Raw genomic sequence first — 288,358 nt, 5'->3', positions numbered from 1 at the left:
AGCTTGGTTTTTGTTGGCCTTACAACATTTTAATGTTTACATTGCAAACAATGTATCAGAGACAGTTGTGTACACTGAACACAACCCGTTGACATCTTTCAAAAGATTTAAAGACAAGAACACCAGACTATTTCATTGGAGTCATATGTCACAAGCACCTAATTTACAGAATGTACATGTTGCAGTGTGAAAATGTTATTGCAGATGTGTTATTGTAGGTTTAAAAGAAAAGTGTACATAAGAGATATTGTTCAATGTTTTATAGATATTTATGTATATAGATATGGTATGACATATATAAATCTGGATTAATGACCTATGGATCTAGCAATAAGGGTGTTAAGATTTAGAAAAAAAATGAAGCCATCTTTTCATCATGGTTCTTTCTTTAAAGGCAGGAGGTGTTACAAAGTTGGAACGAGTATTTATGGATTGGAAGACAGGATGTTAGAATTTGATGTTTGTAAAATGAAAGAATGAAGAATGTGTGGTCCCTTTAAAGAATTACGTGATTTTTTTAGTTTTGGAGATTAGAAAATGTCTACAGGCAGCAACAGATGCACAGAGTTCTTGAAACTAAGGCACTGTATCAAAAAGCTAAATTGTTAGTAGGCAAAGCAGCATTTTTACTAAGACAACAGGCTTTTGAATTTAGCCAATTAATTTTAAATCAGACCCTAGATACCAAAACCCAACTAAGTTTAAATTTGATGGTTTTGACAACCTATGACCAATCCTATTATAAGAAATTAATAGGTCATCGGGGTATAAAAGAAGAGGGCATTTGAAAATCGATGTCAGAGTCAACTGTCATCTACCAAGAGAACAGCGCTCAGCTATAAAAGAAAGAATCACTGGCTCTTACAAATTCTTTAGGCTCTCAGTAAACCATCATCTAAACTGAAGGTATAGTGGCACTCTTAGCCAATATTCCTGACAGAGGAATTCAATGGAGAAAGGCATTCCTGACTGAAGAACAGTGGAAATGGCAAAGAACATTCTGGAAGACTTAGAGATAATGGGAACTGCAGATGCTGGAGAATTCCAAGATAATAAAATGTGAGGCTGGATGAACACAGCAGGCCAAGCAGCATCTCAGGAGCACAAAAGCTGACGTTTTGGGCCTAGACCCTTCATCAGAGAGGGGGATGGGGGGAGGGAACTGGAATAAATAGGGAGAGAGGGGGAGGCGGACCGAAGATGGAGAGTAAAGAAGATAGGTGGAGAGAGTATAGGTGGGGAGGTAGGGAGGGGATAGGTCAGTCCAGGGAAGACGGACATGTCAAGGAGGTGGGATGAGGTTAGTAGGTAGCTGGGGGTGCGGCTTGGGGTGGGAGGAAGGGATGGGTGAGAGGAAGAACCGGTTAGGGAGGCAGAGACAGGTTGGACTGGTTTTGGGATGCAGTGGGTGGGGGGGAAGAGCTGGGCTGGTTGTGTGGTGCAGTGGGGGGAGGAGACGAACTGGGCTGGTTTAGGGATGCAGTAGGGGAAGGGGAGATTTTGAAACTGGTGAAGTCCACATTGATACCATTAGGCTGCAGGGTTCCCAGGCGGAATATGAGTTGCTGTTCCTGCAACCTTCGGGTGGCATCATTGTGGCAGTGCAGGAGGCCCATGATGGACACGTCATCTAGAGAATGGGAGGGGGAGTGGAAATGGTTTGCGACTGGGAGGTGCAGTTGTTTGTTGCGAACTGAGCGGAGGTGTTCTGAAAAGCGGTCTCCAAGCCTCCGCTTGGTTTCCCCAATGTAGAGGAAGCCACACTGGGTACTCGTTCTCACACACCACCCTACCAACCTCCGGATACAACGCATCATCCTCCGACACTTTCGCCATTTACAATCCGACCCCACCACCCAAGACATTTTTCCATCCCCACCCCTGTCTGCTTTCCGGAGAGACCACTCTCTCCGTGACTCCTTTGTTCGCTCCACACTGCCCTCCAACCCCACCACACCCGGCACCTTCCCCTGCAACTGCAGGAAATGCTACACTTGCCCCCACAACTCCTCCCTCACCCCTATCCCAGGCCCCAAGATGACATTCCACATTAAGCAGAGGTTCACCTGCACATCTGCCAATGTAGTATACTGCATCCACTGTACCCGGTGCGGCTTCCTCTACATTGGGGAAACCAAGCGGAGGCTTGGAGACCGCTTTGCAGAACACCTCCGCTCAGTTCGCAACAAACAACTGCACCTCCCAGTCGCAAACCATTTCCACTCCCCCTCCCATCCTCTAGATAACATGTCCATCATGGGCCTCCTGCACTGCCACAATGATGCCACCCGAAGGTTGCAGGAACAGCAACTCATATTCCGCCTGGGAACCCTGCAGCCTAATGGTATCAATGTGGACTTCACCAGTTTCAAAATCTCCCCTTCCCCTACTGCATCCCTAAACCAGCCCAGTTCGTCCCCTCCCCCCACTGCACCACACAACCAGCCCAGCTCTTCCCCCCCACCCACTGCATCCCAAAACCAGTCCAACCTGTTTCTGCCTCCCTAACCAGTTCTTCCTCTCACCCATCCCTTCCTCCCACCCCAAGCCGCACCCCCATCTACCTACTAACCTCATCCCACCTCCTTGGCCTGTCCGTCTTCCCTGGACTGACCTATCCCCTCCCTACCTCCCCACCTATACTCTCTCCACCTATCTTCTTTACTCTCCATCTTCAGTCCACCTCCCCCTCTCTCCCTATTTATTCCAGTTCCCTCTCCCCATCCCCCTCTCTGATGAAGGGTCCAGGCCCGAAACGTCAGCTTTTGTGCTCCTAAGATGCTGCTTGGCCTGCTGTGTTCATCCAGCCTCACATTTATTATTCTGGAAGACTTAACCTGGTTGTAATTTTGAGAGACCAAGTTTTAATTTATTTTTCATATTACTTTGGTTTATATAAGTGGGAGTTGTATTTATTGGAACAACATACCAGTAGAATTTTGTTTTTGATTTGGGAATAGTTAGTATTTAAGGGGGAATTGTTTGGCTTGTTAGTAGTTCTGTTAAGATGTATACTGTTAGAGTTAAATAAATAACTTGTTACTTGTTGATTCTAGAGTGAGTATCAGGGATTTCTTTCATTTAACAACACCTTTATAACAGATTGGGGATTGGGTGAGAGGCAGGTTATATCACTTTTCACACTTCCTTTAACAGATTATGAGGTGAGGTGAGTTTCTCTGGGTGTTTTGGTTTAGTTATCAGAGGGGTTCAAACTCTGCTTCGTAACATCAGTGATATGTTTAATATTCTGTGTGACCCCTGTTCATTTCACAAATGTAAGAAAAGCAAATTTAACTCACAAAATTGCAAATCATGACAAGTCAATAATTGTGCTGCTGAATTATAATTTTACTGTTATTTATATAACACTTTAGCCTGGCAGCTTAATCACTGTAGAGCTTTAATGCTAGATATTGTTCATTGGAGAATGTACTGTCAGCAACCTTGTTATCATTGTAAAACTCTTCCAAAGCTGCACTGTCTTTTTTGTATGAATACTGAGAAAACAGCTGGAAGGCGGGAGGCCTATAATGTCTTTAATATGAGGTGTTAAAGCAAAGTTTCATCTCGTCACTCAAAGATTCCATCAGGCTAGTTTGAAGAAAATCAGGGTGTTCTAGTCGATATTTATCACTCATTCAACATTGCTAATAAATTTGCTGGAAAAGCTCAGCAGGTCTGGCAGTACCTGTAAAGAAAAATCAGAGTTAATATTTTGAGTCCAGTCACCCTTTCTCAGAATGGACCTGAAATCTTAACTCTGATTTTCCTCCACAGGTGCTGCCAGACCTGCTGAGCTTTTCCAGCAACTTCTGTTTTTGTTCCTGATTCACAGCAGCCGCAGTTCTTTCAGTTTTCACGAATAAAGATGATGTTGTCATTATCACATTGCTGTTTGTGGGTGTTTGCTGCATGCAAAATCTTTTCTGTGATTCCAACATAGTAAGAGCATTTCAAGAAGTAGCTACTTGGCTGCAAAATGCTTTGGGGCTTCCTGAGGTGATGAAAATGTTGTGATTGGTTGGCTTGCTGAGCTGGTTCACTGTTCTGAAGACGTTTCATTACCCTGCTGGGTAACATCATCAGTGCAGCCTCCGATGAAGCGCTGTTGTGTTTTCCTGCCTGTTGTTTAAACTCTGGTGTGCGTTGAGCTGGATTACCTCACTTTGGTTTTCCTTCGCAATCCACTCAGCCCAGGAGTTCCTCAGTTCCATCAAGGACATAAGAATAGATGATGAGAAGACCATGGTATCATTTGACGTTACTGCCCTATTCCCATCAATAGACACATCACTAGCAAGAGAAACACTGACAACACTACTAAAATAAGTACAAGACCCTAGTGACACCATCTCCACAGACAACATGCTGAAGCTACTGGACCTATGCCTCACTACCCTCTTCACCTTTAATGGCAAATATATGAACTGGTCAATGGGCCGCCCATGGGATCACCTATCCCCAGACTAATAGCTGAGGCAGTAATGCAGAGACTTGAAAATATGGCCCTTCTGCTAATCAAACCAAAACAATGGATATGCTATGCAGACAACACCTTCGTCATTATTAAACAGGCCAAACTAGAGGCGACACTTGAACTAATAAACAGCAGCCTCCCTGGAGTCAGAATCACCGGAGAAGAGGAGAAGAACAAACAGTTCCTGGACATCATGGTGGAACGCAGGAACAACAGGGAATTCCTAACAAATGTACACAGGAAAGCCACACACGCTGATCAAGTACTGAATTTCAACAGCAACCACCCTAACACACACAAACAAAGTTGTGTGTGAACATTATTTAAACAGGTAACAACACACTGCAGCAGCGCAGAGCTACATCAAGAAGAAGAGTACCTCTTCCAGATATTCAAAGACAATGGGTACCCAACAAAACTGGGTCAGAAGATGCCTATCATATGCATGACAACAGGATGATATTACATGCCCCGACACGCTCACCACGCTACGTTACATCTGGAACACATCTGAACTGGCCGCAAGACTCCTATGGCCACTGGGCATCAGAGTAGCACACAAACCCACATCAACCCTACGCCAACTGCACGCCCGGACCAAAAACCCATGACCCACTATGGACAGGACCAATGTCAAATACAAAATTCCCTGCAAAGACTGCGACAAACACTACTTTGGACAAACTGGAAGGAAATTAAACGCAAGGGAACACAAACATCAATTGGCAACAAAAAGACACGACCAAGACTCACTCATCTCCATTTACATGGATAAGGAAAACCACCAATTCGATTGGGACAACAACAGGATCCTGGGACAGGCAAAGCAGAGACAAGCACCGGAATTTCTTGAAGCCTGGTACTCTACTAAGAAAGCCATCAATGAACGCATAGAGCTAGACCCCATATACACTCCATTGTGAAGGAAAATCAGAAGTGAGGCAATCCAGCTTAACTGACACCAGAGTTTAAGTAACAGGCAGGAAAACACAACAGCGCTTCATTGGAGGCTGCACTGATGATGTTACCCAGCAGGGTAATGAAACGTTTGCAGAACAGTGAGCCAGCTCAGCAAGCTAACCAACCACAACACCCACAACCCGAGCTACAAATCTACTCCAAAATTTTAGTGATGAAAATGTACAAGAGGATCCTGGGCTTTATAACTGTGGTGCAGAGCACAAAAGCAGGGAGCTATGCTAAATCTGTACATAATACTGGTTCAACTTCAGCTGGATTATGGTGTCCAGTTCTGGGCGCTGCACTTTATAGAGGGTTTGAAGACAGAAATGAGAGTACAAAAGACTTTACTAATATGATTGCACAGCTAGAATGGAGAAGCTGTATCTGTGATAATGGGAACTGCAGTTGCTGGAGAATCCAAGATAACAAAGTGTGGAGCTGGATGAACACAGCAGGCCCAGCAGCATCTCAGGAGCACAAAAGCTGAGCTCTCTGATGAAGGGTCTAGGCCCAAAACGTCACCTTTTGTGCTCCTGAGATGCTGATTGGCCTGCTGTGTTCATCCAGCTCCACACTTTGTTATCTAGAATGGAGAAGCTGGTGCGGTACTGCTCAGAAAGGTTGAGAGGAAATTTGAAAGAGTGATTGAATATTATAAACTGCCTAGACAGAAATGTTGAAAAGAAATTGTTTTAGTCAGCGACATTGAAGACTGCGAACCAGAGGATGCAGATTTAAAGTGGTTGGCAAAAGTATCAAAGATGAAATGAGTAAATATTTTTCTACACAGCAAGTAATTTTTGGTTTCAAATGCACTGCCTGAAGAGATGAAGAAGGTAGATTCAGTCATAGAATCCCTACAGTGTGGAAGCAGGCCATTTGGCCCATCAAGTCCACAGTGACTCTCTGGAGAGCATCCCATCAGACCCACCCCCCTACCCTTTCCCTGTAACCCTGCATTTCCCTGCATAACTAATTCACCTAAACTGCACATTCATGGACACTATAGAAAATTTAGCGTAGCCAATCCACCTAACTTTTGACTGTGGGAGGAAACCAGAGCACTTGGAGTAAACTCTTACGGACAGGAAAAACGTGCAAACTCCACACAGCTAGTCACATGAGGGTGGAATTGAACCTGTACCCAATAGTCCGAGGCACCAGTGCTAACCACTGTGCCAACATGCCATTCAGGCAGGGCTGCCAAAAGGGAATTAGATGAGCAAATGAAGGGAGTCAACATTTGTAGGGCCATAGTGTAAAAGCCAGGGAGTGCGATTAGCATAATTGCCCTGGCAGACAGTCAGCATGGAAAGCACAGGGCAAATGGGCTCCTTCTGTGCAGAAGCCATTTTGTTGATGGTATTCAATGCAGGGAATTGAGATGTTGCCTGTGATAGATATTCTTATTCAACTTGTTCAGGCATGTTAATACACATCTGGAGAGGGTGGCACTTGAATCCAGGCCTTCTGACCCAGAACATCAAGTCACTGTGCCCCAAGAGTTCTTAAGAGAGAAGTGAAAATCGCCAATGTCCTCATTAGAGAAAGACAGCTGGTGGTGCGTTCAGTCTGAGTGTCATCATTTCTCAAGTGAAGGGCGATGTAAAGAAAGTAGGACCATCATGGTGACCTCAGGAATTCAACCAGAACTGTTGGTGTCACTCTGCTTTGGGAGCCAGTCATCCAGCTAACAGATCTCAACATTTTGGGAAGATGATGCTTTGTAAAATGGAACCAATTTAAACAAGTTTCCTTGAGTTAATGAAAAAAGCAAGCTTCTTAGTTACTGAAGGCGAAAATGAAAGAAGACGAAACACACCTACACACAGATTAGAAATAAGTGAGTCCAAAAATATAGACATTAAAAGATATACAGATAAGTCTCTCTGGGTGGTTCATGAAGTGTAGTTAGTGGAATGTTGACAATTGAACAGTTGATTTTAGGATTCTTGGCCTTCCAGTTAGTTGAAATACTTCTGCCTTGTGTTCTTCTAACTGACTTGTTCGCTGTGTTCATCTAGCTTCACACTTTATTGTTGGCTAGTTGGCTTCTGGCCCTCAGAATGACTGGGTCATTTTACCCAGTTCAGGGATGACTAGTGGCTGGTTCTTTGACTGTGACCTATACAGAACACCAACTTGAAACCAGGTGAGTACACACAGATAACGCAACACACTGGTACACAAATCAAGGTTTCAGTAAGTTTTCAATCGCTTCTTTTGTATTTTCCTGAAAGGGCAGAACAGAAAAAAAGTGTCTGCAAGAGTTAGCTTTCTGCTAAGAGAAAATAGTCAGCCCTGTTGTAATTTCCTCCTGTTACTTCTCTTGCTCTCTTTGAAGTTTCGCTGAGACTTTACAACTGCGACGTTCCATGGGTTGCATACAGGACTTGCTGCATTGCAATCAGTTCAAATCTGCAGACTTTTTTTCCCTCTCCCTAGCAGCCCTCTTTTGGAAGTCACATTTTAGAATTAAAAGTTAAAAAGTTCATGGCACTTTGGGGTTTTGAACTGTCTCCATGACAGAAGCCTCAGTGGTGGTGACCATGAAACTATCATTGTAAAAACCTAAAGATAATGGGAACTGCAGATGCTGGAGAATCCAAGAAAACAAAGTGTGAAGCTGGATGAACACAGCAGGCCAAGCAGCATCTCAGGAGCACAAAAGCTGACGTTTCGGGCCTAGACCCTTCATCAGAAAAAGGTCTGATGAAGGGTCTAGGCCCGAAACATCAGCTTTTGTGCTCCTGAGATGCTGCTTGGCCTGCTGTGTTCATCCAGCCCCACACTTTGTTATATTGTAAAAACCTAATTGGTTTTTCAATACCTTTAGGGAAGAAATCTGTTGTCTAGTCTGGCCTGCAAGTCCACAGCAATATGGCTGACTCTTTACTGCGTGTTGAAACAATGTAGCAAGCCAGTCATTACACAGGTAATTAAGGATGGGAAAGAAATGCTGCCCTTTCTGGTGACACAAACACCCTGGGAAACAAATAAATACATTCTACTGGACATGGGCCTTTTTGAAGTTGTATTTGATTGGGATTGAATACTTGCCACTTTATTTTTATGGGGGAGGGATGAACACCCAGTACACTAAAACAAAACCCTATACTTACACAATGACCTGAGGCAAATATTTAGGGAGGGGCAATAAATGCTGGCCAGCCTGCAATGCTGACATCCCACAAGAGGATTTTTTTTTAAAATTGCAAAAGAGTTATGGAGTGAGGACAAGAAAATGATGAACTTGTAGTGATTGGAATGATGGACATGTAAATCTCATCGAGTATGAATCCCTGATTGAGATTGCTAACCTGGGTCAATCGGGGTCTCATACTTGATCCTCATTCCAATCACTACAGAACTGAAACACCAAGGTTCAGAGGGACATTGCTTTGAATGTTCCCTGGTCCCTTACGGCAACAGGACAGTTAGATAAAGTTAGATTAAGACAGCATGTGGGATACTTCCCCACTATTAGCCAAAGCATAGAGTTTAAGGGCAGGGAGGTTATGCTGGAACTGCCATTGAAAGAGACGGAGATGCAATTTCTGAATTAGAATCTATATGGTTAGAGGTGGGAAACTTGAAGGGGTCAGTAACCTGATTGAATGCTTGTTACAGGGGTTCCAAGTATTGGAAAAGAAGTGGAAGAGAGCATTTGTAGGCAGATAATGGAAATCTGCAGGATAAGTAGGGTTGTGAAAGTTGGTGATTTCAATTCCAATCTGGGTAATCTGGGGAAAAAAGGCAGAGTGTGCATGCATTCCTGTAATATATGCAGTAGAACTTTCTGGAATAGTATGTTTCCAGCCCTACTAGGGAGGGAGTCAGCATTGAATCTGGTCCAAGGAAATTAGGCAGGCCAAGTAGTGAACATCAGGGTTGGGGAGCATTTTGGAAATAATGATCATAGCATAATATCGTCCAGTACTAAATTGGGAAAGCATGAAATGCCAGTCAAGATTAAGGGGTCTAAAAGTTGAACTCGACCACATTGATTGAAAATTTCATTTTGCTGGATAAAACAGTAGATGAAAAATTGGAGAATTTCAAAAGAGAGATAAATAATGTTCAAGAAGCATTTAGGTGTGCACTTGCGTTGCCAAGGCATAAGCGGGCCAAGTGCTGGTGAATTGGATTAGAATAATTAGATGGTTGTTTTTGACTGCATAGACTCAATGAGCTGAAGGCCTTTTTCGGTGCTGTAGACCTCTGTAAACCTATGATTCTTTGAGATCAGCAGAGTCTTTTTTCTTTCGTGCAGCACAAAAATTCCTTCAGGGGTGATGGAATTCAGTAATAATTTTCATAAGGGAATTGGATAAAGACCCGAAAGAAAAAGAATTGGGTTACCAGGGCTAAAGTAAGGAGAAGTAGAATTAATTAGAGAATTCCTTTACAGACAGGATGATCACCCTCTTTGCTGTCTGATTCTGTAAGTTATGCCTGTAAATTCTGATCCATTTCAAGAGGAGTACTCCCCCAGCCTTTTCCCTCTGTGAACCTATTTCCAGGCTTGTAAATTGTCCTGACTTCTCAGTGGGCAGTGTGGGAGTATGAGAGGAGAATAGCTATGAGAGCAAGAGTGTAGGTGTGGGGCATTTGGCCTGAGGCTCGGAACTTGCAACCTAAAAGTTCTAACTCATGAGCTCACCTGGGGTTCCAGCACCCATTTTGCAAAGCTATGATCTAAGGTGTGTCTGCAGCCTCATGTACTGTGCGGGATACCACACAAATCAATCCTCATGTTGCGATCTTGATGATAGCTCAATTACTAAGCATCGGATATGGATTGAGGGGTAATCAGTAAGGACCGAATGGTAAACAGTAAAGCAGAGAGCAGTGCATCGAAACATAGGCTACCATTTGAAATAATAAGGTGTAGAGCTGGATGAACACAGCAGGCCAAGCAGTATCAGAGGAGCAGGAAAGCTGACGTTTCGGGCCAGAAGAAGGGTCTAGGCCTGAAACATCAGCCTTCCTGCTCCTCTGATGCTGCTCGGCCTGCTGTGTTCATCCAGCTCTACACCTTGTTATCTCAGATTCTCCAACATCCAATTCCTATTATCTCTCTACCATTTGCAATAGTAGTTTGATTTGTTTAAACACCTATCCAATTTTAGATAAGCACTGTTGTTTCTACGGCAATATTAGTAAGGAAGTCACAACAACTGTGCCCTGCACTCAGACAAAATTAGTAACCTTGGGAGAAAAACACCCTGATAAAATTTGAAACAATTCCTGAAACAGACACATTGCAATATGAGATGAAATATTTAGGCACTTATGTGGGTTGGTTAACCAAAGACAAAAAGAAGGCGATTTAAGCGTGGGATATGCTGTTGTTTGGCATTGTCCCCAAACAATACTAATTCATTAACAATGTCTGTTTTTGCAAAACATACCTAATGCAGTTTAAGGGAAGAGGTTAGATTTTATGCTTTGTTTATTCAGGCAGAATGCGCAAAACAAAATCTGCTAAAAAGACTTGTATTTGCATAACACTTTTCAGAGCCTCAAGCCGTCCCAAAAACTCAGGACAGCTATCAATTTGATTTGTCACCCTCAATCGTTTTCTCATTTAAAAGAATTCTGCCCATCTAGAAAGCAGAGCCTTAATTGTATGAACAGCAATGATTGTTGCCATGGTCACATATGGAACAATTATTTTGCTAACAACACAGTAATTTCTGTGTCAATGGTATGAATTTGTAATTTGGTTGTCTTGCATATTTCTCCATGTTTTGGATCAAGAAGATTTGAATAAAGCAAATATTATGTATATGTAACGTAGGATATTGTACCCAACCTGTGTACATCATGTCATAACAATAAAACGCTCACTTTAAATGCATCACACTATTATGCATTAGCATGTGACACCTTCAAAAAAATTGTCTTTGGTTAAATTAAGGCTTGGCCTTCTAATTGGCATTGCATCTTTTACATCATTTGAAAGGTCCAAGTTTAGTGTCTCATCTGAAAGGCAGTATTTGCACTATGACCATGGTCTATATGTTTCCAGGGGGTGAGAAACTTCTGTTTCAAAGAAATATTAATGAAGGTGTGGCTCTTCATTTTGAAGAGATAGAAGTTAAGAGGAATTTTTTTTGTGTTGTCCAGAATTCCAATGGGCCTAGACAGTTTTTTTTTTAACATTCTTACATAAGATGTGGGCATTGCTGGCATTAATTTTTTAAAAAAGCATGATCATTGATACATTAGGCTAGTGTTTTTTCCCTTTAATTTCAGGTTTATTGAATTCAGATTTCACCATTCACCATGAGACCTTAGTTTGTGGCTCTGGGTTGCTAGCCTATAACATTAACTGCACCACAGTGACAGAAGGTTTGAGACACAGGGCATTTATTTAAGGTTCACGGCAAAGAACCAACTGTACTATGGGGAGTAAGTAATATATGCAGCAAGTGTTAGGATCTGGAATAAATTACCTGAGATTGTGGCATGGGAATATTCAATTGTGGCTTTCAAAATGACAACTAGATAATTTTCAAAAGAATGCTAGATGCTGAGGACAAGAGATAATCGCATTATCCGAGTACTTGCTACAGAGACCCAGCTTGGACATGATGGGCAATTTTCCATTTTATTGCTCAACCGTCAGCACAACTGTTTCTCTATTCTTGCTTAAATAAAGAGATCCATGCATCAAGCTGCTTACAGCCAGTTACTTAATGTTGAGAAGCAGCAAAAGGTGGCCTTTGCATATTGACTTATCATAGTAGAATAAGAAGAGGAGAAATTTCTTTACCCAGAGATTTGTTATCCTGTGTATTTCTCTGCCAAAGACAGCAGTTGAGGCCAAAACATTAAATATTCTCAAGAAAAAAATTGGTGTTGGACCGGAGTGGACAAAGTCAGAAGCCACACAACACCAGGTTAGAGTTCAACAGATTTATTTGAAATCACAAGCTTTCAGAGAACTGCTCCTTTGTCAGGTGAAGTCACTTCACCTGAAAAGGAGCAATGGTCCAGAAGTTTATGATTTCAAATAAACCTCTTGGACTATAACCTGGTGATAATGGGAACTGCAGATGCTGGAGAATCCAAGATAACAAAGTGTGGAGCTGGATGAACACAGCAGGCCAAGCAGCATCTCAGGAGCACAAAAGCTGACATTTCGGGCCGAGACCCTTCATCAGAGAGTTCTCTGATGAAGGGGCTAGGCCCGAAACGTCAGCTTTTGTACTCCTGAGATGCTGCTTGGCCTGATGTGTTCATCCAGCTTTTCACTTTGTTATCTTGGACTATAACCTGGTAGCAAGTTTTGAGAAGACCTGGTGTTGGGTGACTTCTGACTTTGAAGAAAAAGTTAGATATAATTTTCAGGGCTAAACGCATTAAGGATATGGGGAGAAAACGGATACAGGGTAGTAAGTTGGATAATTAGCTGTAACTATATTGAAGGGCAGAACAGATCTAAATGGCCCACTCCTGCTCATATTTTCTACCTTACTCTGTAAAATAACCCAATGTGCTTCATTGACACCCAAACAAAAATCTTCGAATCCCTACAGTGTAGAAACAGGCTATTCAGCCCAACAAGTGCACAGCAACTCTCTGAAGAGCCGCCCACCCTGACCCATCTCCCTACTCTATCCCTGTAATCCTGCATTACACATGGCTAATGCACCTAACCAAAGCATTCCTGGACACTGTGGATAATTTAGCATGACCAGTCCACCTAACCTGCACATCTTAGGGCCATGGGAGAAAACTGGAGCACTGGTGGAAACCCACAGAGACGTGGGGAAAATGTGCAAACTCCATACAGACAGTCACCCAAGGGTCCCTGGTGCTGTGAGCCACTGTGCTGCACTATACGCTCAGCCACATGAGGAGACATAGGACAGGTGGGTCCAGCAAGTTATTTTTAAAGGGCATTTTAAAGAAACAGGCAGACATAGCAGAGATGTTTAAGAAGGCAATTTCAAAGTTTTGGGTTTAGGCACTTCACATCTACTGATGAAAATTAGGATTAGTAAGAGGCCAGGTTTGGAAGCGTGATTGGTCATAGTTTGTAAAATATTCAAGCACTTAAAATATGTGAATGTTTATTCCTTTTACAAAAAGAATGGGAAATATGGTGAAAACTCAGGAATGTGCATTATCGTAGCCTGTTGGCAGTCTGCCTTAAATCTCTGGTGCTAGTTGACAGTCCTGTCTCCTCTGAGTCAGACAGTTGTGAGTTCAAATCCACATAAGAGATTTTTTAATAAAATGAGACTGCATGGAAATGGAGGCAACCTATTGGCTTGAATAAATAATTGGCTAAGAGATTAGGAGCATGGAAATGTGCCGAAATTAGCAGGATATGACTATTGGTGTCTCTTAGGAGTCTGTACTGGCACCATGTCTTTTCACTGTATTTGTAAAAGACTTGGAGAATAAAAAGAGCACCATATATCTGTGTTTGCTGACAACATTAAACTAGGTGCAACCAAAATAAAACGGACGTAATCAGACGATCTCTATAGAGTTTGATATCTTAGGTGAACAGGCCAAACTGCGCAAATGGAGTTCAATTTGGTAAAGTATGAGATCATTCACATTGAACTTAAGTAAGATAGACCAAAGTATGTTCTAAAAGCTCAGGAAGCTAGGAATAACTATGATTTATAGTGTACCGGGATAGAGGCCAGGTAATGTATGATTTTTCCGTAATAATTCACCAACCCAAGGAAATACCTAAGCTCCGGTACAGATATGGGATCCACGGCACCTTTGATTGCCGTCACTTTATCCTCCAGTGGGAAACCCAGTCTTGTCTACTCTAGCCCAAGTAAGTCACTTTAGGTGCCTGGAACATGTTTTTTCTCCCCTAAGGCATACCTCCACCTTGGAGAATGGTTTGAACACTGTGTCCAAGTTCTCTATATGCTCTTTGCTGGGCTTCTTGGTTATTAGCATGTCATCCAGATAACTGCCAACCTGGGGTAGACCATGTAAACTGTTCTTCATCGTCTGCTGGAAAATGCCCCAATAGGTATTATCTTATATTAGTACAAACCCTTATGGGTACAAATTGTAGCATACTCTGGGAATTCTCATCTAAGCACAATTGCAGGTATGCATTGCTCATGTCCAGCTTTGTAAAGGACAGCTCCACCACCATTTTTGCATAAAAATGCTATATGCAAGGGACTGGGTATTTATCCAGCTGTGAAAAGTGGTTCACAGTTTGTTTGAAATCCCCACAAAGGCAAATCAACCTGTTGGGCTTCACAATCAGTATGACAGGTACTGCCCATTCTGCAAACTGCACTGGTTTGATGATTTCTTTGCCTTCTAACCTCCTGATTTCTGTCTCTACTTTTGCATGCAAGACAAATGGCACTGGGCGGGCCTTGCAGAAACGTGGAATTGCTTCTTGGTCAGCATGTAAGGTGGCCTTGGCCCTTTTGATAGCCCCTAGACCTCCCTGAAAATTGTCCGGGTATTTAATTACGACTTCACTCAGGCAGCCATTTGCTGAATGCGAAATGTTGAGCCCTTCAAGTTGAATCTTTCACAGTGAATTTCGCACTGTCAAGCTTGGGCGTGAGCCTTTTGCTACAATCAGTGGTAACTGAACCAGTTCCTTCTCATAAGAGACCAGGACCAAAGTTGTACACTTAGTCTTTAAAGGTTCACCAGTATAGGTTCTCAGTCTACCAAAGGTCTAATGCAAACGTTTGGATTGGAGTCCAGAGCAAATTTTGTAAAGATTGGTTCCGCAGTTACTGATACAACTGCGCCAGTATCAACGTCCATTCAAACTAGGTGACCATTTAACCAGATGTTTAGTTTGATTGGTTCTGACTTGGATGTTGCTAATCAGCCATAGATGGACTTTCAAGGGAGTGCACTCTCCTGGATACTGACCTAAGAGCTCTCTGACTCAATTCAGGCCTAGTGGGACTCTTTTGCTGTTTCAAGTCCTCATACTGGCAGCAACTCCAATGGCCTGCTAACCCATACCCTCAAGAAAGTTTTAACTGTTAGGCCAAGACTTGGCTTTGTTTTAGAGTTTTGCTGTGGGCTGACCTAGAGTCCCTCTGCTCTGGATATATCCTGAGTGAGACTATGAAATTTCCTTCACTCAAGTGGTGTTCCGCAGACTCAGTTGGCCTGGTGAGCATACTCTGTAACTCATACTCGTTCTGAGGAAGGGTCACCGGACCCGAAACATTAACTCTGTTTTCTCCTCCACAGATGCTGCCAGACCTGCTGAGCTTTTTCAGCAACTTTGTTTTTGTTCCTGTAACTCTTAAGCTCCACTTGCTCCATTTTTTAACAACAAAGCCAATTATTGTGTCTGTTTGATGAGCTTCAGCTAATAAATGCTTTTGCATTGTCACATCGTAAATCCACATACCAAGCAGTCTCTCAGCGTCTCATTTAGAGATAAACCAAAATCACATGCCTCTGGCAGTCGTCTTAACCTCATCAAAAATCTCTACCGATTCCTCTGGCTATCAAGGATCCAGGCTGACAGGCCATTGTAGTTGCTGCCAATATGTGGATTCAAACTGTCAAGTAAAATCCAATAGTGTCTTAGAATTAGAGAAGGTTTGGGCTGTAATATTCTTTAATTAAATCTGCCAGCTCTTGAAAGATTTTAATATCATGTGCCTTTAGGAAAGTTAGACCCCTAATGACCAAAACGGTTGTGGGCCCACGAGCTGGCGGGAGAATTACGCATTGCTTTTCCTCTGCCCCAGTCTCATATGCCCAGAAAAGCTATCACATTCTTTCTACATCCTGGGCACAGTCTTCGATGGAACAATTGAAGGAGTCAAGCTTCCCAAATGGAGACATGATGCCAGAAATGCTTACCTCAATTCAAAGGCAACTGTTGCAAATGAATTTCCTCAGGGATGTGGTTTTCTCTCATTGCCACCGATTTAAGTCACTGCATGAATGCCAGTATCCTATCACCAAGTCGCTCTTTATTTACACGTGCATAGTACGCGAGACTGACTAAGCTAGCACAGAGCCGGCTCCTAGAGTGAACAGAGCCTCAGGCACTTCTATTTACATCTGTCAGCCAGGGCTCCCTGACTGGATCAAGTTAACAGCCCCAATCAGGGATCTCATACTCAGTGGATCCACCCGGCTAACATTGATGCAATCACTATAATACCAACCTTGGAAGTCTGCAACAAATTTTGGCCAACACTGAATGGTAAATAGGAAATAGATTGTAAAATGCAGCATTGTCTGAAATTACAGTGATGTAACATAAACTAATGAGGTACAGTGAGGTTCATATAATGTTAATTTAATTCCTTGCTCACAAGTCATGCTCATTTTTTGAGAATGTTCTGGTCTCTAAGCACTGCTCCTCTTGTGACTCATTCTAATGTCAGGATGAGTCATCTACAGCCACAGCAGACAAATTGCTGAAAAGCTCTCTGTTTCACTCATTAGATTAATAAAAATATTCTGAAAACAAAACAAATGCTATAGCATCTTGAAAGCAGCAGTTTAGCCAACAGATACATAATTCAGGAATGATATTTAACAAAGATGATTTTCCAGGCCTTATAAATATTTCCATTTATGAAGTCCTTCACAACAACTTTAAGTTGGATTTAACCACTTGAATTCTGCTTTATTTATGTGAGCTGGTCACACACACAGCAGCAAGGAAAACAGGACATCCCAGAGCTGAGTAAACAGGGCAAACAGCCAGGTATCTTCTGAAACAAATGGAATAGATAATTGCGACGTTAACAATGCATGGACTGAGAAGCAAGGTGTAAATGAATGATAATTCAGGTTCAAAAGATAAATAAAGAGAGGGAAAGTTTAGCATTTTTTATATTTAAAAATTTCCAGCAACCAACAGCTGAGTATTCACACATGTAATAGCTATTAATTAGTGCCAAAGATGTTGACTGACATTGATCAACAGTTACTGCATGGTTAAGATATTCCAGTGCTGTCCTGGCTAGCTTCCTATCATCCATCCTCCACAAACCTGAGTGCCCACAAAATTCTGCTGTGACTATCTTAACTGAACAAAGCCCAGTTCACACGTCATCCCTGCTTGGTGACTTGTATCACCGACTGGTCTGGTAATAGACTGATTTAAAATTACTCATTTTTGCTGAGTTAAAAGTACTCATTCTTGTTTTGATTCACTCTACAAACTGACCTCTTCCAGTTCTGTTACCCTTCAGAATCAATATGTTCTACCATTTCATGCCCTCAGTTTTAATCTCTTCACTATTGTCAGCAGTGCCTTAACTGTATAGGCCCTGAAGTTTGTAATTCCTCCCTATATCTCTCCAAATCTCCCACTCTTTTAAGATACTCCTTAAAAAAACACCTGTTTCACTCAGACTTTGGTCACTTTTCAAAATAGTTTTTTGTGTGCCTTGGAATCAAATTTTACTTGATAATACTCCTGTGAAATGTCTCAGGACATTTGACCATGATAAATGTGCCCTATAAATGCAAGTTGTAACAACAAAATACTTTAGATCAACATGAACAATATTTAACTTACTGTTGCAGGCTTATTTTAATACCTACTTCACTCTCTATTGTAGAAACTGCACTCTCTAATATGCACTTCAATAGTGAGACAGATAGAGTTCAACCAATTTCTTTGCTTCAAGCTGCTGCAACATTGGTGCCAAATCGTGATGAGCACCATTAATCACACCACGGTGCTGACAGCAAGGTATGGCTTACTGCTTCATTCACAGTATCGGATGAATCTAAATGCCTTTTGCAAGACATGGCTTTGAATTCTCAGGCATAGACTGTTATTCATTCATCTTGACAACTGTGCTTCTGAAAGATAAATTTGATCTCAAGCAGGATAAAATTTAAATGCCCAGTCACACTCCATTATCTTCTGTGTGCGACAAAAGACAGGAAGAAATTATCTGACTTTATGTTTCTGACAGAAAACAATTCCTTTCAAAGTGCACATCAGAAAGTCAGAACAGGAGGAGCGCATTTAGCACCTTAAGCCCGTGCCAGCTTTCAATGTGATTGAGGCTGATCTGTAGCTTAACAGCACTTGCCTGGCATCATTTCATATCCAGTAATATGTTTGGTTAACAAAACTCTACCAACCTATGTTTTAAAACTGGCAATTAATGTAATATTCACTATCTATAACTAAAGTTTTGAACTTCTATCACCCTTTCTGTGTAGAAGTGTTTCTGGACTTGACTCCCAAATTGTCAATGCTAATTTTTAGACAATGCTCTTAGTCTTATACTCTCCAACCATCAAATCTTTCCTCCCTATCTGCCTCACCTGCTGCACTTAATATCTTAAAATTCAATAAAATATCCCATAATCCTTTAAATTCCAGCAACCTAAACTCCAGTTTATAATCACACCTCATTATTTAACCCTTGGAATCCAAATTTCATTCTAGTAATTGTGCATTGTAATCTTTCCAAGGCCTTTTTCTCATCAAAATATATGACACCCAGAACTGAACACGGTACTCAAGATTTGTTTGGTCTAAACAAAGCGTTATAGAACATCATCTGACGCTTCACATTCTAGTTCAGTAGATCATTCTCTTCTTAGATAGTTCTTCAGGATTGATTGAGGATGACTTGCTTGCACTCTGGTTTGATGAGTTCTGAGGTAGCCGATAATTGCAGTGTCCAATATTGGTGAAGGTGCTATTGAAGAAGCCTTGTTTAGGTGCTGAAATGAATTTTGTAGATGGTATACACTGTTACTATGGAATGTTGCTGGTAGATTGAGTGAAAGTGCATTTATCCACTTAATTTGAGAATATTCAGCAAGTGGGGAAGTATTGTACCTTAAAAATGGTAGATAGACTCTGAGGGGTCAGGAGGTGAGTTACTCATCAGAGATTTCCCAGCCACTGACATGTTCTTGTAGCCACAATATTTGTATGGCTCGTCTCAGTTAGGTTTCTGATCAATGGTAATCTCCAGAATAGAAATAGCCAGGGCCATTAAATGGGGAGTTGTTTTTAATCTCTCTTGTTGGAGGTGGTCAATGCTTGGCACTTGTGTGGCATAAATGTTACTTGCCACTCACCAGTCCAAGCTTGGATGTTATCCAGGTCCTGCCTCTATTTTGAAATTTTTTTGTGGAATGTAGGTATGGCTGGCTGACCAGAATTTATTGCCTATCCCTAGTTGCCCTTGTGAAGCCGGTGCTGAGCTGTTGCCTTGAACCATTGCAGCCTACCTGTTGTGAGTTGATCCATAATGCCCTTACAGAGGGAATTCCTGGATTTTGACCAAGCGACAGTGACAGGACAGTGATATATTTCCGAGTCAGGATGGTGAGTGGTTTGGAAGGGAATTTGAAGGTGGTAGTGTTCCCATACATCTGCTGCCCTTCTCCTTCTAGATCAAAATGGTTGTGGGTTTGCAAGATCGTTAGTGAATTTCTGCAGTACATCTTGTAGATAGCACACACCGCAACTGAGCGTCGGTGGTGGAGGGAGTGGATGCTTGTGGATGTGGTGCCCATCAAGTGAGCTGCTTTGTCCTGGATGATGTCAAGCTTCTTGAGTGTTATTCGGGCTGCACTCATCCAGGCAAGTGGGGAGTATTCCATCGCACTCCTAACTTGCGCCTTGTAGATGGTGAACAGGCTTTGGGGAGGCATGAGGTGTGCTACTCACCACAGTATTCCTAGCCTCTGACCTGCTCTTGTAACCGCTGTGTTTATGTGGTGAGTCCAGTTGAGTTGCTGGTCAGTGATAACCCCCAGGATGTTGAAAGTGGGGAATTCAGTGATGGTAACACCATCAAGGGGCAGTGGTTAGGTTGTCTCTTATTGGTAAAGAGACAATAAGAGTCTGGTATTTGTGTGGCATGAATGTTACTTGCCACTGTCAGCCTAAGCCTGGATATTGTCCAGATCTTGTTGCATTTGGACATGGATTGCTTCAGTATCTGAGGAGTCACAAATGGCACTGAATATTGTACAATCATCGATGAACATCCCCACTTCTGACCTTATGATGAAGGGAAGGTCGTTGATAAGTAGCTGAAGATGGTAGAGCCTAGGACACTACCCTGAGGAACTCCTAGAAAGGTGTCCTAGAGGTGAGATGACTGACGTCCAACAACCACGACCATCTTCCAATGGACGAGGAAGCTTCAGTGTCAGTGAAGTTATGAATCACACTAAACAGAATGCATCCATCAGCAAATAACCTTAGTTTTAACATTATGATGGAGGGAAAGTCATTAATGAAACAACCGAAGATAGTTGGGCTGAGGACAGTGCCCTGAGGAACATATTCAGTGATGTCTCTTGACTGAGATAATGAACCTTCACTAATCAAAACCTTTGTGCAAAGTATGACTCAAGCAATCAAAGATCTCCCCCTTGATTCCCATTAAATTAATTTTACTAGGGCCCCATGACACTCAATCAAATGCTGCCTTGATTTCAACACAATTTCTTTCACCTTTCCAATGCAGTTTAGCTGTTCCCTCCATATTTAGACCAAAGCTATAAAGAGATCTATGAGAGGTCCTTATAGAACCAAATTGAGCATTGTGAACAGGTTATTCATCATGATAGAAACCTTACAGTGTGGAAACAGGCCAGTTGGTCCATCAACTCCACATTGACCCCGTGAACAGCATTCTACCCAGACCCACTCTAGCCACCCAAGACTGGAACTGAACCCAGGGCCCTAGTGCTGTAAATCAACAGTGCTAGTCACTGAACACCATGCTGTCTTACAGTTATTACTGAAGAAGTGTTGCTTAACAGTGCTTCCAATGAACCTGCCATCACTTTGCCGATTTGGAATGAACTGTTAGGACAGTGATTAACCAGCTAAGAATTGCCCTGCATTTCTAGTTGAGGACGCACCAGGGCAATTTTCCACATGGCCATGTATTCCTGAGTTGTGGCAATATAATGCAGCTTAATCAGTTCTGGAGCACCAGGCAATGGATCATTGTCAATGACCATTAGACTTCCAGTGCCTCGAGCCGTTTCTTGATATAATGTGGAGTGAATCAAATTAGCTGAACACTGGCATCTGTGATGCAGGGAGCTTGAGAGAGGCCAAGATGGATCATCCACTCAGCACTTCTGGTTGGAGATGTTTGCGAATAATTCAAGCTTTTGCACTGATATGCAGAGGTTCCTCAACACTGAGGATGTATGTGGAGCTTCCTCCAGTGAGTTGTTTAATTGTCAACCATCTTTCACAACTGGATGAGGCAGGACTACAGAACTTTGATTTAATCTGTTGGTCGTAGAATAGCTTGGCCCTGTCTGTCACTTGCTGCTTCTGCTGGTGGGAAGTAGTTGCAGCTTCACCAGGTTGACACCTCAATTTAGGTCTGCCTGGTGCTGGTTCTGAACTCTTCATTGTGCACAGGATTGATCCCCAAGCTTTGATATTAATGGCAGAATGGAAGATGTGCCAGGCTATGGAGTTACAGATCGTGGTTGAATATAATTCTGCCGCTGCTGATGATGCACAACACCTTTGAGATGTTTTATCTGTTTGAGCTCTGTCCCATTTACGGTGGTAGTGTGTCACACATCACAGTGGAAGATATCCTGAGTGTGAAGATGGGAATTCTTCTCCATAATGCCAAGGTAGTGTACTTCTTATTGATAACCTCACAACCTGCAGCAGTCTCAGGCTAGCAGCTATGTACATTGCGATCAAATGGGAATTAGGAGCTGGCAACCTCGATCAGTAGTGAAGCTACTGAAGCAATCCTGGTGATGTATAATAAAGCTCCCCACTCCAGCTGAATTGTGTGCCCCTTCCCCCCCTCAATGGTTTTTCTTTTCCAAGTGGTTTTCACCTACTAATTCATTAGCTGATTTGGGGTAGTAGACAGTAATCACCACGAAATTTCTCTGACCAAATGTCACAATTCTTCCTGGAGTCAATGTTGAAGACTCCCAAAATAATTCCATCCCTCTGTCACCACCTCCAATGGGTATTCTCTGTTTGATGGGTCTGTTCTATTTGTGGGACAGGACGTAGAACCAGAGAAAATAGGAACAGGAATAGGTCATTGTTGATCTTACTTTGAATTCATGAGCTGCTATGGTGCAGTTTGAACTTGTGGCCCCACAGCATTAGCCTGAACCTCAAGATTTCTTGTCCAGTGACATTGTCACTATGCTACCACCTCATTACATTGATGGGACATTGTGATTGTTACTGTATTCAAGAAGAGAGACAAGTTTGATTGCAGTAACCACAAACAAATCTCCCTGTTGCCTACCATGGGTAAGCTGCTCAGGAGCTCTTTCCAACCAATTCAGAACTCACTTTTAGCCCTTTCAGAAGCACCAAAGACATACCCTCTGTGCAACAGATCCAAGCAATCACTATACATGGTCTTTTTCAACCTCACAAAAACTCTGTCAACTGTGAAGGCTCATAGAGTACCCTCCTCAAATTTGGCTGCATTCGGATTTGTCATCACTTTGCGCCTACTCTGTGATGACATGCAGGTTGTGTTTCTAACCAATGTGACCACCACAGTATTGGAGTCAAATGTAACTGTGTCTTTTCACTAATCCACTTCTTCAATTCACCTACACCAAAGCACGCATTGAATGGATGGAAAATTTTTCAACTTACTCTGCCTTTATTTGAAACCAAAATTTCTCCAACCTTAGTCAGTGAACTTCAGCGTGCACGTGAACCTTGCTCAGGGACTGAGCTCCAGATCAATGTTAGAGATAGTAAGAACTGCCAGTGGTGGAGTCAGAGATAACACAGTGTAGAGCTAGATGAATACAGCAGGCCAGGCAGCATCAGAGGAACAGGAAAGCTGGCATTTTGGGTCGGAACCCTTCTTCAGAAACTATGACCAAAACGTCAACTTTTCTGCTCCTCTGATGCTGCCTGGCCTACTGTGTTCCTCCAGCTCCACACTGTGTTATCAAGGTCAATGTTGTCGCCTTCTCTGAAGCATTGAAGAAAAGTCGGCCTTACACTAAACACTTGAAAAACTGTGGTTGTCTTCCAACAAGCTGCCTCAGCACAATGATATTCCCTTGTCCACTCCACACTCCCCTCCAATGCCACCACAGCCGGAACCTCCCCCTGCAAACAACAGGAAGTGCTACACTTGCCCCCACACCTACTCCCTCATCCTCATCCCAGGCCCCAACATGACTTTCCACATCAAGCAGATATTCACTTGCACATCCACCAATGTGGTATATTGCATCCGCTGTACCCGGTGTGGTTTCCTCTACATTGGGAAAACCAAGCGGAGGCTCGGGGACGGCTTTGCAGAACATCTACGCTCGGTTCGCAATAAACAACTGCACCTCCCAGTGGTGAACCATTTCAACTCCCCCTCACATTCCTTAGACGACATGTCCATCCTGGGCCTCCTGCAGTGCCATAATGATGCCACCCAAAGGTTGCAGGAACAGCAACTCATATTCGGCTTGGGAACCCTGCAGCCCAATGGTATCAATATGGATTCCACAAGCTCCAAAATCTCCCCTCCCCCCACTGCATCCCTAAACCAGCCCAGCTCGTCCCTGCCTCCCTAACCTGTTCTTCCTCTCACCTACCCCCTCCTCCCACCTCAAGCCGCACCTCCATTCCATCCCGCCCCCTTGACCTGTCCGTCCTCCCCGGACTGACCTATCTCCTCCCTACCTCCCTACCTCTACTCTCCTCTCCACCTATTTTCTTTTCTCTCCATCTTCGGTCCGCCTCCCCCTCTCTCCCTATTTGTTTCAGAACCCTCACCCCATCCCCCTCTCTGATGAAGGGTCTAGGCCCAAAACGTCAGCTTTTGTGCTCCTGAGGTGCTGCTTGGCCTGCTGTGTTCATCCAGCTCCACACTTTGTCATCTTTGCCTCCATTTGTTGGTTCAGATGAGCAACAAGATCCTAGAAAATATGGACCATTACCCAAATCCTGAGAGCTCCCTTTTCACAAAGACATAGATGGCAATATTCATCAACAATGCGCCACTCAGCTTTAAGCCACCTGAGGAAAAGTGTCTTAAACCTGACACTAAGGTCATAGGTTTAAAGTTTAGCATTTTATTAGAATTTTTGATTATTCTTGTAGTTGCCCATGACATTTTAATGATCTGTGCCGCTGGTCCCCTCAAATTTCTTCAGAACCTTCATGATTCCGAATATGTCACCATTTTGAAAGTAAACAAGGATAGGCTTACAGCGCTTTCCATAACCATAATATATCTCAAAGTGTTTTGCAGACAATGAGATACCTTTGAGGTGTAATCATTGTTGTAATATCGGAAACACAGCCAATTTGCTCATTTACAGATAGCCCTCACCAACAACAATGTGTTAATGAATCGCTAATCAGTTTTATCACGCCAGTTGATGGATAGATTGCATCTGTGAAGGACCTTGGGACATTTTTAATATTGTGTAAAATATGCATGAGACACATGAAACGGCTGCAGAATTTCTGGGATGATGGTGAATGGGACATGGGTGGGAGTAGCAATGTAATATGTTCAGTGTGTTTTCTGCAGATTTGTTTCAGGTCCAAAGACAAAAAGCAGCCGGTTGCTGACGAGCATTTGATATGAAATACTGGGAAAGTTGCCATGTAGCAGCCAAGATGCTGAATGATTTGAATTTGACCAGTGTCAACAATCTGATTAGAGTCTCTCATTTGCACAGAGATGCAGGCGCCATCCATGACTCATTCTGTCAATTGCTTGCTTTCCTGAGGCTCATACAGGTAGCGATGAGACTGGGAGAGATGTTTCTTTAAAGGCTGACGTGGATGAATTCATTTGGGGCCGAAGCGAACAAAATGGAATTCAGCCACTTGTATAAACAGAATAGCAACACTAATGTTCATCCCTGACCCCACTGAGATCACATGGTGAAGATGTCAGGATTTCAAAGGTTGGCTTTTAAAGGGGAAATGAGCAGTTACCTGTTTGATTTTAATCATATTCAAACAGATCTGTATTAAAGCTGATGCCAGGAATTGCTGGCTTCTTGCTACCTCCCATCTATTGATTTCAGCTGCCAAAATGAAAGAACATGCAGTCCATTGCAGGCTTCTAAATGGGAGTGACAGATAACAGGCACAATTCCTGCAATTGGCATTCATTTTTCACGAAGTATACTGGCATATTAAATGGCATGAACTCAACATTACCCCATTGTTAAAAAGTAATACAATGGTGCTTGTCTCAACTTGTACCTAATTCCAGGAATGTAAAAATGTCTTTTGGCTCACTGACTAGGAATTCCAAAGTTCTTCTGGCACATTCCTGTAAGAATGTGACTGGCTGACAGTTTGCTATGAGCTGTGGCGGGGTAGAGACTTGCTGTGGGCAGGAGGTGGGTACGCACAGACTCAAGTAGACGAGTTAGGTAAAGACGGGCAAGTTAATGTATTCACAGGAAGGACTGCCAGGAAAGGGATCTGGCTGTTCAGGGCTCACCGACACCTCGATGTGGAGGCTGGAAGCCAGTGACTGAAGAATGGTCACTGTTGCCTTCCAAAGTGCCAGACTGAAAGTAGGCAGTGGAAAGAAAATGGCTGCGAGCATACCTAGGGTAAGTAGAGCAGGGTAAATGTCTTGGTCTGTGAGCGAGGAGGCTGCATCTAAGACCCATTGCTGTGAGACCCTTTGCAGGGCAACAACATTACACACAGACCCATGAACTGTACAGGGCAGAGACCCATGTAACCCATAGTCCCTTGTGGTCCTACTGCATTGGCTCCCTGTGTGCTGTACAACTCACTGCCCCAGACATTGCTGACCACTTCATTCACACCACCACTTTTAGACATAGAGACTGGAAAAAACAGGAATGTTTGATCACAAGAGACAATAGTGCCGGTAGAATCCATCGCCCTATGTACATCTTCTTCATCTCATCTTCATGCTGCAACGTAGACATCAATCCATGTATATCCTGTATGAATGTTCAGTTAACCAAAATGCTGGCACAGTTTCAGTTGGGAGAATCAAACAAATGAATGTAGTGTAAAACCAATCAAATGTATACAAATGATCATTTTTACGTACAGCATGCTATTGCCCAAATGACAAAAGTACCATCAAAAGGGTTTATCTTTCTTTCCTTTGCACTATTTCTAATTGATGTCCAGGTTCGACAGCTGGGTGGAAGAAGCCTGCCAGCAGTGGAGCCCAATGACCATGGAGGTTTCATCAGGCATACCCAGACCATCCAAACATTCTGAGGGTTCTTCTTGCAGAGCTATAATTCCAAGAGTTGGAAGGGCAGGCAGAGTGGAGGTGAAAAACCCAACATCTGGAGTGCCCTGAGAGGAGACTCCTGAGGGACCAACATGTGGTTCCTCCCCTGGCTGAGAGCATCCCCCTTGTGAGGAAGGACCATATTGAATAGGCACCATCTCCTGTCACCATGTCCTCAGGCCTGGGGGCCTCTGTAGGGTGGAATGCGGGTGTATGTATCTCCTTAACAGACCTGGAGGGGGCTGGACCTGACTCTACAGCTGCCAACCTGTCCGCAGATGCCAGATGATCACTTACGTACAGTGGATGCGTTCCTATAAATTAACTGCCTAGGTCTCTGGGCAATGAGGACCACTGCCTCCTCTATTCTTATGAGAAGCCCTCACCTATTTCATTTTTTTATTAATCTATTTTCTAATGCACTGTTTAGTGATGTTATTATATACCTCTGACATAGTTGGGACTTGAACCTGGGCCTCCCAGCACAGGGAAGGGACACTACCACTGCGCCACAAGAGGGACCTACCTGTTTCTTCTAGTAGTGTTATGGATGTTAGTTCCTTAAGTGGTATTGTTAAAGACGGAATGTCGACTTACAAAATTTGCATCAGAACAAGAAACTAGCTTATATTAGAGTTCTTATATGTGTTACTTGCACAGAAGTGCTGGAACTCTACAAGTTGCACATGTGTGATTTAGTATGTTTGTGTGACCTTCAGTAATCAGAGGCTCTTACCCCTAGATCTTCTGCCAGTCCATGCAGGCCATATTTTTCAGTCGTCATATTTTAAATGATGATTTTTTAAAATCTAAGAATTGAATACCTTGGTTTCGCATTTTAACATTTCAACTAAGCTACTCTGCAATGAAACTTTCAAAGTGCCTAATTTCCAGAGGGTCAGTGTGTCCTCACAGCACAGGAAGATCACCTTAACCACCTGCCTGTACACAATAGACAATATGCAATAGACAATAGATGCAGGAGTAGGCCATTCGGCCCTTTGAGCCAGCACCAGCATTCATTATGATCATGGCTGATCATCCACAATCAGTATCCTGTTCCTGCCTTATCCCCATAACCCTTGATTCCACTATCTTTAGGAGCTGTATCCATCTCTTTCTTGACAGTATCCAGAGACTTGGCCTTGACTGCCTTCTGGGGCAGAGCATTCCATATATCCACCACTCTCTGGGTGAAGAAGTTTTTCCTCAACTCTGTTCTAAATGGCCTACCCCTTATTTTTAAACTGTGTCCTCTGGTCCTGGACTCACACATCAGCAGAAACATGCTTCCTGCCTCCGGAGTGTCTAATCTCTTAATAATCTTATGCGTCTCAATCAGATCCCCTCTCAACCTTCTAAATTTACATGTATACAAGCCCAGTCGCTCCAATCTTTCAACATATGATAGTCCTGCGAATTGACCTACGCTGCACTCCCTCAATAGCAAGAATGTCCTTCCTCAAATTTAGAGACCAAAAATGCACACAGTACGCCAGGTGTGGTCTCACCAGGGCCCTGTACAGCTGCAGAACGACCTCTTTGCTCCTATACTCAATTCCTCTTGTTATGAAGGCCAGCATGCCATTAGCTTTCTTCAAGATGACGAAAACAGTTCTATGTTGAATTTGTCAGTGATGTGAATGAAAGATTTGCATTTGTCAAGTGCCTCAATTTATTGGAATAAAAACGACTTTTGTAACCAGCATCTGAAACACTTTAAGCCAACGATCTACTTTTGAAGTGTAATCACTGGTGTAATGTTGATAAAGAAACAGCCAGTTTGCAGGCATCCAGCTCGCTCAAGCTGCAGTGTGATCATGACCTGATAATCTGTTTTTGAAGATATACATTAAGGGATAAATATTGGCCAACGCAACAAGGATAATTCCATATTCTTCTTTAATCGGATGCTGTGAATCTTCTGCATCCAACGGAGAAAACAGAGGGGTCCTTGGTTTAGTGTTTAATCCAAAAGATGTTACCTGACAGTACAGCACTTACCTCCATGATTCATTGGAGTCAATTTTGATTTTTGTTCTCAGGATGTGTGGAGTGGCTCTTGAACTTTGTGATTCAAAGGGAAGAGAACTACCAACTGAGCGCAGGCCTTCTTATTGCATGTTTTTAAAGTATAATTACTGTCGTGATGGAGGAAATACAGCAGACAATTTTGAGCAGAAAATAAATTCACAAACGGCAGTGTGATAATGACCAAAGAACTGTTTTAGTGACATTGTTTGAGTGTAGGGAGAATACCCAATTCTTTTTCATGATAGTGTTTTTTTTCATTCACTGGTGGGACATTACCTGTCCCTAGTTACCTTGAGAAGGTGATGGTGAGCTATCTTCTTGAACCACTGCAGCCCACCATGTTGCATGTTGACCTACAATGCATAATACTATGGGATGCTTTACTTGCACATGAGCACAGGTAAACACTGCCTGAGTTTAAATTCTCTTTTGAAATACAACACTTCCAAGAAACAGCAATTGTTTATTACTGCTTTGGGTATGCCTCTGTAAATTTTGGTCCAATAGCATATCAGAAGGAAATCTAGATTGATTAACAACCTGTCATGTCCTGGAATGGGATTTGAGCCCAGGCCTCGAAGTAAGGATACAACCTACTGCACTGCATGATCTCCTGGCCGCAATTTATAAGTTGCAAAAATATATTACAAAGAAAGAGGTGGTAAAAGCTTCAATCCAGATAATGAATGTGACACTATGTTGAAACAATGCAAGATTCTAACAACTGAATTCTTCTGTTAGTACCTTGATTTTTTAATTTTTAAAATTTTTGTCAAAGATCCAAGATGATGGAGTTGGGAGAATGCAGAATCTTGCTCCAGAGACCCCGCTGCTGATCAGAACCAACATATATATCTTGTGTGTTGACGTAGCAAAATAGAGTGGGAAAGGTTTAATGCTGACCCAAGCACAGAACCAAAAACACAACCACACAAAATAAAGCTTGTGGACAAACTGTGAAGGCAGACTGTGGATGACACGTCTCAACCTCCACAGTGGTCCTTTGCATCACAGATACCAGACACCAACCATTTTGATTCACTCCACGTGATATCAAGAAATGGTTGCAAACTCTGGATACTACAAAGGCTACAGGCCCTGACAACATTCCAGCAATAGTACAGAAAATCTGTGCTCGAGAACTTGCCGTTCCCCTATCCAAGTTGTACTAGTACAATTACAACATTGGTATATACCCGACAATGTGGAAAATTGCCGTTTATCTCCTGTGCATAAAAAGGAGAACAAATCCAAGCCATTCAGTTACTGTCCTATCAGTCTACTCTTGATCATCAATAAAGTGATGGAAGGTCTCAGCAACAGTGCTATCAAGCAGCACCTGCTGATCAATACCTTACTCAGTGAAGCCCTGTTTAATTTCTGCCAGGGCTGCACAGCTCTTGACCTCAGTATGGCTTTCGGCCAAATATGGACAAAAGAGCTGAATTCTAGAGGGGAGGTGAGAGTGACAGCCCTTGACATCAAGGCTGTATTCGACCAAGCATAGCATCAAGGAGCTCTAGCAAAACTGGAATCAATGAATATCAGGGGCAAACTCCCTAGTGCTTGGAGTCATATCTGACATGTAAGAAGATGGATATGGTTGTTGGAAATCAGTCATCTCAGCTCCAGGACATCTCTGCAAGAGTTCCTCAGGGTAGTGTCATAGGCCCAACCATCTTCAGCTCCTTCATCAATGATCTTCCTTTCATCATAAGATTAGGAGTGTGGATGTTTGCTGATGAATACACAATCTTCATCACCATTCGTGACTCCTCAGATACTGAAGTAGTCCATGTTTAAATGCAACAAGATCTGGACAATATCCAGGCTTGGGCTGATGAGTGACAAGTAATACTTGTGCCACATAAATGCCAAGCTATGACCATCACCAATAAGAGACAATCTAATCACATTCAGTGGTGTTACCATCACTGAATCCCCCACTATCAACATTCTGGACATTATCATTGACCAGAAACTCAGCTGGACTCACCATATAAAGATTGTGGCTACAAGAGCAGGTCAGAAGCTAGGAAGACTGCAGCAAGTAACCACTTCCTGACTCCTCAAAGCCTGTCCATCATCTACAAGGCACAAGTCAGAAGTGTGATGGAATACTCCCTACTTGCCTGGATGAATGCAGCCCCATCAATACTCAAGGAGCTTGAACCATCCAGGACAAAGTAGCCCGCTTGATTGGCACTACATGCACAAGCATCTTCTCTGTCCTCCACCGATGTTCTGTAGCAGCAATGTGTATTATCTATAAGATACTCTGCAGGAATTCACCAACAATCCTGAGGCAGCACCTTCTAAATCCATGATCACATCCATCTAGAAGGACAAGGGCAGCATATATATGGAAACATCATCACCTTCAAGTTTCCCTCCAAGGCACTCACCATCCTGATTGTTATCTCCCTTCCTTTACTGTTGCTGGGTCAAAATCCTTAAATTCCCTCCCTAATGGCATGGTCAACCCAAAGCAGATGGGTTGCAGGCGTTCAAGACAGCAGCTCACCACCACCTTCTCAAGGGCAAATAGGGACAGAAAATGAATGCTGACTAGCCAGCGACACCCACGTCCCACAAATGAATTTTTTTAACAAGTTGGTTTATGTATGAAATAGAACAGTGTAAGATTTATACTGAGAACGTAATAAGCAGCAATGCTATCAGATCTATGCATATTCATAAGGAAAGATATTTTTCTGTATATGTGTTCAGGCAGGAAATAATTCTTTCTACAAACCGATTTTATGCAATATGATCTATATTTATCATTAAAAATCAAAATGAAAGCAAATGCCTTAACAATCCTACTTGATAAGAGTTAAGATGAAACTTGCCTGTTTCATCAAGTTAATGCAATGTGTTGATGTATAAAACACTGGAATTAACTTACCACAATTGCAAGCACAGTCATGCAAAAGATTTGTACTTGCAAACAGCCTTGTGTACACACTTGCACACACATTTTCACTCACCCAGACACATATAGACATACCCACACACTCAACCATACATAAACATGCCCTCCACACAATATATTCACACATATGGTGATTTCAGTTGGCATTTTCTTTGCAATCTGTAGTTCTACAAATGATATATTAGCAGACCATGTGACTAGTCTTGGACTTAAAGCTGTCTGTTTGTTTGGGCGGGTCTGCTGTTTGAAAACTGCAGTCGTGTCATTTTTGCAGCAAACAATAGTATGAAGGAAAACCAGCCTGAAACTGATTAAAAATAAAGATATTGCAAGGTATGTTCTGTAATCATACAGAGCTCTTGAATGCTCTTCAAGGCAACCACACGGAGACTACGATTGAAACAGATTTTACACTGGAAATACAGAGATAGACTTAGCAGTTACAATTTGCTTCTAACCCCTGAGTACTAATTTCTGTGCCGTTCTGCCTATGACAGTTCAGGAGGTGTTTTATGAGTGGCAATTGGGCAGAGAGTGGCAGACGAAAAGACAAAGGCTGCCATTCCGACACACCATATAAAGATTGTGGCTACAAGAGCAGGTCAGAAGCTCGGAAGACTGCAGCAACTTCCTGACTCCTCCAAGCCTACCCATCATCTACAAGACATCGTACGGACACATCTGATTAGATATGATAGAAGTAACATAATGCTCAATGAGTTTGCTTCTAGAAGTTCTGGTTGACCCAACATTGATGAACTAACATAACCGCCTAATTTCTGCCACAATGGAGAGCCTCAGTATTGTAGTGGTAATTGTGGAAGTGATATGAAATCACAAGTCCCATCCACAAACATAGCACTTTTCACTTCTGCAGGGGCAGGTATAGGGTTAACCATGGCTTTTCACATGCACATTTTACAAATGCAATGATCCATTAAAGTTATCAGTTACCTCCACTGACATGTGTTTTTGGCACCCCTGTAACATGGACCTGGAGTGTACTCATTTGACCTGCTAAGAGAAGGTCTGAACTATGTAATAATGAGGTTGTTGACTTGCTCACTGAACTGGCTAGCTTTTGTTCAGACATTTCGTCATCATGCTAGGTAACGTCATCAGTGAAGCCTCTGATGAAGTGACGTTGTTCTACTCCGGTTAGAATTCATACTGTCTGGTCTGTTTTGGTGAGTTGTGTCATTTCCGGCTTTGTCCAGTATGGGTTTGTACATGGGTCTAGTAGTGCCTACTAAATAGCCAACCGCATGAGGACACAGTACGCCCTAACACACTGACCATACTGTCCTACATCAAGAACCTATTAGAACTGACAATGAGACTCCTAAGACCACTGGAAATCATGGAAGCACACAAGCCCTCAGCCACGCTACAACAAACACTCACAGGATTGAAGACCTCATTCCCACAATATGCAGCACCAACATAGACTACAAAGTACCATGCAACAAGCAATATATCGGACAGGCAGGAAGGAAACTAGCCATCAGAATACATGAACATCAGCAAGCAACAAAATGACACAATGAACTTTCCTTACTATTAGTACGCTCGGACAATGAAGGCCATCAATTTAACTGGGACAACGTAACCATAGTAGCCCAAGGCAAACATAGACATGCACAAGAATTCCTAGAGGCATGATTCTTAACCTGTAATGCAATCATTAAACATTTAGAATTGGACCCCATGCACAAACCTATACATAACAAAACTGGAATTGACACAACTCACCATAACAGTATAAATTCTAAGCGGAGTAGGACAACATTACTTCATTGGAGACCTCATTGATGATGTTACCAAGCATGATGATGAAATGTCTGAATGAAAACAAGCCAGCTCAGTGAGCAAGTCAACAACATCACCCACAACCAGAGCTACAGATCTTTGCAAAAACCTTAAACTATGTAATAATGTTTAGATAACCAGGATATCACCTTGGTTGTGTTCCTTTGGATGTGGCTCTGAGAAACTTCAAAGGAGTATCAGGTGCCTGTTGGAGGGGGGTGGGTTGGCAAGGAGATACGTAGGAACCATGGCATGGGTACAGGGTACAGGTTGGCTGAAGGGTATGGTGACAATAGGACTGGTACAGGAAATTAGGTGGCATAGAGAGTATGGTGTTATGGGGAGAGAATTGAGGGGCATAGGCATTTTGGTAATGAAGTGGCATGGAGGTGAGTAGAATGACAATGGGTTAGGGATAGACAATGGGAAGCTTGAGTTATTGTCCATGGAACATGCATCAGAAGTCACATAACACCGGGCTATAGTTCAACACGTTTATTTGTAATCACAAGCATTTGGAGTGCTGCTCCTTCAGCATGAGGAGTATGTGTGGAAGGTGAGAGATATGAGGGATGAGAGTTGGAGAGCTGTTTTTGGTTTCATTCCATTTCTAAATTAATCTTTTACACTGTGCATGGAGACAGGTCTTGAACGCAGCTTGCAACCACAGGCAGTCTCTGCTCTGTTCTGGGGTTCCCTGGCCCATGTCCCAGGCAGCTCAGCCGACCCGGAATGAAAATCTGACATTCCAGGCCAGTTTACCCAGGTTGGATTTGTGGAACCAAGAAATATTCTATCATCAATTTCTTTCAGTTCCACGCTTTCACTAGACCTTCTCATCTTAATTATTTCAGGGTGATTTCTTGAGTCAGATTTTTCAAGGAGTGGCAATCACACACAGAATGCCGCTCTACTACTTTTATACAAAACAAAAGAAGTCCATATTTCTGACAGGAGATTCCGTTCAGGACTCCTTCAGAAATGCAGAGCCATAATTACATTCTGATCCCCCCTCACCAAGAAATGGAATAGTTGGGGAAACACAAAATGTATCTCCATTTTTACAGCAGTCAGTTGCTACATCCTGTAATGTAAAGGCCCAACAGCACAGTCAGCCACTTTGACAGTTCCAATGAAAAGATATACAATGTAAATATGAGGTTTGGGTACCAAAAGGGTTGGGTGCTAAGTGAGTAGTGGAGTAGGGTGCCAGGTGGTTAGGGGATCAGAAATGAGTTAGGTAAAGTTCTGGTTGGTAGAGGTGGGGGGGCCAAATAAGTATAATGCTATATCCCCAATATCTACCTCCACTCAATTTAAAACTATGCCCCCTCGTAAAACTTACCTCCACCCTTGGAAAAAGCCTCTGGCTGTCGACTTCATCTAAACCTCTGATCATTTTGTACACCTCTATCAAGTCACCTCTCATCCTTCGTCGTTCTAAAGAGAAAAGCCCCAGCTCTCTCAACCATTCCTCATAAGACCTTCCCTCCATTCCAAGCAACATCCTGGTAAATCTCCTCTACATCTTTTCTAATGCTTCCACTTCTTTCCTGTATGAGGTCACCAGAAGTGGACACAATACTCTAGATGTGGCCAAACCAGGCTTTTGTACAGCTGGAGCATAACTTCACGGCTCTTGAACTCAATCCCTCTATTAATGAAAGCTAACACACCATAGACCTTCTTAACACTCTATCCACCAGGTGGCAACTTTCAGGGAACTGTGAGCATGAACCCCAAGATCCCTCTGCTCCTCCACACTGCCAAGAATCTTTCCCTTAACCCTGTATTCAGCTTTCAAGTTTGTCCTTCCAAAATGAATCACCTCACCTCACACTTTTCAGGGTTAAACTCCATCTGCCACTTCTCAGCCCAGCTCTGCATCCTATCAATGTCCCTTAGTAACCTAGAACAGCCCTCCGCACTGTCCATAATCTGACCCACCTTCATATCATCCACGGACATCCTGCTCTTCTGATCAGAGATCCTTTCTTACAAATACACCAATCCTGTCCCTTATTATTAGCTCTATCTGACCTGCTGCTTCTTTTTACCTATCCTTCTTAAATATCAAACATCCTTCAATGTTCAGTTCCCAGCCTTGGTCACCCTGCTGCTACACATCCTTGTATGTCAATTGAAATCATGCTGTTTTACAAGTGCTATTAAATTCACTTATGTTGTCCAGAATGTTGTGTGTGTTCCCATAGACTGTTTTAATTCTTACCACACATGACAGGTCAGTACCCAAAGTACATTGCTTATTATTAATTTTTAACCCTAAAATACATCTTTTTTAAAATAAGTCTGCGACAGCCAAGAAATGACTGTAGATGTAAATTTGGTTGCTGTTTGGCAAAGCCCTGCGTGTGACTCATGGAATGTTGTACCTATAGAATATTAGGGAAACTTCAAAGGAGAAAGAAACATTATATGAAGGGATTACAAGGAGACTGACTATCTTCTCCTCACAGCAGAAAGCCACCTCTTGTAGAATGATTTTGCTTCCACATCAAGGAATACACAAAAACACAGTTAAAAAAGGATTGCAACTCTATTCTGTGATTGTAGCCCAATGGCTTAGTGTTTGGACTAGTGGACTGTGAAGGCCAGCTTTGAGAATAGCCATTAAAACACTACTGTTCCACAGGTGAAGAAAAGGGAAAAAAACGTCTCGCCCTCTGAAAGCTGGCAGTTACCCAAGAGTTTCAATTCGTCCACAAAACCTTGAACTCTACTATTCATCTACAATATCAATGGTCCCAGTTGCACCATTGCAATGACCACAATGTTCAATTATCTACTCCTCATGAAAAACTGATCATCATTTTTTAACATTTACATTTTTGCACAAACCTCTTATTTCTACTTTGTCTTATGTCACTATTTCTTCTTGCATTTAGTAATTAATAATTAACTGATTTAATAATCAGTTCTTGGATTTAGTTTTGCTGCTTTTCACTTTTTATCACAATTTATCTCCTTTGCATAATCAGTTTTGTTTCTATTCTATCTGAATTCCCTCTCAGATTCCCATTCCCTTGGCAGGCTAATTTAAATCATCCCGACTGCACTGGTAAATCTCCCTGCAAGGATATAAATTCCAGTCTGACTTAATCGTAACCCATCCTTCTTGTCCATCTTCTACCTAACCCGGTTATAATGCCCTAGAATGCTAAAGCCCTTCCTCTCCACACCATTTTTCTAGGTACCTGCTCATACTCACTAGTGCATGGCACTGGGAGTAATCCTGAAATCACTGTCCAAGAGATTCCACTTTTTAATCTTTTGACTGAAATCAACTTTAATGACCTATCCTTCTTACTGCCTATGTTGGTGCCAATGTTGATCATACCTTTTGGGTTTATTTCCATCCTCCCCCAGAAGAATACCCAGCAGCCTATCTGTGACATTTACCTAGTTACTTGCGAGCGGCTATTCGCACTGAATGCTCACCAATCACTTAGCTGTGATATCATTGTTCCATTTCACAGCAATGGTTTTCTGTCCCTGGTCCTGTTCCTTGCAGATCTGCTGTCTGCTCTCTTGGCCAGTTAAGTGAGGTGAGAATGTTGAGAGAAAATTGAAACTTTTGTTGCTGTAGCTACTCCTGCTAAGCAATTCGCTATCCTAGTATGCCACATTCATCTATCTTGTGCCATTCTTACACAATAATTTATGTCCAAATTATTTAAAATTGAAAGTGTTGAAGTTCATTGTCTCATGCTGCTACTATACAGCAGCAATAAGAGTAGCGTTTGCCACTAACAGGATCCTACCATCAGGCTAAAAATAAATTCTGCTTATTGCGCAAACAAGTATTGTGGTATATCAGTTTTAATGACAATGTGTTGCTAGGTTGTAGCTCGACATCTCAAATATCAGCAGATAACGTGAAACAGCATGTCCCTTTGGTTGTTCACAACAAGCAAGGTACTGACTCTACCCAACCAGCTTGCACTTGTAAAACCCACATGCATAGTCCATGTGATTCTGCAATTAGACATTATTTGCTATGTATTCCTGAATGTAAAAATAATTACACAGACAACCAAATTTAAATTGTCAAGCAGTCTTGTGGCACGGTGCACTTACAGGTACTGAAAGCTACATAATATTAATAACAGAGCTCCATTTTCAAACAGAAAGAACATGTACACACACTAGGCCTGTTTCAAATTAACAAATTAGGTGGCAGCTGGTTGATTTTTCAGGGCATTGCCTTGAACAATCAGAGTTGACCTGCTTGGTTTGAAATCTAAGCAAGCGCTGGCTGTTAAGAAAAAGAACAAAAAAATTTGCAGTACAGGAAAGGTCCTTCGGCTCTCCAAGCCTGCGTAGATCCAAATCCTCTATCTAAACCTGTCACCTCTTTTCCAAGGATCTGTATCCTTCTGCTCCCTGCCCATTCATGTATCATGTCTAGATACATCTTAAATGACGCTATTATGCCCGCCTCTACCACCTCCGCTGGCAACACGTTCCAGGTACCCACCACCCTCTGTGTAAATAATTTTCCACACATACCTCCCTTAAACTTTTCCCCGCTCACCTTGAAATTGTGACCCCTAGTAACTGAGTCCCCCACGTTAGGAAAAAGCTTCTTGCTATTCAACCTGTCTATACCTCTGATGATTTTGTAGACCTCAATCAGGTCCCCCCTCAACCTCTGCCTTTTTCATGTAAATAATCCTAATCTACTCAACGTCTCTTCATAGTTAGTGCCCTCTATACCAGGCAACATCCTGGTGAACCACCTCTGCACCCTTTCCCAAGCATCCACATCCTTTTGGTAATGTGGCGACCAGAACTGCGCGCAGTACTCTAAATGTGGCCGAACCAAAGTTGTATACAACTGTAACATGACCTGCCGACCCTTGTATTCTAAACCCTGTCCGATGAATGTAAGCATGCCATATGCCTTCTTGATCACTCTATCCACCTGCGTTGCCACCGTCAGGGTACAATGGACCTGAACACCCAGATCTCTCTGTGTATCAATTTTCCCCAGGGCTTTTCCATTTACCATACAGTTCGCACTTGAATTGGATCCTCCAAAATGCATCACCTTGCGTTTGTCTGGATTGAAGTCCATCTGCCATTTTTCTGCCCAACTCTCCAATCTATCTGTATTCTGCTGAATTCTCCGACAGTCCCTTTCACTATCTGCTACTCCACCAATCTTAGTGTTGTTTGCAACGTCATAATCTGTCGCATTCTCCATGGCAATGCTTCTACCAATCAAGAGTCCACTTGCCAACCAATCAGCACTCTTCACTGATTCAGTATAAATAGCTCTTTTACCCTTTATTGGTATTCTTGGGAATTGTACTGCAAGGTGATAACCTTTGCTAAAATGTGTTTGCTCAGTTTTCTTCAAAAATTGAAAATGTTAAATTCTAGCGTTTCTCAGAGTGCAATAATATGTTAAAAAAAACTTACACCTGTTAAATGTCTCTTCCTGTCTCTCAGGCATCCAGGGCAAAATAGGGGAAATCATGCCTTTTTATGAAAATGTAAAATGGGTGGTACTGAGCTGGCAGCTTGTTACTTTTATTTCCATATTCCGTTTGAGAGTAGCGTAAAAATGAATTGACAGTGGGTTTCCTCTATTTTATTCAGTATCTTTCTCAGACCATTTAATTATATTCTCATTCAGTAACTTACTTGTGCACTGATAAGAGATATCTCATATTCCAACATGAGGCAAGTGGCTGATAAATATTTTTGTCAATATTGAATGACCAAGAGACCCGTAAAAGACCCTGTGCCTCTGATTCAAGTAAGTTTGTTGGATATTAATGCCTGTCTAACTATCAAGGTGCACAGGCACAGATTTCATATCTCTTGTGGAGGAAGCTGCCTCTGATTCAAGTAAGTTTGTTGGATATTAATGCCTGTCTAACTATCAAGGTGCACAGGCACAGATTTCATATCTCTTGTGGAGGAAGCTGCCTCTGATTCAAGTAAGTTTGTTGGATATTAATGCCTGTCTAACTATCAAGGTGCACAGGCACAGATTTCATATCTCTTGCGGAGGAAGCTGCCTCTGATTCAAGTAAGTTTGTTGGATATTAATGCCTGTCTAACTATCAAGGTGCACAGGCACAGATTTCATATCTCTTGTGGAGGAAGCTGCCTCTGACAATGCAGTGCCCCACCAACATGAAGATGATGTATCAGCCTGCCGAGATCATGCACAATGAGGGTGTGTGTATGCATTTCATACTAATCTTCCATTTAATATGATCATGGCTGATCTCATCTCAGCTTCAAGTCTATTATCCATCCATTATCATAACCATTAACCCATTATTAATTAAAAATTTATCTCTTTCTTCCGTAAATTTGTTCAGTATTCCAGCATCCACCAGAATCTGGATTGAGTGAACTCCACATTATCTCTGTTTTAAAATTGCCAGTCTGACCTAAAACTATGACCACTTATTCTTGATTGCCCTACAAGAGGAAACGTCCACTCTACATCTACTTTGTCAATCTACTTTAGCATTGAACTTGAATCCATGACCTCTTGATTCAGGAATGAATAAGAAAGCCAAGCCAACTGAGCCATCAGTGTCGCGGTTATGTTTGCAATACCAGTTGTCAGGGATTCAGCTTTAAAGTAGAAATATTTTCAGAGTTGAAACCCAGCAGTCACTGTATAAATGTTGTTAAGACGATCTGGGAACACAAATACACCCTTCATTAGGCTAGCCAAAACAAATGCTTCCCATTGACAAAACTCAATCAATTTCCAGGGTGTGTTCCCACCCTGTTAGTTTGCAGTATCAGAAAGGAATCTGATGGGCAGAATTTCCTTTGCTACTATGATCCAAGCTATTTTCCATCCACTGCGCCACTTAGCAATATAATTTTCAAATAACTAAGGCTAATTTATGAGCATAGGCTTGGTTTGTGTTCTCTCAAGTTTTGGAGATTGTAGGCTGATCTGACTGATGAAGGCGTTTAAGTTGGATTTGATAGAGTTGACATAGAGAATTGATTTACTTTGATGGGACAGGTAAGAGTGAGAGGACATCGTAGTTAATGAAAAGGAAAATCAAAGAGCAATTTTTTTGCACACAGTGCAGTGGAAATCTGGAAGTGACTCACCTAAAAAGCTACAGAAGCTGAGTGACAATCGTAGTCTTCAAGACTGATTGATAGATTTTTCGTTGTATAAGGTGATCAACAGACGAAACCAAGGGAATAGAGTTGATGGAGCAGATCAGCTACAATCGAGTTAAATAATGAAACTGGTTTTTGGGGGTAAATCATCTATCCTAATTCCCAATCCCCCTAAAGATCAAACTGTGGCTCAAGCTATCCAAATATTTGCATCAAGAAATCTAGCCTTCTACACTATTAAGCATCACAAACAGTGCTATAAAAATATGACTTTCCTTCCCTTTAGAAGAAACTAAGAATGTTTTCTTTGTGTACAATGTGACAAAATAATCAATGCAATTTCTAAGAAGGAAATTAAAGAATTTGTGTTTATGAAGTGACTCAACATGTTTCTTAGGACTTTATACTGTCATATTGATTTAGAAATTGGACTATCAATCCTTGAACCCCATCAGTTGATTTAATATCCATGACCAAAATGGATTTAAAAGAGACTAAAAACATTAACTTAAAGTGGCCACAGGCATCACTTGACCCGCAATAGGCTTGCCAAGGCTCATGAAACCAACATGGATTAAACAAAAGTCGGTCGGAGCAGAAATTAACATTTTACCCAAGGGCAATGAGGCCAGTCTTACAGTGGGAGGCATGAAAAAGGCCCACATAGCTGATTTTGATATAAAGTATTGTGAAAATGTTCATATCTTGGAGCTGGAGCACTGACTGATTATTATCAAGCCTGTAAACAACATTTCAGCAGAAAGAGAATATACCAGCAGTTATTTCAAAGGTTTTTTTTTGCAGAACAAAGGAGAAGATGGATCTTATATTGCAGAACCGAACACAGGCCAGAGACAGCCGTCTCTTTGTGACTCAGGAATGAAAGTGCCTGGATATATCAACGGCTGGAAAGAAACATCAAGAAACTAATAACTTAACAGCGATATTAGCCATTGCTGATGGTCCAAGAATGCAACTAACCAATCACGGTCTTAGGTTAAAACCTTTACACCCCAAGGACACCCGAAGGACCCTAACTTCTTATCTATTATCTCAAAATGTTGACCTTTTTACACTGGGCACCATTTTAACTTTGTGTGTGCCCAACAATGGACTAAAGATACATTGAGTCTTTATTAATTTTTCTCAGAGTTCTTAGGTAATAATAGGGGTAGGCATTTGGTATAATGCAATGTCACTAGGCTAGAAATCCAAAATCTAAGTATAATGTTTCGGGATAACAAGGTGTGGAGCTGTATGAACACAGCAGGCCAAGCAGCATCTTAGGAGCCTGATGCTGCTTGGCCTGCTGTGTTTATCAGCTCTACACCTTATTATGTCGTATTCTCCAGCATCTGCAGTTCCCGTTATCTCTGATACAATAATGTTTCAGGACATGGATTTGAACCCTACCATGGCAAATGGTTAAATTTGAATTAAATAAAAGTCTGAAATGAAAAGCTAGCCTCATGGTGATGATGTAACAACTATCATAAAAGCCCATTTGGTTCATTGATGTCCTTCAGATGAGGAAATCTGTCATTCTTATCTGGTCTGGCAGACATTGCTGTAGACCCACAGCAATGTGATTGACTCTTTACTGCTCTCTGAACAATTAGGGATAGGCAATAAACACATGCGAAGCACATAACCAATGGATAAAAATAAATAAACTTATTCTTTTCTTAACTCAAGAAAACATTGCAACTGGCTCTTTACTGCTAGAGTAAAAATTAGTTAACGATGTTTTTAATCGGGAAGTTATATTGTCTTATGCTAAATTGACCAGGCAGGTTGAAAAGAGGGAAGCTAATTCAGTCCTGGTTACTTGAAGGTAACTATATCCACTGAATTATAGACAGACTGGAGTTCCATTCCCTGATGGAGAGTATATTTATTTACAGGCAAGACGGAGGTGTCATCATAATAATATTGGACTAATAATCTGGAGGACCAGGCTAATGCTCTGAGACATAGATTCAAATCTCCCAGGTCACCTAATAAATCTGGAACATAGAGCTAGCCTCAGTAGTAGTCACCATGATTACTGATTGTGAAAAAAACCCATGGGATTCAATAAAGTCCTAAGAAGAAAATTTGCCATCCTTACCTCGTCTGGCCTAAATGAAACTCCAGACCCTTAGTAATATGTTTGATTGATTGATTTACTGTCATATGTACTGAAATACGGTGAAAAGCTTTGATTATGAGCAGTACGGGCAGATCATAGTAAGCAAAGGATGTACAGATCAACTAGACTTAGACAGCGGCATACAGGGTACATTGCATGGGGGCTGTACTAGGCAAGATCAACATTTGCAAGATCAGCGTTATTTGAAGGCAGAGAGTCCATTCATCAGTCTGATAACAGCCAGGAAGAAGCTGTTCCTGCTCTCTTAACTTCTCTCTGAAATAGTCTAGCAAACTATTTGGTTCAAGGGCATTTAGAAATAGGCAATAAATGCAGACCCAGTGACAGTATGCCATGAAAGAAATGCACTCACTTCTACTACCTAACTAGAAAAGTCAATGTGCACAACTTCATCACAATAATACAGTAAATCTTCAGTGAATTTACTTGTATCTGGTTGAGGGAGAGGTGGAGTGAGTGCTGACCAGGACAGGAGGAAATCTCCCAGCTCTTCTGTGCAAACATTAATTGGGATCTATTCCATCAATCGGAAAGTCGTCTGGTATTTTGATATTAACTGAAAGGCATTGAAAATGTAGCGCTCCCTCAGTACTTCATTGATGTGGTTGGTCATGTACTGAAGTACTAAAGAAAAGTTTAAACCTCTAGAGTTCTGATTCAGAAGGAAGGAAACTATCACTAGGTCATATGCTCCACTGTGTCTAAAAGAAATCTCACAAGGAAGATGCTCTTTCAACATTTTGTTGTTATTTAAGTAGGGTCAATATATTCCAGAACGAGAGTATTGATTGGAGGCGCATAATTTTCAAGCAGTATTGTGTGGTAAGCTGTACCACAGATCATACAGCTTCTACACATCAGACCTAACTAAGCTCTATTTTCCAAACACCATTTTAATGCATTTATTTTACAATTCGGTTTATATACTGAAGAAGTCGCAGATGGAGTTTTGGAATAATCCAGCTGTAAAGAAGTGGAGTTAAAGAAAAACACTGCTTTCCCTTCACAATGGTGGTTGAACATCAGCACAATAACATCCTGCTCAGGAACAGTTTCCAGGCATACACACCCTATCCTGAAATTCTACAGTGGGGATTTCTATTCATCTGCATCAATTGTTTACTTGCTTGCATCATCGAGGTTAAATAAGCAGAACAACTTGGCCAGGAGATTATCGGTTACCACGACCCCAACATTACACTAGAATTCCTAACTGGAATCCAGTCAGGGTCAGCTCTGTGCTCTAACGGTTTTATTGCCGTGTGCCCACAAGGGAAAAAAGAACTTTGGTCCTTTAAAAGTCAAATCGGTATTCATTTCAATAAGAGTTGACAGTAACATAAAACTAATTCTCATCTGTAAGATTGCATGTGTTGTGATGGTGATGTAAGTTATATACAATAACAGTGCTTAAGGGCTGAGTCATTCCCTGTGGTTGAATATTAGCGTTACTCATTGATGTAGCAGAAATGGGGAGCTATGCCATCCTGAACAGATTCTGGCACTACTGGGGCTCACCTCAGTCTTCAGGCACTTGTTAGTAAAATTGAACTCACTGGACCCAATTTCAATAATAAATGATATTTCTTATCCGGGCAATGTAGAAGGTGACATAGCATTTTTGTTTGATTTGGGGCTTTGGATTCATTTTAGAGGCTGGTGCCTTATATGCTGTGATGGTTGTTTAAAAGAATTTCCTCATTTTGAGCAATTCTTCAGATTGTTTGTAATAGATAAGAAGGCATCAATTCACTGCCACCCGAAGGTTGCAGGAACAGCAACTCACATTCCGCCTGGGAACCCTGCAGCCATATGGTATCAATGTGGACTTCACCAGTTTCAAAATCTCCCTTTTCCCAGCTGCATCCCTAAACCAGCCCAGTTCGTCCCCTCCCCCCACTACACCACACAACCAGCCCAGCTCTTCCCCCCCCCACCCACTGCATCCCAAAACCAGTCCAACCTGTCTCTGCCTCCCTAACCTGTTCTTCCTCTCACCCATCCCTTCCTCCCACCCCAAGCCGCACCCCCATCTACCTACTGACCTCATCCCACCTCCTTGACCTGTCCATCTTCCCTGGACTGACCAATCCCCTCCCTACCTCCCCACCTATACTCTCTCCACCTATCTTCTTTTCTCTCCATCTTCGGTCCGCCTCCCCCTCTCTCCCTATTTATTCCAGAACCCTCACCCCATCCCCCTCTCTGATGAAGGGTCTAGGCCCGAAACGTCAGCTTTGTGCTCCTGAGATGCTGCTTGGCCTGCTGTGTTCATCCAGCCTCACATTTTATTATCATCAATTCACTGGAATTGTTTGATATGTTTGTTAATGCTTATCGTCCCCTTTGTAATCACGTTGATGTTTATCAGTCATTTTTTTGCAATGTATACACTCTCTCATCTTTCTTATTCATCTGTGTACCACTCTGCAGCAGCTGAGACACGGGGGAGAAGCCACAGACCTCCCATGACAGTCAGTGCTTTCAAACTGAGCTGAACAGTGTTGGGGGAAGGGGCGGTGTGGGATGGAGGCAGGCTGACAGAAAGATTCTCATGTTAGAATCCATATACAACAAATTATAGAAATATCACTTGACAGAGGGGAACAGCTGTTGTTTGGACAAATTCCTGGAAAGAATTCAATCCAACTGGGAGTCTGAGCCTCACAAGGAGATTGCTTTGAGGATAGCGCAAGACCAGGAGACCTAGTTCTGCTGAATTCTTAACATTGGACTGCAATCAGGTTAGCCAATGAGTACATTCCAGCAGTGTGCCTAACCTGACACAACATAGTAACATAGCATAATCCATTGGTTATCAACTATAATTGGATAGCACTTACTAGTCTCAGAGTCAAACCCCCATCGGGTGTTCCAGTCCGATTCCAATGTGTGACTTTAAAATTAAAGCTGACATTCCATTGGAGTGCTATACAGTCAGACGTGCCATTCGGATCTTCTCAGATGATTGCACAAAGGTCACACAGCACTATTGAGGAAATGATTTCTTGAACTGTATTCACTTGTCATGTGGGTAAATCCAGCAGCCAACTGATGAGATAACTTGTTTCTTGGAGTTTCAGTTGAGTTATAAATGACAGGACACTGAGTGAGTTTCCTGGTCTGTGAAATGGTGCCACAGGAATCTTCTCCAGCCACCTGAAAAGGCAGACAAAATGACAACTCCTTTAGCTCAGCATTCACTCAGTACGGCACTGAATTAAAGTTCAGCATTCACTCAGTATGGCACTGAATTAATAGCAGAGCTATTCAGCTCGAGTCATAGAATTGTACTTGAACTCAAAGCCTCCTGACCTAGAAGAAAGAATGCTACCCCAAGCCAAGAAAACTGACAATCCCAGCACATATAAGAAAACCTGGAAGTTTGGAGCTGGACTTTTGCTTTCCACATAAGCAAATCTGAGGGTGAGTTGTCTGATCTTATCAGAGAGGCCACCTTCAGATAGGAATTTAGACCGAGGGTCCCAACTGGTCTATGAGGTGGATACAACAGATCTGTGGCGTCTTGACCATTCTTTATCTCTCAATCAATATCACTAAAAGACAATGTGGTCATTAAAACTTTGCAGTTTATGGGATCTTCTTGTGCACACATTGGCCTATGTTACTACAGTTCCTACAATTCAAAAGTATTACATTGTCTGTAAGAACATCATGAACTCCAGAGATTATCAAAGGAATTATATAATTACAAGTCCAGATCTTCCTTACACTCAAAATCATGAGTTGCTATGATGATTTGATCCTGGTCATTGGTACCATGCCTTATCTGAATTTAATCACAGTGAAGGCAGACTCTATTAAAAGAAGACTTGAGATAGTGGATGTCTTAAAGTGCTTTACACTAAGTGCTCTTGAATTGTAGTTACTGTTATAATATAAGAAATGTTATAACTAATTTTTCACAGCAATCTTTGACAAACAGCCATAAGGTAACAGATCATCTGACTTTAGCGATGCTGGTTTAGGAATAGATTTTGACCAAAACTCTCCTGCTGTCCTTCAAAGTAGTGCCATGGGATCCCTTACTCCAGATTTAGAGGGCAGGTAGGGTCTTGCTTCAACATCTCTTATGTCCTGCTGCAGCTTGGTGTCACATTTTGTTTCATAATGCTCACATAATGCCAATTGCCTTGCTACTTAGACATAATGGGGATCATTATCCCCTCATGGCTGCTCGAACCCAGAGGTTTTGCACTAGATGGTCCACCTTGGTGTCTTAATACTGTTGGCCCACTCCCCCAGTTTCTCCCTGGAACAAGGGAGCTGAGGAACTGATATGCTCATCCCCACCACTATCACCTGCAGTCAGCGGCTCTCTGTTCGAGAGATAGGGAAGAGGAAAGGGAATACCTTTCATGATTAAAGACTAAATCATTTCAATAGAAGAAACGGATGAAGGAAGAGAGCAATAGACAGTTAAGGCATTACAGATGGAATCCCAGTACGTTAGTTTTTGCTGACTCGTGACATCATTTTCAGATCGGGACTCTCACTGTAAAAAGAGGGGCTTTCCAGATGCTGTTTCTGGATTCCAGGGTATCTTGAATGCTTGACAGACAGGGAGAACCTATGGGTTTCAGAACCATTCTCACCTCTCATTGTGAGCAGAACCTCTGACACTCCTGTTTTTATGTATCAGCTAGGGATCCCTGATTGGACCAGATTAACAGCCCCAATCAGGGAACTCATATTCTATAAAGTCTACCTGGTTGACACCATACAATCACTACAACTTCTACATTAATTCTACTTTCCTGACTTATCCTGTTACTCCCCTAATGCCTCAAAGTCTATCTATCCCTACCTCTGTGACTGAGAACACCTCTGAGCGAAGGAAATTCTCCCCCTCATAGTTCTAAATTTTCAATTCTTTATTCTGAGCTTTAAAGTGTTATGTGAATGCATTGTTCATGTCTTTACAAGTTAAAACACTAACACCACCGTTGTATCTGCTTATGAGCTGTTAAAGGTTACTGAGTGAAGTTTAAATCAACCCAATTCATGGTTTAGTCACCCAACATCTCTTTGATTTGAGGGTTTTTTAAAATCTACAGCAATGGAAAAATTTTGATCCAAGCAACTTTAAAATGAGGCAAAAATCTTGTTGCCAGGTAACAAGCCAAAAAACTGACATATGGTGCTCACTGTTCAGTTCGAAGACAAAGCAGGAAAGGGTGGTATTAGTTTCAATGGGACTTACAGAGGTCAGGCGTATGTCACATTTTCTGTTTGCTCTGTTCCCAAATTTGTTAAGAAAGTTGAACCCCAGCAGCACAGAAACAGCCTTTCAATGGTTGTGTTTGCTTCTTCTAACACACAATGGTTGTAACCAACAACTGCCTGCATTTTTGTTCACCAACTTTAATGTAGCAAAACAGCCCAGAGTGTGCCATCATAGCCTTATCAATCTTTTGATGCTGAGCCCCAGAAAGAGTTATCAGGACAGATGAAGAAAAGCTTGATCAGAGTTAAGGTTTAAGGAGCCTCTTAAAGAATGAGAACTAACTCTACCTAACAGACCCTGGCAAAGCTAAATAAAATGATAAACAGAGAAGAGATTAGCATGTAAAATTAAAGTGAATAGGATTGGGGTAATGTGCTGACATAGATATAGAACTGATTGGCAGGCAAGAAACAAAAAGCAGGGATAAACAGGTCTTTTTTGATTGTCAGGCTATGACTAGTGGGGTACAACAGCAATCAGTGCTTGCACGTCAGCTATTCACAATATATCATAATGATTTAAATGAGGGAACTAAATGTAATATCTCTATGTTTACACAAAGCTGGGTGGGAGGGTGAATTGTGAAGAGAATGCAGAGATACTTCAGTGTGATTTGGAAAAGTTGACTGAGTGGGCAAGTGCCTGGCAGGTGAAGTATAATGTGGATATAATGTGGAGATCATCCACATCAGTAGCAAAAACAGAAAGGCAGCGTATTATCTCAATGGCACTATTTTGAAAAAGGAGTAGATGCAACAAGAGCTAAGTGTCTCTGTACACCAGTCACTAAAAGTAAGAACGCAGGTAGCCAGCAGTGAATAAGGCAAATGGCATGGTGGCCTTTATTGTAAGAGGTTTGAGTACAGGAGCAGAGATGTCTTGCTACAGTTGTACAGGGCCTTGCTGGTAGTGTATCTGGAGTTTTGTGTACAGCTCTGGTCTCCTCATCAGAGGAAAGATGTTCTCGCTATGGAGGGAGTGCAATGAAGGGTTTACCAGACTGATTTCAGGGATGGCAGGTCTGATATTTGAAGAGAGATTGGATGAGTTCAGACTTCGTGATTCAGTGCAGTTTAACAGATCAGGGGGGAATCACACAGAGACTTTTAAAATTTGAACAGGACTGGACAGGGTAAATGTAGAAAGAATGATCCAGATGACCCCAGGGAGTCCAGAACCAGCGGTCACAGAGGTAAGCCATTGAAAACCTTCTTCTCTTAGAAACCGGGGAGCCTGTGGAATTCTTTGCTACAGAAAATGGTTTTGGCCACAACACTGAATGTTTTCAAGAAGGAGCTAAACATAGTTCTCAGGACCAAAGGGATCAAAGGATATGGGGAGAAAGTGGGAACAGAATACTGAGTTGGATGATTGGCCACTGTCATCTTGAATGGCAAAGCAGGATTGAAGGGCCAAATGGCCTACACCTATTTTATATGTTTCTGTGATAAAGGGTGGAACAAAAGTAAAATCTACAAACTTTTCTCCATAAAATATCTCAATCAATTGCTCACCATTGAAGACTTCCCAACGCATTGATGATTATTGTAGTTTGTCAATGTTTTACATTTAAAATACTTACCCAAAAGGCGCACATTTGAGGTATTTGGCAAAGCAAAACCATTGGAAGAGAGATGAGGCTTTTTGGCCACAGTGTATTGTTTTGGTTTGGCATACGCTGACTGAAAGGTTTGAGTTAAGTAGTTCAACTAGGAACTTTCAAAAGAAAATTATGTATGTAGGGCTGTATATTTTTCTCTTTATCTAAGTCCAAGTTTGCTGAATTATTTGGAGGGATTTCCACTGTGTGACCTAGTGAATTTTCTCACCATATCTTCATTTGGATCTTGTCCTATCTCACTATCAGTTATTCTTGGAACAATTCACCACTCGGAGGATATTTTGGAATTCACCACAACCTTTGCATTCACATCATCCTTAAAGCTCACTGTACACCTGTCCTATCAAACCAGAGTTGCACTGCCTGGTTCCTGTCGTTTGCCTTGAACATGGGAGGCATAGGAAATTTGGTACCTTGCTTTACTAGCAGGGACCTGGAGATCCTGGTGGATGAAGTGGTTAGACTTCCTCTTCCCCGGGACTACAGATGGGTCCATAACACCTGCCTGCTCTGAGATTGCCACCTGGATCAGTGCATTCTTAACCATCTGAAAGGATGCCCAACAATTTAGGAAGAAGGTCAACGACTTCTCCCACGCTGTCAGCATTAGTGCCACCATCTTCTCTTGAATACCTCACATCCATTGTATCACCACTACTGTACCCATCTCCCACCAAAGCTCATATTCCACCACTCTAACTATTGCCTGCCACACCTTCTCTCACTCACTCTCACCCACCCCTAAAACCAACTTGCTAACGCTGCATGCCCTCTACGCTGCCTCATCACTTTCTCAGGGCACCTCACCACTTGCACCAAAAGTAACACCTCTGCTTTATACTTTTATCTCCATTAAAAGCTGCCTCACTCTCATTTCAGGAGGAAAACAGCCTACAATAGGGCAGATATTGTCAAGACAGGTGGTGTTCTGCCCAGCCTTTGGCTCCTCACCCCTAATGTTGACAGGATCCTGACACTGACCGTTATGAATTGCTGACTGACTGAGTCCAAGCCTCTGGACTGGTATTGAAGTTTGTCCCTGTTTATTGTGCTGCAACGCCCTGAACAAAGGCTATCCCTCTGGACTTGACTGAAAATGGCTGACAACCATGATGAGCTTCCTAGTTATGTGCCTGCACTAAACGGCAAGGCAACTCAGAAGTAAAATAAGCTTTGTGTCACTGACTGAGGGGCAAAAAACTAAAAGGCAAAGTGAACAAATGCTCAGAGAGTAAGCGAGCACGTCACAGATGCAAATTTTTCCAGTCAGTGACTGAGGTCCATATCCCTGACATCAAAGTGTCCTTGCTGCAGCATTATGAAGATAGTTGCTGAAATGCAGAAGTGCCCTGTAAGCGGATCAGAAATGCACTATAGCAAAGTGTGAAGCTGGATGAACACAGCAGGCCAAGCAGCATCTCAGGAGCACAAAAGATTTTGTGCTCCTGAGATGTTGCTTGGACTGCCATGTTCATCCAGCTTCACGCTTTGTTATCTTGGATTCTTCAGTATCTGCAGTTCACATTATCTCTGATCAGAAATGCACTATGATGGTTCTTGGAGGCTGGCACATGTCAGTTTCCAGTGTCAATGAACAATGGGTGCACGTGGCCAGTGCCCATGAAGTATGCCCTGAGATGTTGGTGCCTGGTGCCCAACTTGGAGGTCCTTCAGAGCAAGTAGTGATCTGTGTTTGGCGGATACCCTTTTTGATTCCCATCTTGAGGTCTCTCCACATCTCGTTTGCTTGGCTTTTGTAGGTGAGTTGGACCACTTACAAGGCAATGAAAAAGCTGTAATCATTCCTAACGGGCAATACGCTGCAGCTTAGCTAGAAACTCACCTTGTCACTTGTGAAAAGTGAAAAACATGCAGCGAAATTCTCCCAAAGTTGATATCAATCTCGTCGGTCTTCTTGTCCAATTCTGCCACAAATCTCGCCATAACCAATGTTGCTCTCGCCATAACCAGTGTTGCTCTCGCTATAACCAATGTTGCTCTCGCCATAACCAATGTTACTCTCGCTATAACCAATGTTGCTCTCGCCATAACCAATGTTACTCTCACCATAACCAATGTTGCTCTCACCATAACCAGTGTTGCTCAGACCAAGACCATTTGGAAGACTATAAGGAAAGAGCAAGAGAATGAGTCTAACTGGTTGAGAACCTGCTCATTATAGGCACAATAGACTGTATGTGCTGGACTATTCTGCCACAAATAACATTTGGAAAACTATTCTGGAGTAAGATGTAATCAAAACCTGAATGGTTCCTGAGATAGAGGCAAAAACTAGAATTATAATCAATGTTAATTATGATTTACTGTTAAGGGGCCAAATCTGATTGTTGTGTTTAAAGTAACAGAAGCAATTTTAAGGATTAGATAGGAAATGGAATGATTCACAAAATGACTCATCCATCAAGTGGGAAATCCTGAACAAAGAGGAGGTAGCATGAGAGTTGCACGCTGAGCTGATTAAAAACAATTTCAAGAGAACCTTTGCCCTGTGAGAATGGGGAATTCATCTGTAACAAAAACAATGATGCAAAACCAACTTCAAATTTAAACAGAAAATGTTGGAAACAGTCAGCAGGTCAAGCAACATCAGTAGAGACTTTTTTTTTAGTCTTTCATGGATTTGGGTGCCAGCACTTGTTGTCCATCCTTAAACACACTTGAACTAAATGGTTTGCTAGGTCACTTCAGTGGACACATTAGAGTCAGGCTCATGCTGTGGGTCTGGAGTCACGTATATCCCAGACATGGTTAAGTACAATAGATTTCCTTCCCTCAAGGATGTTAGTGAGCCAGTTTTTACAGGAATCAACAATGGTTTCATGGCCACTATCAGGGAGACTTGCTTTATATTCCAGATTGCACCTGCATGCTAGTTTCTGGTGACTCAGGAAGCCTTGTGCCTTTGGACACCTACACATCCCAACATCACACCATTTGTTAGGTGGAAAATTGGGAAGCGTTGGTTTTAGTGTGCTAACCAATTTTCAATCCATACTCAGACATTACCATGAATCCCTTTTGGCCTCACTAACTACCAATGTGTGTAACCCTAGCAAATGTCTTCTGAAAATCCAAATGTACCACATACACTGGTACTCCTCTATCCATGCTAATACTGATATTCACAAACAAAATTCCTCCAAGTTTTACAAACATGAGTTTCCTTTCATAAATTCATTTTAATTCAGTCCAATTTTGCCATTCTTTTTCAAATATTCAACTATCACATACATTATTATAGATTTGGGTTAGCATGGATAAAATGGTTAAATGGCCCCTTTCTGTGCTGAATCATTTCTATAGTTCTATAGATTCTAACATTTTCCTACTAATAAAATCAAACTAACATGTCTGTAGTTCTCCATTCTCTCTCTCCCTCCATTCTTAAATATTGAAGTTACATTTGATACTTTTCAATCTGCAGAAAACTCTTCAGCATCCATAAGATTTTGAAAGATAACCACCAATACATCCATTATCCCTATAATCATCTTCTTCAATTCTCTGGGATGTTGCTTATTTGGTCTAGGGATTTATCAACTTTCAGACCAGCTAGCTTTTTAAGAACTATATCTTTAATAATATTCATTTATTTCAGTTCCTCAGTTTCACAATTCCCTTAACTGCTGAGTATTTCTGGTAGATTTTCTATATCTTCCTCCATGAAGACAGACACAAGGTAATCATTTAACATCTTCATCATTTCCATGTGCTCTACTGTAAATTGTCTTGTCACCATCTCTGATGGGCCCACATTTATCCTAGCTAATCTTTTCCTGTTGATTGATTTAAAAGTCATCTGGTTCACTAATGCCTTTTAGGGAAGGAAATTTGCCATCCTTGCCTGGTTTGGCCTACATGTGACTCCAGATCCATCGCAAAGTAGTTGATCACATAAATAGTCCAGCAGGTCACTGAGTTCAAGGGTAATTGAGATAGGCAAATGCTGCCCTTGCCAATGTCATCCACATACCATGAAAGAAGAAAAAAATTTCCTTTTTTCCCTTGTGTGTTTGACTAATTGCCCTTTAACTACTTCTCAGTTATTCACACCACCACTCCCTGTGGTAGCAAGTTACAAATTATAGCCGTGCTTCCGGTTATGACTTCTCTCTGTATTAGTAAGCATATTATATTTATTCCCCTTGTTTTATTCTCCTCCAAATGGAAACATTTCAGTGTCCACACCGTCAAACACTTGTAAAATCACGAGACTGCTATCCGATCACACCAAGTATAGGGCAAAGAACTACAGCCTACAGCCTGTTCAGTCTATTCCTTGGATAAATTCTCAAATAACAATGTGTAGAGCTGGATGAACACAGCAGGCCAAGCAGCATCTTAGGAGCAGGAAAGCTGACGTTTCGGGCCGAGACCCTTCATCAGAAATTCTCAGTTCTGTTATCATCCTCATAAATCTTTTGGCACTTTATCCAGCATGTTGAGTTCCTTCTAACATAGACAGGTTTCACATTCAACCTACTAAAAATTTAAATAATATCAGCTACCCATTCATCCCAACATAGCAGCAAGGGTGAAGACCCTCAGAGCTGTGTCTGTCATGTTAAGGTGTTATTTGGGAATGCTCTAAACCATTCTGATTTTGGAATGCTCAGTTGAGTAGATATACATTCTTGAGGGACATTTCGAAAGGGAATGTAAATCATGTTAGATAGATCTTCAGATTTAACAATAGATCTTTTTCCCCCGGGACCCTTACTTTTCCTGAAATATTTTAATGATCTGGATTTTGGTGTGTCGGGAGCAATTTCTAACCTTTGTGATGACACTAAACTTGGAAGAGTTGTAAACTGTGAGGAGGGTAGTGTGGATCTCATAAATGACATTGACAAGTCAGTGGAGTGAGTGATCAGGTTCAATGCAAAGAAGTGTGAGGTGATGCACTTTGGATGGAAGGACACTAGGAACAACAAGGGTACAATTTTAAAGGGGTGGAAGGGCAGAGGGACCTGCCTGTATATGTGCACAGATCATTGAACACAGCAGGACAAATGGAGAGAGCAGTGAATAAAGCATACAGTATTCTCAGTTTTATTAATAAGGGCATAGAGTACAAGGAGGTGATGCTGAGCTTGAACAAAACCCTTGTTAGATATCAGATTCTATGATCAACTGGAGTATTGTATAAAGTTGTTTGTGCCACTTAATGAGAAAGGTGCAAATGCAATAGAGAGACTGCAAAAGTAATTTCCTAGTACGGTTTTAGATTTGAGAAACTTCAGCTCTAAGGATAGTTTGAAGAAGTTGGGATTGTTCTCCCTGTAGAGAAAGAGGCTGAGAGATCTGATCAAAGTTTTCATAAGCAGACTGATCAGAGTAGATAGGGTAAAGCTGCTTCTGTTTGTAAAAAAAGTAGGAATAAGAGGGCATTGAGCGGCAAACGAAGCAAGGGTGATATGCAGAAAAATGTTTTCTCACAGCACCTTGTTAGCTTGTGGACTGCACTGCCTGGAAATGTGGTGAAGGCCAGTTCAACTGAGGCATTCAAGAGAGCATTGCAGGAAGATAAGGAAAAGTCAGGAAATTAGCACCAGAGCAATAGAGCCAGTGCAGAAACAACAGGCTGTATGGCTTCTTCCAGCACTGTAGTAATTCTGTGATCCTGATCCTTAAATTAATAAAAGTTTATAAAATTTACATACAGTACATGACCATTTAAAGTTGGCATTACATATGGTATAAACCAATTCAGTTTCTTCCAGTACTTTATGTTAGTCAATATATTTATAATTATGGTTAATATTTACAATATTAGTACATTATCCATCATACAGCCGAGGGGCCTCATACATGTCTCAGCACCTCAGTATTTTGTGGCTAAAAGGCCATGTTAGCCTTTCCCAATATGCCTTCGTGACAGTTACCTCAATCTTTAATAGGTCCTTTAGCATGTAGCCCTGGAGTTTGGGAAATATGTCAATCTGCAATGTTTGGTGGTGAGTAATTCCTTGAACTAAAAGGCCAGCAAGTTTCAGATAGTGGAATTCTAGCCTTATTATAGTTCTGAAGAAGAGTCATATTGGACTCAAAGCCTTAACTTTGTTTCTCTCTTTACAAGTGATGAGTTTCTCTGGCATTTTCTGTGTTAGTTTCAGATTTCCTGCATCTGCAGTATTTTGCTTTTATTTTAAACCTAGCACTTAAAGAGTTAATGGAGTGGGTCCAAAACAGCAAGCAAATTAGTGTTACATGTTATATGTGTTGCAATACAATGCACATTTCTGTTATACTTCTCTTTTCTGAACCTGGCTGAAATGGAACTGAAAATGGTTTAAACAAAACATTTTTGATGACAATTCTCATTTTTGTCAGCTGTGTCTCAGCTGATAGCATCCTTGTTCCTGTGTCAAAGGTGGAAACCCCACTCCAGAACTTAACAGCTGAAAGTTGTGTGCAGGAGACTTAAATTGAGGACCCCCTGCTTGATAGTGATTAAAATTCAAGTTGGGATGGAATCTAACAGCATGAATTCCAGGGGAGCAAAGGAGATTTCCTTTCTCCTGTCTTCAATCAACAGTTTTGAAACAAAATACAAAGAACTGTGGATGCTGGAAATTAGAATCAAAAACAGAAATAGCTGGAGAAGCTCAGCAGGTCTGGCAGCATCTGTGGAGAGAAATCAGAGTCAATGTTTCAGGCCCAATGACCATTCTTCAGAACTGGAATCTGAAAAATATAGAGAAAAATTTTCTAAACACTGAAGGTCAGATATCATGTGTGGGACGGAAATGTGCAGCTAGCCTTTCGACTAAATGACCTCCAATTAAAACCCGTGATAATGGGAACTGCAGATGCATGATGGGTCTAGGCCCGAAACGTCAGCTTTTGTGCTCCTGAGATGCTGCTGGGCCTGCTGTGTTCATCCAGCCTCACATTTTATTATCTCCAATTAAAACCCGTTTTTGATTCTTCCCTTCTCTCATTATCATACTATTCTACTTTGTTCCATCATCACTTTCGTTAAATATTCACTCCTGCCTTCCACCCTATTCTAGACCTTCAACCATGTTTCTTTGCTCCCTTACACCTTGCCCTTTCACTGCCTCAAATATGCTTACAAACCTATTATATCTCTTGCTTTTTCAAGTTCTCCGCTGATCTTGTCTGACCTGCTGAAGAATTCCAGCACTTTCTGATCTTACTTCAGATTCCCAACAGTATTTTGGTTTTGCAAAGTGCTTATTGGCTGTAGACTCCTCCACCCTTAACTGCTCTGAGACTATTAAGTAACAATCACATGGTGGGCTCTGGAGTTATGCCTTCCCTGAGGAATGTTTTTAGGATTGGCCATCCCCATTTGGGTGCTAACATGTTGACTCCTTGAACAAATACATTTCCTGTGCTGATGTCATCCATGTCCATTCAAAAAAATATTGACCTTGCTGTTAGTAATTGACCAAGACGGCTTAATTCTTTTGTTCAGAGATAGTAAGAACTGCCGATGTTGGAGAATCTGAGATAACAAGGTGTGAAGCTGGGTGAACACAGCAGGCCAAGCACCAAAACTTCAGCTTTCCCGCTCCTCTGATGCTGCTTAGCCTGCTGTTTCATCCAGCTCTAATCTTGTTATCTCTTAATTCTTTTGTTTTTTTTTGGATAGGATTATCCTGGGAAATTTTCTATATTATCTGTTGGATGCCTGTGCCGTGGCCTGTAATAGAACAGTTTAACTAGGGATAGTTTAGTGTGTGATTCATCTTCATCAGGGCTCATAAACTTTACACCATCTCATATACCTGTCCAGTCTGCGTTTGCTGAATTGGCTGTACACTGACATTTATATATTTGAGGACCTCAACAGAGGATCAACTAGAATATTTTAATGAATGTTATTTTCAAAGGCTTCAGCATTTGGTTTCTATGCTAGGCCCCACATTTGTTGAAAATGGCAATCTTTATAGAGCTTGGGCTTTTACAATGGTCCAATAGGTTTGACAATTTTTCTTTTAGTTCCTGTTGACATAGATTAATTGAATTGAGTTTGATGAACATAGCATGTTTGAACATGAACTCATAGCTTTCACATAGTCAGCCCAACATACTCAATATATGTCCAACCCTGCAATAAATACAAGCTCAGTGGCACGATCAATACAAGCCCAAGACTATAATCAATACAAGCCTCGGATTGTAATCAATAAAGGCCTAGGATGGTAATCAATACAAGCCCAGAACTGTAAGCAGTACAATCCCAGGACTGTAGTCAATACAAGCCCAAGCTTGTGATCAATGCAAAGCTGGTATATAATCAATGCAGGTCCAGCACCACAGTCAGTGCAAATTCGGGATCACAAGCAACGTAATCACAGTGTTAGAATCAGTACAAAATCAGCACTCTAATCAAGGTAAGCCCAGTATCATAATCCACTGAAATCAACATAGTAATCAATAAAAGCCCAAAATTGTAATCCGTATTCTTGTGAGGGTCTGCATAATTACACATTGGGCTGAATCTTGCATTATTTTTGGCCAAGTGTCAGTCTTATTGAAAACAAAACCAAAAGGATTGCAGATGTTGGAAATCGAAAGCAAAAACAGACTTTGCTGGAAAGTCTCAGCAGTTCAGGCAGTATGGATGGAGTGAAATTAGAATTAACGTTTCGGGTCCAGAGACCTTTTCTCAGTTTCATGGAGGGTTCCTCTCAATGGAGCCTAGTGAAATCCCTCACTATGTCTTAATAAAATCACTGCAGTTATTACCTACACTGCCCCATGGCAGTCCACTTACCTGATTCTAGCCCCATTTTACTACTTGTCATTTCCAGAACAACTTGTTACTGACAGGGTATTCCAGAATGGTCATTTTTAAAAGGCTGTAGTACACCCAGACAAATATTGTTCGTCTGGAGCTGCCCTGCATGGTTCCTGGTATATGCACCAGACATAGCAGAAAGAGAAAATGTCACCCTGATTTACAGGCAAGGATCTGGAGGTGGATGGTTAGGTGCACAGACAGGTCTTCCACCGCCTTAAGGACCAGCAATGGAGACCATGACACCAGGCCACCAGACCATGCCAGCCTGGTCTGAGCTTGCCACCAAGGCCAGCTCAGTCTCAGCTATCTGTGGATGTGGGGTTTGTCTGACTGGTGCCCATGGAGCATGATCTGAGATGCTTATGCCTATTATAGACGTGGAGATCCTTTGGAACAAGCAGTGAACTAAATTTGCCAGGTATCCAATCTGACTTCCATAGTGAGATTTCTTGATGTCTAGGGTGAGAGGATAAAGAGATGCGTATTAATGAGGCAAGTTGTGTCATTAACAATGTCATGGTATTAACAATTTTGTGGCATTAACAGTGCTGTGCACAGACAACAATCTCTCTTCATAGGCAACTGACTACCGCCTAACGAGGGTCTGGCCTTGACACCCACAATGTGGGTAAAAGGCACAGAAAGTTGCTTCCAAAGTCAATGTATGTTGAATTTCTTCCATAATTGCACATTTCTCACAACAGCCCATGTTGTTCAGGCCTTCATAAGATTCCACCTAATTTTTATTTGCTTTAAGTTTGGTGTTTTACAGAAATACAAAACTAAGAATTTGCATTTGCTAGCACTTTTCACAACAACAGGATGTCTCAGAAGTAATTTACAGTCAATTATTTTGGAGTTTGTTGCTATTATGTGCAGAAAAAGTAGCAACCAACTTACAGGCACCAAAATCCCATGAACAGCATTGAATAATTTAAATAAATGGCCAAATATTGACTTTTAGGCGTTGGTTGAGAGATAAAAGTGGTGCAAAAATGCTGAACGTTTTGAACACGGCAGGTCAGGCAGCATCTGTGGAAAGAAAAACGCAGTTAATATTTCAGGCCTTCACCATTCATTAGACTATTCTCATAAAAGATTATCAAACTGAAATGTTAACTCAAAATGGCCTCCTGTGTTATTATGCAAGGGATAATTTATTCAGTAGTAGTCTTTGGCTTATTTGTATTTAGAGCAATAATGTTTCAAATCCTTGCTAGTCCAGCATTTGAGACTGTCTAGACTGCATACCTTTACACCCACTGCCAGTGTGGGGGCTTTCAAGTAGCTGACACTACTTCACTTCTCTGGACCAGAATTGCTAACTTTTCATTCAAGTTAGCAGTGATACATTCATCAACACTCCCACCACATGTGAAAGCAAGCAAACAAAATTTATCATACTGCCACGTTTATATTGGCCATTTGTCCCTGTTGTGGTCTGGAGATTGCTTTCACAGTAGTCTAAAGAGGTACATGTAAATAACCTGCCTGATATCTAACCACCCCCAGAAGTGGTGAATAGATGAAATTCAAACATTATTGATGTTTACCTGAAGACCATGCTAGACAAAAATCAACTCCACATTCCATATAAAGGAAGTTATTATTAGAAACCTTGGGCTACCGGGAAGTGATTAACCTTACAGACCATTGACCAGGTCAGGCATGCAGCCAGTCTTGCACAGAGCTCATTGAAGCCTCCAATAAAAGCCCCAGCTAACATTCATTTTGAACTCATTATCCTGAACAAAATCTTGCCTCCTCTCGCCAGTAGTTGATGAATGTGGTAGTTCTTCACATACTGCCTTTCTGCACCTTCCGCTGAGAGGAATGCAGAGTTATCATTGACAGTGGCAGAACTGTGAGGATGCTCTGCAGTGTAGACAGTCTCAACAGCCAGGTGGAGGAGGTTATGCATCTACAAGTGCTGCAACAGCAAACCAGAAATGGATGACGTAAAATTTTAATGTAGCACATGTAAATCCTATCACCCTAAAGCTTTCGGAGCTTCTATTTGTTGGTCAGTGCTGAATGGTTACCTACAAGGAAACAAAGGAAGTTTTGCCTTTATATAACTGCATACACAACTACAAGCCATTGCAAAGTCCTTTACAGCTAAGGAAGTACTTTATGAACCATAGTCACTGTTATAATGTAAAAACCAGAGTAGCCAATTTGCACACAGCATTCTCCTGCAATCAGCAATTTGATAAAGACCAGATAATCAGCGTTTGTGATGAAGATTAAGTGATAGATATATTGGCCAGGAGAATAACTCTCCTGCTCTTCATTGAAATAGTGCCACAGGAGCTTTTATGTTTATCTGAGAGAGCAGTCTTATCCCAAAGACAGATTACGAACAGGGCAATACTCTATCAGGGCTGGACTGAAGTGTCAGGATAGATCATGCACAAGTCTCTGAAGTTGAGATTTTACCTACACCCTTCTGACTCAGAGGTGAGTGTACTCTCCACTGAACCAGAACACTTTCCTTTTTAATTGAGCATGAGCATTCAATTATTGCTAAAGGAATGCCTATAAACACGGTAACACTGCCGATATCTGCTAATTTCACGAACAGCTGTTACAGGATTTGCAGGACAACGAAAGAATAAGTTGTGTTCCCATATCCCCGCTCACAAGCTGAGAATATCTCGAAGCACTTTACAGCCAGTGAAGTACTCTGACAGTGTAAACACTGTTATAATATTGGCAACCAATGCAGGCAGCATAATCCCATAAACAGCTATGCGGTTATGATCTAATATTCTGATCTAGTAATGGTCATAAATTGATCCAGGATACTGGCTGATTTTCTTCCAAATAGTGCCCTGGGGTCTTTTACATCTATCCAGTCACCTCTGACAATATAGCACTCTCTCAATATTGCACGGTCAGCCTAGGTTATGATATCTCGTCCCTACAGTAAGACCTGAATCTACAATTTACCTCAGAAGCCCAGTTTTATTGACTGTCCCTAATTGCCCTGAGACAGTGATGGTGGAGCTTTATCCTGAATTGCTCACAAGCAGGTTTGATGTAACTGAGGGTCTAATTAGCCCCCAGCCAGAGAAAGGTATACTGGAGTCATATATAGGCCAGACTGAGCAACTAACGTGTGGTAACTATTGACAGGGTGTTTCTGAATTAAGCCACTAACAATCCAGTACTAATTCGAAATATAAAAAAAGTGGAAAGAGAACAGGATTTGAGACTGAAGGCCGGTAGCTCAGGGAGCAGCTTATTGGGATCAAAGCATAGGGTGATTCTCAATCAGGCAGTATTCAGAATCTCTGCATTAATAATTTAAGTTTGGAAAGTACCTTCAATGGGGAAGAATTCCCCTGGGCATTTCATAAGAGTGCTGTTAGACATAAAATTGACACTGTGCCAATTAAAGAGTTATTTGTTTGAAATGGTGACTAAAAGCTTAGCTGAAGAGGAAGGTTTTAAAAAATATCAAAGAGATTGATGAAGGGAATTTCTAAATGTAGGGTTCAGGTTTCTGAAGGCTCAGCACCAATGGTGAGCAAAAGGAGTGGAGTATACTACAAAACCCCAGAGTTAGAGGAACATGGAGGGTTTGGGGAAGGTCCAAATAGTTGGAATTTAAGTAAGGAGATGAGAATTTTAAAATAGGGGTAGTAGTCAACTGGACTCATGATCATAAGGGTGGTTGGCTGAGTATGTTCTGTGCTGGTTAGGGATATGGGTGGTAAATGTTTCAAAAGCATAAGGCGGTTTTTAAACATCATGTAATCTGGAAATTTCTGTACGTGCCATAGCTTATCCTGAAAACCAAGGTCAGGATTCAGGCATTCCATTGAAGTGCAGCAAGCCATTCAACTGAGTTAAAGTGAAGGGCCAGAACACTGAATGTCACCTTCAGAAAGCTTTGATACAGAAATAATATTCATGCTGTTCAACAGAGTTAGACTTCTGAGAAACCTAATGTAAAAGGAACAGCTGCTTCCAGGCCCATTGACTATTTGCTGGAGTAAAATATAACACAGAAAGGAAAGAATGAAAAACTTGCACCAACAGTTGACCATCCATAGTCTCAGGAAATCACAAATTACTTTTTCATATGTAGTCACTGTTGTAATGTACGAAACACAACAGCTATTTTGAGCATAGCAAGCATCCACTAACAACAAGGTAAAATGTATTTTAATATTGTGGGTCAAAGAGCAAATTTTTACCAGAGGACTCAAAAGAATGCCCTTCTTCAAATAGAATAATGGGATCCCCTACAGAGAGTTCAGACCAGGTACATCATCTGTGGAAACGCACTCCTCTCAATGGAGCATCAGTCTGTATTCTAAAGTCTGTAGTCTAAATTCAGTTAATAAATCTAGTTTCATTAATGGTACCCCCAAACTATCACTGATTATTGTAAAATAGAAACCTGGACAGCATTCTAGTGTCCTTTAAGGAGAAAAATTGCCTTCCTTACCTGTTCTGGCCTATGTTTCACTCCAGGCACACAGCAATATGGTTGACTCTTAACTGCTCTCAGAAATGACCCAGTAAACCACTTAGTTCAAGGGCAATTGTTAGTCCTGTTGCCAGTGACACCCACATCCCAGGCAAGTTTTTTTTTAAAAGTCTCAGCAGTGGGAGTTGACATCAGAGTTCAGATTTATAGTCGTTGGCAGAAGAATCAAAGTCAATATGAGGGCGAAGCTTTTTCACAAAACAAATGGTTAAGGCCTGGAATGTATTTCCTGAGAGTGCGGAGGAGGCAGGATCGATTGAAGCATTCAGTAGGGAACAAGAATGTTATCTGGAAAGGAAGAATGTACAGAATTATAGGGAGAAGGTGGGCCAACAGGACAAGGTGATTTCTCTTTTGGAGAGCCAGTACAGACAAGATGGACTACATAGCCTCCTTCTGCACTGTAAAAATTCTGTGATTATGTAAGCAGTGTCTATGAACCACAAATCTGAGTATAACTAGATGATAATGCCAGTGATAATGGAGAACCAAATTCAGGGTAATTATTGCCCACTGTCACCTCTGCACATCAGTACATTCAGCACTCCTATTACAGGACTGGTTACAGCAGTTTTCACTTTGTTAGGGAAATAACTGGCAGTGAAATTAAAATAACATATTGTCGCTGATGGAATCACAAATATGAAAGGAGGCCATTTGTCCCATCATCCATGTGCTGACTCTTTGTAAGAGTTGTCCAATTAATCCAAATCCTCTGCCCTGCCCCACAGCCTTGCAATTTCTTTTCAAGTATTAATCCAGTTTCCTTTTGAAATTTACTGTTGTATCTGTTTCCAACACTCTTTCAGGAATCACATTCCAATCATAACTTCTCCGTGTTAAAAATCAACTCCTCATCTCCTTCTATCTTTCATTTGCTAAAATGCTAAAATTGCTAAATTTGGGCTCTCTGGTCACTAACCTTATGTTAGTGGAAACTATCTCTCCTTACTTTATTGAATAGAATAGAGATTTATTGTCACATGTACATTTTTATGAAAAATACAGTGAAACATTTCATAGGTCGCCCCACCACAGTGCCTACATCAATGACAGAAGTCATACATGAATCATAAAAACAGTAAAATTAAGACAAAGTTCATCACAGTTCAGTTAACAGCGTATGGACTCGGAGAAAACCAATTAAGGAATGATGGAATACCCTGACGATGCAGCTGGGACGGGACCACCATTCCAGGACAAGACCGCCATGCGGGGTCACCGGAATACTTGCCAGAAGCCTGTGCTGAAGAAGACCGCCATGCCGAGCTGGTAACGATGAGACTGCAATCTTGAACACCTTTCCCTTCTGTTCCATGGAAGGAAATCCTAGCTTCTCCAGTCGCTCCTTGTAATTAGGATATCTATAACTATTTGGAGGCCTTGGGGATTGAATTTTTATACAAGTGAAACATTGGACAAGGTACAGGGAAAGGGACTGTTAATAAACTACAGGCAGTTGTCACAATTCCACACATCATTAAATTTTATAGCTTTTTTTAAACAGTTGCTGATGTTCACTATTTTAGCTGACTTCAGCCCCTAAAGCAGGTTTGACAGGTGGACATTTCCTTTAGCTGAAAACAATGGACCCTCATTTCAGACCACTGTTGTTTTCTCTTTCTAAAGAGTGAGTGACACAATTTTGTACATGTCAGTTACATGATCCTACTTTAGTTTTTTTTTACTAAAACATATAAAATTCTTACAAGATGTGACAGGGTGAAAATATAGAATGTTTCTCCTGTTCAGTTGTTTTAGAACCAGAAGACACAATTTCAGCTGAAGAGACATGCCATTTAAGACTTATGTCTGAAGTCACACAACACCAGGTCATAGTCCAACTGGTTCATCTGAAATCATAAGCTTTCAGAACACTACTCATTTGTCACTCCACCTGTGAAGGGGCAGTGCTGTGAAAGCTTGTGATTTCAAATAAACCTATTGGACTATCACCTGGTGTCATGTGACTTCTGACCTTGTCCAACCCGCTCCAATACCAGCGCCTCCAAATCATTTAAGACTTAGATGAGGAGGAGTTTCTTCACTCAGCAGTTGACAGATCTTCAGAATTCTCCACCCCAGAGGGTGTACAAAGCTCATTATTAAGCAGGTTCATACCAGAAATTGATAGGCACAAGGTGACAGTGCAATTGGCATTGAGGAGATTAGCCATGATGTAGAAAGGTGGACCAAGCTGAACAGTCTATTCTTGTGCCTATGTTCCTGATGTCAGACTGAAAAACAGAAATGAGACCAAGTTATATTAGCAATTTGTGTATGCCAGTGTAATGCATTGCCACAGGTCAGTTAGCCAACCAGTTATTATTAGCTGAAACAAGTACTCAACTGTTATATTTGTAAAGGTGATTAAAATAATAAGAGGGCTAACCCCGAGGACGCTAGGAAGGTGAGTATGATGGGATAGAAGATTAGAGTGCAGGATTGAAGCTATGGCACAAGGAAAATGAGATTGTGGTAAAAGATTTGAATGTATTACATTGAGTTTGGAGTATAGGAAACAAAGGGCATCAGTCTGGGGAATAGGATTAGGATCTTGGATAGAGAGGAGGAATTTTGAAGCAGACGTATGGGAAAATAGCAGGGAGTTGGGAATTTCAGGATAGCTTTTTCAAAGAGCTAGCACAAACACTTTGGGCTTGAAGGCCTCCTGACTTGTAGAAGTCTATGATTCAGTTAGAGATATGGAATGGGATCCATAATAGCATTGGAAGAGAATGATAGAAGACAGGGTTGTGGGAAACGGAGTTTAGATTGTGACAAGGTGGCAACTGAAACAGAAGACATGACAATGGGAATCATAGGGGACCTTTCAATGGGAAACATAGGGGACCTTTCGATGGGAGTCATTGGGCACCTTTTTCAAACATAGCCATAATAGTCTGTAGTGTATGATTAAATAGATGTTTCACTCACAGCTGCCCCTATGTCTGAAAGCATGGCCTGTTGGAAGAGCGTTAACATTATCATGGCCTGCTCAAACAGTGGGGCCCATTCATCAAATTATATGAGGAGGAGAGGGGTTGAATGTCATGTTTACACAAACTGCCCCTCAGAAATTCCTTCTACCCCACTCGTGTGAGAGAGATGACGTGATATTTGTTACCAGCTCACACCACAGCTCAACCCAACATCAAACAATGGAAGTTTCACTCTGAGCTATTGTTGGACCACCTTAGAGATATATTGGGATGTAACATGACTACAGTGCAGAATTGGAAAGGGTGAATCACTAGCCCTTTATGTATCTGGCTCCCATTTCTATCTCCATTCCTTTCAGAGGAGAGTTTGGAAGACCGATCGAAGATCATTGATAAACGTAAAACTTGACGAGGTAATTGTTTTATTTTATGTAGTCAGTTATGATGTTTGATGCATTGCATGAAAAGCTGGTGGAAAGAGATTCAATAGTAAAATCAATGAGGCAATGAAATAACAACTGCCAACGGAAACATAACTACAACTTACATTTATCTAGAGCCTGTTTAACACAATAAAACATCCAAAGAAGCTTCATTATGTGCATTATGAAGCAATGTTACTTATTCAGCCATGTAAGGCAATGTTTGACAGATGCAAAAAAATTGATCAAAGGGGGTACGTTGACAGAGAGGGTATCAGATATTTAGAGAAAGGATTCCATAGCTTAGGTCCCAGGCAGCTGATGTTCAAAAGGCTGTAATTAATTGAAAAAAGATATTTTTAATGGTTGTGAGCTGAGAGGTGAGAGGTTTCTGGCATTGTGGGGCACAAAGCCAGGAATGATTTGAAAACACAAATGAGAACTTTAAATTCAAAGCATTTTTTGACTAGGAGCCAATATGGATTAGCAGGTGATGAGCAAAATAAGACCTAGCTTAGGACAATATTTTGGATGATATGAAATCTGCATTAAGTGTAGAAAGTGGGGAGACAGCCAGTAGCGACAAAAGAACTAGAAGCAGAAGTGAAATTTTTAAAAATCATAGGCAGTGATTTGCCATGATCTAACATGGATGGCGTGAAAGATCAGTGGCAGCAGATGAAACAATAAGTTGCCAAATGAAATTGGAGTGTGGGTGGAGTTGGATCAACAAAATAGCTCGTTTAAAGTGGCTACTGAATGTACTCCTGCTCACTGGATAGAAAGTGGTACACTGTCTCCCCACAGTGGGGCAGCACGGTGGCTCTGTGGTTAGCACTGCAGCCTCACAGCACCAGGGACCCGGGTTTGATTCCAGCCTCAGGCGACTGTCTGTGCAAAGTTTGCACACTCTCCCCGTGTATGCGTGGGTTTCCTCCCACAGTCCAGCTATATTGCCCGTAGTGTTCAGAGGTGCGAGGGCTACAGGGGGACGGGTCTGGGTGGCATGCTCCAAGGGGCAGTGTGGACTTGTTGGGCTGAAGGGCCTGTTTCCACACTGTAGGGAATCTAATCATTCCTGTAACCAATTGTATTTCAGCTCCATTAGAAATATCAGTAACAAAAGAAGCCTAATTGTCACATTGCACCCATGACAATGTTAACCATGACGTGGCCACCATTTTAAAGCCTAGTCCCTGCTCTTTCCACTTTTTATTCAGGTGAATTCCAATGTGCTCCTATTCAGCCTCCCATTTTTTACATTATCTGTAAACTGGAGCAGAGCTAATGCTATGCTTAATTGCACCATGTCCCATTTTCCCATGGTAACAAGGTGTGGAGCTGGATGAACACAGCAGGCCAAGTAGCACCAGAGGAGCAGGAAAGCTGACATTTCGGGCCAAGACCCTTTTTCAGAAATGGGGGAGGGAAGGTGGTTCTGAAATAAATAGGGAGAGAGGGGGAGGCGTGTAGAAGATGGATAGAGAAGAAGATAGGTGGAGTGGAGACAGACGGGTCAAAGTGGCGGGGATGGAGCCAGTAAAGGTGAGTGTAGGTGGGGAGGTAGGGAGGAGATAGGTCAGTCCAAGGAGGACAGACAGGTCAAGGGGGCAGGATGAGGTTAGGAGGTAGGAGATGGGGATGGGGTTTGAGGTGGGAGGAGAGGATAGGTGGGAGGAAGGACAGGTTAGGGAGGTGGGGACAAGATGGGCTGGTTTTGGGATGTGGAAGGGGGAGGGGAGATTTTGAAACTTATGAAGTCAGCGCTTCCTAGTACTCCCACGAGGAGCTCGAACTGTTCATCCACTTCATCGACACCTTCCATCCCAACTTTAAGTTCACCTGGACCATCTCCAATACCTCTCTCTCCTTCCTGGAACTCTCTGTCAACATCTCTGGCAACCTGTCCTCCCTCATACCTGTCCCCTCCTCCCACCTCAAGCCTCACCCTCATCTCCTACCTTCTGACCCCATCCCGCCCCCTTGACCTGTCCATCCTCCTTGGACTAACCTATCTCTTCCCTACCTCCCCACCTAACCTCACCTTTACTGGTTCTATCCCCGCCTCTTTGACCTGTCTGTCTCCTCTCTACCTATCTTCTCCTCTATCCATTGTCTATCCTCCAACCCCCTCCCTATTTATTTCAGAACCCCCTTCCCCTCCCCCATTTCTGAAGAAGGGTCTAGGCCTGAAACTTTAGCTTTCCTGCTCCTCTGATGCTGCTTGGCCTGCTGTGTTCATGCAGCTCCACACCTTGTTATCTCAGATTCTCTAGCATCTGCAGTTCCTACTATCTCTGAACCCATTCTTCTGACCTGTGTTCACTGACCAACATTTGCTCCTCGACTGGCAACATAATTAGCATCCCTCTTTTCATGTCCCTCTCTTTCTTCCCTCTGTAATCTCTCCAACTGCTTTAACACTTTGAGATGTCCTGCTCCCACAAATCTATCCTTTCATCCATCTCAGTTTTCTTCAATCTGACATTGGTGGTTATATGCCTTTAAATACTTACGCCAAAACTTTGGAACTACCTTTTTAAATGTCAGTTTCTACCTCTTTCTCCTACATTATGGTGTTCCAATTTGACCAAGCTTTTCTCATCTTCATGAATGTGATTCAATGTCACATTTTGATTGAAAGCGCTCCAGTGTCGCAGTTGTATAGCAGCAAATTGTTGTGGTCATTCATCTAACTCCCTCTTTAGCCTCAATCATACTGTGCTATTTATTCTCAATTGCTTACTGCATGTCAGCTCCAAGACTGCAAAGCAAATGCAGCTGTAATATTAACAGTGTTAAACTCCTGGCAGGAACTTTAATGATAGTTAAGCTCTTTGAGCACTCCTTGGCTCTAGGGTGTGTGGCTGATATGCTATTTACAGTAGATTCACAGTTTAATCACATTCTGTAAATGATACAGTAAACATGCCAGACTAGCATCAGACTGCAGCAAAACCCTGAGTGGCATTGCCTTGCCTTCTTCAACTGAAGACAGAATCTCTAACACATGTGATCATTTGCATGTTGCTTCACTGACTGAATGCTTTGGGTTCCAGCGGGAAGTGTTGCATTTGCACAGCACTTGTTGACTGTTCTAGGTGAGTCTTGAGCTTGCTACCTCAGCATTTCCTAATAAAGTCTGCACTGTTTTGTCAGATACAAACGTTAACCCAGCGCTTTAAATATAGAAAACACTGACAAGGCTACAGTTAGAGTATGGTATTCAATTTTGATCATTGCATTTTAAAAAAAGATGTTTAGACTTGTAGAGAGGAATGGCGGTCGACATCAGGGACTTCAGATTTGTAGAAGTCAAGAGCAGATCAAGCAAAGAAGGTCTAGGGAAGGCTTACCAGATATTCAAAATGATGAAGAGTTTCAATAGAGTGAAAAAGGAGAAACAGCTTCCATTGACAGGCAAGTCAGTAACCAAAACATTCAAATATAACTGGCAAAATAATCAGAATGGAGATGACGAGAATTTATTTTAAGCAATGATTTGTTTTGATCCAGATTGAACTGCCTGAAAGAATGGGTTTGGATGATTCAGGAGTAGTTTTCAAAAGGGAGTAGGGTCAGTATTCAAAGGGCTATGATGAAGAAACTGGTCAGTGGCACTAATTAGATAGTTCTTTCAAAGAGCTGGCAAAGGTATGATAGGCTGAAGAGCCTTCTTCTATGCTCTATGATTGTATGGAGAGTACTAAAGGAATGAATCCCAAGCCACAGTCCAAATATCAGGGGATTTATAGCTTAATAAAGAAGATGGATTTCAAAATCATTCTGACAGAAGTGAAAGGTATAGAAGAGTAATGGTTATGTAAGTGAGCTGGTAATTCCAATTCCTGAACCAGTAGTCCCTTAAAACAAGAGTTCACTGTCGTACAGGGGTGTAAGGGTCTGAAAGAGATAATGGTGAAGAGCACCTTAAGCACCCCTCTTATGGTGATGTCATATAGACTTGTGGGCAGGAAATCTTAGGATCTTGAAAGAGTGAGACCAAACATCTGGTCCTCCTCATAGTCCATATAACAATGTAAATTATATCAACACAATCCGTAATGAGTTGCTAACATGCACTAATGTGCCAAGCAGGCCTGTAGATTGCCATATTTAAAGATTGTCTTAGCATACCTTGTGCAGGATGAAGTGCAGACTTGATTTGATTACATATATGACATGGTCGGAAATGGATACAACATTTACCACCATCTTCTCAAGGGCAATTAGGAATGGACAATAAGCGCTGACCCAGGCCATTGTTGTACTGGGCTCTGGGCATTGACCACTGAGGCAGTTTGCTGCCACCAGTCATCCTTTCTCTGCTGAGTTGAAGGGCCTGTCTAATTTTTAGTGGGAGAGGATTGAGGACAGTCAGTGATCCCCACATCCAGTGAATACATATTTTTCTCAATCCCATCAGTTAGAGAAGTTGAATTCACATTAAAAAGCTGGTATCAAGGGAGGCTATGATGTTAGTGGTGTTGTTGCTTGTTTCATAATTCAGAGACACAGGCATGTTCTGAGGACCAGGGTTGAAAGCCCTTCATGGCAGATGGTAAAATCTGAAGACAATCTGCAATGAAAAGTTTAATGATGGACCATAAAACCATTGCCAATTGGCTGAAAAAGACGTCTGGTTCACTCACACACCTTATGAAAGGATATCTGCCATCCTTACTCAGTGTGGCCTACTTGTGACTACAGGCCCACAGCAATGTAGCTGACCTTCAAACTGCTCTCTGAAATGACTAGCAAGCCCCTCAATTGCATCAAATCATTAAAAGGTCTCAAAGAAATGAAACTGATCAGAATACCTGGCATCAACCTAGGCACCAGGAACAGCAGTAACCTTGTCGACGCTGCAAAGTTCTCCTTATTAATATCTGGGACTTAGAGCCAAAATTGGAAGGTCTCTCTCACAGGCCTGTCAATTCATGGGAGGCAGAACATCCGTTTAGAATGTCAGCAGCAATCTATTAGTGAAAAATACCACGTATACAGCCACTGTATAGAAACAATGGGAAATGGCTTTCTGGGGTGGTTCAGATTTTTTGAGATACTTTGCCTCTGCAAGGTAATTTGAGCTAAACCAGCCTTTTTGGCCCATTTTTGAGTTTACAAGATACAGTGAACAGGCTGAAAAGTGCAACTTCCTTCTTTATACAGAAATAGCGGTGCACAAAAACTTGTGCTACTGAAGTGGGGCTTTGCTTGGACGTAGTTGAGGGTCAACAATGAGCATTAAGCATCAGCCCATCATGAACTAGGACCTATAGAAGTGGATTGATGACTGAAAGTGAGAGATCAGAAAATAAAGTGCTATTTGATCATGTTAGAGGGATTTGTCAGCTTTCACTTTCGTTGGGATTGATGTAGGGGAATACCTGCATATGTCTTAACCCACAAAGTCAGTTTTCAGTTTCAGTGAGCAAAGGAGACACTTCTGAGTTTCAATTTTTCAACTACACAATTTCAGGCCAGTGGTAAAGTACAAATTTTCCCCTTAAACCCAAAGTTTTCCTGGAAATGGGTCAAGGGCAGTGATATTGAGTAAATACAGTAAGGCTTGTTTCTCGAAGGATTGTTTGATTTTAACAAGCACCACTCTGGATTTTTTAAAAATATTGAGAAGTGTATGTCCTATGAAAATTTTTAGATGGGTGGCACGGTGGTTGGCGCTGTTGCCTCACAGTGCCAGGGACCGCAGTTTGATTCTATTTTTCGGCGACTGTAAATGTGGAATTTGGACATCCTCGCCGTGTCTGCATGGGTTTCCTCCGGGTGCTCCAGTTTCTTCCCAAAGTCTGAAGATGTGCAGGTTAGGTGGATTGGTTTTGCTAAATTGTCCACAGTGTATAAGGATGTACAGGCCAGACGGATTAGCCATGGGAAATGGAGGGTTACAAGAATAGGGTAGGGGGCTGAGTCTGGGTAGGATGTTCTTCCAAGGGTCAGTCAATGGGCTGAATGGCCTGCTTCCACACTGTAGGGATTCTATGATTAAATGAGTCCTTCAAATCAGACAACTGGTTGGAGGGAGATAACAAGATGTAGGGCTGGATGAACACAGCAGGCCAAACATCATCACAGGATCAGGAAAGCTGATGTTTTGAGCCTAGACCCTTCTTGCCTTATCCATAGAAAATAGGACAGAGAACAGTACAGCACAGTACAGGCCCTTCGGCCCATGATGTTGTTCCAAACTTTTACCCTAATCCTCAGATCTATCTAACTTCCACCGCTACCTTATACTATCATCCAGATACCTATCTAATAGCCGCTTAAATGCCCCTAATGAGGCCGACTCCACTACCCTCTCTGGCAATGCATTCCATGCCCTTACCACTCTCTGAGTAAAGAACCTAACTCTGACGTCTCCCCTGTATCTACCTCCATTCACTTTAAAACTACGTCCCCTCATAATAGCAAAGAAGCAAATTGTAATATGTATTTTTAAATGATTCATAGAATCTGTTAGAACAGAAGGAGGCCATTTAGCCCATTTTGTGCATGCTGACTCGAAGCAATCAGTGAGTCCCATTCCACTGCTTCTTCCCCTTCAAATATTTCTCCTTTTTGGAGGCTACTATTGAATCTATCTACACCTTATGTGCGTAATTATTTCTTCTCACATTTAATAACTAACAATCTAACTCTTTATTAATTCAAGAAATTCCGATTGAATTGAATCTTTTTAAATCATAAATTTTTTTTATGGGAGTTAAGTATCCAGCAGGGAGTGAATCCTTCATAAATTAATCCTTTTGCAACGAACCATGAGGCAAGTGATTGAAGGGGGAGTCAGTTCATTCCTCCTGACTTGGGAGCCTATTTATTTAATGACATCCAAGCTGCAACCATAATAAATGGGAGAATCTCTCTCTGGAACTCAATAGAACATCAGTTATTGGTTTAAAAAAATCCAATGGGCCTAGTTGGAAGAATAGTAGAGGCATTCCTCACAGTGCCCTGACAAATCTACCCACAACAAACCTCACAAACAAAAAACCAGGGTAGGAGGCAGTTGCATAGTTATACAAGAATAAGGCATTACCTGAGAAACTATCCAGGTGAGTAAGTCAGAACTCTGTGAAGTCTACAACTCTTAAGTTGGAGTTGAAGACACCTTTGGTGGGTTCTAGACAGAGAGAAATTGTCCATGGGAATTTTGAGCTTTCCAGGCCATTCCAAACTATTCAAAGACCCAATCTGGATTCATGTTTACGAGAATGTACCTGAAAAATGATCCAAGAGTATAATGCAGCTCTTTTTCCTTGAGATATTTACAGATTATAAATCCAATACAGTCCTCAGAGTACATGTTTCATCTACAAAAACAGTTCAAAAGTGTGTTTTTGGCTGTAAAGCACGTTGGAATGTCCTGGATTTACAAACAATGCAATGTCAATGCAACATAAATTCTGTCTTCCTGCTCATAGCTCATTTTCCTAATAGCAATGTAGAAACTGTTAAACAAAAACAATTTCCATTCATGTAGCACCTTTAATGTAATAAAATGTTCCAAGATGCCTGACAGGGTCATTATAAAACGGGATTTGACACCACACCACTCAAAAAGATGATAAACAGTTTCAGAATATCGGACAGACATTTAAGCGGTGGTGAATCTTTGGAATTTTCTGCCCCAGAGAGCTGTGGGAAGCTTTGCTATTGGGTATATTCAAGACAGAGATTGATAGATTACTAGATATTAAAGATATTTATTAATGACTTGGATGAGGGGATTGAAGGATGGGTCAGCAAGTTTGCAGACGACACGAAGGTTGGAGGTGTTGTTGACAATATAGAGGACTGTTGTAGGCTGCAGCGGAACATTGACAGGATGCAAAGATGGGCTGCGAGGTGGAAGATGGAGTTCAACCTGGATAAATGCGAGGTGATGCATTTTGGAAGGTCGAATTTGAAAGCTGAGTACAGGATTAAGGATAGGATTCTTGGCAGTGTGGAGGAACGGAGGGATCTTGCTGTGCAGATACATAGATCCCTTAAAATGGCCACCCAAGTGGACAGGGTTGTTAAGAAAGCATATGGTGTTTTGGCTTTCATTAGCAGGGGGATTGAGTTTAAGAGACGTGAGATCTTGTTGCAGCTCTATAAAACTTTGGTTAGACCACACTTGGAATACTGCATCCAGTTCTGGTCACCCTATTGTAGGAAGGATGTGGATGCTTTGGAGAGGGTTCAGAGGAGGTTTACCAGGATGCTGCCTGGACTGGAGGACTTATCTTATGAAGAGAGGTTGACTGAGCTCGGACTTTTTTCATTGGAGAAAAGGAGGAGGAGAGGGGACCTAATTGAGGTATACAAGATAATGAGAGGCATAGATAGAGTTGATAGCCAGAGACTATTTCCCAGGGCAGAAATGGCTAGCACGAGGGGTCATAGTTTTAAGCTGGTTGGTGGAAAGTATAGAGGGGATGTCAGAGGCGGGTTCTTTACACAGAGAGTTGTGAGAGCATGGAATGCGTTGCCAGCAGCAGTTGTGGAAGCAAGGTCATTGGGGTCATTTAAGAGACTGCTGGACGTGCATATGGTCACAGAAATTTGAGGGTGCATACATGAGGATCAATGGTCGGCACAACATTGTGGGCTGAAGGGCCTGTTCTGTGCTGTACTGTTCTATGTTCTATATTCTATATTGAGGGATCTGGAAATAGCACAAGACAATGGTATTGATGTAGTTGAAAGGTGGAGCAGACATGAGAGAGAAAAATAGATCATTCCTACTGCTGCTTCCATTTCCAGATGACTAAAAGCTTGCTCAGAGATGTAGATTTTATGGAGTGCGTAAGAGGGACAATGCAAGGTAGAGAGGCCAAGAGGGGCGGCACAGTGGCTCAGCAGTTAGCACTGTTGCCTAACAACGCCAGGGATCTGGGTTTGATTCCACCCTCGGGCGACTGTCTGTATGGAGTTTGCACATTCTCCTTGTGTCCTTGTGGGTTTCCTCCGGGTGCTCCCGTTTCCTCCTATAGTCCAAAGATGTGCAGGTTGGGTAGTATGGCCATGCTAAACTGCCAACAGTGTCCAGGGATGTGTGGGTTAGGGGGATGGGTCTGAGTGGGATGCCCTCAAGGTCAGTGTAGGCTCGTTGGGCCAAAGGGCCTGTTGCCACACTGTTTGGAATTCTATGAGATATAGGGAACTTGGGCCCAGGCAGCCGAAGGTATGAATACCAATATAATGCAAATAAAATTGGGAATGCCCAAGATACCAGAGTTTGACCAGCACAGATACCTTGAATAGTTGTGTGACTGGAAGAGATTAATAGTGAGGTCAAGAGGTATAATGAGAGAATTCCAGAGGTTGGAGCCTTAAGCAAAAGACCAAGTTTCAACTCGTTTGGACCTGATAATCACATGCTTAAAAAAAATTATGCTTTTAACTAACCAAAGTAATCAATGTCTAAAAGCCTCCAGTGGTGGACAGCATTGACAACCATAGGTCTTGAGTAACTTTTACTGTTCAAAGCACACTACAAAGCAAAAGTAAAGCCACCCTAGTCCCACTCGCTGATTAGAGAGAGACAACTGGGCATGAACTTAACCTGATGGTCACCATGCCTCAGTTGAGAGGTAAAGTCAAGAAACTGGTACAGGAACTGAAGCCATGCATTGGTTTTACTTTGCATCACAAATCTGCCATCTGAGCTAACCGATTCTCTACACTTGGTATGTTACAGACACTATACTGCAAACTACACTCTATATTCTATCCAAGCTGTACTGCGCACTACAGTCTACTTGCTATACTATATTTGCTGTATCCCGTATTATAACACTACATACATCGCACACAAAATACAACATACATGATATGCTACATGTACCACATGTTACAAGTAACATGTATGAGACTACACACTAACCTTCATTCACTACACCGCACGTTAAAACATTACACTCTTTATATACTACAGAAAATATACTCTGTCACACTACACTCTACACACACTATATGATGCACATAACTGCACACACTTCACTACACACCATACTACACAACCCACACTGCACACTGCAAACATTACACACACTGGACAACACATTACATTCGACACTATACTATATGTGACACTATATACTATGCTCCAACACTACTCAATACAGACCATGCTACACATACATTACACATTATATGCTACATGCTCCACACTCTATAATACACCATACTCTACACAAATTACACACAGTATGAATTCCATATACACAATTTTACACACATCACACACTATGCTACACACGTTATACCTGAAATTTCTGATAGACTTGAACCTAGATAGTTATTTTCCGACTTTTATTGAAGTGAATTAATGCTGAACTTCTCCACCTTTGTTCCTAAGAAACATGTTCCATAGACTGACATTCCCTGAAATAGTAGGAGAGAAATTTAACCCTCATGCAGCAGGTGGGGGAGGGTAAATAGGATAAAAATGTCAAAAGTGGGGCAACCTATTCAATCTGATTAGAACTCCCCATTCCCAGTGTTTCCAGATCTCCCAGACAGTTTATACCTTTCCCCATCACCTTTCTGCACTTTCCCCAACTCTCCATAAACTTTAGGGCCATCATTTCTGCAGCTTTGTTTAGAATTTTCCACCACTTCAAATGCAGCCCTGAGGCCCTGGCCTCTAGTTCTACTGGTCTGGATAAGTGGTGCAATACAATAGAGCACAGGAGCAGGCTCTTTGGCCCTCCACCCCTGCACTAATTCCTAATCATTATTTAGACCCACTACTTATTTCCCACATGCAGTTTCTGTTCCTCTGTTTGTCTCCCATTCATGTGCCTACCATGATCCACGTTAAATGTTGCTAACATGCCTTCTTCCACCATACCTACTGGCAGTGCGTTCCAGGCAGTCACTACCCTCTATGTGGAAGATTCTCCCTGCACTTCTCCCCTATACTTGCCCCCCACCTTGAACCTGTGCCCTCCTGTAGTTGACCTTCCTACTCTGGGAAAAAAGCCTCTGACTATCCATCTTATCTATGCCTCTCAAAATTTTGTAAACTTCTATTAGGTTGGTCCTCAGCCTCCATTTTTCCAGTGAAAACAGCCTAAGTTTATCCAACCTTTCCTCATAACTAAAACCCTCCAGACCAGGCAACATCTGGTAAACCTTCTCTGTATCCTCTCCAAAGCATGTACGTCCTTCTGGTACTATGGTGGCCAGAACTGCATGTAATATCTAAATGTTGCCAAACTAAAGTTCTATACAGCTTTAACATAATTTGGCAACTTTTATATTCAATTCCCCCACCGATGCAGGCAAGTGTATTGTATGCTTTCATGACCAACTTATCCACCTGAATTGCCACTTTCATGGAACTGTGGACCCGTGTGCCCATATCACTTTGTATGTCAATGCCTAAGGGTTCTGCCATTTATTGTAAAAGTCACACTGAACTTGATCTTCCAAAATGCATCACCTTTCGTTTGTCCAGATTAAACTCCATCTGCCATTTCTCTGCTCAAATCTGCAATTTATCTATATCCTGCTGTATCCTTTTGACAATCCTCCTCACTATCGGCAAGACTGCAAATTTTAATGTTGTAGTGATTGTAATGAAGTCAGCCAGGTGGACATCATAGAATATGTGTTCCCTGATTAGGGCTGTTAATTTGGTGCAATCAGGGAACCCTGGCTGACAGATATAAACAGGAGGGTTAGAGGATCTGTTCACTCTGAGAGCTTGCTCTGAGAGAGCTGGATCAGGGCAAAAGACTCTCCATGTGTAAATAAAGGGCAACCTGCTGACAGGATACAGGCCTCTGAGAAGTTATTTCAGGTGTCATCTGCAAACTTCCGAATCAGACATTTTCTTCAGAAAATCAGATGTTTTCGTCAATACACACACACACACACACACACACACACACACACACACACACACACACACACACACACACAATCCATGCAGAACACCACTAGTCACTGATCTCCATTCTGAAAAGTACCCTTCCATTGCTACTCTCTATCTCCTATGACCAAGCTTCTATCAAGTCAGCTTACCCTAGATCCTATGAGACTCTGCTTTTTGTGCAAGCTTGCCATTAGGTACCTTATCAAATGCCTTACTAAAGTCCATGGAGATAACATCTACTGTCTTTCCCTCATCAATCAAAAATCTCAATCAAGTTGGTGAGACATAATCTGCCCTGGACAAAAGATGCTGCCTATCACTAACAAGTTCATTCACTTCCAAATGTGAACAGAATCTTATCTCTGAGTATCTTCTCCAACAGCTTTCCCACCACTGACATCAGGCTCAATGGGCTGTAATTACATGGATTATCTCTGTTTCCCTTCCTAAACAAAGGAACATCATTGGGCATTCTCCACTCCACTGAAACCTCATCTAAAGCCAAAGGGAATGCAAAAATATCTGTTAAGGCCCCATCTATTTCTACCCTTGCCTCCCACAGTTTCCTGGGATAGCAGCCATCTGGCCCTGTTCACTTGTTTATCTTAACACATTTCATGACACCCAACACATTCTCCTTCATTCTGTTGATCTGCCCAAGAGTATTCATACACCTAACGTCACCCTTATGTTCCTCTCTTTGGTGAATACTGATGTAAAGTACTCATTAAGGATCTCACCCATTTTCTCTGGCTCCACACATAACCTCCCTCCTTTATCCTTGAGTGGGCCTAGGCTTTCTTTGATATGACCTATGTATGCAGGTAGTCAAAACCGTGAGGTAGGGTACGAAGAAAATGTTAATTGGAAGCAAATGAAATGGCAGTATATTTGCATCACATTACCACTCACTAAGGAATAAGGTTTTCATCTGAAGAATGAAAGCAAACAAAATTTGCATTAAAAAAGAATCCAAAATTGAATTATGCAAATCATCACAGGAGCCTGCAATGTGTTGGTAAGGTCCTGAAAACAACTGAATTTTTCAGCCATGTTTTCACCTGCTTAGAAAGATCGGGAATTCAAATTACAGAATGATTAAAATACAGGAGACCATTCAGGCCATCAAACCCTTATCTTTCTCTGCAAGGGCAATTTCCCTAGCCCAGTTCCCTCAACCTTTTTTCTTAGCCCTGCAATGTTTTCCATCAATGTGGTTATCCAATTTCCTCTGTAAATCTCATCACCTGTCTGCCTCTCTCTCTCTCTCTCTCCTTTCTCAAAATCCCCATGAAAGTTACAACTTTTGACCAAGTAGCAGGCCTATTTTTCCTAATATCTCCCTTTTTTCACTCTGTGTCAAACTCAAAAATTGTGGAAGATTTATGTATCAATTATATAGCACTTTTATCAACCACCAGATTCTCAAAAGATTTGTAACCATTGAAGTGTTGCAATGTATAATATACACAACTTGCATAAGGCAAGATGTTGCCATGTAATCATGATAAATGACGGGTTTTGTGTGATCTCGACTGAGGGATAAATATTGGCCAAAATCCCAGGGATGGCTCACTTTCAAAAAAGTTATGGTTCACACTGCAAGGAAAACAGGGTCTTGGCACACCCTCAGTACTGCACTGGAATGTCAGCCTTGATTCCATTCAGTAATTGCTCCAATGAAATTGGGGGCAGCATGGTGGCACAGTGGTTAATACTGCTACCTCACAGCACCAGGGACCTGTGTTCAATTCCAGCCTCAGGTGACTGTCTGCCTGCATGGAGTTGCACATTCTCCTTGTGTCTGCGTGAGTTTCCTCCGGGTGCTCCAGTTTCCTCCCATAGTCCAAAGATGTGCGGGTTAGGTGGATTGGCCATGCTAAATTGCCTGTAGCGTTCAGGGAAGTGTAGATTAGGTGGGTTATAGGGTGATGGGTCTGGGTGGGATGCTCTGAGGTTTGGTGTGGACTTGTTGGGCCAAAGGGCCTGTTTCCACACTGTAGGGATTCTATGACTATATTGAAATTGATGTATATATGCAGATTGTTATTTTAACAGCTGGATTAACCTTGACTTTACTTAACAGAATCACATTAGGGCATATACATACAGGAATACAAAACTTTTCTTTGTTCCAATCATTAATGTGTGGGATGTTGTGATCTATAAAATTATAAAAATGCATTTCAATGATGTTGGAGAAACTTTGAACAGGCAAAAAAGCACAGACTTGTCAGTATCATGGTGTGTTTGATCACATAGAATTATCACAATGCTGAAATTTAGTTTAGCGAGCTTCTTTGAAAAGTTGCATGACTGCATTTGTATTCCTGAAGTTAACTGCTCAGGCACATGGCATGCTAAATTTATTACGGTGAAGTGTGAAGTGATACATTTTAGTGGAACATGAAGAAAAGGGAATATAAACTAAATGGTGTAGAATTCAGACAAACAGCAAGATGTATAGGTTATATGTACACAAATCTTTGAGGGAGCAGGACAAATTGATGAACACACTAAGCAGTATAAAAGCACCTTTGCCTTTAATAAACAGAGGCATGGAATGCAAGAGCCAGCATGTTACACTAAACCTATGTAATTCTCTGATTTGCACTTAGCTGGAATATTGCGTTACTTGAGAAAATATGTCAAGTTTGGGAGAATGTGCTGAAGAGATTTATCAGAAAGGTGTTAGAGATGAAAGCACAGAGAGATTGGAGAAGCCAGCTGTCGTGTTCTCTTTACAGCAAAGAAGGCTAAGGAGAGATTTAATAGGCATATTCAATATCGTGGCTGGTTTTGATAGATTAAATAAGGAGAAACTATTTCCTCTGAGGGAAGGGAGGGTAAGCAGATGATACAGCTTTAAAATAATTGCCAAAAGGACTGTGGGGAGATGAGAAGAATATTTTGCTTTGGCAAGTCATTATGATCACTGCTTGAAAAAAGCACGCAACAGATTCAAAAGCAACTTTCGAAAGGCAAATTAGAGACAAGCTTGTAAAGGAAAACATCTTCGGAGCTAAGTGGAAAGGAACTGGGACAAATTGGTTGTGTTATTCAAGGAGCCAACACAGGCAAAATTGAGCAAATGGTTATCTGTGTTGAAGGATTTTAACTTCAGAGGTCCTTTTCAGAGGTTAAACGCACTAAAATGTGAAGGAAAAAGTAGAAATTTGCAGCAACTATTGATGGAGACTTCATTCGTGATGAGTAAGTCGTGGTTGGATGTGGAAAGCATTGGTTCAGCACTTGACTGAACTGGAAGCTGAAATAAAGCCATAATTAAAATCTTCAAGTTGCGCTGCTTAAGGGGACTCTGCACAAAATGTATAAAACAGATTTTTACATTTTTGTGCCGTGCTGCTTTGAGCATTGAATGAGCCATATCAAAAAAGCTCGTTGCCTCCGACAGACGAATTGATCGTAAACAAGTAAAGTAAAGCTGCCTTCTCTGTGACAGACCAAATAAAAAACAGAAAGTGTCAGAAATACTGAGAGGATCAGGTAACGCCTGTTGGGAAAGAAGCACAATTAACAAGCTGGAGTTTGAAAGGAGTGTCAGAAATCCCAAATGTGGGCAGCTTTAGGATCATTTGAAATTGAAACAAATGTGAACAACTCAGTCCAACACTTCCACTTTGCCATTCAACTGCACCAAGGTTTTTTTTGCCTCAATGCCACTTTCTCATGCTATGTGCTCATCTTCAATATGTAGAAATATATTATAGTGTTTGGTGTCGAAACCGTGGGAATGGCCCTGGATGGGTAAGAGGGATAGTCAACGTGAGGTCAGGGCCCGTGACGTACAAAGTTTGGGTAGGAGAAGCGGTCCTGAACAAGCACACGGACCACATGAAAGCTGCAACCTCACAAACGGGACAAGTGCAAAACATACCCGGCCTCTCGGAACATCAGTAGGGCCATTGGAACCCATTGGCTCTCCTCCTCTGTCTAGAGTCAAGAAACCTCTGATGATGAGATAGACATGGCAGATGCTGCAGCCTCAATGCCATTATCACTTGAAGATCTCTGCTGAGATGCTCTGGGCACAAGATACCGGCTATACTCCAGTGCATGCTCTCAATATCTGAGGCAGAGTTGGAGGAACGAGATCTTGTAAGGAAACACCTCAGGAGAAGCTACAGGGAAAAGAATGCGTCTACGTCCCAGGACTTAGAGGGGAATGGATGTAGTGATTGTAATGAAGTCAGCCAGGTGGACCTCAAGAATATTAGTTCCCTGACTGGGGCTGTTAACCTGGTCCAATCAGGGAGTCCTGGCTGACAGATATAAACTGGAGTGTCAGCAGTTCTGCTCACTCTAGGAGCCAACTCTGAGCTAGCTGGGTTAGTGTCATGAACTGTGCACTTTAAAAATGGGTGACTTGGTGATGGGATACCTACCTTCGTGGAATTTATTACTTACCCATATTTCTGTCTTACTGTCACAGAGGGAAACAGGGAGAGGGGAACCTGTAAGAGATATACAATGTAGGAAGGAAATTTAGTACATTCCATAGATCATGCACCATATGACTTAACTTAGGAGAGGGGAGTGGACATATGTTGAACTGAAGGAGATACACAAAGCCTGGGGGAGGAGGATAAGTATGCCGAGTTTGAAAAAATACTCACACTGTGACATTACAAAAAAGTTGTGAGTTGATTGGTTTGTGAGCAACTATTATTACTGACTCTGTGTAAGGTACTGAAATTGAGAAAAACATAATATTTATTTATACAGCCTGTAGTTACCTAACTTACAATCAATTCAAGGACTCCAGAAATGGGATTTTCAAACTCTGTGTTGTGATCCAGAGTGGATGCCAACATTTTGGCGTTGTGAGTGCAGACCACTGATCGAGTGTCAGTAGCTGCAGGATTCCTTTGAATTCCCGCAATGCTTTTAATCATGGGCATGTCTTAATGGACCAGCCCTTGAGGTCTGATTGCAATCTTGGAACATTTAGTGAAAAAGTAAGTTCTTTTAACTTAAAATAGAACCATGTGTTACCAGAGTAGAAGATGGATGTAGCTATTAAAAATGACTGTGTGTATTTCCTTTGAGTTCTCTCCTGCCCCTTTCCCTCCCTGAAGGTAAGACACTGATACATTTCTAGACATCAAAGGCATCAATGCAATATGGGGATGGCATGGGAAAATGGCATTGAGGCAGAAGATCAGCAATGATCTAGTTAAGTGGCAGAATGTGCACTTTGGGCCAAATGACCAACATTTGTTCTTTTTTCATATGATCCTAAAACAGTAACAGGCTTGTTTATGGATGCTACCTATCTGCTTTAGCAGTTGATATCAGGAAGGCTTGGGACCCTGAGTTCAAAGTCCCTAATCCCAGTTTCAAAACTCACTGCACATGCACATTTGTACCCGCGACTTCTCATCCTTCATTGGAAAGAAAAAGGGCTATGGTAAAGAATTGCTTCTTTGAACAATCTCAAACAATTTAGTGTGGAGCTGGAGGAACACAGCAGGCCAGGCAGACCAGGCAGCATCAGAGAAGCAGAGGAGCAGGAAAGCTGTCGTTTCAGGTCGGGACCAAAGGATCCCAAATGGAAACATCAGCTTTTCTGCTCTTCTGATGCTGTCTTTCCTGCTGTATTCCTTCAGCTCCGCATTGTGTTATCTCTGACTCCAACATCACAGGTCTTACTATCTCAAAAAATTTACTTTTTTTATTGTCTATTCATGGGATTTGGACATTGCTGACTGGGCCAGCATCTCCTCCAAGTCTGGATAGTGAGAGGCTTGGAGGAGAACTTGCAGGTGGCGGTGTTCTCACATATTTGCTGCCCTTCCCATTGGTAATTATAATGGTAATGTTTCTGGGTTTGAAAGTTGATGTCTAAAGAATCTTGCTGAATTACTGTGGTGCATCTAGTGGATGACAAGCACTGCTAGTGTTGAGTTTTAGTGGTGGAGGGAGTGGATGCTTGTGGATGTGGTGCTAATCAAGCAGGCTGCTTTGCCCTGGATGGTGTCAAGCACTGACTCACCTCGGCAAGTGGGGAGTATTGCATCACACTCCTGACCTGAAAACAATCGACAGAATCTGGAAGTCAGGGGGTGATTTAATCACTGCAGGATTCCAAGCCTCTGACCTACTCTTGTAGCCTCAGGATTTATATGCCTAGCACTGTTCAGTTCGTGTTCAGGATGTTGATAGTGGATTCAATGATAGTAGACCATTAAATGTTGCATTAAATTCTTCTTTATTGGAAACAATTGCCTGGCTGTAATGTGATTTGAATATTACTTGCCATTTTTTAGCCCAAACCTGGATGGGCAGACGCTGCTGCTTTTAGACATAGACTGCTTTATTTTCTGAGGAGTCACAAATGGGGCTGAACATTATGCAATCATCAGCGAATATCCCACTTGAGTGACTTTATGATGGAGGGAAGGTCAATGATGAAATAGCTGAAGTTGGTTGCGACTAGGACTGCGCCTGAGGAACTTCTGCAGCTATGTCCTGGTCTTAGATGATTCATCTACAACCATAACTCTCTTCCTTTGCGTTAGGAAAGACTCTAACCTCTGACAAGGGTTCCCTCTCTTTTGCACTGACTCCAGTTTCGCTCGGCTTGCTTGATGCCACACTCGGTCAAACATGGTCTTAATGTCAAGGGTTGTCACTTTCACTTCACCTCTGGGATTGAGCTCTTTTGTTCATGTTTGAGCTTTAGCTGTAATGAGGTCAAAGACTGAGTGACCCTGGCAAAACCAAAGTTAAGCCTTTGTGAACATGATATTACTTTGCATGATAACATAGTTAATGATACCTTTCAATACTTTACCAAGAATAGAGTAATAGATGGTAGTTGGCGAGTTAGATTTGTCTTGCTTTTTGTGCATATAACATACCTGAGCAGTTTTCCACATTGTAAGCTAGATGCCAGTCTTGATCTGTACTGGAACAGCTTGGCTAAGGATTCTGCAAGTTATAGAGGCATAGAGTCATACAGAATGGATAAAAACCTTTCAGTCCAACCAGTCCATGCTAACCATAATCCCAAACTCAACTAGTCCTACCTCCTTGCACCTGGCCCATATCCTTCTAAACATTTCTTATTCATGTACTTATCCGAACAGTTTTTAAATGTTGTAACCATACTGCCCATACACCACTTTTCACACACGAACCACTCTCTGTGTGAAAAAAATGCCCCTCATGTCTTTGTTAAATCTTTCTCCTGTCCTTAAAAATATGCCGTCAGCTCTTGAAATCCCCCACCCTAGGGAAAAGTCACCTGCCATTCGTCTTATCTATGCCCCTCATAATTTTAGAGACCTCCATAAGGTCATCCCTTAATCTCCCATGCTCCAGAGAAAAAAGTGCCAGGCTATTTAGCTTCTTCTTGTAACTCCAACCTTCCATTTCCAGCAACATCCTGGTGAATCTCTTCTGAATCCTCTCCAGCTTAATAATATCTTTTTATAACAGGGCAGCCAGTATTCCAGACGAGGTCTTACCAATGTACTGTACAACCTCAACATAATGTCCCAACTCAAAAGTTTAAGCAGTGAGGGCGAATGTGCTAAATGCCTTCTTAATCACCCATTCTACATGTGATGCAAACTTCAAATAATTATTTATCTGAATTCCTAGGCCTGCCTGTTCTACAACACTACCTAAGGGCCTAATTTTAATTGTATGAATCCTGCCCTTATTTACTTTACCAAAGTGCCATACCCTGCATTTATCCATATTCAATCCATCTGCCACTCCTCATCCCAATTGACCCAACTTCTGCAGCACAAGTTTTCAGGGCTATTGCCAAAGTGTTGTCAGGACCCAGTTTTTTATATTGTGTGTGATGTTGCTCCACAGAAATGTTTCCTACAGTAAGGAGAAAGAAGGTGGTGAGATGATGTCATTATCACGAGTAAGTTGTGGAATTAACAACAAAGACATTATTAATATTTCCTTCCACAGCAGCCTGGGATGCATCTCACCTTGGCCTGAGGATTTATCCATTTCAAAGCCTGCTAAAACTGCTAACACCTCCTCAGTCTTAATGCTAATTCATTCAATTATTACTTTCACCATTTTTTGCTACAGCGAATACAGATGCAAAGTACTCATTTAGTATCTCAGCAAAGCCACAAAAGATGTGCCTTTGAGGGCGTATGATTGTCATTAACCAAATCATTACCAACAGCTGCCATCCAAGAAAAAAGTTTTCCAAATGAAAAGGATATTAAATGAGCCAACTATGGAAGACTGCATTGCTCACCCACAGTAAATAGAAGCAACTTCCTCTGAGTTTCAACAGATTGCAAGATGCTTGCTGTGATAAGTTGCAGGAACCATCACCACAAGCCTGCTGGGGTCCAGGCTATTTCGGGCCACACAATGACACAAGCGTTGCTATTGAGTGCCAATTTGATTGCTCTTGTTAAAAGGCAAGTAGTAGCAGGAATCATCTGGGCAGCTGACAACGCGACTGAGAGACAGCATGAATCACTGCTCAGATATAAGACAGGGCCAGGCGGCGTGGGTGTTTTGTCAAAACACACAGAGGCAACAAGCTGTGTATTCCTGGATTGAAATTTAAAGAAGTCACCTTTTCTGGTTGTTAGCAGTTTAACCATCTGATTAGAATTTTATTACTGACTGTAAACTAAATGTGTTTTCCAAACTGCGGGTTCATGGATTCTTTGGCAGCATTTCAAGGCCAGTATAACCCAGGCTGATGAAGTGAACAAAACAGAACCTTGCTTTGCGTGGCACATGCCCTAAAGGCTGACTATTAGATGTGAAAGGTTCATAATTATGTAAAGTTAAGTACTTTACATTCCCTATATGAGAACAAGATCATTCATTAATCTGAAGGATCCTGTGAATAGCACAATCATGACAACAGCAAACTGATCACTTAGCTTTATTCCATCGTCTTAATGCAGTCTTTGTGTTAAGTTTATTTTTCGACTTCTGTAAAAAATAGCTTAACTCAGTAAGTTGTTTCTGTTTGTGTTTCAGACACACTTGCACTCCTTATAACCCTATAAAGATAGTGTGAGCTTCCTTCTTGAAATAAAGATCAGTAAAAGAGCTTACCTTTGTAAGGTACCTTCCATGACATCACTATGTTCCGAAATTGCTTTCCAGCCACTGAAGTGGTTTTTGAAGTGTGGCCGATGTTGTAATATAAGAAATGCATCAGCCAATTTACATACTGCAAGCTTCTACAAATATCAATGAGTTATGTAGCCAGTCTGTTCTATTCAAAGGTCATTGACCTGAAATGGCAACCGCATCTCTCAGTCCCCATTTGCTTCCAGACCTGCTATTTCCAGCATTTTCTGCTTTTATTTATTGAACACAAGATAGTCTGCTCTACACAAGATGTTAGTTAAGCAATACATATACGCCAGAACCCCAGGGATAACTACCATTCTCTCCTTCGAGTAATGTCATCTTTCATTTCAACCAACGGGACCTGAAGCAACAGCACCACTAACAGTGTGGCACTCCCTTAATACTTCTCGTAGCCACTGTATTTAAATGGCTAGTCCAGTTCAATTTCAGGTCAATGGTAACTCTCAGAGTGTTAATAGTAGGGGATTCAATGATGGTAATGCCATTGAATACCAAAGGAAAATGATTAGGTTTTCTACTTTTAGAGATAGTCATTAACTGGTACTCATGTACTGTGAATATTATTTGCGGCTTGTCTGCTCAAACCTGGATATTGTCCAGGTCTTGCTGCATTTGGAGTTGAACCACTTCAGTAACTGAGGAGTCACAAATAGTACTGAACATTATGCAATCATCAGCGAATATCTCCATTATTGATTTCATGATGGAACGCAGGTTTTGGCATTAGATGAGCTGAGTCAATGAGCAAAAATAGATGGCGATGGTGATAACAAGAGTACAAAATCAGAAGCACACCCCAGCTCAGATGTGAGACCAAGGTTGCAAATAGTCTGGCTAAATCTCAGACTGTTGCTAAGGAAAGTCAGTAGCTCGGAAGTGGATTTTAAGGTATTCACAAATCAGAGGCTCATTAGTCCAGATGTGTTGGTATGATACAATAAACATAATTTTAAAAGTTTATACAAAAGTTTACATGATTACCTTTAAGATGTCACTGCATTGCTTAACAATGAGGTAATAATGAACACATTTCCTCATGATAACAATGATTGAAAGAAAGACTTTCTTTTCCATAAGGATTCTTACAATCTCAAGACATCACAAAGTACTTTCCAGCCAATAATGTATCTGTTGAAAGAGAAGAGATCTCACTGAAACATGTAAAATTCCAACAGATCCAGATGGGCCGGAAGCAGGGATGATGTTTTCGCTGGCCGGAAAGGGTTCGGAACAAGGGGACATAGTCTCAGGAAAAGTGCAGGCTGTTTCAGACTGATTCAAGGAGAAATATCTTCAATCAGAGAGTGGTAAACCTCAGGAGCACTTTACCACAGAAGGTTGTGGAGGCCAAGGCACCGAATATATTTCAGAAGCAAATAGATTTATTAACGTGTCAAGGAGTGTGGGGGGAGAACAGGAGCAAGGGTAGGATAGAGGATCAGCCATGATCATTTTGAAATGTCCAATGTGAGCGAGTTCGATGGACTGAAAGACCTAATGCTGCTCCTGCTTTCTACCTTTCTGTGTTGAAATTGTTGTAATGTGGGAAACACAGCAAGCTCCTGACAAACTGAGAAAATGACAAGAAAGTCTGTCAGTTTAGTGATATTGGAGGAAGAACAAATATTGGCCACTTTAGCAGTGACAAGTCCCAACGTGGACTTGAGTGGGTCCAGCATGGATCTGGTGGTGGCAGCAAGGGGACCCAGCGTGGATTCGAGTGGCCCAGTGCAGACGTTGTCGCGGCAGCGAGTGAGCCCCTGCTTACTTTTGCGGGTGTGCACGGGACCTGGCTTTGGAATTGGCGGCTGCTGCATTGGTGGAAGCAATATCAAAAAGGAGGCCCAGCGGCAAGAGATGCAACTCTGACGTAGGTGCGTCCAGCACAGGTGGTACTGAGGCGTTGGCGGATGAGAAGCGGCCCAGGGGCAAAAGTCTGCCTGAAGAGTGGCAACTTCAGCATTGGTTAGGTCCAGTGTGGTTGGCAATAAGATGGTGCAGGAGGAATGACAGCGCAGGTATCATTGCTGATGAGCTGGCTCAGGGTTGATGGACTTTTCTTAAGCTATATCTTTCTTCTTTGTTCTTATGTTTGTAACTATTCAAAACAATGCTGGTGACAGTGAAAAAGCTTTTCACTATATTTTACTGTTTTTTTCACTGTAAAAATACACATGACAATAAAATCATTCATTCACTCCCCTGCTCTCCTTTCAATAGGATTTTTTTTATTTATTCTTTCATTTCACGGGATGTAGGTGTTATTGGCAAAACCATCCCTAACTGCTCTTGAGATAATTGGTTTTTAGACCATTTCAGAGGGTTAGGAGCCATCGACATTGCTGTAGATCTGGAGTTAAATCTCGGCCGGATCAGGGAAGGACGGCAAATTTCCTCCCTGATGGATAGCGGTGAATCAATTGGGTTTATATTCCAGATTTATTTAATTGCATTTAAATTCCACCACTTGCCATAGTGGGGCTTGAATCCATTTCCCTAGAGCGCTACTAGTCCAGTGACTTGTAGTTTCACCTGAGACAGCATAGATGGCCTTGGTTTAATATCTCATCCAAAAGACCACACCATCAACAGTACAGAACTCTCTCAATACTGCAGTGAATCATCAACATAGATTATGTGCTCAGTTGTTTAGAGTAGAACTTGAACGCACAGACTTGACCCAATGAACAACTTCTTCAACTTCCATATAAACAACAGCTTTTTGACACCAGCAGACTAAATTTGTCTTTGAGATAGTGCAAACTGCAGATGCTGGAAAATCTGAGATAACAAGGTGTTGAGCTGGATGAACACAGCAGGCCAAGCAGCGTCAGAGGAGCAGGAAGGCTGCTTGGCCTGCTGTGTTCATCCAGCTCGACACCTTCTTATCTAAATTTGTCTTTTGTTGGTTTGAATCTGCCTGCTTGTGTCCTAATTTCATGATTTAGTTTCATCTTATATACAAGATTCCCATCCCATTCCCTTCCACCTCTCTAAGACCCAGGAAAGAAAATCTGCCATCCTTACCTGGTCTGGCCAACATGTCATTCCAGACCCACAGCAAAGCTGTTAACTCTTAACTGCCCTCTGAAATAACCTAGCAAGCCACTCGGCCCAAGGTCAATTAGGGATGGGCAACAAATGTTGACCTTGTCAGTGACATCCATATGCCATGAAAGACTTTTTTTTAAAATACTGTTTGTGGTGAAAAAAATTAGGTCAGCTTGGAAGGCGAAGAAGTAATAACTGGTTAACGCATAAACATTTCCATACAGGTGATGGGGTCTAGGGTACAGTTAGTGGTTTGGTAATCCAGAGGCCCAGGTGGGTCAAGGATTCAAATCCTACCACTGTAATTTAATACCCAATGAATACATCTAGAATAGAAAGCAGGCGTCAGGTAATGGTGACTTTGACAGCTATCATTGATTACTGTAAAACCCATCTGGCTCACAAACATCTCTCAGGGAAGCAAATCTGCTGTTCCGGCTTGGTCTGGCTGACATGTGACTCCAGACCCTCAGCAATGTGTTTGTCTCTTAACAGCCCTCTGAAATGGCAGGGTGAACCATTTGGAGTTCAAGGCATGCAAGGGCATTTGGGGATAGTGACAAATTCTCCACTTGCCAGTAGCACCTAGATCCCACAAAAGAAGGAATAAAAGACATTTATTTCCTGGCTTTAGGACCTAATTCTCCTGTTTTCCTTCATGACTTAAAGGGGAGGCCCAGTTCCAGCCCTTGGTTCTTGCGTCCCATGTTTTATTGTTTCCATTTGTATCCCAATAACCTGTGTGAGACATGACGGAAGAGCTATAAGGTCCTTGAGAGAATAGAGGAGAGTTAGCATTATAAGAGAACAGAAGAATCCACCTAAGTTGATTTTATTGTTAATCGTACCTTTTAAATGTTGCAAGATGTTCTTACACAAGGCTGTTCCCCTTCTGAGCGACTCAGTGGTTGGCACTATTGCCTCACAGCACCAGGGGTGTGGATTCAATTCCAACCTCAGGCAACTGTCTGTGTAGAGCTTGTACCTTCTCCCCGTGTCTGCATGGATTTCAGCTGGGTGCTGTGGTTTCCTCCACAGTCCAAGGATGCGCAGTAGGTGGATTGGCCGTGCTAAATTGCCGATAGTCTCCAGGGATGTGTAGGCTAGGAGAATTAGCCATGAGAAATGCAGGGTTATAGGATGTGGGGTGCACTTTACTGGGTCACTGTGGATTGATGGGCCAAATGGCCTGTTTCTACACTTTAGGGATTCTATGATGAAAAGCAGTATGCTACATTTTGTTTGGAAGAATTAGGAAAGCCAATATGAAATAAAGGATACAACTCTAAAGGGGGAACCAGAACAAAAGGACTTGGTGGGTGTGTGTGCACAAATTGTTGAACGTAGTAGGAGAGGTTGAGAAAACAGTTAATAAAGCAGAAACAATCCTGGGTGTATGTTGGTATATTGTAAGGAAATTATATTGAACTTTTACAAAAAAGAAGGGTTCAGACTCAACTGGAGTATGATGTGCAATTCTGGGCTACCACGCTTTCGGAAAATTATGAAGGATTTGGTGGGTATGCAGAAAAGATTCACAAAAATGGTTCCAGGGATGTGAGACTTTAGTTATATGGATGGATTGAGGAAGGTGGGACTATTCCCTTCGGCGAAGGGAATGTTGAGAAGAGATGTGATAGAGGCATTCAAAGTCCTGAAGTATAAAGAAACCTGGAGAGGCGTGATAAAAAAAATTCTGTTCCTGTTGGTGGAAATGTACAGAACCAGACAGAATATCAAAGGAACTAGAGGAGACATGGTGATAAATGGCTCTATGCAGTGAATGGTAATGTATTGCTCAATAGTATATGCGTCTTTCAAAAGGGAATTGGGTACTTATATGAAGATAAATGAATTGTAGGCCTACAGAATCAAGACAGGGGAGATGAGCTTCTCTGGCAGTGAGCTAGCAAAATATTATGAGTTAGAAATTCTCCTTCTATGCTATGAATCTATAATATAACTATTGATGGATCTCCACAGCTAACTGTTCTGCTCTCTCACTGACTTGGAGTTGATCTAGAATTTTGAAACCAATGCATTTTGTTGAACTAGTTGACAAAAGTAATCTGGTGTTAATGAGTTTTGTGTCAGCAGTAAGGAGGACATAGTCTCGGATTTGAAATGATGCCCAATTGAGAGATTGATTTTTCTCGTTTTGCTCTGGGGATGATTCACGGATCTAACACATTGTACGAAAAGCAATTTCTCACTCATTCATTCCTCGCCATACCTGCCTGTACCTCTAACAGACTTTCCTTTAAATCCTTCTGTCAATCACTATTTTCTACCAACTTCCTCTAGACTCATTTTTCAATACTTTTATGCATATATTTTTCTCACGCCACTGAATACAACTTTCCTCTGTCAGTCAGCTGCATTTTTACATCTGTCCCCTGTAAGTGAGGCTGGGTTCAATGCTTAGTTATAGCTCCGACCATTTTTATCACATACCCTGCTCCTATTTGCTAATTTACAGCAAGGCTTGCTCACAGATTACCCCAGTATCCACTGCAAAGCATCTCATTGGCTAATAAGCACTTTGTAACCTCCTGAGGTAGTGAAAGTTGTGATGTAAGTGTAAGATTGTCCTGTCCTCTCATAGCTCATGTGGAAGTTGGCACTTTGCTGATGTAGCACTCAGTTGGCACTGCCTTGGAGTGTGGACCTAGGTTCAAATCTCTGAATGACCATCTGACTCAGGGAAGAGAGCAGGCCACAAGCAGCTGTCACCTGGTAAGTGGTTTTATATTGATTTTTTGTATGAATAATCTTATTATTAAAGTTATTGAGCTGCTTCATTTGGTTCCAAACTTTAAAATTGTATACGGTCTGAGTTTTCCTGTAGTTTCTGACAATTTGTTATACCACATCTGCAGTAGCATTCTGGTTTGAGTGTCATCCATTTTGAATTATAAAACCGTATGGCACAAAAGAAGCCCTATTCTGGCAATCGTGCCAATGAAAGAGCTTTCCTTTTAGTACCACTTCTTCTGGAGTTCTGTGCCCAGAGCCAGTATGACCCATTGTGCCCCAATCCCCACTGCAGGATGGGGCCAGGAAGCTAGTTCTGAATTCACCTCAGCCAGGTTGCTGTTTGAACCCTCTACTGTTGACACTAATCTAATCCAGATCGGCTATCTAGCCAACAAGTCTGTGTTGTTGTGACAACATGCACTTTTACAGGCCTGTGTAGCCTAGAGTCATGGATAGTGTTTGCAGAAACTCCAATTGCCTTCCATCATGTGGCCAACCAGGAATCTCTCCCATCCTTATCAGGTGCCATTGGCTAACTTGGGAAGGATTTACAAGTTGATGCTCAAAGTGTTTGGTTACACTATGAACTCACTTTTCTTGGCCATCAAGTCCTGGAGTGCAGCTTGAACCTGGAGCTTCTAATTCACAAATAAGGACATTACCCACTGCACCAGGAGACCTCCTTAGTACCATTGCCGCTGTTATGTCCCCTTAAGTGTTTGTCCAATCCTCTTGACAGTTTCTATTCAATCTCCTTCCACCAGCCTGTTAAGGCAATGACTTCCAGAACACCACAACTCGGTTTGTATAAAAAAAAGTCTCTTCATCTCAACTCTGGCTCTTTTGCCATAATTTAAATAACATTTACACAGATGTTTTCCCTCTCTGCATTTATCTCAACAGTCACATCGGATAAGAGCTGTTTGCTGGCGAAAGAATGGATGCATTAAATTTCTAAATAACCTATTATGTACATCAGTCTTCTTGGACAATCTTGCCTCAGATGCTGTTTAAAGATTGGTAAAAGCAATGATTTATTAAGGGATATTTCCTCTGCGATTGCCCATCCATGAACAAAGAAGAATTGTTATCCACAATTGCCTTCCATTGTGCACTAGCTATATATTTTCTCACTTAGATAATAATCAGAAGAAGGCTGGTCTATTTGTTATTATACATCAATTGAGGTCAGACTAGGTCAACATAATGTAAGGCAGACATCACAATGAAACAGTGAGCAAGATTTTGTTTCAAAGAAACATAATTGAACTAAACAGCTTGGAAAATCGTATGATTCTAATCAGAGCAGATCTATCTTCCAATATACTCCTTCATGGGTGACAAACAGAGAACGAAGAAAAAGCAAAATGAAAGTAATTTCCTTCCATTTCTCTCAGTTGAAAGGACAGGTAAGCAGGCTGAAGGGGGCAGGGTTGCCTTTTGTTAGTAAAAAATGAAATTAGATTCATTGCAAGAAGCGATTATAGAGTTGGAAGGCATAGAATCTGTATGGGTAGAATTGAGGAACCACTAAGAAGCAAAGACCTTGATGGGGGTTATCCACAGGCTTCTGAATAGTAGTTAGGATGTGTGGGTGAAAATAAATCAGGAGGTAGATTTGGCATGTAAGAAAGGCACTACGACAGTAATCATGGGGGACTTCAGTAAGCTGTTGGACTGGGAAAATCAGGTTGGTAGTGGCTCTCAGGAAAAAGAATTTGTGGATTGTCCACAAAATGGTTTTTTGGAGCAGGTTGTGGTAGGACCCACTCAGGAGCAGGCAATTCTGGCTTTGATGATGCGCAATGAGGTAGGCGTGATGTCCAGAGTTGATTGGAAGGGAAGTCACCCAGTGGAGCAACAATGGCAGGGATATCTGGGGCTAATTGAGGAAACACAGCAGAAATTCATCCCGAGGAAAAAGAAGCATAATAAGGGAATGTTGAGGCAACCATGGTTGACAAGGGAAGACAAGGGCAGCATAAAAGCAAAAGAAAAAGCATATAATGTGGTGAAGATTAGAGGGAAGCCAAAGGATTGGGAAGCCTTTAAAAACTAGCAGAGGTTAATGATAAAAGCAATGGGGGGAGAAAATAAAATATGAGAATAAGCTAACAAGTAACATAAAGAAGATTGTAAGACTGGCTTTAGACATCTAAAAGGTAAGAGACAGGCAAGAGTGGTCATTGGACTGCTGCAAATAGGAGGCTGGAGAAGTAGGAAGGGGGATCAAAGAAATAGTGGATGAACTAAATTGGTACTTTGCATCAGTCTTCACATGGAAGACAGCAGAAGCATTCCAGAACTTCAAGAGTTTTGGGGGTGGGGGCAGAGGTGAGTGTAGTGGCCATCAATGAGGAGAAAGTGCTAGGGAAACTGAAAGGTCTGAAGGTGGATAATTTAACTAGACCAGATGGTCTAAATGCCAGAGATGCAAAGGAGATAACTGAGGAGATTGCAGAGGTATTGCTGGTGATCTTTCAGGAATGTCTGGAGTCAGGGAAAGTGCCAGGAGACTGGAAAATGGTGAATGTAACAAGCCTGTTTAAGAAGGGAGTGAGGCAGAAGACATTAAATGATAGGCTGGTTAGCTTGACCTCGGTCTTTGGTAAGATTTTAGAGTCCATTGTTAAGGATGACATTGCCAGTGCTTGAAAGTGCATATGCAAATAGGACTGAGTCAGCAGAGCTTCAAGGTCATGCCTAACAAATCTGTTCAAATTCTTTGAGGAGGCAACAAGCAAGTTAGAGATCTGATTGAAACTTAGAGAATTCTAAAGGGCCTGGATAGAGTCCAAGTGGGAAAGACGTTTCCATTAAAAGGAGACCAAGGGCACAGACACAGAGTGAAGGCATAACCCTTTAGATCCGAGATGAGGAGGAATGTTTTCAGTCAGAGGCTAATTAATCTGTGGAATGCATTGCCAAGGAGGGCTGTGGAGGCCAAGTCATTGAGCATATTTAAGACAAAGATAGAGAAGTTCTACATTGGTAAGGGGATCAAGGCTTACACAGAGAAGGCAGGAAAATTGAGTTAAGAAATAACAGCCATAATGGAATGACAGAACAACCTCAATGGGCCAAAAGGCCTGAATCTGCTCCTATATCTTATTGCCTTATGATCTTTACATTTTATTCTCATTTTCTTTAAAATGTTTTTTTTTCCCTTTCTCAATGCTATTTCTAATTATTTGCTTTCCCTCCTATCTCTTCCTTTCAGACATTTCTTAACACATACAATTTGGCCAAATGTTTGGTCACCCATCCTAACTTTAATGGTTCAGTGTCAACTTTTGTTTGATAACACAATTATAAAGCAGTTGTACTTTGTTGAAAGTGCTGGATAAATGCAATTTGTTGATGTTTACCTGACATCTGGTCAAGATTTTGATTCATTCATTTGTGGGATGTGGGCTTCACTGGCTGGCCAGCATTTATTGCCCGTTCCCCAGTTGCCCTTGAGATGTTGGTGGTGAGCTGCTTCCTGAACCACTGCAGTCCACCTGCTGTGGGTTGACCCACAATGCCATTAGGGAGCGAATTCCGTGATTTTGACCCAGCAACAATGAAGGAGCAGCAGTATATTTCCAAGACAGGATGGTGAGTGGCTTGGAGGGGTACTTAGAGGGGGCGGTGTTCCCATATATTTGCTGCCCTTGTCCTTTTCAATGGAAGTGCTCACGGGTTTGGAAGGTGTTGCTGAGGATCTTTTGCAGTGCATCTTGTAGATGGGACACACTGCTGCTACTGAGCGTCAGTGGTGGAGGGCGTGGATGCTTGTGCATGCAGTGCCAATCAGTGGGCTGCTTTGTCCTGGACAGTGTCAAGCTTCTTGAGTGCTGTTGGGACTACATTCTCCAGGCAAGTGGGGAGTATTCCATCATAATCCTGACTTGTGTCTTGTAGATAGTGGACAGGCTTTTGGGACTCAGGAGTTGAGTTACTTGCTGCAGTGTTCCTACTCTCTGGCCTGCTGTTATAGCTGCAGTGTTTATGTGGTGAGTTCAGCTGAGTTTCTGGTCAATGATAACCCCCATTGAATATCAAGGTTCGCTGGTTAGATTGTCTCTTACTAGTGATGGCAGTGAAGAAGGGTGCCCCAAATGGAGCTCCCAAAAGGGTCTTGACCCAAAACTTTCCTGCTCCCCTGATGCTGCCTGGCCTGCTGATGAGTTGTCAAGGAAATTTCGAAGGGATGGATTTAAAAGAGCAGAAATGCAATACAAACCAAATTGCAATCTCCTTCAAATTGTCTCAGACTGTGAGCGTGAGAGGAGAAAAGGCAGCAGTCGGGGTGAGATACCATGTTTTGTGTCTTCCCTCTTCAAAAATACACAAGAACAGGAGTTAACATCCAGTTCAACCCTGGTCTGTTCGCGCTCTTGGAAGAGCAGGTGCCAATGGGCTGAGGTACAAATATGTATTGGTCTCGGTTTGAGTGTGTGTGTTGTGAAAGACAGATTTGAAGAACCATCTACTGCATAAAAATAAAGACCTGTCTCTTGTCCTGACAGCTAGAAACTACCTTACCAGTAAGCTGGCAAACTGGGCAAAATAAAGCAGGACGAAAGAATTACCCTCTTACTGATATCTGCAAATATGATGGGAAATAGTTAGTATACCCTGCAGGATTGTACTGGAGTCTCCAAGAATTGAAAATTAATCTCCAGTATGCTACAAGCAACTCAAAAGAGCAGGAAAAAAATGAATAAGTCACCCCTTTTTACCTCTTAGGGGACAGTGATGCACTGTGTGAAAGGACATATTGATGGATAGTGGCCCGTATTGGGTAATCTAAAGTTTTTAACCTTACATGAGAAAGAGAAACAGAGAAAAATCAATAACAGAAGAAAAGGCTGACTATTCCCAGACCTCCTGAGATGGCTTTGGAGAGGGAGTTATGATAAAATTTGGTAAGAAATGTATTGGAACAGCTGCCTGACTTGTTCCTGCACCTGAGCCCTTTTCCTAGAGACATACAAGCAGATTTGACTGTGATCCCTCTTGTAGTGGCAGGAATCAAATTAATTTTGGCAATGAAAGCCACTTATCTTCAATTTTCCACACTGCAAGAGATTTTCCTGATGGCTTGTGTTCCATCAGGAACCTGAAAGTAGAATAGTGACAGCTGAAGATCCAAGACTCAGTTGAAGATTTGAATTAATTTTCTGCTAGAAATTCACAAAGGGGATCTATCCTCAAGCCATGCAGACACTTCATGGAGATTGATGACTGCTAATGCTTGCTTACCGTATAGCAATGACAGCAGCTTTGCTCCCACTGAAGGTATCTTTGTGGCAATACTGACAATTCTGCTGGTGCCCAGAGATCATTGACACAATGAAGGTGGCAGGCCCTCTACCCACAGTTTGTGCTTAGTGAGGTGTTACAACCAGACCCCAGGTGAGGTTCCCAAAACCTATTCAGTTCCAGATGAGATTGCCAGGCACCTAGGTGAATAGTGTTGAATCAGCTCCGTTTTTTTCTTCACCCCCTCTTCAGTTGGCCGCAAGATTATTTTACAAAGGATCTCTTCCCTTGTAGATAGCTTTCTCCTGGATCAAATTAATTTGTTTTTTAAAATGGATCTAATTTAACCAGGCAAAAGCGTGAGTTTATTAGTTACTGAATGTGGGAGGAAACAGTAACAGAACATGCATGCACACAAATAAAAGCAAAGTACCGCACATGCTAGAAGTCTAAAAAAAGTAAAATTGCTGGTGAAATTCAGTCGGTCTGAGCAGCATCGTTGGAGAGAGAAACAGAGTTAACATTTTGAGTCCAGCATAACTCATCTTTGGAACACACATACACCCAGAGTGGAAATAACAGTGAGTCCAAAAGAAGATGAAAGTCTAAATGTATATGGATCTTTCTTTTTGAGTGGTTCGTGAGAAGCAGATATTAGTTGAATAGTTGATATTGTAATTCATTTCTTTGCAGTTCAGTTGGAATCCTTCTGTCCTGTTTTCTTTTGACAATAGCTGGTGAGCTGTATATATCATATTTCCCGGTTATCAATACTGGCAGCTTATGATTTAGATAGTTTACTGCCACCAAGCTGCCTATCTACTTTTAAAACAACAACATTTAATGGCTGAAACTGAGGCACTGTAACAGAAGCAACAGTTAACAGAAACTCACAGAACAGAAACTGTTACATTTGCCATTAAACATCTCCCCTTATGTCTCTGATTTTTCAAATTCGAGTGGTTTGAAGGTTTTTTTTTAATTTTTCCAGAATGTGTTGTTTTCAGACTTGGAAGCTTAGTAAGCCTTTAGCTTGAGGACTGTTGACCTTGATTCTGATTCTCTGTAAATAATTTCTCGCTGAGAGGATCACTTATATGACCTTCACGAAGATGAACTTGGTAGTTGGCTCATTACCTTATCTGGAGGAACTTGATCTTCTGAATTTCTTTTACAGGTGAACTCTTCCCTGCTAAATCAGTAACTGCTTCATAGCACCATGTGGGGGACTTCTTAATCTCATGAATTTCCTTCATGGAAGATGTTTGCACTGAAGTTTCAAGTACTTACTTCCTTGTGGTATCCTGGGCTTCTGAACTAGATAATTGCTTTTTGACATGAGCAAGTATTTTCTTTCTTTTCAGTCTTCTGGATGTTAAGACCAGGCAATTTCTTGTTTTTCACCCTGTGAAAATCTCTGGCTTGTGGACTGGTTTCCATGATGGATATGCAGCTCTACATGATAAATCTTTTTCTCTTGCAGTGAGTTTAAGCATTACAACATTTTGATTAAATTGGACATCTTCAAACACCTTATGTGGTAGTCTTTCTCATGAACTGGACTTTTCCACAACCTCAGTTGAGTTACTGGAGAGTTGCTGTTCAGTCATTGCCATCTGTGCCACTGGCTTGATGATTCTGATTTGAGACAGTGAGAATGGCATGTTCTGCATTGAAGATAGAAATGGAAAACATTTTAACTATTTCTGTAAGGTGTGTAGCTTCGTTCCTGTTGACAGTAAGGAACAGTTCTCTTAAGCTAACATTAGTAATCCCAATAGCTTCTTTCTTCTGTTTGGATTTCGCCATGAGTCTAGGAAAACCAATGAACTCTTCTACTAGTTATTCCTTAACCGGTTGGTTTGTTTCTGAACCAGTCATTCTCTTGGAACATGTTGCATTCCTTCTACTAACACAAGGATGTTGAAGCCAATGTTTGAGTACAGGCTCAAAAGTGAAATGTGAGTTCTGAGGAAGGGTCACTGGATCTGAAATGTTAACTGTGATTTCTCTCCACTGCCAGACCAGCTGAGTTTTTCCAGTAATTCCTGATTTTGTTTTTGCTTCTGATTTCCAGCATTCGCAGTTCTTTTCTTTTAAAGTGAAATGTGTTAATTGTTAAATGCTCGTACATTTTCAACTCTCAGATGCTATTTGTGTCGCAGTGTTACTTGGAGCACACCTTTGATCTTAGGAGCTATTCACCTAGACTATGTAGTCTTATCTTCGTAGTCTGTAACCTGTGTTACATGAGCCAAGGCATTGACCTGAGTGAATAGTAATACTCACTCCTACGTCAGGCTTAAATGTAACAAGATTTGCATTAACATAAATAAGTTACATGAGAGATTTGTTGGTTAAATTGCCCCTTTTATTTAAAACAATAATTTATCCCAAGAATGCCTTTGGTATCTTTTCTTGCAGAGGTGTATTATATAATGCAGGTGTCAGTTCTATAGGAGGGGCATAAACCACATTAAGTTCTTTGAAAAAATAAGAATTTGCCTTTCTGAAACTGTCTTCCTTCCACCGAGCATTTTGAAGTAACGCATAGACGTACAGTGTGGCATTCTTTTGTTGTGGACAGCCTTTGCCTATATGTGTAAAGATTTATTGTTCTACTGTGCTGACACAGAATCTTAGTATATGCTCTTTGATTTGCACTCCATGTGACCTGTCACATACTTCTTTAGAATACCCATGTCATGCAAAGTGAAGAGGTTCTGTTGCTATTCCGAGGTATGGTTGTTTTCCTATTCTCAGGATCTGTCTGAGAGTCTTCCTGCTTTCTGCTTCCAGAACAATTTTAATAGTTTTCTCCAAAGTTAAGTCTTTCTTGGACTGCAATAAATCTGACAAATGTTCATCAATAATTCCAACAAAAATTCTGTCTCTTGTGATATCTGATTTCATAGTTCCATAGTCTGTTTCGAGCTTATCAGTTAAATCGTCTACAAATTCCCCAGGAAACTGAACTCTTCTCTTAAATCTTGCTCAGTCAAGAATTTTATTCATTCTCAGATTAAAGCAATTATCAAAGGCTTTTAAAACTTTATCAAATCTCTTTGTATTGTCTTTGATATTTTGGTGATTTACAGTTTCATCGGCTATAGGACTCACTGAATATACTAATAATTTAACTTAATCAAAAAGAAAAGTACCATGCATTCTGGAGATCTGAACTAAAAACAGAAACTGCTGGAGAAATGTAGCTTCCCTGGTAGCATCTGTGGAAAGCGAAACGGAGTTAACATTACGAGTCCAATATGACTCTTCTTCTGTAAACTTTCTTTGGAATGTATTAACTTGTTCAACCTCATATATTTTGAAGCAATTCTACATCTTAAGAATTGTCTTCATCAAAAATATCCCATTCCCTGTTCAGTTTGACCAGTCTCTCACATTGAATAAAAACTGAAGGATCTGCGGATGCTGTAAATCAGGAACAAAAACAGATTTTGCTGCAAAAGCTCAGCAGGTCTGGCAGCATCTGTGAAGGAAAAAAGCAGTTAACGTTTTGGGCCCGGTGACCCTTCCTCACCAGACCCGAAACGTTAACTCTGTTTTTACCTTCACTCTCCTGCCAGACCTGCTGAGCTTTTCCAGCAACTTTGTTTTTGTTCCTTTCACATTGAATCGATTGGAAAGTATTACTAATTCTTCTCAATGTGTTTCTTTATGCTAATTTCTTTAAGGTTATATTAAATCTGTAGCATCTCAATACTGTTCACAATTAGCTGCATTCAGGTTTGTAAGTTCGTTTCAATCGGTTTTAAGTTTTGTTCTTTAAAGTGTCTTCAGACTCTTAAGTTCTATATTCAGATCCTAACTTTACTCTGAAGCCATTATTCACTCCCCACTTCCTTCCTAAGGTCTCTACCTCTTCTTGGCATGGCTAGTTTTGATTTCCCCGTGTCTCCTGGATATGGAGATCTTGATCTGGAGTGCAGATTTGTCCTTGTTGCAGCTCCCATAAATGCTGTTGACTGTCAGTTTTCATGTCTCAACTGCAGACGGACTGTCGGTGATTCCTTCAAATAACACTGTTCTTAAAACATTCTTTAAAAGTTATTTTCTTCAGGGTCAAATGGAATTTGAATCTACATCACTACTCACCACGTCATAGAACATAGAACATTACAGCACAGTACAGGTCCTTCGGCCCTCGATGTTGTGCCGACCTGTCATACCGATCTCAAGCCCATCTAAGCTACACTATCCCATGCACGTCCATATGCTTGTCCAATGACAACTTAAATGTACCTAAAGTTGGCGAATCTACTACCGTTGCAGGCAAAGCGTTCCATTCCCTTACTACTCTCGGAGTAAAGGAACTACCCCTGACATCTGTTCTATATCTTTCACCCCTCAATTTAAAGCTATGCCCCCTCGTGCTCGCCGTCACCATCCTAGGAAAAAGGCTCTCCCTATCCACCCTATCTAACCCTCTGATTATTTTATATGTTTCAATTAAGTCACCTCTCAACCTTCTTCCCTCTAATGAAAACAGCCTCAAGTCCCTCAGCCTTTCCTCGTAAGATCTTCCCTCCATACCAGGCAACATCCTAGTAAATCTCCTCTGCACCCTTTCCAAAGCTTCCACATCCTTCTTATAATGCGGTGACCAGAATTGTACACAATACTCCCAAGTGCGGCCGCACCAGAGTTTTGTACAGCTTCACCACAACTTCTTGGTTCCGGAATTCGATCCCTCTATTAATAAAAGCTAAAACACTGCATGCCTGTCAACCTGGGTGGCAACTTTCAAGGATCTGTGTACATGGACACCGAGATCTCTCTGCTCATCTGCACTACTAAGAATCTTACCATTAGCCCTGTACTTTGCCTTCTGGTTACTTCTACCAAAGTGCATCACCTCACACTTGTCCGCATTAAACTCCATTTGCCACCTCTCAGCCCAGCTCTGCAGCCTATCTATGTCTCTCTGCAACCTACAGCATCCTTCGTCACTGTCCACAACTCCACCGACCTTAGTGTCGTCTGCAAATTTACTAACCCATCCTTCTACGCCCTCATCCAGGTCGTTTATAAAAATGACAAACAGCGGTGGACCCAACACCGACCCTTGCGGTACACCACTAGTAACTGGTCTGCAGGGTGAACATTTCCCATCAACCACCACCCTCTGTCTTCTTTCAGCAAGCCAGTTTCCGATCCATATTCTTGGGTACTGTTGCTGTCTGAATGTCATACATTCTGGTTACCCACCATTGTTGTGACTGGGCTAGTTTGCTGCCACCCATCTATTCTGTAATGATCTTTTCTACATTAAGTCTATGGGCCTGTCTAATTATCAGAAGTGGAGGATAAATCACTGTTGAATCTTAACAAGAAAAGTCTCATTTTGCAAGACTAACTGTTTCTTCACCTAAAGACAGCATGACATCACCAGGTTGGGTGGAGCTAATATAACTTCAACATTAACTCTTTCAAACCCATTATCTTCCACAATATTGCCCACTCTCCCACATCGTTAGGTCTTTCTCCACTGTAATTTATCTATTTGTCAATCACAGGAAGGCTGAAAACCATCAGGAAATCCATACTAGCAATAAGAACAAAGAGGCCAATTGCTTTGGCCTGTTACTTACAGGGCTTTGCTCTGAGTGGATTGGTCCTACACCTATTCAAAATCTGGATAGCATTTGTAGTTGGCAGTTGTGAGCTTTCCTTTCTCGAATGTCCCAGTCAGCAGTGTTTATCCCTCTGATTCGTTATATTTTCAGTACAAGTCCCCTGCCAGGACTTCAACGTTAAAGTAAGGTTAACCCTTCAATGCAATGAGAAGATCATTAGATCAGGTGTTAATCCAAGCCCACACCCACACTGTTAGGTGGACATTAAAGGTTGTCTCACAGTTTTTTGAGGAAGAAGAATGGAGTTATCGTGGGGGTCCTGCCATCATTTAATCCTCCACCATGAAACCAGATTACTCAATTATTATCACAGTGCCGTGGGCATCTGCATTTCCTACACTGCAACTGTTACTGCTTTTGCAAAAGTACTTCATTGGCTGTAAAGCAATGGACAACATATCCTGTGATCACAGAAGGTGCTTTATTAATGCAGCAGATCACCTTTGTTTGTAAAGATTGCTCTAAAGGTACCAAGGAGGCCATTTAGCCCCCAAGTCAGGCCAAATATTGTTAGGTGGCAACTGGTGAGTATTTTAAGCCCATTGACTGTAATGCCTTGGTTTTGTATCCCTTCACAGGATTAACAAAAAATCAAATACAGATGCAGGGGTGGGGTGGTGGCTCAGTGGTTAACATTGCTGCCTCACAGTGGCAGGGACCTGTATTCAATTCCACCGTTGGGTGACTGTGTGGAGTTTGTACATTCTCCCCGTGTCTGCGTTTCTTCCAAGAGTCCAAGGATGTGAAGGTTAGGTGGATTGGCCATGCTAAATTGCCCATAGTATTCAGGGATATGTAGATTCGATGGGTTATAGGTGGATGGTTCTGGCTGGGATGCTCTGAGGTTTGGTGTGGACTTCTTGGGCTGAAGGGCCTGTTTCTACACTGAAGGGATTCTATATGAAAAAATGTTTGGAAAATTTCAATTGCCCCCAGAGTTAATAGTTCTTTGGAGAAGTGAGTTCTAGATCTATTGAATGCTTTTAATCATACGAAAAATCTCTTGCACCCCTTAATCTCCTTTGACCAAACGAATACAACACTGGTATATGAAACCTGTTCTCCTAATGTAATCTTTTCAGTCCAAGTATAATTCTGCATTGTGCTGCATCCAGTTCCTTGCATCCTTCCTTAGGTAACCTGAACTCACATAAGTACTCCTAATAAATTTGAGTTCTATAATAAGATTTAAAACCAAGTTAATTCACTCAAGCTGATCCTAACAGTCTAAAAAATTCAGGCCAAGTCCAAATATGTTAGATCCTTCCATAAATCAGGGTAGGTGGGATTAAGATTTGAGGGATGAGTTTTCTTTATAGATGCAAATTTCAAGACATTTTGTTGTATCTCCTATTTTCCTGTTGTCAACTGATACCAGCTGCAAATGGTGATTTGATTTATTTTTGTATCTGAGTCTTTCTAATGCAACAATGATGAATTATGATGGTTCCTTTGTACGTATTAATATGATACCATTCAAAGTGTTTGTAATGATATAACGGTGTAACTAATGAGACTGTATTCCAATGGCTTTATTGATGCAGTCATATACTTCTCTGTGTTTGCAAAATTAATATTGATGCTTTCCAACACATTAATAATGGCCTGCATTTTGCACTGAAAATAACATCAGGGTACCAGCACTCTCCCGTCATTGAATATTAACTTCAACAGAAACTTTCAGGGACCATACTTGTGCAATTTGCCCTGAAACGTTAAAAGATTAATAATGCCAGTATCTCACTGAGCCACACAGCATTCAAATTATTGTAACTGTTATATATCTGCAACATATATCTATTCTGGAACCTCTGCTCTTTGCGTTCTTTATAAATGACTTGGATGAGGAAGTGGAAGGGTGAGTTAGTAAGTTTGCCAATGACATGAAGGTTGGTGGAGTTGTGAACAGTGTGAGGGCTGTTTTAGTTTGCAGCGGGACATTGACAGGATGCAGAGCTGGGCAAAGCAGTGGCAGCTGGAATTCAACCCAGAAAAGTGTGCAGTGATTCATTTTGGAAGGTCAAACTTGAATGCAGAACACAGGCAGTGTGGAGGAACAGAGAGATCTTGGGGTCCATGTCCATAGATCCTCAAAGTTGCTACCCAAGTTGTTAGGCTTGTAAAGAAGGCATATGGTGTGTTGGCTTTCATTGGTAGGGAAATTGAGTTTAAGAGCGGCAAGGTTATGCTGAAGCTCTATAAAACCCTAGTTAGACCACACTTGGAATATTGTGTTCAGTTCTGGTCATCTCATTGTAGGAAAAAAGTGAAAGCTTTAGAGTGGGTGCAGAGGAGATTTACCAGGATGCTGCCTGGACTAGAAGGCAGGTCTTATGAGGAAAGGTTGAGGGAGCTTGGGCTTTTATCATTGGAGCAAAGAAGGATGAGAGGTGACTTGACAGAGGTGTACAAGATGATGAGAGACATAGATAAAGTGGATAGTCAGAGACTTTTTCCCAGGGCGGAAATAACTATTACAAGGTGGCATAATTTCAAGGATTGGAGGAAGGTATAGGGGAGATGTCAGAGGTAGGTTCTTCACACAGAGAGTGGTGGGCGTGTGGAATGCGCTGCCGGCAGTGGTATTGGAGTCAGATACTTTAGAGACTTTTAAGCGACTCTTGGATAGGCATGTGGAGGATAGTAGAATATAAGGTATGCAGGGTAGATTGATCTTATTAGGATAATAGGTCGGCACAACATCGTGGGCCGAAGGCCTGTACTGTGCAGTACTGTTCTATTTTCTATGTTCTATGTAACTGCGTAAAATTCCAGCACTAGCCCACTAAACATGACAGAAATTCGGTGCTATTTCAGTGTATGCAAAATTGTAATGGTGTGAAAAGGCTTAATTACTTCCAAGCAACCTTTCCAACATTGAAAATTAAATTTTATAAGTGTGGAGTCAAATTCCTTGAGAATTTAATTATTGTTGGAACTTGAGAAAAGTGAAATTTTTAACTTTTTCTTTTTCACTCTCTTATCTCTACGTTTTAATCCATTCTATTTTTTCTGTTCTTCATTTTGTTTTCTGTGCCTGATTTAACATTGAAATCAAAATGTAGCTGACATTTCTGTTTAAGTTTCTGCTTTACTAAGTGAGGGTTCTTCAATGTGAGGCCCCACATTTCTTGAAGAAACATTTCTTGTTATTGCCCCAAAATTTTTTTCTCATAGCCACAAATCCCAATGGAGATAGCTCGTGGAAAGTCTCTGACTGGGAAATGTGCCAGGTTAATTTTTGTCCGATGATGGCTGCAAAATCTGACTGAAAGCTAAGTCATTTTTTTCCATTTGTCCATGGAATAAGGGCATCATGAGCTGGAACAGCATTTGGGGTCCCTGTCTGTTGACCAGAGGCAGTTTCAAGGGTAAACCACAATACTGTGGGTCTGGGGTCACTTGTAGGCTAAACCAGATAAGGACAGCAGATTTCCTTCCCTAAAGTACATTGGTGAACCAGAAGGGTTCTGAAGAGAGTTGATAGTCCTTACAAAGTGGCCATTAGGACAGTTTTTCAAATCTCATCGTCAGACATGAAGGCATTTAAATCCATGTCCCCAGAACTTGAAAGTGGAGTTGCAGGTAGATAGGATAACGAATATGGTGTTTGGTATGCTTGGTCAGTGCATTGAGTATAGAAGTTGGGAGATCATGTTGCGGCTATACAGGACATCGGATGAGCCACTATTGAAATGCTGCGTGCAATTTTGGTCTCCCTGCTATAGGAAGGATGTTGTGAAACTTGAATGGGTTCAGAAAAGATTAACAAAGATGTTGGCAGTACTAAAAGGTCTGAGCTACAGGGAGAGGCTAAATCGGCTGGAGCTATTTTCCCTGGACCGTCAGAGGCTGAGAGGTGTTCTTGTAGAGGTTTATCAAATTATGACAGGCAATGGATAGGGTAAGGACAGCAGATTTCCTTCCCTAAAGTACATTGGTACCCCCTGAGGTGGGGGTGTCCAAAACTAGAAGGCATAGGTTTAAGGTGAGAGGGGAAAGATTTAAAAGGGACCTAAGGGGCAACCTTTTCACGCAGAGAGTGATATGCATGTAGAATGAACTACCAGAGGAAGTGGTGGAGTCTGGTACAATTACAACATTTAAAAGGCATCTGGATGGGCATATGAATAGAAAGAGTTTAGAGGAATATGGGGCATATGTTGGCAAATGGGACTAGATTTATTTGGGCAAATGGGACTAGACTTATTTGGGATATGCGGTCAGCATGGACAAGTTGTACTGAAAGGTCTGTTTCTGTGCTGTACATCTCTATGACTCCATAACTGTAACATTAGATTAGCCCTTTGGATTACCAGTGATATTGGCACTGTGTCACCCTGCCCCCATGCATGTATTAAAAAGACACTTAATTTTTTTTAAGCTTTAAAATTCCAAATTTTAAAGACCAGTGTAGATGAAGTTTTGATAAATTACCAGAATCTATGGAATATAGCTTTTGAGAGGGGGTGTGGATGAATCTTCAGCATTTTAATGTCTCAACAGTCAATATGTGATGCATTCAAGTGCAGCTACAAACTGAAAACAAATAACCCATTAAAAACAGACCACATGGCAAAACGGCAGACGCTCGGCCTGATCAAAAGGCTAAAGTCACTAAGGGGCAATTTTAAAGGAGTGTCTTTGAGGATTAGGGAGATGTTTCCAGGGTGCAGCGCAATTGAAGTCAAGGCCAGCAATTGTGCATAAAAACGAAGTGAAGCATGCACAAGAATTCAAGTTGAGGGTATAGGGATAGAGATTACAGAGATTGAGGGGAAAGACAAGACAGGAATTCAACACAAGGATTTGAATTTTAAAATCGTGGCAATGACAGATCAAGCTTTGATGTAGGTCAGCAAACTGATGGGTGAACAGGGCTTGGTATAAATCAGGACTTAGACAGTAAAGTTTTGCATAACTTTTCTTTCAAGGAGAAGAACAATCCTGACTCATTCTGTTGTCATTGCCCACTAACCATCTCCTCCAGATACTTTCTCATCTCTAGTACAACAACAAATAAACTGCTTGGTAAGACAGACTTAAAAGTAGCCAAAAGAAAACAATTGAAGCTTTTCGTCATGCACTCTTCAAAATCAGGAGGCAAGAAACAGACTTGCTAAAAGGAACTCTATTTCGCATCAGGGAGCACTGATTATTTGGGCCATCATTGATATGGAGCGAGAGCAACAGCTACCTGTCAATCTTAATTGTCAGACTAGGCAGGTAGAATATGTTTGGGCAAGTTGTTGCCATGGAGATTCAGCAGCGATTGGCTGTCTCCATGACCCCCTTTGTTATGAACAAATTCCTTTTGCCTGAATAAAACAGGCTCATGTGTATTTCTATATGTAACTCCTGCTGCATTATTGCACGGGACCCTGCTTCATGTAAACAAAGGTGTTTGCACATACGTTGCACCTTTTTCACAAAAGAGGGTTATGGAGCCATCCAATGATTGCTGTATTCCCATAGCAACACCTTGCCCAATCAGAATCTACCTGCCTGGACTGAGAACTAAAATGAACGGTTAACTATTCTTGTTGCGTCTCCATGCCCATGATGACCTAACTATCAGCACCCTCTTCTCATGCTGTATGAGGAGGTGCCACCGTTGGACTGGGGGTGACAAGGTCAGAAGTCACACGGCGCCAGGTTATAGTCCAACAGGTTTATTTGAAATCACAAGCTTTCGAAGTGCTGCTCATTCATCAAATTTCAAGGTGAAAAGTTTCAACTTGTTGCCTCCTTTTAGCAATATCTAGCGGTGCATGTACAGAGCATCTGTCGGTGTCTGCTCACATGGATCTCTGTATCTTTGTCAAAGTGTGTGTCTGTCTATGTTTATGTCTGTCCATGTGTGTGTGAGTCTCAACACATGTTACCTATGGGCCAACACACAAATTCATGCTGGAAATGATTCATGTTTGAATCTGTTATTTTTAGGTGCTCTGCTGGGAGCCGAAGACAGAGGACTTTGCTGACACAGAGCAGTTCAGTTGTTGTGTTTTGCCTTTGGGTGGCATTGTTTTAACAGTCCCAAACTGAATAATTTCTTTTTCTCAGTTTCAGACTTACCACTTCTCACTGTGAGCCAGCGACAGCCCACTTTATTGACAAGAAGTCATTCAAAGGTCTGTCGGAGATTGAGAATGGATCTCTCCCCAGAAATATTCAAGTAACTCTTTGCGCCGTGGAAAATAACAGCCAAAACAGCTCATTCTTGTTATTATATGGAGACACTTAAAATAGAAGTAGAAAATGCCACAGAGGCAGAGGGGGAAACTGTGAATCAGGAGCAGAAGGCCTTGCAGCCTCATTTTTCTGTGTTATACCCAGATTCCAGACGAGATTCCCCAGTTCAAGGTGAGAGAGATTCCATTTTTTATCCTGTTTTCTTTTTGGCTAGCTTGCTAACCAGCTGGCTGCTAACACTCGGAGTGAAAGAATGTATTTATTTGTGAATCGGGGGCTGACAAGGGTAGTTCTTTCACTGACTTTTATAATACAGTAATGTTCAAACCCTAGTTAGTCCATATGGGTGCCTTAGTCACACACAGAACCTCAGTCCCATTGTGCACACTCTTGGGCTCCTAATGGGCATGTAAGGCTATGAAAATTCACCAAGAATGCCAAGAATATGGCCATAGATTTTTGAAAACCATCCACAGGACCCTAAAAATGGGCCTTGAACAATTGCCAGCCTGCTGTAAACTCTGCAGGTCCGTTAAGGAATTCATATTTCTTCAGGGATCTAGGTTTTACAGTGTAGATGCAAAATAGATTATGTTTACAAGCAAAATACAACATTTTAAACCACATTTAATTGTGAACCCAGGAGTTTTGTAAAGATTTATGATTATTGAACAAAACTGTACAATTATTTAGAATTTAAATTGGCTGCTACAGGCTTGTTTGACTTCAGAGGCACTTTGTTTAAACCTAGTGTGAAAGTTTATTTTGGTAACAAGGTCAGCCTGTGACCCAGCACATTAACAGTTTTGCTCTTGTTAATTTTTAAGCCAACTCAGCCATAACAATAACAATTAATCCCAAATTCTCATCCTTACATTGACGTGCTTTCACAGCTGGAGATAATTTAGCCGGCATTGCTATGATGAAGGGCAGACACAGGTATGGGTAAAATTCAAGCAAATATTTATAGTACTGGGAGTATCAACCTTAAAATGTTTATGGAACTGGGTCTGTTTTCAAATACAATATTTACGTACTGTTCAAATGCTTGAAAAAGCTTGTAATCATGTCAAGCTAGTTCTAGGTTTAATCTGGTTTTGGGCAGCCCACATTACAAAGTGGATTTTTCCTACACTGCCCACACTGTGAATAGGAGCTGTATTCCATGTGGAATTTGCTTCCTTGCCTGGAGAACAGGTCTTTGCTTGGTTGAGACCGGTCTGTTGAATGGAAAAATACAACCTCTCTGGTGAAAGAGTCAGTCTCTAGTCAGATTTCATGAGTTCACAGTCTCAAAACTGTGCATGAATCAAAGTACTACACAATGCAAAAGGAGGACATTGAGCTCATAATCTCTGTGCTGGTCCTTTTGAAATCCAGTTAGTCACACTCTCAGCCATTCTTTCCCTTAGCTCTTAAAATTATTTCCCCTTATAAAAAATTTAGCCAGTTTCCTTTTGAAAGTTAGTATTGAGTCACTTTCCGTACGCTTGCAGCAATTCCTGTTGTTTATGTCTCATGGTCAGAATGTCAGTAAAACCACTTCACTGACATGCAAATGATAGAATGTGACCTGAAGGTGTAATGGTCTCGTACTCCATCTTAACTTGGACCGTTTGAAGCATGACACATTACTAGAAGTATGCTGCTATTTGCTGTATTCTAATAACTTAATGTTATCCCGGACACTTATGTACCTGTGAATGCAATGTTTCTACATTATAATTAGCTGGAATAAATAGCCGCTGAATTCTTCAATAGTGGAATTTCCACACTTTTTTTATGCTGAGGAATAATATGAGCATTGCCACATCAGAAAGAAAACACAGCTAGAGGCGAACTCACATCAATAACAACCAGCCATATTTAAAAATGCAAATTTTGACGATAATCTTAAATCTGTTTATTGATCTCCTATACAGAGTTTTGAACGCCTGAAACATACACTTCCTTCTGAGCCGGTGAGATTGGTAGAGTATGAATGATGGAGAATATGTGGAAAGACCATTTAAAGTGTGCATCATTTCAGAAGAATACAGCAATGTTGTTATCTTGCACTGCGTCGATTAATAATTTCCCCAAAGTCCCAACGATATGTGCATTCATGAAGTGGCATTTAAATCAAACTGTCTGAGAGATAAAACAAAGGATTGGTCATTTTGGACTGAGATGAGAAGGAATCCCTTCACTCCAATGGGACAAATTTTTGGGGTTCTCTACCCCAGAAGGCTACAGAAGCTCAATCATTGAGTATATTTAAGACAGATTTTCTGGAGACTAATGTCTATAGGAGAAAACGGTATTGACGTAGATAATTAGACATGATTTATTTGATTCGTAAAGCGGGCTTGACAGAGTGAGTGGCCTAATCATGCTACTGTACCTTTCATTCCCCTGATACAGGACTAGCCACAACAGGAAACAAACAAAACCAGCTTCACACTAGCTCCATTATACAGCAGGCACCTGACTTTTAAAATTTTTAGCAGCTTGACCGAGTATTTTGCATACAGAAGCACAACTTACATTTCCCACAGTGGCTTTGATGTTGCAGAACAGCTCAAGGTATTTCATTGTAATGTTGTGTTGTAAAATTTGACAACAAGTCTAGTGAGAAGGTATTAGGATAGGTATGCTTTTAGTATCAATCTTGGCCATTTTTACAGGACAGGAATCACTCTTCAACAAATGATTCCAACCAGAAAGAAAACAAGAGTTTTCATTTAGAAAGCATCTTTCAGGATGTCCTAAAATGTATACAGTCAGTTAAGTACGTTTTGAAACATAATCATACAGAGGAAATGCCACGGCCCAGTTGCACACAGCTCCCATAAACAGCAGTGTGATAATGGCTCAGTTGCTATGATGTTAGTTAAGGGATGAACGTTGACTAGGATACCTGGGTTTAACACATCAGCAATTCCTATTTTTTTAACAAAATCTCAATTCAATATTTAATCTGAAAGACCAGGCAGGATTGGGCATGGTGAAATCTGTCTCGAATCATGGAATGGTGACTGAATCCCAAACTCAACAACTCGCCAATCAATGCTCCACTCTTCATGAACCAGCCAAAGATACTGATCCATGTAACTTTTAACTCTTATCTTGTTTTCTTGGTCTTATCTCCTATTCCTAATTTGTGTGTTTGCTGCATTTTTGTTTTCTTTTCTTACTTAGTAACTTATAAACTTTCTTGTTATCTCAAGAAAGCCTGGCTAAATTGGCTCCTTTTAAAACATAAAAGCATTTGATCTGGAAGAAAAGCATTCACAGGGAAGAGATCCTTGCTGGAAAAACTCAGCAAGATCTGGCAGTATTTATGGACAGAGAAGCAGAGTTAATGTTTCAATTTCAAAAACTGCTCATTGGAAGAATTCCATAGAAGAGACTTTGTCCCGTGTAGTGATTGGATTGAGGTTGGCCAGACAGATCTTATTGAGTCTGAGTTCCCTGATTGGGCCTGTAACCTCGGGCAATGAAGGAGTCCTGGCTGACAGATATGAAAAGGAGTATCAGAGATTCTGTTTACTCTAGGGCCTAGCTCTCAACTACCTAGTTAGACCATGTACTGTGCATGTGTAAATAAAGGGTGATTTGGTGACAGGATACCACCCTCCATGGAGTTATTTCAGCCACAAAACATTAACTGTTTCTATCTCCTCAGGTGCTGCCAGGCCTGCCAAGTCTGTGGGTTTTTTTTTAATTTCAGATTTCCACCATCTACAGTATACTACTTTTTAAACTAACCTTGCTGTGACCACTGTTTGAGGGGTAACAGCTCAATAAAGAAGGGAAGTTAGTTCATCCCCCCTCACAGGAGAGCTTTAATATTTGGGGTATCAGTCTGGAACCTGAATAATTTGGGAACCATAACAGAGCCTAATTAACAGCCTTGTGATAGTGGGCAGGATTCCTATGTTGGGCACGTCTGGTCCCCAGTTTAACTGGGGACACTTTTTCCCTCACAGCAGGAACCCAAAGAAAGTTCTTCCACTTGATTCTCCCACACCCCCTCACTTTCTATTATACCCACCGCAGCGGGTTCAATTAAATTTCACCTCTCTATTCTGGTTCTCCACTGTTCCTGTTAAGTATTTCAAACAAAAAACAAAGAACAATACAGCACAGGAACATGCCCTTTGGCGCTCCAAGCCTGCGCCAACACATTTTGCCCTTCCATACTAAAACTGTCTTCGCTTACAGGATTTGTATCCCTCCATTCACTTCCTATTCATGTGTTCATCTAGGTGCTTCTTCTTTCCAGTATTTTCTATTTTTATTTTGGATTTCTGGTAGTATTCTTACTTTTATTTTCACTTGTGTTGAAAGACTGCATCTTCTTAAGTTAATGGTTTTGGGAAATAGAACATTGAATGATTAACATTGAGATATTTCTCTCTGCACTATTTATACAGGACTATACTGAAGAGCTTTTGCAAAAGGATTATCCCTTAGTTTCTACATTACAATTTACAACACTTCAATTGACTTCATTGGCTGTAAAGTACTGTCCAGCAGACGTGAAAGTCAATGTGAATTCTTTTGTACTGAAATGCACATTATAATTACCATTTCTTCACTCTTTCTTGAGCGTATGCTTGTTATTAGGTTTGCGTAACTGTAATCGTTTTAATTAATTGACTACATATTATTGAACACTTGAAAACAATTGCACATGACTCTGTGTCCTTAACAAAAACGAATTAGCTCAAAAGCTCTCTTGAGAGGACTTAAACAGTTACACCATTTTACTAGCCTTCAGAGTAAATTGACAGGGGCCCTTTCTTTGAACTGCCATAAGATTGCAGCAAATGAATGCTGTTATCCCAACTGTGTACGATCAGAAGATAGTTCCAGGCACAAGATACTGACTCACTTTCAAATTGCTTATGATATCCCTAGGTGCAGATAAACAGCACACTGTATGGTCCCATTGTCACAGTCATTTTGTGAAGGGGCCATTGTTCAGAGTTAGCCGTCTGGAGCTAGCCTGACTCAGCAAGTTCTGTGTAAAGTTTACATTGTTGCTTTCCATCAGGGAAGCTGAATTCTTCGGTATTTACAAAACCGGGTCAGAGTAGTTCAGAAGGAGAGAGATTCAAACATTATTTGGAAAGAAGAATCCCATCACGAGTCCAAAAGTTCTATTCTGGGGTTTACGGATCATTTTCATGTACAACTCTGTTCTAACACTGGGATCTACAGTCTCCTGGGATGACATCAAATACATAATGCAGAGTGGATTATCTCTTTAACCTAGAAAGAACCAGGAAAATTCCAAAAAGACCATTGAGTCTATAAATAATCTATCAATATCTACAACAAACTGACCATTTCATTGACAGCATCATTAAAACAGTCATTGCAGGAACAGAGGAATACTAGATGTAGGCTGCCCCACCCTTTGAACCTGCTCCACCAATTGATAAGATCATGGCTGATTTGAATGGCCTCAACTCCATTTTCATGTCTGTCCCCGATAATTCTTGATTCTCTTGTTGATCAAGAATCTATGTTGAGTACACTCAATGATCCAATCTCTGCCACTGGCAGAGGAAGAGAATTTTATGATCTCAGGAACCCCACCCCCTCAGTCAAATACTTCCCTGATGTTTTAGTTCCTCCTTAATCAATTACCCTCCCCATGAATTTCTTCCTGGAATTGATTTTGCCTCTCTCAGCAAATCCTCATTCTTATAGAACATTACAGCACTCTTTCTCAATGTTGCCCTTTCTGTTTTTTTCTTATCCTGCAAAGCCTCCCTCTTGCGATTTAGCATTACCCTCTCATGATTTCCCAAGCTTTGAGAAGTAAGGGGTCAATGTTAGTAATGCCACTGATGTTGCAATCAAGACATGAAGAGAATGATTTGAGAAGGAGACTAAGAAAGAAGAGATAGAGTTGGAATGCCTCTACTATGCATACTGTGCTGGTAACTGCTAGCGTAGAGCAACTGAAACAGTGCTAAGTGGAGTGGGGACAAACTAACACAGACAAACAAAGATAACACAGTGTGAAGCTGGATGAACACAGCAGGCCAAGCAGCATCTTAGGAGCACAAAAGCTGACGTTTTGGACCTCGACCTTCTGATGAAGGGTCAAGGCCCGAAATGTCAGCTCTTGTGCTCCTGAGATGCTGCTTGGCCTGCTGTGTTCATCCAGTCCCACACTTTGTTATCTTGGATTCTCCAGCATCTGTAGTTCCCATTATCTCTCACAGACAAACCATGGCCTAGAAGCTGTTGTACATGTTAAATGGTCAGTATTCCATTGAAACACATGCTCATGTTATCAGCACTAGATTATAGCGTGTGACCTGAGGGTATTCAGGTCTTATGAGCACTATCTTACTTGGGATCACTTGAAATGTGAGATTTAGAGTTTAGACTTAGAGTTTATTGTCATGTGTACTCAAGTATTGCGTAAAGTGTACAATGAAAAGTGCACAATGTCGCTACACACGCGCTATCTTAGGTACAAAGTACCTAGATACAAAATCTTAGTTATGGAAATAAGGAAATAAATGAGAAAGAATAAAGCAAGAAATAAAGTTAAAACGACAAACATGCCAGCACTTTCTTGAACCATGGGCTTGCAGATGCTTCAAACAATCAGAGCAATCAGTGGGATTGCTCTCCCCTGCACAGGGCTAAGACCCACTCGGGCATGGCAGGCTTCATCCCCAACCACCATATCACCACTGCCACTATCCCCGACCATGACCACTGCCATCCTTTGCAGCTACTGCCTCATTGCTGACCACTGCTGCCACTATCCTTCACCGCCAGCCACTGCTCGCCACTGCCACCATCCAGGCTCACGCTGGGCCCCAGCTGCTGCCCCAGCCCATGCAATGCTGTCTCCATGCCCCCAGTTTTACTAGCACTTGAGATCCGCGTTGGCTCACTCGATGGGAAGATGGTTCAAGCTAAACACAGGGCCATACCATTGACACATCACTTTAGGACGAAGCCATAGTGTTAGTCTGATAACAATAACATTCTTTAGTTGTAGCCAATATCATTGTCACAGTCGGTTTGTTGCACTGGGCCAATTTTTTTTACTAATGTCTGTAATTAATGTACCATTAAAGGACATTGAGCATGCATGTGCTGGAAATCTGGTTTTAAAGGCTAAGCCAGGCCCCAGGGCAAGACACAGGTACTACTCCACAACACTGACAGCAAATGCAAACACATCAACAAAGTTCAGAGTCAACTAAGCAAAAGGCAAATGTGAGAAGATGACCCAACTTTCCACATTGTCAACTTCACTTAATACGGTATAATGTGACCAGAAGCTTTTACAACCATTCATATCAATTCTTTCAATTCAATTGAATTCATATCATATGTCCTGAAAAGGCAGGACCACACCCACAAGAGATATAATCCACTCAACAGCTAGTGGCATATTGCCATCCTGAAAGACATACCATAGCAATTGGCACTCTATGGTGTAGACTGCAAGATATGGTCTCATGGCATATAACAAATTACCAATTCTATGCATTGGCAAATCACACTGCAGTGCAGGTACACAAGCTCATTTAGCTTCTTGACATCCTCTCCCTGAACATACTGATGGACAACAGTGATAAGATTGCCAGCATGCACAGTTCTTGGTATAGTCACAATTCAAGAGATTCAAAGTGCGCCTACTGAGCTGGACCAGACTGCATGTAACCCAATCAAATCAGTCAACAAACTCTAAGGGTATGGCTTTGAAGTGAGTTCTAAGCCAGGTACCAGAATGACTACATTTCACTTGTTGAGCAGATTACCCAATCCACACAAGGACCAAGATATCCCTCTTGATCCAAGTGTTGATGATTTAGACTGTGAAGTTGATAAAGAGTTGCAAAAGATCATTATTCAAGGATGGCCTGATAGCATTAAGGAAATTTCTAAGGTGGTTTGTTAAATTTAGCCATGCAGGAATGAACTTAGTACATCACAGTTTCTTTTCAAGGGTAAACAAGTCCTCATACACAGACCACAATGCCAAGATAAAATGTCCATGTTACACTGGAGTCTCTTTGGGTGTTGTGCACACGAGATGGCTCGTATGTGAATCTGTGTACTGGGCAGGGATGGAATATCAAAATATTCAATCGTTCGTGGATGCATGTGAGGCGTGCTAAATGTATCCACCCAGCAACAGGGAGAGCCTCTACATCCACATGATGTTTCATCCACTTCTTGGACTGAAGTAACAACAAACCTACTCACAGTGCACAGGACAGTTAGGTCCTTGTTACAGATTTCCTCTCTAAATTTCCAGTTGTTCAACCACTTAACAACACAATAAGCATGACTGTCATTGACACAAATGACTACTATTTTCAATTTTGCCCTGGAACAGATAATGGCTGACAATGGACCACAATGCACAAGCATACCATTTCAAGATGTGTGTATTAAATGGGGAGTGGCCCATATCGCATCATCACCCTACTATCCATGCTCACACTGCCTAAAAAAAAGATTAGTACACTTATTAAATCAATGATCCTGTGCTGGGTAACAAAACAATACTTTTGCATTTCATCACCACATTTTCATGCAACAGATTATCATCTCCGGCACGACTTATGCAGAAAGGGCAAGTGAGAACAACATTCAGCAATGAATTATCCAATCATTTTAAAATACAGAACATTACTCTTCAAAGACAAAGAAGAATGAAAGAGATACACAACAAGCGAGCAGGTAAACATTTACCAAACTACACTAGGTAAAATGTGTGAGAAATGCAAATACTTTGATACCAGCAAAGGTTTCCAAAGGCAACCAGTCTAGATGATATGAAGTCATTACCAATCATGGTGCTACACTACAAAAGAACAGAACTCTGCTCGGACCGCAATATGACACAGCAATCATGTATAATTATTAAGTTGAAAATACATGCTTGTGTACAACCAAGCGCATCTGATTGGGATCTTTAATCTTTGGGAAAAAGGGAGGTGTTAAGTTATATCTCACGATTAATATGTCAGCATCTCATAGTCTATATGTCAAGAACACTTGTGTGAGACAACTTAAAGCATGACATGCCGCAAGAAGCTTGTTCTCCTGCTGTAATAGAGCAGTTTAATCTGAGCCCAGCCACCATGGCTGGCACAGTGGCTCAGTAGTTAGCACTGCAGCCTCACAGCGCCAGGGACCCGGGTTTGATTCCACTCTCAGGCAACTGTCTGTGTGGAGTTTGCACATTCTCCCCGTGTCTGCGTGGATTTCCCACAGGTGCTCTGGTTTCTTCCCTCAGTCCAAAGATGTGCAGGCTAGGTGGTTTGGCCGTGCTAAATTGCCCGTAGTATTCAGGGATGTGTATATTAGGTGAGTTATAGGGGGAATGCATCTGGGTGAGATGCTTTGAGGGTCGGTGTGGACTTGTTGGGCTGAAGGGCCTGTTTCCACACTGTAGGGATTCTGTGATTTAGGTCTGCCTGAGAATATAATATTGTGTAAATAATTCAGCTGTATTAAATGTCCATTGGATCTTTCAATGTCACACTACCCACTCCTTCTTTCTTATGTTATGAAGGATAAGCATTTCAACACTGGTTAACATACCTGCTGGAGAAGAAACCCACATCATAATTCTCTTCCATAGTCATCAAAACATCCCCAGCCCCTGTCAGATATTCTTCCAGGGACCTTTCTGATGCTACCCTCTTTTTAATATTTCCAACCCCCAACTCTGGATTGCACCCACCTCATCATTTTTTGCTGTGTAAACCTGTGTGCAGATTTGATATGATAATTTCAGAAGAGATTTCTCCTTGACAGTTATTGGACGAAAGATTCTGGTCCTGACCTTTGTGGCGCAGGAATGTGATGGTGGAGGGGGGGTGGGGGGCGGCGGTGGTGGGTGCGGGTGTTGGGTGTTGAGAGATTTATCTGTGATGCTACAAAAGCTAATGCAGGCATTCTACATTTAAATAAGTGTTTAGCAGACAGTTAAAGGACGTCAGGATTCCTTCCCCATGACCAGTGTCCCCACTTTGTCCCATTCTTTAAAATAAACTTGCATCTCATCCGCTCTCCAGTTTGGAGATACTCCATATGGATGTAGTGTGCATCCGTACAGTGTTGCCACCTGCCCCCTTTAAGCAGCTGCTTTCAGGCAGGAATGTGAGGCTTGCAATGTGGGATTGGCATTGCATTTCTGAAACGAAGCGTGCTGTATTTCCTACTATATATGCTCCTGTGGGAGAGGCCCGTCCATCTCCGTGTCTATTCCCAACCAGGCAAACCTCCATATAGAACAGAGAGATTATCTTTCAGTGTTTGGAGCCATTCTGTAGGCATTCCAAGCAGGCCAGTTTTGTCAACTAGTAACTTGGAGTGGGGCCTTCTCAAACACATCGTTTGTACAGCCTGCACATGTAGATGTTCCATGTTATAACTTCACAGGCAGAATTTTCCAGCCCTGAAGGAGGCAAGGTTGACTTCTGTGTGGGAAGGTCCATTACAAACCTACCCACCTCACTAATAATTCAGCCCCTTTGAAATGGCCAGATAAGGACTACATCTAGCCAGTTGGAAGTGGGTCAGCTGACAATTGGTCTTCCTGGATGGCAAAACTGTGAAGGGTGCTTAAGCCCCACAGATGGTGGGGTGAGGGATCTCAATCAAAGGCAGTCATTAGCTGATGGAGATAACGTACATACACCCACCCAGGGTGATGGCCACTGACGGTCACCCACGCCCTACCCTAGTTCTGACTGCCCCAAGACCTTGGCCACATGACACCCATAAATGGCTCTTACTCTCCCCTCATCACAAATTACCTACCTTCTCTACTGGGTCCTCAGGCTTAGTCTTTGGTCTCCCTGACAGCAGCCACCTCTTTGGCACTGCCAAGTGGGAAAACTGCCGGCCTCTGATTGGCTGCCAGTTTCCAGGGAAGGATTGATTCCTGACAAAGGTCCCATTGTCTCCTTCTAAATGCCTGATGGGTGGGAGTTATGGTGGGATTTCCTCCTAAAAATCAGCACAGCTCTCTCCATGTTATTTCAGGCAGCCTGCCAAACTCAGAAGATTCTGTGTGTTTATATTCCAATTATCGAGACAATGAGACAGTAGCAACTTTGAAGCGCATTGACCCCTGTTCTTCATTCATAGAATAACCACCTGGTCAGGCCAGTGGCTTTTTCTTGAAGTACCATTTGGATGGAGAATTGTGTGTGTCTCATGGTAAATGTCACGTGACTCTGGAAATTTTCACGTGGTTGCTATTTCATTCAAATCCCCCTTTCATGCAAAAAAAAGCATGCATTATCACGCACATTTTGAATTATCCAAGTTTTCCAACAACAATGATTGTTCTTATGCATTAACAGTTAGTTATTCATGTTAGTCTCTGCACATGCACTGCATACACTGTCATTGAATTGCATTGATATCTTAATGGCACGCACACACTTTGTTGTTGGCTGTTCATCTAGGTGATGAACCTTTCCAGAGGTATGCTGGTCCCATGTCATTTGTTATCAAATGGTATCTATTGTTCAATTTTGGTTGCTGTGGACCTCTGGGTCTAATGCTTAACCTGTCAACTGTGCAAATGCTGAGTTTGCCTCTTTCTGACAGCTGCTTGCAACAAACACACACCTTCTCCAGTTGTACAAATTTGCCTACAATTGTCATTGCAGATCTACGTAATCATTTACACCCCGTGTGATCACAGTGACGACTGCTCTGTGCACGTTCAGAGTTGCTACTTGAGCTGAGTTTTATTGTGAGGGTTGAAAGTTTGTACCCTGACTAGCTGTCCAATGGTCAACTCTGGCAACGAGTTGGCAAATTTGTCAAAATAAACTTTGACTTTCTGCCATTTACATCTGTTTTTGTCATTCACGTCTGTTACTATTTCTGGCTTCAGGAGCTGTTTTGCTGATAAGAGAGCAATTTGGGTACATGGTGGCATTAGTCTTCATACTAGACTGCTCTCCATGCCTTCAGTAGATGTGTTTCTCCACATAAGGACTGTCTGTTTTAATGTTGTCTGTGCTGGATTTGCTCGATTTCTTCATGATTCCATTGTCAATTTTTACTGCTACCTCAGCCTTTCCATTTGACTGAGGATAGTGAGGCTATAACATATGGTGTTGAATTTCCAAGGCATTTATGAAGCAGCTGATTTCTTCACTCAATAACTGAAGCCTATTGTCACTCATTACAATTTCAGGAATGATGTAACATCTGAAACATGATGTTCTTTTCATTTGATAATCTCAGCAGTAGTATCTGAAATCAACTGATCCACCTCCCAGTAGTCAGAAACATGGTATACAATGACAAGATAGTCGTAGAGTCACAGAGCATGGGAACAGACCCTTTGGCCCTGCTCATCCATGTCAATCAGGTTTCATGAACTGAACTAGTCCCACTTGCCTGTGTTTGGCCCAATTCCCTCTAAACATTTCCTATCCATGTATCAGAGACAGTAGGAACTGCAGATGCTGGAGAATCTGAAGGTCTAGGCCCAAAACATCAGCTTCCCTGCTCCTATGATGCTCTTGGCCTGCTGTGTGCATCCAGCTCTACACCTTGTTATCTCCTATCCATGTACCTGTCCAAATGTCTTTTAGATGTTGTAATTTTACCTGCATCTACTGCTCCCCCTGGCAGCTCATTCTAGACACACACCACCCTCTGCATGAAAAAGTTGCCCCTCAGGACCCTTTCAAATCTTTCCTTAGTTACCCTATATGCATCCCCTCCACTTTTGGACTCCCCTACCCCAAGGAAAAGACCTTGGCTATTCACCTTATTTATTCCCCCTTTGATTTTGTGAAGCTCTATAATGTCACTCCCCAACTTCCTGCACTCCAGTGGAAAATAGTCCCAGCCTATCCAGGCTTTCTTTATAAACTCAAACCTTCCAGTCTCATTAACATCCTCGCAAATCTTTTTCGTGCCTTTCCGGTTTAATAGTAGTCTTCCTATAACAGGGCGACCAGAACTGTATGCAGTACCCCATATGTGGCCTTATCAATGTCTTGTGTAACTGTAACATGCATATGGACGTACATGGAATAGCGTAGGTTAGATGGGCTTCAGATCGGTTGACAGGTCGGCACAACATCGAGGGCCAAAGGGCCTGTACTGTGCTGTAATGTTCTATGTTCTATCCCTACTCCTAAACTTAAAGCTGTGACCAGCAAAGGCAAGCATGCCAAATGCCTTATTCACTATGCTGTCTACATGTAACACCAATTTCAAGGAACTAAGTACCTACACCCTTAGGTCTCTCTGTTCAACAACACTCCCAGGAGCGCCACCATTAATTGTGTAAACCATGCCTTGACTTGTCTTACTCAAGTGCAACACCTCACATTTATCTGAATTAAACTCCACCCTACATCCTTTATCCCTCTAGCCCAGTTGATCAAGATCCCATTGTACTCTTAGATAACCTTCTTCACTGTCCACTAATCCACCAATTTTGGTCACCTGCAAGGTTACTATTCATGCCTCCTATATTCTCATTCAAATTATTTACATAACTGACAAACAACAGTAGACCCAAGCTCCAATCCTTGCAGCACACCACTGGTCACAGGCCTCCAGTCTCAAAAACAACTCTCAACCATCACTCTTTGTCTCCTACTGTCAACCCAATTTTGTATCCAATTAGCTAACTCTCTCTGGATCCCATGTGATCTAACTTAATTGTGCAGAGCTTTGTCGAAAGCCTTGCTAAAGTCAATGTAGATTACATGTATCGCTCTGCCTTCATCTATCTTCTTAGTCACCTCTTCAAAAATCCCAATCAAGTTTATGGAACATGATTTCCTACACAAACAGCCATGCATGGCTATTCCTAATTAATCCTTGCCTTTGCGAAGGCATGTTTCTCAGAATTCCATCTAACAATGTACCCACCACTGCCGTTCGGCTACACACTCAGTTCCTGCCAGTTTTACCTATGGTCTGTCTGGATGTCATGTGTCTTCAGCGGCCCTTCAAATTTCTTAGCTTTGTACTCGCTGGCTTATGTGGTCATTGAACTCATTACTCATGCTTGACCAGTACAACTCATCTCTTGCCTTCCTTAGACTTGACTTGATTCCCTGAGGGCTTGACTGAATGTGCTTTAGCATCCCTTCTCCAAACTCCTCAGGATTAATGGCTTTATTTCCGTTGTGCAAGAGTGTCATCTTGGGCTGTCAATTCATCTCTATCTGCCCAATACTCAATGCACAGGTGTGTGCTTGATGTTCTCAGGCTACATTTATATCACTACTGTTTGCAACACATGGAGAGTTGCATCTTGTTGATTAATTCTCCTTATTTGAGCAAGATGCTTGTCTGTTAAACTTAATGTCCCTTTGGTGATGACTTCCAGAACGTGACAAGATGCTGCTGCACATTGAGTCTAGAACATTTCACACACTCTTATATTTCACTGTACTTTCATCATTGGGAGACCTGAAAGCGTGGAATTAAGAGTCACTATTCAAAAACTGTGTGTCTTCCGTTTTAAACAAGACGGGGTGAAATGTTTTCTGTCACAGCATCACGAGTCTTTGGAACACTCTTTCTGAGATGTTGGTGAAAGTAAAGTGATTGAATATTTTGAAAGCAGAGGTAGGTAAATTGTTGTTATGCAAGGGGGATGAGAGATTATCAGGAATAGGGAAGAATATGGATTTGAGACCATAATCAAATCAGCCATGAATTTACTGATTGATGGAGCAGGATTGAGGGATGAATAACTTCATCCTGCCCCAATTTGGAAATTTGTATCAAACAAAAACAGAAATTGCTTCAGCCGTGAAGACATTGACTTTGCTTTCTTTCCACAGATGCTGCAAGATGAGCTCAGTTTCTCCAGCAATTTCTGTATTTGTGTGTTTTAGATCTCCAGCATCCACAGTTCATTATATTTGGAAGCTTGTATATTCATCTGGAGCTACGGTTATGCCAGACAGTATGTGCAACCACCTGTATCTCCCAAAGGACATTCAGAATGTCATTAGAAAGCCACTGCTTTTATCCAGCTTGCAAGTCACCATCCTTCACATTCTCAGATAGCAAAGACTTTTGCTTTTCTTTCTTTGCATGGTTGACAATATTGTCATGAGACTGCCTCAGCTAGATCCCTTTGATCAATGTATACTTTCCACTCTCCAGGTTATCTCCTTGCTGCTTATCAGCTCCCTAGGAATATCACTTTCTTGACTACTCCCTTCTTTTCTAACTCTTTGATCTTGTCTTTCAGACTGGACTTGTGAGCAGATCAAACCTTCCTCGGCAGGTGCTGAATTGGTCTTACACTCTCATATAATTGGAGATGGTATTCTCCTGAAAGACAATCGAATCTTGTCAAGACATCATTGAATTCCTCTAGGATTTGTTCCTTGGCCGATGGCTAAATGTGTTGCGCCAAGACAACTTTTATGTTTTTGGATTGTAGACTTAAAAATGGGGATATTGGTATAAATCAAGAGATTATTGCAGAATATATTGCTAGGGGGTTGATGGCCTTGTGGTATTCTCAGTAGACTGTTAATCTAATGACCCAGGTAATGTTCTGGGGACCTGGGTTCGAATCCAGCAACAGTAGATGGTGGAGTGATAATGGGAACTGCAGATGCTGGAGAATCCAAGATAATAAAGTGTGGAGCTGGATGAACACAGCAGGCCAAGCAGCATCTCAGGAGCACAAAAGCTGACGTTTCAGGCCTAGACCTTCATCAGAGAGGGGGATGGGGAGAGGGAACTGGAATAAATGGGGAGAGAGGGGGAAGCGGACCGAAGATGAAGAGAGTTGCAGTGGGAGAGAGATTCCCTGTGGTTGGTCCTTGAATTCAATAACAAAGAATCTGGAATGAAAAGTCTAATGATGATTGTTGGGAAAAATCCATCTTGTTTGCTAACGTTCTTTAGAGACAGAAACTGCTATCTGTACCTGGTCTGGCCTATATGTCCCTCCAAACCCACAGCAATGTGGTTGGCTCTTAAACTGCCCGCTGGGCAATTAGAGATGGGCAATAAATGCTGCCTCACCAGTGACATTCTCATCCTACACATGATTTTTTTTAAAAAATGTTTACAGGAACACCTTGTGAGTTGTGTGTACAATGTTATCATGTTCAAACAATGGAGGAAGATATTTGACACCTCAGTTCTTTGGTCTGTGTCCAGGGGCAAGTTTGCCCAGTCACAGATTGTTGATTGGTTTTTCATTCAGTACCAGTTGTGTGTGTTCAGGAGTACTCAGTAGAGTGTCAACTTCTTGATTGGTTCCTGGGAGAGTGGATATGTCTTGGCTTTTGGACAATTGACACATTCAGCTTGTGAAAGTGTAAACCTCCCTGTTGCTGTCCCCAGTGTGTGTGGGAGTAAGAAAATCCCAAACAGCTAGATAATCACTCTGCAAACTCACTTCCTGAAAGGAAAAAGGGAAATACCACCAGCAGAGGCACTGAAAGGCAAATCCTTAATGGGGACCTGAAGGGTTGAGAATTGGTCCATAAAAAGGACTCAGAAGGTAACTAAAAGAAAACATTTCATTGACACCTTTCCAGACTGCCGCCAGAGCTGTGCTTCACTGATTTTCTTTTCAATCCTTCATCACTGGTGATATTTATGTTTTGTTTTGTCTATTTTAATGCATGCATCCATGGGTGTGGGAACCTTTTAAAAGTGATAGAATTCAGGTGATAAGTTGTGTTTCTTTTCTTCCACCAATTAAAAACAATCTGTAATAAATAGCTGTATTCCTGTGAAGCACATAAACCTAATGCATATTTTCTTTAACCTGGTTTAACATTTATCAGCCAAGTAAACTAAGCACTTTGGTAGGTTTGATTAAACCTTTTCATATTTGTGATTGGGTCTTGATTTCCAGCACATCACCACAGTGAGTTCTGATAAATTTCTCTTTAGAAACATGAAGCAACCAGACCAAACCTAGACTTGTTCCAGCTGAGATGAGTAGTTTTTGCTTGCTATCTATGATCCAGAATGCCAGATTTTCATTCATTTTGTAGCGCAGGACTCACAGAGTATTTTGTCCTCTTGGCATAAGTGTGGTGGCATCATAAAGCTTTAAACTCACTTTCAATTCTGGGTTGCCACAATGAGCCAATTTGCACAGGTCTGTGAAGGTCATAATTCTGTATGAGGCACCGGTGTCTATATGACTTTTCATGTTGTCATGTGAGCAGATGAGAATGCCAAAACACTTGTGGGTTACATTGAAGTTTTAATTCCAACGCATGCCTTGTTTTGAATAGAGGACTGCTTTATCTGAAAGACAACACCTCTAAAACTAGAGCAATCCCTCAGCACTGCCCTCACAATGACGGTTAATATAATGTGTTCCAGACTCTGGAGTTGGACTTGAACTCAATGTCCTCTGACTCAAGAGGGACTGATGGATTACCTACCCCTTCATCAGCAATATGAAGTCAGGCAGCTAGCTGAAGAAATGCCTACAAGTGAAGAAACATTACTATCTTTCACCCGACTCCACACAAGACCACTCAGACAATAGCAGATTTTCTTGAATTCTGTCTTGGAAATTAGTTACAGAAATGATCAGAAATGAACCTCAAAATTATTGTGTTTGTATTTGTCTTATAGCCAAAAATATTTATTGAAACAGGGAGTGCGTCTGGAGTGGTTATTGAAGCTAGTGATGTGAAGGGTTTGAGCCAACTTGGTGACTCATCTCTGGTGATTAAAGTGACTTGTTCATCTCTTCCAACACAGTCATGCCAACCCAAACCACTTCCCCCCCTCTGATAGCCTTACCTTAAACAAACCCATTTGTGTAAAGAACCATCAGAAATTCGGCAATCTATCGGAATTAAGCAAAACAAACTGCTTGGGTATTCAATACAATTTGCCAACTTTAATTCCCACTTCTGGAACAGCTGGAGCTTCTAATGGTCACCACCCATTGCAAAGGATTGTTTAAAGATTGGCGTTGTTGCTGAGTAATTGTTACCAGACCTTGGGCAGGATTAGAGCAGTCCGTGTTTTATTTGGAACAGGGGCCAGAGACAGGATTTCAAACAGCCCTGAACTGCATAATTCACTCTCAAATGAAAACAAAAATGCATAGTCACATTCACTTCTGAACTGCAGCCAACTGTCACACTGAGTGGACACTATCATAACAGGCAACAAAACAAAACCTAAATGGATAATAAAACAACCATCTATGGATGCTGGAAATCTGAAACAAAAAATGGCTGAAGAAACTCAGCAGGTCTGGTAGCAACTCTGGAGAGAAAACAGAGTTAACATTTTGAGTGCAGTTGCACCCCATCTTGCCCAAAGCAGCAAGGGAACATCATCACCTGCAAATTCCTATTTATAAAATGCTGTTCCCCTTTACCATTGGTATTTCTTGCAAATGTCCTGAGGGCCAGATAAAATAATTCAACCAAATGTATCTTTTTATCAGCGATAAAGTTTCAAAGGGTTCAAATGAGTCAGCCAATAGCTAATTACAGGGAGATGATTAACTAAATTTCTATTCATCTGTTTTGAACATGCAGTCTCTGCCAACTTAAAGAGATGGGAGATCCATTTCGAGAGTAAGCAAAATTATTCTTTTGGGAATCATTTTTGAAACTAGGCCCAACCATCTTCGGCTGAATTAGAGTTTGTTTTTATAATTAGAACCCCTGCAGTGTGGAAAGAGGCCCTTTGACCCTAAAAATCCACACTGACGTTTGGTGCTTCCCACCCAGTCCCATCCCTCCTTATCTACAGACCCCTAAACACTACGGGCAATTTAGCCTAACCTGAACATCTTTGGACTGTGGGAGGAAACCAGAGCACCCAGAGGAAACCCACGCAGACACGGAGAGAACGTGCAAACTCCACACAGACAGTCGCCTACAACTGGAATTGAACCCAGGTCCCTGGCGCTGTGAGGCTGCAGTGCTAACCGCTGAGCCCCCGTGTTGATTCATCAATGACCTCTCATCATAAGGTCTGAAGTGTGAATGTTCACTGATGATTGTACAATGTTCAGCACCATTGATGACTTATCAGATACTAAAGCCGTCCATGGCCAAGTACAGCAAGACCTGGGCAATATCCAGACATAGGCTAATATTTGGAAAATAACATTCATGCCACACAAGTGACAGGCAATGGTCATCTCCAGCAAGAGTGAATTTAACCATTTCTCCTCGGCATCCAATGACATTTCTATCATTGAAATCTTCTCTATCAACATCCTATGGGCTAAATTGATCAGAAACTGAACTATATATACGTACATATAGTTCATATATATGTATATATATATATGAACTATATACATAGTTCACAAGAGCAGACCAGAGGCTCCAAATCCTGCAGCAAGTAACTCACCTCCAGACTCCCCAGATCCTGTTCTAAGGCTCTACAAAAAACAGGGCAGGAGTGTGATGGAATACTCCCCACTTGCCTGGATGGGTGCAGCCCTAGCAACCATCAAGAAGCTTGACACCATCCAGGACAAAGCAGGCACTTGATAAGCAATGCATCTTCAACACATGCTCAGTAGCAGCAGTGTGTATTATCTACAAGTTGCTCTGCACAAATCAAGGCTCCTGAGCATCACCTTTCAAACCCATGACTATACGTTTTAGAAGGACAAAGACAGCAGATAAATAGGAACACCTCCACCTACAAGTTCCCCTCAAAGCCAGCTACCATCCTGACTTGGAATTATATTATTGCTCCTTCATTGTCGCTGAGTCAAAATCATGGAACTCCCTCCCTAACAGCAATGTTGGTCAACCTACAACATACAAACTACAACCTTCTCAAGTGCGCATAGGTTTGGGCAGTAAATGCTGACCCAGCCAGCAACAAACATACTCCATGAATGAATAAATAAAACTGCGGATTTATGTCAGGTGATTGGATTTACCATCTTGGAGACTCCCTACCAGATCCTTCCCACCTGCCCAGAGTCTTGCTTCCTCCGCACAGAATTAACCTTGAAGTGCAAGCAAGAGGGATAAGACTGATGGCCGGCTCCTTCTGCAGCCTTTGCACGGACATTGTGGAGAGCAGTGAGATTTGTCGAGGTTCATCCCAAGCAGCTTTGTGACTCAGCACTCTGGCTCTCCCGGCCGTTCCCAGCACACACACCGAGACAAATGTCAACCGTGACTAGAGAACCAGCAACTCGGTGAGAGATGCTTCCTGGCCCACCTGAAACCTGCTGGTCTTTCCAGTGAATACAGTTGTTCTCAACCCAGCAATGAAGACTGGCACACTTCAAGCTCAAGACTAAGTGCTGAGGGCTGCAATAAAGCTCGGGATAGCCACTACAGAAACAGAATGGGGAATGGTCACAGTCTAAGGTGGTACATGATATACTGAGAAGTTGGAGACAGTAGAACCCTGTGGGATGCACTACTGACAGGGATTGTATCCACTCACAATCATGTTTCCTGACACTATTTTGAGGCACTTCAGAATATGACATGCTGTACTGAATTTTATTGCACTTCCTGTAATTTTCAATGTTAATTATTTGGGATGTACTTGTGTAAGTCCAAGAATTGTATAATGGAAGTTTGTTTCAAAACACTTTCCCAATGAAACAATGTGATGTAAAGAGGCGATATGAAACAAAGATGAGACTATTAGCTATACCTGATTTTCTCGGTTCACGTTTGAACACTTTTTTTTAAGTAAAAGGAGTAACTTTCAAGAAATTGCTCAGAGAAGGAAAACAACTAGGGAGATGATGTGAACATATTCAAGATTATTCAAAACTCATTCAGGGATCCAATTCATTTTAAAGGCACACCGTAAACAGAGAAAGGAAATAGTTGTGACTCATATTGAAAGGACCAGTTTGGCCTACATAGCTGCCCAGGGTGTCTCATGGGCAACAGTTATTCCTCAATCAACCTCACCAGGAGACAAATTTGTTAGTCATTACTAATTGCTACTTCCAGGATTTTACTGTGCGCAAATTGGTTTCTGCGTTTCTCCAAGTTATGACAGTGACTCCTGTTCAGAAAGTGCTTCATTGGCTGCGAAGCTCTTTGGAACATCTTTAGGTGGCAAAGGTACTACATAAATGCAAATCAATCCTTCGTTAATCTGAGTATATATTTAAACAGTATCAGTGAGTCGCAGCTATCATAAAAGGATGGAGTGTTTTGTTTGAAACAACTGAACATTTCCAAGGTATATTGTCCTCAGAAAATGAAACTAATTTCCCTTAGAGCCTGATTAGTGTGTATGTTCTTCCATTCGCCTCTTCACTAGCGCCAGTTTTTAATCACGCCATCCCATGCCTTCTGTTACCCAGGTCCTAAACTCTTACATTTTCTCCCTCAAGCTATCAAGCGTTCTCCCTGTAAGAAGTTTTACCCTGTAAACTCGCTTAGGAGGCTCTCTAAAAGTAACCTCCTCATGCTTTCATATCTCCTGGTGTGGTTCAGTGTTAAATTTTTGTTGGGTAATCCCTCCCGCGAAGAACCTTTGGGAATTTTTTTTCCCCATCACGCTGAAGGTGCTATATGAAGGAGCATGTTGTTGCTTCTGCAATGTGAAGGAACAAGCATGGGAACTCTCCATCTAGTGGTAAAACTGTGGAGCTACAGGCTTAACTAAATGTCCTGAATAAACAGAATGTGACATTTACTATGGATGAACACGCATTTTAACTTCGTATATTTCAAAGTAGATCATGGTGAATGAATTAATGTTTGTTGTAGAGGATGTGCAGGCCTCCCTAACTGAGAGATTTTTAACAGGTCTAACTTGATTTTCTTTTGGTTCGTGGACTTTAGTCAAACACTTTCATGTATTAATAATCAATGTTATATAATATTTATATCGAAAATTACACAAAACTCACTGTCAATGAGCCTGGGGACTCTGTGCGAGTCAGCACTTATTGTTAAAAAAGAGAATAAATGACAAAGGCACAAGTAGACACTTACATTATTTTGTGGGGTGTCTGAGAAATAAAATGTCACTGTATTAAATATTAATGTATTATCAAATGTTAGGTTTCCACTGCAGTTGGTAGCACTGACATAGTTTTAGGTCTCTGTCGAAGTTACATTGACGCTTCCCTCCCACTCAGTGAACCCCTGATGTAGTAACCTCCACCCTCCAGCAGAGGGTAGGATTGTACCAGGTAATCCAGGGCGGTAGAGAGACTTTAAGATAACAAAGTGTGGAGCTGGATGAACACAGCAGGCCAAGCGGCATCTCAGGAGCACACAAGCTGACGTTTCGGGCCTAGACCCTTCATCAGAGGATTCTCCAGCATCTGCAGTTCCTATTATCACCGGTAGAGAGACTTTTGACTCTTTCCCAATTCATTCATCCAGGCCTCCCATTGAAGCAGCCTTCCCTCCCCTGCTAAATTAATTCCTCAAATCACCTTTGTTTTATTTCTCCCTGTGATTATCTTTCCGTTTTTGCTATTTATTTGGAAGTTACCACTGGCAAAAGCAGGACAAGTGAGAGTCAGAGAGTTGAGGTGCAGAGTAATCTACCTTAATAGATCTATGTGTTTCCTCAGCCCTGGATTTTGATGACGAGAAATGGAAATGACATGTCCAGGAAAACAACTGATGTGGCAAGTAGAATGGGAACTATAACATACCTCCCTCTTGAGAGGGAATCCAAACCAGGAGAGCCTATTATCCCAGATCAGGAGAGCACAGGTTAAGAATTAGGGCTCTCCCTGAGCTGAGGATTTTTTCTTTCTCATTCAGGAAGTCAGTCGTCTGTGGAATTCTCTTCCCCAGAGAGCAGGGGAGTGGAGTCCTTGATTATTTTTAAGGCAGAAGTGATTTCTTGACATCAAGACTGTCAAAGGCATGGATGGGATTTGACACCACAATCTCATTGAATGGGAAAGCAGGCTCAATGAGCCTACTCCTGCACCTAATTCTTGTGGTGGAATCATAGAATCCCTACAGTATTGAAGCAGGCCATTTGGCCCATCAATTTACACCAACCCTCTGAAGGGCATCCCACCCAATCCCTGTATTTTCCACCCATCTAATCCACTCTGCCCATACATCCCTGGCACTATGGGCAATTTAGCATGGCCAGTCCACCTAACCAGCAGAACTTGGGACTATGGTTCGAAGTTGGAGCACCTGGAGGAAACCCCACGCCGACACTGGGAGAATGTGCAAACTCCACACAGATAGTCACCCGAGGCTGGGCTTGAACCCAGGCCCCGGGTACTGTGAAGCAGCAGTCCTAACCACTGAGCTGCCCCTGTGCTCTCGAAACAGTTGCTGCAGGTTTGACTGATGAACGAGGTAAGGCAGAATCTTGTATAACTTTCTCATCATTGTTTGGGTAGGCTTTGACAACTGATGCCAGACCAGCTTTAAATATCTTGTCAATTTCATTTCTTGCAAGATCCCATTCCTGTTATTAAACTGTTTGAGTTTTCAACAATATTACAAGACAGAATGAGGTCATTTAGCTCATCCTTCCGAGTCCAACAAAAAAGGGCAACCCATCCCAATCCCAACCATCAACTTTTCCTGTAAACCTGCTGTCCTCTATATATGGGGTGGGTGGCATTTGTTGACGGATATGTGTGCCTTCAGTTCCAGGAGAGAATGGGGAAGATGGGGTTGTTACTGCAGAGAAGGCTGTGGACTGGGATGTTCAAACTTACATTAGTAGAGCGGATGGCAGGCAGATTTCCCAAGCCATTGCTTGGCAGAAGAAGCAGAGGGGAGATGAGGAGGAATCGTCTTTGCTCAGCAAGCACTTACAGTCCGGAATGCACTGCTGAATACAGATTCAGTGATCACCAACGGGAGGGATTTGGATCAATAGCTGAGAAAGAAGACATGATGTGGAGGTGCCGGTGTTGGACTGGGGTGAACAAGGTCAGAGATCACACTACACCGGCTTATGGTCCAACAGATTTATTTGACAACACAAGCTTTCAGAGACCCAATCAGATGGGGGAAGTTGGACAAATGGGATCGCACTTTCAAAGTGCTGGCACAGGTATGATGGGCTGTATGTCCTCTGCCTTTGCTGCCGAGTTCCATGATATAGAAAATGCAGCATTGCCTGAAGCAAGAAATCATGCTGGAAAGCAAGGGGCGATTTAATACACAGTGATACATGAGGTCAATTGTAGCAAATACCTCACTGCAGTTTCTTATTGACAGAAACCGTCAACATTGCTCAGAAGTGGAAAAAAACCCCAAAGAAATGTGGATACTGGAAATCAGAAACAAAAACAAAATTGCTGGAAGAACTCATCAGGTCGGCCAACATCTATAGAGAGAAAGCAGAGTTAACATTTTTGAAGAAGTGCCATTGGTCCTGAAATGTTAGCTCTGCTTTCTCTCCATAGATGCTGTCAGACCTGGTGCGTTTTCCCAGAAATTTCTCTTTTTATTGTTCATTGATAGAGTAGCAGTGCCACTAGCCAGGCTGGGCCAGCATTCCCTAATTTCTCTTGAACTGAGTGGCTTGCTGGGCTATTTCAGAGGGCAGTTAAGAGTCAACCACATTGCTGTAGGTCTGGAGTCACATGTAGGCCAGACTAGGTAAGGATGGCAGTTTCCTTCCCTAAAGGACATCAGTGAACCAGATGGGTTTTTAAACAAAGTAAAAATGGCAGTAGTCATGGTCACCATCATCAAGGTTGGTTTTACATTCCAGATGTTTTAACATTATTTTAATCCCAACAGCTGCCATGCTGGGATTTGAAGCCATATCACCAGGCCATTAGCCTGGATCTCAGGATTTCTTGTCATGTGACATCAGCAGTATTACATCCTCCTTCTGACCCATATTGTAAATAAACGATTTGCTTTTAGATAGCACTTTTCAGTGCCTTGGGGCACTCTGAAGTGCTTTGCAATCAATAAGGCTCTTAAGATTGTCTCTTGGCCACAACTTCTTCAACTTTGAACTATATTACACACATGAAATGAGGATCAGATCTCATGATGGTAAGCCTCCTGTTCAACTTGGGGATAGCGTATGTGGCGAAGTGGACAACTTCCCGCGACTCAAGGTTCTCTCTTGCCCCCACACCTCGGTTGTCTGTTGTGAAATTTGACCTCCCAATTCTGCGGCTTTCTCAACATCTCCTTTGTGTTTCGGTGAGACAACGGTGCCGAGAATTGGTCGAGGAGAAAGAAACCAACCTGAATTTATATAGTGCCTTGCCCCACCTCGAGACACCCTCCATGGCCGACTACGTCTTCTTTTTTGAAGTGAGGAAACATGAGAATCTGTTTTCGGTTGAGTGGATTTTTTTTTAATTATTTGTTCCCAGAATGTGGGTGGCAGTGGCAAAGCCAGCATTTATTGTCCAATTTTTAGAGCCAACTGTGTTGCTGAGACCTGGAGCCAGATGTAGGCCGGGCCATGTCCTGGCAACGGATTCCCTTCCCTAAATGAGCATTAGTGAGCCAACAGCGGCTACACGGTTGTCAAGAGATTGGCTTTTTTAATTCCAGAATTTTAATCAAAATTCACCCTCTGCTAATGGTGGGGCTTGAACCCATAACCAGGATCCTGGATTACGGGCCAAGAGAAATTACCTCCGCATCATCAGCTTACCTTGAATGTTAGGCCGCTCGATCTGCCTCTCCTGCCTCAGAGGGACATAGGGCCTCAGTTTAACACCTCATCCGAAAGACAGAGTCCTTTCATCACCAGGAGCATTGGGACAGATTCCTGGACGAGGGGCTCGGGCCGACAAGCAGATGATTCAGCAGCAGATAAACTCTAGTTTATGGCCACCAGTGCAGTCTTCTGTGACTTGTAATAAAACAGGTGGCAAGATAATGCGATATTAACATTTGTCTGCTGATTCAACCAGAAGACCCACAACGTTGCTCAGAATTCTCGTGTTCCTCTGTTTCTGTGACTGATCACTTACGGTCTGCTGCCTTATTCTCATTGACAGAAATGTCTAAAATGCAGAAGGTCAGGAAAGCAGCAAGAAAGAGCCGAACAGCAAGAAACTGAAATGATTCACACGCACAACCAGAAACATCTGGAGCAGGTTACACTGAAACATTGACATTTCAGCACAGGCAGATGGACCTTGATTTCGTTGAACTAAACCCCTGTCAGAACTAATTTACTCCAGCCTCAAGTTTCATGCTGCCTCCCCAGCTTGGTCTATATTGTTCTTTAAGTAATTACAGTAACCAACACCCTCCTGAAGGCTGTAATAGATTTCAGATTTCAGCTATGGTACAGTGTTCCTCATGCTCACAATAACTCTTTGCATGAAAAGATTTCTCCCCTTGTATTTATTTTAAGAGCTTATCTTAAGGTCACCGATTTACGGCTTTGATGTGCCTGCAATGAGAACCATCTGGGCCAAGAATTTCTTGTCCAAGCTGGCAGTAAATTTGTGAAATTAGGGCTTGTACAAGCCACGTAGACAGGGCTTGTGTTTCAACAGCTGCTCAAGAAAAGGTTTGAGGAAATTCACGACATTTGCATTAGATTGTCCATCTTCTGGTCCCATCTGTAAGGGTAGCAAGGGTCATGGGGATAAGGTGGGAAAATTGGGTTGAGGATTATCAGATCATCCATGATCTCATTAAACAGTAGAGAGGATTCAATGGGCTGAATGGTCTACTTCTGCTCTTATGTCTTATGGTGTTATCTTACAGCCGACATAAGTACACTAGATAACCCATTGCATCTCTGCTTGCTCTCTGCAAGATCCCTTTCCTCTGCTGTGTCACTGGAACCCTGTAAATTTCTCCTTTTCAAATCTATGTCTAATTCCTTCTTTCAAGTTCCAACTGGATCTTTCAGGCAGTGCATTCCAGACCATCGCAGCTGGCTTTATAGAATCGTCTTCTGCCATCCCCTCAGGTTCTTTTGTCAATTATCTACAATCCTGCAGTTACTGATTCAGCCAGGAGTGACATTCTGCTGTTTCGCTCTGTAGCATCCCTACCTAATATTGAAGACCTTTGTTAAATTTTCCTCAGCCTACTCTGCTGCAAAGTGAAACAATCCCAGCTGCTTTACTCTCATCCCATTTATCATGACATATCTATCAATCCCTCTCATCTGTTCAATACGAAGGAATAAAACACTGCATGTTATAACCATTTCCTGGAATTCACCCTGATTTTCCTTATCCTTTATACATGGGATATGGCCGTGACTGGCCAGGCCACCTTTTATTGCCACTCCCTAACCACCTCTTGAGATGTTGCTTTTCTAAATTGCTATGGTCCGTTTGTAATAGGTCAATGCCTTTAGGGACAGTATTCCAAGGTTTTGACCCAGTGACCCTGAAGGAACAGCAATAGTTTTCTAAGTCAGGATGATGAGTGGCTTAGAGAAGAATTTGAAGGGGGTGGTATTCCTATGTATCTGCTGCCCTTGTCCTTCTAGATAGTAGAGGTTGCTGGTTTGGAAGATGTGGTTGAAAATGCGTTGGTGAGTTGTTACCATGTATTTAGCTGACAATGCAGACTGCTGTCACTGTGCGTCAGTGGTGAACGTGTGAATGTTGCCAGTGTTATATGAGGTCAATCAAATGGCCTGCTGTGCCCCAGTGACTTTAAGCATCTGATTGGAACCGCACCCATCCAGGCAAGTGGAGAGTATTCCATCACACTACTGACTTGCACCTTGTTTACAGTGAATCGGCTTTGAGGAGACAAGAGGTGAGTTACTCACTACAGAATTGCCAGCCTCTGCCCAGCTGTTGTAGCCACTATTCTTCTCTGGCTGCTGCAGATCAGTTTGTGGTCGATGATTAACCCCCAGGATGTTGTTAGTGGGGTATTCAGCAATAATGGTGCCATTGAACTTCAGGGGGAAATGGTTAGACTGTCTCTTGTCTGAAATGGTCATTGTGAATCACGATTGACACTTGTGCAAGGCAATCCACATAACATTCTATGGCAGCAAATATCCTGCAGAAGTAGCTCCAAGTAAGAGCCGCAACAGTATTTGAGATTGTTATACTTTGTTATAACATGCAGCCAAATAACGCATCGCAATTTCCAGTGGCAGGAATATGGGAAAGACCAAATAATTGCTCTTAATGATGCTGATTGTGGGATTGATGTTGCCCACACGCCAGGGAAAACTTCCTTCTATGTTATTTATTGGCATTTCCAGAAAGTCCCTTCTAAAGGGCAGCTAGCTAACTTTGAAGTTGAATTGAAGGGTAATTACTGACGTGGTTGGGTGATTGGCTGCGAGTCAGGAGACTGACAGTGGGCAGGTATTGTCATTGCCAGAGTGTAACTGAAGGTTTCAGGATCGCTGAATGGACCTCAACTATGTTCTGAGTCTCTCTCCCTCCACAGGCTGTACGGGACCTGCTCAGGTTTGCAAGCATCCTTTACCATTATTAATCAAGCACACAGTTGATGACTCTCAGATTAATACTTAAAATAAAAGCATTAATGCTTAAAATAAAAGACTTATATTCAGAACCATTTCTCTTTGAAAAGGTAGGCTGACCTGCGACATATTGCTGTCCTACACAACTCCCCACTCGAACTCTGCCAAATGATTTTTAGTCCTCCCTTAGCCTCTTCCTAATGTGTATCTAAACTGAAGGTAAGTGTTGGGGTCATGGTTATGGAATTAGTACCCTTGAGGTCCTGGTTAGTCCTGCACGTTGCAGGTTCAGTGTGCATCCTATGTTCTGGGGGAATTTAGTTTGAACAAATGGCTACTCTCAGTAAATGGCAGCCAATCACTGATTATACATGACAAAGAATCTGATTCATTATATGCCTTAGGGAACACAATCTGCCTTCCTTACCTGCTCTGGTTTACTGGAGTTCAAACCCATAACAATGAAGGTAACTCTTACCTGCCTCCTGAAATGGCATAGAGATGGTAGACACCAGCAAAATGCTAGCCTCGTAAGTTATTAGCGTGGATGTGATAGATGGTGGCAAATGCTGCCACTCTACCTCAGTGATGGACACAGTGAACGTTGACAGTGTTAGGTGAGCTGCCTGTCAAATGGGCTGCCTTGACAATGGTGATTTCAAGCTTCTGAGTGAACCAGATGAGCTGTTACAACAGTTTTACAACAACCAGTTTTTTTCAATTCTAGATTATTTCATTGAATTCAAATTTCACCATTTGCTGCAGAGGGATTCAAACCCATGTCGTAGAATATTGACTGGGAGCTGTGGATTACTACTACAGTGACATTAGCACTGCGCCATCATCTCCCCTGAATTGTTCAGCTATCAGAAAGAGCTCACATTTATAAAACAACTACCTGGTCTCCCTGGTCTTTTCTGTTTCAATTTAGTCTTCTCTTTGTCTTCCAGAAGGATACAGACCTTGTCTAGCCTTTCCTCCTAAGGCAATCACTCATTCCAAGAATTAGTCCATTAACCATGCTTCCAACTTCCGATAAGTACCCAGTGCTGAACACAGTACTCCAGATACAGGTGGGACCAGACTATTTGGGGCATTATGGTTGGACCGAACGGTCTGTTTCTGTGCTGTGTAACGCTAATGTGATATCTTCACAATCTCTGGGCATCTTAAAGCACTGTACAGGTAATTAAATACTTCTGGAGTATAGTCACTATATTGCTGACAAAAGATTAAAATTAAAACAAATATGACAAAAATGAATGCACAGGGCCCCGTTCTTTGTAGTCAAAAATATACATTCAACTGAACAAAGTAGATGACAGTCATTTTTAGGTTCATTCTCAGGGCAATGACATGTCAAATTTGAATCAACCTGCTTATTTTAAATTTAGATATAGCTTGGCAATTAATTGTCAGTCATCATCTAACTGGTGCATTCTCCATGTGTGATGGAATACTCCCCATCTGGCTGGATGAGTGCAGCTCCAAGAACACTTCGGAAGCTTTATACCGTTCAGATCAAAGTGTCAACTTGACTGGGATCACATCCAAACATGACACTGTTTTCACCACCAATGTTCAATCACAGCAGCATGTACTACCTACAAAGATCTACTGTCAAAACAGAATTGCTTCTAACAGAGACCACTTGCCTACCAATCAGCACAGCATTCTCATGCACTATAAAACATTCCCTGTTGACTTTGTTATTTTTTGTGACTCATCCTGATGTGTGCAAGACGCAAAGCTTCTGTAAAATGTGTCTTTTGTTTCAGCAATACTGTAGTGAGTATTGTAATAATATGGAATACGCCAGACAATCCACACATAACCTTACAACAGAGGCTAGATACTTATTTTAAGTAACTTTGGTTGGTTGACAAACATGGGCATGGGAAAAGGAGGAGATCCTCTGCCATTCGTCAGAGTAATGCTGTGAGAGCTTTAGTGTCCAAATGGGGTGTCACCTTCACATTTCATCTGAAAGATGGCACCTCTGACAGCACAGCAGTCCCACAGGATCGCACCAGAGACTGAGCCAAGATTTTGTGCTCAAGAAATAATAGAGCAGAACTTTATTTGTGGTGAGCTTCTCCAAACGATGGAACCGGAAGGAAACTTCATTTCTGCTCTCCGTTTCCCACACAATTCCAGTTGGAATTGAAAGTACCACCATGTGCACAGGAGACCCGTGTGATCATGCATGAGGGGAAGTGAAACTGTGCTGCCTTTACAGGTGGGCTACAGAGGAGGCCCCAGGTCAGACAGGGAGACTCTGCTTCGTGGACACAACTTTCCTAACCAATTCTCTTCGCATCAGACTTGAGAGCACCAAGGGGATCTTTCTTCAAAATTTAATCTCGCCTGTAAATTTGACGCATTCACTTTATTCATGTGCACAGCATTGTTATTTATTGACACCAGTTCAATCAGAAAGCTAAATGTCGGGGCGTATTTCACAAATGGCTCGTTTTAATGGTAACGGGGAAGTTTGGGATATTTCCTTAATTAGAGAGGAAATAATGTTGTGCTTTTGTGTTCACTTTCTACTGAATGTTTGAAATATCGTCCAGTGTTGTACTCACCACTCTATGGGATATGTTGGAACTTGTGCTCACAGAGTGGATCGTTGTAATGTTTTAAAACTCAATGCAGCATATGGGCTCTGTTGGCCAATTCCCTGAGATGGATCCACATGTGGGCATCACTGACACTGTCCTTTGGACTGCCACTTGACCAACTGTTCCTGGCAGAGATAATGGGAACTGCAGATGCTGGAGAATCCAAGATAACAAAGTGTGAAGCTGGATGAACACAGCAGACCCAGCAGCATCTCAGGAGCACAAAAGCTGACATTTCGGGCCTAGACCCTTCATCAGAGATGGGGATGGGGAGAGGGTTCTGAAATAAATAGGGAGAGAGGGGGAGGCGGACCGAAGATGGATAGAGGAGAAGATAGGTGGAGAGGAGAGTATAGGTGGGGAGGTAGAGAGGGGATAGGTCAGTCCGTGGAAGACGGACAGGTCAAGGAGGCGGGATGACGTTAGTGGGTAGGAAATGGAGGTGCGGCTTGAGGTGGAAGGAGGGGATAGGTGAGAGGAAGAACTAGTTAGGGAGGTGGGGACAAGCTTGGCTGGTTTTGGGATGCAGTGGGGAGAGGGGGCGAGCTGGGCTGGTTTTGGGATGCAGTGGGGGAAGGGGACATTTTGAAGCTTTATAAGTCCACATTGATACCATTGGGCTGCAGGGTTCCCAAGCGGAATATGAGTTGCTGTTCCTGCAACCTTCGGGTGGCATCATTGTGGCACTGCAGGAGGCCCATGATGGACAAGTCGTCTAAGGAATAGGAGGGGGAGTTAAAATGGTTCGCGACTGGGAGGTGCAGTTCCTGCCTTCTTGACCTGTCCATCCTCCCTGGACTGATCTATCCCCTCCCTACCTCCTCACCTATACTGTCCTCTCCACCTATCTTCTTTTCTCTCCATCTTCAGTCTGCCTCCCCCTCTTTCCCTATTTATTTCAGAATCCGCTCCCCATCTCCCTCTCTGATGAAGGGTCTAGGCCCGAAACGTTCAGCTTTTGTGCTCCTGAGTTCCTAGCAGAGAGCAGGAGGGTGGCAGCTAGTGTGCTGGCTCTGGATCTGTACAGGTGCGTCAGTGGTGGTGGTTAGAAGCGGTTTCAGGTAATGGAGGAGAGGAAGAGGAATCCGGGGGAGGGTGGAGTGTGGGTTTGGAAGTGAGAAGGACCTGGCATCCTGCTTTTTTGACCTTTTGCCCAAGTCTCCAATGTCCACTCACGGTAACAACTTCCAGAAACAGACTGATCATTGTGCATGGACAGTAGGACTGGCTGCACACTCCAGCTGTGGTCTCACTAATAGCCTGTTTAACCTGGAGCATAACCTCACAACTTATGTATTCAACTGCCTTTGTGATAAACTATAACATTCTCTTAGCTTTCCTGCATTCCAACCTACTATGATTCACATATGAAAACACCCAGATCCCTCTGCATCTCAGAGCTCTGCAATCTCTAACCTTTTGGATAGTTTTCTTATTTTTATTCTGATTGCCAAAATGGACATTTTCATACTTGCCGACATTATAAATCGTTTGTCTGCTCACTTAACCCATCAATAATTTTTTTATTATTTCCTTGTGCCATCTTCAACAACTTAATTTCCTACCCTTTTACCCTGCCATCCATAAAATTGGCCACCAGATCTTACGTACTTTCATTGATGTTATTTATATAAATTGTAAATCGTTCAGATTCCAGCACTTGTTACAGCCTGCCAACCTGAAAAAGACCCACTCACACATACTCTCTGCTTCCTGTTCACTAGCCAATCTTCATTTCATGCCTGTGTGCTACCTACAACACCATGAGCTATGAATTTCCTTGATAACTTTTGAAGGGCACCTTATCAAAAATCTTCCAGTAATCTAAACACAGTACACCTACCGGCTCCCCCTTCCTGCACAATGTGGGTTGCCTCCTCAAAGAACTCCCACAGATAAGTTTATAGATAGAGGTAAGCGGGAGGCTTTGGACGAATTTGAATGAGAATTTTACAAATCAAGGCACTGCCTGTGACACTGACCTCCTTGAAATGTCATCTATTTAATGGGAAAACCCCAGGCAAAGACTAAACAAAACATGCCAAGATTTTTGGAGTTTTTTTTTATTTGTTTACTTATGGAGTGTGAGTGTCACTGGCTGGGCCTGTGCCTGTCCCTAGTTGCCCTTGAGAAGGTGGTGGTGAGCTGCCTTCTTGAACTGTTGCAGTCCTCCTGCTGTGGGTTGACAATGCCCTTAGGGAGGGAATTCCAGGATTTTGACCCAGTGACAGTGAAGAAACAGCAATAACAGTCAGGATGGTGAGTGACTTGGAGGGGAACTTGAAGGTGGTGGTGTTCCCATATATCTGCTGCCCTTCTCCTTCTAGATGGAAGTGATCATGGATTTAGAAGGTGCTGCCTGAGTATCTTTGGTGAATTTCTGCAGTCCATCTTGTAGATAGTACATACTGTTGCTACTGAGCATCGTTGGTGGAGAGTGGATGCTTGTGGATGTGGTGGCAATTGAGCAGGCTGCTTTGTCCTGGACGGTGTCAAGCTTCTTGAGAGTTGTTGGGGCTGCACTCATCCAGGCAAGTGAGTAGTATTCCATCGCACTCCTCACTTGTGCCTTGTAGATGGTGGACAGGCTTTGGGGAGTCAGGAGGTGAGTTACTCACCACATATTCCTAGCCTCTGACCTGCTGTTGTAGTAGCTGTGTTTATGTGGTGACTCCAGTTGAGTTTCTCGTCTATGTAACCCGCAGGATGTTGATTCATTGATGGTGACACCATTGAATGTCAAGGGACTGTTGTTAGATTGTCTCTTATTGGCGATGATCATAGTCTGGCATTTATGTGGTTTGAATGTCACTTGACACTTGTCAGCCTAAGCCTGGATATTGTCCAGATCTTGTTGCATTTGAACATGGCCTGTTTCAGTATATGAAGAGTCACAAATAGTGCTGAACATTGTGCAATCATCGGCAAACATCCCCACTTCTGACCTTATGATGGAGGGATGATGAAGCAGCTGAAGATGGTTGGGCCGAGGACACTACCCTGAGGAGCTCCTGCAGAGATGCCCTGGAGCTGAGATGACAACCACGACCATCATCCTAAGTGTCAGATATGACTCCAACCACTGGAGCGATGTCCCTTGATACCCAATGATTCCAGTTTTGCTCGGGCTCCTTGATGCCACACTCGGTTGAACGCAGCCTGGGTTTCAAGGGCTGTCACTGTCACCTCACCTCTGGAATTCAGCTGTTTTGTCCATGTTTGAACCAGGGCTGTAATGACATCAGGAGCTGAGTGGCCCTGGCGGAACCCAAACTGGGTGTCACTGAGCAGGTTATAGCTGAGCAGGTGCTGCCTGATAGCACTGTTACTGACACCTTCCATCACATTACTGATGATCTAAGGGAGACTGATGGGGCAGTGATTGGCCGGGTTGGATTTGTCCTGCTTTTTGTGTACGGGATATACTTGGGCGATTTTCCACATTGCTGGGTGGATACCAGTGTTGATACTATATTGGAACAGCTTGGCTAGGGAAGCGGAAGTACTATTGCCGGAGTGTTATCAGGGCCCATAGCCTTTGCAGTATCCAGTTCTGCAACCATTTCTTGAGAACACAGCGAGTGAATTGAATTGGCTGAAGGCTGGTTTATGTAATGCTGTGGACCACTGGAGGAGTATACTGTCACTCCTGACATTTCAAATGCCTTCTCTGCAACTTTAAGAGATCCCATAATGTGCTTCAGAGAAGGGCAGTCTCCCAAGTGCCCTGGTCTTGTGTTTATTCCTCGTCGAACATCACATGGAAACAAATGATCTGGTTATGGGATCTTGCTGGCCATGTGCCAATGGGCTGCTGCATTTCCTTACAGCATTGCAAAGTGGAGGGTGGCTAATATTTTATGTAAATACTAAATATCTCATAGTGAGGCTCTTTGGGACGCCCGGAGGTTTTGGAAGGCGCTATGTCAATGCACATGGTTTCATTATGCAGTTGTCTTCCGTTAAGGAGTGACAACTGAACCAACCCCGAAGCAGATTCAAAGTCCAACAAGCCGGACTAAATCGTGAGGTTACAAACTGCTTTGGACACTGGGAGCTACCGAGAGGTGGTCAGGAGTTTGGACAGTTGCACAGGAAGAGACGCTACAAGTGAGCTGGAGCGGGGATTGGAATGAGACCGTGCAAATAGGCGGCCAGACAAATCTTCGGCGGAGCTGACTTCTCTCCTTTGATCTCTCAATCCTGAAAGTCCAGTTTTCTTTTGTTAAACCTGCTGAAAGTATCCTCGGTGCATGTACTCTGTCAGTCTTGCTGCCAGTTCACTTTAGGCAGGCGTGTCTGCTCATTCTGGGAAAGGAAGCTGACTGGAATTTCTTTCTTGACAAACATACAAGAGGCAGAAAGAGAGAGTAAGCTCGAATCTTGCAATCTGCAGGAACCGGTGCCCCGGACAATATGAACTGGCACTGTCGGACTTAAGTTAACAGTATATAATTGTGAAGGAGAGAGAAATCATCGAAATTCCTTATGAAGGAGGCAAATGTAAGTAAATTAAGGTTCCGACTGGAGAAATTATTCGTTTAGAAGTTGGAGACGTGAGGGATATATATATGTGTGTATATATTTAGGGAGTTTTGGGGCAGCGGGAGGGATATTTCTGAGCTGCACTGGGTACCAGTCTCCACGTGTGTTGTAAGTTCAGGTGAGTTTGCGACTGAGCAGGAATGTTTTGCGTTTAGCTGTCTGATTTTAATGCACACTGACCAAGTCTCTCTCTCTCGCTATATCTGCTAAGCCTGGTTCAATATAGTGTTGCGGTTGCTGGGTGAAGTTAAACGTTCCTGTGCATTTGATGTTCAGTTTGTCTTGGCGCGCTCCGGTGGGATAACGTGGCTTTAACTTCCCAGGGAGAACTGATTGCTTCCCCAGGAGTTTTCAGTTCACGGGCAACTCAGTCAGTGGGTCGTTCATGCAGAGGCTAGATTCATTCAAAGAAAGTAAACAGTGATCACCAGCGGTGACTTGGAAAGTTGTGGAACTGAATTAAGCAATATCTAATTCTGTAAGGCTCAGCTGTATACCTGTGATGTTGTTTTCCACCAAATTTGGGGACTGTGCAGAGGCTGTCATGACATTTTTTTGAAAAAACATAATCATTTTATTAGAACCTATGATAGACTTCAAGAAGGTCCGATTTCACAATACTTGTCAAATAAACCACAATGCAAGAACAGCACCTTTTCTTTAAAATTTGCAACCTTCAACAAAGAGAAACATCACAATGTTTTTCGCAGGATGCATTATTGTAAAGGAGCTAAAGAAGCAGCAGGAAAGAGGAGACAACACTTGGCTAACCTATCCCCTCCCTAACGTCCCACCTACACTCACCTTTACTGGCTCCAGCCCCGCCTCTTTGACCTGTCTGTCTCCTCTCCACCTATCTTCTCCTTTATCCATCTTCTATCCGCCTCCCCTCTCTCTATTTATTTCAGAATCCCCTTTCCCCGCCCCCATTTCTGAAGCAGGTCTCTACCCGAATCAAGGTGTAGAGCTGGATGAACACAGCAGGCCAAGCAGCATCAGAGGCGCAGGAAAGCTGATGTTTTGGGCCTAGACCCTTCTTCAGAAATGGGGGAGGGGGAAGGGGTTTCTGAAATAAATAGAGAGAGAGGGGGAGGCAGATAGAAGATGGATAGAGGAGAAGATAGGTGGAGTGGAGACAGACAGGTCAAAGAGGAGGGGATGGAGTCAGTAAAGGTGTGTGTGGGTGGGGAGTTAGGGAGGAGTTAGGTTAGTCCAGGGAGAACGGACAGCGAAATGTTAGCCTTCCCGCTTCTCTGATGCTGCTTGGCCTGTTGTGTTCATCCAGCACTACACCTTGTTATCTCAGATTCTCCAGCATCTGCAGTTCCTACTATCTCTCGACCCGAAACATCAGCTTTTCTGCTTCTCTGATGCTACTTGGTCTGCTGTGTTCATCCAGCTCTACACCATGTTATCACTTGATCAAAGTGGTAGGTTTTCAGATGCATCTTAAAGGGCAGGGTGGAAGGGAGTGTACAAGTGAGAGTGAGAGAGTGACAGAGAGATTAAAAGGGGGAGACTCAGAGTTAGGACTTTGGGGAGCTGAAGGAATGGCCCCCAGAGTGGGGAGGGGGAGGGAAAGGGTGGTTTAATGAAAATAACAGGGTCCCCAGGAAGGCAGAATTGAGCAGAACCAAGATTATGGAGACTTGCACAGGACTAGAGGAGGATACCGAGTAAGGGAAGGGTTGAGTCTATGAAGGGATTTTCATCTGAGAAAGTCAAGATTCACATCCAGGAGTTGGTGGACGGTGGTCCAGTGGAGTTCAGCAAAGGGAGGATGGTAGGTGAGCAGGACTTGGTGAGAGTTAGCATACGGAGATGTGGTACAATCTACTCAGGAGTTGCTGTGACAACATGTAATTTATCTGCATGTTGTAGTCTGGGGCTCTGAGTAGCGACGATAGTGAGTGCGATTCTTTTCCTATTTTGTGGCTGATGAGGAATCTCTCCCACCTTTAGCCACTGCCGTTGGCACGTGTTGGGATGATTTACAAATTCATTCACAACCACTTTGACTGCAATATATAAACACGCCCCTTGATCATCCAGCCCTGACTTGGGAACCCAGAGCCTCTGGCTCAGAGGTGGGAATGCTACTCACTCCGTTGTAAGACCTTAGTTTCCCATACGACTGTTAAATAGAGTAGCTGATGTAATGTGTCATTGTGTATGTTGGGTAGTAGTGGAGGAAGTGGGAGGCCATGGATGGTGTTTAGTTGTTTATTTGGCCTGTCCTTTTAAGGTAACTCCTCTGACTAAGGATATTGAAGTCATTGCAGCTGTTCATAGATTTGTGCATCAGTCACATCTCAGTTAACAGCCTCTTGAATCAAGTCGTAGTCCAGGTCTTGAACACGAAGAAAGCTGAAACTCCAGTGCTGTGCTGAAGGAGTGCTGCACTGTTGAAGGGCTTGTTAGTTTGCGTGACAGAGTCAACTGCCTGCTCTGGAGAATATGAAAAGACCCCATGGCACTATCTTTAGAACAGAGCAGGAGGATTCTCCCTGGTGACACGTTTATTTGATTATTATCACAGTGCAGTTTTAAGGATCTTGCTGAGTGCAAATTAGCCTCTGTAATTCTTGCATTATAACAATACTTCAAAAGTACTACACTGATTGTAATGCAAAATGACTAGTCATTCCAAAAAGCATGATAAAAATAGAATCTATGCTCCATGTTAAATGACCATTGATAACTCCTACTTTACCACATTTATATGAAATAGTATTTTGCCAAAGAAACACTATGGTCCAAAGCTTCGGAAATTTGGGAGATACAAGTTGGATATAATTGCACATTCTGATCACTATTAGCAATAGGTGAAGCAGGGATCTGTAGCTCATTCACTCTTGCTGTCATTTCTTACTGTGCACAGCAGTTTTTTATGAGTCACAGTTCAAATAGAAAATGCCTTTAAACATTTCTGGCCTGGCAGAGCAGTCAAGTGATTGACTCAAAGCATTGCTTTACTATGAGATAAAGATCAAGCCGTTTCTACATTGTTTAGCCTGAAGTAGCAGGACTGTACTGACTGATAAGGAACCACGTGTAATAGTATCCAGCATATAACAAGCCATATAACAAATAATCAGGAGAGCCCCTTGTCGTTATAATTTCATTTGCCAAAAAACAATATTCTTTTTGGGTGTGTTATTGACATACCTCAGGCACAGCTGGGACTGAAAACCAGACTCTCTGACTAGATGTAGGGATACTGCCCCTGTACCCAAGGAATCTGCGTTTTGATTTACAAAGCAGAGTCAGTTGCCTCGCAGTTTGGGGAACAGACTTCTGGAGCTGCTTGACTGTTAAGACATTGCAATTCAAGATATGCAATTTGAGTAAAGCTCCTTCAAGATAGGATGAGATGAGCTCGCTCCACTAATCGGCCTCCCACCCTTTCCAAATGGACCCTTATGTTGTCTGCAACTTTGTGGGTTGAGCTTTAATACCTTGGACAGAAGGCTAAAGTTTCAAGTCCCATTCCTGAGGTTTTTCTTTAATCAGTCATTAGATGTGGATGTTGCAGACTGGGCCAGCATTTGCTGATCTCTTGCCTCCTTTAACATGATTAATAAAACCTACCTGTTTGACCAAGTGTTGTCCACCTTGGCCTTATATTTCTTTAAATGGCTTGATGCCAAAATTTGTTTAAGGAGCCCTCTTTTAAAGTGCCTTGGGATTTTGTTGCAACACAATATACATGCTTTTTTGTATTTAAAATGTTTCTCATTGAAACTGAAGACTGTTTTGTTCAGATTTTAACACTCCAAAGGAATTTATTGCCTTCACTTCCTGAGAAGGCTTTATCAGTGGATATGGCAGTCCAGAGTGAGTGATGGGAAAGGTAAATATGATATACTGGAGCTGCCCCAGAGCATGCAAACGAATGTGAAACAAGATGCTTTTCAAATATAAAACATGGAGACTGTTCCAAGAAGATCGTCATTGTCATCAGTAGACCAAGCTACAAGAGGGAGCTTTCTTTGTAATTGAGATACCCACTTAATAATTCAGTTCATATGACATAAGCTTTTAAAAAACAATCAAAAGTTACCATCTATCAATCAGAAAACCAGTTGCTTCACTCAGGCACTTTTGGGCTGGAAATGTGGCATGCTTACTAGCTGTGGCCTAAACTATCACTGAGTCCCATTGTTAGTTCTGAACATGCACCTGAATGTGTCTGCCTACCATTGCATGTGCATCTCCCCTTTCAGGGAAATTACAGATGAGTAATAAATGCTGATATTTCTGACACACACCCAAGAATGCAAACAAAATTTGAACTGCAGCGGTTCAAGAAGAGAGCTCACTGCCATCTTCTCAAGGGCAACGAAGGACGGACAATAAATGCTGGCCCAGCCAAGTGACACCCACATCCCACAAGACAATTAAGAAAAAACTCCTCACCTTAAAAAAGTGAGTGAAAGTGACCCTTTCAGAGAACTGCACAATTGAATGGCACAGGAAAGGTTAATGCTGAGAGCTACTTGAGATCGTAGCCAAGATTCACTAACCTGAAATAGAGGTCAAGATCCATCTTTGCTCTTAACACCATATGACCTACTCATGCTGCCGAATGTTATATTCTTGAGCACACCTTCAAATTAAATTGCTTATCCTTTTCCAACAAGGCCAGTTCCAAGTTAGGGTGGTGTGTGATCAAGAGGAAACGTGCAGCTGGTGGTGTCTCCAAATATCTGCTTCTCCTTTTTAAGTATAAGTTGAGTGTTTGCGAGGTGCTATTGGAGGAACCTTGGTGAGTTTCTGTAGTACATCTAGTAGATGGTACTCCCTGCTGCTGCTGAGTGTTGTTGGTGGAGGGAGTGGATGCTTGTGGGTGTGGTGCCAATCCAGTGGGCTGCTTTGTCTTGGATGGTGTCCAGCTTCTTGAGTGTTGTTGGGGCTGTACCCATCCAGGCAGTTGGGGAGTATTCCATCACAATCCTGACTTGTACCTTATAGATGGTGGACGGGCTTTGGGGAGGCAGAAGTTGAGTTATTTGCTGTAGAATTTGGACATCAAATGCTCCCTCCATGACAAGGGAAGTCGCTTTAATCTCAACTCCCGAAGTTCACCTGTTTTGTCCATATTTGGATCAAGATCATCATTGTGGTGTAATGATAGGCCAATTGATCTCACTGCACTGTAAGATTCCCTGATTTCACATAACATAGATTTTAATACTTCCAATCTAAACAAAATAAGCTTAAAATATTTAAATTAATTTCATTTAATCTAATTAATTTAAATTAAATTTAAATATTAAAATATTTATCTCGGTTTTCAGAAGGTGTGATTCAGCAAGTAACCATGTTCCATGATGTTCAGGTGCTCACTGCTTATTGTTAGCATTCTCAGAGGAAATTCCTTTCTTGTGATTTTACTCCCAAATGAGTTTACAATGATAAACTTGAGTGCAAAAGGTTGCAGAAATGGCAGGAGACCAGCAGTATTCCTGGTAGCGCAGTTCAGGCTGACATATTCCTCTATTGTTTGTTTATGGGCACTTGAAGCAGAACAAGATTTAAGAGAGATGGAGCTGTGTAAAAGGTTGATGGAATCGCTGAACACAGGAGTAGAAGCAGGCCCTTTAGCCCGTTAAGCCTGCTTCTCCATCCTAGACCATGGCTGATCATCCATCTCAGTGCCATGTTCCCATTGCTATCCCCATATCCCGTTAATGTCATCAGAATGTAGCAATATATCAATCTGTGTTTTCAAGATGCACAGCTCTCTGGGTGGGGGATTACAAAGACTCACTACCTACTGAGTGAAATAATTTCCTCCTTGTCTCAGTCTAAATGGCTTGGCCCTTATTGTAAGACTGCATTCCTTGGTTCTAGATACAACCCACCCATTCAGGGGAAGGATCCTTTACTGGATCTGTCACTCTGTCATTCTCTTTAGTTATTTTGAAGGTTTCAATGAGATCACCCCCCATTCTTCAAAACACTAGAGAATACTGGCCTGGGCTCCTTAACTGTGATGTACTTAGTTGTCAATGATCATGGACAGTTAAACAACTGAGAGTGGTTAGGGGATTTCAATGCCCATCCATAAGGATGAGTCAGAAACACCTTTTACTGGCTGAGCTGGCTAAGTCCTAAAGGATATAGCTATTAGACTGAACCTGCAGCAGGAGATGAAAATGCTGCCAAGAGGATAACATGTGCTTCACTGTGCCCTCACCAATCTACCTGATACAGTAACCTGCCCATGACTGTACCAGGAAAAGTGACCACCACACAGTCCTTGTGGAGTCAAAGTCCTGCTTTCACATTGGGGATGCCCTCCATTGTGTTGTGCGACATAGGATTGGCTTCAAACAGATATAACAACTCAAGGATGGACATCCTTGAGGGCCATCAACAGCAGCTGAACTGTATTCAACTACATTCTGTATTCTCATAGCATATCATATAGCAGATACATGGGAACACCACCAAGGTCCCCTCCAAACCACTCAACATCCTGACTGGGAAATGTGTCACTATACCTTCACTGTTGCTTGGTAAAAATCCTGGAGTTGCCTCCTAACAGCATTATGGGTCAACCTACAGGACTGTAGTGGTTCAAGAAGGCAGTTCAAGACCATTTTCTCAAGGGCAACTAGGGACAATACATGGCCAGCCAGCAATGCCCATGTGCCCTGAGTGAATAAAATCGAACTCTTCCATGCCACCATTACCATGGAGCTAGGATATCGACTCTGGTTCAGTGAGGAGTGCAGAGGGGCATTTCAGGAGATGCACGAAGCATATCTAAAAATAAAGAGAACATACCACTACTTGCAAGTCAAATAGTGTAAACAGCAAGTGATGGACAGAATTAAGCAATCCCAGAAGTGACCGATCACATTTAAGCTCTGTAGTCATTGCACACCCAGTTTTCAATGGTGGTGTACAATTAAACAACTCACAAATTTTCTCCACCAGTACCCCCGTCCTCAATGAAAGGGGAGCTCTTTGCATCAGTACAAAGGACAAGGCAAATATCTTTAGCCAGAAGGACTGAGGGGGAAATCAATCGTGACATCTTTCTAAGTCAGTCAGCCTTCAGCCAGTTTGACTTACTGATCACATTATCAAGAAACAGAAGTTTCAGAATGCTGCAAAGGTTATGGCCCCCAATAACATTCTAGTAGCAATTTTGGTCAAGAATGTATCACAATCCTAGGCAAGCTGTTACCAGTATAGCGACAACAACATGGCAACAGACCAACAGTTTGGAAAATTGCCCAGGTGTATAATATTCACAAAAAGTCCGAACCCAACCGGGCCAGTTACCACAAAATCAGATTCAATCATCTGCAAAACGATCGCATTCTCATCAACAGTGATATCAAGTAGCATGTACTCAGCAATAACCTGGTCACCGAGTTTGTCTTCTGCCACCTAGCTCCCAACCTGATAGCAGCCTTGGTTCAAGCATGGACAAAAGAGCTGAATCCTAGAGGTGAGGTGAGAGTGACTGTCCTTGACATAAAGGAAACATTTAACTGAGTGCAGCATATAGAAGCTCTGGCAAACTGAACCAGATGGGAACAGGGAGAAAACTCTGCTGGTTGACATCATACCTGGAACAAAGCAAGATGGCGTGGTTGATGGAAGTCAATTATGTCAGCTCCTAAGGCATCACAGCAGAAATTTTTTCTGGATAGTTGAATAAGGCAAGAGAGGAAATAGCAGGAGTGTTGCATAAAATTTTTAATTCCTCCCTGGCCAAAAGACAGATGCCAGAGGATTGGAAGACAGCCAGTATAATACCATTATTCAAGACAGGAGAAAGGGATAAAGCCGGAAACTGCAGGCCAGTCAGTTTAACCTCAGTAGTTGCGAAACAGCAGGAAGCGAGTTTGAGGGACAGAAGTAATTAGAAAGGCATTTGGAAAGGCACGGATTAATCAAGAAAAATCAGCATGGTTTTGTCAAGGGAAAGTTGTGTCTGAGGAATATGATTGAATTTTTCAAAGAGGTGACCGAGTGTGTAGAAAAATTAGTGGCATTGTAGGCAGTGAAGAAGATTTTCGAGGATGACAAAGGGATCTAGCTCAAATGGGTCATTGGGCTGAAGAGTAGCAGATGGAGTTCAGTCTGGATAAATGTGAGGTATTGCATTTTGGTACTACAAACAAGGGTAGGGGTCTGTGGGTAGTGTTGCCAAACAGAGGGACCTAGGGGTGCAGGTACATAGTTCTTTAAAGTTTGCCTCATTATAGACAAGATGGTTAAAAAGATGTTTGGCATGTTTGCCTTCATTGCTCAGACCTTTGACTATAGGAGTTGGGACGGTACATTGAGGATGTACAGGACATTGGTGAGACTTCTTCTGGAATACTTTGTCCAGTTCTCGTCACCCAGTTATAGGTAGGATATTGTCAAGCTGGAGAGGGTTCAGAAGAAATTTACAAGGATGCTGCCGTGCATGGAGATTTTGAGTTATAAGGAAGGGCTGGATAGCTGAGACTTTCTTCACCGGAGTATAGGAAGTTGAGAGGTGACCTGATAGAAGTCTATAAAATAATGAGAGGTACGAATAGAGATGATGGTAGTTTTTTTTTGCCTAAGATGGGAAATTTCAAGACAAGAGGGCACATTTTTAAGGTGATAGGAGAGAGATTTTTTAAAAATGTGACAGGCAAATTTTTTACAGAGAGTGGTCCACGTATGGAATGAATTTCCTGATGAAGTAGTGGATGCGGATACAATTATACATGTAGTTGCATATATGAATAAGGAAGGTTTGGAGGGATATCAGCCAGGAACTTTCAGGTTGGGATTAGTTTAGTTTAGGATTATGGACTGGTTGGACTGAAAGGTCCTGTTTCTGTGCTGTATGACTCTATGACTTTATGAGGACAATACTTCTGATGTAGTCTACTTGGACTTCAGCAAAGGTTTTGCTAAGGTCCCACAAGGGCAGCTGATAGGCAAAGGTAAGAGTCAATGGGATCTGAGGAAATTTGGCAAATTGGATTGACAGATGGCTGAATGGTAGGAAGTAAGAGTTGATGGTTATGGGGTGTTTTTCTGACTGGAAGCCTGTGTCCACTGGGATCCCAGAGGGATTAGCGTTGGTCCTTGCCGTTTGTGGTTTATATAAATGATTTAGACTCTAGTGTAGTAAGTTTTATCAGCCAGGTCACAGTCAGTAAAAAAAAAGGTAGGGTGTCTATCAGGAGGAGAACAGCCTCACTCTCTAAGAGGATATAGATGGGCTGATCAAATAGACTGATCAGTGGCAAATGGAATTCAATCAGACAAATGTGAGGTGAAGTGCATTTGGCAGGACAAACAAGACAAAGGAATAAATGATAAACAGTAAGACCTTAGGAAGAACCAAAGATCACAGGGCATGTGCAGTGGTCCTTTAAGTTGTCGGGACAAACAGATCATGTGGTTAAGAAGATATAAGAGATGTTTGTCTTTATTAGCTGAGGCATAGAATTTAAGAACAGGGAGGTTATGCTGGAACTGTATAAAATGTTGGTTAGGCCACACCTAGAGTATTGTTGCAGTTCTGGAATCCATATTGTAGGCAGGGTGTGATACCACCGGAAATGCCAGAGGAGATTTATCAGGATGTTGCCCAGGCTGGAGAGTTTCAGCTATGAAGAGACTGGGGTTGTTTTCCTTACAGCAGAGTACATTGAGAGGGGACATGTTTGAGATATGTAAAATTATGAAGGGCAGAGATAGAATTGACAGCAAAAATATTTCCCCTTGTTGAAGGGATCAGTGAGTTGGGGGCGTAGATTTGCGGTAAAGAACAGAATGTTCAGAAGAGATGTGATGAAACACGTTTTCACTGAGAGGGTGATGAGAATCTATAACTCATTGCCTGTAAGGATGGGCGAGGCAAAATCTCTCATAATATGCACTGGCAATGCCAAGACATAGAAGGCCATGGGCCAAGTGCTGGACGTTGCCTGGGGCTAGAATAGTAAGATAGCCGTTTTTGACTGGTGTGGGTATGACGAGCTCAAGGGCATATGACTTGCATTTCCTTGAACATCTTCAGCTATTTCATTAATGACCTTCCCTCCATCATAAGGTCAGAACTGGGGACGTTTGTCAATGTTTGAAAAATGTTCAACACCATTGTCAATTATCAGATACTAAAGCGGTCCATGTCCAAATGCAGGAATGCCCAGGTTTGAGCTGACAAGTGGAGCATAATGGTTGTTTGAAAGGGGCACATTTTTTTTCCCTTTGGACTATAAGCTGGAAAATGGAAATTGAACAGAAATGGGATTATATGGAGAATGATGTTAGCCTCACAAGCTTTTGTTACTTTTTGGAGCAGTGAGATAGATGTTTTGACACAGACTGGCTCCAGAAGTTTTTGGTTTAAGAGAAAACTACTTATTGACTTTGGAGTGGACCAGCTGCAGTTAGTCACAGGTCTGTGAGCATGGTGTACTCAGAGACACCCAGAAACCTGCACACAAGAAGGATTTTTCACTATCTCTCTCTGTGAGTGAAAAAGACAAACTGAAAACTCTGACAGGAAAAATATCAAATACAAGAGAAGACCTCGGTCCACCCGATCAGATCTTCAATTACCGGTTGGCCATCATTCTGCAGACAACATCATGTCATCATCACAAAACCAAACAAAATAACTGTGAGAATCAACTCATCTCGAATGTCAGAATTTGTTTTTCCTTCTCTTCATTCTTTTATCTACAATATTTGTTTCGAACTATTTGTTTCTGCCTGCTGTATTTGTGAATGAATGTGTGTGTGATTGGAAGTGGTACAGCTTCACAAGTTCCATAATAGTAATGAGTAATTCATTTTTCTTTGCCATTGGTTAAAGAATAAGTTTGTTTACAGTAAATAGATTTTTTTTGTTAATTTTGCAATCTGATGAGAATTACTTCTGTCCTGAATGGCAGTCAGACAGCTAATGGATCATCTTGTGGTTTAATTGGATAGTTACATGTCTGTGACAGCTTCTGGAACAGTACAACTCAGTTATCAGTGCACTCTTCCCACTTAGGTTAGAAGAAGCCTAATTACCTATACTTTATAGAGACTCAGTTTCCCACCTATTCTTCATTTTGGACTTCCACCAATCCAAGATGCTTAACCAATATTTCAATTATTTCTGTCCTCTTAGTTCCACCTCAAATTTATTTGTCAAACCCAACAGTAAGGCTTTTGTTAACTCTAGTAAATCCACCAGAGATACTTGTTCCAAGTACAGAATGGAGTTAGCTGCTTCTAATATTGTCTCACTTAAGTATGAAAAAACCTGGTATCTTCCCTTTTATCCTTTATCACTTACAGTAACTGCACTTGCATTCCTATGTTGCCCATGTCAAAATATTCCAATAGTGATCCTCTAAACCTTTATCATGACTTAACTGGGACGTGTGAATCACTATTCCCCAAGCCACAAAATGTAGAAAATCCCTGTGAGATCACTAAAATAACCATTTTGCCTGACTGACTGCTATTCAAGACGAAAGTAATTCATACCAGGTTTCATAACTGACAGAAAGTAACGTGATTGTAAATTGCTTAACATTCACAAAAGGCATTCAGAAAATAAGATTCCAAGTCTACCATTATGCAACTTAAACTATACCCCTTTAAAAAAACACAGATCATACGCACCGACTTAAGATTAAGACAGACAAAGATCCGAACGTTTGACATTTATAGATGAAAAAATCTGCACATAGAAAGAGCAAAAATTCAGATCTTAAGAGTGTGTTAAATTATCTCTCACAATTCATTTTGTACTTTGCAATGGTAGTTCAGCGTTGTCGATGATTGATTTTTTTTACTTCACTAGTTGATTTGATAGACCTCGGTTTTTTGTGTTAGAATTCCTTCTTTTGAGCTTTCTTAGTTCTCTTGACTTCTGACACACACAGAGGGGGAGGGAGAGAGGGAGATGTTTGCAGGTTCTGGATGTCTCTGGCTGCTCTGCACTCGCCAAAAAACTGTAGTTCAACCAATCAGAAGGCTGTTGTCTGGTAGAAGTCTTATCTCAAAGATTCTTGGTGCCAGTAAGTCTCAAAGTATCCTTCCTTAGAAAAGCAACATTGTTTAACATGGCTAAACGTGTATACTGCGTGATCTCAATTGTTTTCCAGTTTAGAAAAATTCTCCCGGTATTTTAGCTAAATAGCATATCCGGTGGGGAGTGGGATCACAACTCCCTGACCTTCACTGTAGTCATGGAGAGGATAGGAGCAGACGGTTGGGAAAGTATTTAATTGGGGGAGGGGGGAATTACGTTGCTATTAGGCAAGAACTATGGAGCACCGATTGGGATCCGATGTTCACAGGGAAATGCACAGTAGAAATGTGGAGGTTGTTTAGGGAGCAGTTGCTACAGATACCGGATAGGTTTGTACCACTGAAGCAAGGAAGGGATAGTAAGGTGAAGGAACCTTGAATGACAGGACATGTGGAACATTAGTCGGAAGGAAGAAGGAAGCTTACTTAAGGTTGAGGAAGCGAGGATTGAACATGGCTCTAGAGGCCTACAAGGTAGCCAGGAAGGAATGGAAGAATGGACTTAGGAGAGCTAGAAAGGGGTATGAAAAAGCCTTGGTGGGTAGGATCAAGGAAAACCCCAGGGCGTTCTGTGCTGATGTAAGGAACAAGAGGGTGGCCAGAGTGAGAGAAGGCCCAATCAGGGACAGTGGAAGGAACTTATGCACAGAGTCAGAGGAAGTTGGGCAGTTCCTTAGTGAATACTTTGCTTCAGTATTCACCAGTGAGAGGGACCTTGATGTTTGTTAGCACAGCATGAAACAAGCTGATATGCTCGAACAGGTTGATGTTAGGAAGAAGGATATGCTAGAAATTTTGAAAAACATGAGGATGGATGAGTCCCCTGGGCCAGACGGAATATGCCCAAGGTTACTATGGGAAGTGAGAGAAGAGATTGCTGGTCATTTGGCAATGATCTTTCGTCCTCACTGTCCAATAGAGTAGTACCAGATGACTGGGGGGTAGCAAATAGGGGAGTAGTTCAAGTAGGGGAGTAGGGATAATCCTGGAAATTACAGACCAGACAGTCTTACTTCTGTGGTGGGCAAATTAATGGAGAGAAAGTATCCATGATTATTTGGAAAAGCACAGTTTGATTAGAAACAGTCAACATGGCTTTGTGAGGGGCACGTCATGCCTCACAAGCCTTACTGAATTCTTTGAGAATGTGACAAAACACATTGATGAAGGCAGAACAGTGGATGTGGTGTATATGGATTTTAGCAAGGCATTTGATAAGGTTCCCCGTGGTAGGCTCATTCAGAAAGTAAGGAGGCATGGGATTCAGGGAAATACGGCTGTCTAGATACAAAATTAGCTGTCCAAAAGAAGACAGAGGGTGGTAGTAGATGGAAAGTATTTAGCCTGGAGCTTGGTGTTCTACAGGGATCTGCTCTGGGACCTCTGCTGTTTCTGATCTTTATAAATGACTTGGATGAGTAAGTGGAAGGATGGGTTAGTAAGTTTGCTGATGACACGAAGGTTGGTAGAGTTGTGGACAGCATGGAGGGCTGTTGTAGGTTGCAACTGGACATGGACAGGATGTAGAGCTGGGCAAAGAAGTGGCAGATGGAATTCAACCCAGAAAAGTGTGAAGTGATTCATTTTGGAATGTCAAATTTGAATGCAGAATACTGGTGTAATGGCAGGATTCTCAGCAGTGTGGAGGAACAGAGGAATCTTGGGGCTCACGTCCACAGATCCCTCAAAGTTGCTATCCAAGTTGATAGGGCTGTAAAGAAGGTGTATGATGTGTTGACTTTCATTGGCAGGGGAATTGAGTTAAGGGACCACGAGGTTATGCTGCAGAATTATAAAACTCTGATCAGACCATACTTGGAATATTGTGTTCAGTTCTGGTCACCTCATTATAGGAAAGATATGGAAGTTTTAGAGATGGTGCAGAGGAGATTTACCAGGATGCTGCCTGGACTGGAGGGCAGGTCTTATGAGGAAAGGTTGAGGGAGCTAGGGGTTTTTTCATTGGAGTAAAGAAGGATGAGAGGTGACTTGATAGAGGTTTACAAGATGATGAGAGGCACAGATAGAGTGGATAGTCAGAGACTTTTTCCCAGAGCAGAAATGACTGTTACGAGGGGGTATAATTTTAAGGTGATTGGAGGAAGGTATAAGGGAGATGTCAGAGGTAGGTTTTTCACACAGAGGATGGTGGGCGTGTGGAATGTGCTGCCGGCAATGGTAGTGGAGTCAGATACTTTAGAGACTTTTAAGCGACTCTCGGATAGGCACTTGGAGGATCGTAAAATGTAGGGTATGCAGAGTAGATTGATCTTAGTCGGATAACACAACATTGTGTGCCAAAGGGCCTGTACTGTTCTATGTTCCAACGTCTGTTTTCCAGTTTATAGTCTGAAGGGAAAAAACATCTGTCCCCTTGCAGCAGGGTAAACCTCTGAGAGTGAAATTCAGCTTCCATACAGGTAGTTAGGAGGGTTAGTAAAGTCATTTATCTGGTCGATACTCTAAATCACAGGAAGAAGCATTGGCTACAAAGAAAGAACAAGAGAACATTGTGGCAAACGAGTACGCCCTTCAGCCTTCCAAGCCCGCACTGACACATTTTGACCTTCCATATTAAAACAGTCTTCACTTACAGGATCTGTGTCCCTCTATTCCATTTCTACTCATGTATTCATCCCGGTGCTTCTTGAAAGCTGCGATTGTATCTGCTTCCACTGCTTCCACCACGTCCTCTGGCAATGTGTTCCAATCACTCACCACCTTTTGTGTATGCCTCGTGTATCTCTTTTAAACTACCCCCCTTGTAGTTTGAACCAGTGTCCCCTAGTAATTGACCCATCCACCCTGGGTAAAAGCCTCATTCTTTCCACGTTACCCATGCCGTTCACAATCTTTTAGACTTCTACCAGGTCGCCCCTCAACCTCCTGTGTTTCACTGAAAACAAATCCAGTCTATCCAACCTTTCTTCAAAGATAACTCCCCCATACCAGGCAACATCCTGGTAAACCTTTTCTATGCCCTCGCCAAAGCACCTACATCCTTCTGGTAGTGTGGTGACCAGAACTGTATGCAATATTCCAAGTGTAGCCTACCTAAAGTTCCATAAATTTCCATAAATCTGCAGCATAATGTGTCTGTCCTTAAACTCAGTGCCTCTTCCATTGAAGACAAGAATGCCATAAGTGGTTTTTACTACCTTATCTACCTGTGCTGCCACCTTCAGTGATCTGTGGACCTGCGCACACAGATCCACGTGTCAAATACGCCTAAGGATTCTGCTATTCACCGTATAAGTTCCATCTGTACCTGACCTGCCAAAATGCACCACCTCTCATTTGTCTGGATTAAACTTCATCTGCCATTTTTCTGTCCGTGCCTCCTTCTGATCTATATCCTGCTGTATCCTCTAACAGTCTTCCTCATTGTCTGTAACTCCACCAATCTTTGTGCTAATTACGACTTACTAATTAGATTAATTAGATCAGCCAGCTACCCTATGACTAAGCGAGTTCTGTAACCATCTTGCCACCTGACCCTTTATACCACCTTTTGAACCAGCCAGCCATGAGGGACCCTGTCAAAGGCTTTACTGAAGTCCATGTCGACAACATCGACAACTTTTCCCTTGACAATCATCTTCTCACCTTCTCAAAAACACTCAATCAAGTTAGTGAGGCATGACCTCCCCCACACAAAACCGTGCTGTCTATTGCTAATCAGTTCATTTGCTCCTAAATGCATATAGATCTTGTCCCTGAGAAGTTTTTCCAATAATTTCCCTACCACTGACGTGAGACTCCCAGGCCTATTATTTCCAGGATTATTCCTGTTATCTTTTTTACACAATGGGACAACATTAGCAATTCTCCAGTCCTCTGGGACCTCACCTCGGCCAAAGAGAATACAAGGATGTCAATGCTCCAGCAATTTGTTCTCTTGCTTCCCTCAATATTCTGGGATATATCCCATCAGGGCCCAGCGACTTAGCTATCTTAATACTTTTTAAGACGCACAACATCTCTTCCATTTTATTGGTAAATTGGCTTAGAAATTCAACGCTGCCTTCCCAGAGATCTTCCTCAACCAATTTATTCTTTTTGGTGAATACCAATACAAAGTATTCACTTAAGGCCTCACCTACCTCTTCTGGATCCACACAGATATTCTCCCCATTGACCCTGAGTGACCAACCCTTCCCCTGGCTACCCTCTCTCATTTTATATATATGTAAAGAGTCGTGGGATACTGCTTGATCCTGTTTGCTGATGACTTTTCATGACCCCCTTTAGACGTTCTAATTCCTTGCTTAAGTTCTTTCCTGCTTTCCTTATATACTTCAAGGGCTTTGTCAGTTTCCATCCTCCTAGACCTTATGTATGCTTTCTTTTTCTTTTTGACCAAGGTCATAACATCCCTGGCCATCCATCCTACGTCACATGAACATGCTAAAGCTATATCTTCATACAGAAGAAAATAAAATGTGTCAGGTGATTGGTAAATGTTGACAGAGACGGTAAGAGTGAGATAGAATAACACGTAGTTATTCACAAAGCAAACGTACAATTCAACCAGCTGGAATGAATACACTGGAACAGTTAGACAATGTTTACAGCAATATAACAGTACTTAGAAGAGGAACATCTAGTTAGGTTAATTAGGAAATATAAGAACATTTATAGAGATACACCAGATGTACTGTTTAGCTAGGCATGATTTGGATATGGGGAATTAGTACCAATAACACAACATCCTTATCACTTAAGCCCAGTAAAAAAGGCTCAGATGGATTCAGAAGATCAATATAGTCCAGAAAATTGACCCTTACAAAAGCATTGGAGTTCACTGGTAATGTTACTTCCTAAGCTGACAAGTGTCAACTAGATTCTGGTGGGTGGCACGGTGGCTCAGTGGTTAGCACTGAAGCCTCACAGCGTGATGGACCCAGGTTTGATTCCAGCCTCGGGCGGCTGTCTGTGTGGAGTTTGCACATTCTCCCCGTGTCTGCGTGGGTTTCCTCCGGGTGCTCCGGTTTCCTCCCACAGTCTAAAGATGTGCAGGCTAGGTGGATCAGCCATGCTAAATTGCCCAGAGTGTTCAAGAGTGTGTGGGTTATAGGGGGTTGGGTCTGGGTGGGATGCTTCAAGGGGCAGTGTGGACTTGTTGGGCCAAAGGGCCTGTTTCCACTCTGTAGGTAATCTAAAAATATATATATTTATATATACAGAAAAGTAAATTTCCTTAGTGAAAACAGCTCCATACACAATTCTTCGGTTAGGCGGTTGTATGATAGACTTGGCAGTGTCTCCATCCTTTCTAAGATTGCTGTACCACTAGCACCAAGTACTATAGAGATTTCACCATTATTACACCAAAGGACTTATATCAAAGCCTAGTTACGTCAAAGAGTTCTGTATCAAGCCATAATTAAAGTTTCAAACTGGGAAGTTATGTAAAACAATAAGAGTGCCTGCTTAAACAATTGCAGTTAGCTAGTTTGTAATACAACCTGTCAAAAGTGAATTCACAAGTTTAAGGATAACTTACCCGGGACAATCACAGGGAAAGGGCAAGTGTTGACAAGAAGAGGATAAGTTAAAACAGGAATTCTTGAGACTTCTGGGAATGTGTGCATTTCATGAGAAATTCATGCAAAAGAGTTATGGTCGGCCGAGTGCCAAGCCTTTGAGAAGCTAAAGACAATCCCAATTAATGGACCAGTATCAATGAACGTGTCTTCACAAAACTTTTTAAGATAGTATTCAATATGACTGACCTGGGGTTAAGTTCCACCTTGTTACAACATGATGAGCCAGGAACAGAAAAACCAGAGTGGTATTTTGCAAAGAAACCAAACCAATATTGAAAGACATACCCTACACGGTGGGAAAGGAGACATTGGGATTATTATTAGCTTGTCAGCGTTTTGAAGTTTACGTCTGCCATTATTGCAAAGAAAGACCAATATACATTGAAAGTCAAAACTTGAAATGCAACATTATTTCGTTAGAGGTAATTAATTCAACCATATTGTATCAAACTTGTTCACATTGCTGAAAAAGATAGTGTAACATCAAAAGCGTTACTAAGGCCACGATGTTGAAGAATTTGAGAGGAAAGATTTTGCATGATCTCTTTTAGGTGTGGAAGAATGTAAGGGGCAGCTTCTTTTCCTATTGGACTATAAACTGGAAAATCAAAGGTCGAAGGCTATCTAGCCAAAGAATCATGTGCCTTTTTGCAACTGAAAAATGGAGTGGTTTGGACTTCAGCTACACAATATTAAGTTACTTTTTGGAACAGTGAGACCTATAAGACAGAGTGGCACCAGGAGTCTTTTGAGTTAAGGAAACAGAGCCTTCAATTTGTTTAGCTACAGTTTGTTACAGAGAATGTATAGCAGATGGTGGAATAAGTTCTTGTGTCAGTTATAGTGCCCTTACCTCTGTGCCAGGAAGCCTGAGTTCAAACCCCATCTGCTCAAACAGCATGTTATAACATCTCTGAACAGGGTGATTAGAAAATATCCACAGACAAGGAAGCTGATGGCCTAGTGGCATTAATGGGAGGCTGTTAATCTAGCAACCCACCTAAAGTTCAGGGCACTTAGGCCAGTTCAACTCATCCATCAGCGTTCCATCACAACCAAGTACCTTCTGACCTTGTCTGCATGACTTGATGTCTGTGCAGTGGAATCTTTGTGACTGCTGCCCAAGATCTGACATGAGATTTGATCACAACAGGCCCAAAGATCATGGACCAGGGATTCTTTATTCCACTGGCAACAGGTCATTACAAAGGTTACTTGGGGAATTAAGTTTGTACGTAGAAGACACAACATATACAGAGAATAAAATATAGAACAGTACAGCACAGCTACAGACCCTGCTGTCCAACTATGTCTGTGTGACAGTGATGTCATTCTAAATTAATCCCATCTGTCTGCACATGGTCTGTAAACCTCTGTTCCTGCCTGTTCATGTGTATATCTAAATGCCTCTTAAATGTTCGCATCATATCTGTTTCTCCCACCTCCGCTGACAGTATGTTCCAGGCAACTACCAGCCTCTTTGTAAAAAAGCTTGCTTCATACATATCCCTTCAACTTTCTCCCCCTTACCTTAAACCTGTGCCCCTGGTATTGTATATTTCCACCCTGGGAAAATGACTCTGACTATTCACTCTCTCCATGCCTAGTAATTTTATATCCTTCTCCTGGGTCACGCATCAACCTTCAACGCTCAAGTGAAAAAAATTCAAGTTTGTCTAATCACTCCTTGAAGCTAATACATTTATATCATTCCCTATTTGTAAAAACTATACTGTAACTGTTTTAATAAAACTTGAAAAATTATTTTAAACATTTCAAAAGTTGTAAATTGTTTTAAATACTGTTGGAAATTGTTGAGTACAATTCACCTGATTTTAGGAATGAAAGTGGAGGATTCCTGCTTTTTATTGTTTCAGTTTGAGAAAAGACCTGCCTTTTTTTAAACAAAATGGAACATAAAAACAGCCCTTGGATAAGCATATGAATGATGATGGGATAGTGTAGGGGGATGGGCTTAGATTAGCTCACCGGTCAGCGCAACATCGAGGGCCGAAGGGCCTGTTCTGCGCTGTGTTGTTCTATGTTCTATAAGCACCCATTTCCTTTCACAGCCTTTTTCCTGATAAAATTACATGACTGCATTCTTTCCATCATTAAAGCTTATATATTTTATTTGTTTATGTAAATACTTCCTTGCCAATGAAACCCTTTACTGGTGTTTGTCGCTGCCTGCAGTCTACTTCTGAAATTTGTTTACAATTCTTCTACCTTTGACATAAATTAATGTTATGACCCGTTTTAACTCGTGCACTTAACCCCAGTACCACCTGTTCACAATGGCAACAATACTGTTTTTGCTGGTATATTTCCCATTGCACTTTTCCAACTTCTGAGCTGGGTTTTGCGTACCTCAGGTTCATTTTTTACCCTTTTCCTCAGGCATTAACTTCTTGCTGGAGCTCCTAATACTCATACTGCCGAACCTCATGTCTGCTCCCTTTGACTCAAGTTAACTCACTGTCTCTCCTCTCTGCACTTTCTGTTCCCAGTTCTACTTTGGAAATAGAATGAGAGGACAAGAAACTATGAATCAGTTGCTGGGCCTTTGCCCTCTCCATAGCTTTGTGCTGACTGACGTTGATATAAATTCCTTCATCCACTGAGGGACTAACTGAGTTTTTCTTAAAGCAGTGATGCTGTTCAAGTTGTGATCCACACTGTCTCCAAAAAATACTTCTCGTCTCATCATGTAATGCTACGATGTGATGCCTCGATACTAACCACTGGTGAATAATGGCTGGAGTAGGTTATTGCCACCATTCCTCCTTTTGACGCTATAGGATTCTGAAACTCCAACCTGCTGTTGTACGAATTGGATTTATGTGGCTAGACCAGTCCAGTTTCTGGGCAGTGGTGACCCCCAGGATGTTAACTGTGAGGGATTCAGTGATGGTAATGCCATTGAATGTGAAATCAATATAGGTTCTGTCTTTGTGATGATGGTCATTGCTTGGCATTTGTGTGACGTGAATATTTCTTGCCATTTGTCACCCCAAGCCTGGATATTGTCCAGTTCTTGTTGCATATGGACATGGACTGCTTCAGTGTCCTGCACAGATGCCCTTCAGTTACAACCACGACCATCTTGACACCAGCCCTGATGAAGGGCTTCGGCCCGAACATTGACTTTGCTGCTCCCCTGGTGATGCCTGACCTGCTGTGCTTTTCCAACCTCACACCTATAGTCTCTAGTTTCCAGCATCTGCAGTCCTTACTGTCTCCACCATCTTCCCTCATGCTCGGCATGACTACAATTAAAGTTTTCTCCCTGATTCCCATTGACTCTAGTTTTGCTAAGGCTCCTTGATGCCGCACTCAATCAAATGGTGGCTTTGCTGTTAACAACTGTCAATCTCCCCTCACCTCTGGAATTCAACTCTTGTGTCCATGTTAGAACCAAGAGTGCAATGTGATCAGGTGGTGTTACTAACACTTCACTGATGATCGAAGTGGACTGAATCGGTCAGAATGGGCCATATTGGATTTGGCCAGCTTCTTGTCTAGAGGACATACCTGGATAATTTTCCACATTGTAGGGTAAATCAATGTTGTAACTATACTGGAAGAGCTTGGCTAGGGGTGTACAAGTTCCGGAGCACGAATCTTCAGTACTATTGCCAGATGTTGTCAGGGCTTTGCTGTATCCATTCCTTGATGTCATGTGGAATGAATCGAAATTGCAAAGATTGGCATCTATGATGCTGAGGACCTATGTTGAAATCTAAGATTGCTCATCCACTGGGCACTTCTTAGTGAATATTGTTGCAACTGCTTCAGCCTTATCTTTTGCGCTGATGCTATAGTCCCTCCCATCATTTTGTGATGTCTCCTCCAGTTGCTTAATTGTCGATCACCACAACTGAATGTGGCAGGACCCATCTCAGTAACTATGTACACATCACATAAATGTTTAGCAATATTAATGAATACTAACAAGAGGTTAATAAAAAAGACACAAGTGACTCCATCAAGAGATCATACCAGACTCCAACTCATTTACCAACCAGAGGCTGTGTGACACGATTCAGAAGCATTCCTTTAAAAACAGAAGCTTGATTCAAACCGCGTGTCATACTGGCTATGTAGTGTTTCACAAGAATTCAAGCTTTAAAAAATCCCAACAGTGTAGCTACCAGATGCCAGCACCTTAATATAAGCTCTCAACTGCTTCAGATCTCCAGTTGCCAATTCCTGGCTGAACAACATGGCAGGTTTCTGTGTGGAGCTGCCAACATTTAGCTCAGTTAACCTGTGATTAGAAACACTCTTCCATTTTGGTCCATCATAATTAAGATGAGTGGAAGAATAGTTTGACATTTACATCTTATTTATACCAAGAACTGTCATAAGGGACATCACTCATTAGTTTATATTGTACTTTTTTTTGTGTTTTTGATTACAGACTGAAATGGGAAAAATATTGTTTTAAAAATCAAGGATTGTGCAAAGGATTAATGCACTTTTTAAAAGCAAGCTATTGGCACTGCTGTATGTGGAGGATACTACAAATGAACCGGAGCCAGGCCAAGTGTACAAAGGGAGATTCAGCCAACGACAGGTAGCTGACTGGTCTGTGAAATAGTTACCACCCCACAGTTAGAGATTACAAAAGCCTTTTGCCTTCTGTAACAATGATTGTCTCCCAAGTAGCTGTGGGTAACAGTGATTAGCTCCCAAGTATCTGTGGGTAACAGTGATTGCCTCCCAGGTAGCTGTGGGTAACAGTGATTGGCTCCAAGGTAGCTTTGGGTAACAGTGATTGGCTGTCAGGTAGCTGAGGGTAACAGCGATTGGGTCCCAGGTAGCTGTGGGTATGAATGTTTGGTCAGAAGTGATCCCACTTACGAAAAGGAAGGAGCTGTCCTTTTCTCTCAGTAAAATGCCTGAGGAAAACTAGCTCATTTCCCTTCAACAGTTGCTACAGTCCCTGGATTTAACGCATTAAATCAGAGAATTTATACATATGTACGAACCAATCACCATGTACCTTCTGTAATCAAGTGAATGATTTGGAGAAGAAAAATCAAGAAGGAGCAGATCATGACAAGCCTAAGGGACCATCATAATGAATCTGATGGATAGGGGCCAATGCACAGCTTTCCCAGTCTTTCCCTCCATCCATAACACCCACGTTTTTGATGTCTGTCTCTGTTTGTATATATGTGAAAGATGACTTTTATAAGGGGGTTAGATTAAAGCTATATGTTGGTGCTGCTGGTGGTAGTTCATAATTGTGCAACAAGAATCTATTTACTTGTAATAAACCTCATTCTTATTCTGTGCTTTCTGACAACTTGGGTGTAAAAACAGTAAAAATGGGGAATTTTGTGCACTTTTGTAAAGTTTTTAACTTTTGTGACTGTGGGAGTAATGGGGCCTGATTTCCAACGTGTTACCTCTGTGAGGCTTAACAATATAAAGTTGTCAAGTTGAATAATGTAAGAACACAAGAACCAGGGGTAAGAGTAGACCATTCAGCCCAACAAGCCCGTTCCAGCATTTGCTAAGATCATGGCTGATCTGATTGTGACCTGAGTTCCACCTTTCATGCCTGCTCCCCCTATTATCTTCGGCTAACTTGTCAATCAAAATCCTAACTCCGATGTTAAAATATCTAGTTATGCAACCTCACTACTGTCTCGGGGAGAGAATTTCATGTATGATCAAACCTTTGAAAGAAACAAATTCTCCTCACCTTAGTCTCAAACAGAGGACTTCTAACCTTATCCTCCAAGTTCCAGATACATTCACAAAGGGAGACCTCCTCTGGCATTCACCTTGTCAAGATCCTTCAGGATCTCATGTATTGCGCTAAAATAATCGCATCCTATTAAACTCTACAGGCCCTGCTAAACCCTCCCTCATAATCTAACCCTTTCAACCACAGGAATCAATCAAGCAAACTTTCAATAACTTCTGATGCAATTACAGTTTTTGATGCTGAGAATTACAGAAACGTGGGTGCTGAGTAAATTTGTGTCATTGCTTCAATGTGAATGTGACAGTACTGACTTTGCATTAGGCTTAAGCTGGTGCAATGTAAGTCAATAGTCATATACTGCACCTATTCTTAAATGAAGTGAGATTTGATTGCATTGTAATATCACATAGTACAAGTTGGGAGAGGGGTGCTTCAACTATAGTGTCTGCACCAGTAACATAGAACAATACAGTACAGGAACAGGTCCTTCAGCCCACCATGTCTGTGCTGGCCAATGACACCATTCTAATCTAATCCCATCTGCCTACACGTAGTCTGTGCCCATCTATTCTCTGCCTGTTTGTATGGCTCTCTAAATGTCTCTTAAACTTTGCTAATGTATCTGCATCTCCCACTTCCCAGGCAGCACATTCCAGGAACCTTCCCCTTTCTGTGTAAAAGACTTGCCTCGCACATCTCATTTAAAGTTTTACCCGCTCACCTTAAATCTGTGCTCCCTAGTATTTGACATTTCCACCCTGGGAAAAAGTTAATTGAAAAGTCATCCAATTAATCCCATTCCCCAAAACCCTACCCCATAATCCCAAGCATTCCTGTGATGTGGATGTCACTGGCAAGGCCAGCATTGGTCACCATCCCGAATTGCCCTTGAACCCAGAGGCTTGGCTATTTCAGACAATCATGCTGGAATGGGTCTGGAGTCACTGGTAGGAAGGCAGATTTCTATCCCTTAGCAGCATTAGTGAAATCGATGGATTTGCAACCATTGAATGTTGTTTTCATTGGTCCGCATTAGCTTTCGATTCCAGATATAGTTATTTAAAATTCACTTGCCCCAGCTGCCAAGGTAGGATTTGAACCTGGGCTCCAAAAGTATTAGCCTGAGCCTTTGGACTAGAGGTGGGATGTTGAGATATTGATGGGAGAAACCATACTGGACATCTCTGCACTAATTCTGCACAGTGCTAGAAATGTGGTGTTTTAGCAAAGACTAGTACTGTAATGGTCATTGTCCCAGGATGCTAATATTCTTGGATCACCTTCTGTAGACTGCAACCAACATTGGTGGTGGTTTCAGAGGTGCGCTGAAATGAGTTCTGTAACTGTAAGTGAGCTGAGTTGCAATCTAACTGGCGTTCAGATTGCAGCAGAAGCTGTAATGTGAAACAACAGCTGAGAGGCCTTGTTGTATATTTCTGAAGCTTCTGCTGCTGGACGCTTTATCCTGCCAGTTGCCAAAGCAGATGCCCCAGAAGTAGGGAGTCTAAATGTCATATAGTTACTGACAACTGCTTTGGGGACATTCTAGAGAAATTTCATTATGCATAGAGTGGTTAGCATGTGGAACTCGCAACCTGCAATACGACTCACAGGCCCAGTGGTAGGAATTAGATTGATTGCTGGCAAACTCTTGCATTAAGTAAAGTTAGATCATCAAGCCTGATTGTGTATCACCAGGCCCGCAATGTGGAAATGGCAATTTGAATCTTCTGTAGTGCACAGAACTCTCAGATTGTAACTTCATTTTAATGACAGTTAGAAACCAGATCTTTGTAATCTTTGTCTTTCCAAATGCCGATTTAGTTCTGGTCAATACTATTTTCTTGTGGAATTGGAAATCTAATTGATTTGATTGATGCAATCAACGAAGCAAAAACTCTGCCGGGTATCATTGATCGCTGGATGTGAGTTTGCTCGCTGAGCTGGAAGGTTAGTAGATGTGAGTTTGCTCGCTGAGCTGGAAGGTTAGTTTTCAGATGTTTCATCACCATTCTAGGTAACATCATCAGTGAGCCTCCGGTGAAGCGCTGGTGTTATGTCCCACTTTCTATTTATCTGTTTAGGTTTCCTTGGGCTGGTGATGTCATTTCCTGTGTCAGTGATGTCATTTCCTGTTCTTTTCTCAGAGGATGGTAGATGGCTCCAAATCAATGTGTTTGTTGATGGAGTTCCGGTTGGAATGCCATGCTTCTAGGAATTCTCGTGCGTGTCTCTGTTTGGCTTGTCCTAGGATGAATGTGTTGTCCCAATCAAAGTGGTGTCCTTCCTCATCTGTATGAAAGGATACCAGTGATAGTGGGTCATGTCGTTTTGTGGCTAGTTGATGTTCATGTATCCTGGTGGCTAGCTTTCTGCCTGTTTGTCCAATGTAGTGTTTGTCACAGTTCTTGCAAGGTATTTTGTAAATGATGTTCATTTTGCTTGTTGTCTGTATAGGGTCTTTTAAGTTCATTAGCTGCTGTTTTAGTGTGTTGGTGGGTTTGCGGGCTACCCTGATGCCAAGAGGTCCGAGTAGCCTGGCAGTCATTTCGGAAATGTCTTTGATGTAGGGGAGAGTGGTTATGGTTTCTGGGCCCGTTTTTTCTGTTTGTTTGGGTTTGTTGCTGAGAAATCGGCGGACTGTATTCATTGGGTACCCGTTCTTTTTGAATACGCTGTATAGGTGATTTTCTTCTGCTCTTCATAGTTCCTCTGTGCTGCAGTGTGTGGTGGCTCATTGGAATAATGTTTTAATGCAGCTTCATTTGTGAATGTTGGGATGGTTGCTCCTGTAGTTCAGTATTTGGTCCCCGGACCAAACAAATGTCATTTACAAAATACCTTGCAAGAACTGTGACAAACACTACATTGGACAAACAGGCAGAAAGCTAGCCACCAGGATACATGAACATCAACTAGCCACAAAAAGACATGACCCGCTATCACTAGTATCCTTACATACAGATGAGGAAGGACACCACTTTGATTGGGACAACACATCTATCCTAGGACAAGCCAAACAGAGACATGCATGAGAATTCCTAGAAGCATGGCATTCCAACCGGAACTCCACCAACAAACACATTGATTTGGAGTCCATCTATCATCCTCTGAGAGAAAGAACAGGAAGTGACATCACTGGCACAGGAAATGACATCACTAACCCAAGGAAACCTAAACAGATAAATAGAAAGTGGGACATAACACCAGCGCTTCATCGGAGGCTCACTGATGATGTTACCTAGAATGGTGACGAAACATCTGGGGACAAACCTTACAGCTCAGTGAACCAGCTTACTTCTCGAACACAATAAAGACCCACTCTCTTGTGGACTGAGAGGACGAGAGTGCTGTCTTGGAGGTGAAAGGAGGACGTCGGGTTGGCTGTGCACCCTTGCGACCAGTGGATCTTAATGCTGGCTTCGGCCTAACGCTGGTTCAGGAGAGCAGCGATGGCTGCGGCAAGTGCTCGTGCCCCAGGTCAGGGGGTCCGGAACACCATCCGTGTTTCTGTAAAGAAGGTGGATGAAGGTGCACCTGTGGACCGCACCTTCTTCGTGAAGAGGGTCCTGTTGGACTGTTGTGGGTTTGCTGCTGTGGACATTTACTGCCTGCAGGATTTCCCCGGAGGAGGTTTTTACGATGTGACCTTCCGGAGTGCCAAGCTTTGCGAGCACTTCCTGGAGGTTTTCAAGGAGAAAGGAGGTGAGGGCCCCCTCTCTGTATTGACCGCTGTCCCACTGTTTGTGATGCCAGCGCAGAGGAGCCGTATGGTGACTGTACACATGTACAACCCGCATGTGCCAGCAGTTGATGTCCTGACCTTCCTCGGAAGGTATGTGAAGGTGGAAGGGGACCTAACTGACATGGTGGACCCCTTTGGCATCTGGACGAGTAAGAGGCAGGTCAAGGTGACGCTGAGGATGGGCGCAGACGGGAATGTCGCACACCCACCGTCCAGCTTCGCGATCGGCGGGAGCAGGGGCTACCTGACCTATGCAGGGCAACCTAAAGTCTGCCATGCCTGCGGTAGGTCAGGTCACATGGCGGCCGACTGCAAAGTCACCATCTGCAGGAACTGCAGGGAGGAGGGACACCTTGCAAAGGATTGCCCACGAGAGAGAAGCTGCAACCTTTGCGGGGAAGCGGGCCACTTCTATAGGGCATGCCCGCGGCGGGGTACCACCTACGCCCAGGTCGCCGGCAGGGGAAATGCGGGGCCAGCCCCCCCGGAGGAGAGGAAGGCACCAGGGCCCAGCACGGACCCCACTAATGTGCAGGAGGGCCAGGCCGTGCAGGAGGGCCCAGCCCTGCAGGATGGGCCCGAGGCCAGCAAAGCACCCCTGCAGGCTCCGATCCCCCCCGACAACCCGGAGCCAATGGAGGCGGCGACAGGCGACCCAGGGGAGTGGACAACAGTCCGGAAAGCGAGGAGGAAGGTGCGTCGACGGGCCCAGGAACCGCAACAATCAGGAGGGAAGAGACAGCTACAGGGGGGCTATAAGAGCTCCTCTGACGAGGAGGATTCGGAGAGGGCCCACCCGAAGCAGAATTTAAAGGTCTCGAGGGGGAAGGAAAGCAGCACCCCGCTTCCAGGCGATGGGAGGTGTCCTGAGGCTCACTCCGAAACCCAGTCAAGTGCCGCTGGAGCACTGGAGGGCCCCCCGGAACTTCCAGGCGGAAGGAGGAAACAGCGTGTCCCCAGCCTGATCCGGAGCCGGACCCTCCTGCCTCCGCACCCCTGGCGGGGGGATGCCACCCGGAAGGCAGCACAGACGGTTTCCTGAGCCCAGAGAGCGTCCAGCAGTTAGCCCGGGCAATGGGCATGAAGGGACAGATGGAGGGGCTGGACCTTGGACTTGGGGAGGGTACTGCGGTCACTGCCCACAATGGGGGTACGAATTGCGAGCATTAATGTGCGCAGCGTCAAGTCAACCGCGAGATGTGTGTCCACGTTGGCCTACCTGACCACCATCAAGGCGGACCTCCTGTTTCTGCAGGAGTGTGGGATACCGCACCTCGGCAGGTACGGGAAATGGTCCGGCGCCTGGACCTGTGGGCCTTCGATCTGGTCGGGGGGTAACGACTGTCGCTCCTCGGGCCTGGCTATTCTGCTGCGGGGCCGCAACTTCACCATCTCTCAAGTTCAGGAGGTGGTGGGGGGGCGCCTCCTAGTGGCTGACATCACCTACAGGAACGCTCCCCTGAGGCTGATCAACGTGTACGCCCCAGCGGTACGGAGTGAGCGGTTGGACGTCCTGCAGCGGCTTCCACCCCTGCTGGCTACGTCCAGGCCGGTCATCCTAGGCGGAGACTTCAACTGCATCATTGATGCAGATGGAAGATCCGGCGTGGGGACAGCGGGTGGGGGGATTCAACTGGACGTCACGTCCAGATTTCTGATGGGCACGGTGAAGGACGCCAAGCTGCTCGACGTCTTCAGCACCCCTGCAGACGGAGCGCAGCAGAGGTACACCTGGTCGCGGCCAGACGGGTCTATCCGCTCAAGGATAGACTTCCTGTTTGTGTCACGGACGTTCTCGGTCAGATCCACTGGTGTCGAGCCGGTGTTCTTCTCTGACCAATGCCTCCTGTTGGCCGACTGTCACTTACAGGACGACCAGCCGGCCGGCAAGGGGACGTGGAAGCTCAACACGACTCTGTTGACCCCGGAGAACGTCGAGGAGCTTAAGAGGGAGTACACCGGTTGGAGAACCGTGAAACCCCTCTTTGAGTCTCCAGGCGACTGGTGGGAGACGGTGAAGGAGAACATCAAGAGGTTCTTTGTCCTCAAGGGTGTTCGGAAGGCGTGAGAGAGGCGGGGAAAGCTGTCGCGACTCCAGAAAAGGGTGCAGAACCTGCTCCTTCTGCAGTCGATGGGGTTCGATGTCACGGAGGACCTCCGCGAGGTGAGGGGCCAGCAAGCCTCACTCTTCGCCGTGGAGGCCTCCAGGATAATCTTCCGGTCCAGGGTCCGCTCCGTGGAGCAGGACGAGACGTGCTCGCATTTCTTCTTTCAGAAGGTGCACAAAGAGAGCTCTGTGCTTAGCCGGCTGAAGGAGGACGATGGCTCGGTGACGTCGTCTCGGCCCGACGTTTTGAGGATCAGCAGATCCTTCTATGCTGGACTGTACGACACGAAGCCCACGGACAGCACGGCCTCCGAGTCGTTCCTGTCGTCTATCACGGAGGTCTTAGACGACGGCACAAGGGGGTGGCTGGACCGGCCGATATCCCTGGACGAGCTGGCCAGAGCCCTCAAGTCCTTGCAGAGGAATAGGACTCCCGGAAGTGATGGCTTACCGGTCGAGCTGTATTCTGCTCTGTGGGGCCTGGTCGGCCAGGACCTGCTGGAGGTGTACGATAGTGCGCTTCGGGCAGGGGAAATGTGCAAGTCCATGAGGAAGGGCATCATCACCCTCATTTACAAGAGGAAGGGGGAGAGGGAAGAAATTAAGAATTGGCGTCCCATTTCACTTTTGAACGTGGATTACAAAATCCTGGCCAAGGTCATTGCCAACCGGGTCAGGTCTGTCCTGGAGTCGGTGATTCACCCTGACCAAACCTGTGCTGTGCTGGGCAGGAAGATCGCTGAGAGCCTCGCGCTCATCAGGGATACGATCGCCTACGTACAGGACAGGCGGGTGGACACCTGCCTCGTCAGCCTGGACCAGGAGAAGGCCTTCGACAGGGTCTCTCATGCTTACATGAGGGACGTCCTCTCCAAATTGGGGTTCGGGGAGGGCATCCGCAATTGGATCCGGCTGCTCTACGCCAACATCGTTAGCGCAGTCTCGATCAACGGGTGGGAATCAGACAGTTTTCCTGTTAGATCTGGAGTCAGGCAGGGCTGCCTGCTCTCTCCTGCCTTGTTCGTGTGCTGTGTGGAGCCCTTCGCCGCCTCCATCAGGAAGGACGTGAGCCTGAAGGGCGTGACTATCCCAGGCAGCGGAGGCCTTCAGGTCAAGACCTCCCTGTACATGGATGATGTCGCCGTCTTCTGCACCGATCGTCGGTCGGTGAGTAGGCTGTTGGACATCTGCGGCCAGTTTGAACTGGCCTCGGGTGCCAAAGTCAATAGGGGTAAGAGCGAGGTCATGTTCTTCGGGAACTGGGACGACCGTTCCTTCATCCCCTTCACCGTCAGGACAGACTACCTGAAGGTGCTGGGTGTTTGGTTTGGTGGAGCTGGGGCATGCACTAAGACTTGGGAGGAGCGTATCTCCAAATTTAAGCAGAAGCTGGGCAGGTGGACGCTCCGGTCCCTCTCCATCGCGGGTAAGAACCTGGTTGTCAGGTGCGAGGGGCTTTCGGTACTGTTGTATGTGGCGCAGGCCTGGCCTATTACCTGGACCTGCGCCGCTGCGGTCACCCGGGCCATCTTCCACTTCATTTGGGGGTCGAGGATGGACCGGGTCCGCAGAGATACCATGTACAAAGACCTGGGAAATGGGGGAAAGGGCGTACCGAACGCCACCCTCGCCCTGACGGCTACCTTTGTGTGTGGCTGCATCAAGCTGTGCGTAGATCCTCAGTACGCAAACACCAAGTGTCACTACTTACTGAGGTTCTACCTGTCCCCGGTGTTGCGAAGGATGGGCCTGGCCTCGTTGCCGCGGAACGCTCCGAGTAGTTGGACCGTTCCGTACCACCTGTCCTTCGTGGAGAAATTTTTGAAAGGAAACACCTTTGACCACAAGGCCGTCAGGCAGTGGTCAGCACGTAGTATCCTCAGGACCCTTCGGGAAAAGGAGAGGGTGAATCCCGTTGTGTGGTTCCCCATGCAGACTGCCAAAGTCGTTTGGCAGAATGCCTCATCGCCAGAACTTTCAAACAAGCACAAGGACGTTGCTTGGCTGGCGGTGAGAGGGGCTCTGCCAGTGAGATCCTTTATGCATGCCCGGAATCTCTGCACCACCGCACGCTGCCCTCGAGGTGGCTGCGGGGGGGACGAGACTGTTGATCACCTCCTTCTGGAGTGTGCCTATGCGCAGGAGGTCTGGAGGGGGATGCAGTGGTATTTGTCGAGGTTCGTCCCGAGCAGCTCCCTGACGCGGGACTCCGTGCTCTACGGGCTGTTTCCGGGGACGCACACCGAGACCAACATCAACTGCGCCTGGAGGACCATCAATGCGGTGAAGGACGCTCTTTGGTCTGCCCGCAACTTGCTGGTCTGCCAGCTGAAAGAACTGACCCCGACCGAGTGTTGCAGACTGGCGCACTCCAAGGTCCAGGGCTACGTGCTGAGGGACGCACTAAAGCTTGGGGCAGCCGCCGCCAAGGCGCGGTGGGGAAAGACCACCGTATGAGCCCCCTCGTCCAGAAAAGGGAAAAGAATCCTATCTGGTAACTGGGCCCAGCTGGCGCCTTCCCCAACTGGTCAGGGGACCAACTGGGACTGTGCGGGGTGACGACTGCCGGGGCGGTTTCTTTGCTTTGTTTTTTTTTTCTGTTTTTTTTTCCTTTAGTTGGTGTACGTACCCCCGGGTAACCCGGAGTGGCTTGCATGACTGGGTAGGTGTATAAATGTTTTATTTTTTTGTACATTCTATGAATAAAGTATATTTTTTCAAATAAAAAAAAAGGTGACAAAACATCTGAAAACTAACCTTCCAGCTCAGCGAGCAAACTCACATCCAGAAACTCAACCTGAGGTACAAATCTTCTCAAAACTCGCTATCATTGTTCGCAAGTGATAGATTGATGTCAACATTCCCCAAGTATCAAGAATTTTAAAAGCAGACTGAAAATGAGTTTACTGCTTTGAGGGAAACTTGCAAACAAAGTATAAGTTGGGGAGGTGGCAGGGAGAGGGATCTGGGGCATTTCTGGGGCAGTAACGGGTGTGAAGTCAGCAATGTGATGGAGCACACACAGAGTGACACGAGGCCTGGTCTGCCACTGCCACTTGCTGAGGGTAGAAAGGGCAGGACATTGGCCAGCTCCTTCACTGAGCAAACCTGGAGTTTAGATTTCAGGGTGGGCGTTGGGTGCTGGGAATTTGGAGGGCTGGTGGAATGGCTGTCCAGGAGGCAATTTTAGAGGAGCTCAGGTAGGAGTGAGCTAGGTCCAACTCCCTAACAATCCTTTGATTGAAAACAATCCTCCTTATCTCTCTCTTTTGATGAGTTTAAATCTATTACCAGGAAGCAAACTCCCCTCCTCCCTACACAAATACCCCTTAGCCCCTTGGAGAAAGTTTTGGTCCATTCCTGGGAATGATCCCTTTAAGGCATTGTACGGTCTGGTGCAAACAGACAGAGCTTTATCCACTGGCTCCCAAAGCCAACAATGGGATCCAAAATCCAACTGAGGATGCTTGCTTTGCATTTTTGCGCAACCTCAAGATAGGACATGAGGCAAAATTAGCTGGGGAGCTGCTCACCCTGTCAGTGCCATCTCCAAAAGTTGCATCAGTTCCCCACCTCGAACTGGTGTGCTGTGCTCCAAAGGTTCCTCACCCTGAGAAATGAGTTGCCTCCGGATTATAATCTTCTCCAGACTAAATACAAACACACAGCTCGGATGAAAAGAAATTTTAGTCAGCCTGTAGGATGTGTTTAATTAATAACAGATTTTGTTGAATCGTAGCCTAGCTTTACATCCGGTTCCACTGTCAGAAACATGATTATAAATTACGCTTCTTCAAACCAGAATTTGCTGCTACGTTTTAGGTGCACCAAAGCACTAAATTTGCAAGATATTGAAGACCTTTGGCCTTTACAATGTAATGTTTACTCAAAGATTAAAATGGGTTTAAATTAATAATAACTAAGTAAACAAGACAATCAAGTTAACTTCCTCAGGCCTAGTCTTGGTGTGCTTCCAAGTGTTGATAAAGCAATATTTCTGTGGAAATTTCAAATGCAATGTAGGGTTGGTTTTAGAGCCTGGGTTAGGGTTAGGGTTTGTATGAGGATTAGTGTTAGATTCAGGGTTTAGGGTTAGGGTTTGAATGAGGGTTAGTTTTTAGAGTTAGAGATTAGGGTTAGGGTTTGAATGAGGTTTAGGGTTAGTTTCAGGGTCTGGCATTAGGATTAGGATTAGGGTTTTTAACGAGGATTAGGGTTTTCACCATGTGATCAGCCATGTTATAATGTTGATTAGGTAAGTATATGCGGTTTGTTTGAGCGTGGTGCATTGCCTTTAGAATGAAGGGTTGGGGTTCCTGAATATTTCAGTATTTAACAGGAGATTGTTTTTGTTAGGGTTCTGGTTCAGGTTGAGGTTAGGATTTTGTTGCCGCATGGTAAGAATGCAACATAATCCAACTATTGCTTTAATTTCAAAATGCAGGAGTTTGATTGTTATGACTACTCAACATGCATTTAAATAGTTCCTTTAATCTGGGAGAGTTGCTGTACAAACAAACAATAATTGACAGCAAGCGATGACTGACATACTGAGCGGACTTTTAGCACCTTAAAAATTCTTGGGCTGTTGGAACGATACATGATCCCTGGTCTAACAGTGTCCAACTTCTGCCCACCTGTATGGCTTCCCTTGTGGCAGTGAAGAGGGTGCTGGATCTGTAGCTGGTGACTTGGGGTTGGCTCCCAGCAGATGAAAGATCATCGGGTTGAATGCTGGTGAAAAGGTTCAGTTTCTGGGGACTGAAAAGGAGTGGGGGTCATGGGAATTTTAAAGGACCCAGGCCCAGAGCAGGCGAAGTGGGCGAGAGAATTAAGTAACGGGTCAGGGTCCAGAGCAGTTCAGGCGTGACGGGTCCTGGGAGCATCAGATCAGAGTCAGGGCTGTAACTGCTAGTTGGGGCATGTGCGAAGTAAATGTGGGGTCAGTTGAATAGTTGTTCAGGGCTTAGATTGTGTCTTCAATGTTTTAACCTTTGCTGAGTAACTATTTACTTAATTTCATCAGAACCCTCCAAATTCTTCAATTCAGACAGAGACTTTTGGAGGATTCCTGACATAGAGAAATAGCCCAAAGGCATCTCCAATTTCCCAGGCAAATCCTTCAGAGTTCACTACAGTGAATGTTCTACAGGGTCCCCAAGCACAATATCTATATACACTGGAGTAATGACATCTGAGTGTTAGACAATCCAGGACAAACAGACCAGCTTTGACCTGGTTGAGTAATGGAGTAGGCTGGAGGGCCTGAATGGCCTACTTCCTCTCCTAATTCGTATTGTGTGTGTGAACTCCCTCTTCTTCCACATCTGAAGTCAGCTGTGCAGAGATTATAGGATTGCACCCACTCTAGGAGCAGATGGCTAAATGTTGGTCAAAGGATTCGAGTTAGAAACATTTGGGAGAGGGATTCCAGGGCTTAGAATTCAATTGGATGTTGGCCACATTTTTTTTGGAACATTTGTCATTTTTTACTGCGACTGCATGCATGTGGGTATGTGGAAGCCATAACATTTTAATTACCTTTTGAAAAAGTGCCAAAAGCCATCTTCCCTTTCATCAAAGGAATTTGTTTGAGGGTGGACAATTGCTTATGTTGTTTCCAAGGGGGTGGTGAGAAACAGCACATTGCCAACTCCATTAATTCTTTGCAACTGCGATGCCGGGAGCAACTTGCTACTTGATATCCCACCCACTTCCTCCCATCCAACTACCCCTCAGTGTGCAAGAAAAACACAAGGATACAATTTACCTTTATGCAGCTTTTTTCATGCTCCCAGCGTGGTTACATTCACTTCACAGCTGAGAAAATACTTTGCAGAATTGGTGACTAATTTGCAGCCTGCATGGTCTCCCTAAACAGCAGTGAGATAATTGTCCAATTAATCCATTATTTAGCTGGCATTGCTTGACAGATTGATGTTGGCTGGAATACCACAAGAATTCCTCTGGTCTTTACCTGAATAGAGCTGTAAATAGAAACGGAGAATCAACCAGATAATCCATGCCCAAATGATTTGACAAAGGGATCAGTATTGGCCCTGTTCATTTCATTTGTTGGCAGCATTCTGACACCTATGACTTTGTAGTTTTACTCCCTCAGCTGTGTCCAGTACACAGTGTACACCACAAGTTGATCTCAAATCTCAATGCTGATGTACTAAAGCATAAGGTGATCTTTGAGTAACAAAAGAAAGACTTGCATTTACATTTTTCTCTGAAGCAGGGTCTCGACCCGAAATATCAACTTTGCTGCTCCTCTGATGCTGCCTGGTGCGCTGTGTTCCTCCAATTCCACACTGTGCTGTACTTGCACGAACACTTCCATGGCCTTAGGACATCACAAAGCCCATTACAAAGTGTTTTTGAGTACTTTTGAGTGTACTGTAGAAAATGCAATAACCAACTTCAGCAGGAGGATAATTCACACCAGTGAAGGAATATTAAGCAGAACACTAGGGAAACTCCCAGTTCTGCGCCACAGGATCATGAGCATCCATCCATCAAATCACGCCATTAATTGGCAGCCATGTCTTCAACTGTCCAGGTTCTATGCTCTGGAATTCTGCCTCCTTTTGGGAGGTTCGTTTAAATCTCCTCCCTTTCACCAAGCATCTGGTCACTTGCTTTAACGTATCTCTTTATGTGGCTCAGTGCCATATTTAGTTCAATAACACTCCTGCAAAGCTGCGATAGATACTACTTGTTGTCAGCGACAGGTGGTGTTCTCTACTTACACCATGGTAGGACATTGTGACTCACATGAACATACAAGTTAGAATCACAGAAACCCTACAGTGTGGAAAGAGGCTATTCAGCCTTCAGAGTCTACACCAACCCTCTGAAGAGCATCCCACCCAGACCCAGCCCTCTACTCAATCCCTGTAACCCTGCATTTCCCGTGACTAACCCACCTAGCCTGCACATTCCTGGAGACTACGACCAATTTAGCATGGCCAATCCATCTAACCTGCACATCACTGGACTGTAAGAGGAAACTGGAGCACCTGGAGGAAATCCACACAGACACTGGCATAACGTGCAATCAAACTAGGAATCTATTTCGCCCCACTAGCCTGCTTGTCATTCAGTACAATCCTGATGGCTCTGACCTGATGGTTCTTAACTGCATTTTCCCTTCCATTGGCATCACTCACCAGCTATCTAGCTATCCAATAGTACACACTTTAGTGCCTATCTGTGTAAAACAAAGTCAAATATTTCTAAATGGGTTTTTGATGGCAGCGAAGTTCACTGCTTGAATCAAATCAGGAAACAATAAAGTTATTCAGGTAATCAGCAGTTCTAACCCAGAGGGGTTAATTAAACTTTATGGCCGACTGGTTTATTTAAACAGTATTTACACTGTTAAAAGTGAAAGAAAGCAGACTTTTCTGGAAGATGTAAGGAATCACTCAGAAATCGAGGTAGGAAAATCAGGCAGGAAGGAATTCACATGAACAAACGCAGCTCCATGGCATTTAGGAGGTCTTTTCTGTTTGAGCTTTCACTCCTGACAATTATTTCGACACAGGAAAAAGAGAACTTGCATCTTTGTAGCTCCTTTCACTCTGACTCCTTGATCTGTAGCCCTGGATCAGAGGAAGCATCGTTCCTGCATCCAATCTGTCCAGCCCTGTCAGAACTTTCCATATTTCAATGAGATCTTCTTCTAAACTCCAGTGATTACTCGGTAGTTCAGCTCTCAGGATGGGTCACCGGACCTGAAACATTAACTCCGATTTTTTCTTCGCAAATGCTGCCAGACCTGCTGAGCTTTTCCAGAAACTTCTGTTTTTTTTTCCAGTGATTACTGGCACAGTTGACTCAATCACTCCTCATAGGGTGAACCCACCCCCCATTCAGGAATCAGTCTGCTGAATCTTGGCTGTACTTCCTCTGTGGTAAGTAAGTCTTTTCTTAGGTAAGAAGACCAAAACCTCTCACAAAACTCCAGGTGTGTACAGCTGCAGTAAGATTTCCATACTCGTGTACCATGTTGAGGCTGCTTTATTAAGTATATTCAAGGCTGGGATAGATAGATTTTTAATTAATAAGCGAATCAAGGGTTATGACTGTAGTGATTGTAAACAATTCAGCCAGGTGGACTTCACTCAGTATGAGTTCCCTGACTGGATCTGTTAACCTGGTCCAATCAGGGAGTCCTGGCTGACAGATATAAACAGGAGTCTCAGTGGTTCTGCTCACTCTAGGAGCCAGCCCTGAGCTATCTGGGTCAGTGTCATGTACTGTGCACATTTAAATGAAGGATGACTTGGTGACGGGATACAGGCCTTCGTGGAGGTATTTCATTGGCGATGAGAGAAAAACACGCCCCTGAAGAGATTCACTCACAACAATCATAGAGTCATAGAGATGTACAGCATAGAAACAGACCCTTCAGTCCAACTCGTCCATGCCGACCAGATATCCAAAACAAATCTAGGCCCATTTGTCAGCATTTGGCTCATATTCCTGTAAACGCTTCTTATTCATGTACCTATCCAGATGCTTTTTTAAATGTTGTAATTGTAACAGCCTCTACTACTTCCTCTGGCAGCTCATTCCATACACTCACCACCCTCTGTGTGAAAAAGTTTCCCCGTAGGTCGCTTTTAAATCTTCCCCTTCTCACCTTTAAACCTATGCCCTCTAGTTTTGGACTCCCCACCCCTGTGAAAAAACCTTGTTTAATTACTCTATCTGTGGCCCTCATGATTTTATAAATGTCTATTAGGTCACCCCTCAGTCTCCGACACTCCAGGGAAAACAGCCCCGGCCTATTTAGCCTCTCCCTATTGCTGAAACCCTACAACCCTGGCAACTCCTTGTGAACCTTTTCTGAACCCTTTCAAGCTTCACAACATTCTTCCTATAGCAGGGAGACTGGAACTGCACACAGTATTCCAATAGTGGCCTAACCAATGCCCTGTACAGCCACAACGTGACCTCCCAACTCCCAAACTCAATACACTGACCAATAAAGGCAAGCATACCAAACACCTTCTTCACTATCCTGTCTACTTGCAACTCCACTTTCAAGAAACTATGAACCAACACTGCAACGTCTGTTTGTTCAGCAACATTCCCACAACCTTACCATTAAGTGTATAAGTCCTGCCCTGATTTGCCTTTCCAAAATGCAGCACCTCACATTTATCTAAACTAAACTCCATCTGCCACTCCTTGGCCCATCTGATCAAGGTCCTGTTGCACTCCGAGGTAATCTTTGCTGTTCACTACACCTCTAATTTTGGTGTCAGCTGCAAACTTACTAACCATACCTCTTATGTTCTTATCCAAATCGTTTATATAAATGATGAAGATCAGTGGACCCAGCACAGATCCTTGTGGTGCACCACTGGTCACAGGCCTTCAGTCTGAAAGGCAACCCTCCACCACCACCTTCTGTCTTCTACCTTTGAGTCAGTTCTGTATCCAAATGGCTAGTTTTCCCTGCATTCCATGTGATGTAATGTTGCTAACCAATTTACCATGAGGAACCTTGTCAAACACCATACTGAAGCCCACATAGATCACATCTACTGTGCTGCCCTCATCAATCCTCTTTGTTACTTCTTCAAGAAGATCAGTCAAATTAGTGAGACATAATTTCCCAGGCACACAGTCATATTGACTATCCCTAAACAGTCCTTGCCTTTCCAAATCCTGTCCTGCAGAAATTCCTCCAATAACTTGACCACTACCAATATCAGGCTCATCGGTCTACAGTTCCCTGGCTTTTTTTTATCACGTTTCTTAAATATTGGCACCATGTTAGCCAACCTCCAGTCTACCGACACTTCACCTGTGGCTATCAATGATATAAAAATCTGAACCAGGGGCCGCAATCTCTTCCCTACCTTCCCACAGAGGTCTGGGGTACAGCTGATCAGGCCCTGACGATTTATGTACCTTTATGAGTTCTAAGATGTTCAGCACTTCCTCCTCTGTAATAGCAACATCTTGAAAAATGTTCATATTAATTTCCCGATGTTCTCTATCTTCCCTATCCTTCTTCTCAGTAAACACCGATGCAAAATACTCATTTAGTTGTCATTGAATTGAGGGTAAGAATTTCAGGCATCATATCGTTATGTGACTGTTTCCATCCTGCCATCGAAGACTAGGCCAAGTATATGGAAAAAATGTTTTTTTTCTGAGCAAATGACATTGGGGCAGATGAAAAGTAACAAGTAATTCTCCTGACAGTGTGTGGACCTGCAGCTTTTTTGATTATTGGGAACCTAACTTTCCCTGAGGCACCAGACACTAAAAGCTTTCAAGAGTTGACAGATTTAGCTAAGCAGTAATACAGCCAGAAACCTCCTCAAATTCTGAACACTTTCGGGTTTACTCAGAAGTTCAAGAACCGGGAGAATCATGTTGAGATTTTTGACTAGGTTAACACAACTGGCAGAGGCTTTTGACTTTGGATTAACCTAAGTGAGATGATGCGAGACCATTTGGTCTGTGGGATTAATGATGAAACCATGCAGAAGCACCTACTAGCTGAAACCCAGCTGGCCTTCAACAGGAACTGCAGCTGGTCTTGTTGTTAGAAAATGCAGCAAGTGGAGCTTACGAGTTACAGGGCGTCCTGATGAAAATACATACTCTCACCACTTCAACTGAGCTTGGCGAACAATACTAGAGTGAAGGCAATCCCACAGCCTCACTCAGGACATGCCCTGAACAGAGAGATTCGAGGTCAGCCCACAGCAAAACTCTAAAACAAAGCCAAGCCTTGGCCAAATGGCTCATAATTTCTCGAGGATCTGGGTTGGCATTTATAGCTACTGCCAATACACGGGCTTGAGACAGCAAAGGGGTGCCGCTAGGCATGAATTGAACTCGTTGGCCAGTGTCCAGGAGAATGCGCACCCTGGAACCTCCACTTACAGCTGACTTGGAACTGTTAAATTTCTTAGCAACATCCAAATCAGAATCAGTCAAAATAAATGATAACAAAGTGTGGAGCTGGATGAACACAGCAGGCCAAGCAGCATTTCAGGAGCACAAAAGCTTTTGTGCTCCTGAGATGCTGCTTGGCCTGCTGTGTTCATCCAGCTCCACACTTTGTTATCTTGGGTTCTCCAGAATCTGCAGTTCCCATTATCACAGTCAAAATAAATATCTGGTTAAATGGCCACCCAGTTCTAATGGAGGTTGCAGTACACCCGAATCAATGATTGCAGAGCCTGCCTTTATCAAAATTCAAACTCTGGACTCCAACCTTAGATTTGCATAAGACTTCTGCTAGGCTACGAACCTACATGCAAAAGTAGAGACAGAAATCAGAAGACTGGAAAATGAAGTGATCATCAAACCAGTCCAGTTTATGGAATGGGCAGCACCAGTCGTACGGATAGTGAAGCCTGCTGGGTTTGTTCATCTTTGTGGGGATTTCAAACAAATGGTGAACCAATTTACACAGCTCGATAACCACCCAACCCTGACAATAGAGGATTTACATCCAAAATTATCAGGGCTGGGTTGGCTTTCCTTCTCAAAGCTGGACATGAACCATGCATAACACAGTGTGGAGCTGGAGGAACCCATCAGACCAGGCAGCGTCAGAGGAGCAGGAAAGCTAACGTTTCGGTTCAGGATCTTTCTTCAGAAATGGTGGAGGGGAAGGGGACTCTGAAATAAATAAAAAGGGAGGGGCGGTGATAGCAGGTAGATAGTGGAGCGGATAGGGTGAGAGAGAAGATGGGCAGGTCACGGAGATGGGGATGAAGCTAGTAAAGGTGAGTGTAAGTAGGAAGTGGTGGAGATTGGTCAGTGAGGAGGGAGGAGCGGGTAGGTGGGAGAGAAGATGGACAGGTCAATGAGGTGGGGATGAGGGACTGCTGATCTTGGGATGAGGTTGGTGATGGGGAGATTTTGATGCTAGTAAAGTCCATACTGAGACCATTGGGTTGTAGGCTTCCAAGGCGGAATATCCCAAGGCCAGCTCCCCTCATCCCCGCCTCATGGACCTGTCCGTCTTCTCTCCCACCTGTCCGCTCCTCCCTCCCACTGACCAACCCCCATCACTTCCTACCTACACTCACATTTACTAGCTTCATCTCTGCCTCCTTGACCCACCCTGCAGGAGGAGATGGATTACAGCCGAGACAGTCTGAGTGAAAGAGGCAGGCTATAATCCAGTACATGTTGCCAGTATCTGAGGCAGATGAACCGGACCTGGTCCTGGAAGAAGCTACAGGAAAGATAACCGGTCTACATCCCAGGACTTAGAGTGGGAGAGATGTAGTGCTTGGAACAAGGTCAGCCAAATGAGCCTCATTGATATGAGTTCGCTGACTGGGTCTGTTAGCCCGGTCCAATCAGGGAGTCCTAGCTGACAGATATAAACAGGAGTGTTAGTGGTTCTGCTCACTCTCGGAGTCAGCTCTGACCTAGCTGGGTCAATGTCATTTACTGTGCATATGTAAATAAAGGATTACCAGGTGGCAGGATACAGGCCTTCATGGGACAAGCAGACTCAATTGCCTGAACGGTTACTTCTGCTCCTATGATTTATGGTCTTACTCAAACCTTCTTGTAATGAACAACTAGAGCCAGAGAGTCATTAGAACATAGAACATAGGGCAGTACAAACCCTACAGCCCACAATGCTGTGCCGAACTTTTACCCTAAACTTAAGGTCTATCTAACCTCCACCGATACCTTATACTATCACCCAAAAGCCTATCTCATAGCTGCTTAAATTCCCATAACGAGACCGAATACGCTACCCTCTCCGGCAATGCATTCCACGCCCCGACCACTCTCTGTGTAAAGAATCTACCTCTAACGTCTCTCCGATATCTACCTCCACTCCCTTTAAAACTATGCCCCCTCATAAAAGCTACCTCCACCCGAGGAAAAAGTCTCTGGCTGTCTACTCTATCTATACCTCTGATCATTTTGTACATCTTTATCAAGTCACCTCTCATCCTTCATCATTCTAAAGAGGAAAGCCCAAGCTCTCTCAACCTTTCCTTGTAAGACCCTCCCTCCATCCCAGGCAACATCCTGGTATATCTTAGGAGCAGGAAAGCTGACGTTTCGGGCCTAGACCCTTCATCAGAAAAGGTCTCGGCCTGAAAAGCCAGCGTTCCTGCTCCTAAGATGTTGCTTGACCTGCTGTGTTCATCCAGTTCCACACCTTGTTATCTTGGATTCTCCAGCATCCGCAGTTCCTATTCTCTGTTATCCTGGTAAATCTCCTCTGCCCATTTTCTAAAGCTTCCACATCTTTCCTGTAATGAAGTGACCAGAACTGGACACAGTACTCCAGATGTTGCCGAACCAGGCCCCTTTGAGTCATACAGCACAGAAACAGGCCCTTCAACCCAACTTGACCATGCTAACCACATTTCCTCAACTGAAACAGTCCTGCTTGCCTGCGTTTGGACCAAGTCCCTGTACACCTTTCCTTATCCCTGTACCTATCCAAATGTCTTTTAAATGTTCCGAGTGTACCCACCTCTACCACTTCCTTAGGCAGTTCATTCCACAAACACACCACCCTCTGCATGAAAATGTTTCCCCTTAGGTTCCTTTTAAACCTTCCTCCTCTCATCTTAAACCCTCTAGCTTTGCACTCCCCTACCCTGGGGAAATACCTTGTCTATTCACCTTGTCTATACAACTCATGATTTTATAAACCTCCATAAGGTTAATCCTCACCCTCCCATGTTCCAGGGAAAAATGTCCTAACTCTCCCTATAACTCAAATCCTCCAATCTCAGTAACATCCTTGTAAATTTTTTCTGCCCTCTTTGCAGTTTAATAAATTTTTCCTATAGCAAGGCAACCAGAATTGTACACAGTAATCCAAATGTGGCCTTATCAATGTCATGTACAGCTGTAACTTGATGTCCCAACTGCAGTACTCAGTGTTCTGACCAATGAAGGCAAGTATGCCAAATACTTTCTACACCACCCTGTCTACCTGTGACACTGTTTTCAGGGGTGCAGGTACTTAGTTCCCTAGGTCTGCCTGTTCGACAACATTCCCCAGAGCTCGACCATTGACTGTATCAGTCCTACCCTAGTTTGTCTTATCAAACTGCAACACCTCACATTTATCTGAGTTAAACACCATTTGCTATACAGTGGCGAACAGACTGACGTTGTTTAAGATCCTGTTGTACTCTTAGATAACCTTCTTCACAATCAATTTTGGTGTCATCCACAAGCTTACTCACCATGCCACATACATTCTCAACCAATTTGTGTATATAAGTGACAAACAGATGTTGAGCCAGCACTGATCCCTGTGGGACACCACTGGTCACAGGCCTCCTGTCTGAAAAACAACCTTCTACCACCACCCTTTGTCTTCTACCGTCAAGCAAATTTTGTATCCAGTTGGCCAGCTCTCCCTGGATCCCATGTGATCTAACCTTAGTAACCAGTCTACCATGTGGAATCTTGTCGATGATCTTGCTACTGTCCATGTAGACAACATCTACTGCTTTGCTTTCATTTATCTTCTTAGTCACCTCTTCAGAAAACTCAGAAAAATTTTTGACACATGATTTCCCATGCACAAAGCTATGCTGACTATCCCTAATCAGACCTTGATTTCTAAATGCATACCGATCTTGTCTCTCAGAACCCTCCAACAACTTACCCACTTATTAGAGATTAGGCAGCACTTCTTAAATAATGGCACAACATTGTCCACTCTCCGGTCTTCTGGCACCTCACCAGGCTGTCGATGGTACAAATATCTCAGCAAGGGGCTCAGGTTTCTAACCTTGAGATTCTGCCTTTTGAACATTGCTTCCCACAATGTCATGGGATACACTTGGTCAGGTCCTGGGGATTTATCTATCTTTATGTATTTTAAGACCTCCAGCACCTCCTCTTCTGTAATGTGGACTCTTTTTAAGACATCACTATTTACTTCACCGAGTTCCCTAGCTTCCATGTCTTTCGCCACAGTAAATACTGACACAAAGTATTCGTTTAGGATCTTGCCCATCTCCTGTGGCTCCACACCTCCACACCCACAATGACCTCATTGATCTTTTGGGGGCCCTATTCTCTCCCTAATTACTGTTTTGCTTTTAATATACTTGTAGAATCTCTTCAGATTTTCATTTATCCTATCTGCCAAAGCGATCTTATGTCCCCTTTTTGCCCTCCTGATTTCCCTTTAAGTGTAATTCTACAGCCCCTATACTCCTCAAGGGATTCATTTGATCCCAACTGTCTATATCTGACATATGCTTCCTTCCTTTTCTTGACTAGAACCTCAATATCTCTAATAACCTGGTGTTCCCTACCCCTGTCAGTTTTGCCCTTCACCCTAATAGGAACATGCTGGCCCTGAACTTCCATTGTCTCACTTTGGAAAGCCTCCCACTTTCCAGACAGCCCTTCACCTGCAAACAGCCTCCCCAATCAACTTTTGAAAGTTCATGTCTGATACCATCAAAATTGGATTTGCCCCAGTTTAGAACTTTAACTTATGACCAAACTATCCTTTTCCATAACTATTTTAAACAAATCGAATTATGGTCACTGATCCCAAATTGTTCCCCACTATTACCTCAGTTGCTTGTTCTGCCTTGTTTCCCAAGAGGAGGTCTAGTTTTGCCCCTTCTCCGAGAAGTTTTTCCTGAACGCACTTAACAAATTATTCCCCATCTAAGCCCTTAACACTACGGCAGTCCCAGTCTATGTTTGGAGAGTTAAAATCCCCTACAATTATAACTCTTATCATTTTTACAGCTATCCGTGATCTCTCTACATATTTACTCCTCAATTTCCTGCTGACTATTGTGGGGGCCTATATTTACAATCCCATCGAAATGATCACCCCTTCTTATTTCTCAGATCCACCCATATAGCCTCACTGGACAATCCTTCAGGAATACCCTCTCTAAGTACTACTTTGATTTTTTTCCTCATGAAAAACGCCACTTCCCTTCATTGTTTGCCTCCTACAGGATTTATACTCCAACAAATTGAACTGCCAGTCTGGTTCCTCCCTCAATTACATTCCTGTAATATCTGTGATGTCCCAGTCCCATGTTCTCGTCCATACCCTGAGTTTATCCCCCTTACCTGTCAGGCCTTTTGCATTGAAATAAATGCAGTTTAATTCTTTGGTCTTCCCTCATTCCGTACCATACTGTTTCCTGCCTTGTCTGTTTAACTTCGTCTCTTTAACTTATGTATAAGCCTCAACCATCAGTTTTGTCTCACTATTGTTTACGGTCCCATCCCCCCAGACTAGTTTAAAACCTCCTGAGTAGCTCTAGCAAATCGCTAGACATTGGGGACATTGGTTCCCCCTTTAGTTCAGCTGCAACCTGTCCCTCTTGCATAGGTCACCTGTGCCCTATAGGAGTTCCCAAAGATCCAAAAATCTGAATCCCTGGCCCCTGCACCAGCTCCTCAGCTGCACATCCATCTGCCCTGTCCACCTATTCCCTTGGCACTGGGAGTAATCCGGAGATTACTAGCCTTGAGATCCTGCCTTTTGACCTCCTGCCTAATTGCCTTTATTCACTCTGCAGGACCTCATCCGTTTTTCTACCTATGTCATTGGTACCAATGTGTACAATGATCTCCGACTGCTTCACGCTCCCCTTTGAGAAATCGCCGCAGCTGCTCTGAGACGTCCTTGACCCTGGCACCAGGGAGACACCACACCATCTTGGGGTCTTGCTGGCAGCCGCAGAAAATGCCCGTTGATGCCCCTGACTTGAGAGTCCCCTCTCACAGTTTCTCATTTGGACTTTGCCTTACCCAGTGATGACAAAGACTCGTTGGCTGCTGCTGCTGCTTTTTTCCCCTGAAAGGCTATCAGCCCAGCAGTATCCAACATGGTACATTGTTTGGGAGGGGGATATCCACAGGAGACTGCCTACCTATCTCTCGTGGTAGTCACCTATCTACCTGACTGAACCTGCAGTGTGACCATCTCCCTGACGCTACTACCTATCACGTTCTCTGCCTCCACATGCCACTCCAGCCAATCCATGTTGTCTGAGAGGAGTTGCAGCCAGACACACTTGCTGCAGACATAGTCATCAGGAACATGCAATCAGTGCACAGGAATTTGTAGGCCCCTTTCTACGTCAGCGTTTCCCAATCTATCACCATGTTGACAATAGCCTTCTGTTCTGTATTTTGTACCGTGGTGGACAATGTCACATTTATTTGCGTTATACCTCATCTGCAATGCATTTGCCCACTCACTCACCTTGTCCAAATCACCTTGAAAGCTCAAGACATCCTCCTTACCCCTCATACTCACATCTAACTTTGTGCCATGGGCAAGCATCACAACATTAAACTTGATAACCCTCGTGCAAAATTGTTGATATATGTTGTTAATAACAGGGTCCAGAGTATTGGTACTTACTTGTCACCGGTTTGTGCTCTCAAAATGACCATTAATTCCTATTCTGCACTCTTTGTCTGCTAACCAAGTATCGTGACTAGGAGCACAGCCTAATTTGGTACTGAAGTCCAAGGAGAGGGGATTGGAAATCTTATGCGTTTGGAGTGAGAGTTAAAAATACTATATAACCAAGTCAATAGGCCGACAGGTGAATCGATAGATTTATCAATAAATAGAGAGGCAGATGCAAAGTTCAAAATGTAAGTAATTAGCTAAAAACAGCCATTTAAACAGAATGACCTCAGGAAACTGCTTGCTTCTACATATGCTGTAAACAATACACTTTTTCTTGCCTTGAAGATTGAAAATAATTTTTGACCAGTTTTTCAAATTGTGACATGACTTAAGTAAGAAGTTGAACCAAGCTGTACCTATCTTCCAACCCTGATCCCTCCTTATCCCCAACTTTCCCACAATCAGTGACCCAGGTTGGGTGTTTCAACCTGAGTGACTCCATGCATCATTGCAGCATAGAATCATTTATAATGCTCAAGTTAATACTTACATTTCCTCATTCTTGCTTCTCATTATTTAGAAAAATGTCATTGGTTTTCCACCAAATTAAGCAGGAAGGCTTACCACCCAGTGAGCAAAGAGATAAGCATAAGAGACAATGTTTAATCTTGTGCATTCCATTGCTATCGGTATACATCGGGTGCTCATGCAACATTCTACAAGCCATTTCTCTCCATGACTGTGAATAACTCCTGACAACTGAAATATTACTAAAAGGTAGCACGTTGTTTTAGCTCAGTGAGTTATGTTTTGTCGACATCACAGAGATAAAACTTTCTTTACTCATAACTTTCAATGTCAAAATTAACGAAAATGAGCTGTAAAAGATCCCTGAAGAATCGGCACTGTCATTTAATTTTGACGGTCAAGGTAAATAAGTTTGATAAGAAGTTTCTGAAATGTGTGCCACGTTGAAGGCAAGCAAGCAGTGGGGAGAAAAGGGATGAGGTAACAATTAACTTCAAAGCTTATTGAGAGGATAGAATAGCTTTGTCAGAATAGCTGCACTGGACAGATTTGAAAACAAATTCCTCAGAGAAGTCTTGCAGAAATGGAAGGTTTGATTGTGAGTAAAAAACTTTGCAGAATGGCTCAAATCTACTTTGTCAAAAAGTTAGAAATCTATTCTCCTCTGCTAACCCATTTTGGTAAGGCAAATTAGTGCAGGACTAATGCACTTAATGGTAAGGGCCTGGGGAGTGGTGCCTAAGAAAGAGTTCATAGTTGCTTGAAAGTGGAGTCTCAGGTGGACAGGTTTGTGAAGAAAGCATTTCGTATGCTTGCCTTTATTGGACAGTGCATTGAGAATAGGAGTTGGGAGGCCATGTTACAGCCGTACAAGAGATCGGTTAGGCCACTTTTGGAATACTGTGTTCAATTCTCCTTCCTATAGGAAAGATGATGAAAAACCTCAAATAGTTCAGAAAAGATTTACAAGGATGTTGCCAGGGCTGGAGGGTTTGAGCTATAGGGAGAGGCTGAATAGGCTGGGGCTATTTTCCCTGGAGCATCAGAGGCTGAGAGGTGACCTCATAGATGTTTATAAAATCATCAAGGGCAAGGATAGGATGAATCGCCGAGATCTTTTCTCCAGGGTGGGGGAGACCAAAACTAAAGGACATGGGTTTAAGGTGAGAGGGGAAAGATTTAAAAGGGACGTAGGGGGCAACTTTCTCACGCAGAGGGTGGTGCATGTATGGAATGACCTGCCAGAGGAAGTGGTGAAAGCTGGTACAATTACAGCATTTAAAAGACATCTGGATGGGTATATGCGTACAAAGGCAATTGGGACTAGATTAATGTAGGGTATCTGCTCAGCGTGGACAAGTTGAACCAAAGGGCCTGTTTCCGTGCTGTACATTTCTATGTCTCTCTGACTGTAGTCCAAAACTCTTCTGCTTATTGCCCAATCACACATCATCCATAGTGTTGCTAATCAACATTGGTTCTTGGTCTGGGAACATACCACTTTTAAAATTCTCAAGGATTCCTTGTTTTCAAATTGTGTCAGTGCCTCACATGTGACTGTAAATCCCACTTCAACGTCCTGAGCTCTATAACTTCCTCCAGCCGTCCATACCCCTGCAATATCTCTGCAGTCCTCCAATTTTGTCTGCGTACATACCCTGATTTTCATTGTTTCACTGCTGGTGGGGGTGCCTTCAGCAGTCATGTGGTGGCTCAGTGATTAGCACTGCTGCCTCACAGTGCCAGGGATCTAGGTTCAGTTCCAGCCTCAAGTGACTGTCTGTGTGGAGTTTGCATGTTTTCCCTGTGACTGCGTGGGTTTCCTCTGGGTGCTGTGGTTTCCTCCTACAGTCCAAAGCTGTGCAAGTTAGGTGGATTGGCCATGCTGCAGTATCTAGGAATGTGTAGGCCAGGGGGATGAGTCTGGGTGGCATGATCTTCAGAGATCCAGTATGGTTTTGATGGACCAAATGCCTGCTTTCACACAGTTGGAATTTTATGATTCTGTCCAGGTGCTAAACTCTGAAAGAGGAAAGCCTGACAATATTGAGTTAATCTGGCAGCATTTGAAGAGGGAGAAACAAAGTTAACATTCAGAGTTCAACATTATTCTTCTTCAGCATTCCCAGATCTCCAGCGTTCACAATATTTTGCTTTTACTTCAGTGCCATTTTCTGAAATTCCCTGAGTATCCCTGCCCTCTCACCTCCTTAAAGATGTTTATTAAAATGTAACACTTCAAACAAGTTTCTAAGACCTCCTTAATAATATTTAATATGGCAAAGGATAACCTTAATCTATATTAAAGCACATGTTATTGTTGTCCAGACTACTGTATACTTGGATAGTATTCTGTTGAATAGAGACATGGCACTCCATCTCTCATCTTCCAGAACCTTCTGTGACATGCGGGAATTCCATGCCATTCCTCATGGTCGCAGACCTCCAGGCAAACAGGAAGCAAGATCAGTGGGCCTGAGCTTAAGCAGCAGCTGGCATCACTGGTGCACCCATGAGGCTGAGAGCTATGTGAATGATCGTTCTGGATCTTTAGAGTGAGGGTAATATGTGCGTTAAGGAGGAGGAGTGTGAATTATTGATGGTTAAAAATTAATAGAGTGATTAAGTGGTTTGTCTTTCTTGAAAGTGGATAAATTGCCAAATCCAGAAGAAATGTATTCCAGATTTCTGGGAAAATGCAAAGGAGCAACAAACAGGCTGTGACTATCACCTTGGCCTTAGGTATGAAGGACAGTAATACTTCTTACGTTGTACCATTGTTCAAAGAAGGAGAAAAAAATATGCCAAATATTTACAGGTCACCCTAACCTCGGTCGTGGAAAATTACAGGAAAAGTTCTGAGTAACAGAATCACAATTCAGCAAAGTGTAGATTAAATGAGTGGAATAAACGTAGTTTAGTTGAAGGTAGTGCTATGTCTGACTCACTTGTTTGAATTTTTTGGGGTGATAATAAAGAGAATGAATGGGAGTAGAATAATTAACCTAATCTACATGTAATTTATCTGTTTTTCAGTAATGATTGACATGGCAAACAAGTTATACAGGTGGGAGCTTAGGTACCACTAGGAATGTGGCAAGTCAAATCCAAAGTTGGCTTATTGGCAGGAATAAAAGCGTAATAATGATTGCTGTTTTTGTGACTGCCAGGCTGCCACTGGGCTCAGTAGTAGGTCCCTTGTTTTTCTTGGTAACTAACGATGAATCAGAATTAATTGCAGAGGATGTGATTCAGAAATTTGCCGATGATGTGTGGTTGATTGTAGAGGGTGAAAGCAATGGACTGGTCAGATGAGCAGAAAGTGACAAATGGAATTTAAACTGGAGAATTGTGGATTAGAACATAGAGAACATAGAACATAGAACAGTACAGCACCGAACAGGCCCTTCAGCCCACAATGTTGTGCCGACCATTGATCCTCATGTATGCACCCTCAAATTTCTGTGACCATATGCATGTCCAGCAGTCTCTTAAATGACCCCAATGACCTTGCTTCCACAACTGCTGCTGGCAACGCATTCCATGCTCTCACAACTCTCTGTGTAAAGAACCCGCCTCTGACATCCCCTCTATACTTTCCATCAACCAGCTTAAAACTATGACCCCTCGTGCTAGCCATTTCTGCCCCGGGAAATAGTCTCTGGCTATCAACTCTATCTATGCCTCTCATTATCTTGTATACCTCAATTAGGTCTCCTCTCCTCCTCCTTTTCTCCAATGAAAAGAGACCGAGCTCAGTCAACCTCTCTTCATAAGATAAGCCCTCCAGTCCAGGCAGCATCCTGGTAAACCTCCTCTGAACCCTCTCCAAAGCATCCACATTTTTCCTATAATACGGCGACCAGAACTGGACGCAGTATTCCAAGTGCGGTCTAACCAAAGTTTTATAGAGCTGCAACAAGATCTCACGACTCTTAAACTTAATCCCCCTGTTCATGAAAGCCAAAACACCATATGCTTTCTTAACAACCGTGTCCACTTGGGTGGCCATTTTAAGGGATCTATGTATCTGCACACCAAGATCCCTCTGTTCCTCCACACTGCCAAGAATCCTATCCTTGATCCTGTACTCAGCTTTCAAATTCGACCTTCCAAAATGCATCACCTCGCATTTATCCAGGTTGAACTCCATCTGCCACCTCTCAGCCCATCTCTGCATCCTGTCAATGTCCCGCTGCAGCCTACAACAGCCCTCTATACTGTCAACGACACCTCCAACCTTCATGTCATCTACAAACTTGCTGACCCCTCCTTCAATCCCCTCATCCAAGTCATTAATAAAAATTACAAACAGTAGAGGCCCAAGGACAGAGGCCTGTGGAACACCACTCACCACTGACTTCCAGGCAGAATATTTTCCTTCTACTACCACTCGCTGTCTTCTGTTGGCCAGCCAATTCTGTATCCAGACAGCTAAGTTCCCCTGTATCCCATTCCTCCTGACCTTCTGAATGAGCCTACCATGGGGAACCTTATCAAATGCCTTGCTGAAGCCCATATACACCACATCCACAGCTCGACCCTCATCAACTTTTCTAGTCACATCCTCAAAAAACTCGATAAGGTTTGTGAGGCATGACCTACCCCTCACAAAGCCGTGTTGACTCATGTGGATTCATGTGTTTGAGGAAGGTAAAGAATTCATGACAATGCAATGAATGTTTGGATTCTGAGAAGTGAAAAAGAACAGAGGAATTTTGGAGTTCATGAGAGTAAGCAGCCCAGTACTGAATACTGAACCCTACAAAATCTCCCAGGCACATCTCTGCTGTCAGTGAAGACAGCTACAAAGTGCTTTTTTAGTCCTTCAGCCATAGCTACCACTTCCTCAAAAAAATCTCCTTCTTGGTCCATAATCTATAAAACTTTTTTTTGACTACCTTTTCTTTAAATTGTGCCAGGGGTGTGGACATTGCTGGCTAGACCAGCATTTATTGCTTGCGAAGGTTTTGTGAAGGGAAGGTCGTGCCTCACAAACCTTATTGAGTTCTTTGAGAAGGTGACCAAACAGGTAGATGAGAGTAAACCGGTTGATGTGGTGTATATGGATTTCAGCAAGGCGTTCGATAAGGTTCCCCACAGTAGGCTATTGTACAAAATGCGGAGAAATGGAATTGTGGGAGATATAGCAGGTTGGATCGGAAATTGGCTTGCTGAAAGAAGACAGAGGGTGGTAGTTGATGGGAAATGTTCATCCTGGAGACCAGTTACTAGTGGTGTACCACAAGGGTCAGTGTTGGGTCCACTGTTGTTTGTCATTTTTATAAATGACCTGGATGAGGGCGTAGAAGGATGGGTTAGTAAATTTGCAGACGACACTAAGGTCGGTGGAGTTGTGGATAGTGACAAAGGATGCTGTAGGTTGCAGAGAGACATAGATACGCTGCAGAGCTGGGCTGAGAGGTGGCAAATGGAGTTTAATGCAGACAAGTGTGAGGTGATGCACTTTGGTAGGAGTAACCGGAAGGCAAAGTACTGGGCCAATGGTAAGATTCTTGGTAGTGTAGATGAGCAGAGAGATCTCGGTGTCCATGTACGCAGATCCTTGAAAGTTGCCACCCAGGTTGACAGGGCTGTTAAGAAAGCATACAGTGTTTTAGCTTTTATTAATAGAGGGATCGAGTTCCGGAACCAAGAGGTTACGGTGAAGCTGTACAAAACTCTGGTGCGGCCGCACTTGGAGTATTGTGTACAGTTCTGGTCACCGCATTATAAGAAGGATGTGGAAGCTTTGGAAAGGGTGCAGAGGAGATTTACTAGGATGTTGCCTGGTATGGAGGGAAGATCTTACGAGGAAAGGCTGAGGGACTTGAGGCTGTTTTCATTAGAGAGAAGAAGGTTGAGAGGTGACTTAATTGAAACATATAAAATAATCAGAGGGTTAGATAGGGTGGATAGGGAGAGCCTTTTTCCTCGGATGGTGACGGCGAGCACAAGGGGGCATAGCTTTAAATTGAGAGGTGAAAGATATAGGACAGATGTCAGAGGTAGTTTCTTTACTCAAGAGAGTAGTAAGGGAATGGAACGCTTTGCCTGCAACGGTAGTAGATTCGCCAACTTTAGGTACATTTAAGGTGTCATTGGACAAGCATATGGACGTACATGGAATAGTGTAGCTTAGATGGGCTTGAGATCGGTTTGACAGGTCGGCACAACATCGAGGGCCGAAGGGCCCGTACTGTGCTGTAATGTTCTATGTTCTATAGATGGTGGTGAGCTGCTTTCTTGTAGTTCATGTCGTGTAGGGACACTGGAAACACCATCAGGGAGCAAGTTTCAGGACTTTGACCCAGAGACAGTGAAGGAATGATGATTATAACTCCAAGTCAGGATTTCGTGTGGCTTGGAAGCTGATGTTGTTCCCGTGTATCTACTGTCTTTGTGTTTCCAGATGGTAATGATGATAGGTTTAGAAGGTACTGTCGAGGCAGCCTTGCTGAGTTACTGCTGTGCATCTTGTCGATGCTCTATACTGCTGCCACTGCACACCGTGAGCAAAAGGACTAAATGTTAAAGATGGTGGATGGGCTGCCAGTAAAGTTGGCTGTTTTGTCCTGAATGGTGTTAAGCTACTTGAGTGTTGCATAACCCACACCCATCTGTATAAATGTTTATAGAAGACGTCTGAGTTCCTCTTCATGCCACTCTACTTTTTGTTCCTTTAGTTTCCTATAGCGCTTGAAATAACTCACAGGGGCCGGAATCCCTTCATCCTTCATTAGCAGATGAACAGCCCTTGGCCACAGTACTGCCTGATACAGAGTCAGGCACCAGAATGTCAGAATCTCTGACACTCAACCTTTTTATATCAACCAGGACTCCCTGATCCAATCCCTGACCAGATTAACAGCCCCAGTCAGGGAACTCATATCCTGTGATGCCCAAATGTCTGACCTTGTTACAATCACTACAGTGCTGTCTTATTTCGTCTTATGCTGCATTATGACTTTAACATTTGATATAAATTTTTGCCTTCGGTGTCATTTTAATCACTGTATGGTCATCCAGCAAGCCTTAGCTTTGATGCAAACCTTCCTTTTCCCCTCATTGGAAATACATGTACCCTATGCCTGAACCATCTCTTCTTTCAAGTTTAATTGTTCGATTACAGTTTTATCTTTTTATTCCAAACAAACTTGACCATATCACCTCTTCAACTGCTTGTTCCTCATCCTTTTCCATAACTATTGTCAACCTGGTGATATTCATCAACAGTGCTCCCCACTGCATCTCCACTCAAGAATGCTGCACTCATCCCACTCTCCTCCCTAGATCTAGACCCAATCCTGCTTTCTTCTTCAGTGGGATGGAAACACATTGATCAAGGAATTCAAGATAACAAGGTGTAGAGCTGGATGAACACAGCAGGCCAAGCAGCATCATAAGAGCAGGAAAGCTGACATTTCAGTCCTAGACCCTTCTTCAGAAATGGGGGAGGGGGAGGAGGTTCTGAAGTAAATAGGGAGAGAGGGAGAGGCGGATAGAAGATGGATAGAGGAGAAGATAGGTGGAGAGGAGACAGACCAATCAAAGAAGTGGGGATGGAGCCAGTAAAGGTGAGTGTAGCGGGGGGAGGAAGGGAGGAGATAGCTCAGTCCAGGGAGGATGGACAGGTCAAGGGGGTCGGATGAGGTTAGTAGGTAGGAGATGGGGGTGGGGCTTGAGATGGGAGGAGGGGATAGGTGGAAGGACAAGTTAGGGAGGAGGGGATGAGCTAGATTGGTTTTGGGATGTAGTAGGGGGAAGGGGAGATTTTGAAGCTTGTGAAGTCCACATTGATGGAATTAGGCTGCAGGGTTCCCAAGCGGAATATGAGTTGCTGTTCCTGCAACCTTCGAGGAGTATCGTTGTGGCACTGCAGGGGGCCCAGGATGGACATGTTGTTTGCGGAATGGGAGGGGGAATTGAAATGGTTTGCGAATGGGAGGTGCAGTTGTTTAGTGCGAACAGAGTGTAGGTGCTCTGAAAAGCGGTCCCCAAGCCTCCGCTTGGTTTCCCCAATGTAGAGGAGGCCACAACAGGAACAGCGGGTGCAGTATACCACATTAGCAGCTGTGCAGGTCAACTTCTGCTTGATGTGGAAAGTCTTCTTGGGGCCTGGGACGGTGGTGAGGGAGGAGGTGTAAAGGCTGTGGTTACGGGGAAAAGTGCTGGGTGTGGTGGAGCTGGAGGGGAGTGTGGAGCAGACAGGGGAGTCACGGAGAGAGTGGTCCCTCCAGAAAGCAGACAAGGGTGAGGAGGGAAAAATGTCTTTGGTATTGGGGTCGGATGGCGGAAGTGTCGGAGGATGATGGGTTGGATCCAGAGGTTGGTGGGGTGGTATGTGAGGACAAGGGGGATTCTGTTTTGGTTTTTTATTATTGCGGGGAGTGGATGTGAGGGATGAGTTGCGGGAAATGATGGAGACACAGTTGAGGGCATTCTTGAATACTGAGAGGGGAAGTTGCAGTCCTTGAAAAACAAGGACATCTGAAATGTATGGGAGCGGAATGCCTCATCTTGGAAGCAGATGCAGCAGCGGTGAAGGAATCAGGAATAGGAGATGGCATTTTTGCAGGAAGGTGGGGGGGAGTAGGTGTACTCTAGGTAGCTGTGGGAGTTGGTGGGCCCGAAATAGTTATCGGTTTCTAGGTGGTTGCTGGACAAGGAGACAGAGATGTCCAGGAAGGAGAGAGAGGTATTAGAGATGGTCCAGGTGAACCTAAGGTTGGGTTGGAAGGTATTGGTAAAGTGGATGAACTGTTTGAGCTCCTCATGGGAGCACGAGGTGGCGCCGATACAGTCATCGATGTAATGGAGGAAGAGGTGGGGTTTGGGACCAGTGTAGGTACAGAAGAGGGATTGTCCCACGTAACCTACAAAGAGGAAGGCATTTCTGAAGAAGGGACTAGGCCCAAAACGTCAGCTTTCCTGCACCTATGATGCTGCTTGGCCCGCTGAGTTTATCCAGCTCTACGTCTTATCTCAGATTCTCCAGCATGTGCAGTTCCTACTATCTCTGGTCAAGAAATTCATTTTGTATGCAGTTCAAAATTCCTCCCGCTCTTTGTTTTTGACACCAGTATTTTCTCAGTCAAAATTAAAGTAATGAATCCCCTACTGACTTTAATCTAGCATTGTTTTATTTTTCTTAACTGTAGAAAATACTGGATATACTGAGCAATCTGAATGTTCAAAGATAGAAGACAGATACATATTATGGTTAAAAGTTCTCCTTGAAGGTGAACTTTGTTGGAGTAGAATTGTACAAAGCTAATGGCACAGAAAGAGACCACTTCCCCACTGTGTCTGAGCCAGTCAATAAAAGACACCTCAACCCAAACCCTCACTCCAGCATTTGGTCTGTAGTACTGCAGGTTAAGGCACTTGAGGTGCATATCCAAGCATCTTTCAACTAAGTTTAGGGTTACTTATTTAAAAGAGATTGTCTGCTCGTAGATGGGTTAAAATAATTTTTCTTCTGTCAGGCTTGTTCCTTTGCAAAGCTGTTGACATCCACTCCAAATCAAAAGATGGCTCAAAACCAAGAGTGTAAAATATTCAAGTCAGACACTATGTTTGCTTTCCAAGATGAAAATGTGGATGATCCTGGGAACAGTATTCTGGAGGGAGATGGAACAGCTGGCTGTAAATCCCAGGATAGCCCACTTAATGTGAGTCATGTTCTTCCAGCAAGCTATCATAAAACACTGCTGATTAAGACAGAGCTAATGGACAGGAAGTGTGAGCACTAACAGTCGCGATGAGAATTAGCCACACATCATTTATTTCTCAATTTGGAGTTTTCAAACATTAGCCTCAAATGATAATCTGCCTGTCTGTATTGATCAGAGTTGTATCAACTTTTGGGTGGTCATGAATAAAAATGTGAAACGGGTTATTGTTGTGCTAATCTTGGCCTTGTTTTCATCCTCAGTTTTAATTGCTTCAAAAAATGGTGGCCTGCCTGCATCTGCTAAGGCCCTAAGCACTGGAGATCCTTTGAAATGTTTCTCCAGCTCTTTTTCATCCTTTACAACTATTAATGTTTTTGCACACTCTTAATACTTCTCTATATAACTTAGTATCAAACTTTGCACTGGGGAATCACGTTGGGTGTTATAGAGCATTTTATGAATAGATTAAAAACATAGAACACTACAGCACAGTACAGGCCATTAGGCCCACGATATTGTGCTGACCTATTATCCTACTCTGAGATCAAACTACCCTGCATACCCTACATTTTACTATCACTCAGGTGCCTATCCAAGAGTGGCTTAAATGTTCCGAATGTATCTGGTTCCAATACCATTGCTGGCAGCGCATTCCACGGACAGACCACTCTCTGTGTGAAAAACCAACTTTTAACATCTCCCCTGTACCTTCCTCCAATCACCTTAAAATTATGCCCCCTCACAATAGTCATTTCAGGCCTGGGAAAATCTCTCTGGCTATCTACTCCATCTATGCCTTATCATCTTGTACACCTCTATCAAGTCATCTCTCATCCTTCTTTGTTCCAATGAAAAAAGCCCTAGCTTCCTTAACCTTTCCTCATAAGACCAGCCCTCCAGTCCAGGCAGCATCCTCGTAAATCTCCTCTGCCCTCTCTCTAAAGCTTCCGCATCCTTCCTGTAATGAGGCAACCAGAACTGAAGACAGTATTCCACGTGTGATCAACCAGGGGTTTATAGAGCTGCAGCATAACCTTGTGGCTGTTAAGCTCAATTCCTCTGCCAGTGAAAGCCAGCACACCATACGCCTTCTTAACAACCCTATCAAACTTGGGTGGCAACTTTGAGGGATCTATGGATGGGGACCCCAAGATCCCTCTGTCCCTCCACACTGCCAGGAATCCTGCCATTAACTCTGTTGTTGTCATTATCGCTGAGCAACATCTGAGTGCTGGACCTGGGACTTGTGAGTTAGGGTTAAGGGGATGGGTGAAGAAGCAGGACCACTGGACATATTACTGCTGAGATTTGGATATAATGGTGTGGATTCAGCAGAAATTCACAACGCTGATGGAATCCCCCTTGCAGCCCACTCTCAAGCTGACAGGAATTGGAAGCAAGTGCCAGGGACATATAAATACATGAAAACATGTTAATTGTGCTTGAATTTTCTGTACAGAGTGAGCTGTTATGTGCCAAGGATTAGGGTGGACAAGAAATATTTCACAACAGAAGCGGCAAATGGTGCAATTCAGTGAGAGTTTGCAATGTGCATAAAGCCTATCACATTGACAAGCCTTTTTGTCATCTGTTCTAATATCTCCTCATGTGAAATGGTCTCAAGTATTTGTTTGGTAGCATTCTTGAAAACCACCTTCAGAACTTTGCTGTGCTTCAGGTGCTACTTAAGTTCAAGTTGTTTCCACAAATTTAACCACATCTGATATAGGTGAATGGAGACGTGATGATCAGCTTCCTGTGCATTTTGAAAGCGTAGCTAATGCATACAATAAGTTACAAAAATAGTGCGGTTTTTTAAAATGCGAATAGGGTAGACTTCCTGTGACAATACCACATTGAATTGAAAGACAGAAGATTTGAATCTCATTCTACTTAAACAGAACCAAAGCCATGAGTAGGGTTGAAGCAGTCGCTTAGTTTGCTTTAGTTTGTTCTTGTACACACAGAATGTGGGCACCACTGTCTGAGGAAGTATTTCCTGCCACCTTCATTGATCTTGAGAAGGTGAAGTGAGCTGTCTTACTCACCTTCAGCAATGCATATGGGTGTTAGGGATGGAGTTGCTCCTCTTCCACCTTACAATAGTATGTGAGCTGTTTGACAAATGTTCGAGATGGATGAAGCTCCTTTGAATGGTGTGATGGTGGGGAGAAGAAGGAAGTATGGCCAAGAGTGATGCTGCGGCAAGTTTCAGTGCATGAGTGCAAGGTTAAATATGTCGCGCTGTCATGCTCCAGCTGACCTACTCACCAGCTGTTGAATTTGCAACGGGACTCTGCATCCAACTCAATGTATTATTCAGCTGCTAATAATCAGCTGCATATAAACTCCTCAATGCCCCAGCGCAAAACAGTTGCCCTAAATAGACAGATCACAAGGTAAATTAGAGGTTAACGGGCCTCATATAAGTTAATAGTTGTTTGATTTGTTTTAATTTATTATTGTCACATGTACCTAAGAACAGTGAAAAGTTTTGTTTTACATGTAGTACAGGCAGATCATACCATACAAACATCATAGGGTGATTGAGCAGAGCAAAGTATATACAGTTATGGTTGCAAAGCAGGTCCACAAAGAGAAAGATCAACATTAGATTTGAAATTCGAGAGGTCTATTCAGAAGTCAGATAACAAGCTGTTCTTGGAACTGTTGGTGCAAGTGTTTAAGCTTTTGAACCTTCTGCCTGATGGAAGAGGTTGGAAGAGATTACAAACAAGGCGTACAGGGATCTTTGATGATGTTGGCTACCTTCCCGAGAAATATAGGTGCTGTCAATGGATGGAAGGTTGACTTGCATGATGGAGTAAGCTGTGTTCGTAACTCTCTCTGTAGTTTCTTACAGTTCTGGGAAGAGTATTTGCCATAACAAGCTATGATACATCCAGATAAAATGCTTCTATGGTGCATCAATAAAAGTTGGTGAGAGTTCTCATGGACTTGCCAAATTTCCTTAGCCTCCTGAGGAAGAAGAGGCATTGTTGTGTTTCTTGACCGTTGCATCAACGTGAGTGGTCCAAGTTATGTTGTCACTCTTGGGAACTTGATAGGTTGCTGTTTGTTTTGTTACAGAAATCCCTTTGATAGTTCGTAAATCCCCATTTTCTCATAATGGTTAGAACAAGCTAACTGTCTTTTGTCTCTGCCTCATATTTGTTGAAGCTTAATTGCAATCATAACACCACAGAGAAGATCAGACTTTGTGTATCTGAACATTTGTAACTTTTCACTTAGTTTTGATTTTGTTGTAATTTGTTTTCATTTCAGACTTTAATAAACAGCGTGATTTACCTCCCCTTGTTTCTGCCTACCATATTTGGAGGACCTATATGCAAAACAGGGAATCCCGTGACTGATGACATAAAGCGTATTGATGAATTGGTAAGTAAGAAAGTGTAGGAATTTCTAATTTAATTTTTTCACGGAAGGTGGATACCACTAAAAAGCCAGCATTTGTTGTGCATCCCTGGTTGCCCTTGGGAAGGTGGTGGTGAGCTGCCTATTTGTACTGCTGCAGTAGTCCGAACCTGGGAACGCCCACAATGCGGTTAGAAAGGGAATTCCAAGATTGTGTCCCAGTGACAGTGAAAAATGGCCAATGTTTTTCCAAGTTAGGATGGTGTATAATTTAGAGGGGAACTTGCAGGAATAGGATTTCCAATGTATTTACTGCCCTTGTCCTTCTAGATGAAAGAAGTGGTTTTGAAAGTTGCTGTCTAAGGATCCTTGTGAGTTACACAGTGTACCTTATGAATGGTGTAAATTGCCACCATTGTGGTTATAAAGGAAGTGGATGTTGAAGGTGGTGGTTCGGTGTCAATCAAGCAGCTTGACTGAAACTTTGTGAGTATGAATTCATTTATAATAAAGAAGTGTAGAAATGAGGAGCAGGAGTAGGTTGTTTGGCCCTTCAATCTTGCTCCACTATTCAGTGTGATCACAGCTGATCCTCTACGTCGATGCCATATTCACAATTTCTCCACATATCCCTTTAAAATCTAAAAAAAGTTATCCATCTTTTTCTTGAATACATTCAATGACTTGGCCTCCACTGTCTTCTGCGGTGGAAAGTTCCAAAGGTTTACTGCTCTTTAAGCAAAAAAATATTTTCTAATCTCAGTCCTAAATGGCCTATCCCTGTGTCCTGGGATTGTGTCTCCTCATTCCAGACTCCTCAGTCAGAGAAAATGTCCAATCTGCATTTATTCTGTCCTCCTAGAACAATCCTGCTATCCCCAGTATCAGCCTTTACTTTAAATCTTCACTTTTAGCTGCATTTAACTGCATCCGCAATATATCCAACCACACAGTCAACTTGAAGAAACAAGAACATGTCTTAAGTGAGCACTAATCTCAGAAATGTCCCAAACTATTTCCTATACAATGCATTTTTTAAACCAAGTAACAGCAGTTTGTACACAGCAGAATCCCAAAAACAGCAAAGACCAGTTTGCCGCATTTTGTATGGCATTGGTTAGCTTAGGACCAAGGCACACAGGCTTAATCAATAGTTATGAGGGATCAGGTCCTGAATTTATTCTTAAAGGATAAGTGGATTTTGTAGTATTTATTGTTAAAAAAGCAAAACCGAAGCCAGTTGGAAAGCAAGCAAGGTATTGTTGTTTGGAACAGGGTTCACCTGCAGTCAAGTACCATTGTACACTAATTTCCTTGTCAAGATGGGAATTTATTGCCCATCCTATGATGCTCAGAGAAAGTATTGGTGGAACCTCTTTTCAAACAGATGGGGTTTTGATATGGAGTGGCCTACTTTGCTACTTAAGGGGACAGTTAGGAGGCAAGCACTTTGATGTTGGTCTAGAATCACAAGTAGGCCAGTTGGGAAGCAAGCAAGGTAGCATTGGTTCGAACAAGCTCCCAGCGGGTCTCCTTCTTGGGAGAAAATCAGGTAGGTGAGCATGAGGGAACACAAATCTGTGACAAACAGCACCTCCTGTGGCAGGAAGATTTCATTGCAGCACATCAAGTTTTCCTAGGCTGATGCCATCATAAAAGTGGCTGTAGCAGTTAATAATTAGCAAACAGTGTGACAGACACTTAACAAAAAGACAAGAAATAAGGTTTTATAGCCAGAACGTACCTATTACCATGCAGTGGGCTAGATGATTAAGTCAGAGACCCAGGTAATGTTCGGGGGACCAGAGTACAATTCTTGCCATGGCAGATGGTAGAATTTGAATTCATGAGATCTCTGGATTTAAGAGTCGAATGATAACTGTGAAGCCGTTGCTGATTATTGGGGGACACGCCCATCTGGTTCACTAATGCTGTTTAGGAAGGGAAATTGCCATCCTCAAGCAGTCTGGCCTGCATCTGACTCCAACCTCACAGCAATATGGTTGCCTATTAACTGCCCTTGGTGGGTAATAAATGCTGGCCTAGCCTGTGAGTGAATTTTTAAAATAAAACAAGATTTTTTAGCAGACTGATGCTGTTTTCATGCTGTGAATTAGGAGGTTCTGCATGCAAGTCTTAACCCAAAGGCTTGAGCACCAAATAGGCTGGCACTTCCAATACTGAGATCAAGCTGCACTGTCAAAGGTGCTGTCTCACAGCCAGAAAACTAAAGTTATATTTGCTGTCTTTGATGTAAATAAAATATCTCATGGAACTATTTTGACAAAAAGCAGGAGAGTTATCCTGGCCAATATCTCATTGCTGCTTATGGGAGATTGCTATGTACAAATTCACTACATGACAACAGGGACTGTAAAGCGCTTTGCAAGGTTGTGAAAAGCACTATATACTTTGCAACAAGCAATTCAGTTCTTTAAGACATGTCTTTTTGCTGATCGCATTATGCACTATTCTTTGAAATTAAACAGTCTTCCTGTCAATCGCTCTTAACAGGCAGACCAGAATGATTGAACATGTGCTTTATCTTCAACCAAATTTTTTGTCATTAGTGTTCATTAGGTTCCTCTAATGGTGTCAGTTAACATTGTCAAGTTGTCACACAGCTATCTCCAGTCCAAAAAATGTACCTGTAGGTTTTCATGTGGAAGCCAGAGACTTAGACTTACTAAATCCTGCAGAATGTTTCACAAACAGGCCATTTAGCCCAACTGCAGTATTCTGAAACTTATGCTCCATTCAAACCTCCACCCACTCTACTTCATCTGAACCCAATCACGGATCTTGCTATTTCTTTCTCCCATATGTGTTAACTAGTTTCCCCTTTAAAGCATCCACAGTATTAACCACAGTTGGTCCTTAGAGCGATGTACACAAAACATACAGATTAGGAGCAGGATGAGGCCACTCAACATCTCAATTTGATCTGTCCAATCAGATCACGCTCCGCCTTCTGCCTGACTCCCTGGTAGCCTTTAAATGCTTGCTTCTGAAGAATCTATCTACCTCTGCCTTGAATATATTCAAAAGCAATCATTTGAGGAAGAGACTATTGAAGACTCATGACCCACTGAGAGAAAAGTTATCCTTTTATCATTGTCTAAAATGGGTGACAGCTTATTTCAAACAGTGACCCCTAGTTTTAATTATCTCAAAAGAGGAAAAGTCCTTTTCACAGGTGAGTTCTATATTCTAAGCCCGTTGTTTCTCCTGAATTCATTACTGGATTTAATAGTGTTTATCCTGCTTTTATGGGCCATAGTTTAGGGATTCCCACACAATCAGAAACATTTTCTCAACAGCTTCCCTTTAAACTCTTACAGAATTCAGAAAATCTCTGTCAGGTCCCTTTTCGCTTCTCTTGAGAATAAGAGCCTTAACAAAGAACAAAGAAAATTACAGCACAGGAACAGGTCCTTCAGTCCTCCAAGCCTGTGCCAATCGAGATCCTCTGTCTAACCTGTCATCTATTTTCTAAGGGTCTGTATCCCTTTGCTTTCCCCCCCCATCCATGTTTCTGTCCAGATACATCTTAAAAGACGCTACTGTGTCTGCGTCTCCCACCTCTGCTGGCAACGCTTTCTAGGCACCCACCACCCTCTGCATAAAGAACTTTCCACGCATATCTCCCTTAAACTTTCCTCCTCTCACTTTGAACTCATGACCCCTAGTAATTGAGTCCCCCACTCTGGGAAAAAGCTTCTTGCTATCCACCTTGTCTATACCCCTCATGATTTTATAGACCTCAATCAGGTCCCCCCTCAATCTCCGTCTTTCTAATGAAAATAATCCTAATCTACTCAACCTCTCTTCATAGCTAGCACCCTCCATACCAGGCAACATCCTGGTGAACCTCCTCTGCACCCTCTCTCTTCGAAGAATATTGCATAATGTGAAAAATCTTTCAAGGACTGAGTCATGAGGAGTTCGTTGCCACCATTGTGGCTCTCAGTGAAAGGGAAAAGTAGCAAAAAAAGTAAGTAATTCCAACAAAATGCAGGAGATCCAAAACAACAGATAGGAAAATATCATCAGTGCAAAGCAGATTATCCAGAACCTGTGGAAAGAGCAAATTCCAACATTTTTATTTATTTGTTCATAGCCATAGGTGTCATTGGCTGGGCCAGCATTTGTAACCTATTGCTAACTTCCCCAGTGATGGTGATGGTGAGCTGCCTCCTTGAATCACAGCAGTCCATGATGTAGCGACACCCACAGTTCTAGTAGGGAGAGAATTCTAGGACTTTGGCCCAGTGACCCCAAGACACTGAAGGAGTGATGACATATTTCCAAGTCAGAATGGCTTGGAGGGGAACTTGCTGGTGGTGGTCTCTCATGTATCTGCTGTTCTTGTCTTTCTGGGTGGTAGAGGTTGAGGGTTTGGAAGGTTCTGTCAAAAGAGCCTTGATGAGTTGCTGCAGTGCATGTTGCTGTTACTGTGCATTGCTGGTGAAGTGAATGAACATTGAAAGTGGTAGTTTGGGTGCCAGTTAGTGAGCTGTTTTGTTTTCGGTGGTGTCGAGCTTCTTGAATGTTGTTTAAACTTCATCCCACCAGGCAAATGGGGAGATTTGCATCATGCACCTGACTCGTGCCTCAGCTGATGGGAGTGCATTGGAGACAGGAGGTGATTAGCCATCACAGAATTCAAAGCCTGTGACCCGTTCTTGTAGCTACTATATTTATACGGCTGGTTCACTTTAGCTTTTGAGCAAAGGTAACATCCACAATGTTGCTTAGAGATTATATCAAAGCAGAGCATGAGCTGGTGATGTCGACGATCATGGCTTTTGTCTGAACGTGACTGACTGATGGGTTTTGCGGTTCCAGCTATGTTTTTTTTATAGCCTTACTTTCAATGCTATTGTCTTTCTGGCAACGTTAGCTGTACACATTTTAAACAGTTGACTCACTAAAGGGGAAATTCACTGTTTGTGAAGTGTCAGATTATTTTTATACTTCTTAAAATGTTCCTTTTTTGTTTTGTTTAGGTTGGAAACTTGCCAAATGATTATAAAATCCAGATAAAATATATTTCTAAAATCCCTAATGTGGTATGTATATTTTGATACAGTTTAATAAGTTGTACATGTATTTGAATCACTTCATGTCTCATCTTATTACTCTACACAAACATTGGTGAAAAATAATGCTACCTGTTTGGCTTCCTTCTTTCCAATCCACCATCTAAAAGGCATATATCAGGAGCTTAATAGAATGCCCCCCATTTGCCCAGATGAGTGCAACTCCCTTAACACTCAAGAAGCTTAATACCATTCAGGACAAAGCAGATTAGTTGATTGACACCCCATCTACCTACAATGCATATACTGCAGAAATTGAGAAGGCAAGTCATAATGGTCTTCTCAAGAGCAGTTAGGAGTGGCTAGCAGATGCTGGCCTTCCAGCAATGTTGAATGCCAAGAAAGAATAAAAGAAATCTCAAATTTGCTGCAGCTTCATGTTTACAATTGCACCTCTACAACATGGCTGACGCATGTGCGTGATCCCAGGGTAGAATACCAACTTTGATTGGAAGCATTCTTGCAAATTTCTTCACGTGACCTCCCACCCCATCGAACAAAACACTGTCATCTCCTTCCCTAATATTTCTTTGATAAATGGAAGTAGTCAAATAAATCACAAGAAGAACTCTAGAAATTTGAAGCCTTTTCATATTTCCCCGATGTACCGGCGCCCAAACCGAACGCAGCCAGACACAATGCAACAACCTGAGGCACTGGGAAAAGGCACTCTTGAACTAAGGAACAAAAAGAACAAGAGAAAATTTACCCTGATTTTTAGCTGTGCTATTACAATGTACTCCAGTTAAAGCAGAAGCTGAAATTTGCCATTCATTTGTAAGGGAGTCAAAGGTAACTCTTTCCTGACAATGGCAAAGCCATGGGATTGATCATTTTAATGTAAATTGGAATGTAACCCAGTTGTATCTGTTACCCAGTTTCCCAGCTACCTCATTTTTATTTCAGTCGGCTAAGTGACAGATGGTAGGGGTTAGTGGTGAACTTATGACATATGGATGAGAAGGTGTATGGTTAGTCAACTGTTTACCCTGAAGGACAGTAATGATCTCGAGTGTGCAAGGAATGATTTCAAAATTTGCAGCTGACGCATGGTTGTGAAAAGTGAGGTCAGTTTTTTGGGGCTGAAAGGCCTACTCTTGTTACAAATTCATATGTTTATAGAGCAGAATCCTTGAATATTTTCAATGCAGAGATAGATTCTTGTAAGGCAAGGGGTGAAATGTTATTGGTTGGGAATGCAAATTTGAGGTGGCAAACAGATGTTAGGCTCTTATTGTGGAGTGGACCAGATTCAAGCAATTGAACACTCTGATCCTATTCCTAATTTGTATATTCATACGTTCATCTAGATTTCAAGAGGACAGCGGTAGGCTGATGGACTGTGCAGATATGTGACCGATGACGTTTAATGCAAAGAAGCCTGAAGTGATACATATTGGCAGTAATATAGATAACAGATACCAGTCCAAAGTGGGTGCAGGAACAGGGGGATCTTGCATAGATCATTTGAAGGTGTCAGAGTAGGTTGAGAAGGAGTAGGCCATTCAGCCCTTAGGCCCACTCCACCATTCAATTAGATCTGATTGTGGCCTCACCTCAACTTTTCTCTCTACTCTCTATATCCTTTGACTGTCTTGCCAATTTGTAATCGCGCTAACTCAGCTTTGAAAATGTTCAATGACCCTGACCTGTACTACTGTTTGGGAAGAGGATCGCATTGACCAACAATCTTCTGAGACAAAACATTTCCCCTTGTCTCCTCCGTGTTTTTAAGCTTTCCCTCAAGGGGGAACATCTGCTCAGTGTCTACCCTGTCAAGACCTTGCAGAATCTCACGTGTTTGAAGAAAATCACCTCTCGTTCCTCTAACTCCCAGTGGATTTAGCCACAACCTGCCCAGCCTTTTCTCAGAAGACAACGCATTCATTCCAAGATGATTTACGAGAATGGCTTCAGGGATGTGGGAAATCAGTTACAGAGATAGATTCAAGAAGCTGTGGTCGTCTTCCTTAGAAAAGTGAAGATTAAATGGAGATTTGATAAAATCATTACGGATTTAGACAGAATACATAAACAGAAATTGTTCCCATTGGCGGAAAGGTCAAGAACCAGAGGACACTGATTTAATTTGATTGACAATGTAACAACGTGAGAAAAATCTCCTTCATGCAGCGAGTGTTCAGGATGTGAAATGCACTGCTTGAGAGTAAGTTCAATCAAGGCTTTCAAATGGGAATTGAATCAGAACCCGAGGAGAAAATAATCACAGGGCTGAGGAGCATTGGTGTGGGAATAGGAATAACTGAGTTGCTGATGGAGACAGCTAGCAGTTTCAACAGACCTTCAGTGCTGTAACCGTTATGAATGTGTGATGTCAGCTGAAGCTGTGGCTCATTGTCTCATTCATTCAGTGTGGTGTCCCCAGAGATATTGTTCTTTAGTCCAAAGTTGTAGATAAAGCCATAATGTTTTGTCAACTGGGTTTGAGAACAGGAAGAGCAGGGCAATTTGAATTCCATTTTCAACTCTTATATAATTTTGACAGGATATCAGTATCCCATTTGTGTCTTTGAGAACCTTACAGGTAATGATATATGTCTGAAGTGCAATCATCGTTGTTCTGAGGTAGGAAACACAATAGTCAAGGGTCTCACGGCATGCAGCCAGAAACAGCAATGAACCAAAATACTGATTATTCGCATCTTGTTTGATGGATAAATTCTGGCCAGAAGATTGAGGACAACCGCAGAGCTCTTCATCAAAACTGTGGTGCCATGGGATCGTTTGTGGTCATCTAACTGAACCAACAAGACCTCAGTGTGACACTTTAACGAAAAGATCATGCAGCACTCCCTCTGCACTGAATGTTTCATGTTCAAGTGTCCAGAGTGTGTCAATCCTGTGACACAACAAGAGCAATTTGTCATTAAATACTGGTATTCCTAACTAATGTACTTCAGACAGAGCATTACTCAAGAGCTGGTTATAAGGTGGTCCTTTCTGTTGTGTAAGAGCTTTAAGACTCAGGAGCAACCTTTTGATGATTTCATAGAATTGCTCTGAATTAGCATAAGTGGGTGGAATTAAAAAAAAAGAGAGAAACGCACAGAAAGTTAGTTGGAACCCTGAAGGCTGGGCATGTGTACACTACAAACACGCAGAGAAGCGTAGAAAGTAAACTGACTCATAAAAGGTGGTAGAGTTCATGGCATAGTCTTTCAATAATGTAACATGAGATTGGAGTCTGTATTTCCCCGAATATCATGCATTGTGGTATTCAGTCTTAATATGTAATAAGCAATGTAGTAACCCAAGTCTGAAGGCAGTTGTTTTCTGTCGCTTGACTTTCTGTCCTTTCTCTGGAGATGAAACCACAAAAGACTTTCAAAAGTGCAATGGAATCCTTTGACTATCCTAATTATCTGAAAGGCAGCATTCAGCTGCAGATGTTTGTGTTGGTAGATTTGACTTTGTTTAATCCCGCCCAGCAGGACAGCTAGCAGTAATTCTAATTGAATGGTTATGGAACTTGCATTTCACTTACACCAGATGTTTCACAAAATTTGTAGTACTTTTTCGATTTTTCGGCGTATTTATGGACAAACAATTAGCTGCCCATCCTCTTTGTTAATGTCAGGAACTTTAATCTTTGAGGAAAAGAAGATGGCAAGTTGTTGTCACCTCTAAAGTCAGAAACTTCAGAGACTTTGTCAGATACTTTAGAGACTTTTAAGAGACTCTTAGATAGGCACATGCAGGATGATAAAATGTAGGGTATGCAGAGTAGTTTGATCTTAGTAGAATAATAGTCGACACAACAGCGTGGGCCGAAGGTCCCATGCTGTTCTGTTCTGTTCTGTATTTTAATGTAGGCAGTGAAATCGGAGTGTGATAAAAGAGAGGTAAAGTTCAATCCCCAAGTCTTGAGTTACTTATTGACTTGCAGTGGATCTTGGAATACATGAATCTTCTTCCTGTTTGAAGTCCAGTTTTTGTAATCTAGACTTCTAAAATAAATCATCAACCAAATATATCAATCGCCAAAGTTGTTGAGGTTGCATATTTTGAGAATGTGCTAAATAATATTTTGGCTATCTTGGAACCTTGCATGGACTACATTATAATGCATTCAGCATGATAGTGATATCTTTGTGCCACGCTTTACGGTGAATAAAATATCCTGTTACTTCAGCGGAGCATTATTAACCAAATATTGATTGAGTCAGAAGGGCAGGTGACCGAAATGATAATTTTTAATTTCATTCCTGGGACGTTGGTGTGAATGACTGGTCCAGCAGTTGCACCATCATCAGTGACTGCCCTTGAACTGTGTGGTTGCTGGGCAGTTAGGAGGCAACCACAGTGTTGTTGACCTGAAGCTACGTGTAAGCCAACAGATTTCCTTCCCTCAATACCGTTCGTGAACCAGACAGATGTTTACAATGATCAACAATAGTTTGGTTGCCATCTTAATTCCAGATATTTATTGAATTTTACCATCTGTCATGGAAGGAGGTATGAACCCATGCTCTCACAGTGTAAACTGAAACACTTGATTACTAATACAACAACATTATTACGACACCACCGCCTTCCCAAGTTTTAAGAAGCACCTTAAAGGAAGAAGGAGATGTAACAAGCGTAGAGGAAGGGAATTCTAGACCCTAGGTCCAAGGGAGCTGAAAGGCACCGCTCTCAATGGTGGAACAATTAAGACTGGGAATATTGAGGAGTCCAGAGTGCAGATATTACAGAGTTTTGCAGGCCTAAAGGAGATTACAAAGCCACAAACCACAGCTGACAATGATGCCGAGAAGGTGACAATTCCCCTATGCCATGGTTCCTATTTGGAGCGTAACACCTTCCTGCTTCTCAATAATACCTACGTCATCTATTATATCGTGTGGCCGAACAGTAAGATTTGACATCTTGGCTTGCTGTGTCATTCAGCACTACACAAACCATTCCCAGTACACTTCGTCAAAAACTTCCAAGCCAAACAAATCATTAAAGAGCCATCAAAGCATAGTAGCCACTTATTTATGTTTGGTTCTGCATTGCAAAATCCCCAGATTGACTCATACTTGAACCAACTAATTAAGTTTAAAGTGACTTGGAAATAGTAAGGACTATAGATAGTGGAAGCTTGAGTCAATAAATGTGGAGCTGGAAAAACACAGCAGGTCAGACAGCACCCGAAGAGCAGGAATGTCAACATTTCGGGCTGCATCGTCATGATTGGGGGTGGGGTTGGGTGAGGTAGGGGTGCAGAGGGCAGCCCAGAAATAAATAGAGGGTGGTTGTGGGGCATGGCGGAGGGTAGGTTCCCACTTCCTACAGACAAAGGGGGTGGCCATAGGTACCCGCATGGGCCCAAGCTATGCCTGCCTCTTTGTACGTCACGTGGAACGATCCCTCTTCCGCACCTACACAGGCCCCAAACCCCACCTCTTCCTCCGTTACATCGATGACTGTATCGGCACCACCCGGTGCTCCCAAGAGGAGCTCGAACAGTTCATCCACTTCACCAGCACCTTCCACCCCACCTCAAGTTCACCTGGACTATCTCTAACACCTCCCTCACCTTCCTGGCCCTCTCTGTCTCCATCTCAGGCAACCACCTAGAAACCAATATCCATTTCAAGCCCACTGACTCCCACAGGTACCTAGAATACACCTCCTCCCACCCACCTTCCTGCAAAAATTTCATCACCTGTTCCCAATTCCTTCGCCTCTACTGCATCTGCTCCCAGGATGAGGCATTCCACTCCCATACATCTCAGACGTCCTTGTTTTTCAAGGACCACAACTACCCCGCAACAGTGGTCGAGAACACCCTCGACCATGTCTCCCGCATTTCTCGCAACTCATCCCTCACACCCTGTCCCCGCAATAACCACCAAAAGAGAATCCCCCACATCCTCACGTACCACCCCACCAACCTCCAGATCCAACACATCATCCTCCGACACTTCCGCCCTCTGCAATCCGACCCCACCACCAAAGACATTTTCCCCTCCCCACCCTTGTCTGCTTTCCGGAGGGACACTATCCGTGACTCCTTTGTCCGCTCCACACTCCCCTCCAGCTCCACCACACCTGGCACTTTTCCCTGCAACCGCAGGAAGTACTACACCTGCCCCTACATCTCCCCCCCTCACCCCTATCCCAGGCCCCAAGAAGACTTTCCACATCAAGTTGATGTTCACCTGCACATCTGCCAATGTGGTATACTGCATCTGCAGTACCCGTTGTGGCCTCTTCTACATTGGGGAAACCAAGCGGAGGCTTGGGGTCCGCTTTGCAGAACACCTCCACTCGGTTCGCAATAAACAACTGCACCTCCCAGTTGTGAACCACTTCAACTCCCCCTCCCATTCCGCAAACAACATGTCCATCATGGGCCCCCTGCAGTGCCACAACAATACCACCTGAAGGTTGCAGGAACAGCAACTCATATTCCGCTTGGGAACCCTGCAACCCAATGGTATCAATGTGGATTTCACAAGCTTCAAAATCTCCCTCCCCCCACTGCATCCCAAAACCAGCCCAGCTCGTCCCTGCCTGCCAACCAGTTCTTCCTCTCACCTATCCCCTCCTCCCACCTCAAGCTGCACCCCCATTTCCTTCCTACCAACCTCATCCCACCCCCTTGACCTGTCCATGATCCCTGGACTGACCTATCCCCTCCCTACCTCCCCACTTATACTCACCTTTACAGGCTCCATCCCCGCCTCTTTGACTCATCTGTCTCCTCTCCACCTGTCTTCTCTTCTATCCATCTTCGATCTGCCTCCCCCTCGCTCCCTATTTATTTCAGAACACTGTCCCCATCCCCCTTTTCTGATGTAGGGTCTGGGCTCGAAACATCAGCTTTTGTGCTCCTGAGATGCTGCTTGGCCTGCTGTGTTCATCCAGCTCCACACTTTGTTATCTCAGTGAGATGGAGATAGGTGGATGCAGGTAAGGTGGTGTTCTGGTTGGTCAGTGGACAGGTGGGCAGGAAAACAGACAGGTTGGAGGTGGAGAGATTTTGAAGCGGATGAAGCCAGTATTCAGGCCATTGGGCTGTAAGCTCCCAAAGTGAAGTACGAGGTGTTGTTCCTCCAGTTTATGTTTGGCCTCACTCTCACAGTGGAGGAGGCTAAGGGTGGACATGTGGCGGTGGCAGTGGGAGGGGAGTTAAAGTGGAGGCAGTTGGAAGGTTGGGTTGGTTGGTACATGCAGAGCACAGATGCTCCATAATCTGTGAAGAGAAATCAGAGTTAACATTTTGGGTCTAGGGACGCTTACTCAGAACAGTGCCAGAATTGTTTACAATATTCTAGGTGTGTCTGGCCAGTGCTTTGTATAGCATTAGCAAAACTTCCCTATTTTTATACTGTATTCCCTTTGAAACAAAGGCCAACATTTCCTTTGTCCTCTCTATTAACCACTGAACTTGAATGTTAGCTTGTTCACAGGTAGATTTTCTCAACATCGTGTTTTAGGCGAAAAACGTGTCTCATTCATTAAGCCCTGAAGTCCTATGTAGTCTGATAGCCAACCCCTTAATGCCAGCACATTTGCATTAGTCCTTCTCAACATTGAGTAATTTCTGAATTCTTTCTCACTGTGCAGACTGATACATGTTGGCTACGTTTAACAGTGTCTGAAATGTCATTCAGCTTGGATGGACTTCTCGAAAAGTTTGCCAAGAATTCGTCAAATTATTTAATTATCGAAAACCTGCACCGGGTTCTGAATGGTATTCACAACTGCCTATATGAAGACAGGAAGGTACAATATTTCCATGTTTCTGCCTTTGCATGTTTAACCAGATAATGCCTTCCTTTAACTGTCTGCAGTTGAGCCATCATGATGCACGGGTCAGTTGCTACAGGCTTCAGTTTCCCCTTCATGAGGGAAAGACAATATCCTTACAGAACTTGTAAAGCATTTCCATTATGGATATATTTGGAGATAGTGGAGTCGAGATCAAAGATCAGACCTGATCTTCAAGAATGACAGGGTTGGCTAAAAGCAACAAGTGGTTCAGTCCAGATCTTCAGGCTTGTGTTAGAACATAGAACATAGAACAGTACAGCACAGAACAGGCCCTTCAGCCCACAATGTTGTGCCGACCATTGATCCTCATGGATGCACCCTCAAATTTCTGTGACCATATGCATGTCCAGCAGTCTCTTAAATGACCCCAATGACCTTGCTTCCACAACTGCTGCTGGCAACGCATTCCATGCTCTCACAACTCTCTGCGTAAAGAACCTGCCTCTGACATCCCCTCTATACTTTCCACCAACCAGCTTAAAACTATGACCCCTCGTGCTAGCCATTTCTGCCCTGGGAAATAGTCTCTGGCTATCGACTCTATCTATGCCTCTCATTATCTTGTATACCTCAATTAGGTCCCCTCTCCTCCTCCTTTTCTCCAATGAAAAGAGACCGAGCTCAGTCAACCTCTCTTCATAAGATAAGCCCTCCAGTCCAGGCAGCATCCTGGTAAACCTCCTCTGAACCCTCTCCAAAGCATCCACATCTTTCCTATAATAGGGCGCCCAGAACTGGACGCAGTATTCCAAGTGCGGTCTAACCAAAGTTTTATAGAGCTGCAACAAGATCTCACGACTCTTAAACTCAATCCCCCTGTTAATGAAAGCCAAAACACCATATGCTTTCTTAACAACCCTGTCCACTTGGGTGGCCATTTTAAGGGATCTATGTATCTGCACACCAAGATCCCTCTGTTCCTCCACGCTGCCAAGAATCCTATCCTTAATCCTGTACTCAGCTTTCAAATTCGACCTTCCAAAATGCATCACCTCGCATTTATCCAGGTTGAACTCCATCTGCCACCTCTCAGCCCATCTCTGCATCCTGTCAATGTCCCGCTGCAGCCTACAACAGCCCTCTACACTGTCAACGACACCTCCGACCTTTGTGTCGTCTGCAAACTTGCTGACCCATCCTTCAATTCCCTCGTCCAAGTCATTAATAAAAATTACAAACAGTAGAGGCCCAAGGACAGAGCCCTGTGGAACCCCACTCACCACTGACTTCCAGGCAGAATATTTTCCTTCTACTACCACTCGCTGTCTTCTGTTGGCCAGCCAATTCTGTATCCAAGCAGCTAAGTTCCCCTGTATCCCATTCCTCCTGACCTTCTGAATGAGCCTTCCATGGGGAACCTTATCAAATGCCTTACTGAAGTCCATATACACCACATCCACAGCTTGACCCTCATCAACCTTACTAGTCACATCCTCAAAAAACTCGATAAGGTTTGTAAGGCATGACCTACCCCTCACAAAGCCGTGTTGACTGTATTTGATCAAGCCATGCTCTTCCAGATGGTCATAAATCTTATCCCTCAGAATCCTTTCTAACACCTTGCAGACGACAGACGTGAGACTTACCGGTCTATAATTGCCGGGGATTTCCCTATTTCCTTTCTTGAAGAGAGGAATTACATTTGCCTCTCTCCAGTCCTCAGGTACGACTCCAGTGGAGAGCGAGGATGCAAAGATCTTCGCAAGTGGCGAAGCAATTGCATTTCTCGCTTCCCAAAGCAGCCGAGGACAAATCTGATCCGGGCCTGGCGACTTGTCAATCTTAATGTTTGACAAAATTTTCAGTACATCAGCTTCCTCTATCTCTATCCATTCCAGCATGCACACCTGCTCTTCAAAGGTTTCATTCACTACACAGGTCGTTTCTTTCGTAAAGACAGAAGCAAAAAACTCATTTAGGGCTTCCCCTACCTCCTCAGGCTCCACACACAAGTTCCCTATGCTATCCCTGATCGGCCCTACTCTTTCTTTGACCATTCTCTTATTCCTCACGTAAGTGTAAAATGCCTTTGTGTTTTCCCGGATTCCTTCTGCCAAGCCTAAGTATGCACTTAAAACAGACCTCAGATAAATAGATTCTGATGTTTAACTTTCTCCACATTTCTGTTCAGGACTATCAGGAAGAATCTGAATTCAATTGTGAAAAGTCCAATCTGGAGCCTAAACAATACTTCAGTTACTTCAATGAAATCATAACTGCATTCCAGTTAGCAGAGGATACCAATCCATGTGATGCAGAGGCTGTTTGCAGGCCAACAGAGCCACCAGATGCAGGTAGAAATTTTGATATTCCATAATTATTGTTGACTTTCTTTAAGCATTGATGTGAAATTTAATGCAAGATGCTGGTGCAAAGGAACCTCACAATGATTAAATTTTTCACTTAGAGTTACATTTCATTCTTCCTTTCAATTACACATGTATGCTGTACCTCTGAAAGGGTACAGTGGCCTTAGAGGAGTGCAAATTGGTCAGAATGTTACTTGTTAGTGTGTACAGATTGAAGTTGCATTTCCTTGAGTATTGGTGATGTTATTGTGTTGTTTAGCAGAACAAATTTGCACTTACTTCACACCATTTACAATCTCACAATATCCTAATGTGCTTTGCAACACATAAGTACTTTGCATCAAACTTTGGAGTGTATTAGCTGCAAAGTGAGGTTGCACCAACTTGGATTGTTTCCACTACAGCATCAGAGACTGAGGGGTGACCTAATGGGGGTATATGAAATCATGATAGACATGGAAAGCATGGATAATCAGAGTGTTTCTTCCAAGGTGGAAGTATCAAATACAAGGGGGAAAAGGTTTAAAGTGAGAGGAAAAAGTTTGAAGGAGGTGTATGAGGAAGATTTTTTTTTAACACAGAGGATGGTATGGAATGTGCTACCAGGGGAGCTGGAAGAAACAGAAATGTTAGCAAAGTTTAAGAGTCATTTAGACAAAGGTATGGATACGTAGGGAGTAGAAGAATATGGCACAAGTGGATGGAATTATCTTGAAATTGCATCACAGTTGGCACAGAAATGGGTCAAAGGGCCTGTTTCTGTTCTGTATCGTTCTATGTATCTATGTTCTATGTACGTATTACTCAAAAGACAGTTTCGAGCAGCCCTCCAGCGTAAGACTGGATATTATGTCTCAAAAAGAATATTTGAACCACTACTTCCTTACAAAGCCAAGACTACTACATATTCAGCACCACTGACACTTAATAGGAGAAGTGAAACTTGATCATGGAAACTTGACATCTACACATTCAGGGAATGGAGTGTACACTTAATAGTTGTAGAATTTGATAGAGTTGATAGATTTAAACTGTTTTATCAGGACATTGAAAAGAAGCTAACATAATTCTAAATTTACAGTTAGCGGATGATGTCCGAAGCAGTTCTCTCCCCAGAGCAACTGTTGAACCCATTAGGATTTATAGAATCTAAAGCAGGTTAATGAATTAAAGATACGCATCAGCAGAATAACAGTTGCTATTTGCACTTTCATAGTGGTGTTGCATATGATCCCAAAGCTCACAGGAGCGATATCAAACAAAAGTTGACACCAAGCCAATAAGGAGCTACTAATGCAAGTGGTGAAAAGTTTAGTCAACAAGTAGGTTTTACACAGAATTGTGAAGGAGGAATGGGTAGCAGAAAACCTTATAGAGAGATTTCCAGGGCATAGGGAACTGAAGGCATAGTTGCTCTAAAGGTCAGAACCAGAAGTGCACAGAGATCCGGTAAGGGATTGCGGGCCTGGGCAGATAGTGAGGGGTGAGGCTGTGGAAGAATTTGAAATGAAGAAAGATAATTTTAAAGTTGAGATGTTGCCTAACTGGGGGCCAATATAGATCACCAAGTGCAGGAAGGATGCAGACCCTGGATTTATAGACTCCAACCACAACTGTGTTGGAATAACTGAGTCTGGAGTTAACAAAGCCATGACTATGGAATAAGCAGCAGATGTGCTGAGGCAGGAATGGAGCTGGAACTCCTCCCAGAGGAGGAAAGAGGCACATATGCACTGGGAATGATCTAACTCAATGGCCAAACAAGCAGTTGCCTTTCCTTTGCTATCAGATAGTCAGGTAAATGAGAGTTAACCAAAGGTGCAGTTTCATTGCAAAGTTCAAGTTGATGTAAATTGGGTCTGAAACTAATTCACTCTCGTCCAAATTAGCCAACATTTTACAGACATACAGAGCAAGCAATCACACCAGAACTGCAGTTGTGACTTACACTGTGAGATCAAATCTCAGCATGTCACCTAGTCAGAAATATGGCATTAAACCTGTTACAGAAACAGATGAATACCGTTTCCCTTTCAGTGAAAATGTGCACGTAGTAGTTTCTGCAGCAAGAAGGATGTCTGTAGGGTAAACTTCATATTTACAATTAAGGGGAGGTCGTATTATTAGTGAAAACATCTCTGAACTAGCCATACAGTTCTTTAGATTAATGCTTTGGGGACATCATTTCAGATTCCACAGTACCAGGTGGTGACACTTGAATTTGATAGAAGTGAGAATTATATCTAGGCTAAGAATAGCCATGTAACCAGTGCTAATTGTGATAAAAGTCCTTCTGGTCCGTTAATGTCCTTTAGGGAAGCAAATTCATCATCCTGATCTGGCCTGTATGTGACTCCAGACCCACAGCAATGTGGTTGACTCTGAACTGCCTTCCTGGGCAATAGGTGTTGGTCTAGCCACTGACACCCATATCCCACGAATTAATTTTTTTTTAAATGTCAACTTTTTGTGTAAATTCAGAGTAGGCTTATTAATTCTTAAAAAAGGGAAAGATATGTTGATTGAGTTGATGTGAAGCTCTCAATTTAAGAATGTTCCATGTTTGAAATTTACAATTGGACTTGGCAACTTATTTCATAAACTTCCTGGACCACTTTGGATTCACAAATGCAGCTATAATCCATTTGCTGTAATGGTCTCATTAAGAAATCAAGTCATGTAGGAGGACGATCACTCTAAACGTGGTTCATTGACCTTAATAGTTGACTGCAATTAGCACTTGGTTCTGATCTGAGACGTCTTTGGATTAATGCCCAAATCATGTTGTTGTAAAAGGCTAAATCCAGTTGCATATGTTTGGTGTTTAAGACATTAAAAGGATTCCATGTGGTGAATGCAGAGAAATGTTTTTTATCCTGATGGGGGAATCAAAAATAGAAAGACATAAGCTTAAAATTAGAGCTGGGATACTCGGGAGGGTCTGTCTACACGCATTATTGGACACCGGAAACCTTTGAAATTTATGCTGGGGGTCATTTGGAGCTTTTGAGGCTGAGATCAATCCATTTCTGATGGGCAGAATGGGGGAAGACTGACCAGAATCTAATTGAATAGCAGAGCGAGCTGGTGCTGAATTTTACTTCACCCATGCAAAAGGCCCAGAGTTGATTCAAAGACGGTGATGAGTTGTTTGTATATTTAAAACTAGCTCCACGGGCTCAAATGGTGTATTTGTGCAAAGCATTGGTCTCAGGTTCACACAGAAAACATCCTCGCTTCTTTGCTAATTTGTGTGACACAGGCCAGGTCTGTTCCTTTTCTCTTGAAGTGTTTTGTGAAAAACAATGAAGTTTGATTACGTGGGTGACAAGATCTTCAAGTGTTAGGCATGCAGTAGGAGAAGTGAAACTTGATCATGGAAACCTGACATCTACACATTCAGGGAATGGAGTGTACAAGGCCTGACAACTGAGGAAAGGCAATGACATTTAGTCATGCTTGAAGCATTCAGAGGCATTGAACTGAAGTGTATTGTGCTCCTCCGTGAGAGAAACAACCCACAAGTTTGTGCTCACGCTGTGCTCCTCACATCCTCAGGGTGCCCCACAAAGCTTTGCCACCAAAGAGCTCCTTTCACAAATGTCGTCACTGTTTTACTGGGAAAAGCAGCTAGTTCGCTCATGAGGAGGCAATGTGTTGGATGGTTAATTAATATGCGTTGTTGATGTTGAGCAGCTAGGCCACTGAGAGAAATCTTCTTTCTTTGGAATTGTGGCTCAGGGGCCTTGTAATTCGTTATAACAGGGAGGCAAAGCCTTGGCTTATACCTGTCCTAGCAGAGTGGCATTGTAGACTGCAGCATTCCTTCTGTCTTGCACTGTCAGCTTTGATTTTGTCATCAAACCTCATCGTGGATCTAGTGTAGAGAAGAGTACATTCAATTGGATGAAGCTTTATTTAATGATGACGATAATAAGGATGCAGGATCATTTTGTGCTAAGCCACTTCCAAAGACTGTAGGCCGGAAGACCACAAACCCAGATATTTGGCCTTGTTAAATGAATGAATAGACAAATGTTTAATGTTGTAAATGTTTAAACGATTACACACAGTTGAAAACAATGGAGGTTGAAGCAAGTTGTGACCTGCTTGCTTGATGCTATTTATGTTGATATTCAATATGGGGAGGGAGCACTTGTAAAGTTTGCATTGCAGGTGGGGGACTTCATTTGCTGATCTTCTTTTCTACTAACAATAGCTTGCATTTATAGTATACCTTTAATGTAATAAAGCAGTTCAAAACAACTGTGTGCAGAAGTTGATTGGAAGAAAAATGAGGAGATAGATGGGGGCACTAACTGAAAGCTCAGTGAATGAAAGAAGTGGTTTTTAAGGACCATCTTGTAGGAGTACAGAATGTCTAGAGATGGGAAATGTGTTCCAGAACTTAGAAGCTTGTCAGTTGAAGACACATCTGACAATGGTGGAACGATGAAAATCAGGTATGTGTAAGAAACTACAGTTGGACATTTTGGGGAAGGAGTGGAGAGTTGTAGGACTGAAGAAGGTCCTCGAGATGGGGAGGGATGAGGCTACAGAAGTGATTTAAAGACAAGGAAGCTACCTCAAGCTATTTTCACAGTGAATTCATTATAGTATACTCATAGTTATAATTTTAAGCATGTAGCAACGTCTTGGCAAACTTCAAGCTTCTAATAGCTACCTACATTCTCATGCTTGCTTTTCTGATTTTGTTTCCATTCCCTTTTTATTACTGTGCTCTCTGTCCTGCTACTGGAAGGCGCAGCAATAACAGAATATTGGAAGTTAGGGATGCACAAGAAGTCGAGTTGACAAGTTTGCAGGAGCTTTGGAGGGGTGAAGGAGGCAGGAGAAAAATCAAGGGACCAGGTCACGGGCAATCTGGAAAACAGAGGATAGAATTTTAAAATGAAGAATTACTGGACAGGAGCCAATATCTGTTATAATATCACTGAGTATAAAACCACAGTACCTCATCTGAAGAGTCCTGCGAGATAGTAATTTGTGAAAAAACAGATGCTGCATGATTTTGTTCTTTTTGTGAAAATTCCTTATGGAAGCAGAACCTATTTCTGACTCTAGTATGTCAAACTGGAAGCAACCGTTGAGCTTTACATGTATAAATGGACTCTTGCTAGTTAGACAATTATTCCAGATGTTAATCCAGATGGGGATACTTGTCACCCAGTAAACAACTGTTTCAGTCTAATTCAAGACAGGATAGAGGTCTTTCCATGGGAATGGTCCTGTTATCCTGGAAGGCCATGCAGCTGCTTATTTCACCAGCCACTTGGTTAGCTGTGAGATGTACTATTGGGATGGTCCAGTGCCTTAGCTAGTTTGTCTTGGTTGGACAGGGTTGGAAGTAGGAAGCAAACTGTACCCCTTTTCCATTAAAATTTCTAGCTGAACCTTATTGGGGGTGGGGATGGGGATTATAATTGTGAAAGGGAGTAGATTGGAAATTTTACACTTCTTGCTATTTCTGTCGATGTTTTTCCAATGTTAATCACTTATGTCCATGTGTGCATCACATTTACCAGCTGCCGCTCAGATGGTAGCGGTCTTCCCTTTGAAAGTGGAGATTGTGGATTTAAATCCAGCTCTCGAGAGTCAGTTTTTGATCCTGGCTGACGCTGCAAGTGAGGGATTGACACATTGCTGATGAGATGTTAAAATTGTGCCCTCCTGGATAGAAGAGTTCCCATGGCAACACTCTAAAGAAGAGGTGTTTTTCAGTGTTGCCCGAGGTAATATTTATCATTCAACCACATTTCTCCTTATTTAAGGAAGAGCCTATTCTGATATAGTGGTAGTGTCCCTGCCCCTAGACTGAGAGGCCCTGGTTGAAGTCCTATCTGCTCCAGAGGTGTGTAATAGCATCTCTGAACAGGTTGATTAGAAAAACAGGTTAAAGGAGGATGTAAACACATTGGAATGGATATCTGGAATGTTTGGATTGTCTTACTGGAGAAGATTGACCAGGCTGGACTTGTTGTCATGGGTGTTCAGAGGAAAGGAGTGATTTGGTTGAAATGTATAAGATCTGTAATGATGGCCAGGAAGATATGGAAAGGATAGTTCCTCTTGCGGATGAATCTAGGGCTAAGGGGCAATGGGATTTCCCTTTTAAGGCAGATGAGGGTTTTTTTTTCACTATCTCAGAGGGTTGTACAATTCTGAAATTCTCTGCTCAGAAGACAGCGGAGAGAAGGTCATTGAATATATTTAAGGTGGAGGTGGACAGATTTCGGTAGACAAGGGAATCAGAGATTATGGGAATGGGAGGAAATGTGGAATTCAGAACGCAACTAGATCAGAAATGATCTTATTGAATGGCAGAGTAGACTTGAAGAGTTGATTGGTCTACTTCTGCTCCTAATTTGTATGCTTGTATGAAACAGTGTTCAAATGATCTTCTTGTAAGAGCCACATGTTCAAGACATTTAATTTCCTTTTTAGGCTTTATCTCCAATAAAATTTGGAAGTGCACAGCTAAATGAATATATAAAATTCTCTAAGAATCAGAAGAGCAAAAAATTTGCCTTGCACACCTTTTGAAATGGTGTACAGAGGAGATTTGGTAAAATTGTGCTTCACTCAAGGAGCAAACAACTGAAATGAAAGCAAAATACTAAAGATGCTGGAGATCTAGAATCAAAATAAAAAGTGCTGGAGAAACTCAACATGTCTGTCATATAAAAACCAAAAGATCTGCCAATGTTGTAAATCAGGAACAAAAACAGAAATTGGAAAAGCTTAGCCGGTCTGGTAGCATCTGTGGAGAGAAATCAGAGTTAACATTTTAAGTCAAGTGTCCCTTCCTTATATTGCCTCAAAGTTGTGTAGAGGGATCACTTGACCCAAAGCATTAATTCTGATTTCTGTGCACAGATGTTGCCAGGTGTGCTGAGCTTTTCCAGCAATTTCTGTTTTAGGTCTGTAAGTATCTCTGCAGACTGAAACAAGAGTAATGTTGCAAGTCCCATGACATTTCTTCAGGTTAGAAGTCATATCAAACTTGAAACATTGACCTGTGTTTGTCTCTCTACAGATGCCAACATGCCTGCTGAGTTTCTCCCATACTTTCTGCTTTTATACTAGATGTATAAGTTTACCCTGAAATAGCCTCTGTGCTTAATAGTATATAAAAGTTTCCTTAACAATGCATTGGAGTAGTGGTGGTTGAAAATAGCTATTGATGTTTGTTGCTGTCTGCCACAGAAATGCTGGAGACCACAGTCAGCTTCTTTTTGCTGTTCATTTTTTCGTGGTAAATGAGCTTTATTGATTGAGTGGCACAAATTTAACAGCTTAAGGTTACGTGGTACAAATGCTCAAAATCTGAAATGAGCTGGAAATGGTTGGCAGGACCCGTGGACATAGAAATGAGTTAAGATTTCAGGTTAATGATCCTTCATCAGACTCTGTTGACTGTTGTCCCATAGATTTGTCTGGGTGCTGCTCATCCTGATTCCAGCAATCACATCTTCATCTCTAACATAGACCTTTCGGTTTAACTCATCCATGCCAACCAGATCTCCTAAAATAATCTAGCCCCCTTTGCCAGTATTTGGCCCATATCTCTAAACCCTTTCCGTTCATATGTCCATCCAGATGTCTTTTAGATGTGGTCATTGTACCAGCCTCCACCACTTCCTCTGGCAGCTCATTCCATACATGCACCACTCTGTGTAAAAAAAGTGACAGCTTAGATCTTTTTTAAATCTTTTCTCTCTCACCCTAAACCTATGCCCTCTAGTTCTGGACTCTCCCCAATCCTGGGAAAAGACCTTCTGTATTGTATCCATGCCCCTCATGATTTTATAAACCTCTGTAAGGTCACCTTCATCCTCTGACTGTCCAGGAAAAATAGCCCTAGCCTTTCAGCCTGTCCCTATAGCTCAACCTCTCCAACCCTGGCAACATTGTTGTAAATCTTTCCTGAAAACTTTCAAGTTTCACACCATCTTTCACATAGCAGGGAGACCAGAATTGCACACAGTCTTCCAAATTGGCCTAACGGAATGTTCTGTACAATTACAACACGACTTCCCTACTCCTATACTCAATACATTGACCAATAAAGGCAAGCGTACCAAACACCACCTTCACTGCCCTGTCTACCTGCAACTCCACTTTCAAGGAGCTATGAACCTGTGCTCCAAGGTCTCTTTGTTCAACAACAAATTGAATTTTATCCCCTGTTCTTCCAATCTCTTCATGGCTATGTGTCTCCCTGTCTCAGGAGCCTTGTCCTCTGCTATACTCCTCCAGATCTGGTCCTTTAAGCGTCCTTTAAGTTTAACTCCAACATTGGTATCCATGACTTCAGCTACTGAAGCCTTAAGTTCTGGAACTCCCTTCCTAAACCCCTCTATCTCTGTCTCCTCTGTCACATATAAATGGAGCGGTTAAGAAGGTGTTTGGTATGCTTGCCTTCATTGCTTAGAACTTTGAGTATAGCTATTGGGATGTCATGTTGAAGTTGTACAGGATGTTGGTGAGGCCTCTTCTGGCATATCGTGTCCAGTTCGATGACCCTGTTATAAGAAGCTTATCACTAAGCTGGAGAGAGTTCAGAAAAGATTTACCAGGATGTTGCCAGGAATGAGAGGTTTGTGTTATAAGGAGAAGCTGGATAGGCTAGGACTTGTTTTCACTCGAGTGTAGAAGATTAAAAAGTGACCTTACAGAGGTTTATAAAATCATGAGGGGTATAGTTAAAGTGAATGGCAGTTGCCTCTTCCCTAAGGTGGGGGATTTCAAGACAACTGGCATATTTTTAAGACAAGAGGAGAAAGATTTACTAGAAAATGAGGGGCAATTTTTAATCTAGGGTGTGGTTCATGTGTGGATTGAATTTACAGAGGAAGTAGTGGATGAAAATATAGTTACAATGTTTAAAAAACATTGGATAAATACACGATGAAGAAATGTTTGGAGGGATTTGGGTGAAGTGCAGGCAGGTCGAACTAGTTTAGCTTGTGATTATTTTCAGTATGGACTGGTTGGACAGAAGGGTTTATTTCCATGCTGTATCACTCATTGACTCTATGACTGTGACTCTAAGCACTTGGTAATTCAGGGATACTGTAATTTAGTCATAATGTCACTAGACTAGGAATCGTGAGGTTGGGACTAAAACTCTAGGAACCTGAGTTCAAATCCCAACTCTGCAACTCCTGGAATTTAAATGCAAGCAATTAATTTGGAATGCAAAACCGTTTTTTTATTGATGATGTCCGTGACAATTATTATTAATTGTTGTAAAGTCAGATCCGGTTAGTTAATCTTCCCTAGGGAAGGAAAGCTGTGATCCGTACTTGGTTATGTGAGACTCCAGACCCACAGCAATGCGGCTCATTCTTGAATTGAGCAGTTTACCAGGGTCATTTCAGTGATGGGCAATAAGTGCTTTCACAGGTGGCAATGCTAACATCCAGTAGATTAATTTTTAAAGATTCAAAGAACTTTGTGTTGTTTTAGGCATGGCCATTGTAGAACCCAGGCAAAATGTCATCTGTAAGCTAGCACAAGCAGATTTGAAGGTGGTTACATAATATACTGTAACTGCAAGTTGCAATCTTAGCCGTTAAATAAACCTATATGAGGATTTTCAAATTGAATCCGTGCTACTTAATCGGCGTTACTTACAGATAATGCACTACCAGCTATCCCCGGCGACAGTATGCGCATTTGACAATACATAACAACAAATGCCCTTTGTTGTCTTAACCTGACTTGACCTCATCAGCAATTTCCAGATTCACAGAAAACAATCCTCATCTGCAAGAGACAGCCAATAATAACATAATAGCATAATAATGTTGAGTTTGGGGCGCTTGTGCTGCAGTGGCAGAGGCCCAAATCCCATGTGTCGTAACATGCCTGAAGAGGCTGGTTTTAAAAAATGATCATAACATGGAACCTTCTAAATCCTGCTGTCATTGAGGTGAAACGTAGTGATTTTGTTAGTGAAGATGTTGAAACATTTTACTTTGAAGTGCTTGAAGTTAATTCATCAGTTTTCCCTATGCAGTTGTACAATAGAACATAGAACAGTACAGCACAGAACAGGCCCTTCAGCCCACGATGTTGTGCCGACCATTGATCCTCATGTATGCACCCTCAAATTTCTGTGACCATATGCATGTCTAGCAGTCTGTTAAATGTCCCCAATGACCTTGCTTCCACAACTGCTGCTGGCAACGCATTCCATGCTCTCACAACTTTCTGTGTAAAGAACCCGCCTCTGACATCCCCTCTATACTTTCCTCCAACCAGCTTAAAACTATGACCCCTCATGTTAGCCTTTTCTGCCCTGGGACATAGTCTCTGGCTATCAACTCTATCTATGCCTCTCATTATCTTGTATACCTCAATTAGGTCTCCTCTCCTCCTCCTTTTCTCCAATGAAAAAAGTCCGAGCTCAGTCAACCTCTCTTCATAAGATAAGCTCTCCAGTCCAGGCAGCATCCTGGTAAACCTCCTCTGAACCCTCTCCAAAGCATCCACATCTTTCCTATAATAGGGTGACCAGAACTGGACGCAGTATTCCAAGTGCGGTCTAACCAAAGTTTTATAGAGCTGCAACAAGATCTCACGACTCTTAAACTCAATCCCCCTGTTAATGAAAGCCAAAACACCATATGCTTTCTTAACAACCGTGTCCACTTGGGTGGCCATTTTAAGGGATCTATGTATCTGCACAGCAAGATCCCTCTGTTCCTCCACACTGCCAAGAATCCTATCCTTAATCCTGTACTCAGCTTTCAAATTCGACCTTCCAAAATGCATCACCTCGCATTTATCCAGGTTGAACTCCATCTGCCACCTCTCAGCCCATCTCTGCATCCTGTCAATGTCCCGCTGCAGCCTACAAAGCCCTCTATACTGTCAACGACACCTCCAACCTTCATGTCATCTACAAACTTGCTGACCCCTCCTTCAATCCCCTCATCCAAGTCATTAATAAAAATTACAAACAGTAGAGGCCCAAGGACAGAGCCCTGTGGAACACCACTCACCACTGACCTCCAGGCAGAATATTTTCCTTCTACTACCACTCGCTGTCTTCTGTTGGCCAGCCAATTCTGTATCCAGACAGCTAAGTTCCCCTGTATCCCATTCCTCCTGACCTTCTGAATGAGCCTACCATGGGGAACCTTATCAAATGCCTTGCTGAAGTCCATATACACCACATCCACAGCTCGACCCTCATCAACTTTTCTAGTCACATCCTCAAAGAACTAGTCACATCCTCAAAGAATGATATAAATTGGGAGTGGAACAAGCCTCTTCACACAGTTTGGGCTGAATCTTGCACTCCTGGAGACTGAACGCCCAGTCGGTGTATGGCAGAGACAATCTGCATGGAGGATGGGCAAACTGACCACCTCACCATCACAGAATGGTGTTCAAGAGGGGGAGAAAAGAGAAATGTCGTAGTGATAGGGGATAGCATAGTTAGGGAAATAGAAACTGTTCACTGAAACAAAGACAGAGCTCCCAAAGCTGCCTTTCCTACCTGGTCCCAGGGTTCAGAACATCTCTTCTGAGGAACTTGGAGTGGGAGGGTATGGAACCAGTTGTCATGATCCATGCAGATACCAACAACAAAGCCATGGTGAGGAAAGAGGTTCTTCTGAGACATTAAAAGGCAGAACCACAAAGGTAATGCATTCAATTACAACCTGAGACACATGCAAATTGATGGAGGATAATTAGGATTAGAGAGACAAATGCACGGTAAGTCGTGGTGTGGGAGAAATAAGTTTTTTGATTCATGGACACGGGCAGCAGTAATTAGAGGAGAGAGAGTTGTTCCATGGGGCCAGGATTAGTCTGAATCATACTGGGACTTGTGACCTGGAAAATGTAAAACTAGGACTGTAGATAGGGTCTTAAAATAATAAGTTTAGGAAACGGTTCAATTGAAGGGAAGTTTTCAAAATCAAAACGAAATGAGAGAGCAGTGGTGCAGTTTAGTGAAGAGGTGAATAATGATGTGTGACAGGAAGCAGTATAAAAAGATACAAAGAAGAGTGAAAATTAAAACCAGAGTAAGCAATGATGGCAGAACATGAAAGCTTAAAGCTCTTTAAATGAATGCAGACAGCATTTGAAACAAAATTGCTGAGCCGATGAACAAAAATAAATGTATGTAACTTGATGGCTATTACAGAGTGAGTAATCTATAGGGTTACATGTGACCAAAACTGAGAATTCAATGTTCAAGGTGATTTGAGATTCCAGAAGAATAGGCAAATAGGAGAAAGGGGTGAGGTAGCCTCGTTGATCGTGGAAAATATCAGTGCAGTGATAGTGTTGTAGCCACAAGACATCATGATGTGAAATTAGATTGACTGGAAATAACAAGCCATCGGGCCATAGAAGTACCACATAGAAACAGACCCTTCAGTCCAACTTGTCCATGCCGACCAGATATCCAAAACAAATCTAATCCCATTTGCCAGCATTTGGCCCATATCCCTCTAAACCCTTCCTGTTCATATACCTATCCAGATGACTTTTAAATGTTGCATTTGTACCAGCCTGTATCACTTTCTCTGGCAGTTTGTTATAGAGTCATAGAAATGTACAGAATAGAAGGACTTTGTGACAGGATTCCAGCCTCTATGGAGTTATTTCAGTCTCCTCACCTTTATTTACAGGTGGTGGCTCATAGATGGGGGGAAAAAAATCATTATTTCGTGATGGGGAGAAAATGATGAGTTGTGCGTAAGAGTACTTCAGGATATATTTTAAAGAAAGGAAAATAAAAAGTAATTGGAGCTGATGCTTCCCCCTTTCAATACCATTCTGATTTAGTCCCCCTGTCCCTCTCCCTCACTTTTGATGGTCTGCATTGCCCTTATTGGGCTTTGCACATGAATTAATGAATTGAAAAAGTCGAGTGATTTAGTGGTAATGGTTAATAGGCAAAAAAAATAAATATCCCAGGTCGTTTGGTGATTGGTTTAAAAAGAAGTATTCAGCTGTGTGTAGGAACACTTTGGGATACAAGAGCAGAGCTGGAGATTTAAGAAAGTATAGGTCATGATAGTTAATGGATCCGATCTATCCCTGAAGAGCTTTTAACAGTCCTCCACTAATTCCTGATTCCAAACTGTGGGGGGCTAAGGTCCTTGGAACAGCAACAATAAGGTCTCAATAAACTCAGCATTAATTTCAAATGGCCTCAGCAACTTTAGATTTCCTGTTTGTGTGATTGATTCACAAGCTCACCCCCTACTGACCAAAAATAGATTCTACCTGAACTGGCACAGGCCCAGCATTTTTACAAATCTCCAAGGTCAGCCTCAAAAAAACCCCCAAAATACCAGAAAATCTCCCTGCACTGTTGGTCATTTTTATTTCTGCTGTTTTTTTTTAAATTCTGGTTTTTGTAACCAAGATGGTCCTAGACAGTTCTAACTTTGTACCCTTTTTGCTGTACTGCTGTATTCCTATACTTGAGTACGTGTTAATAAATATCTAATTCTAAACTTGGGCCTTAGCTGTCATTTCTGTAGGTCTCAAGAGAGAGATATTTTGGTACCGTTTACATCGAACAACATCATCCAATAAAGTGCCAGTCTTTGTGTTGTGGGCTGAGCAGTGTACAGAGCTTAGATTGTGGGAATAAATGCATAGATTGGCCTTAGAACGGAAAAGGGCATCCTTCAGTTTGTTTATTAAGCTGTAGCGGAAAAGACAAAAAGGTGAAGAGTTTAGTATCAAACTAAAAGTAGCGCATGTCGAATACGCATATTATTTGGAAGGAACTATGAACAGAAAATCCAGGCTAATAATCACAGTACAGTACTGAGGAAGCTCTGCTGTGTCCAAGGTGTTTGTTAAACTGAGCCTTTGTCTAGCCTCTGAGATGGATGCTAAGGATCCCATTGCACTATTGTTGTAAAAGAGCCTCCATTAACATTTATCCCATTGTTTATCTGCAAAAAATCTTGAGGGGCCTGTTTTTAAAATTCATTCATGGGATGAGGGCATCACTGAGGTCAGCATTTATTGCCTGTCCCTAATTGCCCAAAGAGCAATTAAGAGTTAGCTGCATTGCTGTGAGTGTAGAGTCACATGATGGCTAGACCAGGTTGGGATGACAGATTTCCTTCCCTAATGGACATTATTGAATCAGATGGTTCTGACAGTTGATTCATGGTCATCATTAGACTCTTATCCCAAATGTTTATTGAATTCAGATTCCACCATTTACCAAGGCAGCAGTCAAGCCCAGATTGCTGGACATTACATGGGTTTCTGGATAGTGAGTCCAGTGATAATGCTACTGGACAATCTCCTCCCCCTAGACAGGGCCGATATGAAAAGGATGTTTTCACTCATGGAGAACTTAGAACTAGAGGGCACTATTTGAAAATAAAGGGTCATTCATTTAAAACAGTGATGAGGCTAAACAACATCATCCAGAGGGTTGTGAGTCTTTAGGATATCTAGGTTCAGGCCCGAGCAGCTCAGAGGTGTGTACATTAGTTGATTGGGAAAATACAAAAGAACTGACTTTTACCCCTGTGGGGTGTTGGTTTCTGAGCAGGAATCAGGTCCAGAAAAAAAGGTGAAACCAAATGTTTATACTAAACTATAGATTTACCATAAAATCCTTTTAAATCTCTGAAATTATTTTGCTGCTGGATTTTTTTTTAATTCGCGTATGGGACGTGGGCATCATTGGCTTGCCAGCGTTTATTGCCCATCCCTAGTTGCCCTCAAGAAGGTGGTAGTGAGCTGCCTTCTTGGACCACAGCAATTCTCCTGCTGTGGGTTGACTCACAATGCCATTAGGGAGGCACTTCCAGGGTTTTGACCCAGCAACTGTGAAGGAACGGCAATATATTTCAAAATCAGGATGGTGAGTGGCTTAGAGGGGAACTTGAAGATGGTGGTGTTCCCATGTGTCTATTGCCTTTGTCCTTCTAGATGGAAGTAGCCATGGGTTGGAAAGGTGCTGTCTGAGGATCTTTGGTGAATTTCTGCAGTGCATCTGGTAGATAGCACACACTGCTACTACTGAGTATCGGTGGTGGAGGGAGTGAATGCTTGTGGATGTAGTGCCAATCAAGCAGGCTGCTTTGTCCTAGGTGGTGTCAAGCTTCTTTTGTGTTGTTCAGATATTGGTGTATGAAACAAAATATTTGTATCTATCCATCAAGCACCATCAGTAAAAGAAGCTATCTAGTCATAATCACATTGCTGCTGGTGGGAGCTTGCTGTGCGTGTTTCCTACCTGGCAGTGATGATTGTGCTTCTGAAGAGCTTTCTTAACTATAGAGCGCACTGGGATACCTTGTGGTTGTGAAAGACACTATATATTTTTTTTCAAGGCTTTCCCTGATTCAGTGAGTGAGTACTCCAAGTGTGCTTGGCATTTGCAGGGATATTAACAAAGCAGTTGCAGATGTGCTATTTCCAGTATCCCAATTTCAGAATCAACCCTCCTTCCTGTAGCTTTAATGAAGACAAAGATCTCTTAAGTGAGATTTGGCCAAATATCCTTCTGATAATATTTTCCAACTCCTGAACTTGTGGAGAAAGAAATGGAGTCCAGAGAATGCAGAGAAATAAGCTTTGATGTTTTAAAATGAGGGCAGCACGGTGGCTCAGTGGGTTAGCACTGCAGCCTCACAGCACCAGGGACCCAGGTTCAATTCCAGCCTCGGGTAACTGCCTGTGCGGAGTTTGCACATTATCCCTGCATCTGCGTGGGTTTCTTCTGGGTGCTCCGGTTTCCTCCCACAGTCCAAAGATGTGCAGGCTAGGTGGATCGGCCATACTAAATTGCCTGTAGTGTTCAGGGATGTGTGGGTTATAGGGGGATGGGTCTGGGTGGGATGCTCCAAGGGGTGGTGTGGACTTGTTAGGCTGAAGGGCCTGTTTCCACACTGTAGGGAACCTAATCTAATCTAATTCAAAACAGTTGACATTACAGAAGAAGAGGTTCGGGAGGTCTTGGAGAATATAAAGTTGGATAAATCTCTGGGACTTGATCTTACGTTTCCCAGAACATTGTGGAAAGTAAGAGAGGAAATTACAAGACCCCTTGCAGAAATATTTGCATCATCCCTATCTAAGGGTGAGGAAGTTGTTGGAGGTGATTATATACAATAGGATTTATGGACATTGCAAGACTCAAAAATTGATTAGGGGCAGTCAGCATGGTTTTGTGTGAGGAAAACCATGTCTCACAAATTTGATTGAATTTTTTCAGAAAGTTACCAAAAACGTTCATGATGGCTGAGCAGTAGACATTGTTTGTTTGGATTTTAGTAAAGCCTTTGACAAGGTTCCGCATGGGAGGCTAATTAGTAAAGTTAGGTCACATGGGATTCAAAGTGAGCTTGCCAGTTGGATAGATAATGGCAAGAGACAGAGAATGATGGTGGTGGGTTGTTGGACTGGAGGCTTGTGACCACCAGTGTTCTACAGGGATCGGTTCTGGATACGGGATGAGAATATGGAAGGCCTGTATAGTCAGTTTGTGGATGCCACCAAAATTGGTGGTATAGGAGACAGCGAAGAAGGTTTTCTAAGATTGCAAAGGGATCTTGATCAAATGGGTCAACGGGCTGAAAAATGGGAGGTGGAGTTCAATCTGGATTTTTGTTATTCATTTATGGAATGAGGGTGTCACTGACTAGGCAGTAGTTGCTGCCATCCCTAATTGCCCAGGGCAGTTCAGAGTGAGCCACATTGCTGTGGGTCTGGAGTCACATGTAGACCAGACCACGTAAGAATGGCAGTTTCCTTCCCTAAACGATATTAGTGGACCAGTTAGATTTTTCTGACAATCGACAATGGATTCATGGTCATCATTAGATTCTTAGTTTCACATATTTTATTGAACCTACATTTCACCATCTGCCATGGCAGGAGTCAAACCTGGGGCCCTAGGGCATTATCTGAGTCTCTGGTTTTACTGTTCAGCGATAATAACATTAGATCATTGCCTCCCCTTAAATGTGAAATATTGCATTTTGGTACAGCACACAAGGGTAGGCCTTATACAATTAAGAGTAGGGCCTTGGGTAGTCTTGTAGAACGGAGGGACCTAGGGATGCAGGTACACAATTCCTTAAAGTTTGCATCACACATAGACAGGATGGTTAAAAAGGCATTTAGCATGTTTGTCTTCATTGCTCAGTCCTTTCAGTATAGGTGTTGAGGTAGTACAGTACATTGGTGAGGCCTCTTATGGAATACTGCATCCAATTCTGGTCGCCCAGTTATAGGAAGGATGTTAGCAAACTGGAGAGGGTTCAGAAGAGATTTACCAGGATGTTGCCAGATACAGAAGGTTTGAGTTATCAGGAAAGGCTGGATAGGCTGGGACTTCTTTCATTGGAGTGTTGGAGGTTGACAGGTGACCTGATAGAAGTTTATAAAATAATGAGAGGTATAAATAGAGTTGATGGCAGTTGTCTTTTCCCGAATATGGGGAATTTCAAGACTAGAGGCACATTTTTAAGGTGAGAGGAGAGAGATCTGAAAAAGAAATGAGGCAAATTTGTTACACGAAGGGTGGTTTGCGTGTGGAATGAACGTCCTGATGAATTGGTGGATGTGGTTACAATTACAACATTTAAAAAACATTTGGATGATTATATGAATGGGAAAGATTTGGAGGAATATGAGCCAGGAACAGGCAGGTAGCACTCATTTAGTTTGGGATTATGTTCAGCATGGACTGGTTGGACCGAAGGGTCTGTTTCTGTGCTGTATGACTCTATGTGACATAAAAGCACAGTCAAATAACTAGGTTATTCCAGCTCATATTAGAATTTACAGGCATCTACCAGAGACAACAGGGCAACTAAAATAAGATGCAGAACACCTCATTGTTGTGAAAGAATGCAAAAGGACTAAAGAATAATCCTGGACTATGTCAGTTACTGAATGCTGCAGCGCACGAGTGCTCATTTTTCCAATTGCAGTCTCTACCTCCCACCGTTTATCATATCTTTTGAATCATCAGTGGGAGGAAGGTCATCAGGTTAGAAAAGAAATGCAATGAAAGCATCTGTAAAGCTGTACATCAGCTGCACCATGCTGTGTTAAGTGATCACAGGCCAGCTCCAGAATCATTTCTCAGGCAAGTGCCAAAACCTGGGTCAGTCTGTGCAATTGGAAAGGTCAGTGGTTAAAAGCAGCAATTTTGGTTAAGCCCAGTTGGTTTGTTTTTGAAAGGTATTGACACCATTGAACTTCTCTTTAACCATTTGAAGCGTAGAGAAATATGAGCACATAAAATGTAACATTACATTGGTTACATTATCCTCTTCCAACCTCTCCCCACCAGCCCCACACCAGTCACTGACGCTGGTGCTAGTGGCCATGTCACTGGAATTGTAATTTAGGGACCTGAGCTGATGTTCTGCTGACTCGAGTCACCTCTCTAGCAGAAGAGTGACATTGAACGTGAAACATGAATTCTCTTTCCCCACCTTGACGTGTTTGTTGAGTTTATCCAGATTTTTTTTTGGTTATTATTTCAGATTTGTAACATCAACAGTATTTTGCTTTTATTGTTATGCCATCCTTCAGTCTCAGGAAAAGTGTGCTGCCACAGACGGCAATATCCAGTTCGTATGCTGTTAGTGAAGGCATTTTAGGGGTTAATCGTAGACCCAGACTGTGAAGAAACCTCCCTTCACCTTCTAAAATATCGTGCCATGGATCTTTAGTATCCACTGAGAGGCTAGACTGGGGCTAGGTTTAATGGACACCTCAGACATTGTAGCATTCCCTCAGTACTGTACTGCGCATACCAGTCTGGATTCTCTGCTCATAAAAACCGAAAGAACTGCGGATTCTGTAAATCAGGAACAAAATCAAAGTTTCTGGAAAAGCCCAGCAGATGTGTGGAGGAGAAAACAGTTAACGTTTTGGGTCCGGTAACACTTCCTCAGAACTGGACCTGAAACGTTAACTTTGTTTTTTCCATCACAGATGCCGCCAGACCTGCTGGGCTTTTCCAGCAACATTGTTTTTGTTCTCTGCTCATAGCTCTTTTCGAGATAATTTGTGTATTTGACTTGACCTACTTTTAGCCTTCAACTTGCGTTGTTTTTCCTCCTAGTTTAATCAGCTACTAAAGGAAATACTTTCCTCAATGCAGATGACATGTGTATTCCCAGAGTCTAGGCACTGCGCACAGTCTAAGCACACAGTGTGAAACTTTAATTTTAAAAGAATCATGAAAACCCAATCTGGTTTAGGGGAAGAGATCTGTCCTTTCATGTTGTGGCCTAAATATGACTCCGTGCGCACCCTTGGTTATATAATTAAATAACATTTTTAAAGAGTCAATACAGGCTCACTGGGTCAAATATCCCCTTTCTGTGTTGATGGTATCTGGTGAACCATACCATATCTCATGTTGTTTCACTGTTGTGGTGCTTTGGAGTGGTTCTGTCAGACAGTGAGGTTGAGTCCTTTAAGATTCCTACTCTTGGACTGCTTAGGTAATAAGTATGCAATACTGAATCACAGGGCAGACCTGTAATGGGAGCTTTTCTGCATCGGTGATTTATTTGGTGTAAATTGCAGTTAGGTACAAAAATCCCCAGCGTGGCTGTAGGTCCCGTGATCTGTACATATCACTGAGCATGTTCCAGAATAGAAACAAGTCATAAGACCAAAAGCTCCCACGAGATTGGAACACAAGCTGAAGAAGCCTGGCAGTAATTATGCAATTGTATTAGAGCTGGAATATGCCTGGAGTACTGTATAGAGATTTGGATCTTTTAGCTGAAAAAAGACATTACACGACACAGAATGACTGACTGCGAGAAAAGCCGGATTTCTGCAGCTGGGTTCAGCTCTTGGAGTCTGGTGAGCCCAACCTTTAAAAGTGGCCACCTGGACTTGGATTTTCACTCAACAGCTGAGGGAATGGTTAGGGAGTGTCTGAGGTTAACAGTGTTGGTCTGGGTTACAAAGTTAGGCCAGGCAGCACTAGAAGAACAGAGGTGTGAGGTAACTGGGCAGAAGGCCTGCCTCAGGGGTCTGGTAATCTGTCTGAACTTTGCAGATAAAGAACAAAACATGGAATATTCCACTGACGATCACCTCACATATTCCCAAGCCTTGCCCATGCCAACCCATGACCCCACCATCACCTCCATGTCAACCTATTCCCCGCTAAGCAAGACATATAATCATAGAATCTCCATAGTTTGGAAGCAGGCCATTTGGCCTATCAAGTCCACACTGACCCTCTGAAGAACATCCCACCCCTACACTATTCCAGTAATCCCATGGCTAATCCACCTAACCTGCACATCCCTGGACACTAGGGGCAATTTAACATGGACAGTTCACCTATCCTGCACATCTTTGGACCATGGGAGGAAACTCGAGCATGCAGACAAAGGGATGAAATTTTTGCAGAAAGTCGAGGGTGGAGTCGAACCTGGGCCCCTGGCACTGTGAGGCAGCAGTGGCAAGCACTGAGCCACTGTGCCACCCTATATACCCCTTCAGCTCCCATGCCATCACCCACGTTCCCTTGGTCCTTTATAGCTCCTAGGCCAACCTTGTGCCAGCTCAAACCAATCAATTCCCTGTCATACCACACCAACTCATTGTGTATTCACTCTGGATTGAACTCAGGACCGGTGCGTGAGAAGATATGTTAAAGTTCTTTAAGTAAACTTCTAAGTGTCTGTTGCAGGCTTCACTGTGTTAAAAATATAAGCTCATTTACTACATTTGTACTACTTAAAGCAAATCAAGCCTTACAAGAATACCACTACCTTCTTAAGGGGTAATTATTGGTGTGCAATAAATATGGAAGCCTACATCCTATGGACATGTAAATAAAAGATGCTGGACTGATAACCATTGAAGTCTGGATGATTTAGTGACCATATGCAGGGTCCTTAACTGGTCAGGCCTACGTGTGACTTCAGATCCACAGCAATGTGGTTAACTCGTAACTGTGGATTTCACAAGCTTCAAAATCTCCCCTCCCCCTACTGCATCCCAAAACCAGCCCAGCTCGTCCCCACCTCCCTAACCTGTTCTTCCTCTCACCTATCCCCTCCTCCCACCTCAAGCCACACCCCCATTTCCTACCTACTAACCTCATCTGGCCCCCTTGACCTGTCCGCCCTCCCCAGACTGACCTATCCCCTCCCTAGCTCCCCACCTACACTCACCTCTACTGGCTCTATCCCCGCCTCTTTAAGTTGTCTGGCTCCTCTCCACCTATCTTCTCCTCTATCCATCTTCGATCTGCCTCCCCCTCTCTCCCTATTTATTTCAGAACCCGCTCCCCCTCCCCCATTTCTGATGAAGGGTCTAGGCCTGAAACATCAGCTTTTCTGCTCCTAAGATGCTCCTTGTCCTGCTGTGTTCATCCAGCTCTACCTTTTGTTATCTCGGATTCTCCAGCATCTGCAGTTCCTATTATCTCGTAACCCTTAACTGCAACTGAGTTCAAAGCCAGTTAAGGGATGGGCATCAAGTATTGACCAAAATAGTGAAGCTTATATCATGTGAATGAATAAAGAAGTAGTTCCTGAGGAGATTTGGTAGGGTGGATGGTGAGAGGATGTTACCTCTTGTGAGGGAGACAGGAACTACAGGGATTAGTTTAGGGACAAGAGGACTGGAGAGGGAGAGATGTAAATAAATGTTTTCTCTCGCCGATCATTAGTGTGAAATGCTGTTTGACAGAAGAGTTTGGAGGCTGATTCATTTAATGTATTGAAGGCTGAATTGGATAGACAGTTTTAAGGACAAGGCAATTCATTATTACAAGGAGGGAGGGCAGATAGAAAAGGACCACAGCCAGATCTGCCATGCTGTCATCGTGCAGCAGAGTGGGTTCATAGGGCTGAATTGCTTACTCCTACTCCTGAGCCCCTTGTTCGTATTTAATCCAAATGCACAATCTCATACAACATTCATTGTCCCACATCAAATAATCTATAACCACTTGTAACTGTCGATCAAACAGAGAAATGTCAGACTCTCTGCCATGGTAAGAGATTTGTAAAATCAGTCAAACTGTGCTAAGGAATGGAAATCATCAGGTTTTTGTCAACAGACTGAAATAGCAAGCAATTTTTTTTTCAAAACTGTGAGGGCCGGGCAAAGAAAGTTAGGTGCAAACAAATAAAAAAAAAGTTGATGATAGATGTCAGGAGATGTGCCTGGCACGGACTGTTTAAAAGCTGGAAGTACAATGCCAACGCATTCTCTGGAATCACTTAAGGGGCAGCTCAACTCTGTGCTAATGGGACCAAGGAATTCTAATAAGGGAAAATCCACATCGGCTGTTTAGATTAGTGCACATGAAATATTGACTTAGCCTCTTGTTTCTCGTTCAGATCCCACCCCTGTTACTTAACCTAGTCTGGTGTGATTGAGGATAGCTGCACAGTCCAGTCATGACCCATTAGAGTAGAATGCTATAAATTGAACCCTACTATTCCCAGAATCGTACCAAATGTTGAAATTTTTATTTTAAGATGCACACACCACCCCCATTTACCTGACTTTCAGACCAAAGTTGATAGAAAGAGCAGACCAGGTTTCTGTACTGCACAAGATTTATTATGTATTTATTATAAGTTAGTAAACTATAGCTACAGGTAAACAAATGTAAACCATTGATAGAAATACTACTGACTAAGTCTCTACACTCCCCCTTACACACACAGACAAATGCATGAAGAAAATAGATATACAAAAGAAGTTGCTGGAAAAGCTCAGCAGGTCTGACAGCATTTGTGAAGAGAAATCAGAGTTAGCATTTTGGGCTTCCAGACCAGCTAGCTTTTCCAGCAATCTCTATTTTTGTTTCTGATTTACAGCATCTGCAGGTGTTTTGGTTTTTAATTAGAGAAAATACAGTAGATTATTGACAGAAGTAGAAAAGTAGAGTCAGTTCAATGCTCTTTGCTTCCTGATTCTGATTTTGAGATGGTTCTTCTTTGGCAACCAGGCCATTGTTATTCAGATGCCTTTCTCTGGAAGCTTCCACTACTTTGTAAGAAGTACAGAATAGCTGATTCACTTCGCAAATGTCTCTGATTTATTCATTCAGATGTCACATTTCACAGCAACTGCTGCAGGCAAGGTAACTGGTTTTCTCCAGGTTTAAATGGAAGTTTTTTTTACTGCAGAAAGCAGGCAGCTTCTGGTCTGGGAGAAGATCTGCACGCTCCGTTTCCTCTCTCGCTGTCAGTGACTCTGTAACTTGTTTCCAGCTCCAAAACGCTCAGCCAGCCAAGAACCAATCACACAATTGTTGGCAAACGAAAGGTTTCCGTCATCAATGAACGGCCTCTACTTCAGCGACTCATCAACTTTTTGTCACCAGCCAGCTCCACCCGAACATGGAACGCCTCAGCTCCAGTTTGTCTGCAACCAAACTTTAATGACTACTCGTTCAAAGAGTTACTTACACCATGCTTGCAATGTGTATCACGTTAACTTACTTTTCAAATCAGGTAGCATCCTTATAAACTGCGGGTTTTGAAAACAGCTCTTTATCATTTCGGTCCATAGTATTTTTTATACTTTTAATGAAAAGGCATGGTCCTTACAGTTATCAGAGGTGCTTTTTTTTAATCGAGATGTAAAACTAAGGCCTTTACTGCCATTTAGGTGTGTGTCAAAAATCCCACAGGTCCCTCTTGGAGAAAATGGACCCTCCCTAATATTCTAACAAATATTAGTATCATCAGAATTCAGAAGAAACTCCTTCACCCAGAAAATGATTAGATTATAGCGTGAATGACACTAAATATCCAAAATATATAGTCTGTCTTATGAGGAAGGTTTGGACAGGCTAGATTTGCTGATGCAAGAGACGACTTGATTGAAGTGTGTTGCAAGGGTCTTGATAGGGTAGATGTGAAAAGGATGTTTCCTGTTGTGGGTGAAGTTATATTCTGCTTGAGATTTATTTTTCCATGGTAGTTCCTTGTGTTTCTGGGGCAGGACTTTAGTCAGGTCCAGATGACCAATCTCTGGGCGTATCTTGATGTTTTTGGATTTTTCTCCATGCAGAATTAGAAGTATGGAGTAAGTTGTTTCTTCTGAAAATCGGGGTGAGATCTCATGACCTTGTAAGGACTTTTCTCAAAAGTAAGGTGTCACCCGCAGGTGTTTTTTTTACTTCTCTCAGGCATTCACGATCCTTTGGCACTTTCTTGTTGGTGGAAGCAGAGTCCTTGAGTAGTTTTAAGGCAGATGTAGATTGATTGGTGAGAAACAAGAGGGTGAAAAGTTATTGGGGAAGGGAGGGTAGGCAGAAGTGTACAGTAATCAGATCAGCCATGATTGGTGGAGCATGCTGAAGTGAGGTTGTCTTGCTCCAATTCCCATGTTCATATGTGTGTAGAAAGATCCTGCTGCCACAGGGAGTAGTTGAGACAAATGGCATTGATACATTTAAAGGAAAGCTGAATAAATACAAGATCCAGAACAGAATAGAAAATTGGCTGAGATGAAGCAAGGAGAGAGCAAATTTAAACTTTAGCTTTGAACCTGCTTCAATGCAATACATTTAATGTAGACAGTCTCATTATCTTAGATCCAAACACTGTTATAGCAGAGATACAAATGGAATTACGTATCCATCTCACGACAAATTAAATCATCTTCATATCTCACTTACTCTTGTATCTACAAAGCTGATCATTTGGATTCAGCTGTCTCCTTTTTAAGAAGGGGTTTCTTAGCTCAGTTGGCTGGATGGCTGCTTTTGCAATACAGAATGGTGTTAACAGCATGAGTTCAATTCTCACACCAGCTGAGGTTACTGTGAAGGACTCTCTTTCTCTCAGCTGCAGTGCAGTGACCCTCAGGTTAAACCACCACCAGCTGTCCGTCATTAACTGATGTGTTTCCAACTGTACTACAGTGTCTGCACTTCAAGAGTTCTTCATAGCTTGCAAAGCTCTTTAAGGTTATTGATGATGCTGTGTGAAAATGACAGGCACACTGAACTGTTTACAAACAAGAGGTTTTGAACGCCAGAGCAGCACTGTGGTCTGGTAACACTGTGGTATCTTCTGTCTTTACCTTTCTTAAACATCTCAACAGTTGGAAAGATTTCAGCGGTTAATTGTGGATCAAGAAGGAATCAGGCGAAGAGTCTTCAAAGTGACAAAGCAGCATCATGTTCTCAAAATTCATCACCCATGCCCTTTAACCCCTTGTTTGTAAACTGCTCAGTAAGTCTGTCATTTTTCAGATGGGTAAGTGGAAATGGTGACCTGCACGTACGCAGCATCACACATAACCTCAAAGAGCTTTGCAACCAATGAAGAACTTTTGAAGTGTGGACACTGTAGTGATGTAGGAAACACAGCAGTTAATTTTGTGCAGTGCAAACACCCACAAACAGCACTGTGAAGTTAATCTGTTCCCTACTGCTGTCAGTTGAAGATAAATGTTGGTACAGACATCGAGGGAATCTTTCCCCCACCCCCAGCTTATCCTCACCTCACCCACCGAGTGGTCATCCATCAAAAGTGTACCACAAATTTCACAGAAGTATTACCTCAGCTACTCGCCTGTTTTTTTCTCTATTTCGCTGCACATTATTTCTATCCAGAAAATCATCCAATATCCTCCTGAATGCCCCCATACTCTCTTGCGTAGTCTCAGGAGCTTTTGGGGCCTCAGATTTGCAACTTCATGAAAAGATAATGCTCCAAAAGCAAGGCTTGGGAGTGTCAGCTCAGTTCATGGTGTCTGGAATGGAGTTTGAACCAAAAGGACAGAGAGCTAAGTTCTTGAGCAGTTGAATACATTTGAAAAAAATCTCCTTTAGTTTCAACAATAGCAACAACAGCCTTTTTACATTTATGCAGCATCTTCATTCTATTAAAACACTTCACAGATGTGTTCAAAGTGTTTGACACTGAGTTACATATGGAGATAATTATACAGACAACTAGAAGCTTGGTTCTTTAAAAAAGAAAAGAGAGATTTTCGGGGGTAATTCCAAATCTGGGGGCCAGGCTGCTGAAGACATCCCTACCAATGATGGGAGATTTAAAACTGATGAAGACTGTGGAGTTGGGTGCATTCAAAGTCTCGGAGGATTGTGGGGTAGAGGAGATTTCAGAGAGCGATGTCATGTGGCACCATGGAAGCTTTTGAAAACAAGAATGGGAGTGTTTCAACTGAGGCATTGTTAACATGAAAGCCAATCAGGCCGGTTCATGAGAGGTCATGCAAGTTGATTGTAAACAGAGTCTGACATGAAACGAAGTGTCCAGCGACATTAATATCCATTTCAATGAAGATGCATCGTGTCGCACGTGACCCAATTCCCAGCAGCCAGAAACCGAAACTTTAGGCAGCTTCAAGAGTTATTACAAGCATTGCATTTCACCCACACTGCTGTCCAGTGGACAAAATGCATCAACAAAAGCACTCCGCTTATAGAGTGGGAATTGTACTAATAAGTTATCCATGATATCTTCGAGTCAATATAGATTTTTCAATGTATCTGCTTGCAACAGGTGGGACAAGCTTGGCAGAGACATCTGTTGGCTGAAACTGGCACTTGTATTCTAATCCATTGGCGTTGAATCAGGTGACATTGGCATGGACGGAATCTTTTACAGCTTCACATTCTGAGCACATTGTCAGGTTTGACATAAACTGCCTAAATTCCTTTGCATTGGGCCAGGTTACTATCGAAGCATTGAAAATGAAAACCATTCCTAGCAAGGGACAAGAGAAAATGTTTTCTGAAAGGTGGGATAAAAGGAAATAAAGTTGGTGCATGCCCTTGATTTTTAAGAATGTGTAAATATATTCAATAACTCTGTGTCAATTGAGTCAAATTTAAGACGTGATAGAAACAGGTCGCATTGTTTAAATGAATGCAGGGTCTCACAGGTGTATGGGCCTTCCATGAAAAGAACATGAGATGGTTCTCCTTAACGCAGTATATTTACAAGTTCTTTTTCGAAGTTAGATTTTTGATTTCGTCACTCACTTAGTTCAGACATATAGAAACCCCACCAGCAGAGCTTCCGCTAGAACCAGCTGAAGTATCTAGGCACCTGGACATTCCTAGCCAGGGAAGTAAAGGGTACAGGTTGGCAAAGATGGTATTGACAAACCATTCATCTCCAACATGTACAGAGGTAGCTAAAAGACAAAGATAGACTTGCAATTATGTGGCACTTTTCCTAATCACCAGGCATGTCAAAGCACGTTCCAGCCGATGAATTGCATTTGATATACAATTGCTATTGTAATGCCAGTTATTTTCAGATGTTCATGGGACATAAGTACCACAGGCAAGGTTGGCATTTGTTGCGCTTGAGAAGTTGGTAGTGAGCTACCTTCTTGAACTGCTAGTGCCCATGTGCTGTGGATAGATCCACAAGGCCACAGGGTTGGGGGGGGGGGGGGGGGGGGGGAGTGGGGCGGGACGGGGGATGGGTGTGGTTCCAGGATTTTGACCCAGTGATGCATTTCCAGTCAGGATGCTGAGTAGCTTGGAGAGGATCTTGCACGTTATTTTCAAGGAACACCTGTAGAGTTCCACCTGCTCTCTTTCATGGTTGGGTCAACTCCAGGACAGGCCTGACGAAGGATCACACAGAGTTTACTAATACATTTAAGGCCTCCTGCAACTAGTAGGCGCTGTAGGGCCTAGTGTCTATTATCACCCCAAAGTTTTAATTTAAGCTGCATATGTTTTCTTAGCGAGTTTAAATTTTGTTATGGTATTCCCTTAAGGAGCTGTCATATTTCTGTTTGGTCTTATTTGGTTTGATTGGTTGATGTAATATAGTACAAAAGAGACTACTAGTTCAGGAAAAATCACATTGGCCTCGGGCCCCAAAACCTCCCATAGGAATTGACACTCTGCAATTTGATCCATTTCATTGGAACTCCCCTCTGCTCCATTCCAGTTTGCATGGAGAGGTGTCCTGTAAAAGGCTGCAGCTGCACTTACCCCACTTCCTCACCCTTGTCTCTTCCCTCACACTCCACAGTGTGGGTGGCTGTCTACATGGATGTCCTCTCCTTCACCACTGGGTGATTTACACAGCAGCATCATGCAGTAGCCAACTAGGATGCCTCATGAACACCCAGGCTGCTTTTGCAACCTCGGACTCTTAGTTCCACATGCACGTAGGCTGCATTAGGCTACAATCTCTCTTTCATTATTTGAAGGGATTGCTTTTACACTTTAGCTTGCTGTTCAGTGCAGAGAGAGTCAGCAAGTCACGTGGGTCTGATCTTGCACCTGGCCAAGTTGGCGACTGCCTGTCTCTGTTCTACGGTTACATCTGCATCAGGGTTACCCTGAAGAGGGGACATAATGGGACGATTGAGGCTGCCACGACCAGTGGTCACTGTAGGGGTAGAGTGCATCATCTCCTCTTACAATCAATGGCTAATTGAAATTTGAATCATTACATCTGAGTATTGTTACAGTGTTCTTGTTACGTTGTAATTGGGTTGACTTAAACGGTTTTGGATGATTCAGCACCCAATTAATTACAGCGGACACTACTAATTTTGAGAATAGGTTTGCTTCCATCCAATTTCCTCACTATCTCATTGAAAACCCTCCCACTGAGTGAGTTTTATTTCTGCCAATATCCTACTGTTAAGTAATCCCCACTGTGTGGCTGGCAAGCTTGAAATAAATAAACTGTGTGGAAATATTAGGTAAAGTGTACATCGTGCTGAGTGCAAAATGTTCTGGACTAAGAAAGATCTCTTTTCTACCCTTAAATACTTACAGGCAGGAAGATTACTGGTGGCCAGAGCAGCAAGGAACATTAATAAAGCAGGCAAATGAAGTTAAAATTCCAACCTGCCATGATCTAATTGAATGGTAGAACAGGCTTGAGGATCTTAATGGCCTCCTCCTGTTCCAACATATCAAGACAGGGAAGTGCTGGCGTAGTGGTCATTTCCCTGGATTAATACTCTTATGAAGTTCAGGCTGACGGTCCGGGGGTGTGAGTTCAAATCCCCCCATGAATGAAATCTAGAATTGAAAATCGATTATGGTAACACTGACCGTGTGAATCTTGACGATTGTCATTAAAACCTACTGATTGCACCAGTGCCCCTTTAGGGAAGAAATTTGACACTGTTACCTGTTCTGGCCTCTAACTTTAGTCCTACTGTAATGCAATCGACTTTTAACAGCCCTCACTACTGGCTTAGCAAGTCACTCTGCTCAGGGGCAATTAGGGATGCTCATGCAATTCCCACATCATCGGAAAGAATCAATACACATTTCTTCAAATTGGGGCTTGTCTTCTCAGTCGCCTATTAATTAAAGTATGTGTTTATTTTCAATAATGTTTCTTCCACCATAAGGTGGTTTATTTTATTCCATCCAGACTGTTCACATGTTTGGGAATGGTAGGGAAGATGAATGACTGAAGTCACCATATCACTGAGATTACAACTCCAGGTTGCCTCCTGGGGCCTAATGGGGAGTTAGATTGTGGAAACGGCTATCTGAAAGGAGTAATAAAAGCGTTAAAGGAAAGGTGACATTAACCATTAAGAGATGGAGAGAGGGAGGAACAAGAAGCAATACTGATAGGGTTAGATGAAAAAGGCATGGACGAGGCTTGTGTGGAGCATAAATGCGAGCATATACCATTTGGGCCGAAAGGCCTGTCTGTGTGCTGCAGACTCCAAGTAATTTGTGGGAGATTCAGTGAAAGTCACATAATTTGCAAAGTGTCTTTCTTTCATGTAACACACTGACAGCACCCCAACCTTTTCTACCCAGGGCGTGGCTCCAACTCCACTGCACATACTCTGGAGCAGACAAATAAAACCCGTGCGCCAAAGTGTGAACGCACGCATCCGGAGCTGGGTAGGCTGGTCCGTGCTAAAAGACACTCTCTCTCAGCCAGTAAGTATTTACCAATCACTGCATTAGGCAAGGTTTAGAGTGACCCTAGGCCTGTTTATGACAGGTTACGTGAGGATGCAAGTGTGTATCATATGGATTGTTTGTGGGCATGCGTATGTTTCTGTATGTGCGTGTGCAGATGAATGTTTGAGTGTGTTTGTACATACATGTGAGTGAATGAATGTTTGATTGCGTGTTTGTGTGCGCGAATGAATGTTTGAGTGCATGCGTTTGTACGTGTGTGAGTGAATGTATGTTTGAGTGTGTGGGTTTATACAAATGTGTGAGTGAATGTGTGTTTGTATGAATCTGTGTGAGTTGAGGGGATTGTATGTGTGTGGTGTGTCTGTGTGAGTACATAGAATGACCAAAAAAAGGGAAGAAAATAACTATGAAGATAAAAATGGACAGTGAGAATTTCTTTAAATATTTGCAAAGGAAGAGAGAGGTCAACATAGGCCCCTTAAAGGATGCGGCTGGGAAAAATAATAATGGGGAAAACAGAAATGGTTTTGGAGTTAAATAAGCACACTGCATCAGTCTTCACGATAGAGAACATTAATAGCATTCCAAACATACTAAACTATAATGCAAAATGTGGGAAGGAAACAAATGTAATAACAATCACCAGAGAAAAAGTACTAGGGAAAAGTGTTAGGGTGGCATAGTGGCTCATCGGTTAGCACTGCTGCCTCATAGCACCAGGGACCTGGATTCACTTTCAGCCTCAGCTGAATGTCTGTATGGAGCTTGCATGTTATCCCTATGTCTGTGTGGGTTTCCTCCCACAGTCCAAAGATGTGCAGGTTAGGTGGATTGGCCATGCTACATTGTCCCTAGTGTCCAGGGATTTGCAGGCTAAGTGGATTAGCCATGGTTAATGTGGGGTTACAAGGGTGGGGTGAGTCTGGGTGAGATACCCTTTGGAGGGTCAGTGTGGACATGATGGGCTGAACGGTCTGCTTCCACAGTCCAGGAATTTTAATGAGGATAAGAGCTAATATAAAGGATGTAATAACAAGGCATTTAGAAACGTATAATCTAATCAGAGTCAGCATGACTTCATGCAGAGGAAATCATGCGTGACAAAGGTATTAGAATTCTTTGAGTAGGTATAAAGCAGGTTAAATAAAGGTGAACCAGTCAATGTAATGTATTTGGATTTCCAAAACGCATTAAAAGTCCAAAGTGTGGAGATGGTATTTTAGCATAGACAGAGGATTGGCTAACTAACAGAAGAAAAATAACTCAGATAAGTTCAGGGTGGCAGTCTGCGATTAGTAGGGGGGGCACAATTATTTATAATGTATAGTAATGCCTTAGATGAGGCAGGTGAATATATTCTTGCCAAGTTTGTAGCTGTCATAAAAGTATGCAGGAAGACAAGTGGTAAAGTTGCCACAAAAATCTATCAAGGGATATAGACAGATCGAGTGAATGAGCAAAACTTTGGCAATGTATCATACTGCATGAAAATGTGCAAAAATGCACTTTGGCAGGAAGAATAAAAGAGTCAAATATATTTTCTGGAGAAATACTGCAGAAAGCTGAGTATGGAGGGAGTTTCTTACGAAGAGAGATTGAGCAGATTCTTTCGAATTTAGAAGAACGAGAGGAAACTTCATTGAAACATTTAAAATTCTAAGGAGGCTTGACAGGTAGATGTGGAGGGGTTGTTTCCCACTGTAGGAGAGTCTAGATCCAGAAAATATAATCTCAGAGCAAGAGGTTGCCCATTTAAGACGAAAATGAGGAGGAACTTCTTCAATCAAAGAGTAGTGAATCTGTGGAATTCTTTACCATAGAGGGTTGTTGAGGCTGGGTGATTACATATGTACAAGGCTAAAATGGAATTTTCATCTGCCAGGACATTAAGGATTAAAGGGAAAAGACAGGAAAGTTGAGTTGAGGAATCAGAACAGCCATGATCTCATTGAATAGTGGGGCAGACTCAATGGGCTGAATGTCCTAGTCTGCTCCTCCATCTTGTTGTGTTATCGTTTATGGTGTGTGTATTTGAATGATTTTTTGTGTGTGCATGAGGAGCATGTGTGCATTTATGTGTGTGCGCACGTGCATGTGTGTGTGCATATGTGCACGTGCATGTGTGTGCATATGTGCACGTGCATGTGTGTGTGTGCGTGTGCATGTGTGTGTGTGTGCATTTCCCAGTGAAAGATTCTCACTTAAGTCCCAAAGATTTGGAATCCATGTGGCATGTCAGTAGCGGATGGTAACTGTATTTTATGGTCACTGGATCCATGTGAAATCAATGGCAGTTATTTCATTTTGCCAGCTCTTCTTCCCATTCATTGTACCAGTGAATATTACCTGAGATGAGGAGAAATGTTCAGAGGAATACAAGAAGGAGGGGTTAACCTTAACCTGTGGTGAGAGTGTAAAAGAGGAGCTGAGGATCAATATATGATCAGCTGCCTATCGTATGTCTTGGAATCTTAGATTATAGTACAGAAGGAGGCCATTTTCCCATTATGTTCGCGCTGACCCTCAGCCACAGCAGTTCATCTAGTCCCATTCTCCTGCCTTTTCCCAGTCAGCGTACTGAAATTTGTTTTATTCCGATGACCATCCAATTGCCACATGAAAGCCATAATTGAACCTGCCTCCATAATACTGTAAGACACTGTATTCCAATTATTAACATCCTGCTATATAAATTGGTGTCCTCTGGCTCTGAATCCCCCACTAATGGGAATAGTTTCTCACTCACTATTCCATCCAGCCCCTTCATGATCTTGAGCACCTCTACTAAATCTTCTCTGCACATTCTCAGATGTTAGCTTCTCTAATCTATCCATTCAGCTGACTGTCCCAATCTTTCAGTCTGATTTTCATTAATAGTCCAACAATTAAAAGCACTGTAAATGCTATGTCCTTTTCCCAACAAAAATCCAAATTATCCGAGGAAACGTTAACAGAAATGAGGTATTCAGATTTTTAATTTGATTTGATTTATTATTGTTGCATATATCTAGGTCCGGTGAGAAATTTTTTTTTGTATGCAGTACAGGCAGGTCATACCATACAAAGTGAATTAGGGTAACAGAACAGAGCAAAGAATATAATGTTACAGTTTCAGAAAAGGTGCACAAAGAGCGAGATCAACATTTAAATTTAAAATTTGAGCGGTCCATTCAGAAGTCTATAAACAGCAGGGAAGAAACTGTTCCTGAATCTGTTGGTATGTCTATTTAAGATTTTGTACCTTCTGCCCACAGAAAAAGTTGGAAGAGATTATAACTAGGGTGAGAGGGGACTTTGTTGATATTGGCTGCCTTCCCAAGGTAGCAAGAAGTATAGATGGAGGCAGTGGATAGAAGGTTGGTCTGCCTGATGGACTCGGCTGTGTTCACAACTCTCTTACGGTCCTGGATGTCCAGCTAAAGTGCTTCCTGTGGTGCATGTTTAGAAATTGGTAGGGGTCTTTATGGACATGCTAAGTTGCCTTAGCCTCTTGAGGAAATAGAGATGTTGCTGTGCTTTCTTGCATCAAGTGGGTGGACCAGGACAAATGGTTGGTGATTGTCACTCCTAGGAACTTGATGCTCTCAACCATCAACACCTCAGCTCCATTGATGTAGATAGGGGCGTGCTGCTTGCATTTTTGGCAGATCCAATGTTTGCCAGTCGGATGAAAGGGACAAGTCATGAGTCTCACGGGAGGGAACTCAGCAGGGACACTTGAACTTAGCTCTGAATTTAAACAGATCCCATTTTGCTTGTTACCAGACCTAAACGCATTGTGTGAGAGTGAATTGATGGAGCAGATGTAAGTACTCCTTAAGAGTGATAACATGTACTTTACCTACATTTTTAAATTCCTTGTTCCTTAATTTTCTTTTAAAGGCTGCATGCTGGTAGTGTTAGCTAAAAAAATGCATAGAATCTTTGAAATGATTGGAACTGCAGATGCTGGAGAATCCGAGATAACAAAGTGTGGAGCTGGATGAACACAGCAGGCCAAGCAGCAACTTAGGAGCACAAAAGCTGACGTTTCGGGCCTAGACCCTTCAACAGACCCTTTTCTGATGAAGACTCTGGGTCCAAAACGTCAGCTTTTGTGCTCCTAAGTTGCTGCTTGGCCTGCTGTGTTCATCCAGCGCCACACTTTGTTATCATATAATTTTCGAATTGTACAGCCAGGAGACCATTCAGTCCATCATTACTGTCCTGGCTGTTTGCATGTTCTCCCTGTGTCTGCGTGGGTTCCATCTGGGTGCTTTGGTTTCCTCCCATAGCCCAAAGGTTATATGGATTGGCCATGTGGGGTTACAGGGATGGGGTGGGGGAATTGGGTGCAGCGGCATCCTCTTTGAGGGCTGAATGGCCTCTATCCACACTGTAGGGATTCTAGTCCCCTAGAACTGGTTTGTTCCCGTAATCCTGCAAGTATATCCTGTTCTAATACTTGTATAATTTCTGATTCAATCAAGCTGTTTGTTGACATTTGCCCAAGGGCTAATACTTTGCACATCTAATTGCTTGAGTTCCGAAATCTACACTTATTTCAGAAGAGGATCCTGGGTTTGCTGTTTCATTGACAGTTAGATTAAAAGGGTGATTTAAAGAATTAGATGACTTCAGTCTGAGTAGAAATTTATATCATCAGAGGTTGACCGCTTGAGAAAAAGCTTTGAATGGGTTTTACGATGAGGAGTTTTTGTTTAACCATCATTGAAGCTCAACTGAGAGCCATATTAGATTGTTAGAAGTTGATTTGCTTTTCATTGACACTTGACTCCTGTGGCCTGGCCTTGGGGGATATTGATTGAGTGACTATGGTGATGATGTACAGAGTGTAGGGAGCTATGGGGAGTAGTTGGGAAGATGGATGGTGGTGATAGAGTGAGAGGAGGTAAGGGTAAGAGAGCCCAATAACTTCTAAAACAATTGAGGTGAAGATCCAAAGAAGCGAGGGAAGGTGTTCTCACCAACCTGCCTCAGCATACAGTTGCCCTAGCCACTTTGAAAGCATCCCCCCTCACCCATCCACCAAAGCAAATCACATATTTCAGAGGGTACCTTTTACTCAAGCACTTGGACAAGCTGAGGTATCACTCATCTCGAACCATCCACCTCAGTAACAACATTTGAGCCCTGAGATTATTACAGATTTTGATCTTTCAGGGAATCAGGGATATTGGGAGTGAACAGGGAAAGTACAGGTAAAAGGTCAGCCATGTTTGTACCAAATGGTAAAGCAGGCTCTAAGGACCGAATGGCCTACTCCTATTCCTATTTCTCATATTCTTAACAGTGAACCAAAAATATGAGTAATGAAGAGAGCTTCTTACTGTTGAATTAGGCACTTTTCAAAAATGTATCTCCTCAGCGGTTTGGGATCAGAGATAATGGGAACTGCGGATGCTGGAGAATCCAAGATAACAAAGTGTGGAGCTGGATGAACACAGCAGGCCAAGCAGCATCTCAGGAGCACAAAAGCTGATCTAGGCCCAAAACGTCAGCTTTTGTGCTCCTAGATGCTGCTTGGCCTGCTGTGTTCATCCAGCTCCACACTTTATTATCTCCTTGTCAGCGGTTTGATGTTTTATAATCCTCCCATGAAGTGCCTTGGAATGTTTCAGAATTTTTCGCCATTATTTTTGTTCATGGGATACATGCATCACTGACTAGGCTAGCATTTATAGCCCACACCTAATTGCACTCAACTGCTGCAGTTCTTGACGTGCAGCAACACTCAGGGTTCTTCCACCGAAAGGAGATCCAGGATTTTAAATCAGGAGATAATGAGGGCACGTTTAAAGGGGGGAAAAATGTGCATTTGAGACAGTTTCCTAGAACACTATGTTGTGGATCCAAACAGGGATCAGACTCTTTTGCATCTGGTGATGTGTAATGAGGCAGGTTCAATAAATGATCTCAGAGTAAAAGATCCCCTCAGGGCAGTGACCTTAACATAGTGGAATTTAACATTCAGTTTTGAGAGGGAGAACCTTGGGTTGGAAACTTGTGCTAAAGTTAAATAAGGGTGATTACAAAGGAATGAGGCAGAACTGGCTGGAGTGAACTGGGAAAGGGGTTTAGCAGCAGAGGTGGTTGAGGACCATTGGCAGACTTATGAGAAAATAGTTCATGGCTCAACATAAAGTTATATCCCAGTAAAAAAGAAGGGGATAAACTAACCACGATAACCAGGGAAGTTGGGAATAATATTAATTTTTAGATGTTGGTGTGTTCACTGAGCTGGAAGGTTTGATAGCAGACGTTTCGCCCCCTTGCTAGGTGACATCCTCAGTGCTGTGGAGTCTCCTGTGAAGTGCTGTTGTCTTGCGCCATTTTGAATTTATATCATCTGGTTTTTGCCGCTTCTGGTGGGTGGTGGCTCTGGCGTTCTAATGGTCGATGTATCGGGTCCAATTCCATGTGTTTGTTGATGGAGCCTGCAGATTAATGCCAAGCCTCCAAGAATCCCTGGCAATCCTCTGTTTGGCTTTGTTCTATGATAGTAGTGTTGTCCCAGTTGAAAGTGTGTTTTCTCGCGTCTATGTGTATTGAAACCAAGGACATCTGGTCACGTCATTTAGTTGGTAGCTGGCGATCATGTTAATTTGAAAGAGAAAACAAACAAAGTGGGAACAATTAGTATTACTTCAGGGGATTGGGAAAGTCTCAAAAATTAACAAAAGATGACCAAAAGAAAAGGCAGATCATGAACTTTGAGGGTAAACTTGCAAGTAAGTTCTTGGGGGACTGAATGAGTTTCTTTCAGCATATCAAAACGAAGAGGCCAAAGTGACCATGGGCTCCTTAGATGATCAGGCTGTGGATGTAATAATGGGCGACTCAGAAAATGACAGAGCAGTGGATAAATATTTCAAACCAGCCTTCAGAGTAGAAGATACAACATTCCAAAAGTGTGAAATAATCAAAGGGCAAAGAGAACAGAGGAAATAAACACAAGAACTATCACTAGAGATAAAGCAATGGAGAAATTCATGGGACTAAAGACCGAGGAGACCCCTGGACCTGATGCATTGCATCTAGGATATTAAAAGAAGTATCTACAAAAACAGTGGAAGCACTGGTAGTATTCCTCCGAGAATCTTTAGATCCTGGAAAAATCCCAGAGGATTGGAAAACTACCAGTAGAAAACCTAATGAAAAAGAGAGGAAGGAAAAATGGTAACTACATTCCTGTTAGCACAACATCTGTTATAAATTGTATCAGAGATAATAGGAACTGCAGATGCTGGAGAATCCGAGATAACAAAGTGTAGAGCTCGATGAACACAGCAGGCCAAGCATCTTAGGAGCACAAAAGCTGACGTTTTGGGCCTAGACACTTCATCAGAAAAGGGCCTTGGCCCGAAACATCAGCCTTTGTGCTCCTAAGATTCTGCTTGGCCTGCTGTGTTCATCCAGCTCTACACTTTGTTATCTTAGCACAACATCTGTTTTAAGGAAAATGTTAAGAGTCTGTTATCAAGGATGTAATAGCAGATAACATAGAAGTACATAATATGATCACACTCCGGACTTTTACTTTGTAGATGGACAGGCTATGAGGAGAATGCGTATAAGTCATTTGCCTCAGAAATCCTAGCCTCTGACCCTGTAGTTCAGTTCTTATATGGCTGGTGTGGATCAATTTTTAGTCAATGTAAACCCTCAGATATTGTTTGAGGGAATTCAGCATTGTTTTCGAGAAGATTTGTAGCTTGAGTTATAATGAGGTTGTAGATTTGCTCGCCGAGCCGGTGGATTTGGTTCTGTCAGTGCCCACCCCCCCTCGGTAACATTGTCAGTGCACCTCCAGTGAAGTATCGGTGTTCCGTCCCGCTGGTTATTCACATGCTTCGGTTTAAGGGGCAACAGGTGGCGATAGACCCGACACCACAGTTTGGGAACTGGATTGCAACAACCCTGAATAAATTACACATCTCACGAAACATCTGCAAGACAGACTACCAAAAAAATGAAGCCAGAGGGATCCAACACACCCTGATTCCGTGGACTCCCCAAGGTACACAAACCGGGGATCCCCCTCAGATGAATTGTCTCGCTGCCAGGTGCACTAACATATAGACTTGCCAAAGAACTACAACAGAAATTGAAATATTTAGTTGACGACACTACCCACTCCTTCCGCTCATCCCAAGCATTTCTCAACATCATCAAGGGCATTCGGGTACAATAGGAGGAGATGATGATATCCTTCAAGGTAACAGCACAATTTACATCCATAAATATCAACCTAGTCAAAGAAACAATTGCCACACTGCTGGAAGAATCAAGTAAGCATGCAACCCAGGCCACCAACAACATCAGTACGGACACCACCATGAAAATACTAGGTCTGTGCCTCACAACCCACTTAGTCTTATATGACAGCATGTACAAACAAAACAATGGGATCCTCAATATTAGGACTAATTGCAGAAGCAATAGTGCAAAGGTTAGAATGTTCCCCACTGTACAACCCAACTTTGGGTCCGATATGTAGGATGACACCGTTGTGATTATTAAATGCACAAAACTAAAAGAAACCCACTAACACATAAACAACGTCCTTACTGGGATAAAATTCACAAAAGAGCAACAACCGACTACCCTTCCTGGACACAAAAACAATGGGGATCTCCAGACTAGTGTATATAGAAAGACTACACATTTGGACCAGATACTCAATTGTAGGAGCAAACACCCCAATGCGCACAGATGGAGCTGTATCAGGACACTGTTTAAACAAGCCACAACACATTGCAGCAACCTGGAACTACACAAAGCAGAACATGAGCACCTATATGAAGTCTTCGAAAGGAATGGATACCTGAAAAGCACAATCCGCAGTTATCTCTGAGACAGACCACAACAGGATGACACAGCACGATCAAACGCACGAATCACCCTGATGTATGTTTAGGATATTTCAGAGATGGCCACAAGATGACTCAAACTCCTAGATATCAGAGTAGCCCACAAACGGACAACCACCCTACAACAGCTACTGATGAACGTAAAGGATCCCATACCCAAAACCAGCAAAACTGGTGCCATATATAAAACGCCTTGCAAGGACTGTAAGAAACACAACATAGGCCAAAGTGGAAGAAAACTGACAATACGGATACATGAACACCAACTAGCCACGAAGAGACTCAACCAATTCTCACTTGTCTCACTCCACACGGATAATGAGGGACACAAATTCAACGGGAACAACACGTCCATAATCACACAAACCAAAGAGAGACACGCCAGGGAATTCCTGGAAGCCTGGTATTCCAACCACAACTACATCAACAAACACATTGAACTAGACCCTGTGTACAAACCACTGAGAAACAGAACCAGAATTGTCACCAAACACCCCAACAAACTGAGGCATAAAGTTAACAAGCAGGACAGAACACCAGCAATTTGCGCGAGGTACACTGATGATGTTACTAGCACAGTGATAAAATGTTTGCAACTAAACACACCAGCTCAGTGAGCAGGTATACAACGTAATTCAGCATTGGTAATGGCATTGAAAGTAAAGAGATGATAGTCAAATTCTCTCTTGTTTGAGATGGTCATTGCCCAACGTTGGTAAGGCCATTTGTCAACCCAAGCCTAGATGTTCTCCAGGTCATGCTGCATATGTATATAGACTGCTTCGGAGATGTCATAAACAGGGATGCTGAATATTGTTTAATCATTGACAAATATCTGAACTTTGAATATCTGAGGGAGGATGGCCATTGATGAAGATGCTTGGGTGTAGGACACTACCCTGAAGAACTCCTGCAGAGATGAGCTGAGATAACTGACCTCCAACAAACACAACTCTTTACTCTTGGTATCATTTTCTACTAGCTATAACTCCAACCAGCAGAAAGTTTCCCCTTTTTTATTCTTTCATAGCTCGTAGGCATTGCTGAATAGCGAGTTTTGAGAAGATTTGTAGCTCAGGTTGAGGTTCTGGATGTGAGTTTGCTCACTGAGCTGGAAGGTTCGTTTTCAGACGTTTCGTCACCATTCTAGGTGACATCATCAGTGAGCCTCCGACGAAGCGCTGGTGTTATGTCCCGCTTTCTATTTATGTGTTTAGGTTTCCTTGGGTTGGTGATGTCATTTCCTGTTCTTTTTCTCATGGGATGGTAGATTGGCTCCAAATCAATGTGTTTGTTGATGGAGTTCCGGTTGAAATGCCATGCTTCTAGGAATTCTCGTGCGTGTCTCTGTTTGGCTTGTCCTAGGATGGATGTGTTGTCCCAATCAAAGTGGTGTCCTTCCTCATCTGTATGTAAGGATACGAGTGATAGTGGGTCATGTCTTTTTGAGGCTAGTTGATGTTCATGTATCCTGGTGGCTAGCTTTCTGTCTGTTTGTCCAATGTAGTGTTTGTCACAGTTCTTGCAAGGTATTTTGTAGATGACGTTTGTTTTATTTGTTGTCTGTATAGGGTCTTTTTTTTTTGCTGAATAGGCCACTTTTGCTGTTTGGCATGCAAGTAAAATTTTTTTTTGTAACTTTACCAGGCTTACGTCTCATTTTTAATTATGCCTGGTGCTGCTCCTCACATACCCTTCTGCACTCTTCATTGAATCAGGGTTGATCTTCTGACTTGATGATAATAGTAGAGTGGACAATACATCAGTCCGTGTGGCTACAGATTGTGTTGGAGTACAGTTCTGCTGCTGCTGATGGTCCACAATGTCTCATGGATACCCTGACCTGAGTTACTCGATCTGTTTGAGGCCTGTGTCATTTAGTAGGATAATAGCGCCATGCTATATGATGGAGAATGAGCTAAATGTGAAGGCAGGATTTTATCTCCACAAAGACTGTGCGGTGGTCACTTATACTGTCATAGATGGACACCTCTACAACAGGTAGGTTGGCTAGGACACACTCAAGTAGGTTTTTCTCTCTTGCTGGTCCCCTCATCACTTGCTACAGACTCAGTCTGTATCCATTAAGGCTAGCTGGTTCAATCAATAGTGGTGCTGCCAAACCACACTTGATGATGGACATTGATGTCTCACCCAGGGTACTTTCTGTGCTGTTGCCACTGCTGTGCTTCTTCCAAGTGATATTCTACATGTACATGGAGGAGTCATGATTCAGCAGCTGAGAAGGGTGGGGGCAGGTCGGTGGTATTTAGAAGGCGGTTTCCCTGAGTGTATAAAAAGACGTCACAAGGCTTGATTGGGTTTGGAGTCAATGTTTGAGAACCCACAGGGCAGTTCCTCCCTGACTCCATGCCACTGTGCAGCCACTCCTGCTAGATCTGTTCTGCCAGACAGACAGGACGTAGCCAGGGATGGTGTTGTTGGTGTCTAGGGCATTATAAGGTTTGATTCTGTGGTAATGACTGTCAGACTGTTGCTTGACTGGTCTGTGGGACATTCTTCCAGTTGTGCAGGGTCAAAGGGGCTGTCTTTGCCGTTGTTGTTTCAGTGCCAGTTAGTAGATGGTCTGTCATATTTTTTTTTCCTTTAAAGTTTGTAGAAGTTTGATTCAACTGAGTGGCTTTCTAGGCCATTTTGAAGGACAAGTTAAAAGTCAACCACGTCTGAAGTTTTTATTTTTGAGGATGTAACCAGTAGAGTAGACAAGGGCAAAACAGTGGATGTGGTGCGTTTAGATTTTGATAAGATTCCTCAAAAGAGATACAGGCTAATATATTAACATGAAACAAAAATTTGTTGACAGATAGGAAGTAGTAAGTGGAATAAATGGGTTATCTTCTGAGTGGCAAACAGTGACTAGCAGGTCAGTGTAAAGATCAGTCCCCAGTTATATGTCAATGACTGGATCAGGGAACCAGCTGCAACTTTTCTAAGTTCACTAATGATGCAAAGCTAGGCAGGATTGTGAAAAGCGAGGAGAATACAAAGTAGCTTCAAGGTAGTTCAGTTAAATTGAGTAAGTGTGCCAACAAATGGCAGGCCCAGTACAATGTGGCTAAATGTGAAGCTATACACTTTGGTATGAAAAACAGAAATGAAGAGTATTATTTAAATGGTGATAAGTTGGGAAGTGTGGATGCCCAGAGGGATCTGGGTGTCCTTGTACACCAGTCAACAAAAGTAGACAGGCACGTGCAGCAAGCAATTAGGAAGTTAAGTGGTATGTTAGCCCTCATTGCCAGATTTGAGTTCAGAAAAAGGGATGTCCTACTGCAATATTACAGGGTCTTGGTGAGATAATACCTAGAGTATTACACTAAGTTTTGGTCTCCCTACCTAAGGAAGGATATACTGGCATAGAGGGAATGCAACAGAGGTTGACTAGGCTGGTCTGTCAGGTCTGACTAGGCAGGACTGTCCTGTGAGGAGTGATTGGACCAACTGGGCCTGTAATCACTAGAGTTTAGGAGAGGACGGGATCTGATTGAAGTGTATACAATTCTAACAGGGATGGACAGAATGGATGTGGGAAGATGTTTTCCCTGATTGGTGAGCTTAGAACTACGAGACACAGGCTCAGGATACAGAGATACCATTTAGGACTGAGGTGAGGAAAGCATTTTTTCTTCAGAGGGAGTGGAATATTTTAGCTGCAGGAAACTGTGGAGGCTACCATTGAAGATATTCAAGAAAGAGACAGCTTTTCTTTTCAGATTTTAAAGGCATCAAGAGATATCGGGAGAAAGTGGGAATACAGCGTTGAGATAGAGGATCAGACATGATCTTATTAAATTGCAGAGTGGCTGAAAGGGCCAAATCATCTGCTTTGTCTCCTTATTTCTATGGAATAACATGTAGGCTGATGTCCTTCCCTAAAACGTTCATGAAAGCGGATGGGTTGTCATGACATGGTCACTAAGGCTAGCTTTTAATTCCACATTTCTTTTCTTGGTGAATTCAAATTTCACCACCTGCCATCGTATTATTCAAAGCCAGACTGCCTGGGGCTCTGGATCAGTGCTCCAGTAACATCCCCTTATGTGGAAAATGCTAAATAAATAAAAGTTATTATTGTTGAAGCATGCCAGTAACAGCTTGGATATGTTTGGCATGCAAGCAAGTGTGGTGACAGACCTCTCTCTAGCACTTGCGCTCAGGTGTCTTACAGCTAACACTGTGAAAGCTGCTCCTCTTTACCTGTAAGCAAAATAGTTTACTTGCCAATATTTTAAAAGAGAAACACAGTGGAATGGAGCAATGTAGGTGGCTCCTGTTGGGAGCCCGTTGCAGATATAATAAGCCAGTGGCCTAACTTCGTGTTCTTTGTTTGGCTCATTATGTGTGGTTTCAGGTTAGAGAAAGGACAAATAAAGTGGTTGTAATGGGATTGCATAAATCTGACCTTTGTTTTCCAAAGCTGTTGACGAAATCAGTCAGTCAGTCACCGTGGAGCTGCAGTGTTCAGAGGAGTAAAGGAATTAATGTACATTTGTATAGCACCTGGTGTGAGATCAGGATTTTTCAAACACCTTACAGCCAATGAAAGACCTTGAAACATGTAACACAAGAAACTCTGCAGAACTTTTTAAAAGGCACAGCAAGTTCCCACAAAGGGCAATTTAATCAACACTGAGAGCACCCTTTCGTTGGTTGTGGAATAAAGATTGAAACAGCCACCCACCTTCCCACTCAGTGGGAGGGAAAAGATTCCATGGCATGATTTAGAAGAATTCTGCCTGATCCCCAGGTCAGTGTTTACCCCACACCTAACGTTGCTAAATTAGGCCATTGATCACAAGGGTGTTTCATTGGCTGTAAAGTGTTTTGGAGCATCATGAGCTCATTACAAGCACATTTACATGGACATTAGCTTTATCAAATGCACTTTTCCCAGACCCCTGGATAATCTTGGCACAGGAGTGTGAGGGATTTCTTCTTTTGAATTTGCTCATGAGATGTGGGCATTGCTGTTGAGGACAGCAATTACCCATCCGTAGACACCCAGAGGGGCAGTCCAGAGGTAGTCCCATTGCCTTGAGTCTTGAGTGAAGTGCAATTCAGATTGGTTAAGGATTAGTCCACCAGATGGGCTTTTGTGACAGAAGAAAGTCATTCTATGGCCATCGTTATATTAACTGGGGTTTGAAACTACTTTCTGAGATATTAACCTGGGGTTTAAGGATTACTAGTACCAGTGACATTACCACAATGATGTTACACATTGCTAAAATTTGAGACAATGTGCAAAAAATATTGAAAGCTTTCAGCAGATTGATATAGCACTGGGGTCGGGAGGGATTGTCACATTGATTTCGCTTTAAGACTTTAGTACAAACAACATCTTTGTGTCCCACCTGCAACCTCATCATGACACATCTCTCTGCAGATGCTGCTAAGCCTGCAGAAGCTTTTGGCACATTTCCTGATTCTGTCACTCTTTACTGGGCGTGGTATCGTAAAATTATAGAATTATACAGTAGAGACTCTCCAGCCCATTTTAGTCTGCAACAACAATAAGCAACTCTAAATCTATACAATCCCACTTCCAAACACTAGGCACTTCATGTACTCACCCAAATACTTTTTAAGGGTTATGAGCTTTCCTACTTCAACTACCGTCCCAGGCAGTGCATTCCAGATTCGTACATTGTCAGTTGAAAGTCAAGGAAATACAGGGGTAGTACTGTATCAAATCTTCCCCGTTAGAAAAGTAAATGGTGCAACGTCAGAATGTGACAAAATGTAAATAGAGCGGAGGCATAAAAAAGGTGAAAATTTGGAAGGTGTTCACGTGAAGCCAGCCAGAAATAAAACAACATCCTTTATCACAATGAACGGTGGAAACATTCTACTCATGCCTCCCTCCAGTTTCACAACATTTCATTTCCACTGTTTGGCAGTGAGTCACCTTACAGCCTTGGTGCAGAGGTAAAATTCCAAGCCTCAACCTGTACCAGATTGAGTCTTGCTGTAGTCAAAGATTGATTGAGGGTCGTACAACTTGATCACCCTCGTGATCCCACCCGGGAAGAATTGGGCTTCATTCGCCTCACTCCCATATTGGAAACGAGAAGCCCAACCATGCCTAAAACCACTTGATACCAAGCCCCAGTGAGAAAGGTAGCATGGGATCACGAAGAGATTATTCAGTCCCTTGAGGCTGTTCTACTGTTCAAGGAAACTGTATCTAATCTGCATCTTGACTGCAGCTACCCACAGTTGGTTCCATTATCCTCAATACCCTAGCTTAGCAAAAATGTGAAAATTTTGAAGGAAGGAATCCCGGAATCCAATAATTGTTTGTGTGAAGTAGCAACTCCTGATATCACCTTTAAGCGGCTTAGTTCAGATGTTGAGATGTTCTGAACTCCCTACATCAGGTCAAATAGTGTATCTCTCTCTCTCTCTCTCTGTCTACCTACATGAAATCCTTTAATTGTGTTTCATACCAATTTGATAACCAGAAGATGATAAGTACTACGATTCAAGGATTTGGCCCCTCACACCTGCCCCGTCATTCTATCGAATCGTGACTGATCTGCCACTGGCTGCAACTCCTCTCCCATGCCCCTTAACTCCTCCATATTTCAAAAACTCACATACTTCCTTTTTAAGTACCGTTCAGTGATCTATCGTCCATCACTCTCTGAGGTAGAGAATTCTACATGTTTACTACCCTCCAGGAGAAAGAAATTCCTTGGTGTCAGAGTTGTAAATGAGCACTTCTTATTGGTTCGCAATTCCTCCGAATATCAGAAGGATCCTCTCAAACATTTACCCTGTCAAGCCCCACTCAGAACTGTCTACGTTTCAATAAGATAACCCCATATTATCCTTAGCTCTAATTAATAAAGGCCTAACTCAGCCAGAAATCAGCCAAGTCAATCTCTTTTGAACCGCCTCCAATGCAGTACATTGTTTTCTAAATACAGGAAGCAAAACTGTACACAGTGCTATACATGCAGCAACACCCTGTATAATTTTAACAAGGCTTCCCTGCAATAAAAGCCAAATTTCCATTTGCCTTGATAATAAAATGTGAGGCTGGATGAACACAGCAGGCCCAGCAGCATCTCAGGAGCACAAAAGCTGACGTTTCGGGCCTAGACCCTTCATCAGAGAGGGGGATGGGGTGAGGGTTCTGGAATAAATAGGGAGAGAGGGGGAGGCGGACCGAAGATGGAGAGAAGAGAAGATAGGTGGAGAAGAGAGTATAGGTGGGGAGGTAGGGAGGGGATAGGTTTAACCCCACTTTCCATTTGCCTTGATGACTTGCTGTTTCCGAAGCAAGCCTTTTGTGTTTCATGCACCTGAAAATCCAGATTACTCTGCGCTGCACTTTTTGAGTCTCTCTCCATTAAAATAATTGCCTGTCTTTTGATTCTTCCTACCAAAGTGCAAGCCCTCACACTTCCCTGTATTAAACCCTAACTGCCAGGTTTATGCCCACACATTCAACTTACTTCTATCCCGTTGCAGATTCCTTATGTCCTCATCACAAAATGGCCTTTTCACCAATTTTTGTATCATCGGCCTCCTCCATTTCCTCCATGTTATAATTATAGATAGTAAATAATTGAGGGCCTAGGACTGATTCTTTTGGCACTCTCCCAGATACGTCTTTTCAACCTGAAGAAGATCCATCAATCCTAACTGTTTGTGTGTTGAGCAACCCACAATCTGTGCTACTCTATTACTGTGAGCTCCTATCTTGTGCAGTCATCTTTTATGAGGTGCCTTATTAAATGCCTGCTAGAAATACAAATGCACATCTCTGGGTTGTCCATTATCAATTCAGCTGTTTAAATTCTTCAGCAGCCATGAGCTAATTTATCAAGCATGATCTCCCTTTCACAAAACCATGTTGACTGATTGCGTTATGGTCTTCTAAATGACCTGCTATTTTTTTCCTGAATAATGGACTCCAGCATTTTCCCAATGACACCTGTTGGGAGTTTGTTTGAAGAAATGCAGTTGTGTCCTATTATTTTGGTTGGTTCGATGTTAACAGGTGACCTCAACCTCTGCTGTAAGTGTGTTTGTGTGGAGATATAGCAGCACCATTGCACACAGCACTTAGAATCTAGTGTCTAAAGTGGAGCAGCTGAAGGTGGCTAGATGTTCAGATTTATTGGTGAGTCAACTACTGACAGAAATAACAAGGAAAAATTCTGCAACTTTTGAATACTGGGTGAATCAATACAGCCAGGCACCCTGCTGCTGTAGAAATTAAACAAAATATAAATCAAAGTATCTTCTGGGAATCTAAAAGAGTTCTAGAAATCTGAATCTTTAACTTACTCTTAAAACTCTGAACGCTGAAATCTTACCTCCACAAGTAATAAATGACTTTCCTTCTGAACTGGTCTGATTTGAACACCTCATTGATTCTATGACTGTCAGCATTGCAATGTCATTAACAGGAAACCAACCGGACCTGGAGATTCACCAGGTTTTTGCTTGTTAAAGATTCAACTAGACACAGCCAGTTTTAGGGTTGTTACCTTTCTGCTTATAAATTCTGTGTCTTATCCCTCTCTCTCTTACACTAGAAGAGGAAGGAGCTGAGCTCCAAAAGCTTGCCTTTTCAAATAAACCTGTTGGACTATAGTTTGGTGTTGTGTGATTCAATCTCTACTGAATAAGTCTAAAAGTTATTCCTGAAATAAGGTTGAATGGAAAAGCAAGTGCCGTTAACAGCAATACAAGAGTTCCTGTGGAAACTGCTAAAACTTGCCAACACATAAAGATGTCAGATCAGTTTCAAGTTGAGCTTCATTTAAGAAATAACTTGAGACTCAGGATCTTCACTGTAGTTCATATGAAGAAAATTGTACATATTGCTAGTTGATCAAAAAAGAGATTGTTATGGGTAAGGTGACTAAGGAGAGATTGAAATTGAATGTGCTAATGGTCTCTTTTAAGGAGAACCTTGTTGCATTATCGTTGTTCCTGTGCCAACTCTTTCAAATCATGCCCATTCATCTGCTTTCCCTGCAAAATCCTGGAAATCTTGTAACTTTTACATTTTAAATTACAATTCTTCGATCAAATTTCAACTGGCCTTTTGGATTTGCAGGTTAAGCTTTTCATTTGACAGACTTCCAAGAATATTACGAAATGTGACAAATTGTATTCAATTGGCAGTATAACAGCTGTGGCCTTCCAATGGAGTTAGTTTGCTTCAGTTAATTTCACTGGTTAATCGGTTTTGTTTTGGGAACCTTCAGATTCCCCGCTTAATGAATTATTATCCCCAGGTGTATCCCTGCTATTCACAATTACACGCGTTGTAGCTAGTTCGATCTTGTTATCTATTTTTAACTAACTTTATCTATTTACATTGCATCATGGAAGTTATTGTTATATGGCCCATTTACCTCACATCTGAAGATGTCTTTTGTTCTTTATTGTATGCGTTACCACTCGCAACAGCTTTTGTACACTTTTGCAACTTAATCTCCTTTGCCCACCACCCTATCACAGAGCTTTCCTTTTGTTCTTCCTGTATCCAGCTCCCTTCCACTGACTGAAACCAGCGTATTTCTGTTTTTCTTCAGTGCCAATGAAAGGTGCACCTCACCAATGTCAACAGAAGGAGGATATTCGGCACTCTGTACACGCTTGGGCTCTTCAATGGTGAAATTCACCTCATGCCACTCCCTGTCTTCTGATGATCGTGCACATTCTTCCCCTACAGATAACAATCCAATTCTCTCCTGAACACCTCAACTGAACCTGCCTACGCCTCTTGATACATTCCACATCCTGTCTACTCAGAGTCGTACAGCATGGAAACAAACCTTTCAGTCCAACTCAACCAGCCAAACAAGTTTCTGAAACCAAATTAGTCTTATTTGCCTGCACTTGGCTGGTATCCTTCTAAACTTTTCCTATCCATGTTCCTGTCCAAATGTCTCTTAAATGCACCTACCACTTCCTCTGGCAGTTCATTCCACACACAAACCACCCTCTGTGAAAAAGTTGCCCATTAGGTCCCTTGCAAATCTTTCTCCTCTCACATTAAAATGTTATCTAGTTTTGAACTCCCCAACGCGAGGGAAAAGATCTTTGCTATTCGCCTTATCTACGTCCTTCATGACTTTAGAAATCTCTATAAGGTCACCCCGCAATCTCACATGCTCCAGTGAAAAAATTTCTAACTTATCTAGCCTCCTTTTTTTAACTCAAATCTTCCAATCCTGGTAACATCCTCGTGAATCTTTTCTGCACCCTCCCCAATTTAATAATGTTCTCCCTGTCGCAGGGTGACCAGAACTGTGCACAGTACTCCAAAAGTCACCTCACAGATATCCTGTACAAGTAAAACATGACATCCCAACGGCTAACTCAATGATCTGAGCAATGAAGGGGAAGTGTTCCAAATGTCTTTGTCATTCTATCTACTTGTGATACCACTTTCAATGAACTATGCACCTGAACCCCTAGGTCTGTCTGTTCTACATCACTCCCCAGGGCTTGACCATTTACTTCGTAAGTTCGGCCCTGATTTGCCTTACCAGCTCACATTTATCTCAGTTAAACTCCAACTGCCACTCCTTGGCCCATTGGCCCAATTGATCAAAATCCCTTTGTAATCTTAGATAAATTTCCTGAATATCTAAAATACCACTAATGTTGGTGTCATTCGCAAACTTGCTTCCTATATTCTCATGCAAATTGTTTATATAAATGACAAACAGCAGTTGTCCCAGCACTAATCCCTGTGGAACTCTGCTGGTCACAGGCTTCCTGTCCAAAAAACCACCCTCCACGACCTCCCTCTGTCTCCTATCATCAAGCCAATTTTTAAATTTGCACTCACCACGTGAATAAATTTCTCATGACTCAATTTCTTCCTTTGCCAATTAACTTAATTCTATGTCCTTTGGTTCTTGATCCTTTGACCAATGGGAACAGTTTCTCTGTACCCACTCTGGATCTGAGGGATCTTGACAGGGTAGTTCTTGAGAAGTTGTTTCTACAAGTGCAGGGCTTCTCTATTCTAGGGGCTATAGTTACAGAATAATGGGGACATACAGTAAAACTGAGATATGAAAGAATTTCTTCTCCCAGAGCGTGGTGAATGTTTGGAATGCCTTACCGATGATCGTAGTCCTCATCAGTCAGCTGGCAGGAAAGAGGAGTTGAAGTTCAACCCAATCTTATTGAATTTTGGGATGGGCTTGAGGAGTCGAATAGCCTACCCCTACTCCTATTTCCTATGTTCTTACACCTCATAAGTAAAGACAGATGTAACGTATTAATTCCGTACCTTGGTCATGACTCTTGCCTCTAAGTGTAAATCCCCTTTTTGGTCCCCGTTGGCCTTCCTCTTCCTTTTGCCACCCTTTTACTGTTGGCCAAAATTCCTCATCCTCAAACCAATCTTTTCAGCACCTTTTATTATGCCTTCACATCCTTGCTAAAGTTTGGAGCTCAGAACTGGATGCAGTAGTGCAGTTAAGGTTGAATCGGTGTTCAGTACAATTTTGACATCATCTCTCTGCCCTTGTACCCTATTCCCCTCTTAATAAAGCCTAAGACACTGTGTGCCCTTAAGAACCGTGCTGTCAACCTGACCTGCTGCCTTCAATGATTTATGCACATATGCAGATCCCTTTGCTCTTTCACCCTCTTTTGGAATTGTACTGTTTCTTCAGAAACAGACAAGAAATAAAGTTTCTTAAAGAATATCTGCTTCTGAAGAATAGCTAATTTCTGACCAATCTACCTGGTCAGTGACATGGAGGATGAGGCGAAGCCTGTGGGTGATGTCGATATGATTCCGATAGGTATTTGACTTGATACCGCACGAGAGATTATCAGCAATATTGAAATCACACAGAAGTGCAGGGAATCTCGTGACTGAGTTCAGTAATTTTGAGAAGTGGGAATAAAGGATTCATTCGGCCTTGGTGCAATGTATCAGGTAACTACAGACAGAAGGCATTGGAGCACCCAGGGTGGTGCCTATGTCTCCCATTGCTATTTCAATGTCAGGACTTCCCCCCCGTCCCATGAACTTTAACAAGCCAGAGTTGGTGGTCCCCATATGTTTGCAGTTTATGTATAGTGGGGACCTTTGAGCATTACTAAGCAATCTTTATGTGTACTCTGTATAACCAATAAATTGACCATTTCATCAATAATGTTTGATGAATATAAGTTTTTTATAATGTATGTTACAACAGCAATGTCCAGCCTTTTTTGGCCCAGATTACTATCAAAATTTGATTTTGACTCTAAAACAAGATCTACCCCAAAGAAAATAAGGAATAAACAATTTATTTTAATACTATATGAATATGAACCTAAATATGCATATTAATTGATTTTGTCTTCTGCTCACCAAGTCTCAATGTGAATCAGAGTCAGAAAGTCATACCTTTCGGTCCAACCAGTCCATGCTGAACATAATCCCAAACTAAACTAGTCACACCTGTCAGCGTTTGGCCAATATCCCTCCAAACATTTCTTATTCATGTACTTATCTCAATGTCTTTTAAACATTGTAACTGTACCTGCATCCACCACTTCCTCTGGAATTTCATTCCACAAATGAACTACTGTGTAAAAAAATGCCCCTCATGTCTTTATTAAATCTTTTTCCCGCTAGTTTTGAAATCCCCCATCCCAGGGCAAAGATAGCTGCCATTCACCCTATCCTCACCCCCTCATGATTTTATGTACCTCTATAAGGTCACCCCTTAACCTCCTATGCTGCAGTGAAAAAAGTCCCAGCCTACAGTATGCAGAGCTGGGCTGAGAAATGGCAGATGGAGTTCAACCTGGATAAATGCGAAGTGATGCATTTTGGAAGGTCGAACTTAAATGCTGAATATAGGATTAAAGGCAGGATTCTCAGCAGTGTGGAGGAACAGTGGGATCTTGGTGTTCAAGTGCATAGCTCCCTCAAAGTTGCCACCCAGGTGGATAAGGTTGTTAAGAAAGCATATGGTGCTTTGGCTTTCATTAACAGGGGGATTGAGTTTAAGAGCCGTGAGGTTATGCTGCAGCTCTACAAAACCCTGGTGAGACCACACTTGGAATATTGTGTCCAGTTCTGGTCGCCCTATTATAGGAAAGATGTGGAGACTTTGGAGAGGGTGCAAAGGAGGTTTACCAGGATGATGCCTGGACTGGAGGGCTTGTCTTACGAGGAGAGGTTGACTGAGCTCGGACTTTTCTCTCTGGAGAGAAGGAGGAAGAGAGGTGACCTGATCGAGGTGTACAAGGTAATGAGAGGCATGGATAGAGTCGATAGCCATTCAATGAGATCACGACCAGCCTGTTTATATTTCAAATTCCACATTCCAATCTATCTCCAATAACCCCCTTGTTTCTTCCCCCTAGCAAGGACCTATCCACTGCTGTGTTAAAAATATTTAGTGACCCTGCCTCCACCACTTTCTGAGGCAGTTTCTCATTCCCTTCCAGCTCCTGATTTGCAGCTTATTACCCTAATGATGAAGACAAGAGCAAAATATTTGTTCGTTTAATACACTGTTTCCTTATTATGTACTATTAGCTCCCCATTCTCAATCTCTAGAGGACCACTCTTAACTTCCTTCAAGGAAATTGGACATGGACAGTGAATGCTGCCCTAACCAATAATGGCGTCATTCTGTGAATGATTTTTTGTTTAAAAATACATACTTTACTTACTCTTTTCCTTTTTGAATATCTTGGAAAAACTGTTTCTATCCGTTTTAACATTCCCAGCTGGCTTTCTCTCACACTTTAATTTCTTCCTCCTGAATAATCTTTTAGTCATTCTGTGCCATCTTTGGTTTGACCAGTCATCTGAATTGCCACAATTTTTGTGCAGTTCTCTGCTTTTTCCTTTAGTTTGATGCTTTCACAAACTTCTTTAGAGAACTACAGATGGTGGCATTTCCTTTAGACCATTTCTTTGTAGTAGGTATATATTTATTCTGAGCATTCGGAAGTCGCCCCTGAAATATCTCTATTGATCCATCCGCTAGCCCAGTATGCCAGCTCACCTTCACTAACTCAGCTTTCATGCCCAAGTAGTGGCCCTCATTTAGGTTTAAGATGCAAGTCTTAGACCCAATCTTCTCCCTTTCCAAGTGGATGTAAAATTCAATCATATTGTGGTCACTAATGCCTGGAGGTGCCTTAACTCTGAGATCATTAATGAATCCTGTCGCATTGCATGTTGCAATTTACGATCCTGAATGTTGACAGAAAAATGCACAAAAAATTGCAAGAAAGACAGTAGCTTCATTGCATGTAGCTCCTCTGAGAAATTAGCAAAATGCTTTATAGGCAATGACGTGCATTTGAAACATAACTATAGATGCAATTTGGGAAGTGCAATATCCAATCTGTATTCAGCAAGCTCCTACAAGCAAGAATGAGATAGTGGTTAGATAACCAGTTTTTTTTTCATTTGTAAAGTGTTGACTTAGGGACATATATTAGCCAAGGAAGCGTGGAGAACTCCCTGCTCTCTTTCAAGTAGATCTTTCACATCAACTGAGAGGGAAGGTAAGGCACCTGCTTCACAGTTCATCCAAAAGAAGGTAGTTCTGACTGTGCAGCCCTCCCTCATTGTTGCATTGACTGTGTCAGCCTAAAGTTTCCATTCAAACTTCTAGAATGGGACATAGACCAACATGAATCCCACCCATTGAGCAACAGGGGATACCAGGATGTAAGGTTTGTAGACAGGAAATGTACCTGGATTTTTAACATTGATTTGTGAAGCAGCTGATAATTAAAATAGTACTTGGCATATGATTCAAGAACAGCTCATTGCTTTTGTAAAGTGGTACAAATTTATACAAACTATTTACAATGCGAAAACAGGCCCCTTCGCCCAACAAACCCATGCTGGTGCTCATGCTCCCTAACAACCTCCTCTCAACTTTCTTCATCCAGCCTCATCAAGTGATCTCTCTATTCCTTTCTCCCTCACATGTTTATCTCAGTTTCACTTAAATGCATCAATACTGTTCACTGCCCAAGTCCCTATGGTTGTGAGTTCTACATTCTCAGCACTCTCCAGGAGAGGAATGTCCTCCTGAAGTCCGTACTGGATTTGTTGGTGACTACCTTATGTTATTGATCCCTCGATATGGTCTCTCCCATAAGTGGAACCATCTTCTCCATGTCTACGCTATAAAAATCCTTTCACGATCATGAAGATCTCTATCAGGTCAACTCCTCAGCTTCTTCTTAGGGAGAAGAGGCCACCAGTCTGTTTAATCTCTTTTGATAGGTATTGCTTCTCAAATGTTTGTACATTGAACATGGCATTAGCCATTGTCATTCTTAATAAAGGTGACATGTTTAATGCAGGCAAGTTTACAATGGCAGATAACAAAGAAGTGCTATTTTTTGTCAACAGAAGCGACAACTCCGGAAACAGGAGATCCAAATACGATGAAAGGAGAATGTGCTAACTGTGTCACATCAGTCGACTATTTACCTGCAATTGGAACCAGCGTTGTTTGCACTGTGATCATTACTATATGTCTTACATATCTGGTTATCAGAGTGCAGAAGGTGAGCTTGCTGTCAAAATTGCTTGTAATTGAAAATGCAATCCATCTATTGTATATTAACCTCTAATGAACACGTTGTTTCTACAGAACTACGAAAGAAACAGAAGGATTAAAAGTTACTCGACGGATGTAGAACAGGAACGTAAAAGGTTTGACATCGTAAATGCAATTTTGGATGTTAATGGCCTTGAATTTACTCCATTTTAGGGCATTCACTGTTTGCTATTAATAATCTTGGATACTTTTAAATGTACATGTTGAAATTGTAAATTGAGCGCTTATTGGGGCATCAGATTTTAAGCAGCAGGATTGAGTGAGGAAATTGGGAGTTGGGAGGAGGTTTAATGTAGAACATAGAATCCCAATAATTGACTGTGGAAAAAATTTACAAAGTTACGCAGCAAGTTACTGCTGGCTGGGAAACTCTTTTCCTACCATTGTCTCAACAACATATTCAACCAAAAACAAAACCCGTGCAAATAGCAGACTCAACTTCATAGTGAGACCATGTTATAGGTTCTCTACAGTATTTGTAATAGACACAGAAGCAGAACAAGTTGAGACACTGGTTCAGGATCAAGCCTTTATTTCCTATAGGTGGAGCTTATCTTGTGATTTCAGTTATCCCTTTCAGGTGCTGCATGCCTTTTGCAACAGTAACCAATTACTCAGTTGCGGAATAAGTATTGACCAGGACCCCAACGAGCTCCCCTGCTCTACTTTAAAGAAAGGCAGCGATTGCTGAACTGTTTGCATCTTCCTACTTCAATATATCATCCAAAACAAAACAGCACTCGCTCAATACTGCACTGAGGTATCTGACTGGACTATGAAATGTGAAAGTGGTCAATGTAAAATGCCTTCATAGGGAATCAGTAATCAGTTTTTACTTCACACTAAACTTAAAGGGGGAAGGAAGAAACCTTCACAGTGTGGCAAGAGGAGCCATTTGATTGGTGAAGACTATTCACCCCCATGTGAACACTGAAACCCTAACTTTCTGACTCGGAGGTTAGTGTACTACACTTCCGACACTAAAGCCCTGTGCAGTTGGTGATAAAACCCTTTCTGTCACTGCACTGATGTTATAACTTTGACTTTGAATTGATTGCATTTCTTTATGTCACTGAAATTTTGCTTAACTTTGCTGCAGCCATTCTGATAATGGAGCTACAGTAAGAGTCAGATATTGAGAGGTGTATTTCATAGGAACAAGACGAGGCCACTCAGCCCTTCGTGATATGTGCACTATTCAATAAGATCATGGCTGATTTTCTACTTCAACACCACTTTCCTGCACTATCCCATATCCCTTGATGTTTTTCATATGCAGAAATCAATTGATCTCAGTCTTGAATATTCTCAATATTGGAGCTTCCACAGCTCTCTGGGATTCAGAATTCACCATCTTCAGAGTAAAGAGATTCCTCCTCAGCTTAGTCATAAATGCCCTGCCCCTTATTCTGAGACTTGCTATTTCTATGTACAGGCTTTATGCTGACATTGAAAGGCACGAGAAGGAGTTTGCTAGGAACACTTTGAACATTAAGTGTACAAATAGGACTATTCAAACTCATGAGCCTGTTCCACTAGCCAATGAGATCATGGTTGATCTCTGGCCTAATTCCATACGCCTGGCTTTGGCCCACAATGATGAGAAATTTCCTTCAAGAATGTTTATATCTTTACCATTAATGTAACCATCAATCAAAGGAATTGATGAGATACACATAATGTTTTGTCCAGAGATTTTATAAACAATTACAAGGAGGTGTGCTGCCAGTCAATGGGGTACAGCCCTCAGTCCCGTTCACATATTGTGAACCTGTTGCACATACAAGTTTCACTGAAGCAATCTGCAAGGCTGTTTCGACAGTACCACACAATCCCCTCAGCTCAGGAACCTAGATTTAAGATGATTGGCAAAAGGACCAGAAATGGTGTGACAAAGAACCTTTTTTCACCCATCGAGTGGCCAGGATTTGGAATGCGCTGCCTGGTAGGGTGGTGGTTATGAATTCAGAATTCACGTTGGATAAATATTTGAAGAAGAAAAAGTTGTAGTGATTTAGAATTCATAAGATTACTCTTTGAAAGGGACCAGATGAGCTCCATGCTGTCCGATATATGGGCAGCAAGGGAACACTTATTCTGTGTCACAAGTCATCATTATCATAGGGGCTGCACTGTCATTAGACAAACAACTAGTGGTGACTTAACTTGAGGGCCATCAGCAGGAAAAGAGGTTGAGAAGGAGAGACCTTCACAGTAATCTCAGCTGGTGGAAGAATTGAAACCATGCTGGTGGAACTCACACTGCTTTACAAGTCAGCCATTCAGCCAGCTGAGCTAAACCAGCCCCTATATCTGACCATTATCCGGGAGGACCGAAACTGTGATACTTATCGTTCCCATTCCTTCACTTCTTGCTGTTCTGTATCTTCACCTACAACTGAAGCTTTAATGGGCAACTGCACTAAATTGTTACTGAATCATTACTGAATTCAGTCAAAACAAATAAGTCAGTCTGAGAGCATTTGCAATCTACAATCTTTTGAAAATGTTATGTTATTCACCAGCATTATCACAATAATTAATGCTCCATTTGCTGTTGCACAGGGAAGAGAATGAACAAGATGGCCAATTCATCCTTGAAAATCAAGAATCTCTCACATAAGGTCACCAACTGCTAATGGGGTAGGTCACTCTTAAGTTATCAATTGGATGTAATTGCACAAAAGGCACAGGTCAGAAACAAACCGTATAGGCCAACCAGTCCAAATATTCATAGTTCACATATGCCATCTCTCACTATGTCTAATTTAACCAATCGGAAAGTAGGAACACCAGTCGACTATTCAGCAAGTCGAACCTGCCCCACCATTCAGTACAACCATGGCTGATTTAAAACACCTTATCTAGTTTCTAGGTACTTTATTTAGTTAATCCAATGCAGCTGCTGGCCTGTGAAGTCCAGAGAAGGTTCATTCGGTTGATTGCGGGTATGGAGGGACTGTTTTATGAGGAGAGGTTGAGTAGGTTGGGCCTGTACCAGTTGGAATATAGAAGAATGAAAGGTGACTTTATTGAAACTCACAAGATTCGTAGGGGACTTCGCAAGACAGATGCTGAGAGGTGGCTCAGTGGTTAGCACCTGCTGCCTTGCAACATCAGGGACCCAGGTTTGATTCCACCCTCAGGAAACTGCCTGTGTGGAGTTTGCACATTCTTCCTGTGTCTGCATTACTTTTATCCTGCATACTATAGTGTCCAGGGGTGTGTAGACAAAGTGGAATAGACATGGTAACTGCAGGGTTGCAGGGATGGGCTAGGTCTGGGTGGGATGCTCTTTGGAGGATTGGTGTGGGCTGAATGGCCTGCTAGACACTGTACAGTCTAAGTTGCTTTCCCCCTCTGGGAGAGTCTAGGACCAGAGGCCATAATCTCAGAATAAGGGGCTTGCCCTTTTAAGACAGAGATGAGGAGGACTTTCTTCTGCCAGAGAGCTATTGAGGATGGGTGTTAAGTATATTCAAGACTGAGACAAACAGATTTTTAGTCAATGAGGGAATCAAGGATTCTGGGAAAGACTCAATAAAGTGTACTTGGGGATTATCAGATCAGCCATGATCTCATTGAATGGCATGTAGTGATTGTAACAAGGTCAGCCAAGTGGATCCCATAGGATATGAGTTCCCTGATTGGGGCTGTTAATCAGGTTCAGTCAGGGAGCCCTGGCTGACAGATATGAACAGAAGGGTTAGAGATTCTGTTCACTCTGACAGCTGGCTCTGAGGGAGCTGGATCAGTGTCAAGGACTCTCCGCGTGTAAATAAATGGTGACTTGCTGACAGGATACAGGTCTTTGTGAAGTTACTTCATAGTAGAACAGATTCAATGGGTCATATGGCCTTATTCAGCTCCTGTGTCATACGGTCTATGCTCATGAGATAGTGATATAGTGACAAAAAGAGAGGCTTGACTCAAAGAAGGGAGGAGTTTTTGTGGACAATATTCCTGGCTGCAAGCTATTCAGGAAAACAAAGGAAAGGAAAAAGAGGAGGTGGGCATGGCAGTAGTAATTAGGAGAGATAAACACTGGATAGGAACAAGGGGATCAAAAGAAGATTAATTTGTTTAAAATTATGGCAAAATAGCAGAGCTGCCGTGACTAGACTTAGGTTAGGTTATCAAAGTTGCAGGCAAATTATGAAAATATGCCAGAGCCATAGGGAGGTGATTGTGGGACATTTCAATTAATATAATACAGATTATAATAGTAACAGTATAAAGGGGAATATAGTGGAGGAATTATTGAAGTGTCTACAAAAGAAGTTTATTAATCAGTTTGTTTGCAACTCAGAGAGAGAGAAAGAATTCCGAGGTTTAATTCTAAGGAATAAAATGGAGTGAGTGGCATATGTTTCAACAGAGGAGCATTTGGGGAATAGTGACCATAGACATAATTAGTACAGACATAATTATATAGAATTGAATCATAGAATCCCTAAAGTGTGGAAACAGGCCCTTTGGCCCAACAAGTCCACGCTGACCCTCAGAGCATCCCACCCAGACCCATCCCCCTATAAACCACCTTATCTACACCTCCCTGAACACTACAGGTAATTGAGCATGGCCAATCCACCTAATGTGCACATCTTTGGACTGTGGGCGGAAACCCACGCAGACACGGGGAGAACGTGCAAACTCCACACAGACAGTGGCCCGAGGCCGGAATCAAACTCGGTTCCCTGGCGCTGTGAGGTAGCACTGTGCCACCAATGGGCAAGGATGAATTGAGTGTAGATGTATTTTTATCTTGAGGAGGAATTAGTTGTACAGATAACTGGCTCAAGTGGATGGGAATAAAAATTAAGTGGGGGTGGGTGGCACAGTGGATCTGTGGTTAACACTTTTGCCTCACAGTGCCAGCAACCCAAGTTTGATTCCACACTCAGGTGACTGTCTGTGTGGAGTTTGCACAATTTTCCCATGTCTGCACGGATTTCCTCCAGTTTCTCCCCATCATTCCAAAAATATTATCAAGCTGGAGAGGGTTCAGAAGAGATTTGCCAGGATGTTGCCACGTATGGAAGGTTGGAAAACAAAGGGTGGTAGTGGACAGAAAATATTTAACATGGTGCTCGGTTACGTGTGGTGTACCACAAGGATCTGTTATGGGTCCTCTTCTTTTTGTGATTTTTGTAAATGACTTGGATGGAGGAGTGGAAGGGTGGGTTAGTAAGTTTGCAGATGATGCGATGGTGGGTCACATTATGGACAGTATGGAGGGTTGTTCTAGGTTACTAAGGGACATTGATAGTATGCAGAGCTGGGCTGAGAAGTGGCAGATAGAGTTTAACCCTGAAAAGTGTGAGGTGATTCATTTTGGAAGGACAAACTTGAAAGCAGAATACAGGGTTAACGGAGAGATTCTTGGCAGTGTGGAGGTGCAGAGGGATCTTGGGGTTCATATTCACAGCTCCCTGAAAGGTGCCACCCAGGTGGATAGAGTTGTTAAGAAGGCGTATGGTGTGTTAGCTTTCATTAATAGAGGGATTGAGTTCAAGAGCCGTGAAGCTATACAAAAGCCTGATTCAGTCTCATCTGGAGTATTGTGTCCAGTTCTGGTCACCTCATTACAGGAAAAGATGTGGAAGCGTTGGAGAAGGTACAGAGGAGATTTACCAGGATGTTGCCTGGAATAGAGGGAAGGTCTTACAAGGAAAGGTTGAGAGAGCTGGGGCTTTTCTCCTTAGAACGACAAAGGATGAGAGGTGACTTGTTAGATGTGTACAAAATGATCAGAGGCATGGATAGAGTAGACAGCCAGAGACTTTTTCCTAGGGTGGAGGTAGCTATTACAAGGGGGAATAGTTTTAAAGTGAAAGGAGGTAGATATCGGAGAGACATCAGAGGTAGGTTCTTTACTCAGAGAGTGGTTGGGGCGTGGAAGGCATTGCCGGAGAGGGTAGTGGAGTTGGCCTCATTAGGGGCATTTAAGCGGCTATTAGATAGGTATATGGATGATAGTGTAAGGTAGTGGTGGAGGTTAGATAAACCTTAGGTTTCAGCTAAAAGTTCGGCACAACATCATGGGCTAAAGGGCCTGTCCTGTGTTCTGTGGAGGGTTTGAATTATAAAGAAAGGCTGGTTAGGCTGGGACTTTGTTCACTGGAGCATAGGATGTTGAGAGGTGACATGAGAGAAGTTTACAAAATAATGAGAGGCATAGATAGAGTTAATTGTAGTTGTCTCTTCCCTAGGATGGGGGGATTTCAAGACTCAGGGACACATTTTTAAGGTGAGAGGAGAGAGATTTAAAAAGACCCGAGGAGCAAATGTTTTACACCGAGGATGGTTCGCATGTGGAATGAACTTCCTGAGGAAGTTTTGGATGCAGGTACAATTACCATGTTTAAAAGGCATTTGGATAAGTGCATGAATAGGAAAGGTGCGGAGGGATATGGTTCAGGAGCAGGCAGGTGGGACTAATTTAGTTTGGAATTATGTTTGGCATGATCTGGTTGGACCAAAGGGTCTGTTTCCATGCTATATGACTCTACGTGCAGTTTAGGTGGGCTGGCCATGGTAAATTGCCTGTAGAGTCCAGGGAGGTGTAGGCTAGATGGATTAGCCTCAGGAAATGCAGGGATGGGTTAAGGGGGTGTAGATCTGGGTGGGATACTCTTTGGAGGATTTGTGTGGAATCGATGGGCTGAATGGCCAGTTTCTAGACTGTAGTGATTCTGTGAAATGGACAAATCACCAAGAAGCAATGGGCAGCCTTGAAAAAGGCAATGGTTCATATAGTACTAGATTTAAGGGTGAAGGATTGCAAATTTTACACCCCTACTCAATTAGAGAGAAGGAGCTAAATCTGGAAATCATAAAAGAATAGAAAGTGAAAGACTAGCGGGTGCAGACAGACTGACTAAAAGCACAGGTTTCAGGTGAAATTTAGCACAGAGTAGATTAAAAGTGATATATTTTGGTAGGAAGTATAAAGGAGGCCAATATAAGTTTTTTAACAGGGAATACAGCAACCTGTGGGTGTGTGCACAGATCTTTAAAGGAGAAATGACAGGTTTAGGAGAGCTAGAGCAGAAGCCATCAATAGAAGTGTAAGATATTAAAGTGAGGAAGTTATGTTTCATGTTCTTAATATAGAGGTCTAACCTGAGCTGGGGACAACGTGATAATTTCACTGAAGCTTAATCCCAGCTCTGGCCCCCAGCTTGAGCACAGTGGCCCTACCATTGACCCAAATACAGTGGGCTCCCTAGAGTCCAAGACCCTGCATATCGGGCCCTGATATAACTCCCGTACCAGGATCAGGTCTCAGTTTCAGACTTCCAATATACTCCTATGAAGCATTTTAGCACATTTTAATGTATTCAAGGTGAACGACAAATGCAATCTGTTGTTAAGGTTGTGACATTTGACCCAGTGCTACGAATGTACTCTGTAATCATTAGAGTGTTTCTATGAAGAGACTTATTAAAGCATCATCTTTTTTCTGCGTTTGTAGAATCACAACAGCTTGCTCACTGCCATTCTGCAACTTTATTTTGTTTGGACTGCTGAGTGTCAAAATAATGTTACATGTGGTAGATGTTTGATTCATCTTCAAAGACCTTACCGCTGAAGGCTGTAGATGATATAGTTTAAACCGGTATGTTTCATTTGGATGGTAAACACTGAACCAGAGACAAAAATAACAAGCCATCGACCCTCAGCTCATGAATTTTCCCTGTGTTTTATTCACAGGTACCCAGGTTTGTTTGGCGTCTCAGCTGGAGGAAATTTCTCAACATGTGTAATATATCTATTTGACATGAAATAAGGATTGGGATTGGTGCAATGAGGCACTGGAACCCCTCTGGCATCCTACTTATAGGAATGTCCCCCCCCCGGGAAGTGATATGGATATGTTGGCTGGACAGAGTGTGTGTATATTTTCAGAGTGGAAGCCTACTTAATATCATCCCTATTTGCCAAACGCAGGGTATCTCCATCAGACTGCAACATATAGGCAGACTCGGTGAAACTAACTGAGAGGTCATCATTGGAACTGAAAGTGGAAGCAGGAAGTGAGCAGAGGCTGATATCCTGTGAGGATTATTAATGTTTTGGCCTCCTCATAGAGCAAAAATATACATTGGGCTTTTTACAGGCATTAGTTTAACTGCACATAATTTATTACACATAGCGAGTGGGTTATGTTATTTAATAAGAAGAACAAGAACAATCTGTGAACATTGATTCTGAAAGACAGATCATGTCAGCTAAATTTGACTCGAGAAAATCTGTTTTAAGATAGTTTTCTGTTTGGGCTGTCAGCCAGAAGGGGGGAAAAAAGCTTTCTAGCCGTTCTGCTCATTAATTCTGTTGTTGTTTGTGGCAGCTTACTGTGCAGAAAACGACACATTTTCTGTTGGTGAAGCATGGTGTAAGTGGTAATGTCACCAGGACCCCCAGCTCTAATGTTCTGGGGACAGGGGTTTGAACCTGCCGTGGAAAATGGTAAAATTTAAACTCAATAAATATTGAGAATAAATCTAGTCTAATGGTGACCAAATATTCATTATTTTAAAAGCCCATCTGGTTCGCTGATGTCCTTTAAGGGAAGGAAATCTGCTGCCTCATGTTTGTTCTGGCCTATGTGATAAGTCCAGACCCAAAACAATTCTTAACTGTCCTCTGAGCATTTAGTGATGGGCAATAAATGCTGCTGCAACTAGCAATGCCCACGTTCCATGAATGAATAAAAGCAACACCACATTGATTACCTTTCAAAGGTATTTAATTGACTGAAAGATTAATTGATTAAGCTCACCTATCTGCTGCCTCACCTGGCTGGCAATTGTGTCTTAGTGGGTTTCGTTCTCACCTGAGCCAGAATCAGATCACAGATTTGGCCACAAAAGCTGAGTTGACTGCACTGAGGGGATGTTGGGGTGCTGTCTTTTGAATGAGTCATTATCTACACTACTGAGAGGATGTGAAAAAAAATTTGAGGATGAGCAAGGGAAATCCTTCATTGGCCTGAACAATGTTTATTGCTCACCTCACTTAACCAAGACAGCTCATGACATAATACAACACTGCAAAAATTGTTTCATTCTAAACCGCTTTGGCTGTAATGATCACATATTAACCACAAAGTACCAGAGACTGACAGCATTTAGACATTGAAGCAAGCAAGAACAAGCCCCTCAGGAATCTACCCAAAAGGGTCCAAAGAGCTGTCAGTCTGAACTGCTGAACTTGTTATAAAAGAGAATGATTGCGTATTAATGGGAACCCAATGGGAACAAGTGATATGTTGCTTTCCAAGTAAGAGAATTGGAGGCCAGGGAAGAGGGAACAGATATTAAGTGAGGGGAAAAAAATGTTTCAGAAAAATAAGCCTAAGAGTATGGATGGTCAGCAGAATATTATAGTCAATGAGTCACCACTAAACACGTTCCTGAAAACTCCATGAATTCACAAGTGCAGAGCTTAATAATTTATAGTGACAATAGGGTTAGGTTCCCAGAATTGAGATTATGACCTTTCACCAATTATTTTTGGGCTTTTTTTGGGTTGAAATAATAAATGCCAAACATCTGAAATCAAAGTTAACAGAAGAAAATGTTAAAAAACAGTTGTAGCTTATTGCAACTTAGGGAAGGATATAGTTAGCTGCTGGGTGTGGGAGGGAGGAGAATGGTGCAGACGTGATTCCCTCCCAGCCAGTCAACCCAATGATGTGCACTCCTCCTCTACCTTCATCGGATCGATGTCCTCAACCTGTTCATCCACCCAAGCACCTACACCTTTGTTCATGGAGAGATGGGGAAGGTAAGATCTGTGTACCAGAACAGGTTGGAGGGTGAGATTATCGCATAGTGAAAGTGGTCACTGACATATGAGTTTTGCTTGCGGATTTTGACTGATTGATTATTGTCTTTTTGGCACGATTTGGCGATTCATGAGTTCGCAGATACAGAGAAATGACTGTAAATACAGACTATTCATTTAGAACATGCCTGCCTACACTCTAATCCGTCAATGTAAGTAATTGGTCGTTCCATCCTCATCTTCAAATCACCTCTGTAGGCTCAGCTTTTCCTATCTCAATCACTTCCTCCAGCCCTGCAAAACTCACCATCCACCCACCCAACAATTTGATTTTCTATGATCTACAGGTCCAATATTTTCCCTATTCCCATCTTCCATCAGTCCACCAATGGTGAGTCTTCAATTGCATAGGACCTGAGCTCAGAATTCCTAACCCTAAACCTCTCCACCTGTCTCCTCATCTCTTTCCCATTTCTTACAAACCTACCTCTTCGAACTTAGCTTTTGTTCATCAGTCCAAATAGTTTTTTTTGCAGTTTGGGTATCGCAGTTTATTTGCTGACAAAGCTGTGAGTGCCATGGAGGGGCTGCAATGTTTGAGGTGCCATAACAATTCAAGTTGTTGTTATAGTGAAACATTTTAGTGGCATGACTACAATGATTTGAAAGAGCAAGGAAACAGTCCCATGAGCGAGATTTCGTTTCCTCTTTTTTTCTGTGAAAGGTTCCCGGATTTTAATTGTTATCCTGTTTTTAGGCTCTCCATTACCAAACAATGTCTGTGTATCTGCCAACACACATGATTTCCTCAGATATCACACTATTTTCTAGTTTAGTAAGTAGTTTAATTTTCTCTGCTTACCTGATGTGAACTCCACATTTAGAGCAGTGTGACTGGCTGTCATTTTTTATAAAGAAAATCTGATTCCTCTCTCTCCAGTACAACGATCACAAAAAAATTGCTTTAAAAGCGTCTTCCTAGAAATTACTGCTGGTGGTCTGAATAGAGGAATTTTAAAGGGTGCTGCAGATGCAATGGAGAAATCTGTCCAAGTTTCCTGGCAATGGGAGTTGGAAAACACAATGTACATGGAATGTGCCAAGAGACTGTGGCCCTGGCCAAAGTTGAGGCCCTCTGGTCATTGTTAACAGACAAGTGGCTTGGAGGCCAAAGGTTTTGGGGAGCAAAACCATTTTCGAAATCTTTCTGTTCACTCGCAAGTATTGCTGACGTGTGGCAGCTCCATTCCCCTCCCTCTTCCCCCCCCCCCCGACAACTCTTTCACATTTTGTTTCCTTTTATTCTGTTAGGGGATGTGGGATGACTGGCCCACTCCAACATTGGTTGTCCATCCCTAATTACCCCTTAATTGAGTGCCCTTCTTTGGCCATTTTAGATTCGATGCGGTTGACTCCTAACAGCCCTGTGGACACTTAGGGGCAGGCAATATATGCCAGGCCTAGCCAGCAGTGTCCCCATGAACGAATTAAACAAAAAACATCAGCCATACTGCTATGGATCGCTAGCTACACAATATGTAGAAGAAACCTTGCACCTATCAAGGACATTGGTCACCTAGATGGGTTCCTACAGCAGAAAATTGTCATGATTAGTATTTCCTTCTATAACTCCACATTTATTAATTTACACACCACCTTCTGCCATACTGGCATTTGAACCTGCACTCTCAAAGCATTAGCCTATGCTAATGAATTGCTAGTGATATTACCACTACACCTTACTGGCATGCTCTGCTAAGCCAAGATCAGGCCACACCACTGTGGGTTTGGCATTGCATATAGGTCAGACTGGGTAAGAACAGCAACTATCCTTCCCTGGAGGACTTAGTGAATTAAATGGACTTTAATACCAATCTGGTAGTTACATAGTCATGTTTATGGATAGTAACTTCTTACCCCAGATTTATTTATTGGATGCACATGTCCCCAGCTGCTCTGGTGGGGTTTGAACTCAGGTCTTACCAGATCATTAATCTGGGTTAAAAACCAAAAGAACTGCGGATGCTGTAAATCAGAAACAAGAACAGAAATCACTGGAAATGCTCAGCAGGTCTGGCAGCATGTGTGCAGAGAAATCAGAGTTAACGCTTCGGGTCCAGTGACTCTTGCTCAGAACTGGGTTACCGGATTCCTGACCCAGTAACCTAACTACAACACACCAATTACTTCACAGCTCAGAAGTATCCCCATGGTGGTTTGTAGAGGGTTCACCCGCATATTTGAGTCTGTGTTTGTAAAGGGGAAGTAGAAGGAAAGGGATGGCAAAGAGCCCTTTGAAGCACAGCAATTTTCACTTGGTTCAATGGATATCAGTGTCATCTCTGAATCAGGAGGTTGTTGGCTGAAGACCGGAGACAGTAAAATTCTAAAGATGACACTCCAATGCAGTACTACAATGAGGGAGAGCTGCACTGATGGGAGGGTGCTGTCTTCCAGAAGAAGTGTTCATCTGATGTCTCAACTGGTCTCTTAGACGAGTATAAAACAGCACAACCAGCAACACTAAATAAACACAAGCAATCTGGCCATTACCATGTAGCTCTTTGTGGGAGTTTCTGTGTATGAATTAACTGCCATGTTTCCTACACTGCAACACTTGCAAAGTGCTGTGTGGTATTCTGAGGTGCAATACAAATGCAAGCCCATTATGTGTGATCATTTTATCACATAAACAAACCATCACTCTGAATAGTAACTGAAAGAGGAGATATATTCATAGCCAGAAGTGTCAGCAATCATGTTTGTGGGTCATATTGCATGATGATCGCTGTGTTTGACTTAAACATTTGTTCAACATAATCGTCTTCATACATTGAGCTGTGGATACAAAGATTTTGTTTGTGTAATACATATTTTAAGCTCCTAACATATTCACTGTGCCCAATGTATTTTTAATAAAATTCTTGAAAACAGTATTGATTGTCAATTATACCTAATGTTTCCACACAAGTCCACATCGATTGGACAGTCCTGATTTATTCACAGTATAAAGAAAGCCCATGCATCAGTAATTGCTGAATATCAGTTTGCAAAAACGTGGGGCAGGGAAGGACTTGGTTCATCAAGGCTGCCTGAAAATGTTGGTATCTGCAAGGCTGAGAGAAGCCACTTTACTCTTTAGTCGCCTC

General features: G+C 42.6%; 1 protein-coding gene and 1 long non-coding RNA gene across 3 annotated transcripts; one reads left to right on the top strand and one right to left on the bottom strand.

Annotated features, from left to right (window-relative positions):
* Positions 1 to 58,583: 58,583 nt before the first annotated feature.
* On the bottom strand, positions 58,584 to 73,421 carry LOC125461129 (uncharacterized). The gene is made up of 4 exons (XR_007249406.2): positions 73,314 to 73,421; positions 65,011 to 65,126; positions 62,848 to 63,177; positions 58,584 to 59,420 (listed from the first exon to the last, which is right to left on the bottom strand). It is a non-coding gene; the product is annotated as an uncharacterized LOC125461129 (long non-coding RNA).
* Positions 73,422 to 145,119: 71,698 nt separating this feature from the next.
* On the top strand, positions 145,120 to 288,106 carry kitlga (kit ligand a). Of its 2 annotated transcripts, XM_048549600.2 has the most exons (10): positions 145,120 to 145,647; positions 205,743 to 205,856; positions 210,842 to 210,904; positions 218,516 to 218,674; positions 220,854 to 221,016; positions 250,826 to 250,951; positions 275,207 to 275,364; positions 275,451 to 275,512; positions 277,983 to 278,060; positions 283,134 to 288,106. In XM_048549600.2, the coding sequence occupies exons 1-9, from the start codon at positions 145,633 to 145,635 to the stop codon at positions 278,038 to 278,040; spliced, it is 918 nt and encodes a 305-aa protein (XP_048405557.1). In that variant the 5' UTR covers positions 145,120 to 145,632; the 3' UTR covers positions 278,041 to 278,060; positions 283,134 to 288,106. The 2 variants fall into 2 exon arrangements, with proteins under 2 accessions (XP_048405557.1, XP_048405558.1); XM_048549601.2 differs by lacking the exon at positions 250,826 to 250,951 and having other exon boundaries at positions 145,125 to 145,647.
* The last annotated feature ends 252 nt before the right edge of the window (positions 288,107 to 288,358 follow it).

The sequence above is a fragment of the Stegostoma tigrinum genome, chromosome 18, assembly GCF_030684315.1.
Source record: "Stegostoma tigrinum isolate sSteTig4 chromosome 18, sSteTig4.hap1, whole genome shotgun sequence".
Lineage (NCBI taxonomy): Eukaryota > Metazoa > Chordata > Chondrichthyes > Orectolobiformes > Stegostomatidae > Stegostoma > Stegostoma tigrinum.
This window is presented reverse-complemented; position numbering and strand designations above follow the sequence as displayed.

Coding starts and splice junctions, on each gene's coding strand:
- kitlga (XM_048549600.2), top strand. Junction 205,857..210,841: donor TAAAGCGTATTGATGAATTG/GTAAGTAAGAAA, acceptor TGTTTTGTTTAG/GTTGGAAACTTGCCAAATGA. Junction 250,952..275,206: donor AAGACACTCTCTCTCAGCCA/GTAAGTATTTAC, acceptor TTTTGTCAACAG/AAGCGACAACTCCGGAAACA.